This window comes from Podarcis bocagei (assembly GCF_964188305.1).
Source record: "Podarcis bocagei genome assembly, chromosome: 15".
Classification (NCBI taxonomy): domain Eukaryota; kingdom Metazoa; phylum Chordata; class Lepidosauria; order Squamata; family Lacertidae; genus Podarcis; species Podarcis bocagei.
In genome coordinates this window covers 14,380,506-14,662,858 of record NC_138141.1, presented here as the reverse complement: position 1 = coordinate 14,662,858, position 282,353 = coordinate 14,380,506, and the positions used below count along the sequence as shown (strand labels likewise).

The following is a 282,353-nucleotide window of genomic DNA, read 5'->3' as shown; positions in this document are numbered from 1 at the left end:
CTCGGATCCACGGCTTCCTGGCCAATCCAAGGCCCAAAAACGTGGTTTTGAAGCACGGATCCTCATGGATCCTCACGCTTTTTGAATTGGGCCAACCCAAACTCACCGTCAAATCACACATCATGTCCAGGGGCACAGCCTGCACCACAAAAAACTCGGATCCATGGCTTCCTGACCATACCGTGGCCCAAAAACGTGGTTTTGAAGCACGGATCCTCATGGATCCTCACGCTTTTTGCATTGGGCCAACCCAAACTCACCGTCAAATCACACATCATGTCCAGGGGCAGTGCCTGCACCACAGAAAACTCGGATCCACGGCTTCCTGGCCACTCCATGGCCCAAAAACGTGGTTCCGAAGCACGGATCCTCATGGATCCTCACGCTTTTTGCATTGGGCCACCCCAAACTCACCGTCAAATCACACATCATGTCCAGGGGCAGCGCCTGCACCACAGAAAACTCGGATCCACGGCTTCCTGGCCACTCCATGGCCCAAAAACGTGGTTCCGAAGCACGGATCCTCATGGATCCTCACGCTTTTTGCATTGGGCCACCCCAAACTCACCGTCAAATCACACATCATGTCCAGAGGCACAGCCTGCACCACAAAAAACTCGGATCCATGGCTTCCTGACCATACCGTGGCCCAAAAACGTGGTTTTGAAGCACGGATCCTCATGGATCCTCACGCTTTTTGCATTGGGCCAACCCAAACTCACCGTCAAATCACACATCATGTCCAGAGGCACAGCCTGCACCACAAAAATCACGGATCCACGGCTTACTGACCACTCCATGGCCCAAAAATGTCGTTTTGAAGCACGGATCCTCATGGGTCCTAATGCTTTTTGCATTGGGCCAAACCAAACTCACCGTCAAATCACACGTCATAGCCAGGAGCAGAGCCTGCACCATAAAAATTATGGATCCACGGCTTCCTGGCAGCGCCATGGCCCAAAAAGGTAGTTTTGAAGCACGGATCCTCAAGGATCCTCACTCTTTTCGCATTGGGGCTCCCCAAACTCACCATCAAATCACACGTCATAGCCAGGAGCAGAGCCTGCACCATAAAAATTATGGATCCACAGCTTCCTGGCCACTCCATGGCCCAAAAAGGTAGTTTTGAAGCACGGATCCTCAAGGATCCTCACTCTTTTCGCATTGGGGCTCCCCAAACTCACCATCAAATCACACGTCATAGCCACGGGCACAACTCACAAATCATGAGTTGCACTACAAAAATCACAAAAATCCCCTTACCTGCACTGTTAATGTCACCACTGCAATATTATTATTAGAGCTGATAGGAGAATATATGACTACCGTATTTTTCGCTCTATAGGACAACTTTTTACCCTCCAAAAATTAAGGGGAAATGTGTGTGCGTCCTATGGAGTGAATGCAGGCTCCTTGGCTTCAGCGATAGCAACACGAAGCCTCCGAAGCGCAGAGGGAGCGCTCCCTCCACGCTCCAGAGGCTACGCGTTGCTTTCGCTGAAGCCTGGAGAGCGAGAGGGGTCGGTGCGCACCGACCCCTCTCGCTGTCCAGGCTTCAGGGATAGCCGCCTGAAGCCTTTGGAGCACAGCGCAAGTTCCTGCTGATCTCCGAAGGCTTCTGGTAAGCCGCCTGAAGCCTGGAGAACGTGAGGGGTCGGTGCACACCGATCCCTCTTGCTCTCCAGGCTTTGCTTCGCTGGAGAGGCACTGCACAATGTTTCCTCTCTGCGCAGCGCCCCTTCAGTGAAGCTGGAGGAGAAATGGAAGGGGCTCCGTTTCTCATCCCGCTTCGCTGAAGGGGCGCTGAGCGGAGAGGGGGAGAATTTTTTCCCCCTTGTTCTCCCCCTCCTATGGTTCGGTGTGTCCTATAGAGTGAAAAATACGGTATATATTGTACCAAGATATGGTTCATCTTCAAGAACAGATCAAATACATGCCAAAGTATTAAAGAGGAGAAAAAATATGAAACTGCTTACATACTGTCAACTAATATCCAGATTCAAGAAAGACTGTATGGCAAACATACAGTGAAAATCAGTGAAAAGATAGAATCTGAGTCCATCATAACAGAGTTCTACCTTCTGGGTAAAATTTATAAACTATTACTCATATATGACACCAAGCCCGAACAAGCAAAACCTTATATGACAAAATGGATGCAAAAATTTTAAGAGCAGTTCACAGTAGAACAGTGAGAACAATTATGAATAAAGGAATAAAATTTACTGCAAATTAAGCCCTAAAACAAAATTGGTACAGTGGAACCTCGGGTTGCAGACATAACCCGTGACTGAGGCACGTCCGCAACCCACAGCATTCGCATCCTGAAGCGCCACGTCTGCACAGGCACTGGTGCAATTTGGCGCTTCTGCGCATATGAAAGACCCAGTTCTCTGAGTGCATGTTCTGGAAGCTGGGCAATAGGGGCAGTACAGGATTCCTTTTGGTATACTGACCTCCCCGCTGCACCAAGGATTCCCTGCCCGAGCTGCTTCAGGTCATCGCGGATGTTCTCCTGGAGATACCTAGTTTGGTTGTCCTAGGGGATTTTAACATCCATGCCAACATGACCTTACAAGGGGCTGCTTGGGACTTCGTGGAAAGCATGGCCTCCATGGGGCTGTCCCTGAATAAGTTTGGCCCAACTCATAGTCACGGACATGCCTTAGACCTAGTGTTCACCAATAGTGACATGGGTGATATGACACTAGGTAAAAGTGAAACAAAAGAAGTGCCATGGTCAGATCACTTCCTGGTGCAAATGGACTTCTCCGTGACCCTTCTCCTCTGCAGGGAGGTGGGACCAATGCGGATGGTCTGCCCCCGCCACTTAATGAATCCAAATGGTTTCCAGAGAGTGGTAGGGCATGCTTTATCCCATGTTGATGGCCTTTCAGCTGATTCCCTGGTGGCCCGCTGGAATGTGGAGTTGATCAGGGCTATCGACTGTCTGGCTCCGAAGCGCCCTCTCCGACTGCATGGAGCCCTGACAGCCCCATGGTTTTCTTTGGAGCTGCGGGTGAGGAAACAATCGCTGAGACGGCTCGAGTGCCAGTGGCAGAAAACTCATTCTGAATTGGACCAGACACAGGTTAGAGCTCAATGTCGAGCCTACCAAGTGGCGATAGCAATGGCGAAGAAGACTTTCTTCACCGCCTCTATAGCATCTACAGAAAATAGTAGCAGGAGACTCTTTCAGGTGGTTTGCAATTTAATGGAACCACCTTTACCACCGGGGCCTTGTAAAGACCCCAAGACCTCCTGCAACGATTTTTCAAATTTTTATGCAGATAAAGTTGCTCATATTCGGAAGGAGGTAGACACCACCGTGGGAGCAGGGTCGGGGCGAGAGAGTGCTAGAGCCCTGTCTGGTCAAGTTGCATGGAATCAATTTCAATCCGTTACCCCCGAGAATGTGGACAGGCTGCTTGGATGCGTGAAACCAACCACCTGTCTCCTTGATCCTTGCCCATCCTGGCTAATAAAAGCAAGCCGGGAAGGGCTGGGCAATGGGCTCTGCGGGGTGGTGAATGCTTCCCTCTGTGAGGGGGCATTCCCAGACCAGCTGAAAGAGGCGGTCATTAAACCGCTTCTTAAAAAAACATCTTCAGACCCGGCCAGTATGGCCAACTATCGCCCAGCCTCAAATCTTCCATTCTTGGGCAAGGTGATTGAGCGGGTGGTTGCTGAACAACTCCAGGCACGCCTGCAGGATGCAGACCATTTGGATCCCTTCCAATTGGGATTCAGGTCTCCTCATGGGACTGAAACTGCCTTGGTCGCGACAATCGATCATAACATCCTTCTGGACCGTCTAGAGGAGCTGGGAGCTGAGGGCACTGTTATACAGTGGTTCTGCTCCTTCCTCCTGGGCTGTGTCCAGAAAGTTGTGGTGGGGGATGAGTGTTCAGACTTACTTGTGGGGTGCCTCGGGGTTCCGTCCTCCCCTCCATGCTTTTTAACATCTACAGGAAGCTGCTGGGAGAGATCATCAGGGGGTTTGGGCTTGGTGTCCATCAATATGCGGATGATACCCAACTCTACCTCTCTTTCAACTCAGAACCAGTGAAGGTGGTGAAGGTCCTGTGTGAGTGCTTGGAGGCGGTTGGAGGATGGATGGCAGCTAGTGGATTGAGGTTGAATCCTGACAATAATGAAGTTCTGTTCTTGGGGGTCAGGGGGTGGGCTGGTGTGAAGGACTCCCTGGTCCAGAATGGGGTAACTGTGCCCCTGAAGGGCCAGGTGCACAGCCTGGGAGTCATTTTGGACTCACAGCTGTCCATGGACGCACAGGTCAAATCTGTATCCAGGGCAGCTGTCTACCAGCTCCATCTGGTACACAGGCTGAGACCCTACCTGCCCGGAGACTGCCTCACTAGAGTGGTGCATGCTCTTGTTATCTTCCGCTTGGACTACTGCAATGTCCTCTACGTGGGGCTACCTTTGAAGGTGACCCAGAAACTACAACTAATCCAGAACGCAGCAGCTAGTCTGGTGACTGGGAGTGGCCACCAAGACCATATAACACATGTCCTGAAAGACTTACATTGGCTCCCAGTACATTTCTGAGCACAATTCAAAGTGTTGGTGCTGACCTTTAAAGCCCTAAACGGCCTCGGTGCAGTATACCTGAAGGAGCATCTCCACGCCCATCATTCTGCCCAGACACTGATGTCCAGCACCAAGGGCCTTCTGGTGGTTCCCTCACTGTGAGAAGCAAAGTGACAAGGAACCAGGCAGAGGGCCTTCTTGGTTGTGGCGCCCGCCCTGTGGAATGTCCTCCCATTAGATGTCAAAGAGATAAACAACTACCTGACATTTAGAAGACATCTGACGACAGCCCTGTTTAGGGACGTTTTTAATGTGTGACTTTTTAATGTATTTTTATTTCATTTTTTGGGAAGCCACCCAGAGTGGCTGGGGAAACCCAGCCAGATGGGCAGGGTACAAATATATTTGTAGTAGTAGTAGTAGTACTTTGTAGGATTTGATAATCTTTATAGGTCTTTTAAATTTCTAATCTATCTATCTATCTATCTATCTATCTATCTATCCCCTCCCCCGTTTCCCTTTCTGTACTTCCTTATCCTTATAAAATTGAATATATATATATTTTTAAAATTTACGGCTCCACAGTTTTCTGGGTCGCCCCATATTCATTACCCAACCACCTATGCTGCTCATGGCCAGATCACTTTGGGGCACTGCCATGCTGTAAAAAGATTCTCATGAAGCAAAGATCCCCATGGATCCTTAGGTTTTTTATGTTTGGTCACCCTGAAATCAGTATCAAATCACACATGATGTATATGACCACAGAACGAACCACAAAAACCACAGAGCACAGCTAAGGAACAAACACTATATTAAATACTTTAATCCTCATGGGCCGGCATGATTGTTAAATGGACTCCACCAAATTATATTGTAAGATCACACCAATGTCCATGGAATGACCGAAATACAAACGCTATCTGAAATGGTTCTGCATTAGCAAGAACATTGAAATAAAATGACATTCATATTCATAGCTTCCATTGTGAAGAACTGCACCTGGAAATTTTTGACACTGCTAAACCTCAAGAATGTCCAAGGCAGAGATTGTGATGATCTTACCTGTGAATGTAAATTATCAAACCAACTAGATGGAGACCACCAAAGTAACCATGAAAAACAATCACCTGTCTTGCGTCAATTCAGCTACAAATGGTTTTGGGACAAAAGTTGGTTGCTTTGCAGGGGTAGTAATTATAAATGGAGGTTTAACTGCAAGTTTTTTTGAGAACAGATTTTGTCAGTGCAAACTTTGAAATAGGGGGTTTCCAACGTGGTGCCCATGGGAATCATGTTGCCTGCTGACAGCTTTCCTGGAGTCCACCACGTGTTTTTAGAAAAAGAACAGGATTAGTGGTGAATTGTGCCCAGCATGACTTCAGATTGTTCATAGTACATTTGATTGACTACAGGCGCATATGAAGGGGCAGCGGGGTGATGGTGCCCCAGGGTGCCATGCTGGGGGGAGAGTGACAGTAAGGTCGCTGTACTGGCTGCCGCTCTTGCAGCAACTGTACAGGCAGCCCCTCTCGCAGCGACCGTATGGGCCATACGGGCAGCTGCTCTCGCGGCGACTGTACAGGCTGCTGCTCGCGTAGCGTCCGTACAGGCAGCTCCTCTCACGGCGGCCGTACAGGCTGTATGGGCAGCCGCTCTCCTGGCGACCATACGGGCAGCCATGCATGCACAGTCCGTACAGGACATCATCCAGGACTTGTTACCATATTATAGCTGCCACAAAATCTATCGGCATGCCACCAGAACCAGGGAAGCCTTGCCAGTTGCAGCTCACACAGTTGAAGTGAAATAAAAGACAGAAGAGTAGATCAGGAAGAAAGTTCCCCATAGTGCAGGAAAAGATAACAGTAGCTCCAGCATCTGATTCAGTGCAGGCTGCTGAGGGGTTTGACTCCTTAAGATCACCAACTGACTATGAGACACCTGGAAAGCACTCAGCCTCAGATGACCTCCACTCCAAAAGGTGGGAAAGAGGATTTGACAGTGACCGATATTGATTATTTTGATAGCAGCCCCATATTCTCAACACAAAGTGAGAAGTGTTTGGACAAATCACTGATTTGTACATCAGTTCCCCCATGGCACAACTGTACCTTCCCCACACTCAGTCTACAAACCATGGGACTTTGGTTCAGTTGGCAACATCTGTGTGTATGACTATGACATAAACACACTGAAAGGATCAAACTGGATAAATGATCGCATAATAGATGCCTTTCTTGCCTCCAGGGTGATCATGGCCAAAGAGCTAGGTCACAATGGAACAACTTTCCCACTTACCGTACTTGCCACTTCATGCAGATATGTCAAAGATTGCCAGTGCAAGCTCTGAAGAACTGTTTGAGATTTGGAGTGCTAAAGAAAGATGTTTTGATTATTCCAGTAAATGACAGAGAAGTCCACTGGAAACTGATAGTAATCATTTTTAAAAGGAAGACCATGCTCTATCTAGATTCCAAACATGGATTGAACCACTCTGTGATTGATGCAATAACATCCTTCTTAGCATGTCTGTATGAGATGGATTCAAAATATCCCTACAGTTTTGCGGCTGATCATTTTTTGCACCAACTGATATACCCAGGCAAGGTACCGTAATTCCAGTGACTACGGTCCTTTCACATGTACCATTGCCCATCTGATTGCTTCTGCTGCCCAATTACAGTTCATACAAAAGGATATGGCTGCCATTAGACCCTGGATTGCAAAAGAAATAATACAGTACTGTGGGAAAACCTATTTTGAAGGACAAGACAAATATTTTCAAGTGGAAATTGATGCTGTTCCTCCCAAGAAGAGACAAATCTTGAACGAGAGTTACATTACTGTGTCTCGATCATGCCCAGAGGGATGGAAGGATACACTAGCCTATTGCTCAGATATCCTTGTTTGAAGGCTGCTGGTCACTATGTTTCTTGAAGGAAGGGTGCAGGAGGCCCAGTGGTGACCTAACTATGGCTTACTGTGAAGGAAACTGCAAGGACTGGTACCACTGCTTTCGCATAGGCATTGATTCAAAAGATCTTCCAGAGGTTTTTGTGTGTCCAGACTGTCAATCCACTGTGGCCAAATAGATTTTGAAACTGCGAACTGTCATATTCCACAGGTTGGTATAATACAACAAAATCCAAACATATAGTTTTCATCATCATGGCAGGGATGGTCCTTTTCCATAGAATTCTTATTTATGGAGTTAGTTTTTATATCCTGCTTTTCTCTACTTGAAGGAGTCTCAAAGTGGCACCTTGTGAGGTAGGTGGGGCTGAGAGAGTTCAGAGAGAAGTGTGACTGGCCCAAGGTCACCCAGCAGCTGCATGTGGAGGAGCGGGGAAGCGAACCCAGCTCACCAGATTAGAGTCCACCGCTCTTAACTACTACACCACAGAAACGTATCTCTTAAAACTCTGGAGCAAGCTGTTCAGTTCAGCCTCATAGTGATACTGATTTGTGGAGGGAAGGTTGGTGATGAGCAAGATCTGTTCCCATTTCCCAACACAGAGACCATAGAGCAGTTTCTTTTGGGGGCTGAACCTGCAGAGTGTTTCTGTTCAGAATTTCCGTGGCAGAAATTGGCTAAGTGCCTTTATAAACATTCAGCTTCTCAAATCGAACCCCATCATGAAACTTTCAGGTGTAGCTGTTGGAGGTGGAGGGCAGAGAAGGTGCTAGTCCTTACCTCCCTCCTCCCAGCCCCATGATCAGTTGCCCAATGGGCTGAATTTCAGGGCTTTTGCATGTAAAGGGCAAGCTTGTTCTTTACTTGTTTAGACTCTTTAAACTTGGAAACAGATATTTGGCTCCATGACCAAAATGACCAAAAGGGTCAGCTTCTAGACGACTGGAAAGATCATAATTGTACTTCCCCTACCCTCAGCCCTAACTCCGTTGAGTATTTTTTGTTATGAGACTGAGTGTTTGGGGCTGATGCTGTAGCATTCTTGTCTGGGGGCTTGATGGAAAAACAGAAAAGTGACCCTCACCTAACTCTCCAATGCCCTTCAACAAGAATGCTGTAGGAAATATTGCTAAGCCCAAAGGGAGGCAAGAATTTGCTTCAGCTCACATTGTTAATGGCAGAGCAAAAGCTATGCGTGTGTCATTCTCAATCAGTCTACCTTCAGGACTGATTTTAGAACCCTCTTATATCAGGCCACATGGTCACTGGAGGTGGCCCCATCATGCAAACATGACTATCCACACAGGGACCATCTATTTTTGTTTTTTTTCCCCTGATACTGGATTTTAAGTTACAGTTACATCTTTTAAAACAGCTGTCAGTATATCACACTGTATTCCACTTGCCTTCCAAAGGAACACGTGGCTCTCCCCACATAGCGGGTTAGGTTGAGACTGCTGATCCAAAGTAATCAGTAATTTTTACGGTAATTACAATCCTGCTTTCCCTTGTACCAGCTTACCTTGACTTCAGTAAGGCCTTTGAAAAGGTCCCCCATGATATTATTGCAAAACAACTAGTAAAATGTGGGCTAGACAAAGCTACTGTTAGGTGGATTTGTAATTGGTTGATGGGCTGAACCCAAAGAGTGCTCATCAGTGGCTCACCTTCATCCTGGAAAAAAATGACTACTGGGGTTCCACAAGGTTCTGTCCTGGGCCTGGTGCTATTCAATATTTTTATAAATGATTTGGATGATGGAATAGAGGGTGTGCTAATCAAATTTGCAAATGACTGCAAACTGGGAGGGGTTGCTAATACACCAGAGGACAGGGTCAGAATTCAAAATGACCTGAATAGCCTAGAGAGCTGGGCCAAAACCAACAATATGGAGTTCAATAGGGAGAAATGTAAGGTACTGCACCTGGATAGAAAAAGTGAAATGCACAGGTGGGGGACACTTGGCTTGACAACAGTACCTGTGAAAGGGATCTGGGAGTCTTAGTCGACCACAAGCTGAATATGAGTCAACAGTGTGATGTGGCAGCTAAGAATGCCAATGCAATTCTGGGCTGCATCAATAGGAGTATAGTGTCTAGATCAAGTGAAGGAATGCTACCACACTATTCTGGTTGGTTGGTCAGACCACACCTGAAATACTGTGTCCAGTTGAAGAAGGATATTGTCAAGTTGGAGCATGTCAAGAGGAGGGTGACCAAAATGTAAAAGGTCTGGAATTCAAGCCCTATGAGGAGAGACTTAGGGAGCTGGATTTGTTTAATCTAGAGAAGAGAAGATTAAGGAGTGACATGATAGCCATGTTTAAATATTTGAAGGGATGTCATGTTGAAGAGGGAGCAAGCTTGTTTTCTGCTGTTCTAGAGACTAGGATGCAGAATAATGGATGCAAACTATAGGAAAAGAGATTCCACCTGGGCGTGGTAATCCAGTCAGGGAAAAAGGGAGGCATACTATGTTTAGGGCACCGTTTCCAGCCCCTTCCCCTTTTCGGGGTGAGCATAGTGGATCCTAAAAAGGGCTGCTCAGTCATGGATACAGCTGCTGAGCTGCTCAACGGCCTCATTCCTTGAGTCAGAACGACTGACCGCCCATGTGTCGGTTCATGACTAGGGGCTTCACATTCCTGCCACAGTAGCCATTTAGTGATGGCCATGGGGGGAGGGTTTGGGGGGGTTGGGTTTGGTTTTTGGAAGACGCCTGTGCGTGAATTTGTTTTATGTGTGTAGATTAGTGCACGCTGACCAACGCACAGTCTTCGCAGTAGGGCTCTGTTCTGATGGCATGAGTAGTCACGACAAACTGGTGGATCCTATCTGCTGCAGCCTTCATCCGCCTTCAGAGCCGTTGTAACACACTGCTTGTTATCACCCGCCTGTTCCGCCGTTGAGGACTTCTTGGATCATTCTTTGTCTAACTCCTTCCCTGTTATGTACTAAGCTTGAATCCTAGAACAATAGGCAAGTAGGATCCTAGAATGCAAGAACTGATTGGCTTGCAGGAAAAGACCATTCAGGCTCCAGGAGGGAAGCAGAATCAGCTAGTCAGACGGGACTCATTGTGTAAATAATGTATATAAAAGCCTGAGGTTTGGGGGGGGAATTCAATCACTGTTTTACAAGCTGCAATAAAGAGCATGAAATCACTAAAGGACTCTGAGCATATTTAATTTTCTTTGACCTTACCACCTTGGGTGACCCTGCTGGGAGTACGAGATTCCCAATGGCTTCACTCACAAGGGTCATAGGAATGTGCAAGCCCACTCACCATGACAAGTGAGAGAACTGAGATAGATTGCACCGAGCCCTGGTTCTCATTAGACAAAGCGTTCCACCAAAAAGGCTCTGGCTCTGGTTGAGGACAGCTGGATATGTTTTGGGCCAGGGACCACCAGTAGGTTGCTGTTAGATGAGCGTCACACTCATGGGGGGTGTATTGGAAGATAATTCCCACAGATAAGAAAGGTCACAGACTGTTTAGGGCTTTAAAGATTAGCACCAAAACATTGAACCTGATTCGATACTCCACCTGGAGCCAATCCAGCTGATGAACAACCAACTGAATGTGGGCTCTCCACAAAGTCCAAGTAAGAACTCATGCATCTGCATTTTAGACCATTTGGAGTTTCTGGAGCAGTCTCAAGGGTAGCCCTGCATCTATCTCTCTCACTCTCTCTCTCTCTATCACATTTATACCCTGCACTCCCCGGCTCAGGTGTACAGCAAGTTAAAGTAGTCTAGTCTGCAGGTGACCACTGCATGGATCACCATGGCTAGGTTGGAAAGGGACAGGTACGGTACAGATCTCCTAACCTGACATAGATTCAAAAATTCCAGTTTGGCTACATTTGTGACCAATGCCTCCATAGAGACAGAAGCATCCAGGATCACACCGGGACTCCTGATAGCGGCTACAGGTGACTATTCCGCCCCATTAAGAGCTGGGAGCTGGCAAACCAAACTGAAATTATTATGGCCCAGCCATTGGACGCCCATCTTTAATGGATAGAGATTCAGCCGACTCCGTTTCCTCCATCCCAGCACACCCACCTAAAAATTGGCCAATATATCCAGGGTAGCATATGGCAGTAGATCCATGATGTTTGTGGTCAGATCTGTGGTTTTGTACAAGATATTTGAATAAAGGGTGAATTTGGGGTTCCCCAATGCAAAAAGTGTGATGATCCATGAGGATCCGTGCTTCAAAACCACGTTTTTGAGCCATGGAGTGGCCAGGAAGCTGTGGATCCGTGTTTTTTGTGGTGCAGGCTGTGCCCATGGCCATGATGTGTGATTTGACGGTGAGTTTGGGTTGGCCAATGGAAAATGCATGAGGATCCATAAGGATCCATGCTTTGAAATCACGTTTTTGGGCCACGGTATGGCCAGGAACCCGTGGATCCGAGTTTTTTGTGGTGCAAGCTGTGTCCCATGGCATGAAGTGTGATTTGACAGTGATTTAGGGGTGGCCCAGTGCAAAAAGTGTGAGGATCCACGAGGATCCGTGCTTCAAAACTACATTTTTGGGCTACGGTGTCGCCAGGAAGCCATGGATCCATGATTTTTTTGGTGCAGGTTGTGCCCCTGGCCATGATGTGTGTTTTGATGGTGAGTTTGGGCTGATCTAGTGCAAAAAGCGTGAGAATCAATGAGGATCCGTGCTTCAAAACCATGTTTTTGGTCCACGGTGTTGCCAGGAAGCCGTGGATCCGAGTTTTTTGTTGTGCAGGCTGTGCCCCTTGGTATGATATGTGTTTTGACAGTGAGTTTGGGTTGGCCCAATGCAAAAAGCATGAGGATCCATGAGGATACGTGCTTCAAAACCACGTTTTTGGGCCATGGTGTTGCCAGGAAGCCATGGATCCGTGATTTCTGTGGTGTAGGTTGTGCCCCTGGCCATGATGTGTAATTTGATGGTGAATTTGGGCTGATCTAGTGCAAAAAGCATGAGGATCCATGAGGATCCGTGGTTCAAAACCATGTTTTTGGGCCACGGTATGACCAGGAAGCCGTGGATCCGTGATTTTTGTGGTGGATTCTGTGCCCCTGGCCATGATGCTTGATCCGATGGTGATTTTGGGCTGGTCTTGTGCAAAAATCAACAGGATCCATGAGGATCCATGCTTTGGAACCACGTTTTTGGGCCACGGTATGGCCAGGCAGGCGTGGATCCGAGTTTTTTGTGGTGTAGGCTGTGCCCCTTGGTATGATATGTGATTTGACAGTGGGTTTGGGTTGGCCCAATGCAAAAAGCGTGAGGATCCATGAGGATCCGTGCTTCAAAACAACGTTTTTGGGCCACGGTATGGCCAGGAAGCCGTGGATCCTATTTTTTTGTGGTGCAAGTTGTATCCCTGGCCATGATGTGTGATTTGACGGTGAATTTGGGCTGATCTAGTGCAAAAAGCGTGAGGATCCATGAGGATCCGTGCTTCAAAACCACATTTTTGGGCCACAGTATGACCAGGAAGCCATGGATCCATGATTTTTGTGGTGCAGGCTGTGCCCCTGGGCATGATGTGTGATTCATCAGTGTGTTTGGGTTGGCCCAATGCGAAAAGTGTGAGGATCCATGAGGATCCGTGCTTCAAAACCACGTTTTTGGGCAGTGGTATGAACAGGAAGCTGTGGATGCTAGATTTCTTTGGTGCAAGTGGTATCCCTGGACATGATGTGTGATTTGACAGTGAGTTTGGGCTGGCCCAATGCAAAAATGTGAGGATCCATGAGGATCTGTGGTTCGGAACCACGTTTTTGGGCCACAGTATGGCCAGGAAGCCGTGGATCCGTGATTTTTGTGGTGGATGCTGTGCCCCTGGCCATGAAGTTTGATCTGATGATGACTTTGGGCTGATCTTGTGCAAAAATCATGAAGATCCATGGGAATCCATGCTTCAAAACCACGTTTTTGGGCCACGGTATGGCCAGGCAGGCATGCATCCGAGTTTTTTGTGGTGGATGTTGTGCCCCTGGCCATGATATGTGATTTGACAGGGAGTTTGGGTTGGCCCAATGCAAAAAGCGTGAGGATCCATGAGGATCCGTGCTTCGGAACCACGTTTTTGGGCCATGGAGTGGCCAGGAAGCCGTGGATCCGAGTTTTTTGTGGTGTAAGCTATGCCCCTGGGAATGATGTGTGATTTGATGGTGAGTTTGGGCTGATCTAGTGCAAAAAGCGTGAGGATCCATGAGGATCCGTGCTTCGAAACCACGTTTTTGGGCCACGGTATGGTCAGGAATCCGTGGATCCGAGTTTTCTGTGGTGCAGGCTGTGCCCCTGGGAATGATGTGTGATTTGATGGTGAGTTTGGGCTGATCTAGTGCAAAAAGCGTGAGGATCCATGAGGATCCGTGCTCCAAAACCACGTTTTTGGGCCATGGAATGGCCAGGAAGCTGTGGATCCGAGTTTTTTGTGGTGCAGGCAGTGCCCCTGGACATGATGTGTGATTTGACAGTGAGTTTGGGTTGGCCCAATGCAAAAAGAGTGAGGATCCATGAGGATCTGTGCTTCAAAACCACGTTTTTGGGCCACGGTTTCGCCAGGAAGCTATGGATCCGTGATTTTTGTGGTGCATGCTGTGCCTCTGGACATGATGTGTGATTTGACGGTGAGTTTGGGTTGATCTAGTGCAAAAAGCGTGAGGATCCATGAGGATCCATGCTTTGGAACCACGTTTTTGGGCAATGGAGTGGCCAGGAAGCCGTGGATCTGAGTTTTTTGTGGTGCAGGCAGTGCCCCTGGACATGATGTGTGATTTGACGGTGAGTTTGGGGTGGCCCAATGCAAAAAGCGTGAGGATCCATGAGGATCCGTGCTTCGGAACCACGTTTTTGGGCCTTGGAGTGGCCAGGAAGCCGTGGATCCGAGTTTTCTGTGGTGCAGGCTCTGCCCCTGGACATGATGTGTGATTTGACGGTGAGTTTGGGTTGGCCCAATGCAAAAAGCGTGAGGATCCATGAGGATCCGTGCTTCAAAACCACGTTTTTGGGCCACGGTATGGTCAGTAAGCCGTGGATCCGTGATTTTTGTGGTGCAGGCTGTGCCTCTGGACATGATGTGTGATTTGACGGTGAGTTTGGGATGGCCCGATGCAAAAAGCGTGAGGATCCATGAGGATCTGTGGTTCGGAACCAAGTTTTTGGGCCACGGTTTCGCCAGGAAGTCGTGGATCTGTGATTTTTGTGTTGCATGCTGTGCCCATGGCCATGATGTTTGATCTGATGGTGACTTTGGGCTGATCTAGTGCAAAAATCATGAGGATTCATGAGGATCCGTGCTTCGGAACCACGTTTTTGGGCCAGGGCGTGGCCAGGCAGGTGTGGATCCGAGTTTTTTGTGGTGTAGGCTGTGCCCCTTACTATGATATGTGATTTGACAGTGAGTTTGGGTTGGCCCGATGCAGAAAGCGTGTGGATCCATGAAGATCCGTTCTTGAAAACCACGTTTTTGGGCCACGGTTTCGCCAGGAAGCCGTGGATCCGTGATTTTTGTGGTGGATGCTGTGCCCATGGCCATGATCTTTGATCTGATGGTGACTTTGGGCTGATCTAGTGGAAAAATCATGAGGATCCATGAGGATCCGTGTTTTTTAACCATGTTTTTGCGCCCCTGCGCCCCCCCGAAACAGTGGATGCGTGATTTTTTTGATGCTTTCTACAGAGTAAGACATGGTCTACAATATCATGGTGGTTTTATTTAATTTGAATGAAAAAATCATATGAATTCATGAGGATCCGTGTAGATCCGCCTTTTACCTTTTTCCATAATAATAATAATAATAATAATAATAATAATAATAATAATAATAATAATAATTTATACCCCGCCCTCCCCAGCCAAGACCAGGCTCAGGGCGGCTAACGCCCGATATAAAACAAATTGATTGAAATACAACTTAAAAACAAGATTAAAATACAAGATTAAAACATTAAAATATTAAAATATAGCCTCATTCAATGGAAACTCAAATAAAAAACTTTTTGGGGCATGAAAACGTCAAGTCTTCACCAAGGCTAACTTTCCAAACTGGTCCAAATTTTTTAAGGAAAAAATCCAGAGGGGAAAAAACAAAACAAAACTGAAAAGCGATGCATTTCAATCGCCTTTCACCCCGCCTTCTTTTTGGGAGTAGCATTTTAAAGCTCCTCTGGCATCCCTCCGCCCCCTTTTTCGGTGGTTAAGTGCAACCGGTTGCCGCGCATCTTTAATCAGAAGTACGTTCCAATGAGGCCAAATGGACCGGCTCCGATGTGTGCTTCGGGCTGCAGCTGCAAAGTCTGCAGCGGTGAAAAGAAATGGCAATCCTATTTTGTCTAGCAAATGGAAAAGAGTAAATTCCATTCCAGGGTGTCATTACAAGTGATCATCTAACTCCCCCCCCCACAAACCCCCCCCCCCCATTGCATTCAAAAAACACGGGCTCTCTTTCACACGAGACGTTGCGGCTGCAAGTCTGCAGGGGAGATTAAGGAGTACAAAAAAAGTATTGGGTGTATACAGTGGTATATTTCCTAGTAAAGCGGTTTAAGATCAAGCTGGTAAGGCTACGATCCAGAGCACGCTTACCGAGAACTAAGGCTCCATTGAACTCAGCGGGATGTACTGTCGCGTCACTGTGCCTAGGACTGGGGCATAACCCCGATTTGCACGGCACGTGTGAATACTACTCATGCCCGATGACTCTCGAGTAACGGGCGGGAGCTCCGTTTCTTTAAACCAACCCAGAGAGATCGAGTATGCGGGTGGGGCGAGGCTGCAGTAGCAGGAAGTCACGCCCCAGAGTGACAGCGCGCAGTTGTGTAACTTCTCGGATGCTGTGAGGTTGGGCATCACTAAGTTACGCAAGTATAACCGGTTTGCAAGAGCCGAAGTGGGGTCGCAGAGAGTGGAGAAGAAGTTATAAATAGCTCTTTATATGATTTTTCTCCTCTGCCTGGAAGAATCAAGGTGGACTAACGCTGCATGCCTACTCACCTCTGAATCCTACTGAGTTCCATAGATCTTACTCCCAGGTAAGTGGAGATAGGCTGGCAACCTGAGGCTGGTTGGACACGTGTTGCAGTTGCGGAATAAGCTAGCTGAGTGCTGTACTGTTTCAGACTGAAGGTGGGGAATGCCCCTTTTAGCAGCTGTTCCCCACAGCAGACGCTGCAATCTTCCAGCAGTTTGACTTCGAGGGGAAAGGCACACTCCTCCATTGTCTCCCCAGAGGAGGGATGCAACAGCAAAACCTTTATTAAGGGGGGGGGGAGCCTCTCAGCTCTAGCTCAGCTCTTTCCCTGATGCTTTTGTCTTGCAGGAATTTATTATTAAATGGGTAAAGGTAAAGGGACCCCTGACCATTAGGTCCAGTCGTGGCCGACCCTGGGGTTGCGGCGCTCGTCTTGCTTTACTGGCCGAGGGACCTTGCGTACGGCTTCTGGCGAACCAGAGCAGTGCACGGAAACGCCGTTTACCTTCCCGCCGGAGTGGTGCCTATTTATCTACTTGCACTTTCATGTGCTTTTGAACTGCTAGGCCGCCAGGAGCAGGGACGAGCAACGGGAGCCCACCCCGTCACGGGGATTTGAACCGCCGACCTTCTGATCGGCAAGTCCTAGGCTCTGTGGTTTAACCCACAGCGCCACCCGCGTCCCATTAAATGTGTAGAAATATATTTAAAAATGATTTCTCTGCACACTCACAGTCTGAAGTTGTACATGTCCAGAATTCTACTCCCTCATTTCTTTCAAGGAAAGGGAGTCTTAGCTCTGGGGTAAAGCACTTGGTTTGCCTGTCCAGATTCCAAGAGTTCTGTCTGAAGCCCTGGATATTTGCTGCTAGTCATTGTGGATAATATTGAACTAGGAAGCTGACTTATTGATATTGGTCCATTAGTAAAGGTAAAGGGACCCCTGACCATTAGATCCAGTCGTGGCCGACTCTGGGGTTGCGGCACTCATCTTGCTTTATTGGCTGAGGGAGCCGCCGTACGGCTTCCGGGTCATGTGGCCAGCCTGACTAAGCCGCTTCTGGCAAACCAGAGCAGCACACGGAAACGCCGTTTACCTTCCCGCTGGAGTGGTACCTATTTATCTACTTGCGCTTTTTGGTGTGCTTTCGAACTGCTAGGTTGGCAGGAGCAGGGACTGAGCGACAGGAGCTCACCTCATTGCGGGGATTCGAACCGCCAACCTTCTGATCGGCAAGTCCTAGGCTCTCTGGTTTAATCCACAGCGCCACCCGCGTCCCTTATTGGTCCATTAGCTCAGTACTATTTACACTGACTGGCAGCTGCTCTCCAGGGTTTCAAGATGGGTTTTCTCCCATCCTTACCTGGAGATGCCCAGGATTGAACCTGGGACCTTCTGCCTGTGAGGTCGATGCTTTAACCACTGAGCAATGGCCCTTCCTTGACCTAACCAGGGCAGTGACAAAGGCTTTACATCCTCATAAGAATCCTGTGTAGAATAGCTCTGAGTGTGTTGCATAAGGGTCAAGTGTAAAACAAGATTTTGAACTTGTGGAAGATAGATGATTTAGACGCACAATTGCTGTTGGTGTTGTGTAAGCAGCAGATCCATTTTACATTGCTGCGTGCATTGCTTTGTTAATGCTTGCATAAGACTGAAGGAGGGTTTTGCATGCTGAATGTGGGCTGCCACTGGTTTGCCAAAAACAAGAGCCTGCACATGCTGGATCATGCACAACTGCCTCCCCGTAGGCTGATGGCAGTAGAGGCGCTTGCTGGAATATTGAGATTTGGTTAATTAATTTGCGCTCTACAACTGTGAATCCAGCTGCACACAACCTGAAGCTTCGAGGCTACTGTGTACGATGCATATACTGCTATTTATTTTTTCAGTGTCCTAAGGATTGTTTTCAACTGGCTTCCTCCCTGTATCTGCAATGCAGAAGTATTTTAAAAAATAAACATTTATTAGTATTCCAATATTACTCAAAATAGCTCAAATATAGCCATATCAATTAATTTGCAATGCAAAGTATTGTCCGCATGCAGCATTGCTTTAAATTTATACTTCATTTAAAGTTGGAGCTCTTGTATTTCTCCATTTAAAACATTCGCCCATTTCAAAGTAGTGCAAAATATGTGCAAGTGCATTTTTAAGGCAGTAATTCTACACCCATCCACCTGGGAGCAAACCCCATTGAACCTATTGACACATACCTCTGGGTGGACATATTGCACTGTCTTATATTTTTTTTGGGGGGGGAACCCCACTGGAGTCTAGTCTTGAAGGAGATGAAGCTTAGCTTTCACATCTTTTTACTGCACGTGGAAGATCATCCTTTTGTACTTTATGTTAATCAGACATACTGATTGGCCTCCTATTTTGGTGCTCACAGCAAACAGATTAAACCTGCTAATTCATCCACAAGCATTGGCTGAAAGGGTTGGGAAAATCCACTCTTTGATCAACCAGATTGTGAACATGGGCAAAGTGAGGCAGCCACCCTGGGCAAATGCTTGCCAGAGTCCCGTGCTGACCAGGATTCATTTGAAACCAGGGTTGTAGCAAGTTTGAAACCCTAATTAAGAGAGATCTGGGTTAACCTGCATCGTGACTGACATCAGAGCAGACAGTGAATAGAGGGCAGAATTTGAGATGGAGCATGGGAACCTGGAAATTCCTCGCTTCAGAACTCTTTTAACCATAGTGGTACCTTGGTTCTCAAACTTAATCTGTTCCAAAAGTCCATTCCAAAACCAAAGCTTTCCAAAACCAAGGTGCGCTTTCCCGTAGAAAGTAATGCAAAATGGATTAATCCGTTCCAGACTTTTAAAAACAACTCCTAAAACAGCAATTTAACAGGAATTTTACTGTCTAACGAGACCATTGATCCATAAAATGAAAGCAGTAAGCAATGTACTACAGTCACACAATCAATCAATCAGTAGCTGAACGGGGTTCCACAAAGTCATAAAAACAAAACAAAAGAGTCACAAAAAATAAATAGCAAAAACAGACAGACCTCAGTGTAACACTCAAATCGGAAGCGTAACACTCAAAACGGAGCACATGCAGCTTCTGAAAAAAGTTCGCAAACCAGAACGCTTACTTCCCAGTTTGCAGTGTTTGGGTTCCAAGTTGTTTGAGTACCAAGGCATTTGAGAACCAAGGTACCACTGTATTGTCTTTTAGTGCCTCAGAGTACGTGCCTTTGAGTTTGCCCATCTGAAATGTCTACAAGTTATATCCATGTGTTTCCCTAAATGTTTATTTAGTGGGGGTTGAGTGAGGTCAACCTTCGTGGCAGGACAGGGAACTTGTGGCCCTCTAGATGTTGGGTCATATTGCATCACCAACGGTCCATGGCCAATGGTCAGGGATGATTGGAGTTGTAACTCAGAAACACTTGGAAGACCACAGGTTCCCCATCTCTGCCAAATGAGATAGCTCGTGTACCACTGTCTTTGTGAAAAAGTAAAAATATTCTCCCGTTCCCACCTAGCTTTTTCCTGCTTGTACACTGCTCCTCATACAAAGTAGGGAGAAACAGGCTGGTGACGCAACAGAATGACGAAGATTTCGATCCACTGGTTCCGCAAGGCACTTCGCCTCCATGATAACCCTGCCTTGCTAGCAGCTATGAAGGACAGTGCTGAGGTCTACCCTATCTTCATCCTTGACCCCTGGTTCCCAAAGAATATGCGGGTCAGCGTTAACCGCTGGAGATTCCTGGTTGAATCTCTGCGAGATCTGGACGAGAGCCTCAAGAAGCTCAACTCAAGGCAAGTACTGGATGGGACAGTTTTCAAAATACACCAGGGAGGTTGACGGGGCCATTTCTACAGCACTTTCCCCAAACCTGAATGGTTTTCTATGGAGAGGCCAAATGGGGAGGCGTTGGGGGTCAAATTGGCCTACTAGAATGCAGGTGCAAAAACTACAATTCTGGCACACAGTGCTCTCTGTCAGTTTGCCATACTGTCCCTCCCAGATCCTAGTCCTCTCTGTCTTGACCTCAGAAACTCACCTAGTCTTTGGCGCTTTCTTGGTTTTTGAGCACTCAAAGGTTGTGGTGTCTCCTCAGGCTGTTTGTAGTTCGTGGCAGTCCTGCAGAGGCATTCCCAGAACTATTTAAGAAGTGGAAGGTCACCCTGCTCACATTTGAAGTCGACACAGAACCTTATGCGAGGCGCCGTGATGCTGAGGTGGTGAGGGTGGCAGCTGAACATGGAGTCCAAGTTGTTCAGAAAGTGTCCCACACTTTGTACGACACTGAAAGGTGGGTACAAAGAGCAAAGGCCACAACAATTTTGCATGCATTTCTGGAATCCACCAGATAAAAGTTTCTTAGAGATTATTATTATTATTAACTACATATATCAGTCATTTTTATTTTTATTTTTTACAAAAAGGAACTCCAAGTAACTTCCAAAGGAAAACAAAATCCATTGCTGGACATTCCTGATAATGTATTGTCATAATTTCCAACAGAATCATAATTGAGAACAACGGCAAGGCACCTCTGACTTACACTCGGCTGCAGACGGTCTTGGCTTCTCTAGGTCCTCCAAAACGGCCAGTTCCAGCTCCTAGCTTGGAAAACATGAAGGGTGAGTACGAGTCTCTCTGGACTTCGGGATGCAGGCAATGGGTTTTTCTGGGTTCTGACAAGTACTGTGGGCCCTTTGGAGTGTGTGAGAGAGCTGTGACTTGGATAGAAATGCTGTGGGCTAATCTGCCTTCCTGGGGCGGGTGGCCTAAGGACCCCTGACCATTAGGTCCAGCCGTGACCGACTCTGGGGTTGCGGCACTCATCTCGCTTTATTGGCCGAGGGAGCCAGTGTACAACTTCCGGGTCATGTGGCCAGCATGACTAAGCTGCTTCTGGCGAACCAGAGCAGCACACAGAAACGCCGTTTACCTTCCCGCCGCAGCGGTACCTATTTATCTACTTGCACTTTGATGTGCTTTCGAACTGCTAGGTTGGTAGGAGCAGGGACCAAGCAAAGGGAGCTCACCCCGTCGCAGGGATTCGAACCCCGACCTTCTGATCAGCAAGTCCTAGGCTCTGTGGTTTAACCCACAGCATCACCCACATCCCTGATGGGTGGCCTACCCACACCCAATTGACAATTTTCAGTGCTTATGTTTGTTCTTGGCAGCAGTTCATGGTTAGCAAGGGAAGAGCTTAACCATAAGCCTAACCATGGGTGGTGATGATGATGATGATAATTTTATTATTTATACACAATCTATCTGGCTGGGTTTCGCTAGCCACTCTGGGCGGCTTACAGCACATGCTGTGATGACATGCTAAGATTTGGCTGAGCAAAGCATGAGGAGTAAAATAGAACAGAGAGGAGCAAAGGGGTTGTGAACAACTCTCCTGGAATCCACGTTTGCATAGGCCCAGTAAGCCATAGTTGGTTCACTGTGTTGTGGAGATCAGGCCAGTGAACAGCACATCACAAGGGTGCTTAGCTAATCAGATCTGGCAGCTGCTGAAGGCAAATAATACTGAGCCAAAGTGACAATGAATGGACAAATATTTTGCCATTGTATTACAAAAAATACTGAAAAGAGGTGCGTGATTTACAGCAGTCAAAAAAGTTAGCAAAAAAGGTACAGTGGTACCTCAGGTTACAGACACTTCAGGTTACAGACGCTTCAGTTACAGACTCCATTAACCCAGAAATAGTAACTCGGGTTAAGAACTTTACCTCAGGAGGAGAACAGAAATCGCATGGCGGCAGCAGGAGGCCCCATTAGCTAAAGTGGTACCTCAGGTTAAGAACAGTTTCAGGTTAAGAACGGACCTCCAGAACAAATTAAGTTCTTAACCCAAGGTACCACTGTACTTTGACTTGGCCTTGTTATGAATAATTAGATAAGTTCTTACATTGAGTCATCGGGGTTTAAGAGAGGCAAGATTTGGGCACAGGCAGCCAGACAAACCAGAGATGCAGTGTTTCGTACAAGCTTTGAATCTGTTGGATCAATGTTCTAACCTAGAGTGCAGCACACCTGTCACAGAGGACCATGATAAGGAGTATGGTATCCCTTCTCTTGAGGAACTGGGGCAGGATCCAAAGACAGCTGGCCCCCACCTTTATCCAGGAGGAGAATCTGAGGCCATTGCTCGGCTGGACTTGTATATGAAGAGAACGGTACAGTGACTGAAATGTCTGTGGCTTTTGCCCGACAGACTTTGCTTCACTGGTGGGGAGTCTCTGGCCTGGTGGCCAGATTTGGCTAGGGTTGCCATACGTCCAGAATTTCCCAGACATACCTGGAATACTGCAAGTGGGAAGCAGTGTCCGGGTGGAAATTACAAAAAAAAAAAGTGTCCAGGAAAATCCAGATGTATGGCAACCCATGTCGGCAACGTCGTTTTGGGCAATTTTCTTTTAGAATAGCTCAAAAACTTCTTTTTTACTCAACAAATTTGGGCAAAACTTAAAAAAAACCCTCAACTTTGAAAAAGAAAGAAAAAGAAAGAGATCTGTCTGTTTTTTCATTGTCTGAAATATGGCAATCCTAGATTTGGCCTGCAAGACCATTTCCTCCCAAGCCGTGCCAATGTGCCCCGCATCTGAAGATGGGACCCCAGAGACTGCCACCTTCCATATTTTCCTCCCTGCATGGCCTGAACATTACCTGAAGCTGTGCTCCAGATTCATTGACCCTGGAAAACATGAGTGGTGATAGCTAGTGCTATGGCCTCTTCGGTTGTTACACCCACCCTGTGGGACACATTGCGAAGTGTGAAATGTTGGGCCCATTCGCTGTGGTCTTAGGCAGCTAGTTAAAAGCATGGCTGTTTGTAACTTGCCTGTGTGATCAGACTGCTGCCTGATTTTGGCTGCTGTGGCTCTGTATTGGCTTCATTGGGTGTTTTGGGTTTTGCTACAGTTATTGGCTATTTTGGCTTTTGCTACAGTCAACATTTGTGATTTTAATGGGGATTGTTATGTTTGGTTTGTAAGCTTCCTTGAGTTCCTTTGAAAACTCAGCGGGGTATGCATTTTAAAAATGAGCAAATAAAATTACAGGGACAACAGAACAGGATGTTCTTGGTGCCTAAAATATAGTAAAGAAAGCAACTGGCATATACAAGGCACAGAACTGCCCAATGCAGGGCCGACGCCAAAAAGCCCTCTTGCCTGAAAGCCACAAGGCAGCCCTTTGGACATATCTAGCTTCTCAAAACTATGCGTTGTTTTTCCCTTTTTCTTTACAGTCATGGGTATGCAATTTTAAGAAGCCTGACACATCCCCCAATTCTTTGACTCCTAGCACTACGGTCCTCAGCCCCTATGTCAAATTTGGGTGCCTGTCTGTACGGATGTTCTGGTGGAAGCTGACTGAAATCTACCAGGGGGTAAGAAGAGGAGCTTTTTTTATTCTACAGTTGTCCTATAATCACAGAATACTGTCTGTTTTCATTGGTACAACTGCTGGATACTTTCTGTTCCATTTCAGAAATCTGTAGGCCATGGACTTAGATAAGGTGGTTCCGTTGCGTATATGCTGCTTGCAGATTTCCTCAGAAAGACTTTTTTTATCTGTCCCAGACCAAGGCTGTCAAAACTCTGATATAAAGAGTATGTAAACTGATGCCATCAGAGTTGCTGTGACAAATCTACATGGCTAGGGCGTCTGTTACACTAGAGGCAATCAGCCACCCAAGGCAAGGTGGACTGAAAAAGCTACCTGCAATATTTAATTGGACCATATTCATGGATACTGTGCAGGTGGGACCTTAGACGGCTACATTTAGAAGCTCCTCTTTTTTTAACAGCTAAGTTGCGTGATCAGCAGAGTCACATAGTGCTGCTCTTGTTAGATTGTACCACTGAACATCACTCTGTGATTCTGATCATGTAGCTTAAGTATACTGCAGTAAATGTGTCCTCTTCTGACTCTCTGAAAGAGTGGTCCTCCAGCTGTTGTTGGACTACCAACTTGCATGATCTCCAGCCAGCATGACTAGTGGTCAGGGGTGGTGGGAGCTGTGCTCTACGGCCCTGCTCTAAAACAATCCAAAGAATAACTACTGTTCCTTCTCTACTGTGCTTCTCTAGAGGAAACACTCTGACCCACCAGTATCTCTGCACGGGCAACTCCTGTGGCGGGAGTTTTTCTACACGGCAGGAGCTGGGATCCCCAACTTTGACAAGATGGAGGGCAATCCAGTTTGTGTGCAGGTGGACTGGGATGACAACAAGGAGCATCTCAAAGCCTGGCGTGAGGCATGTTCTGTTTGGCAAAGTTCACAATCTACCCAAATATTTGCAAATTAAGCAATCTACTCCTTTGCCACCAGGGCCAAACATATTATCCACACTTATATGCACTTGACTGTTCATAGCACTGTAAAAAAAAGGTAAAAGGTAAAGGACCCCTGGACAGTTAAGTCCAGTCAAAGGCAATTATGGGGTTGCGGCGCTCATCTCGCTTTCAGACCAAGGGAGTGGTGTTTGTCCACAGACAGCTTTTCCAGGTCATGTGGCCAGCATGACTAAAACGCTTCTGGTGCAATGGGACACTGTGACAGAAACCAGAGTGCACAGAAATGCTGCTTATCTTCCCACCACAGTGGTACCTATTTATCTACTTGCACTGGCGTGCTTTCGAACTGCTAGGTTGGCAGAAGCTGGGACAGAGCAACGGGAGCTCACCCCATCGCGGGGATTCAAACCGCCAACCTTCTGATCAGCAAGCCCAAGAGGCTCAGTGGTTTAGACCACAGCGCCACCCGCGTCCCAATATAGCACTGTAGACCAATGGGACTAGTGGCATTTATGTTTTCAAGAACATTGCTATATATAATACACACCGCTTAAGTTTTCCTTGAGTGAAGAACTGGAAAAATAGAAATGAAAATAGGAGTGGGATAGTGTTAAGGGAAAACCTGAGCTTCCTCTTCCTTTCTTGCTGCCAGGGCCGGACAGGCTACCCCTTTATAGATGCCATTATGATGCAGCTGCGCACAGAGGGCTGGATCCATCATTTGGCACGGCATGCAGTGGCTTGCTTCCTGACGCGAGGAGACCTCTGGATATCCTGGGAGGAAGGGCAAAAGGTGAAGGCAGGTTGGGAGTTCATCATGAAAGCTGCAGAGTTCAGAACGTTCTCCGTAGCCAGAGGAAAGCTGGATTTATTGGCAGGTCCATAGCTAGTTAATGGATGAATTTTAGGTTGCCCCTGAGCACACACTCCATTCAAAACTGGGAGATCTCCCCCCTTGCGCCATTCCTAGTTCTCAGGACAAAAACACCATTGTATTTTCAAGATTCCCAGTTGCCTTGCACTGTAACACCCTCCTTCCCAAGCAACATACTTAAGTTGTCCTGCATGTTTATTTTGCATACAGAGTACAGTGGTACCTCTGGTTACGTACTTAATTTGTTCCGGAGGTCCGTTCTTAACCTGAAACTGTTCTTAACCTGAAGCACCACTTTAGTTATGGGGCCTGCCGCTGCGCTGCCAGAGCACGATTTCTGTTCTCATCCTGAAGCAAAGTTCTTAACCCAAGGTACTACTTCTGTTCTCACCCTGAAGCAAAGTTCTTACCCAAGGTACTATTTCTGGGTCTGTAACCTGAAGCGTATGTAACCTGAGGTACCACTGCAGATGGAAACCTCTGACTTATTGCATGACAGGAACAGGCTAATATACAAAAGGTTAGGAGTCCTATCCATTGCCTGCCAACTATTGGCATGTAGACCCCAGAACATGGGTAGGCAAACTAAGGCCCGGGGGCCGGATCCAGCCCAATTGCCTTCTAAATCTGGCCCGCGGATGGTCCGGGAATCAGTGTGTTTTTACACGAGTAGAATGTGTCCTTTTATTTAAATGCATCTCTGGGTTATTTGTGGGGCATAGGAATTCGTTCATCCCACCAATATAGTCCGGCCCCCCATGAGGTCTGAGGGACAGTGGACCGGCCCCCTGCTGAAAAAGTTTGCTGACCCCTGCCCCAGAACGCTGCCTGTGAGGGTAGGCAGCCCTCAGGTTGAAAAAGTTTGCCGCCTCTTGCCTTATGGCTTCCTCCTTTCTGCATTGTGGAATACATGGTAGGGGTTCATTGTCCCTTTAAGGGGAGTCAGACTACTGTCCCCTCTGTCCCCTATTACACCAGAAGCGTAGTTAAAATATAATGTTACAAAAAGCTTGTAGAGCATGAGGAAGCTATGACTATTGGACTGGACTTCTTTGCGGTTCCCAAAAGGTGTTCGTTTTCCAAACTGCTCCTATTTCAGGTCTTTGAAGAACTGCTCCTTGATGCCGATTGGTCCTTGAATGCCGGTAACTGGCAGTGGCTTTCTGCAAGTGCCTTTTTCCACCAGTTCTTCCGTGTCTACTCACCAATTGCCTTTGGCAAGAAGACAGACAAAAATGGAGAGTATATAAAGTAGGTGTAATAATATTGTATCGCTGCACTTAAAACAAGCATTAAGTTATCTGGCAGAGTTTATGTTTACTGCTGGGAACAGTAACCGTGTCTATGAATGTGATTACAGGAAAGCTATTACAGGATTGGTGAGAATCTCTTTTTAGCTTTGCCTGTGCCTAAGAGGCAACTGGTATAAGTGCAGGAGTGATCTGGCTGATTTTCAGGTCTCTACAATCTGTAATTTCAGAATGCTTTGACATCGCCATGCTTAAAAAATTAATCCAAATTCTGCACTGAGAAAAAGAATTTTGCTATATGCATAGAGCAAAAAGTGCATTACTTTGTCTAATTTCAGTTTTTCTTATCATTAGCAAGGTGCTATTCTCTGAACTACTAAAAGTATTATTCAACCACTTCTCTGACTTCTGAGAGCAAAGTGGTTGTACCCTGTTCCAGTGCAGACTTGGACCTAAGAATATTGATTTTAACTCTGCAAAGCATCGGGCTGTCATACGATGCCACTAAGCCCTGAGCCTTTTCCCGTACACACCTGACTTCCTCCTTTATCATTACAACCTACGCAGGAAGTACCTCCCCTTCCTCAAGAAGTTTCCAAGTGACTACATTTATGAGCCTTGGAAAGCACCACGGAGCGTGCAGGAGCGTGCAGGCTGCATCATTGGTGAAGACTATCCCAAGCCCATCGTTGCTCACGAAGAAGTGCGGAAAAAGAATCTTGAACGGATGAAGGCAGCGTATGCACGGCGATCACCGAGTGCAGCTGCCAAAGGGCAGGATGAAACAAGTAAAAAAGGTAAGCTTGTCAAAACAAGAGTGCTGTTATGGCTTTGGGGTACCTGTACAGGAGGGACGCGGGTGGCGCTGTGGGTTAAACCACAGAGCCTAGGACTTGCCGATCAGAAGGTTGGTGGTTCAAATCCCTGCGACGGGGTGAGCTCCCGTTGCTTGGTCCCTACTACTGCCAACCTAGCAGTTCGAAAGCACGTCAAAGTGCAAGTGGATAAATAGGTACCGCTCCGGCGGGAAGGTAAACGACGTTTCCGTGCGCTGCTCTGGTTGGCCAGAAGCGGCTTAGTCATGCTGGCCACATGACCCGGAAGCTGTACGCCGGCTCCCTCAGCCAGTAAAGCGAGATGAGCACCATGATCCAGAAGCTCCCTCAGCCAATAAAGCGAGATGAGCACCACAACTCCAGTCGGCCATAACTGGACCTAACGGTCAGGGGTCCCTTTACCTTTACAGGTAATGGCCTCAGCACAGTGCCCTGTCACAACCCATCTTTCCAATCTCAGCTGGCAGAGAATTCAGTGGCCACGTTGCTCACCAGGGCATGTAACACCAATATTAGCCCAACTGCATTGGCTGTCAGTCGGTTTCCAGGCCCAATTCAAAGTGCTGGTTTTGACCTATAAAGCCTTCAATGGCTCAGGACTGCAATACCTCAAGTACTGCCTCTCCCCATATGAACTGAACTTGACTGACCTGGACCTAGCAATCATCATCTGAGGTCCTTGTTTGTGTGCCCCCTCAGTGAGAGGTCCAGAGGGTAGCAACACGAGAACAGGACATTTTTGTTGTGGCTCAGTTTGTGAAATGCTCTCTCCCCAGGGAGGCTCGCCTGGTACCATTATTATATATCTAGGCGCCAGTCAAAAACTTCCCTCTATACCCAGGCCTTTATCTATGGACTTTTAGAGTAGGTGGGATGTTTTAAATGTTAATTTCCCCCTCCCCACACCTTGGTTTTAATGTATCTATGTGGGTTCTTTGTTTTTAAGTTGCTTTGGGTTGTTTTGGGCAAGATAAAATGACTAACAAGTTTAATTAATAATAATCTTGAATTACTGCGGTTCTCAAACATCTAAGACTGGTGACATCCATCAACACTTTTAGGCTAAATTCTAATACCCCAAAGAACTGGATTTTTTTTAATTGTGAAAAGGAATTAGCCACCTTTCAAGGAGGCAGGTCTCCATGTTAATGCAGGAATTGTTGTTTAGGAGAAAGGTTGTGAGCAGTGAGAAATAGTGAGGCAACCTCAGAGGGCATGCAGTTAGTTTGCATTGGGTAGAATGGAATTAACTCTGTCCAACCCGGAGATGTAGTGCAATGATCTGCCCTAACAGAGGCCAGCTGGAAGCCAGAGCAGTTAATCATGCAGAAACACAACAGCAGCCTATGAGTGGATGCTTTGAACTCATTGACCTTTAAGTTCATACAGTTCCTTGGTGCATGGCACACTGAGGTCTTGCAGCTGAGTGTGGGTATTAGAATTAATGGTCTTTCCCCCCCAAGATACAGGTTAGATTCCAGCAGAGTGACAGAAACAGTAATTTAATTCTGATCTTCAAGCAGCCCTATGTCAAATTTTGGAGCTTCATTTGAGGGAAGCTGGATCTCAGCGGTTGGCATCAAGCCATGAACACAGAGGGATCTAAATGGAAAATGGGGAACAGGGGCCTTATGGCAGAAGGCGGTTAGGATCAAGTAAAAGCCAGGCTGTACATTGAAAAGTGCTACACACAAATCAACTTGGATTGTTTCTTTCTTTTAGATGCCAACCAGAAGCGGCCGAAGGCTCTGTTGAAGGCTGAAGTGCGATCAAAGAAAGTGAAGATCAAAAGCACCTAAAAGTGGCTTATGTTGAAAACTATGGCTTAAAACTAAAAAACCCAAAACAATACCCACAGTATAATAACTTTTCAAAATGATAGAAGTGGTGGAGAATGGCTAAGCTAAATACTACCCGTATCATACTCTGCCTCTGGAAAGCAAGCGTGACTAGGGAGAAAGTGAGGTCACACAACTCAACAGGGTTTCCATGCTTATCTTCTATGGTGCCGGGGGGGGGGGGGGGGAGACACCTCTGGCCAAATTTGGTCTGGCAGGGTAGCCTCAATATGGCCTGCAAGACCATTCGCTCAAGCCCATCCAACACCTGATCTTAAAGTGAGTTTCCAATTGTTCATTTGCTGGAGTACAGCATGCTTCCGCTGACGGGTGCTGGGAGTGTGGCTTGTTCCAACAGCACAAAGCTACTAAACTGCTTCTAAAGGCAAAGCTTGTTTCTTCTGTTTTACCAACGGTTTCAATGCAAACCAACCACTTCATGCTACTGAACTACAGGAAGAGTTTTGTGTTTTTTTTTTTAAAAAAAGCATGTAAATTTTAATATACCATATCCCCCTGCATCCTAAACTACTATTCTCCCAGGACAGGTATATCTTGTGGATTTTCAGATTAAGTGACAGAAAGGAACAGCTACTGAGAAGACACGCTAGACTGCTTTCAAGTGACAATTTTTAAATTATGAATTCACTTGGCATTTAGGGGGCTGGAAAGGTAACTTGCAATATTCTAAAATAAAATTGCTCAAAACAATTATCTTGTATTCACAACTCTCTCCATTACCTTGTGAATATCAATTTTTCCATCACAGCATGTTTCTGAGGAACTTTTCCTTCCCTCATTAAACTCTTGGTGCCATTATGCTTTTTATGAAATCTTCCCTTCTCAACCAAAATTAGCAAGCACCGATTAGGCTGAAGGTACAGTTCTTCAGAGTTGGAACTGGTTTGAGAGAGGCTGCTTCCCATAGTACACCCCCATATGTCTTTTGCCTCACTGTCAGTACTTGCCAGAAAAATGAATCGAAATGAAAAAGCAGGAGTGGAAGGAATGCATTCAACAGAAATTGGTTCTCCCTTTTAAACTGCCTTCCACTCTTTGAAATAACTTTACAGACCTCCTTTCCTTTTCTACCTCCAACTGTAAAAAAAAGAAAACTCATTCTTTTAACCCCCAATAATGCTGCTGCAGTTTTTTTTTAATGGTATATAGAAACAGTAAAAAGTCAGCCTGATTTCTGGGATAAGGGTGAAAATAGTTCATTTCTTCCACTTCGAAACATAGTTCTGATGACCTCAGTTCTAAGGTTATCCAAAACAACCAGCAGTCAGTTCAACAAGCGATTGTCTCTTCCACGAATCAAGAAACAGCATCAGAAAGTTAGATGTAGCAAAAAGCCAGGGAGATCCATGGCAAGTACAAAAGTGGAAGAGCAAGACCAAACTGGACATCTCCTTTTTGAGTAGCACAGCTCCCGAGACATTTCCTAACTTACAAAGATTCAGTGCTTAATTACAATGAGGTTGGAAGTGTTGGAAATTTTCTTTCTGAATCAAGGACCCAATGAACCTAAATTCAACTTCTTTGTACCACATTACATAAATCCAGGACTGTTCCTGACTTGTGTTAATCAGCAGCCTGGTGGAAAGGAAGGGCACCTTCCCCATGCAAGGGAATAAAAACATCAATTATTATACAAAGCTTAATTGCTCAATTCATAACCATTAGGAGTTATTATTTTATTCATTCACTTACTGCATTTATATCCCACTTTTCCCTCCAAAGAATTCAGGTTGGTGTGCATGGTTCTCCCCTTCCTCACTTAATCCCCACAACCACCATGTGAGGTAGTTTAAGCTGAAAGGCTGTAAAAAAAAAAAAAGTGCTGTTGCATCTTCTCCATGTCCCCATACATACAGTGGTGCCCCGCAAGACGAATGCCTCGCAAGACGGAAAACCCGCTAGACGAAAGGGTTTTCCGTTTTTGAGCTGCTTCACAAGACGATTTTCCCTATGGGCTTGCTTTGCAAGGCGAAAACGTCTTGCGAGTGTTCCGATTTTTCCCCGCTCCCCCCTTTTTCTAAGCTGCTAATAGCCTTTTAGCCACTAATCCGCTAAGCCTTTAATAGCCGCTAAACCGCTAATAGCGCTAATCCGCTAATAGGGTTGCTTCGCAAGACGAAAAAACCGCTAGACGAAGAGACTCACGGAACGGATTAATTTTGTCTTGCGAGGCACCACTGTAATGACAATCTCTTGCTCAGTGGGCTATTAGAAACCCCATATTGGGGTTTTTTTTTAAAAAAAATGATCACAAGCCTTTTAATGGCAGGCAGAACATAAAAGCACAAACTCCACATTCAGAGGTGGTTTACCTCTAAATACCAGATGCCAGCAAAAAAGCAGAGTTGGGGATGCAGAAGGCTAGTCCTTCAACACACTGCTTTTAGGCTTCCTAGAGCCACCTGAATAGCTGCACAAACAGCAGCAGACTTGAGGGACCCCATTCAGGACTCATGCTCTTAACCTGTAATTGGCACGATGGAGACACCCACTTGGCTCTTGTGGCCAACGTGGTATGAAAAGTTGGATCACCCTGATTTAGAGTGTCTTGATCTATAACTGTATCGGACTTCTTGTTTTGGGAAGTTTTAATGTTTGACGTTCTATTCTGTTTTTAGTCCTCTGTTGGGAGCCGCCCAGAGTGGCTGGGGAAACCCAGCCAGATGGGTGGGGTATAAATAATAAAATTATTATTATTATTACTTGAATTTTCAATTGTTACATGGGTGAAAATGGAGAAGCAGCAATCCTACACAAGGAGTTTATCCTGTCTGAGGCCCACTCAAATGATGTGGAGCTGTGCAGTGCAACACGTGTAGGAACAGTATGGGAATCTGAACAGTCTTCGCGAAGTGCTGCATGGGCATGTAGTCATCTGGGAAAGTAGGGAAGAACAGAAAGAGCTGGGACTTGCCATCAAGATACCCAGCTCTCTAAAGCACTTAAATGATATTCCTTTCTACAGCCTTGTTCCCTTTGAAGAACCTGTTGAAGGAGAATATGCTTAGGTCAATGGCCTTGAATTTCCCATCAATTATGAGCTCAGCTAGGGCTTGGCCCACAGCTGGTGACTGCTGAAGTCCGTGTCCACTGAAGCCTGTGGCAAAATAGAGGTTTTCCACCAGTGGGTGCACACCAATCACAGGACTCTGGTCAAAGATGTTGTAGTCATAGTAACCAGCCCAAGAACTCTTCACCTGTCATGAGATAAAGATAAAGCTCTTTCAGTCACAAGATACAGTCCCTGAACTTTCAACGGCAGGACTAACAGAGGATCTCAGGGACAGACCTACAGAAACAGACAAGGCTGCACTCTTAAACCCACCAGTAAAATACAGTATACTACTTGGATATTGAATCCTAGCCAGTTATTTCTAGCTGAACAAGAGGGATAAAAGGCTATGTCTAGAACTCAAGAGGGAAAAGCAAGATAGAGATGAAAGGTCTAAGATGTTTGTGATTTGGTGCTAACCTGCAAGAATTGCAGAGTTTGACATCCTAAGAATGTGACTTTTACTTTAAATATGTAATGGATGGATGGCCTACAATCATCCTGGGTAATCCAGAAGGTTAAAAACCAAATTATTTTATTATTAGAGTGGTTTGCAAGATGTGCAAAACATGAAACAAGCAGCTGTGAGCCTTGAGTTCCTCAGTTCCCCACCTCCTCTCTTGCAGCTGGGAGGAGAGAGAAGGAACACATGAGCCCAGGAGTGGGGAATCTGCGACTCTCCAGAAATTACTGGACTCTAGTTCACATCAAACAGCATTATGGCCAACAGTCAGGGATGATGGGAGTTGAAATCTAGCAACATCTGGAGGGCTAAATGTTTCCCATCCCAGTGGTTTAGTTTAATATGTGAAGTGAAATAGTGTCAATGGCTGCAAAACACCCTAGAAGACAAGTCTTGCTAGCCAGATTGCAAACTCACTGTGGCTAATGTACAACTATCAACTCACCCTACAGGAACGAGGAGGAATAAGTTGAAACAGTTGTATTGCTTGTAGAGAATGATTATACCATCAGAGGACCACTAGTCCGCTCTGACCTCATCACAAAATTCACTGAAGCAAACATATCCCGTCCAAATTCAAAACTTATACAGTTGTACTTTGGATGCCAAACGCCTTGTGAGTCAAACGTTTTGGCTCCCAAATGCCGCAAACCCGTGAGTGTTCCGGTTTGTGAATGTTCTTTGGAACCTGAATGTCCAACGCAACTTCTGATTGGCTGCAGGAGCTTCCTGCAGCCAATCAGAAGCCGCACCTTGGTTTCCGAACGTTTTGGAAGTCGAACGGACTTCCGGAACGGATTCCGTTCAACTTCCAAGGTACCACTGGGCTGTCAAAATCAAAGACAACGAGGGGCCTGAAGACAAATGAGGTAGATGAAATGTTGATCATAGTTCAAAACAGAAATAAATAGAAGGGCAACACAAGATATGAGGAAGTGAAATCTGCAAGGTGCTCCTGACTGATTAACCATAAGTGGGCAATATGTCTGCACCAGGCCCCAAAATAAAGTTTAAGGAGTTAACTCCTTAACCACCCCCTTGAGAAAGTCAATCATTACCTTCAAGGATTGAAAGTTTGGCACCCGGTAAGCCAGCTTGGGCCAGACTTTATCCTGGAAGAACTCATGATCTACTTCCAGGTCCTGGATGTCTGGCTCTTCCTCCTAAGAAGAAAGCACAAGAAGCTGAATTCTGGGCACCAGAAAATTACAATCATGGCAGCTGAAAACCTTGTTTGTATTTTGAACCTCCCTTAGAAAAGTGCAGCCACAGGGCAGACAGAGAGCAACTCAAAGGCAATAGCCAAGTCCCAAACTACAGCATGCTCAGGTAGGCTTTGGGTAGACTTCAGCTGTCAGTGTGGAGCAGCGAATAGCATTGGGCTTTGACCAAGACAGATCTGGATTCAAATCCCTGTTGAACCACGATGCTTACTCAGTTGTCTTACCCATCGTTCTGCCCAGTCACTGAGATCCAGCGCCGAGGGCCTTCTGGCGGTTCCCTCACTGCGAGAAGTGAAGCTACAGGGAACCAGGCAGAGGGCCTTCTCGGTAGTGGCGCCTGCCCTCTCATCAGATGTCAAAGCAATAAACAACTATGGGACTTCTAGAAGACATCTGAAGGCAACCCTATTTAGGGAAGCTTTTAATTTTTGATGAATCATTGTATTTTAATACTCTGCTGGAAGCAGCCCAGAGCAGCTGGGGAAACCCAGCCAGATGGGCAGGGTATAAATGAATGAATGAATAAATTATTATTATTATTATTATTATTCCACTAATTCAAAGCCTAGCCTTCATCGGAATGGTGGGGGAGAGAAGTGACCACATGAGTCAAGTCATCCAGAGCTCTTTAGTGAAAAAGAGTGATAAAGACTTCATCAAATTTTAGATGCTCATCAAATGATAAAACAATACGGTAGGTATCCCAACGGTCCCGTTCCACTACTGCAAGAGGCTTGTGTGCTAGCACAACGGAACTTTCCCATAACAAATCATTTCCCCTTGCAGGGTTATTACAGGAACACTTCCTTACATGCGAGTTAACATGTGCAACATCAAAAACACCCAGAGCTCTTCCTCTCTGGTGGGCTGGCATCCCTGCTGTGGCTTCCTAAGAGTCAGCTCCCAATAAAATCGTGGTAAACTCACTTCCGTAGGGCTTAAGCCTCCAAGGTAGTTGCCACCCAAGCCTTCCCTCCGGAAGTAAGCTCCTGTGGTGTCGATTAGCAGAGGACACTCCAAGCCAGGTCCATCAGGGCAGTGCCAGACATAGACATACCTAGCAGCACAAGGACAAAGAGAAAATAGCTCCAGCATTTATTCAAGACCAAAATACTAGATCTCCATGCAACCTAAGAGGGATAAAGAGTAGCCACAGGGCATGAGACATGAGCTTAGACCTTGAAATTACAACAGGCAAGGTAAGAGCTATCTTTCATTTCATTTCTTCTTATTATTTATTAAATGTCTATACCACCCTCCATCCAAGGATCACAGGATGGTTTACAATATGAAAACACAAAAATGCATACCATAACAAACAAACAAAAAACCCCAGTTTAAAAGCCCGTAGATTGTTTAATTAGCCAATGGCCTGGGAGAAGAGGAATATTTTTTGCCTGGCGTCTCTCCTTGGGGAGAACATTCCACAAACAGAAAGGAATCTCAGCAAAGACCTGTTCTTCATATCATAACTCTCTGGACCTCTTGTGCAAGAGGCACACAAAGAGCCTCAGATGATGATTGCTAAAACTGCCTTAGAAACAAAGCCACTGATCTTTCTGGCCTGGCACAGTTTAGTTCAATTAGGAGCAAATCTCAGGCAAAGGTCTCTTTTCCAGCTCTGCAAGCAAAGATCCTTTCAACTGGAAAAGCCTGGGATTGAACCAGGAATATCTGGTATACAAGGCATGTGCTCTTATCACTCTCTCTCTCTCTCTCTCTCTCTCTCTCTCTCTCTCTCACACACACACACACACACACACACACAGAGAGAGAGAGAGAGAGAGAGAGAGAGAGAGAGAGAGATATTTAAGGGTGAAATATGAAATAAGGCAGATGTGCTAGGAAAAAGTTACCAATTCCAGTAATCTATGTTTTACTAGCAAAGTTTAAAGAAGAAGGAGCAGTAGCTGTCTAACCATTTGGATCAGGGGCAGGGAAGCTGTGGCCCCACCAGATGTTGCTGGACTACAACTGATCTGCAGAGCCACAGATTTAGAAAAATAAGAAGTGTAGGTCTATCATGTGTGGCAACAGAGGAACAGTACAAAAACTCTGGCCCTAACTTCAAAGTGAATCATGCTGGCAGCCCTCACAAATCTGAGAATCACAATATATAAAAAGGTAAAGGGACCCCTGACCATTGGGTCCAGTCGTGACCGACTCTGGGGTTGCGGTGCTCATGTCGCTTTACTGGCCAAGGAAGCTGGTGTACATGACTAAGCCGCTTCTGGCGAAACCAGAGCAGTGCACAGAAACACCGTTTACCTTCCCGCCAGAGCAGTACCTATTTATCTACTTACACTTTGAGGTGCTTTCCAACTGCTAGGTTGGCAGGAGCAGGGACCGAGCAACGGGAGCTCACCCCGTCGCGGGGATTCAAACTGCCAACCTTCTGATCAGCAAGTCCTAGGCTCTGTGGTTTAACCCACAGTGCCACCCGCGTCCCTATCACAATATATGGTTACCATTTAATAGGTATTTAAGATATGAACTCCAAAGCAGCATAAATACTAGGTCTAGCCATACCTTTTCTTGGGTTCCACAGGAAGCCTGATGCCCAGCATTGAGTGTGGCGGCCCAGTTCCAATGCCAGCCATCTCTGCCACACTGCTTGACCAAGCTCCTGCTGCATTCACCACAAAACCACATTCTATTTTGGTGGATTCTATACTGTCGGGCATCTGGACCTAGAGGATAACACAGTAGGGAGGACCTGGTAAGTGTTTCATTAGGCAAGCAAATACCCCATCTGACACTGGTTTTCCAGATGATAATGGGGAACACACAAGCAAAAAGGAAAAAAAGCCGGGGAGATGTCACAGGATCTGTGACCAAGCATTTGCTGTAAGGTGGAAGTGATGGAGGGCTTTCTGATTTACTTCTTGTTCCATTACGAAAAAAGTTGGGATTTCCTGTCTAGTTGCTATTGTGCATTCCATCTCCTTTTCATGTCACACACAAGCCTGGCAAAGTACACCCCAAGGGACATGCCAGAAAACCCCAGAGAACAATGGCAGAAATTGTTGGCATCCACATATACCTTCAGTACATTTGCATGGCGGTCTTAAACTCAGCTAGCACTGGAGCCACTTCACTTAGGGAGAGAAGAGCAGTTGCCAAGCTTTTTTTTTTGGGGGGGGGGCAAAGTGCAGACTATTGAACACATACCTATATCTTGGATTGGCTTTTCCTTTAGGCTAGTGGAGCAGGGCTGGGAAACCTGTGGACTTTCAGATGTTGCTGGACTATAACTTCCATCACCACCAACCAAGATCTGGCAAGCCACAGGTTCCTTAGCCCTGTAACAGAGCCAGGGAAGCAGGTAGCACTGCAGCATGGGATACACAAAGAAGCCTGAAATGATATCAAAGCCCCATTTCCAGCCCTTCTCCTGCCCAGTACAATACTGGCCCTTGAACAAATGTTAATATGTAATATTGTCATCTAAGAAGTCAGTGGCCACAAGCCTGCCTACTTTATCTGTTCTGTCAAAAGTTCAAGGGCAGATCATACTGTACTAAAGTTCTTTTTAATTTTGTAAGCTCTTGTTAGCTCTGCTAAACTACAAAAGAACCTCATAGAAACAGAAGTTTTGAGAGGCCCTCACATCAAACATAACTGATAAGTAGAAAAGACTACAACCTGAAAATAGAGACAATGAACATATTTTTGTAACCCAATAAAACCTTTAATAAAAATTATATTTTTTTTAAAAAATTGAGGGCCTTCTGTGAGCTTCTCCTTGGAACCTTCTACTCAGCACATCTTGCCCCTACTTTTAATTGAAGTAGTTCAAATAATGACTTACATTAACACCCTTGATACGGGAGAAATTAATACGATCCCCATCATGTGTCCTTAGTTCTTCTGTATACAAGTCGAAAGCTGCAGAGGATGAAAAAGAACATACAGAAGCAACTTTGCTTTGGCTCAACTTTGAAATCTAAGACATGGAAAAATGAGGGCTTCCAATCCCTTGGGCAAAATATTTGAAGCATTTTTTGTAGCCCCCTTTCATTAGATCAGATTTCAGGATAGTATACGGCAGCTGTGTGTAAACATTGGTCCTCCAGATAATAATAATAAATTTTATTTATATCCCACCCTCCCCAGCCGAAGCTGGGCTCAGAGTGGCTAACAACAGTAAAATAATACAACAAGATGTTACTAGACTGCAGATCCCATCAACTGCAGCAAGAATGGCCAATGGCTAGGGATAATGGGATTTGTAGTTCAGCCATATTTGAACTACTATAGGGCCGCGGGTGGCGCTGTGGGTTAAACCACTGAGCCTGGGACATGCTGATCAGAAGGTCGGCGGTTTGAATCCCCGTGACGGGGTGAGCTCCCGTTGTTCGGTCCCTGCTCCTGCCAACCTAGCAGTTCGAAAGCATGTCAAAGTGCAAGTAGATAAATAGGTACCGCTCCGGCGGGAAGGTAAACGGCGTTTCCGTGAGCTGCTCTGGCTCACCAGAAGCGGCTTAGTCATGCTGGCCACATGACCCGGAAGCTGTTTGCCGGCTCCCTCGGCCAATAAAGCGAGATGAGCGCCGCAACCCCAGAGTCAGCCACGACTGGACCTAACGGTCAGGGGTCCCTTTACCTTTACCTTAATATGTGAAGAGCCAAAGACTCACCACACCTGGTATACAGCATAAAACAAATATACAAAGCAGTAAAATTTTAATTTTAAAATAGACATGCTCAGTTTAAATCATTAACATATACAGAACTATCTAGGTAAATAATAATGGTTCTGCCTGGTGCTTAAACGACAGTTGGAGGGCATTCCACTGCTCCTGCAGCCAACTGGAAGCTGCGCCTTGGTTTTTTAACAGTTTCGGATTCTGTTCGAGAACCAAGGTTAAGATTGTACTGAATAGGGTTTCTGCCCCCTGGTGCCAGGAGGCTGAGCTGCCCAACACAATTCAGTGGTAATGATGGTGTGTGCTTGCAATACCAAGTGGGGGTGACAGACTCACATTTCACTTCGCCGCAGCTCTGGTAGACGCCCAATGATATTGCTTTGTTCCGGAAAGCGTTGAGAAGAGTCCAGGGGTCAAACCATCCCTCATTTTCCAAGCCTTAAGAAGACAAAACAGAGAACGCAAGAAAGGCAATCTAGTTTAGAAATACAATGCCATGACAATTATTCTGCAGTCATACTCTGAACATTTCTGAATAGCACTCTTGGTTGGCTAAGAACAAGTGATCTTTCCTAACAGGCAAACTCAGTAAAAAAGCCCAGAACTAAACAGAATCCCCATCCCCTGCAAGATTTCTTATACAGTCAAACCTCGGTTGTTGAACATAATCCGCTCCAGAAGATAATTTGACTTTGGAAACGTTCAACAACCGAGGCGCAGCTTCCAATTGGTTGTAAGAGCTTCTTGCACTCAAGTGGAAGCCCCATTGGACATTTGAGTTCCGAGGAATGTTTGAAAACCAGAGCATTTACTTCCGGGTTTTCAGCGTTTGAAAATAGAGCAGTTCAAGAACCAAGGTTTGACTGTAACAAATAACCTCCATTGTACTTTGCCAAACAGTTAGCAGTGTTAGGAGAGGCAATTTGGTCCAGGTTTGCTCTTATCTGCAGCTCTGTCTCTTGGTCACTAAAAGAAATGTGATAGAACCCAGAAAATATGACCAGATATTAGGAAACCAGGCAATAACATGAGAAGGGGATGGGGCCCTGGCACCAGCAGGAATAACAGCAAGACTTTCATTTAAGAGACACTTCAGAATACCAAGTAAGAAAATGTGTAGGCAGAAATCTATCAAAATTCTCAATAAGCAGAAAATCTGCTCTCAGCTTTCAGTGTTTTTACTGCCTTTGCAGCCATTGGATAGATGTGTGGATAAAAGCACATGAGCACATTTTATTGAAATGTATTTTTTTTCTTTTAAACTATTTAATAAATGAGATAATTGTGCTAATATTCATGGGTTGTGCCATTTTGCCCTGACATATGGCTCTCCAACATTTCTGACTATGGATCTGAGTGAGAATGCAGCTGATGGGGCAGGGGTTGAAGGACCAGTACTGGACTAGCTACTTATAAGGAAGCTGTCAGCAGAAAATAGGAGAAATGGGGGCTTGCTCATTCTAGAGTCCCTGTAAGTTAAGCATACAAAAAAGAAGAACAGAGCATTTTTATTTTAAACTGTTTACTTGTGACAGCAGTGCTATTAATCTTTAGGAAAGATGGAGATTCAGCAGTCTAGTACCAATGGAAGCCAAAGCTACTCCATCTGTATTCAACCACGGATACTTCTTTTTCAGTTGTGCCGGTGATAGTAGTGAAATCTCTGCTCCTTCCCCCCTGAAAAAAGCAAGCAAACAAACGATTAAAGAACGCTCATCAGAATGCACAAGATGGGGGGAAATCCATTTTGTCAATTTAAAAGATGCTCTAATAAAGGGAGGAAGGGGCAATTTATGTTATTATTTTTAAAGTCAAAAAGTCTACTTTCCAAAAAAAGTAATTTTGAAATAATCTGTGTGAGCAAATAGGTAAAATTACCAGAGATGATCTCAGTGCTGGGGGCAGAAAACCACTATGGCTTTAAAAGAACGTAACATTTTCAAAGACCTCATTCATACAGACATGCCTATCACTGTTTCTTCTCTCTAAGCAACTTTTACCCAAAGGATCCTCAGAACCCCATACCTTTGAATTCCAACATTCTCCTCCAGCAGAGCAGCTCCATCCTCTGAAGCCAGGAAGAGATAGCCCGATGGGTTAAACTGAATATCTATGGGTGGCTGGGTGACAACACCAAGGTATTGCTGGAACAAAAAGATAATCTGTTTACAATTTCAAGGATTGCTGTCTTCAGGATGGGATGGAGTGGGAAACTTACAGGAATACATATCACTGCTATAGCTCTTTTCTTGAGAGTTTAAAAAGCTTTATGATCACTGTAGTCCATGGGTAGGCAAACTAAGGCTCGGGGGTCGGATCCAGCCCAATCACCTTCTAAATCTGGCCCATGGACGGTCCGGGAATCAGCATGTTTTTACATGAGTAGAATGTGTGCTGTTATTTAAAATGCATCTCTGGGTTATTTGTGGGGCATAGGAATTCGTTCATTCCCCCCAAAAAATATAGTCTGCCCCCCACAAGGTCTGAGGGACAGTGGACCAGACCCCTGCTGAAAAAGTTTGCTGACCCCTGCATGTAGTCCTTACACAACAGTGCATTATTGTTATCCGCATATTCTAGATGAGAAGCTATGGGGGAGGGGGATAATGGCTTATCTAGGACTACTTGATCATGGCAAAGAAAATATCTGAACTGGTTTATGCTTCATTCTTAAAAGTGCAATTCCAAGCACGTTTACTAAAAGTGGGACATTCTCTAATAAGTGTGCTTAGGACTTCAGACTTGACCATTATGATATGCCAACTCTTAGCATCTCTCAAGCACACATGATGTAACAATGGCCGGAGGATTTAGGAGAAAAATAATAGACAAAAGAAACAATCCATGCATGTATAAATTAAAACCAAAGAAGCTTCAAGAATGACACATGTCCAAAATTCCCAACAGTATATAAACAGAAATGTACAACTTTAACTTCTGATCTAGAAAGTGTATAGTATATGGTTACCCAATAGCACTCTTAATGGAGTTGAGACAAAATCAGGAAGAAACACCAGTGTTTTCTGTTTGAATAACTTGCTACTGGGATGCCAATTGATAGATTCAGATCTGTATGTGGATGCTAGGGTGACTGAGTTATTAGGACAAGGGCAGTGGAGCAAACTGCACCATGGTTATTCAGTGCATTCAAACACTCCACCACTGTACTGTATATATCGAAGTAGTTGCACATTCCCATATCTTGTCTCCTTCATGATGGACCGATGGCCCATTTGCCTTTTCTAGAGGATGCAAGGCAGACCGCTGACAGAAGCAAGTGTGAGAATCCTCCACACCAACACTCCCACAAACACCCAGACATTATGACATACGTTGATGGTACGCAGGAAGTTTGCCGAAAACTGGCTCATCTTGATATTTTCTGGAATCGAATACTGCTGCCGTATTCCCCCTACAGAGAGTACTGTAGATGCTTTGGAATACTGCAAAGAAGCAAAACAGAAAACGATGCTGTCACTTAGCTCCATAGTCAAATCCCCTCTCCCAGAAACATTTCAGTAATATAAAGAGCAGCAAGAAAATAAAAGGCAATTGTGGAAGAGATTCCCTGGCAGGACAAAATGGTGAATGCCCATTATTGCTGTTGCAGCATTATCAATCTGCAATTCAAAAGGTCACCTACTATTTCTACATTTAACATAATGAACGGCCACCCTGATTACTTATTTATCCTGCCCTGGCTCCAAGAAGTACAGGGCAGAATGCAGAGTTCTCTCTCCCTGCCCTTCTGTTTAATATTTACAACTAAAGCTGTGAGGCAGGTGAAGCTGAGAATGTGTGGTTGGCTTTGAGTCCCCTAGATAGCTTGATGGCTGAGCAGAGATTTGAAGCAGGTCTCCATGGGCCAAGTCTGACACTAAGTACTACAGCACACCTTCAGAAATGCACTTTAATGCAATTCATCTTTCTAGAAGGGACCTGAATACCGCCAATGACCATTTTGTGTGGGTGTTCTGTCCCTGGCCCCTGCGTTGGTGGAGGGGATATAAGCGCCCTCTTGCCCCCTTCCACACCAGTTCCTCCCTATTCATGACGTTGTCCTGTCACTTCCTGATTTGTCGCCATGCATGTCTTTTGGACGCACATTAATGGCTCGTTGCCTCTATTGCACAAAGCAAGCCCAACACTTAACAAACCTGATGTTTGAAACCGTTCCCCAAGACCCCCATTATTGATCTCAGATGGTAAATGACCTTAATGTCTTTCTCCACCACCACTACTCGATATGCACTTCTCTGTGGTTCTTTCATCTTCAGCCAGAAGGCAATAGACCAGCCTATTACTCCACCCCCAACAATGACCACATCAGCGTGGTCAGGAGGTAAACCTTCTGTAACATGCCCGGGGTGCCAGTTACTGCCGGGAAGGAAGTCTTTCATTTTCTTGTAGGCATCGATGACTCCCTTCTCCAAATCTGAAAGAAGCCGGAAATAATACCATGCTGTTAGTGCTTAGCAGACTCAGTTGAGAAATAAAGCCACAACCTTATTGCTACCAAACATGTCCAATATATCAAGTTTGGAGAAAGCAGAATCCAGAATTTCATGAATCTCAGCCCTTACGGTAGAAAGGTATGTTTGAAAGGCTTGGCAATTCTCAAATACAGACAGATGTCACGTCCATGCTGTGTATTTAAAGCACTCTTGCACTATTTTAACAATAATAGCTTCGCCCAAAGAATTCTCAGCACTGTAGTTTGCGAAGGGTGCTTCAACTCTGTGAGGAATCTCCTAACCACTCTCACTCAATGAACTGCAGTTTTCAGGATTCTTTGCGGGAAGCAATGATTGCTAAACAACAATAATTTATTATTTATACTGCACCTATCTGGCTGGGTGTCCCCAGTCAGTCTAGGCAGCTTCCAACAAAAGATTAAAAATACATCAAAACATCAGTCATAAAAACTTTCCTAAACAGGGCTGCCTTCAGATGTCTTCTAAAAGTCTGATAGTTGTTTATTTCTTTGACATCTGATGGTAGGGTGGGCACCGCTACTGAGAAGGCCCTCTGCCTGGTTGCCTGTAACTTGGCTTCTCGCAGCAAGGGAACTGCCAGAAGGCCCTTGGTGCTGGATCTCAGTGTCAGGGCAGAACAATAAGGGTGGAGATGCTCCTTCAGGTATACTAGGCTGAGGCTGTTTAGGGTTTTAAAGATCAGCACCAACACTTTGAATTGTGCTCGGAAACGTAAAGTGGCATGCTACTGCTTTAACTGTATGGTGTGGTTGTGAACAGAATGGTTGAATATGTTTCCCCGTGGCTTCAAAGCTCCATATAACTTATTCCCTCCCCCACAAGATATGTAGATTTATGAAGAAAGAACATCCGTGTTCTCCACAAAAATTTACGCAAGTTGTAGAAAGCAGCTTTTCTTGTTAAAAATAAAAGCAAAGTTACAATGGCTGTTCTGTTTATAGAACAAAACATAGCTCTAATTAAAACCATACTGATTGAAACAACCAAACAGTTATCAGTCTTCGTAACGGCAAGCCTTTCAGGTGCCCTTTGCACTTTATGCACCAAAAGTTATAGTCCTGGCATTCCTAATTTCAGCAACGCAATCAGCAGTTCAACAGTTAGGTTCAAACTGCTGTTTGCGTTGCTGAAATTTTTACCTTGAGATGCCAGGCATGAACCAGGACTACAATTACTGGCACATGACGTACAAAGGGCATCTTTATGAAGACTGATAACTGTTTGTTTCCGTCATTATGGTATTAATTAGAGCTATGTTTTGCTCTAAAAATGAAACAGCCACCAAAACTTTGTTAAAATGACTTAATTGTAAAAGTATGCTAATGAGGCTGTATGCACACATGCATGCATCATCTAAAAGTCTCCCACTTCAGAACTCTTCTGTTAAGATGCACACTGCACAGATTTTAGTCAGTTAAATAATTCAATTAATCGAAGTTGTTTCTAATAAGCTGACAAATATTTCCAAGTGCTTGCAATGAAATAATTTTAAAACTTTGTTTATATGTGTGCACAGGTATGTAGATTTCGGCCAGTCAATCGTCAGTGAATTAATTAAACGAGACACACGTGTAAGGGGGATTAAAAATTGTCCCATTTTTTACAAACACTAAAAAACCCCCACTTTAAATTCTATTAAATTAGCATCCACTTCATAAGAGCTCTTAGCCAATCAACCATTCCAATAAAGTGGGAAGGATTGGATGAAAATACCATTACCAACCCACTCGTCTTTTATTCGATTTTCCCTCGAGAGGCTCCTCCTCTCCCCCCCAGCCCTAGATTCGCCTCACGACAACCCTGCGAGGTAGGCCCGGCCTAGAGAAGAAGCCACCCCGCCTGCCGCGCACCTTTGACGGGGTCGTAAAGTCGGGGCTCCCCTGTACGAAACGGCCGGCGAGGCTCCGCCGGGCTCGCTGAAGGACTCGCCGCCGCCAGCAGAGGCCGCAGCCCGCCCAGCAGCCTCCGCCCGCGGATCATGCTGCCGGCTCTGCTCCCCTCAGGAGACTGAGACGAGCCCGCGCGGACACCGAGACGTCCTCTCTTTACCTCAGCGCCTCAGGTTTGAACGCGTCACGCCAAACGCCCGCCCCCCCGCCTACCCTGATAGGACCCGTGTGGTTCTGAGTCCGGGAAGCACCGCCCACTCCGCAGGGAAACTCCACCCCCTCTCCACTGACCAATACAAAGCCTCCTTCTTTGCCCCGCCTCGCTAAAACCCGCCGGGGTCGGACACCTTAAGCACCGCCCACTCTTCAGATAAGTCCCCGCCTACTTCCCCTCCGTCCTTGGCCAATCCGCCGCCGCGATGCAATCCCCGCCTCCTTCCTCCTGCACAACCAATCCCGTCTTTCCTCATGACGCAACATCCTTAGTTTTGACGTGGCCCGTCCAAACTCACCCACCGGAAGCTCTTAAAACTTAAGAGCTCTTCTTGTTCCCGCCCCTTCCGCCGTCAGTGTTGTGTCCTGTGCAAGCACGTCGTGCCTCACCTCTTGATTTTTAGACTATGCCTATCTCCGTCTCTCTATGTTGCGACGAACTTATTGGAAAAAAAAATTAAAGCACATTTTCTTCGACCGCTCTATCGCTTTGGTACGTCTATGGTCCTCACAGCGGTCTCCCCCCATTTCCTTTTCCGGAAGCGAGACCCAATCGCTCTGCCCCTTTCTCCCCTTGGTCCCGCCTCCCATCCGGAAGCCCGCTTCCGGCGGAAATGAGGCGCGCAGTGAAGAGAATAGCCTGACGTGGGTAAGGAAGTCGGGCTGGTTTCCCGGCGTCTCAGGCCCCCCTCCCCGGTTCCCCCCTCTCTTCCCCCCCTCCCGGCTCCACCATGCTCGACTTCTTCACCATCTTTAGCAAGGGAGGCCTCGTCCTGTGGTGCTTCCAAGGCGTGCGCGGCCCCGCGGCGGCTTGCACTGCGCCCGTGAACGCGCTCATCCGCTCGGTTCTGCTCCAGGTGAGTCTTCTGGCCGCTTTCCCTTTTACGCGTCGACGTCCTTCCGCCGATTTTGGGTGCCTCTCTCTCCCTCTAATTCCCTCCCGCCACCACCACTGACTTTATGTTACAGTGGTACCTCGGGTTACATACGCTTCAGGTTACAGACTCCGCTAACCCAGAAATAGTACCTCGGGTTAAGAACTTTGCTTCAGGATGAGAACAGAAATCGTGCTCTGGTAGCGTGGCGGCAGCGGGAGGCCCCATTAGCTAAAGTGCTGCTTCAGGTTAAGAACAGTTTCAGGTTAAGAACGGATCTCAAGAACGAGTTAAGTTCTTAACCCGAGGTACCACTGTAGTATCCACCATCAAACTCCCCACCTTTATTCACTGCTGGTGGGCGGGGCGGAAGGTAACGATTTCTTCTTTAAAAAATTGGGAACGCGAAACAAGCAAATACAAACTTAACAGCTGTTTGACAGTGGAAGGTTGTGGGGTCTCCTTCCTTGGAGCTGTTCATCTGCCGTGGATGCTTTAGCTGAGATTCCTGCATTGCAGGGGGTGGGGCTAGACTAGATGCCCCTAGGGGTCCCTTCTCACTCTTAAGGTTCTGTGAAATAGCCTGGAAACCGACAGCCCAGTTCTGTGCAAGGTGCATTCAGATACAATGTGGGAATCAATAACCTAGTAGGATGAGACAATTCCCACGCTTTCCCCGTGTGTGGGGAAAACCAACAACATGGTTTTCTTAATTGAATGTGCACAATTGTGATGCCCTGTGGAATGGTACAGACCCACATGTGCTGAAAAGAGAAGTCTGTTTTGAAAATGTCAGTCAAAATCTGCCATGGCGGAAGAAATCTGCAGGTGGGTCACCTGTGGCTCTCCAGATGTTGTTGTATTCCAGACCTAATAAGCCCCAGCTGTCAACAGCCAGTCTGAAGGGATGATGGGAGTTGTAGTGCAGCAACATCTGGAAGGCCACGAGTTCCCCAGCCTTGCCTTACAAGCTTGCTAATGAATGTGAAACGTCTTAAACTCCTAAAAGTGAAATGCAAATAGTAAATAGGCCATATATTTTGTGAGTGTGAATGTAACCCAAGTGGGATGATCCAAACACAGAAGAGGGGGTAGTATCCTTAGCACTGGGAGAAACTCAGTGTTTGAAGAAGTGCACTGAATCTTTAGATGGAAGTAACTCTTAATGGTGGGATACCCGCCCACCCCTGCTCAGGACTGAGTATGCCCAGTGGGCACAGCATGATTATTTGACTGCTGGGATGTGTGCTAAAATCAGGGAAGATGGGGTATAGAATGGGGTATCTTGGAAAAGAGCGTGCCTGGTTGGAATCTTGATCTAGGAGCAGTTCATACGGCAACATTTTGTTGCAAGCTCTGCTTGTTATTACAAACTGCTTGAGTTCAATGAGGCTTGTGCCCATGTAAGTGCGCATAGGATTGCAGCCTAAGACTTTAATCTTAGGAATGCCTACCTAAATGTACGGCCAGCATAGTTTAATGGAATTTACTCCTTAGTATTTGTAGCCCCTTAAAATACCAGCACATTTATTTTGGCTAACACAGCTACCCTTCCAGATGATACACTTCCAGAAAGTACTCTTTTTTGCTCCTGAACACTGTGTTTTGCAAGGAGGTTTCAAGAGACAAGTCCCAAATGGTGCAATTATTACTTCATAAGTAATTCCCAACGTGTTTAAGTTGTTTTCATCTGCAGAAACTATTTAGCAGCTGGCTAGACACAAGTTGCATTTCCCTGTAGAACCTCGTAAAACATATGCTGTGTTCAAGATTCCCTGTTGAATTGCAAGCCCAAACAGGAAAATATGTTTCCTATTTTAGTAGATTTCCTGTTTTGTAGTGCTTGTTTCTTATTTCAGAAAGTCACAGGTGCATAACTTGTATTTCCTTTTTTGTACTTATGTGTGCACCTGCTATATTCCCAAGGACCTAATGCAAAATACAACTGGCTGTTCCACAAGCTAATAGTCTGCGGTAGACAATACGTGATGGGAACATAAACTGAAAAGGTGCAAAGGATCATGCTATCTAGTCATCCCTCTCTCCCACTCTTTCTGTCTTGGAGCTCATCCGTAGCCATGGCTACTACAACCTACCTTTCCCCCTAAGCTTTCTCTAACTCTTTATCTGTTTCCATACACTAATTGGAATTGGAGAATGGATACTACTTAAGCTGATTCCAGGTACAGGAGACAGGATGATCTGATAGTACATCCAGTTCTGGCAGCATGTTGTAATCGGGTCATTTGGATCCTTAGTCATGGATCACAACTGTAAGCATTAAGATTCCATAAAAGTCGGATGAATAGCCTGAGAGTTCTGTTTTGTGGTTTTGCATCTGTACAGAAAGTTGTATAGTAAGTAGTTTTTTTAAAAGAAGTTTTTAAAATTTACTGGGTATTAAAACGCTCAACTGCACTACCAGTCTATTAGCCATAATTTGTCTAACATCTAAATATTCATTTATATTATTGGTTATATCAACCTCTGCTGTCCATTTTTTCAGAGTTTAAATGACCATTCAAAAATACTTCTTTAAAATAATGTGAATGTCAGCGTTTTCTTGGTGTCACTAAAGCTCATTTTTTTTGTCATGTAAATTGTGCTTTGGGGGTGTTGATACTTATTTTACTTAGTGTGTAGTGTTTCGCAGTCAGCACCATGTTGCTCCTATTTTTCTTTATATATAAGAAAAGGATATTAGGTTGACAGTTCGCAACTTAGCTACCTTGTGTGTCTTGCCCAGGTCTTTCAGGTTTGAGATTAAACACTTTTTGCCATTCCTTTTATTTCTGAATTTCAAAGACTTTTTCAAGCCAAAAGGTGATACTTTATCAGTTTCCCTCTGTCCTGGGGTGCCATGTGGTTCTTTATTCCTTATTTCAGAGCACTTTTTCCATGGATTATAGAGCAGTGCATTTATCTTTGGATGTTTGAAAGCTTCCTTGGGTAGCCTCTCATACTAGCAGTTTGCACTTCTGTATTGTACAACATGGGCATGTTTTAAGTAGGCTGCCAGTAGGTGGTACTTGCCCACTTCTGGATTTCTTTACTTTGCTGTTATTTTCTCTGCCTTTTTGATTCTTGTTCGTGAAGACATGCCATTGATGGGTGGTTAGGTGAAAATGTAGTTGTTTCATACTAAGGCAGACCAGTGATTCAAATAGCCTATCAGAATCTGTCTTGATTTATCATAGCTCTCCAGGGTCTCAAATAGATATATTTCCCAGATTTATGGCTGGGGTGCCATTTAACTATAAACTCTGCTTCATAACATTTCACCCAACTCACATTTTCTGTCTGATTTCTGTAGAAGCAGGCTGCTGCTGCAAGATTCTTTGTGTTAATTATAGGAAGTCAAGATTGTTCAAAGAAGTTGCATGGATGCTAGCTAATAAGGTCTTTGGCTATTCTGACAACAGAAGTAGGAGTCCGGGATCTGATGGCAGATATCTCTGACAGCATGTGAGCTACTGTGTCTGAACAGCAAAAAGTCTAAAATCTTTGTGTGGTGGAAATGCATATTGCTGAATGAATTACAGTATAGCTGTTAGGTGCGAAGTGTACTTTGTGTCTTGAAACAGATGCTTGTAAGCATGTATGGAATATGAAGATTGGACACTGTTTCCTAGAATCTGAATTGTACCCACAGTTCTCTTGCAAAGCGATAGCAGTAAACAGGATGGTTATTCTTTAACAAAAAAACACTGAATGTCTACAACTCCTGTAATGTAGGGTTTCCATCTTATTACAGCTGTTGCCAATGTGTTCTCTCTCTTGCCTTTTCAGGAGCGAGGTGGCAGCAACTCTTTCAACCATGAAGCCCTTACGCTTAAATACAAGCTGGACAATCAATTTGAACTCGTTTTTGTGGTAAGTGAATTATTCTGTGTGAGATAAAGACCTTAGACAGGTGGAAAACCTGTCTCCAAGAGTCTCTATAGCAAAGTGAATAGAAAACTTTTCTCAGCACTGAGATATTGTTTTTGATGTTGTGGAACATTACTTCCTTTTCCTTCGATTGGGATCAGAAGAGCTTGTTCCTCAGTCTTGCATCACAAACCGTCATTATAGCAACACCTTAGAAATGTTTCTTAAGAGCAATGAGGCTTCAATCAAGGGGCAGTTTCTCTTTCACAAATAAAGTTGTAAAGTTAGAAGGGGGTTCTGAGGATCATCTAGTCCAATCCCCTGCAATGCGGTAATCATAGAACACAGACTCATACAATTATAATGTGGTTACTTTTGCTTGTCTTTAACACCACTGTTCTCCTTGCAGGTTGGTTTTCAGAAAATTTTAACTCTAACCTATGTGGATAAGTTGATAGATGATGTTCATAAGGAGTTCCGAGACAAATATCGAAACGAGTTCCAGCAGAAGGGCGCTCTTGGGCTTCTCAATGGCACCTTTGATTTTAAGGAGGATTTTGTACGTCTCCTACGGTAATAGGATGTTCTCTTTCATCTTCTGCTGCTGATCCTGTGTTTTGCCTCAGATACCTTGTATTTTGGAGCTGTAAATTGGGGGCTTGGCTCAATAAGAGTAACACGATCTCCCTCAGTAGAGGTGGGCAGGAAGGAAGTCTGCCTTGCTAGGAACTGCTTGGGTGAACTTTGCTGTGCCCAGCTTTTGCTGTCTTCAGAATGAAATTGTATTTTCCACCTTGAACGGAGTTGCATTATAAATGGGGGGGGGGGATATTGAACAATTCACCATTGCGCCACCCGCAAAGCTGTGTATGTTTCTTATGGTTTTGGAAGAATCCATTGAAACCTAGCCAAGACAGCATCAGCATTCCCTCCCATAACCCAACATGACTTTATTGTACTCCGCAACATGGGCAAGGTTTGTTGATGGGTATTGGCACTACAGTGCTAGCTAGCTAGCCTAGATGTCTCATTCCTTTGGGGGCAAGGGGTCCTATGGCCACATAGCCCAAGATCATCTCTTAAAAGTTGCTTGTTAGAAGAAGTTAGGGTAACAAATTCCATGCGGTAAATATGCATCTGTGCTGCCTCCAGCCAGGACAGCTCTAAAATAATACATTTATTCGTTGTCTGGCATTGAATGAGCATGATTGGGTAAACCTTTTCCTTTTTGCAATCAGGGATGCAGAGGAGAGCAGTAAAGCCCGAGCTCCCACTGCCATGAAGTCGTTTGAACAGTCGGCAAAATCCCAAAAAACCGTGAAGTCTATGATAGAAAATCGAGGGGAGAAACCAAAAGAAAAAAACAAGAACAAGAAAAACAAAGGTTCCAAAAAGGAAGGTGAGTCAGTGTTGCGATATGCAAGCAGCAGGCCATGCCAAACCAGAGACCTGCTGTGGTGAGGAACTGTGGGGTTTGTGCTATTTCTGGTGGCTTGCACTTGGGAGCAGAATCGATAACAGTCTTATCCATGTCCTGTTCGTTAAAATCAGTTTCAAATGTCCAGTCTGACATGCAGTTGCTCATTTAGTGACAACTGGGGATACCCTGTTAGCTGAGGAGCTGAAGCAGGAATGGAGGTCCTCTGGTTCCCCCATTTGTTGATGGACTACAACTCCCATTATCCCACGGTCATTGGCCATCCTGGCTAGGGTTGATTTAAACCCCATCTCTGGTTTAAATGTTTCATTTTACATGTTTTTGTTTTGGTGGAACATGGAATTTGCTCAGCACAAATATTATTTTTAAAACTTGCGGTTACCTAAAAACCTCAAAAGCAGGACCTGGCCCTTTTCTCTTAGAACATTAAGGTAAAGGTAAAGGGACCCCTGACGATTAGGTCCAGTTGTGACCAACTCTGGGGTTGCAGCGCTCATCTCGCTTTATTGGCTGAGGGAGCCGGCGTACAGCTTCCGGGTCATGTGGCCAGCATGACTAAGCCACTTCTGGTAAACCAGAGCAGCGCACGGAAACGCCGTTTACCTTCCCGCCGGAGTGGTACCTATTTATCTACTTGCACTTTGACGTGCTTTTGAACTGCTAGGTTGGCAGGAGCAGGGACTGAGCAACGGGAGCTCACCCCGTCACGGGGATTTGAACCGCCGACCTTCTGATCAGCAAGTCCTAGGCTCTGTGGTTTAACCCACAGCGCCACCTGCGTCCCAATTCTTAGAACATTAGATGTTATTAAAACAGTGCTTTCCGCCTCCCGCCCAGCTCCAGGAAATGAAGCAGCTACCGTCCCCAAAGCAACCGCAGCTGTTAAGCAGGATCCTCCCGTTGCCGCTGGAGACAGGGAAGAACTGACCAAGGATGAGATCCTGCAGAAGAACCGGGAGGAATTCTTTAGGAAGCGCATGAAGGGGGGAGAAAAGTCCAAGTAAGTGAGGCCATTGCTAATGAATAACTCTGTCGGCTCTCCCTTGGCTTTGCATCCAGAGAGGTGAAGTTGGGTGGTCACATGGTCCATAGAGGAAGGGCCGTGGCTTGGTGGCAGAGCATTTGTTTTATATGCAGCAGGTCCCAGATTCAAGCTCTAGTAGGGCTGGGAATGTCCTCTCTGAAACCCTAGAGAGCCACTATCAGTCCATATATAGCCCAGACAAAGGTTTACTGCTTCATTGAGGACTAACTTAATTTGAGCTGTCTTCACGGCAGGTGACTATTCTGGAATGAATTGGAAAAACATAACCCAAAGCTTATTTTTGAGCCAGGGCTTGGAGGAGGCTAGAATCACTTGCTGTGGTTTTCTGAATTGGGCAACAGCAGGCTTGGGAGCAAAGTGGAGCACCAGTTTGTTTTACTGTCTTGGAGTATGCTTCCTTGTTTTTCTAGAGAATGGTGTTTCCTTGGACTGATGGGTAGAATAAATTATAATGCAGAATGCACACTCCGTCTTTTCTGCTATGATTGTTTGTGACCCAGCAAAGTTCAGGGTTCACTGCGAGAGATGATTCAGAGCAGGAATTCTGTTCAGTTTTTTCCTCGTTAACTGCTAAGATCTACTGGAGTTTCTGTTCTGTCTTCATTAGCAAGTCTCCAAAGCCAGACACTCAGAAGGACAAGGGGAAGAAGCCCAGAGTGTGGGAACTGGGCAACTCTAATGCCAAAGTACTTGACTATAGTAATTCCACTACCAATGGAAGCACAGACACTTGTCCCATGGAGGAGTATGATCCAGAAATGGTAAGATCCCCAGTCACTAGACATCCTGATGGTTCTGTTTCATGCCTGTGCATAGCTTTGCAGAGCTATATTAAGATGGCTTGCTCTCAAATCTTCAAGGGTTTACTAGGGTAGCTTGATTGTGAGGTTTTCATGCAGTTCTTGTCATCAAAGCAGATTTGGTTTCCTAACCAATGACCAAGCGACACTGTAGAGAAGGTTAATTGGGGCCGTTGATTAAATAAACTGAACATAGGAATTTACTGGGAAGAACTGCACATGGATGAAGTGTAATTCTTAGTGTCTCCCTTTCACAAGTGCTGCTGCTAGCGGTAATCTTGTAATACAGTAGTGTTGCCAAAGTAGCCTCAGCTGTTAACACGATGTGACTTGGAGCCCCATTCACACAAGGATTTGACTTTTGTTTTGATTATCACATTTTGGTTTTTTGATGCTCTTGACTTTTTAAGTCTTTTGTTGGGAGAGGAATAAAAGCAAAAAAAGGAACAGAAGTACAGGTTCCCTTTTAAAAGAAGAATGCATAAGAGGAGCCTGCTGGCATCTGACCCATGGCCCAACTATTCCAGTATCCTGTTCTCACAATGGCCAGTCAGATGCCTGTGGGAAGCATGCAAGCAGGTCTTGAGCTCAAGAGCTCTCTTCACTTGTGATTCCCAGCAAACTGTGCCATTGTGGTTACTAGATGTGGGTGGCCTTGCCCTCCATGAATTGGTTTAATCATCTTTTAAAGCCATCCAAGTTGGCAGGCATCCCTGCTTCTCATGGGAGCAAATTCCAAGTTTTGCGAATCACGAAATCCCATAGGAATGCATTGAAAATCAATTAATGCGTTCCTATGGTCAAAAAAAGTCCAAACAAAGCCAAATTTGGTACAACAACAGTTTATTAACTGCTCTTTAAAGTCACACATACTGTAAAGAGCAGTTCAAAAATTGAAGGGAAAATAAATTAACTTTATAAACAAAACATGTCTTTGTTTTTAGACAAAGGAAATAAAGTCGCGAGACGTTTTCGTCTTGCGAAACAAGCCCATAGGGAAATTCGTCTTGCGAGGCAAATCGAAAACGGAAAAACCTTTCGTCTAGCGAGTTTTTTGTCTTGCGAGGCATTCGTCTTGCGAGGTACCACTGTATGCAGGTGTGCCTGTGCTGCTCTCTCTGCTTCCCAGAATTCCCTGTCCCATCATTGAGCAGAAGGGGGGGAGCCTTTTTCAGCCAAGGGCTGCATTACCTCAAGGGAAACCTTCCTGGGGCCACTGAATGGGAGGAGCCATGGATGTGACTCTGAGCTTCCAGGCACAGAAACGTCAGAGGCATTGCCACAATTCAGGGACATATTCCAGTCGAGCAAAAGTACTTGATGAGAGTTCAGAGCAGACCTGCTGAGGGGCTTGGCCTGGGAAGACCCCTTAAGGCTGGACAGAGTCAGTGTGGTCACCATCTGATCCACAGACCAAAGGTTCCCCATCCCCTATAGAGAATGTGCAGCAACTTTTACTATAGATTCTGGGATATCCTCTGCTGGATGTGCTCATCAAGGAGAAACAGCACCGTGAGCCTCTTGTTCTTAGAACATGTGTAAAGAGTACAGAAGGAAGACGCACCCTCCAGAAGTAACTTAAGGTTTACATGGAGGCAGCCTGAGCTGCTTAGAGTAGCGAGACGCAACAAAGAAGGTTTACATAATTCCTGGCCTTTTTTATCCTCCACCGCAGGTCCTTGGGGATCGCAACCGTGAGCCTGGCCGTCTCCGTGATCTTGAATATGAGAGTGAAGAGGATACTGAAGAAGAGAAGGTGGTTCAGAACTCTTCAGGGGCAAGGTAAGGTCCCTCACTAAAGCTGTTCTTCTGTGTTGACTTGAATGAAACCTTTTGTTTAATTGACATTTCTCCTCCTGTAACATCATAACACTATCTTCTTGTTGCCAGTGCAAAGAAGGGTGGCCTTGGAGGCATGTTTGGGATGCTTAAGGGTCTTGTGGGCTCCAAAAGCTTATCCAGAGAGGACATGGACCCTGTGTTGGAAAAGATGAAGGATCACCTGATCGGTACGTTGGGCTTCCTCTGGAATTAGGCTAGTGGGGGCTCAAGTTGGTGGCAATGGGCTGGATGCTGCCCACTTCCCATGCAATTTGTGCTGAGCTGTGCTTATGAAGGGTCCAAGGTTGACTATGTCATTAGTTGGGTTTTAGAAAAGGTCACTGAACTTTCTGAAGGCTATGCAGAAGGAGAGTTGGAAGGAAACCTGGGACAAGAATGGCTAGTTGCTGAAGCTCTTCCAAAGTAGATTCTGTGCTGCTGGTACCCTAAGCTCCTTCTTTTATCCTGTTTTCAAAACACCGTTCTCTACTTCCCATCCGTGTCAGTTGTAGCATCCAGACATTCACACCGAGATGGTTTTAAGGCTCCGCAGGCTGTCAGAATTGGCCACTCCGGTGCTGTGGTCTAAACCACTGAGCCTAGGGCTTGCTGATCAGAAGGTCGGCAGTTTGAATCCCCACGATGGGGTGAGCTCTCATTGCTCAGTCCCAGCTCTGTCAATCTAGCAGTTCGAAAGCATGTCAAAGTGCAAGTAGATAAATAGGTACCGCTCCGGTGGGAAGGTAAACGGCGTTTCCGTATGCTGCTCTGGTTTCGCCAGAAGCAGCTTAGTCATGCTCTCCACATGACCCGGAAAAACTATCTGCAGACAAACGTTGGCTCCCTCGGCCAGTAAAGCGAGATCGCCACAGCCCCAGAGTTGTTTGCGACTGGACTTAACTGTCAGGGGTCCTTTACCTTTACAATCCAAGCACATTGGATGTTGGGCTTGTAAGCAGCCACCCTAGTGCTTAGTGTAAGCTTATTTGTTTTGAAAGCTTATTTTTACAATATCAGAAAGTTCAGCAAGTGGGCTGTGAGGACTCCACATTTCCCACACCGGTCATAAGTAAAGTGGATTGAACTTCAAATGGGTTTCACATCCCTTTATCAGAGACTTTAGGTGTCTTTTAATAGAGCATACCTGTTGGTGACAACAGCAGGTTAGTAGAATTCTCCATTGGCTGCAGGTCCTTTTCCTCTCTTGGGGGACTAGTTTTGCTTTCTACAGCCACCTATCTTCTCTCTTTTTCTTTCATTTCTCATAGCAATACTTCCTCTCTGGAACTTGAGGCAGCCTACATATGGACCCTAGATGCTTTTTGTAACAACTGTCTGAATTTCAGCGTCCTAGGATGCCTGGCTGAATTTTGCCCATTAGGTTTGAAGGTGCAGTGGGTTAACTTGGATGTGAATATTACAAGTTCAGATCGCTGTAGAGCATCTCCCACCCTAGGTTAGTCGTCACAGGATGCTGAAATTTAGGCGGTAGTTGCGGGTTTCACCTAGGGCCCCTATGTAGACCGGATGTGAGCAGTGTCCTGTCAACGTTGCCATCCAGTAGTGTTGCTAGTTGGTTAAAATATCATCTCCCACCCTTGGAGAAGCATAAACTACCAGAGTTAATATAAATTTCCATTTTAGAGAACATAAACAAATCATTCACCAAATAGTGTGAACTTAGCAGCATAACAATCTTAACTTGCTGTTTTCCCCCCCCCCTTCTGCCCAAAGCTAAGAATGTTGCAGCTGAGATTGCTGTCCAACTCTGTGAATCAGTTGCAACAAAGCTGGAAGGGAAAGTGATGGGCACCTTTACCAGTAAGTTCCCCTTTCTTTTGCTTTGTTTTTTGCATGCCTTAGCGTGTACTGTAGTCTGGTGACATTGCTTTCCTCGGATATATGCCCGAATGCTCATGATTTCAAAACAGAATCCTTGGGTGGTGTCCAACAAAGCAAATCCACTAGAGCCAAGATTTCCACTTGCACAGCAGAACTCCTGCTTTCTCTCTTCCTCCCTCCCCCAATCTGCTCTGGAGAGTTGAGGAGAAACCCTCAACCTCACAAGAAAGGGTTTAGCAGGGCCCATGGAGAGAAGAGATGGAGGGCAAGTTCTGTTGCACAGCCAAAAGCCCTTCTGCAAGCGGATCTACTTCGCTGGATACTACCCATTGTGTCTAAAAGAAACCAAATTAGATTGTGAGAACAGGTCTTTAGTGAAACTGACAATCTCACACCAGGAAAGACTGTACAGCAGCCACATACTCTCTAACATGTCATGCCAGTGTGCCAAAGTCCACTTGTATGTTTGTGTGTGTCGTTGTTGTTGTTCCATCTCTGAAAATGATTAGGAAGGGTTGTGGAAGTCCAGGACATCATGCACAAAAGTAAGATAGTAACACTACACATTGTACAGTATGTGTGGGACACTACACATGCGTAAGCCCACTTATGGGCACGGTGTTTCTAGAATGTTACCAGGCTGTGCCTTCGTTTTACTCCAATATATTATTTTGTTGGTACCCTGTACCAATGTGTTCCTTCCCAGTTTCGGCATAGATCTGCTCTTGTGGAAGCAAATTCCTCACTCAGTAAATGTGGTCAGGGTCAGGGTGCAACTGCTGCTCACCAAATGTGAGTAGTTACTGTTTTTATTATTGTCCCCCCAGCTGCCTATGCTAGAGTCTTGTTGCTTGCTTAACCTTGTCTCCAGTTGGCATGTTTGACTTCTGCTGCTACTGCTGGGATGGGGGAAGAAATAACCCAAAGCGGATTTGTCCATTGGGAATCTGCTTCCCTGTGAGTTCACGAATCCTTAGCCTTCTGCATTTCTGGATGCCACCAGTGTGTGGGAGACTTATTTGAAAGCACACCCCGCAGGATTTTGTGAAGGGCAAATTTATATCCTTGGCATTAGTAAGGTTTGACTTCTCTCACAGAGAAGAGTGATTGGATCCTCTAGCAAAGAAGGCTGACATTGTCAGAGAATGCTGATGCAACTTACCATGTGGTAGAAATGGATTTTGGACGCAGAAGCATTTGATTCAGATGGCCCATTTTCTGTTTTTCTGTTTCTTGTGTTGTGAAGCTCCTTTGCTTGCCCAACGGCCACAAGAGCAAGCTGTACAAATATATCACTTATTAAAGAAAAAATCAATGTTACTCCAGAAAGGTGATGGCTTATAAAGAGGGGCTGTGAGAGTGACTGAAAATTATGAGCCCTGGAATGCCCTGTCAGTTGAATGCTTGCACAGAATACTGAACACAATCAGTTGCTGATACTGCTGAATTGATACAGAGAGAGTGGTAGGCTAATGATCCTCAGAGAAGGGTAGGTCGAACCTAAGACCAGATGTGGAGAATCCAAGCTCGTTTGGAGAGGAAATGGGAACTTTTGCATTCCTGTTGTCCAGATGCTTCATCCTGGTCATCCTGAAATGGACACAGCATCATTTCTGCAAGGAAAGCAGAGCTGGGCCTGTTCACATTACAGTTTACTTTGATGCACTTCCGATTTTAAGGTGGGATAAGTGTGGGAAAGAGTATGTGCAATCTAAAAATGACAATGTCCTTCCAACTTCCCAGCGGTGACCTCAACTGTGAAGCAAGCCCTTCAAGAATCCCTGGTGCAGATCCTGCAGCCTCAGCGCCGGGTGGATGTCTTGCGCTCTGTGATGGAAGCCCAGCGTCACCGTCGACCTTATGTCATCACTTTCTGTGGTGTCAATGGAGTTGGCAAGTCAACTAACTTGGCCAAGGTACTTGGAAGGGGCTGCATGTGCGTGGATTTTGGGAACTGGGTGAAGTTGGGAGGGAAACCGGCTCAGGTTTGGGTAATACAGGATGGTAGAGCACCGTTGCTGTTGGGCAAGGCAAAGAGGAAGATGGTGGCATGTCTGGTCATATCATGGAGATCTAAATGGAAGGCTCCCAATCCTTGCTCAAGAGATCTCCTGATATATAAAGCATTGCACTAGCGAACATTGGTTTATCCAGCTCAGTATTTTCAGTGCTGATTGGCAGGGACTCTCAAGAGATTTAAGGGAGAGGCCTGGGATAGAATGGGAATCTTCTGCGCTCAAATCAGATGCTCTGTGACTGGGTTGCAGCCCTTTCCCATTTACTGTGACATGTTGTCCACTTTTCTCTCTTCCTGTCGAAATCTAAAATTTATTGTGTCTAATGAGGAAGCATCAAGAAGGTAACTTGAAGTTGGACTGAGACCTGGAGTGCTACAAATTAGCATTTTCCTGGGTGGCCACCTAGTAGCCCATATATATATTCTGAAGCAATGTTGCTTCGCCCACAGCTTCTTGGTAAAATTCTCAGTCTCGGCTTCTAAAGTACTATGGCATTTGCAAATGTCGCAGCCGTCAGTGCCCCCCATAAAATCTCGTCTCCTGTTCTCAGCATTTTATGTTCTCAGATGCAAAGGGCTGGTTCATGCATTTATCTTCTTCACACATTGACTGCAGCATAAACACATGGCTTGCCTGCATGGATGTGATGCTACAGACAGAACATTCATATATATCACCATTGTCCATCTGCAAGCAATGCTTTTCAGCAAAGGGTTCATACATTCACCTAAGTGTCACCAAGTGTTCAGTAATTCAGTGATGCACATGCTATGCACCGATCAGCCCTCACCTGTGTGGGGGCACGTGTTCATTTTCACTTTCCAGATTTTGCAAGGCTCTCTGCCCATATTCCAAGCAGGTCCTTCTAGCAATAAAAGTTTATTTGGACGCCGAATTTCTGCATCCGACCAGCGTTAGGGGGGCTGGCACAGCAGATGTGCTGCATATCTACAGCCTTGTTATTACTTGGCAGGAAGCACAGCTGCGAGGTCCATTGGGAAGTTGCGTAGAGATGGTGGATGGTAGGTGATGGAAGCGGTAACCTTCTTCTGCCTGCCCCTCAGATCTCGTTCTGGCTGATTGAAAACGGTTTTAGTGTCCTCATTGCGGCCTGCGACACATTCCGTGCTGGTGCTGTAGAGCAGCTGCGGACTCACACTCGCCGCTTGAATGCTCTTCACCCTCCAGAAAACCACAGTGGCCGCACAATGGTGCAGCTTTATGAGAAGGGATATGGGAAGGATGCGGCCGGCATTGCCATGGAGGCCATTTCGTACGGTGAGGCCTTTTTCCCTGCTTCCCCCTTATTTCTGAACCCTTCAAGACTTCCTTAGCAATCCTAGTCACTGCATGCCTGTAGCTGAAATTTCTTTTTCCTGTTGCTTCCCTTCCCCCCAAAATCTAGGGATATTCCGGATGCTAAATACTCTCCTCTCCAGCCAATAGGAAGCAGTGGGACTGGCCTGTGGGAACATCTCAACCACCCTAAATCCAGTTCCTTCTCCTCCTCTGCAAGAGAAGGAATCTGAGTTATAGCTCTGCCTAATCTGTCATTCTAGTCATAACCGGGAAGGCTTCGGGTTGAGTGAACAGAAGGGTCCATGACAGTCATAAGGGATAGAAACATCCTCAGTTTGGGAATCATGTATAAAGAACAGTATTTGGCATCCTGAGAAACAGACTTTTTTAAAAAATGTTAATATTTATGGCTATGAAGGCAAGCCTGAAAATGTTTGGGCAATGAGTTTGAAATCTCAGAAGAGAGATTTGAGGAAGGCAATAGCCAACAGAGTAGAGTTTTAATCTGAGGGTGGGAGGAGTGTAAACATTAGGCAGATCTGATTAATTTGCAGAATTTTGCAGTTCCTGACATAGGATCATAGAGGGGAATAAGCAGTAAAGAATACTCTTGTTTTGTACTCCAGTTTCCACTAGAAAATTTATGAGACCTGCCATACACACTCAGACTGTTTGCTGGCTCTGCTTTGCACTTCATTTCATTAAAAAAGCCAGCTGGTAAATCCGAAGGCAACTCCCAGCTGTTGCTAGATTTATTTATTCATTCTAATGAATATATCCTTTTTATCTTCTCAGCACGTAACCAAGGTTTCGATGTGGTCTTGGTGGACACAGCAGGCCGTATGCAAGACAATGCTCCTTTGATGACAGCTCTGGCTAAGCTCATTGCAGTCAACACCCCCGACCTTGTCCTGTTTGTGGGGGAAGCCTTGGTGGGAAATGAGGCTGTGGATCAGCTGGTTAGTTCCTCAGATTACTACTTAAGATTCAAAACTCGAAGTGACAAATGCATACCTCCTTTTTAGTGCTTCTTTACACAACAATGGTATACCTAGAAGTAGTCATGTCTGTTCGCATGCAATGAATATGTAGAAGTCTTACCTCGGATCCTGAACTCAGGCGTTATAGCTCCAGTTTGCAAATGTTCTTTGGAACCCGAATGTCCAACGGGGCTTCCAGGGCCACAGTTTTGGAAGTCGAACGGACTTCCGGAATGGATTCCGTTCGACTTCGAAGGTACGACTGTACAGGCAACTCTCCTATAATGCTGGGGACATAGCCATGGGGTAACACCTAAAGCCAAAATTGCTTATTGTCAAAGCACTTTGGGTTCAGTGACTTGCAGGATTGCAAAGTTCCTCCCCCAAACGCCCGCCCCTTCTGATTTATTTATTTATTTGCCAGGCGTGTAAAACTGAATGCACCCAAGTTAAGTGTGTGTGTGTGGTGCGAGTTGCCTGTATGGGCACATGCATAATAGCATGGGGGAAGTGCTGGGGATTGCCAAAGACATGCGTTCGTACTTAGTGGCAATTAGACGTTGACTGCAACATAAACTGGTAAAAATAGTCACAATACCTGTGTTAGCAGACATGCGTACAGCCCATCAGTCAGCCTTGTGCAAGAGCATTGCCAAACCTGTTTTGCCGTTTGCTTCCTCTACACCAGGTCAAGTTCAACAAAGCCCTTGCTGATCACTCCATGGCTCAGACCCCACGCCTCATTGATGGAATCGTGCTCACCAAATTTGATACCATAGACGACAAGGTAAATGGGGCCCATAGCTTGCAATTGTTTGGGGGTTCGGTGGGAGTTTTTCTTTTTTGATGGAAAAAGCCGCATTTGGGGGGGGGGTATGGCTCCGGAGAGGTGGGCAATGTCAGGCAGGAGTGTCTGCCACAGGCAACCCCCACTCTCCCCAGGCTGCACCTCTCACTGGCTTTGCTCTACTCTCTCGAGTGCTTTTGCCTGGTTGGAATATGTGGTTGAACTGTGATAATGCCTCTCGCTTGCCTGGATGGAGAGGTGTGTTGGGGAGGGAAGACCTGATCTTCTCATATGGGTGGAATGTAGCCATTCCACAAAGGGAGGAGTCACATCTGTTGCTCGCCCACACAAGCCTTTGGCCCTGTCCACCACTGGCCTGTGCCCTCCCCCCCCCCAAGATGCTCAATGGATCGCAAGGTAACATGGCCATTGGGCTGAAAAGGTCCCCCCCCCCCTTGCTTTGGCAGTTTTTACCAGCTAATAAGCTTTTTCTGTGGACATTTTAGTAAACACAGTTCTCTGAAGAACTGAACAGAATCAAAAAGTACTGGATAATTTTGGAAGGCTTACTAAATACATCATTTCTTCCATCCATGGGATTCACCCCTTCCAGTTTTGTGCTGTTCTGCCACCTAGAGCTTTTGATTGTTTCTAGATTATGATCTGGCAAGCCTCTTTTAAGTTTCTGGGGGCTTTCTGGGGCCCGTAATAGGTTTTTTCCTTTCTAAAATGTTCAGTTGAGTGCTATGCCACATACCTTTGAACCTTTCTCTTGATTTTTTTTTTTTTTTAAAGAAGCCTTGTGATGTGGTTGCAGGGGACGCATAGCTGGAGCCTATACACTAGGGCTGGGGCGACATTTGGTTTTCAACATTGTGATAGATTGGCAGCTAAATACCAGCATATGCTGATTTATCACGTTGTCTGGAATGTTTCTCGGCCGTTTCTTCCTCCCCACCATAGAGCAGGAAGAACAGCCGATCAGCCCTGTGACAGTGAGCAAACCTTGAAAGCCTTTTCGGCTCATGCGTGAACTGGAGGGACATTGGAGCTTCCTTGTTGGGGAACAGTATTCCACAGTGGGGGCCATCTTCTTTTATCGAGGTGGCAGTCTGAGCAGATGACAAAGGATCAAGGCAGGTTCATTGGGGGAAAATGCCCTTTTAAAATCCCCGTATGGTATTTTACCATATGTATTTTACCCCGTATGGTATTTTAAAATTCCCGTATGGTACCTTTAGGAGGGGGAAAAACTGGCTAACATCAGTGGGTATATCTCCCACATCCTAGACCAGCCTTCCCCAAACTAGTGGACTAGACACAAGGCACATCTAGTAGCTTTTTTTTTTTTTTTAAATGAGAGGCTGTAACCAAGGATTTCTTACCCCCCCCCATGCAATTTCACTGTACACAATGATACTACATCGTCCTTTCCTACACTAACAGCTGCTCCTTTTCTCCCCAGGTTGGCGCTGCAATTTCCATGACATACATCACTAGTAAACCAATCGTGTTTGTTGGTACTGGACAGACCTACTGTGACCTGCGTAGCCTTAATGCCAAGGCTGTGGTTGCTGCTCTCATGAAGGCCTAACCACCAGTTAATGCACCAAATTCCTGTCTGCAGATGTCTCAGAATGTGCTTTCCAGCGTGACTGTTTTTAGAAACACCCTCTCTCTCCCCCCCCCCCCCGTTTTTGGCATAGTGCAACACAGAATGGAAGGATGCTAGAAAAAAGCTGCTTACCTGGCTTTCGGTCCTTCTCCTCTTGATTTTGCTAACACACACCTTCCTTGATGTGATGTGTGGGATTAATTGTAGCAAGAGGTGCCTGTCTTCCTTTGAATTCTACTTACTTTCATACACATTGGCTCTAAAAGTGTTCCGGGTTTGTCTTCACTTTTCCCACTGAGCCCTTTCCTGTTCCCCTTTATTCTGCCTGCTTAGACAGTCCAAAGCCAGAGCTTTGGTTCTCTCCCCGACCCCACTCCATCCCAGGTGAGCGGGTACGATAAAATTTTGTGGGGCGGGGGATTGTTCTGCCACTACCTAAGCATCTATGAACTCTGCTGTCTTTTAAAACTTTTCTCTCTGGCCATGGGGTAGAGCGGATACTGCCTACAGGCAGCTCTGCTCTTATCAAGCTTCACATTTGCCGATTGCTTTGAACACAGTAGTTCACCAAAGCTTTCAAACCAAAAAAAAGGAAGATAGATACCAGAGTGAATTCCTGCTTAACAGGGTGGCTGTTGATGCCTTAAAATGGTCCTTCTTTCTACTGTCAGTGGGACTCTTTACAGCAGGGCCCTCCAGACACTGCCCCAGACTGTAGCATTTGTGTGAAAAATGCAGGAACCCGTGATGCCATCCTAATGACATATTTGCAAGTGGGGGTGACATCCCTTTCTTTTTCTAATAATGTCTCTCCAGCTGATCAGTGAGCTGCTTCGTGGTGCATTTTTTTTTTTGGGTGGGGTTGAATTACAGGCCAATTCTCACATAACGGTTGTGCTTGCTGCTGGCTATGAAGACTTTTCCTCCGATTCCTTTGCTGTGAGCACACATTATAACTTTGCACACGATTGAATGTGCATATGCAAAATGGAAGCTTGCGGCTTACGATGCTTCAGATAATCCCTTTGCCCAGCACAGTCCTAATTCAAACCAAGGGAGGGGGAGGAAACATCTGTGCTTCCAGGAAGAGCTGGTTGTGTGAAAAATTAGAGGAGAGAATTGCGGGTATATTCTGTACTGAACAACTGCCCTTGCTGCTGACACAGGATTCTGGTCCCATAACTCACGGCCCCACCTAATCATCAGAGGATGGATTGAAACTGGTCAACACAAGCCTTTGCATGCTCTCCTGCCTGCACTGGCTTTTTGCTTTTCTAAACCAGTCTGTGACAGGAATTTTCTGGTGGGTGCTTGCTGCTTTTCTTCCCCCTCCCTTCAGAGTGCCTCTTAATCCTGGTATAAAGTGCTATGTTAAATACTACAAAACTCTCTATGAAGATGTCTCGTAGCTCGGTATTGCAGATGTGCTCTAGTGCAATAAGTTGAATGCTGTCTGCTAAAAGGTAATTTATATAATAAAACTTCATTTTAAAAAAACAAACAAACCACACGTGATTTCCTTTGTTGTTAGGTGCAGCAGCATAAAAATCCAGGGCTTCAGACTGTTCCAGAAAACCCCTCAGACCAGGAATGGCAAGCAAGCTTCCTAGGGCTGATCCCTTTCCTTCTGATCTTTTCCCTGCAATGCATGGCTGCAGGCAAGTTCTCTGTAAACCTGATGTACATCTTTGAAAGCTCCCCAGTATCCTCTGCAAACATAGAGGTTTCTCTTAATGTGTCACAGTGGCTGGTTTGTGACTTTAAAGTATGTTGCCTCAACTCTGTTTCCTAGGAGGAGGCTTACAAGACCCTCTCATTTAGCCCAGTTTCATGTCCTCAATGAGCTCCCATACAATCCAGGGAATGTAGGAATTCTGCTGCAGCAGATGAAAACTGCACTGCATGTAACATCCACCTTCCCACCTGTCATACTTGGGAGCATGAAGGCTCTACGGACCACCCCATGTCACAGCTACATTGCCTTTCTGGCCATCGCTTCCACCATGAATTTGTCTAAAGTCACTCTTAAGCCAGAGATAAGTGAACATCCTTTTTATTTATTATAGCTCCAAACATATAAAACACTGTATAAAGAAAAGACTTAGAAAACTAGAGCTTCAAGTAATTTTTTTTAAAAAATGCTTGCATTTTAGTTGAAACCCTTACAGAATACAAAAGCACTAGTAGCAAACTCTTGCTCAGTGGGAGAGAGGACGGATCTCTCTGCAGATACAACCTTAAATAGAAAACAAAACAAAACACGACATCACATTGGTAAGACAAATCTCCATGCCCAGATCCAAAGGGTCCAAGACGAGTTGCCGAGTCCAAAAGGACGCTTTACAGTTTCATGTTGATGGGGCAGCAGCTAGAACAAAAAATGGGCCCTTCCAAGAACCAACCGCGGCAAAGGCAGTGCTTTTTCTTCCCTAAGCAACGTTTGAGATAGTCACATCTCACAGGGAACTTGTCAGCATCTTGCTTTTAAATCATTAGCAGAAGGGTTAACCTGTACGATGGTGTTGCTCAGATGGGAGTGCTTTGCGTTCTCGCCTGCTGTACCCTGTGTAGAATTAGTGTCTTCAGATGTCACCTGGGCAGATATTTTGGACACTGGCCTTAAAACCGAAGGCAGTAGGAGAGATCCTAACAAAACCCATGGACAACTAGAGAGGGTTAGTAACAAAAGGAGCTGGTTAAAAGGGGGAACGGGGTTGAATGGCAAACCAGCTCTTGGAGGAATTAAAACGTCAGACACTCGAGATCACTTGTGACGGGGCAAATGGCCCCCTCCGTATTAGCCACATTATTTATATGGCTTCCATTCTTAAACATTTGGGACTAGGTTTAGCCCTGTTCAAAGCACAACTAAGGCGGGCTGGGGGCATGCGTCCCCACCCTGACCTTCCAGCATTAGCAGGAAGTCTAAAGGGGATTTCCACATGCATCTGACTGCTGAGGCTTCTGCGAGTGCGAACCCCACCTGCTCAAGGCTCGCAATTATGCGGAGGCTCCTAAGAGCACTCGGTCAAAGGCTCTTGCAAGCCCCTTCAAACAGCCATTCAACACGGAGGGTCTTTTTTTTTGGGAGGGGGTGGTAGGAAACATTGGGGCTGGTGCAGACAGGAAGGCTAGGAGCCGGGTTAGCATCCTGACAGTCCCTACTAGTGTTTACATTCCCAATTCAGGAATAATGCCCGCACAGGGGTTTGTGGAGTGGTATTCAGCCTTGCAATGGGTACAGGAAGACATAGGAACACTTGCCGTGCATGCTCTGTTGTTGCATCCCAACTATAACATGTGCTTCCTGTTCCCATGCCCAGGGAGTCTGTTAAGGAGGGAGAGGATTCACTAATCTGGAACAATATTGCTCTAATGGATGCAAGTCGCATCCAACGTAGTGCTAAGTTAGAAGTTGCTTAGCGGTATGCTTGTCGCACAAAGGAAAACACAAGCACACTACCAAAGGTGGTTGGGCAACAGGCTGCACAAGAATCTGCCATTGCACAAGTTTCCACTAGCCCAAATGTTGCAGAGTCTTTAACCTCTGTGATCCACTGGTGTTAAGACTCTTGCGCTAGTGGATAAGGGAATGCCGGATACGATCCTCACTTGCTAAGTATCACTCCACAAGGATTTTCTATGGTCTGTTTAAGGGGAATCTCTGCCTCTCCAGATATTGTTGCTCTCCTATCAGCTCCTATCATTCCGCACCATTCACCATAATGGCTGGGTTTCATGTGAACTGGGAGTTCAACAACATCTGGAGGGCCACAACTTCCCTCTTCTCCGGCGTAATCTGACAAAATTAGCTGCCAAGGCGTCCTACTGCTTCCAGCTTTAACAAAGTTCTTCCCCAGGCTGAGCCGAGTTGTGATAATGTGGAAATTCCCTTTAAAAAAAACCTTCCGCCTAAGAAACAAGACAATTTTCAAATTTGCCCACATGAACTGCAGAACGAATCCTCCACTGGTATCACTACTGCTTTCCTTTTCCAGGAGCCTGCTACCACCACAGCTTGAACACTGCGCGTTGCAGTTTGGAGGCAGAAAGGTGTCCTCACTCGTTCTTACTAAGGAATCTTCCACTTTCTGCAAGATACCTTCTTAAGTCGCGAGCTCTTATCATGCACGAGAGAGCACCCACTTCAGGGTGGGTGGTGGTAGCAGCTGCAGGTTAGCAAAATTTGTCTCTCCAGAGCTGGCCTTAAGGAGTGTCGAGTATTAAGTAAGCTCCCTACCTTTGATTTCCGTGTGGGCTGCAGCCATGCCATTTAGCTGTCCCTCCCGAGGCGGACCTGGAAAGGGGGCGGGGAATCGAAGTTATTTGGAGGTGACACGTTAGCAGCGACCCACAGAAAATGTGTGAGAGCGTCTTGCATCTATGCTAGGCTTACAAACTCCACTAATGGTTGTAGCCGATGCTAGTCCTATTCTGAGTAGACCCGTTGGGAGTTCATGTCTTAGGTTCAGGCATTTCTACGGTTCTACCCTGCGTAGAACTTAGTGAGATACAACCCCTTTCCCCCTAGAATGGTTTCCCTTTGGATTGTGCCCATTTATAAAAGGTACTATGGGGGGGGAGGTGGTAAGTTGTTTGCTTAAAATATTGTGACGAGACACCCACAGGAATCTTCGGAAAGGCTGCGTCCAACCCCTTTTGGCAGCTTCCAACTCTAAGCTGTCATTCATTATATAAAGGGAGTGTGCTGGTGTGGGAAGCTTTCCATGCTTCTGGAATTTCATTGGGAATATATTTATTTCACAAAGAACAGATGGTATTGGAGAAAGGAGGTGGTAGCTGACAATTGGCAGTTGGGGGTTGGTTAGTTATCCTGCTCTATCTTGATTTTGAAGGTGAGAGGTTTGGAGACTCCCATTTAGACGCTGCCTAGAGGAGTTTGCAAATAATACTTGCTGCCAGCCTGACAAGCAAAGATTTATTTTCAACTATTTGTGTAAGGCACATATTTTTCTTAATCACCAATAGCTAACAAGTGTTCCATGCTTCTGACCTCTTGTATAAAGTTATGCAAATGCACCTAATTTGCTTAATGTATACAGCTGCATACATTGTGCTGGTTTTGCTATGATGAGGCGGAGCAAGGGGCAATACAGGACACAGAAGCCCCTCTTTTTCCACCCATCCTCTAAAAGTCTTACTTCGTTCACCTGTTTGGCTTCTTGCTTTTTGTTTTCAGTGAAAGCAAGGGTCTCAGGGCAGCCAAATTGTGGGTCCAGTACTACACATTCATATTGGGCTCCAAAAATGATATTTAAAGATGAACAAGGGAGATATTTGGCAGTGGAGATACAAGTACAAGGAGAAAAACTCTTAGTTGTTGGAATTTATGCACCAAATGAAGGCAAATCTGACTTCTTTAAGAGACTTCACGAAACCTTGACGGATTATCTGGACTACAATATGATAATTATGGGAGACATGAATGGCGTGGTCTCCACTAATATGGACAAGGCACAAAGACTAACAATCAGTAAGGAAGGGAGACTTCCTAAGACTTTCTTTGAAATGACTGAAAACATGGATTTGATAGATATATGGAGAACAAGGAACCCTCTGGAGAGAGAGGGAACCTTTTTCTCCCAAGCAATGTTGACCTGGACCAGAATTGACCAAATTTGGATTACTAGTGGCATGGCCCCAAAGATTAAGAAGGTAGAAATCTGCCCAAAAACTTGCTCCGACCATAACGCCGTGAAGATGGAAATGAAACTTACAACAACTGGTCAATTTAGATGGAGAATGAATGACGCCCTCTTTCGAGACAAGGAGATCCTTATGAAGGCCCAAAAAACCTTAAAAGACTATTTTGAAATAAATTTGAGGGCTGACGTCGAGAAAAGAGTGATCTGGGACGCAAGCAAAGCGGTGATGCGAGGCTTCTTGATTCAACAAAACTCAATAAAGAGGAAAAAACAAAATGAGAAAAAAGAAAAGATTTTGGAAAAGATAAAAGAAGGAGAGAAAAAATTAAGAGTAAAACCAAAGTCCCAGGAGATTTTAAGAGAGATCAAGTTATATCAATCACAATACATGGAATTGATGAACCTGGAGATTGAATGGAAGATAAAGCAGATGAAGCAAAAGACATTTGAATCAGCAAATAAATGTGGCAAACTTTTGGCCTGGCAACTGAAGAAAAGGCAGAAACTAAATACAGTTACAAGCCTAGAAGTGGATGGAAAGAATATATCTAAACCTAATGAAATTAGAAATTGCTTCCTGAGTTATTTTAAAAAACTTTATACTCAAGGCCCGCAAAACGAAGAAGATATAGATAAATTCCTTGATAAATATGGATTACAAAAAATCTCTCATCAAAATAAGATGGATTTGAACCAGAGAATAACAGAACAAGAGATAGAGGCTGCCATTCAGAATATGCAACTGGGTAAATCTCCAGGACCGGATGGATTGACTTCAAGATACTACAAATCGCTGAAGGAATGGCTGATTCAACCACTAAAAGAAGTCTGTAATGAGATCCTTGAGGGAAAAAAGACACCTGAATCGTGGAAAGAAGCATATATTTCACTCATACCAAAGACAGAGACTGAAAAGACTCAACTGAAGAACTACCGCCCAATATCACTACTTAATGTGGATTACAAAATTTTTGCAGACATTTTGGCAAAAAGATTTAAAAAAGTGTTGATGGAGAAGATTCATAGGGACCAAGCAGGCTTTCTCCCTAAAAGACACCTAGCAGACAATGTAAGGAATGTGATAGACATTTTGGAAAAGCTAGAGGTGAACATAAACACTAAAGCAGTATTGATCTTTGTGGACGCGGAGAAAGCCTTTGACAATATTTCTTGGAGCTTTATGATAAAGAATCTTCGTGGGATGGGGGTAGGTCAAGGTTTTGAGAATGGTATGGCTGCAATATACTCTGAACAAAAAGCTAAATTGATTGTAAATAATGTAGTGACGGAGGAACTTAAGATAGAGAAAGGAACACGACAGGGGTGTCCAATTTCCCCATTACTTTTTATCTCAGTTCTGGAGGTGTTGCTGAACATGATAAGGGAAGACCAGCAGGTTAAGGGAGTGCAGGTCGGAGCTAAACATTACAAGCTAAGAGCGTTTGCAGATGACCTTGTATTGACTTTGCAAGAGCCAAACACTAGTACGAAAAAGGTTTTAGAAATAATACAACAGTTTGGCCAGGTAGCTGGATTTAAGTTGAATAAACAAAAAACCAAAGTCTTAGGAAAAAATTTAACAGATACAGAAAAGGAGAAGTTTCAAGAGGAGACAGGGTTGACACTGGTTAAGAAGGTGAAATACCTAGGGGTTTATTTGACATCAAAAAATGTGAATTTGTATAAAGATAACTATGAAAAATGTTGGTCGGAAATCAAAAAAGATCTAGAAATATGGTCAAATTTGAAATTGTCAATGTTAGGCCGAATTGCCGTGATTAAAATGAATGTATTGCCTAGAATGTTATTTTTGTTCCAGACCTTGCAGATTCTGGATAAGATGGAATGTTTTAAGAGGTGGCAGAAAGATATTTCGAAATTTGTCTGGCAGGGCAAAAAGCCCAGAATTAAATTTAAAATATTGACAGATGCTAAAGAAAGAGGGGGTTTTGCCCTGCCGGACTTGAAATTGTATTATGAGGCAGCAGCATTTTGCTGGCTGAAAGAATGGATGCTCCTCGAAAACACAGACATCTTAGATCTGGAAGGTTTCAACAATGCTTTTGGTTGGCATGCATATCTATGGTATGACAAAGTCAATAGTGCCTTTAAGAATCACATTGTTAGAAAAGCACTGTTTAATGTTTGGATAAGATACAAAGATCTGTTGGAAAACAAAACCCCTAGATGGGTCTCACCAGTGGAGGCCAAGGCAGTGAAGAAACTCAATATGGAGGTCGGATGGCCGAAGTATTGGGAAATTTTGGAACATGATGGAGATAAATTGAAATTGCAAAGTTATGAGAAACTGAAGCATAAGGTACAAAATTGGTTTCAATACCATCAAATAGTGGAATTTTTCAAACAGGACAGGAAAATCGGCTTCCAGATGGAAAAATCAAAACTAGAAACTGAATTGTTAGAACCTAGTACTAAGAATTTATCTAGAATGTATAACTTGTTGCTGAAATGGAATACACAGGAGGAAATAGTCAAATCAGCTATGATTAAGTGGGCACAGGATGTTGGTCATAACATCATGTCAGATGACTGGGAATGGTTATGGAACACCGGTATCAAATTTACGGCGTGTAATGCCTTAAAGGAAAACATTATGAAAATGGTATACAGGTGGTACATGACCCCAGTCAAGCTGGCAAAAATTTATCATCTGCCCGATAACAAATGTTGGAAATGCAAAGAGACTGAAGGTACCTTCTACCACCTTTGGTGGACATGCCCGAAGATTAAGGCTTTCTGGGAAATGATCTATAATGAAATGAAAAAGGTACTTAAATGTACCTTTCCTAAAAAACCAGAGGCCTTTCTCTTGGGCATTGTCGGCCAATTGGTGTCAAAGAGGGATAGAGCTTTTTTCATGTACGCTACAACAGCAGCAAGAATACTCATCGCAAAGCATTGGAAGACACAAGATCTACCCACTCTGGAAGAATGGCAGATGAAAGTGATGGACTATATGACATTGGCCGAGATGACAGGCAGAATCCGTGACCAAGGAAAAGAGACGGCGGAAGAAGAATGGAGAAAATTCAAAAGTTATCTTAAGGACTATTATAAACTTAATGAATGTTAGAATGTTTTGGTTCTTAGGAACAAAGGGATACAGTGATATAAGGTCAGAATATAGAGATGACTAAGATGACTGAGGTTGGAAAGTAACAATTGGGAGTTGCTATAAAATTATGGACATTGGGATACAGAAAGGGGGGGTATGGGGAAGTCCTAGAAAAGAGGTTTATGAAAATATGTTATGAAATTATGCGTGTATGTTTGTCTTCTTAAGTGTTTGTTTGTTTTTTAAAATTTCGTAAAACCAATAAAAATCTTATAAAAAAAAAAAAAGTACTACACATTCATATTGCCCACACAGAAGTTTCAGTGCTCTGAAGGCATGCGAGGCCAGAACCTGGCTGGAACTAAGCAGATCTGGATCTGGCGAGTGCCTAGACAACAAACCCAGGGGGAATCCCTTCTAGGCCACCTCAAGTTAAAGGGAAGCAACGTGTGATTTGAATGTGACAGAAGACGCAATGTTAGAGGGCTACAGATAGGTTTGGGACTTCAGTTCCCATCAGCCCCAGATGGAATGGTCAGTGGTCAGGGCTAATGGGAGCTGGAGTTCAGCAACATCTGGATGTCTGCAAGCTCCCCTTCTCTGCACTAGGAAGACTGCCAGTCCTCTTACCTGCTCGACCCCGGTTGGAGATCTCATTTGCCAGCCTCTCAAAATAATCAGGCAAGTCTGCGTATTCATTCCCATATGAGATCACTTTAATCCCTTTGTCCAGCATGTTTTCTCTGAGCTTCTTGAACTCGTCCACATCCCCACGGCGCACGAGCATAAAGTGCTCCAGATCAGATTTGTGCTTCACAGCTTCTAGGAAGAGGGCTTGGAAAGTTGTGTCGTCCACAGTCCAGCCACAGCCCAGGAACAGGAACGATTTGGCTTCATACAGCTTCTGGATCTCTCGCTTTAGGAAAGGAAAGGGAAAAGGGAAAGTGTACAGAACATCAACTTTCATTAGGACTGTGGAGTTTTAGAATTGGAAGGAACCAAAAGGTCAGCTTGGCTAGCTCCATGTAACAAAAGCAAGAATTTTCTGGTGCAGCGATGAAGAACCAGTGGACCTCCAGATGTCCTACCATCTGCCCTCATTCCAGACCGTTTGTCATGTGAGCTGCAGCTAATGGGAGTTAGATTCTAGCAACAGCTGGAGAATCATAGGTTCCCCACTCCTAAGGGATCAACAAGAGCACTACAACATCCTCATCCCTGATTTGAGTGGCTAGAAAGCCCAGCAAAGTCAGCCCAGCCTTGTCCATTTTTGAGTCAAGCCACGGTGGGCAGGAGAAGTCTAACCCTCCTTATACCTACACACAAACAAAAACACGAGCAGCCATCCAGTCACTAGTCAATCTGAACTTGATAATTCCTTTCTGGCCTCAAGTGCAATAAATTAGTATAATAATTGTTTATATGTCGCCCACCTGACTAGGTTACCCCTGTCACTGGGCAGCCGCCAACAAATTAAAACACAGTAAGACATCACACATTAAAAACTTCCCTATACAGGGCTGCTTTCAGATGTCTCCAGTTTGTGCAGTTGCCTTAATGCATCACACCATCTGCCATTCCAGTGACTTGCTACTAAGCTGTTAAATTTGTTGACAGTTAAAAGCACTAATTGGTATCAACTCTACATCCTGATCCAGCTCTCTGTATGCATAATCAAGAAGTTAATATGCGACTTAATTACACAAGAAGGTATGTGTGTGCACACATTTGAATTAAAAACCAGTATAGTGCAGATAAGACTTGTACCCATAGTATACACCAGTGTTCCCCAACCTTGGGCCTCCAGCTGTTTTTGGACTACAATTCCCATCATCCTTGACCACTGGTTTTTGCTAGCGAGGGATGATGGGAGTTGTAGTCCAAAAACAGCTGGAGGCCCAAGGTTGGGGAACACTGGTATACACACCTGGCATAAGCAGGCGCTGCACATGTGTAAAGTCTGTTTATGCACAATTGCCTTTTTATAGTTAAGGGAACCTGTCTTGTTTGGTGGGTTCTTTAGAAGACATTCCTGGTTGTTCGAAGCATTCAGGGCTTGATACTCATATCAGGGATGAGGAAATTGTACCCTCCAGATGTTGTTGTATCATCCCCAACCAATAGCCCTGCTGGCTGGGGCTGATGGGAGTTTGGGAGTCCAACAACATCTGGAGGGCCACAGAGTCCTCATCCTGGACTTATATACTGGCAGCACTCATCCTTCAAGAGACAACAAGGCCCAGAGAGGGCTGCCAATCTCACCATAACCTCTGTGTTGCGTAGCACATTCTGGTAGCCGGCTGGGTGCAGCACTATCCCACTGGGGTTTGTGTACACACCGTGGATGTGTAGGACACTGAGCTTCCTTTTCTCCTGCGCCCACTCCAGCACCTGTATGGGATTTCAAAAGCAGCGCTCAGCGTCAACAGTCCAGAAAGTACAGATCACTTTGGCTTCTACAACCTACTGGGCTTTGGGCTAAGTGGCCAGTAGGGCAGGGTGAAGAGCAGGAATGCCTTTATTTATTTTCAAGCCCACATTCCAGGAACTGAGCACCCTGCAAATATGTTTATAGACTTCCTGCCTCGGGGCGGGCAGGAGGGCTCTCAGAATCTATAAACACAATAAATTCCACACACACGCAAGCTCTCTCAGCCCCAGGGATGTATTTATCTGAACTTCTTAGCATCAGACCCCATGCTGCTGCACACAGTTGGGTTCCTTTGTGAAGGATGTTCTCAGGCTTATGGTGGGACAACAGCTGCAGCCCATGCAGGGTAAAGAATGGTATCTTTTGACTGCTACAGCTTGAGTCAACATTGCTGCGTAACACTGACACCCCCCCCCCATAAAGACTTTCTTGAGGGAAGACCCTCCAGTTGCCTTTTGCTCCCTATAGCCATTTCCTGTATACTGTACTTGGTTTTGAGCTAATGAAAACAGAAATCCAGATCAATCGCCATTGTGGCACCTGTCCATCTCTTCCTGTCTGAGGATTGTCTACAATGTTGTGTGCAGCAGGACTCCCTTGCCTCTCCTCCCTGCATGAGACTTCAAAATCTGCTGGGGAGAATTCTCCAACTCTCCAGACTGCAGATTTTCAGAGTGTGCTGGGAGCTGCAGGAGAGGGGAAACTGCATTGTGCAAACAGAAGTCTGCTATGCTAGTGGAACAGCACCTACTCTTCAAATCTTTGCTGTTGTCCTGTTTCTTGCTCAAAATATTGTTTCCTGCATTTTGGAAGCACACAATAAGCAACTCTAGGCCAATTTGCTTAATAAGCATAATGTATTTGGGATTATCTAATTTTATCATATATTTTTTGGCACAAATGCACCCCATTCTGGGTTTTTACCCACTAGCACATTCATGACTGTTACAGGCAAAAAAACTAAATTCAGAATTGCATACTATAGGACTATATTCTCCCCCAGTTCTCTTTACATTCCTTCTCTGAAATTTAGTACTTTCCCTCCCTAAAATAGGAGTTGCAGAGCCTTCTCTAAACCAAGTTCGGCACAGGGGAAGTTTTCCAAATGTACTTCAACAGGTACTATCATAACATTGCCACGATTTATTGTGTTTAACATTTCATTCTCATGTAGCTCATCTTCTGTTTATTCTCCCTTGCCCCAGTCAGGAGTATTATCACACTGAAAAGTTACGCAGGAAGCAGAAATCAAGGACGTACATGGAAAACCAGGCATACGTAATCAAAAGGAACTCGCAAGAAATAAACTCTCCTTTTGCTGTTTACATGGCTTTTAGAGTAAAGCCAGGCACTCAGTCCATTCCAACAAAAGAGGAGCTGCTTACAGGAATTCCAGCTTTTGGAAGCTGAAAAACAGGGGTGAACTTTGGAGAAAGGCCCAAGCTCAGTGGTAGAGCAGGCAGAAGATGCCTGGTTTAATCCTCATCCTCTCCAGGGAGGGTTGGAAATGTCCTCCGTCTGAAACATTGGAGAGACGCTGCCACTCCAGGTTGAAAATACTAAGCCAACCTGCCTCAGAATGAGGCAGCTTTCTTAGGTTGCTTCTAACTTTATAGCGTACTTTGTTAAGCTCCACTTTAAGTCAACACTATAAATACCCCTGGAATCTGCCAGAGTGCATTAATAGCCTTGTGATTTCAAAAAAGAAAAAGGAACTTCCCGTGAATATTAACACTTGCAGACATGAGAAGAATACAAGAGAAAGCAGAGCTGCGGGGTCTAGTCATTTTTGTTTGTGCGTGAAAGAGGCTGCTTGGTGAGGGTGCATATAGGGGCTTTAGTATTGAATTAAATAGTTACATTAATTGATCCTGCTTTGAATAAACTAAAAAAAAGGTACTCTTGACTCGTCTAGCAATATTAATTAATTACCGTATTTTTTGCACCATAACACTCACTTTTTTCCTCCTAGAAAGTAAGGGGAAATGTCTGTGCGTGTTATGGAGGGAATGCCTACGGGTGGCGGGGGGGATCTGCTGCAGTCGTGAGCAGAGGATCCATGGTTCCCCTTCCTTCCCTCCTCCGTGGCTCGCTTTGAAACAGCAAAGCGGGAGACGAGCCGCTGAGTGGCGAGGAGAGAGGGACAGAGAGCCTGCTTGCTTTAAAGTCCCTCTCTCCTCCCCACTCAGCTCGCTACATAGCAGCAAAGTTTTTCAGCTCGCTAAGCCGGGGATGAGCGGGGAGGAGGAAGAAAAGCAGAGCCTGCTTGCTTTAAAGGAGCAAAGTGGGAGAGGAGAGGAGCCTTCTCCCCTTATACCCCTCTTCTTCATTATTAGAAGCATCCTTCTCCACACACCCCATGCTGCTCCTTGTCCCTTGAGTGCTTTTCCTTCCCTCCCCACTTAAAACGTGGTTACAAAGCACGGATCCACATGGATCCTCAGGAGTTTTGCACTGGGTCACCCCAAATTCACCATCAGATCACATGTCTGTGGCCACAGCATGAACCACAAAAATCATATATCCACTGTTTCGTTTAGAATATTTTTTTTCTTGTTTTCCTCCTCTAAAAACTACGTGCGTGTTATGGTCGGGTGCGTGTTATAGAGCGAAAAATACGGTAATTACCAACCAACCAACCTTCATCATAAGATCTCAGGGCAGTTCACAGAGTAAAATGCAGGATACTGCCCCCAATATTTTTTGAAAATATTAAAACTATTGAAACAGGTTTTTTAAAAAACAACCCTCTTTTTTATAATAAAATGTGCCACTGTAGGAGGAAAACACCATTTAGAAGTGATCCTCCCTCCCTTCTCTTCTCTCCCCCTGCCTGGCAGTGTTGGTGTTAGTCCTGTCCTCTTACTGCAAGTGACACAACACAATGTGTTCTACCACCACAGCCAACAGCTAAAATGGCACTTAAGGCCTGAGCTGGGGACACCATTGAGAAATGAATGGGCCCACATGCTAGATTGGCCACTGTTCGCAGGCATGAGCACCTCCAATTACCTTTTTCTCATCGGTCAGGTCAAGAGATTCCAGCCTTTTTCCTTGGTCTGCTGCGTAAATTTCCAACAAGTTGTCAAAGTTTGTGGTCAGCACGAGAGCGCCGTTTTCCATCAAGTGGAGCACGGACTGAAGGAGCTGTTTCCCTGTGTCTTCCATTTTGGACTCCAGGTCATCAAAGACCTCGTATAGGCAGTCCTTGAAAAACGTGGAACGGACATTGCTTGTGCGCTGCCAAGAAGATGGGAGGGGGGGAGGGGAATCCAAGATCAGAATTGATTTATTTGTATTCATTTTATTAAACGACCATTAAAAAAATAATCAGCAGCAGAGGACTTGAGAAGAAGAGTTTGGGTTTGATAGCCCGCTTTATCACTACCCGAAGGAGCCTCAAAGCGGCTAACAATCTCCTTTCCCTTCCTCCCCCACAACAAACACTCTGTGAGGTGAGTGGGGCTGAGAGACTTCAAAGAAGTGTGACTGGCCCAAGGTCACCCAGCAGCTGCATGTGGAGGAGCAGGGAAGCGAACCCGGTTCCCCAGATTACAAGTCTACCGCTCTTAACCACTACACCACACTGGCTCTCTTGAGGAGGGTGAGGCATAAACAGCTGTCTGAACTGGTTGCTGAGATCTAGCAGAGGCACAGCTGGAATTAAGCTACTAAGCTGTGTCCACTTACCTGCAAGAAAACACCCATGGGCTTATCTCTGAGTAAATACAGAAAATCATATTACTGGAATTGCAATTCTTGCATTAGAGTCCTATTTCTGCCCAAACTCTCACAGCATAGAGGGTTGCCCAAGAAAGTGCTTGCACACTGAACCTTCTCAAGAAGAGGAGGACAGTATAGATTCAGGACAGTGGTTTGCAGAAGGGCATAGTTCAGAGGCTGCAGATGGGAAAAGCTGGGAAATATTGGGAGACTAGTAGCAGGAAGAAGCAGCACCAGGGGAGAGACAGCTGACAGACTCTGTGTCTTTGGAAAGCATTCCTGACCCGCCCCCCTCTCCCAGGACGAGGCGAGCATTGAGAGTAGCAGAACAGAAAGCTCAGAGGCAGAAAGCACAGATTAGCCTATTGGCGTAGAATAGGAGAGACGGAGGGGGTGGGACTTTACTCAAAGCAATGCCATTATCTTAGGGAGACTGCACTCCTCTGTCCCTCTCTGTGAATAGTGAACAAATTACTTAGTAAGAACTCTTCTTGTTTATCTGCTTTTTGGCTGCCACCGTGGGTGGGATCGAATTCTCTGAAGCCTGACAGATGCCTAACTGCCTGCCTCAATTCTTTACAATAGACTGGAATGCCTCATGCTGCGTCGTTGGACCTAACTGGGAACCGGACAGGAGACCACTGCAAGCCCCATCAAAGCAGTGGGATAGAAGGTCTTCAGACTGGAGGAAAGATGATGCATTCAGCCCAGTCCAATATGGGTTTTTTATAGGGAAGGGAAAGAAGAACAAAAGGGAAAAGGTCCTAGCTCAGACATAGAGCACCTTCATCAGGAAAAAGGATTTGTTTTTTTAAAAATTGGGGGGGGGGGGGAGTTTAACCATATCAGTTAACAAACATGGATACATATGCTATAATGTTATTGTTTTGGTTAAATAAATTGTTTAAATTGTTATTAAGGAAATGATTATTTTTTCTCCTTCCAATAAAGCACAGCAGAAAAGTTGTCCAAATATAAACACTAAACCTCACAATAATTTCATCGTTATCTGCCTATGTATTTCTAATAGCATAACCAAATCAGTAATTTTTTATATAACTGTAAAAGCTACTCTGAAAATTTATTATCCCGAAAATGAAACCTTCATCTGGTTGTAAATATTAAGATTATACCAGCAAGAATGAGTCTGTCTGTATAAAATAAATGATTTAAATCAAGTCTTACTGACTAGCAATTTAAATCGTGATTTAAATCGATTTGATTTAAATCAAATCCACCCTGATCTGCACACAGAAACTCCCTGGTTCAATCCCTTGCATCTCCAGGCAGGGATGGGAAAATCTGCTGGAGAAGCACTACCTGTCAGAGTGGACAACACTGACCTAAATGGAGCAGTGACCTAACTCAGCATAACACAGCTTCCCATGCTCCTAAAGCATGGATTGGCAAACTAAGGCCCGCAGGCTGGATCAGGCCCAATCGCCTTCTGGATCCTGGTCCACGGACGGTCCGGGAATTGCCACGTGGATCGCCAGCGCGCATGTTCTTTCCCTCTCCCTCCCTCGGCAGCGGCGGCGCCTCCTCCCTCCTGGCTTCTTCCCGCCCTGCCTAGAGGAGGAAGGGGGCTGGGCCTTGTTGGTGCCAGCAGCAGCAGTGCTCGAGTGGCTGCCATTTTAAGCAGCCCCTCTCCAGAGCCCTTTCGCGCGCCTCTCATCATCCCTCTGCCGCTGCCGCCCGCAAGACACAAGTAAGCAGCCACCAGGGATTGTGGTGCTCTTGCATCGTCCCCCCCCAAATATAGTCTAGCCCCCCGCAAGGTCTGAGGGACAGTGAACTGGCCCCTTGCTGAAAAAGTTTGCTGACCCCTGTCCTAAAGCTTAGAAAAGCATGTGCTGTCAGACTCGGCGCCGTAAACAGAGGCAGGCCCCCACACAAAACAGTACAATCTATTAACACTTTTTTGCCTGAAGCTTGCAAACCATTCGCTCCGCAGCTCATCGACTCACTGGCGACAGCTTTTGGATAAGGTCGTGGGCAACGTGGATGAGGTTCTTATCGTCCCGGAGGCATTTCTGAAACTTCTTCCGCTCCTCGTCTTCCAGGAGGTCAAAGTCAATAGCAGCATCCAGCAGGGCCTGGATCAAGCCCTTCCAAGACTTCAGGGCCGGCACTTGGGGAGCGACTGCGGCACTTATGCCCGTCCCAATCACCAGAACGAGCTCCTGGGGCTTCTTGGTTTTTAGGCTCGGCAACAGTTTCCTGCAACCAAAAAGAGAGGGAGAGATGCCTATGACCTGCCATCAGCATGGAGAAATTTATAGGGAACAAGGCTCGACATGTGCAGATACGGCCAAGGCCCTTAGGCTAGCCAGTGGGGTGCCTTCCTGATGTTGTTGGGCTGCAGCTGCTCCCATCATCCCAAAACAGATTAGCCAATGGTCAGGGATGATGGGAGATGCAGTCCAGCAACATCTGGAGGGCACTACATTGGCCACCACTCCCATATAGCTAAGCTTGCAGATAGCCACTTGCCTGGCATGAGTACCGCTGGCTGAGTAGTAGTAGTAGTAGTAGTAGTAGTAGTAGTAGTAAAAATAATAATTTATTATTTATACCCCACCCATGTGGCTGGGTTTCCCCAGCCACTCTGGGCGGCTTCCAACAGAACACTAAAATACAACAACCTATTAAACATTAAAAGCTTCCCTAAACAGGGCTGCCTTCAGATTCACACCAGGCAACTGTGAAGGCAAGCTTTTCAAAATGTCAAATATTCCCTTAGTTCTTTCAGCTTCACAGCAGGCTGTACAAATGGCTAACAAAGCAACATGGGGGCGCCAAAGAACCACCCTGGGATCTCTTGTTGAAGGGTGGTATATAAATGTAATAAATAATAATAAATAAATATACATACATATATAGTTTTGATACATAACCCAACAACACAATTATCTTGAAAAGAGCTGGTCTAGTACAGAAAAATTGCTAGAATTTTGCTCCGTGTCAGATTACTTCCCCTTGTCTGCGGGAAAATTTTGGTCCATTTGAAGAGGCGAGTATATTCGCACAGTTGCTAGCTAACCTTGTAGAACCACCCAAGCCTGCGTTATGGAAGTTACCTTCTTTTATACCTTTGACTGTCGTTCTCTGTCTTTCTCTGTCTCATTATTAATAACAGCACTTTCCAGTATCTAGTCATGCACATAGGAAAACCTGCCTCATACCAAATCAGGCCACTGGTCCATCTTAGCTCAGTACTGTTGATATTGACAGTCAGCAGCTCTCTGGAAATTCAGGCAGGAATCATTCCCAGCCCTACCGTGAGTCTGGAGACGCCAGGGATTGAACCAAGGACCCTCTGCTGGAGCAAGCCTGCAAATTCCATAAGCCATGTGCCTGACCGTCTGCAGTCTCACTGATCTTACTGGATAAATGAAAAGCTGCGTGGACTTAGAAAGACATGGGGTCCTAAGCTGTCCCAAGAACCTATTCTCCTCAAACACCCCTACAGGAATGCTGTGTGTGTGTGTGTGTGTGTGTGTGTGTGTATGCACACACATACGTGTGGTGAAAGTTAGAAATAAGTCTGCCAAACTTGGCGGCAGCATAAAAAGTCCTGGACTGCGGCAGTTCACAGCAATAAGCATTTGGGGGACATTAGGGACGCGGATGGCGCTGTGGGTTAAACCACAAAGCCTAGGACTTGCTGATCAGAAGGTCGGCGGTTCGAATCCCTGTGATGGGGTGAGCTCCCGTTGCTCGGTCCCTGCTCCTGCCAACCTAGCAGTTCAAAAGTACGTCAAAGTGCAAGTAGATAAATAGGTACTGCTCCTGCGGGAAGGTAAATGGTGTTTCCATGCACTGCTCTGGTTCGCCAGAAGCGGCTTAGTCATGCTGGCCACATGAACGGGAAGCTGTACGCCGGCTCCCTCGGCCAATAAAGCGAGATGAACACCGCAACCCCAGAGTCGGCTATGACTGGACCTAATGGTCAGGGGTCCCTTTACCTTTAAGGACCGTAACAAACAGGGGAAGCTTCAAACCTCTCTGGTGAGCAGCTTCTGTGATAACCTAGCCCTCCCCCTGCACTACTATTTTATCCTCAGACACAAAAACCCCGTGGCATGAGTTAGGCTAAGAGCTGGCGACTGGCCCAAGGTCACCCAAGGAGCTTCATGGCTCTCCCAGCCATAATGTAACTTAACATAAGAGCCCTGCAGGATCAGATCAAAGTCCTCTTTGGTCTGGTATCCTTGTTTCCCATGGTGGGCAATCAGACGCTGATGGGGAGCCCGCAAGCAGGGCATGAAGCCAATAGCCCTCTCCCACTTGCAGCAACTCACACGCAAGAGTTACACCGCCTCTAGTTAATTTCCTCCATTAATTCTTCCAATCCCCGTTGGCTCTGCTCACCTAGGTTTCTTGGCAGGTGGCACCCCATCCTCCAGCAACGTTTCTTTATCCAGATTCAGGCTCACATTAGAAGCCATCCAGTTTCTGGAAAGGAAAGGGAAAATGAAAGGTGACGGAAGGGCAAAGTTACAAAGAGAAACCTGGGATGTTTGCACGTTGAGCAAGAATAAATTTGCCAAAGTTTACCGAGACAACTTCGTCGAGGAGGAACAAACACATTGAGCCCATTATCTCTCATCACATCACCTGCTGCAAGAGTGTCTCTCCTCTGTTGCTAAACACACCATGCAATGCAGAATGCAAAAGGTTATCTTCAGGAAATGTTAGGCCAGTTTTAAATTATAGTGTGAATACCGTGGCAATTTCATTTTCAATTCTTTTCCTAATGATACGTAGCATAACATTCACCTTTTTCATACACTGGTTCAACATCTCCATCCACTACAACTCCAATATCTCTTTCCTCATCAGTCACTGATAGTTCAGACCCCACAATGATGAATGTGAAATTAGGATTTTCTGCCCCAGCATGCATCACTTTATACATTATCCATTTTACTGCTCATTCAGCCAGTTTGGAGATATCCTTTCGGAGTTGCTTGCAATCAGTTTGGTGTCATGAGCAAGTCTGGCTCACTGCTCACTCCCAACTCTAGTAGATCATTTATGAAGATGCTAAAAAATGCACAGCTCCCAATATAGATCCTTGGGGTACACCATTTTCTACATCCCTCCATGGTGAGAACTCTCCATTTATTCTGATTATATATTTCCTGTTATTTAACCAGTCACCAATCAATTAAATGACTTGTCTCCTTATCCTATGATTAACTTTTCTGCAAACCTGAAATCTTTTGCCCAAAACTTTTTGAAAATCTAAAGGCACCATGTTTTCTGGATCACTTCTATAGAATGAGGTAATAGTAGCACAGTCTGCTCTACTTCAAACTGCAGGTGGGAGATGCCATATTTTAATGCTCAATGCAAATACCATGAGCAAAGTCACTCAAATAACTCAGATGGTGTTCAATGTCTTGGTAACACTTTTCTGGGCAAACTGGACAAAAACAGTGTGTAATTTGAGAAAAAAGGAACACACAGGTTTTGTCTCTCTCGCTTCAGGCATACATACAACCAAACACACAACCAAACATGCAGAGACATACAACCAAACACACAGAGGAAAAACTTCCTCAGAGCTGCACAGCCAATCAGTGAAGATCATGCCACGCTGCTTGGTTGACAGGCAACACCTGCAGCTTGGTTTGCTCTTGGTTAGCTGACTTTAACAGTAACAGAATTAACCACTAAGTTAATTGAATGATCTCTGCTGTTGCACTTCTAATAATTTCTCCTAACAATGGAATCCCCACCTGCAGTCTGAAATGATTCAATCCGTTCTACTCCCTCAGGATTCTTTCTAACTCCCCCCGCCCAATTCTGTAGCATGTGTAAAAGATGCCTATGACAAGTTGAATATATCAAAATTCCTTCTTCTGCACATCCACCCAAAGAGTCCTTGTCCTCCTTTCTACCTGGGCAACCCAGCAATCAAAGCTATTATTAGCAAAGGATTACTGCTCTTAAGAAGCTCTTAATTCTTGGGTCAAGAAACTTAACTCTGCTAGTTGTTTGCCAGGGCAGAAAAGGCTGCTCTGCAGAAGCAGAGAGTGGGGAGCTTGCGTGAGAACGAAGGATCAGCTCTTTGACCAGGTTACCAAGGGCTGAAATTACATTGAGACCCAATGCGCTTCCTTGCTCGATAATAACTGAGAAAGCTTTCTACAGCTGGGGGCTACTCCACAAAGGAAACCAACAACACAGAAATGATTAAACCTCTCCCTGAGAAGATGTTGCCTGTCCTTTCTCACTAGCCAAAATTATCTTGAAGACTGAGCTATCCAAGTTCATTTGCTTGCTTCTGTTCCAAGGCCTTAGAAAATGTCTTCCCTCATAGAACCAACTGTCCACCAAGGATCCCCAACTGCATGATACATTTAAAGCATGATACCACTTCAAACATGGCTTCCCCCAAAGAGCAGTAGTTTGTTAAGAGTTGTTCAGAGATCCCTAGACCCCTCATAGAGACACAACCCAGGGAACTCAGGACTGTAGCACTATAGCACGCTTCTCCTAACAACCCTCAGCACCCTTATAACAAACTACAGTTCCCAGGATTCTTTGGGGGAAGCCATGACTGTTTGAAGTGGTATAATACTGGTTTAAATTCATTGTGCATATGGGGCCTAGATTGGGGGTGGAATGGTGAGGACATTAATATAGGAAGCTAGTTTATATTAAACCAGACTACTGTTCCATCTAGTGTCTACAACAGGGGTCAGCAAACTTTTTCAGCAGGGGGCCATTTCACTGTCCCTCAGACTTTGTGGGGGGCTGGACTATATTTTGAAGGAAAAAAATATGAACAAATTCCTATGCCCCACAAATAACCAAGTGATGCATTTTGAATAAAAGGACACATTCTGCTCATGTAAAAACACCAGGCATGCCCCACAAATAACCCAGAGGTGCATTTTAAATAAAAGGGCACATTCTACTCATGTAAAAACACGCTGATTCTTGGACCATCCATGGGCCGGATTTAGAAGGCGACTGAACCAGATCTGGCCCCCGGGCCTTAGTTTGCCTACCCATGGTCTACAATGACTACCAATGGCTTTCCGGGGTTCTAGGCCTACCTAGAGATGCCAGGAATTGAACTTGGGACTTTCTGAATGCAAAAAAAAGGTGCTCTACAACCATCCCTGCAAAGCTATAGCTGAGTCGTAGGGGGCAGAGGCAGCTTGTCCACATCCTCTGAACATTTTTTTTAAAAAATAATTTTTATTAACCGACCAATCAAATCAAATCACATCATATAAATTCCGAATTACAAAGCTGAATTTTAAATTTTGTTGAGGGGACCCATATTTCAAGATCTGAAGGGGGATTCTGATCATCTTCTTGCTACTGCGTTAATGTCCAAATCAGTCCAAACAAAGTTCATAATTCTATCCAGTCTTATCTTGCTGTTTCCACATCTCATCTTGTTCGTATATTTTCTCTTTTTTCTTTATGATCTCTTCTGATAATCTCCTTAAGCCGATAAACACCAATAATAATCCTGTGTGAATTTTTCCGTTCGTCCAATCCTCAAATCGAGATGGTTTCCATATACCATCGCATTCATAGATAACATCGCTCTTTCCATCATTAATCACAGAACTGTCGTTCTTAAGTCCCTCTGAGGAGTTTCACCCACAATATAAAAACAGCTCTATTTCTCCTCCCAGACTCAAGTCCTCCGACAGAACTTTCCAATATGGCGACGGCATTTTTAACTGCGTCATTCCAAAGCCCTTATACATTCCGCGCTCTTCTTAAAGCATGCTTTGGTTAGAAAGTTTATCTCCACACAGACATAAATCCACAGCTTAAGTCCTTCAAACTACATTTCTGACTTGTGAGGGGGGGGGGATTCTTGTTTAATCACATAGAGGAAAGAAAGGAAAGTTTTTTCCCTCTCCCCCATCCAGTCCTTTTGCCATACCGAGTCTTGGTGTATCTTCATCTGGTTAATTCCTGTTCCTCCGAATTGTCTTGTTTATCAGAGATCTCTTCTGTTAGCAGTCTTTACTCCCCCTACTTCCTTGAAATATGTGCATTTGCTTCCTCCTAATTGTTTCTTTTGAAGTTCTTGCAGCTAGTGGTGCGGATCAGAGACAGCGTCCAGGAGCGCCGAGATCCCACAGGAGGGCATTCTGCCTAGTGTCCCCATCCCCACAAATTCGGGGGTGGTAGGGAGGCTATTTACTCCCATCACAGCCTCCAAATTACCTCGTGTGGGTCGGAGAGATGTTATTGTCAGCCATCTTCTGATGCGCCCCTAGTGGCCCCTCCACATCCTCTGAACATTTTGTGCCTGTTATGTGTTCCTTTGAGCACACGATTGCAGAATTTCAGGATGTCTTCTGCAACATTTTATTACTTATTATTTTGAGTCATTCCCAGGTCACTGGTGTTTTCAGAGGATTCCACAGCTCATTTACCTGTGGGAATCTGAAGTACATTATATGTTTCCCCGCACGAAGGAGAATCAAGTAAGTGAATCAAAGAGCCCTTGATCTTTTTCAGGGAGCAGAGAATCTTTCCCTCTCCTTCAGGTCACTTCAGCTTGAAACTAACACACAGTTTAGGTTCCAGAAAGTTAATGGCTAACAGCCAGGACAGGGTGTGGTAGATAGAGTGCTAAAGTTTGTCCTGGGAGCCCTGGGTTTATATTCCTGTTGAACCACAAAGTGCCCTGGACAGCGTCAAAAAAGTCACTTTCTCGCAACCTCACTGAGTTGTGAGGATAAAATGGGACAGATCCATTTTGCCACTGTGCTATCTGGAGAGTGGATAGAATAAAAAAGTGATTGATTGATTGATTTTAAAAAAGGATAGCTATCCCACAAAAACTCCTCATAATAAAATTCTAATTATACCATGATTCTTATAAATGCCAATAAGAATGTAAAAATCTGATGCATTTGTTCACAGCTGTATGAGGTCATAGTTATTTACCGCAAGAGAGGTTCTTTGCTCCATCACAAGCAGATCTATACAAAACATTTTTCAAAAACACAGAAACGATTTGCAAAAATGAAAAAGTGAAGCCACTTTCCCTGTATGTTAGCTTTTAACATGTCAAATAAAGCATTAAGTAAACCTGCTAAAGTAGATCATACTCAAGAAAACCAATGCTCCTGGAAGTAACAACTTGCTATTTTTTAGCTGCATGAGTAATGTTACCAGAAGCTAAATAGAGTTGTAAGAATCTGTAACTGGCCTTGAAACAGATACAAATGAGGAAACAGTATTTAATGTTCAGAGAAAACAGGAAAAACAACCCCCCCCCAAGCATAACCTTTGCAATACAGTGCACGCTTATGTTGTGAACGTGATCTGTGCGGGAAGCACGTTCACAACTCACAGCGCCGCGTGTGCGCACGTGCAGGTCGCGATTCGGCGCTTCTGTGGGTCTCTCTCAGTAACCAGTTCTGGAACTTCCAGGTTTGGTGCGGTGTGCAACCCGAAATTGCACAACCTGAAGCATCTGTAACCTGAGGTATGACTGTACAAGTAATTAAAAAAGCACCATGCCTGCTATATACAGACAACTTTTAACCACAAAGCAAACGAAAAGACTGATGTAGTATACTTCCTGGTTAGAAATGTGCAAATCTGTCAATTTCAGTTTCTCTCAGTTTTCCTAATTTTTCCAAACTTCAGTTCAGTTCTCCATATTGGTCTGTGATATATATATATATTTAAAGTTCTCATTAAAATTCAGCAGCATTTTAGAGCAAATTTCTCCATGTACACACATTTTTATATGCAGTTGTGCCAAATATGCTATTTTGCACAGCAATTTCCCCTAATATAATGCCTTTGTGTGTGCAATTGTCACTAGAACATACATTTTTATGCAGACTGTACTCCAGTGTGTGTATTTTTGCGCACTATGGAGAAATCTCCATTCATTTCAGTGGAGCTTGTGAGAGAGACCCACACGAGATCCACTTCAAACAAATACCTGAAAGCTCAATAATTGTAGTTGGAGAGAAAACCTTGTGAACAATTTCACAAAAAGTACTCTCAAAATACTGCAAATGCAACAAAACTTTGAACAGAGTTGACAGAAATAGCAACTGATCAAGAAACAGCTACAAGCTTGCCTGCAAGACACACAAAGGTATTGGCTTTTGGCCATTTAGAGCACAAACATTAAAATTCTAAAGCATGGGTAGGTAAACTAAGGCCCAGGGGCCGGATTCGGCCCAATCGCCTTCTAAATCTGGCCTGCGGATGGTCTGAGAATCAGCATGTTTTTACATGAGTAGAATGTGCCCTTTTATTTAAAATGCATCTCTGGGTTATTTGTGGGGCATAGGAATTCATTCATTTCCCTCCCCAAAATATAGTCTGGCCCCCACAAGGTCTGAGGGACAGTGGACCGGCCCCCTGCTGAATAAGTTTGCTGACCCCTGTTCTATAGGTGGCTGCTCAACTTGCTTGAGGGAAGCAGAGGCTAGTTCACCAAGGTTCATCGTTTTGAACAGCTGCAATGAAAACAATCACCCAGCTGAGGAGGCAAGACGGTTTTAAACAAAAAACCAGCTTGCTTTTTCTGCGGCAGCAACAACTTTCAAAACATCTGCAGCTGAGCAAATACTCCTCTGCATATATGGCATATCCTTTGGAATATCCACACTTTGTTCACTTAAGTTTTTACAGTGCATCTGCACAATGCTGTGAACAAAACATCTCCCTCTGTTTCTCCCTTTTCAGCTTCCTTCCCCTCTCCCCACGGCTGTGAAAATCCAACTTTTTAAAACCCAGTGGAATAACTGCACAATTTCCTCAGGTGTCCTATTTCAATGCCATTCTGGCCAATAATGGCTTGTATATATTGCTCTAGCCCAGTGTTTCCCAACCTTGGGCCTCCAGCTGTTTTTGGACTACAACTCCCATCATCCCTAGCTAGCAAGACCAGTGGTCAGGGATGATGGGAATTGTAGTTCAAAAACAGCTGGAGGCCCAAGGTTGGAAACACTGCTCTAGCCCAGGGATAGGGAGTCTGTGGCCCTCCCTATTTTGTTGCATTTCCATCATGTCTGCCTGTTAGTCATGCAGGATGAGGCCCAAAGAACCCTAAAACACCTGGAAGGCCACAGAATCCCTACCTCTGCCTTACAGCCTTGTGCTGTCTTGTACTGGAAAACAGAATGGCATTTGACATATCCATAGAGGATTTCTGTACAGTCACTAGTGAGCAGGACATCTAAAATACATTAAAGGTACCTCCTACATTACATTGCCCTAATGGCATTTTTAAAAGGGCAGAGAGACAGAAGCTGGCAAAGAACAGGAGCCTTAGGGTGAGAAACTCAGACATGAGCCACACAGTGTTTTAAAATCTTAACAAGCCTGCAATCAGTGATGGGGGTTTCCAGGAAAAATTCAACTTGGAAAACTTCTCTGTGCAGATTAAGAGTAATTTGCATTGGCACCCACTCTCATGCCCTAGAGCGTGATCTAATCAAGAATACTTGCGGTTAGAAAGCAATGCTAAAAACTTTGAAACTGCCAATCTTGCCTAATAATGTGTGTTACAATTCGCAACCATTCATTGCCACTAATGAACTTATAAAACAAGAGAATTTTCGGCCCCGCATCACTGCCTGGAATAATTATCACTTGTCAGAAAGCTCTTGGAATCGTGGAAGAGAAGGGAGGTGAGAAATGGGGGCAATGGAATTAATTGCTTGTGGTGAGACACAGGTAACTATGTCCTTGTGCAGTTACAACAGCCACCTGGTAATTTTTTATGCAGGTACTGTGTGCTACTCCAGATATTGTTGTTGGACTAAAACTCCCATCATTCCTGTTCATTCCTCCTGGGGCTGATGGGAACTGGAGTTCCCCATCTCTGATTTAGTTTGCATTTTCCAGAGCCCACCTGCTAACAGGCAACTGGAAGAGCCCAAGATGAATGAAGACCTTTGCCAGATGGAAGTTTCACTGCAGAGATGTACATCTCTGGTCCCTTGCCTGCATGAGTTTTCAAATACACACTGGGAAATATCTGAGATGGGCCACCAGAAGAAATGTTTTCCAAAGTCAAAAGCTCCAGCTTCTTTTCCTAACTCTTAAAAAAGAAAAAAAATAATAACAATTCACACCATGTATTCTGTACATAACCTTTTACCTTTTTCGGAGGAGAAGTCGTCCTCACAGGGAGATGAAGCCGGTGTTATGCTAGATAAAAGAAATACATAAATCTGAAGTCAGCATTCTGAAAACTCTACTCAAATATATATATGCATAATTTTAAAAATTGGAAAAGAATGAGGCAACTCAGGAACCTATCTTGTTTCTTTTCTGAAACACTCGTCCAGAATAAAACAACACAATTCATTAGACAATGAAACTCCTGCCTTAAAAAGCAGAGTGCCCTGCAAAACACAGGATCTACTCCATAAGCTAGACTCACGATGGCAGCTTCCAACGTTACTTCTATTCCCTGACTGTGATCCTGATTGTTCTTAGAATGAAAGGCTACAAACATGTGTCCTGTGCAGGTCTCAGTGAATTTAGATATTTCATATCAGTATTAATAATATTTATCATAAATTTATTTATTCAGGCATTGATCTGAAAAAAGAAGAAAGCAGTTAATGGGTTGCTTTAATTTTACTCATCATGTGTAGATGGTCTTGTAGGTTAATGAGTGGTTGGAAATGCCCACTACTAGAAAGGCTGAAATTGTGAGATTGCAATCCAATGGACACTTGTCAAGTCGGGAAGGGGGAGCGTGGCCTGTGGGCCTCCAGGTATTGTTGAGCTCCAGTTCCAATCAGCCCCAGCCAACAGCCAGGAATGGCTAGGGACGGGGAAACAGACAACATCTGGATGACCACAGGTTCCCCGCCTCTGGTTTATGAACAAGTTGAACTTTGGACTGCCAACTTCTAGCTCATAGCTCATGCTCTGAATCAACATGCTCTTCTGGTTCTCTTTTCCTTTTTCTGGAAGGAGGACAACTGATAGAGACTACCTACTGCTACAGAGGGTGGAAAGAGAATGAATTTCTTAGTAGCAGGATTAACCAGAACAATAACCAGCCCAATGTTGATGGTGACTTTCTTATTACAAAGTTTTTCCACTTCCTTCACTGGAGAGAAAGAAAATGCATAGCCTTCAGACAAATACACACCACAGATGAATGAAAATATATTTTCCATAATGAAGTCATTTTCCTGCACAATGATGGGAAGCATAAATTCTAATGAGGTCCTTCCCCCGCAGTTCCACTGTGTTTCTTCCATGGCTCCTATTAATTCTTGTGCCAAAACACATGGTTCATTTTTATAAAGCACCTTGGCAGATGGAGAAAGTGTGGCTATGATCACATACAGGAGGCAGTGTGTCACCCTGGCTTGCAAATCAACTCATAAAAGTTATGAGCACACTTGCTCATGCAAATCCAAATTCAGGATTTGTATTGCACTAATGCCTGCCTGGTTACCGGGAGATACCCTTTGCTCGCCACAAACGGCCAGGCCACAGGCTATTTATGAGCAAGCATCCATCTCTTCTCCAACAGCATTTTAAAAGAAATAATTGTGGCTGTCTGTGCAGGACTGAGCACATGCTTGCCTACAGGAGCAAACATGTGCATGCAATGGTTCTTGCCTACTCAAAGAGAGCAAATATGGAACAAGACTAAGAGGAGAGAAGGAAGCTTGAATTTTAGGGTCAATCATCTGCCTCATTCTGAATCTTGCAAAGGAAGTCATCAGGAAGGAAGATTCAAGTAAAAAGATTTGAAAACTTTCCTTCAGGGTTTTCAATTAAAAAGTTGGACTAACCTCTGTGTTTGGGGTTGCTTTAGATCCCTGATTAGCAAACAGTTTTACCAGATGCTCCCTGAGAAGATTGTAACTGGTGGGCCAACCCCTGTCCCTTATTCCCCAAAGATTAGTACCACAAAGTGTAAAACACATGTCTCTGTGTGGAAACAAAGATTTCCAGTTGCCAATTCCTACTTTAGCTATAGGAATCCTGCCTTAATGCAGGGGGTGGATTTGATGGCCTGTTTGGCAAATTTGCTTTGAAGGTGAAGTTTGGGCCTGCAGTATTCACTAAAAGGTAAAGGTACCCCTGCCCGAAGGCCAGTCGTGACTGACTCTAGGGTTGTGCACTCATCTCGCTTAAGAGGCCGGGAGCTGGCGCTGTCCGAAGACACTTCCGGGTCACGTGGCCAGCGTGACAAAGCTGCATCTCGCGAGCCAGAGCCGCACACGGAAATGCCATTTACCTTCCCACTATAAAGCGGTCCCTATTTATCTACTTGCACTTAGGGGTGCTTTCGAACTGCTAGGTTGACAGGAGCTGGGACCGAACGACGGGAGCTCACCCCGCTGCGGGGATTCGAACCGCCGACCTTACGATCAGCAAGTCCTAGGCACTGAGGTTTTACCCACAGCACCACCCGCGCAGTATTCACTATGAGGGCACAAATCTTTCATTTGTAATTGTGTTCATTATCCCAAACAAAAGTCACCTACTCTATTCTAGCCAGGAGCTGTATGGCGCTTTCTGTTCAGTCTGTCTGAAATTGCAGTAACTGTTGAATCAGGCAGTGTTTGTATAGGAAAACCGCTGACTAGGATCCTCAAAGGGAGCTTCATTTAAGCCATGAACATGATATGGCTAAGAGGGCCCCTGAGCAGAAACAGAGGGCTCCCTACACACCAGTGTGCAATGACAAAACTCAATGGTAGGCCTCCCTCCCTCTTTCTCCTTTATTACTATTATCATAATGAATATGGTAGGATGCTGACACCATGTTGATTAAGGATTGGCAGTGTAAGCTCTGAAATATAGCTGATAAAGAAAAGACAGAAGCGATTGCAGTTTATACCTAGGGTTGAAAGCAATCCACTAAGCCTATTTCAAAACAAGAAGTGTGCATTTATCCGGAGACACTCCAGACAGACCTAGGCTTTGAAAAATGCAGTTACACACGTGAGGAAATGCTTCACCGCCATGTAACGCAGAATATATACGATATCTTTTTTTTTTAAAGCAGCACAGAAATATCCAACCAAAAAGCTGCCAGCATTGAAATCGAAATCTGTTTAAGATACATCCCTAAACCCACTTAAATGGAAGTAAAGCTCATGGGAGGGGGTGGGATTAACAATGAATTACACTTCCTCCAGAGTAAGGCTGGAGGCGGTGGGAGCAGATGAAGGCTATGCACAACATTATCATATTATAGGGAATGAGGGGGCGGGGAGGAATCAAGATAATGGGAATATTTTTTCCTCCTGGAGGGGAGTATAGGAATCAGGCTGCCGCATTTCAGCTGCAAGGAGGAGGCCGGCTGCCCAATGCAACCCCAGAAGCCTTTACAAAGCCTTCTGCTTGGATTCTGCTCCCTCTCCGTCTTCCCACCGACCCGCAGCTGCTGTTCCCCACCGAAACCGGCCGAGCACCTCCGGGTGCCCCTGGCTTCCCTCTCGCCCCGCAGCCCTTCAGGGCTTCAGCCGCTGCTGCCAATGCCTTCGGGACGCCCGGGAAAGGGAGGCGGCGGAGGAAGAGGGCGGCGACGGCGACGACTCACCTGCCAGGACAGCGCGACCGGCGACAGCAGCAAAACAGCGGGCAGGAAGCAACCGCATCTCTCTCCCTCTCGCGCCCGCTGTCTCCGCCTAGGCATCGAGAGGAAGGGGCTAGAGCGTCCTCCCGTCCTCCCACGCCGCCGGGCACTTTCCTTCTGGACTTCCTCTTCTCCTTTTTCCGTTGCCCAAGTTCAGGCTCTCCTGCTGCGGCAAAGAGCCAGGAACCTAGAGATAGGAAAAGGGAAGAGGGGGGCAACCCAACGGTCTGAAACGAAACTCCCGGGTTCCTTTTTTTTTTTTTTTTACTTTTCTTTTCCCCACAACTGCAAGTAATATTTGGAAAGGCGGAAGAGAGAGGCAGCCAATCTTCAGAGTGAACCCGGAAGGTGTTAAGGTTATTTGAAATTTCTACAGCTAGAAAGGCTGCGGTCAAATGGTAGTGGTTTCCCCGCCTCTGATAAGCGAACGTGGCTGTGTTGCCCAATAATATTTTTGAAATTATTTTAATTATTAATTAATTAAATTATTTAATTATTTTAGTTATTATAATTTAAATTATTTAAATTATTTTAATTTCATTGTCTTTATTGTGCAAACCGAAACAGTATGCAGCTCTCCAGAATTCTTAGTAGGATAGTAAGGGTAGGGGTGGATCATGGGACAGGCGAGAGAAAAGGTGCAGCTGATCATCATTTCCCCCTTACAGTATTTAGTTTTAGAGCATGACACAGCTGCTACCTCATTCATTCCACCCTTTTTTGCATACTGCTTTCGCATAAAGTATATCACAGCAGTTTAAGTAAAGTTCCAGTAAAGCAGCATGTCACTGTTAGAAGAATTCTAAGGTCTCAAATATAGAATAAATATTCATAAATGCACACATGCGTAAGTATATAAACCACACGTCTGAAATGGTACAGGAGAGCAATCCTGAAGCCATTTTTGACTCTCCCAGTGACCTCAAATACTCCTCTGCAGCGAGGGAGGCAAATGGGGAAAGCTTTCCCATTGTCTTTTCACTTAAAAATCCTTCAAATCCTGTCTTAAGGGTGTATTTGTGTATGAATAGGGTGAGCTTGTGACCTGGATTCAGGAACTAAAGTATTAAGTTTAGTTGTGTATCTGAAGAAGTGTGCATGCACACGAAAGCTCATACCAAGAACTAACTTAGTTGGTCTTTAAGGTGCTACAGGAAGGATTTTTTTTTTTTATTTTGACTATGGCAGACCAACACGGCTACCTATTTGTAAAGTATTAACCGTCACAAATGAATGGCCAGGCTGCCCAGGTAATGCAATCAGCGACCATTATCACGTATCCTGGCAGACAAGATTTCTGCTGCAGACTGCCTCCTATGATGTATGTATGTTGATTTTAGGGTGGTCTTTGGCTAAGAAGTTGGGTACTGTCAAAAGTCTTTAAAGGTTCCTGCACACTTTGTTCTTGGTCTCTCTTACCTCCTTGCAAGGAAGGGAGGGAACTCTGTTGCAACAGAAAAATAAAGATCTGCCTTGCTTTTGCTGCATCCTGCCTCCATCCATTCATCTCTGACCGATTGTGGACTTGGGGGACTCAGTCCCTTGGGCAGCAAAAGCCAACCCCCCTATTTTTCTATAACATCATTAAAACCAGGCAAAGAAATCTTACCCAAGATCAAGAATTGCCAAGTGAATTATGGGAAACTAGTTATGGGAAAACTAGTTGCCCTTTGTACAATATTGTCAATAATTACTTCCTATGAAAGCAAATTCAAGCAGACTTTGATTTTTGATATATATTTTTTAGAACATACGCCGTGATTTTATGTTAATCCGCATTTATTTGCGCATTACTGTATGAAGTATGAAGTAATTTCGGAGGGACAGAGCTTTGTCGATTACCAATCAGAACTGCCAAATGAATCAATCAATCAAAACAAAACATAAAAACAGACAAAGAGAAAAACAAACAGCAAAGCAGAAGAGTTATAAGACATGAACTCCAGCACTCAGCTTCAGTTTTCAGAAAGGCAAGCTAGAATGAACAGTTTCTTATGAAAACCCAAAAAAGGAAGAGATGGTACTAACCTCCCTTGTAAGGGAGTTCTGTGTCCTCCATGAGAGGCTCTCTTAGGCATCGGGTTGGCCACTCGAGAACCGTGTGTTGGATGATCCTCAGGGTGAGTGACTCTCCCTGGGCCACCCTTCTCTCTAGTTTCTGTATACCGGTATTTATTAGTGAAACCCAATATGCTAGAGTTATGTCCCAGCTACAGTAACACACAGTACCAGAATGAAGGCCGACATCTGAAAAAATTACACAGGATATTTTCACAAGTAGAAATAGAACAAGTGTAACCTGCAACAAAATGTGGCAGCATGGAGTGTGCTCCAGTTCAGGATTTCAGTCAGTCATGCCCTTTTTGGGATACTCCATTCCCTAGTTTTCTACCCCTCAAACACTCAGCCAGCATTCCATGCCCGCTGAATGTAGCCGCTCCTCATCAGACTGGGGTCACCCCCACCACCTTTTAAAAATATTTTTTTTTTTTGGGTACTGCTACAGATGTTGAGATTCCCCCAGGCCTCCCAATACATCCCTTTTGTGGATGGATGGTGCAGTTTAGGCTGTGTAAGAACCCACACTTGAAGCACTATTAGTATATAGGATTACAGAACTGAGAAATGCAGACTCGGTTAATAGATCATTTTGATGCAGAAATTTGCACTTGCCACACACACATGGTGTCTTCCTGCACTTCAAACAGCAGCAGAAATCAGGGTGCATTTTTGCCCCTTTCATTCTCTGAAAGCTAAATGGGCCTCTTCATTCTATGAAGACTATTGCTTGTATTCTATCCTCTCATGATGATTCTACTGTTTTATAGCAGCACCTTGTGGCACAATAAAAGCATCACACTGTCTTAGAACACTGAAGGAAGGTGTCTGTCTACTTGGGATGGAAGCACAGAGTCCACAGACAGAAACGTCAGCCTCAAGGACCAAAGAACCATTGATTGATTGATTGATTGATTGATTGATTGATTGACTGAACTTTGTTATATCCCACTTTAGGAAGCAGTAAATCTACATACAATCTAAATCAAAGTCTGGGAGAATAGACTTCACAGCAACCTGGATGATACCAATGAATGCATCAAGTGAGCTCTTTCTGAGGAGCGTGTCCCAAAGCTGCACCACCACCACAGGAAGCTGCCTCACATTGAGTCAGACCATTGGTCCATTTAGCTCAATATAATCAGCACTGACTGGCAGTGGCTCACCAGGGCCTCAGAAAAGAGTCTTTCCCCGCCCTTCCAGAAGATTCTATTGAACCTGGGACTCTATGCATGCAGAACATGTGTTGTACCACGAAAACACATGCCCCCCCCACACGAAAGGCCTTGATTCTCACTTTTCTCCTGCCTAATCCAGCATAGGCCCTGTTATATAGCAAGGTGAAGTGACATGATTCAGTTAGCACCATGAGTGTGGGATAGATGAATGAAGGAACTGATATCTGAAGAGTGTGCTAAGACTTTTTTTGAAATAAATGTTGGTCCTACTCAAATGGTAGGCAGGGCAGGGAGGATAGACACATCATTTGGGCCGGCAATGAGCTAACTTCTAAGGCAGCGGCACCCAGAGTAGGGCTCCAGCAGTGATAAACAGGATTATATGATGAAGGGAAGGGAGAGCAATCTGAAACAACTTGAGAATTCAAATATAGCCATTTTTGGAAATTAGCACTTCTTTGAATTTTGCAGTTCAGTTCAATAATGCATCCAAGTGGTCCTAACAGTGCACATATTTGTGTGAAAATAACATGTACAAAATGCATTATTTTAGGAGAAATTGCTTTGCGAAAATGTGCATAGTAGGTAAAATTGCATACAAATATGTGTATATTAAGATAAATTCACACTGAAATGCTGATGAATTTTTATGAGACCATTTAACCAAAAAATAACAAATTGATGTGGAAATGTAGAGAACTGGAACTTAAGATTGGGAAACTGAGAAGATAAAAGAAACTGAAATTGACAGATTTGACCATCCCTAATATTAGAGGAGAAAATTTTGGGGATACCCTTGGCATAGGATGTTTGTAGAAGAACACATATTTATTAACATTCACTTGTGTTGTTCGTCCGTGGACTGAAGCAGGATGTTCACATGAAATCTGAAGTACTTGTCTTAAGAACTGGCCCTTCTAAGTAACTGTCAGAATTAGCTCTTATGTTGCTCATGTTATTAAACCTCCCAAGAGTAGTTTAGGTTGGATGCTTAAAAAAAGTTTTTTAAAAAACTTGCTACCACTTCCAGTGGTCTACATGGCTCTCTCGAACTGATGTTACTACATAGTAAACTGAATACTTGTCTTGAAAAGGCTGCTTAAACCTGTTTTCTTGACAAATAAACTCACATGCAGCTCCAGCTAGTATGACATGATAGGGAAAGCTGAATCAGCTAATTTTCTCTTTTTGGCTTATGATGGTTTATTGGGTTTCGGCAATGCACATCACTCCCACTTCGCAACTCCCCTGGTACAAGCAACAGAAACAATGTAGGAAGCCTTGCTCCCCAGGAAGCCACTATCCATAGTGAGCAACAAACTATGGCTTCAGCAGAGGCAGACTTTAGTCTTTCAAATTTCCGTGGTGCCCTGTGCAAGGTCAAAATTTAGCAACCTTGCCTCTCACCTTCCATTCTGCTCAATTCACTATGTCATAGTTATGATGCCCTATGGCGCCCTCTAGGCTCAGCACCCAGTGCAGTGGAACCAATTGCGCTGCCCTAAATCTGCCTTTGGTTTAAGGCTGGCTAACGACCATGACTTGTTGGGAAGAAACCAGTTGCAACCCAGAGCTTGGACATTACCAGAAAGCACAGGTTCTTTGGTTTCTCTCTTATACCAGGGAAGGAGGAAAGCAAGAAAAATTGGACAGTGTGTACAACCCACTGCTCAGTCCAATAAGCCATGATAAGTAAGAAATGGTGGTTTATTGTAATGTGCATACCAGGCTACTAACAAGTACCGTATTTTTTGCACCATAACACTCACTTTTTTCCTCCTAGAAAGTAAGGGGAAATGTCTGTGCGTGTTATGGAGGGAATGCCTATGGGTGGCGGGGACGACGACTGCTGCAGTCGTGAGCAGAGGATCCATGGTTCCCCTTCCTTCCCTCCTCCGTGGCTCGCTTTGAAACAGCAAAGCGGGAGACGAGCCGCTTACACAGGTGTAAGCAACTCCTGTCTGGTTGGCTGCTTTAAACCGTGCTCTCTGTCCCTCTCTCCTCCCCACTCAGCTCGCTAAATAGCAGCAAAACTTTTCAGCTCTCTAAGCCGGGGAGGAGGGAGAGAAGCAGAGCCTGCTTGTTTTAAAGGAGCAAAGTGGGAGAGGAGAGGAGCCTTCTCCCCTTATACCCCTCTTCTGCATTATTAGCAGCATCCTTCTCCACACACCCCATGCTGCTCCTTGTCCCTTGAGTGCTTTTCCTTCCCTCCCCGCTTAAAACGTGGTTACAAAGCACGGATCCACATGGATCCTCAGGATTTTTGCATTGGGCTACCCCAAACTCACCACCAGATCACATGTCTGTGGCCACAGCATGAACCACAAAAATCATACATCCACTGTTTCGTTTAGAATATTTTTTTTCTTGTTTTCCTCCTCTAAAAACTACGTGCGTGTTATGGTCAGGTGTGTGTTATAGAGCGAAAAATACGGTAGTTAAATGCACAGGAACTTCTGATATAAAAGGAGCTGGCAAGCTAAGACATGCCTATATGGCAGGAGAGGATGATAAGTAGCAGACAACAATATGGAGAAAGGATATTCCTTTTGTTTCTGTATTTTGGTCTAAGTCTGTCTTCCCTACTTTCTTGACCTCGTAGGTCAGAAACCAGCAGGTAGAACTGAATCATGACAGCAAGAGAAGAGAACCACTTCTCTTTTTTTCTTTCCCGTGCTGCTATCTCTGAGAAATCAAGCAAGGCACCAACACAAGGAAACTTTTTGCATGATCCATAACATTTCCCAGGCCATTGCTCACCTTTATTATAGTCAGATGCAAATGTAGACTTTTAAAAGTCAAATGTCCTTTCTTGAACTTACTAGTGACCTTTCTATTTAGATCCTGTTTGTTTGTAGTGTGATGAGAGGGCTGTGATGTCTTGTTCTAGTTTGCTAATTTTTGAGGAGGTTTGTTTTTTAAGGAATGCTTTCTCTTTTACGCAAGCTGTTCTGGTGACCGCTTTCATTGCGTCCCATAGGAGGGGGGTTGTTATATTAATATTAATAATAATAATAATAAATTTATTATTTATACCCCACCCATCTGGCTAAGTTTGTCTACATTGTTTTCCTTGAAGTAGTTTTGGAGAGATTTTGTGAGACTCTCTCTAATTTGTTTGCTTGTAGTTAGGATGGGACTGAAGGACCATGAAGGGGTGGTTTGTGTTCCTTCTTCTACGCAACCTTTCTATTTCTGTAAAAGAGTTGGTGGGGATGATTTAATGATTTATTTTCTCAATACTTTTTCATTTTTTAAAAAAAATAGTAACATAATACTATTTAGCTATTGGGGGGTGGAGGTGGAAAAAAGATTAAGAAAAATTATTCAATGAAACCATTAGTTCAAGATTCCTCTTTTCTTGTGGGAACAGAAACTCACACTGGGTCAGTTAGACAAGGCTGTTCAAGGGGAGGGTCACCACTGATTCTTCAGCCAGGTTCACCAGGAAGCAATAAAACAGGCAGGATCTGCAAACTGGAATTTTTTAATCAACATTGGAAAAGACCTTTTGCTGAATTTGACTTACTTGTGAGTGCATATAAAAAGTATTTTGGTCATGGAGGACTTTACTGGATAATATAGTGCTATATTAAATGTGCTGTGTGGAACCTTCATTTTAATTCCACTTCTAATTAATGAAAAGCTATGTGCTTTGTGGTGTTAAATGGCTCTAGGAAGAAGCAGTCCATCATTACACCTTTACTGCAGTGTGATGAGGTCAATGGAGTTCTGCAGATAAACTGGCAAGCTGAGTCTGACAGAAAGTCCCCTGTTCGTGTGGAATGCCATGGACATGGTGTATCTTGATTTCAATAAGGCTTTTGACAAAGCCCTCCATGATATTCTTGCAGAGAAACTGGTAAAACGTGGGCTGAATGAGGTTACTGTCAGGTGGATTTGAATCTGGTTGACTGACCCAACCCAAAGAGTACTCACTAATGAGTCCTCAACAGGGACAAATGTAAGGTTCCATACTTATGCGGAGATAACCAGCTGCACAAATATAAGATGGGGGACGGGTTGGGACACCTGGTTTGCTAGCAGTACATGCAAAAAGGATTTAGGGGACATAGTAGACCACAAGCTTAAAATGAGTGTGATGCACCATATGTGGTGGGATTGTAAAAAGGTAAAAGCTTATTGGGAAATGATATATAATGAATTGAAGAACATGTTGAAAATAGCTTTTGTAAAAAAACCCAGAATCCTTTCTACTAGGTATTTTAGGCCAAGATATACCAAAGGAAAAGAGGACTTTATTTATGTATGCCACTACAGCAGTGAGAATGTTGATTGCACAAAATTGGAAGACTGGAGAAATACCAACTAAAGAACAATGGCAGGAGAAGCTAATGAACTATGCAGAACTGGCAAAAATGACAGACAGACTAAGAGAAAAAGACAACAGTGACTTTGAAAAAGAATGGGAACCATTTTTATTATACTTGCAGAAACAAAGAAAGTCTATAGACTCGATGGCAGGATTTAAATAAACATCCACATTATTAGTATTAGAACATGTGTTGAAGATAGAGAAATAATATGGTGTATTCATTGTTATTTTTATGACTTTAGGTTTGATGTTATTGTATAAATATGTTATTAGTAGTTTTTTTCTTTTAGGAGGTAGCAAAGTGGGTGAAAGGAGAAACAAATCGGAAGCAGAAGTTAGGGGAAGCCCAGGAGGGGAGGGAGGGAGGAAGGAATGCATAGTAAATGTTATGAATATGAGATGTATGTAATGAATGAAAAAGGAAAATGAATAAACAAAATTTTAAAAAAACAAAAACAAAACATGAGCATGATGCATCACATGGCGGAGGGAGCAAGCTTGTTGTTAAGTTGTCGGTGAACATATCAGACGACACAGTGATTCTTCAAACAGCTCTTGTTTATTCACAGGCCAGAACAGAACTGAACTGAAGGGTTCAGCCAGCCTGCTTATATAGAGCTCCACTAGAACGAAACAGTAACCATTTTCTGTAACTAGCCAATCACTGAACATCACTTTCAATCCCTTATTTGCATATGTGGACCTGAGTGAAAACTATCTACAGTATCCCCCTGCTGGCCCAGGGTGAGAACTTCAGTACATAACACTTGCTTTATCCTGCTCCGGAGACTTGGACTTCAACCAATGGCTTCACATTATAAGAAAGGAGAATCCGACTAAACATCAGGAATAATTTTCTGGCAGAGCTGTTTGACAGTGAAACAGATTCCCACGGAAGATGGTGAACTTGGAGGCTTTCAAGCAGAGGTTGGATGGCCATTTCTCATGGATGCTTTAGTTGAGATTCCGGCTTTGTAGGGAATTGGACTATATGACTCTTGGGTCCCTTCCAACTCTACAATTCTATTATTCTACATATGGTCAGACTATCACTTTGTCACAGTAACAGTGTTAAACAGAGTCTAAGAATCAGAAGCCCTCCACACAGCAATCCACTTCTTTGTGCTTTGTGGTTGTTCTGGAAAAGAAGAAGAAGAATTTACTGGAGTGAGGAGTTGACTCCCATTTCTCATTAATAGGGAAAATGCCATCTACAGATGAAATGTAACATTAAGGTAGCACTTGATACACAAAGCCATGGCAAAGAGGAGCCAGAGCAGTCAAGTGAAATTTCATGTGGGTGGGTGGGCCTACTGAAGTTGCATATAGTCAATGAATGCATGCTTCTTATCCTTTGAGTGGATTGTATACGCACCCCTAAATGCGCCATACATTTAAAGCAGTAATATACCACCTTAAATACTCATGGCTTTCCCAAATGAATTATGGGAACTGTAGTTGGTTAGGGGTGCTGAGAGTTGTTAGGAGACCCTTAGTCCCTTCATTGAGCTACAATTTCCTGAGTCGTTTAACAATCAGTCCATTTCTCCATCTAGTTCAGGGGTTAGGCGAGTAGTCAAGATATTATGGACAACAACTCCCAACATCCCCAATTGTAGGCTGTGCTGGCTAAGGTGTATGGGAGTTATACTCCAGAATATCTGGAGGGCATCAGTTTGCCTGCCCATTATCCTGTTGTTGTTGTTGTTTTTTACAGTAGCCAACTAGATGCTTCTTGGAAACCCAAAAGCAGGAGAAGATGCCTATAGGCCTCTCCTATGGGGTCAGGGGAGAGTCAGCCCTACCATCAGTTAGAGAGAGGTTTGGGGTGTCAGAAAAGGCCAAAAAACTTAGTTATTTAATTCTTTATTTTAGCCTAATTTATTTTCCCCCACACCCCATTTCTTCTCACCTGTTCACATATAATTAAAAATAAATTAACAAATTAATGATAATATTTTATACATATATGCCTACATATGCTTACATGTATAGTTGTCCATACTGAAATAATCCTTACTTTTGATACTATTACATTGTCACTTGGGTTCATGTGACTTTGTCTTTTCCTACTTACTGGGGGAATGGCACTATAATCTTTTCAGTGAATGTATGATCCAAAAACCCCCCTGCAGTATTTTACCTCAGCCCAGTACACAGGGACATCACTGCAGAGGATATTCACTGTGGTTCCTAGAGTTGTGCGATCTGCCAGTTCTCCTCGCTTGAAGCTGTAGGACACGTGGTCATCTCCTGAGCCCTTGTAGGAAACAAGGTGAAATTTAGTATATGGGTAGTGCAGATTTTCACTTAGATGTCAAGGTGTCAATGCTTTGGTTCCTTGGTTTTGAGGAATGCTCACAGTGGTGCAGCTAATTTTAGACCTTGTATTTAGTGGTCTTATCCTCCCACCTGCGGTTTAGACAGTCATTTATTTTGCGAAGCATACAATCAACATTTCTCTTCTCCCCCCCCCCCATCCAATGCCTGCTATTCCAGCTTTACAACCTCTTCTACATTCCTAAAATGTTAGTGCAAAAAAACCCACAAACAAATCTGAGGTGGTTGTTTTTTAGTACAATACTTTGAGCACCTGCAGTTTCATAATTTCAACTCAGTTAAATTATAGCACTAGCAAGAGCACAGGAATAAAATGGGGTTCGCTTCTCCTGGCCTGATGCTTAAAGGCACATTTAGGAACGTTTCATTGTAGTAAACGACTCTATCTATCTATCTATCTATCTATCTAAACATAAGAAAATGAGCATCTGCAATTATGTCCATGCCTACCAGGTCATTTTCTAGTGAACAGTGCCAGGAGGACAGCTGATAATGGGAGGCCTGTTTGCTGCTGCCCCCATTATCTGCCACTCTCTGGGTTTCCAGACCCTCCAAATGTCCCTATTTTCCAGGAACAGTCCTGGATTTACAGAAGCCATCCCAGTTCTGATACCAGAATGTCCTGCTTTATCCTTAAAGGTAAAGGGACCCCTGAACATTAGGTCCAGTCGCGGACGACTCTGGGGTCGCGGCGCTCATCTCGCTTTATTGGCCGAGGGAGCCGGTGTACATCTTCCAGGTCATGTGGCCAGCATGACTAAGCTGCTTCTGGCGAACCAGAGCAGTGCATGGAAATGCCGTTTACCTTCCTGCCACAGCGGTACCTATTTATCTACTTGCACTTTGACGTGCTTTTGAACTGCTAGGTGGGCAGGAGCAGGGACCGAGCAACGAGAGCTCACCCCATGCGGGGATTCGAACCGCTGACCTGCTGATTGGCAAGTCCTAGGCTCTGTGGTTTAACCCACAGCGCCACCCGCGTCCCTCGCTTTATCCTTAGGACATTCCTATTTTCACTGGAGAAATGTTGGAGGGTATGGAGTTATGCGATCCCTGAACCAAGGAGATAAGTAACTATACAACCTTTAGGAGACATCTAAAGGCAACCCTGTATAGGGAAGGGTTTTTTTTTAAATGCTTAATGTTTTATTATAGTTTTATATATGTTGGAAGTTGCCCAGAATGGTTGGGGCAATCCAGCCAGATGGGTGGGGTATAAATAATAAAATTATTATTATTATGGAATAGGACAACCTACAGAAATTTTGGAGGGTATGGGCTTCTGCCTCAAGGTCTAATCCTAGCTGCCCTACTGAAGCAGTCAGTTAAGGTTTCTGGTACACTGCACTATCTACATGAAATATAAAGAAAAAATGGGAAAATGGTGCTCTCTGCTACCACATTCTCTCAACTGCAGTATTATTTAATAAGTGTTGGGGAGAGATTCTCCACACCCCATATCTTCTTACTTGTTCATCAAAGTGCTCTATTCCTTGGGTGATTTCATGTAGGCTGGGCACATCAACTGAATCCATTGCCACCACTGAGCATTGTTTTCTGTCCTGAATACGGAAGCCGATCAGACGCTAGGAACAAAGCAGGAAGCAGAGAAGATTTGGGGATAAATTAAGGAATGCCCTCCTCCAAGTGTGCAGCTGGTACTGTGCTTTAAACAGGGGGTGGGGGGCAAGTTCCTTGCTAGAGATTATTAGGAAATGGATTGGAAAGAAAAACTGCTAATATCATAATACCGTTATGCAAGTCTGTTGCTTGTTGCAGTGACGTAGAATGGGGGGGGGGGGCAGAGGGGCTGTTGTCCCGGGCATAAAATTTGGGGGTGGCATAAAAATTCAAAAGAAAAATAAACCACTTTGAGGTTTTGTTTTTTTTAAAAAAAACACATAATCAAGTGGTGTCAAGCGGTGTAAAAATTACACAGAATAAATTAACAACAACAACAACAACAACAACAACAACAACAATAATCAGCCACTGACCCTGTCCCCTCTCTCTGCTGGGAAGACCCTTCCCCACCACCATCGTTGCCCAGCCCTGATAGGAACCATGGGTTAGGGCAGAGCTTTCTAAACTGTGCGTCGCAACACATTAGTGTGTCTTGCAAACGCTCCCCATTCTCCTCCTGGGGCTGGAAAGGGGTTAGTTTAACCTCTGGTTTGCTAGTAAAACTGAATTACTGTGTCCCGAAATGATGCATGTCTAAAAAGTTTGTCACCAACGTGAAAAGTTTGGAAAGCTCTGGATTAGGGAGAGCCCCGGGCACTGGCAATCCACGCTACGTCCCAGTCTTATTGTAAACTACAACCTCCAGTTTGTAATTAATGTAAGGTTGCCATATGTACAGAATTTCCTGGACATGTGTCCAGGGAAAAATTTTGGATAATCAGCAAAATGTCCTGGATTTATAGCTCAACAACTTTGAGTTTCCATAAAAACTTTTGTGTCCTGAATTTTAGTTCTAGAAATATGGCAACCCTAAATTAACACCAAGTCACAATTCTTTGAAAGCAAAACTAAACTCAGCAGAAGTCGTCCTCCTGGAAGGAGGAAAATGGAGGAGGCAGCACATGGGCTCAAGGCTTTGTTTGGACTCATAGAAGCTCATCTACATACTGCTAAACCAAGCTTTAGTGTCCCATGTGTACTGAGCTGTGAATTAAGAAAGGCACCATGGGTTTCAGTGTAATGTTGCAGAAGATCCTGTAGGGACAGAACTCTAAGACTATTCAGTTCAACCACCTGAGATGGTAAAATGTCTTAGAAGGTTTTGATGTCCAGCTAGAATGTATTTGACACTTACGTGTTTATAGTCGTAGACAACAGTTGCTGAGGTCGTATTGCTCTGGATATGAAAGGCAGCAACACTTTCCTGGTTGTTCACCATCATAGTTTGCTCAACCACTTCGCCATCTCCTGTACTACTAGTGATTTTAATTATCTACAAAGGAGACAAGTTTCAACAGGGAAATGCATTTTCTGTGTTCCTGGTACTTTGCATGGTTGATCTCGAAGCACAAATCTGAAGCATTTTAGCTGGGGCTATAGAGTCATATCAAAATAAAGGAGACATGGCAAGAGGGTGTGAGCCTGCTCCCTAGCTCATGCATTTAATAAACACACAAGCACTTTTCAGATGATTAATATGTGTGTAGCAGTGATGGGTTAAATTTTAATCATGAAATAAATGCCGAATTGGAAATCGTAGAGAAGGGAAGTTGTCTGTTCCCCTAATTCCCCCTGTTTCTGTGTACATTACTGAGGTCCAATTAAATGCCTTAACAATGATGAAAGCGTATTTATTATAGAGAGACTTGATTCTGGTGTTACTATTTCCACCTTCAAATAACTTGTGGAGGGAGGAATCATACTATTCCTTCCACCGTGTCCCTGTGTGCATGGGCAAAGGTTTTCTCCACTTATGCTGCTAGAGATCTTTTAGTTGGAGGACCTGGGATTTAGGACCCTTGACCCTTGGCTATGATGACTGGGGCTGATGGGAGCTGGAATCCAACAACATCTGGAGAGTCCCAGGTTCCCCACCCTTGGTCTAAGGATTCCAGAGATAATGGGTTGTAGCCTGCTAAATTCTTCTCAGACTGGATCCATTGACATTAATCAACCTAAGTTAGTCATATTCATTAATTTTAAGGGATCTACTTGGAGTGGGATCAGCACTGGATACAACCCAGTGTATGTGAGACACTTTGAGCACTCCAAAACACTTTATGAAATGGTAATATGATGACATCCCAAATGGAAAACTCATATTGAGAGGACGTATACCTCTGAATCTCAAATACCATCAACAAAAGTCATTTGACTTCATGACCTCCTGCTCATCCAAAATCAGACTGGCAGGGTTCATCAGCACCAATGCTGGCCCTGCACCTCACCCTATGGAATGAGTGGCTGGTCTGCAAGCCAATGTTTAAATTTCCTATAATCTGTCAGAGTGATTCTCCCTTGGACACTGTGAGGAATTTCAAATGATGATCAGTAGCTTAGCGGCTGATGGCCAATGATCAGCCTTACTCTTTTGAATGACACTAGCTGTCTTTTCAGTCTTCTACTCACCTTTTCGGTGTGTTGCTGCGTCATGTAAACACCAATGAGAATCGCTCCAATAATGATAATGGACAGAAGCACCAGGATGACAGAGATGAGGATCATTTGCTTCCTGTCCTTAGGCACTCTGGGTATAAACCTGAGGGCCTGGGAAAGAGGGACAGGGGCTTAGCCGGGAAATGACAGACCATTACTCTCTCCACCCACAGATTCCCATCCCTATGGCACTTTCTGAGACAGTGAGCCGCAACACAGTTTAAGCAGGACAGCCGTGGGAGCTTCTTATTTCAAGTAAAGGCTTTTCGTGAGGAAGGTTATATTTTAATACTAAAAAAAGGAACCATTTCTTGAAACACGAATCAAGTAACAAGTCTAGAGAATGCAGAAATCATTGTTTTAATTTCTGTGCCTACCTTAGAATGGTAGGATTTGCAAGATTGTGCCTTGCACATAATTAAAACTTAATATTTTGGGATAATTGGTGAGTAATTTTCGCTGCAATTCTATGACCCATGGGATCATGCCCAAGGGGCCATAAGATACATCAGAGCTCCTTTTGCAGTCTTGGAGACTGAGACTGGCAGTGGCTTTTCAGGTTTTCAGGCAGAATTTCCCCGCAGCCCTATTTGGGGACACCAGGGAATTGACCCCAGAACCTTTTGCATGCAAAAATGTGCCCAACCATCAAGCTTTCTCCTGTGCTCCTCAGGGAAACAAGCTGGTTTAAGAGGGTGCAGACCAGGCTACATAGGACGTGGATGGTGCTGTGATCTAAACCACTGATTCTCTTGGGCTTGCCAGTTGGAAGGTTGGCGGTTCAAATCCCCATGCTGGAGTGAGCTCCTGTTGCTCTGTCCCAGTTTCTGCCAACCTAGCAGTTTGAAAGCATACCTGTGGCAGGAAGGTAATTGCCATTTCTGTGCGCTGTGGCATCTGCCACGGTGTTCTGTTGCGCCAGAAGCGATTTAGTTATGCTGGCCACATGACCCGGAAAGCTGTCTTTGGACAAACGCTGGCACCCTTGGCCTGAAAGCGAGATGAGCACCGCAACCCCATAGTCGTCTTTGACTGGACTTAACCATTCAGGAGTCCTTTACCTTTTACCTTTACCTTTTTACATAGGACACACAGCTCTGTCATCTTCAACCGAAACTTGAAACTGGTGCCTCATCCTGCCTAATAATATGGCAGGCTGTACTTGGCAGTCTGTGTCAGCATCTGTCAGTTTTGCTACTGAGTTACTATCAAAATTAGTTCTCTAGCACACCCCAAATACCATTTTCTGCCAAATAGGTTCCCTGCCCACCAAAAAATCTACAGTACTTACTATGGGTTCTGATGACATGTTGACCTGACAGTCGACTTTGGAGTCCATCTCTGCTGTGATGTCAGATGAAAACTACCGTAGCCAGTTCACTTTTATAGGAAGATCTTTGGGCAGGATGAGGCCAAAGGTTCCTGACAAACTCGATCATGGGACATATGATCACCAGTAATTACATCTGACCTGGCATTTGACCTCCTTTAGCTGAAGGGGGAATTTCTATTTGATCAGTATACCATGGAGAGAGCTTTAGAAAGCACAGCAAACCCCCACCCCACAAAAACTAGAATTTTCACATTTTTAACAGTGACTTAGCAACTGATTACCCAACATATTGAAGTTCTCCCTTAAATTTGTTAACCAAGGGTTGTAGCCAACTAAGGTATACTCGGAATAGACCTATTGAAATTAATGAACTTAACTTAGTCATGTCCATTAACTCTAGTAGGTTGGCTGTGAGTAGGACTTGAATTGAATACAGCCCCAATTATTTAACTATAATGGGTTCAGGAAGTCCCTGATATCTATTGGTAGATGTTGTTGGGCGACAACTCCTGCTGGCATAGCCGATGGTCAGGGATGATACCTCTGGAGGACCACAGGTTCCCCATCCCATCTGAGTGTTTTCCGGGAGATGGGAAGTTGTAAGTTTGATGGGGATTAGAACCTCTAGGAGGAAGGAAGCTGGAATGAAGGGAGACCACAGGGAGGAGAGCTGAAGGGAAGGGATAGTGAGAGTAACCAGAGAGAAGTATGGGTGGAAGAGACAGATCAAGCAGATGAAAATGTCCTCTTCACATATAATGCATGCCAAGAAGAACATTGTTTGTGTGGACTGCTGATGAAGTAGAAACTATAGGCCCAAGGTAGTGCAATGTGGTTACCAAGGTTGAATTTCACATACCAATTTGAACCAACCCGCCAATTCTTTGGCCACATGCTTCCAGACGTAGTTTATAAACCACCCTATCCCCTAGATGAGTTGTGGGTATAATGGCAATGCACCTCAGGGTGCTAGGAAGCATTCTGGGTCGAGATGTAGTTATAGGCAACCGAAGATGACCTCACTTGCAATGGTCCATGAATGACATCAGACCAGGTGTAAGCACCCTAGGACAGCTTCCTGGGCCCTGGTAGGGTGCACCAGCACCAATGCTTGCCTTGGGTTCTTTACATCAGGTAGCAGGGTCTGTGCACACCCATTTTAACCTCTCACAATGCCTCAGAGTGACAGTACATTGAACTCTCATGGTAAATTGGGACAAGTTAAACTGGCAGTTTCTAGCCATGCTCGCATCATTCCGCCACTGCCAGATAAACTTGGAGGGAGACTCATCAGTGGAGGAGGAGGCACAACAGAGGTAACAGTCCCTGAACTATTTAAAGGTAAAGGGACCCTGACCATTAGGTTCAGTTTCGGATGACTCTGGGGTTGGGGCGCTCATCTCGCTCTATCGGCCGATGGAGCCGGTGTTTGTCCGCAGACAGCCTCCAGGTGATGTGGCCAGCATGACTAAGCTGCTTCTGGCGAACCAGAGCAGCGCATGGAAACACCGTTTACTTTCCCACCAGAGTGGTACCTATTTATCTACTTGCACTTTTGACGTGCTTTCGAACTGGTAGGTTGGCAGAAGCAGGGACAGAACAACGGGAGCTCACCCCGTCGCAGGGATTTGAACCACCGACCTTCTGATCGGCAAGCCCTAGGCTCAGTGGTTTAGACCACAGCGCCACCCGTGTCCCTTGCACCAGGGTTTACCCCAGCATAATAGAGTTGGCCAGGATGCCAGAAGGGATACAATTTATGAGCTTTCTCTATTATCTGCACAGCAGGGGGTGTTCAGTCAACAGATAAATTGCAAACGGATAAAAACATTGGCAGGATCATTGTAATAATCTGCAGTTTCATAAGAGTATATATTTAAAGTACAGTGGTACCTCGGGTTACAGACGGTTCAAATTACAGATGCTTCAGGTTACAGACTCCGCTAACCCAGACATAGTACCTCGGGTTAAGAACTTTGCTTCAGGATGAGAACATAAATCATGCGGCGGCAGTGGGAGGCCCCATTAGCTAAAGTAGTACCTCAGGTTAAGAACAGTTTCAGGTTAAGAACAGACCTCCGGAACGAATTAAGTGCATAAGCAGAGGTACCACTGTAGATAATTAAATGAGCAAACTGAATGAATTTGGATCTGCAGAAGATATTAAAAAATAGATTTAAGGAACTACAGAGAGAGGAAGAAGGAAGTTAAGCTTTGAAATGTTAAAACGATTGTAAAATTAATGAAATGTATAAACCTGAAAGGTATAAATAAAAATTAAAAACAAAACAATACTTTGAGCGGGCCCGGCCCCTTTCCCACAAAGATCAAAGGGGCCGGAAACACGCCTGGCCCCTAGAGTTGGTGCACCTGCACAGGGTCTACATCACACCTGTTTCAGCCCTTGGCAGACCCTGCCCATGTGACAGGAAGACTGCGACCATGTTGTTGTTTTCCCTTGCTCCCCCTCAATACGCATATCTGCTAAAATACTGGGAAACAAGAGGAAGTTACAATGGTTATCTTATCAGGTGGCCAGTTTAGCAGCTTTTATAGACCTAGATATTGGGGAAATCTACCTGTATACACAACTGATAAGCATAGGTTTATGATGCTGAGTGCAACCAGAAAGTCTTCCATGTGGAAATGTAAAACGTCAGCCTTACAAATGGAAATTGCTACCTGCATACAAAACCGACAAGGGTACATTTTTGATGCTGCACCGGAGGCTACAGGCCTCCATTTTCTGCATCCTTGCTGTCACACGGAAGAAGAGATTCTGCACATACCGGTATATCTGTCTACTCCTGTAGATAGCTGTTTTATTGGACACCTTTATATACAGGCACCCCCCCCATTTGCATGAGGGTGGTGTTCCAGGTCATTGTGCGTGTCACCAGGATGTGCGTAAGCTTGCCCTGCCCTGTTTTGCCTCCGTTCTGCCCCATGCTGAAAACGGCACCCCCTCCAACATGTCTCTGATGAGAATAGAGATGTCTCATTCCATAATTATAATTTTACTATTCATACCCTACACATCTTATAGGGTTGCCCCAGCACTCTGGGCAGCTTCCAACATATATAATAAACATAATAAACATTAAACATTCAGAATACATCCCTATACAGGATTGCCTTCAGACAGTTCAGGGGTTACATAACTCCATACCCTCCAACATTTCTCCAGTGAAAATAAGGACATCCTAAGGAAAAGCAGGACATTCCAGGACGCAAACAGAAACCGGGACAGCTTCTCTAAATCAGGGACGTCCCTGGAAAATAGGGACACTTGGAGGGTCTGAAACTATGCACACATCTGTGGTTGCATACATGCCAATCGCACACAAAAGGGGGTTTGCCTGTATATAAGAAAAGCAATTCAAATAATTATCCACCACTTTTTGGTAGTCACACCCACCCTCCTGGCAGATGTCAAAGAGTTAAACGACTATGTAACCTTTTGTAGACATCTGAAGGCAGCCCTGATTTGGGAAGCTTTTAATGTTTGATGTGTGTGTGTTTTCTTTCACTCTATATTTTTGTTGGAAGCCTCCCAGAGTGGCTGAGACAACAAAAGCATATTAGGTTAGCAAATGTGTTTGTTTTTTTTGTATGTTTTAATAATAATAATAATAATAATAATAATAATAATAATAATAATAATATATTTTATTTGTATCCCACCCTCCTTGGCCAAAGCCAGGCTCAGAGTGGCTTATATCATATAAATAAGACAATATGCAAAATACAACATACAATATGCAAATAAAATAACATTCAACATTCATTACAATAACATAGAATAATATTTTGTATGTTAAATGGTATAGTTTAATTATGGCGAAGTGATAGGAAACTGAGCACAGCCTTATTGTAATACTGTACATTGTTCCTGATGTTATAAGAATCCTATGGCCCCAAATATAAAATAAATGTTCATAAATGTACAAGGAAACACATACATAAGTATATAAACCACATGTCTGAAATAGTGTTGTTGTTTAGTCATTTAGTCGTGTCCGACTCTTTGTGACCCCATGGACCAGAGCACGCCAGGCACTCCTGTCTTCCACTGCCTCCCGCAGTTTGGTGAAACTCATGTTTGTAGCTTCGAGAACACTGTCCAACCATCTCAACCTCTGTTGTCCCCTTCTCCTTGTGCCCTCAATCTGAAATAGTACAGGAGAGCAATCCTGAAGTCATTTTGACTCTCCCAAATTGACCTCAATATATTTCTCTGCAAGAAGGGAGGAAATGGAGAAAGCCTCCCCTTTGACTTTTTGCTTACAAATCCTGTCTTAAGGGTGATTTGTGTATGAACAGGGTGAGCCTGGGACCTGGGACTCAGAAACAGAAATATTTACCATCACAAAAGAATGGCCAGGTTGCCTAGGTAAGCAATCAGTGACCATTAACAGATATCCTGGCAAACAGGATTTCTGCTGTAGCATGATGTTTTGGCGGGTGGTGTTCTTGGTCTACAGCAGCCTTCCTCAACCTTGGCCCTCCAGGTGTTTTTGGCCTACAACTCCCATGATCCCTAGCTAGCAGGGTCAGTGGTCGGGGATGATGGGAATTGTAGTCTCAAAACATCTGGAGGGCTGAGGTTGAGGATGCCTGGTCTACAGGGGGGGGGGAATTTCAAAAGTCTATATACGGGCTTGTGCACCATTGTTCTGGGTTCCTCCTCCCTCCTGGTATGGTGAGTGAGGACCCTGTTGCAACAGTTTAATAAAGATCTGGCTTACTAGCTGCTTTGCTTCTCAATATTCTCTGGCTTGCCTCTGTTATTTTCTCCTACCGATAGGGAACCTACTTAAGGACTCTATACGGGCTCTTGAATACCCAATAAGGGGAAAGGAGCAGGTTTTTTCTATAACACTGACTTGTATACAATTCCTCAGTAAAATACCGGCCTTCCTTTCACAGTGTTCCCCAAAAAGTGAACCCTGTCGTACCCTTCCGAGCCAAAGATCATCATGTAGGAGCAAGAGGAAACTTTAATTCTATTAACTGCTCACCCCCAGGTTGCCCAGGTAAAGCAATCAGTGACCATTAACAGATATCCTGGCAAACAGGATTTCTGCTCTAGACCACCTCCTTCTGTAATGTTTGCACAATGTTTTTTGGGGTGGTCTTGGTCTACAGCAGGCTTCCTCATCCTCGGCCCTCCAGATGTTTTCGTCCTACAACTCCCATGATCCCTAGCTAGCAGTACCAGTGGATGGGGATGATGTCACTTTTTCATAGACTTGATAGCTTAGCCAGCCCCAGAGGCACCATTTGCCTGGGGAGTTTGTAGCCAGGGTGCTGCAATGAACAGGCGTGGAAACCTTTGGGAGGCAGAGACGAGAGAGGGCATCAGAGAAGGGAAAGAAGGAAAGAGGGACAGAGGCCAGTGTTGCCCGGGGTACTCTATCATTCAAGGCGCCCCAGGGTGCCATGGGAAACTGGTTGAAAACCACTGGCTTAGCCAAATATGAAACGTGGTGAGAGTAAACCAAACTTTATTGCTACAATAAAAGCTGAATGTACCAGGCAATTATATGATGGTCTTAATAAGAGTGGCTGGATATTTATATTTCTTTTCCTATCTTATCCTGTCCTGCCTAATAAACCCATTACTCCACAGCACCCACACCAGAGAGGAACAGAAGGGCATGGGCGCTGCATGACAAAAGAACAGGTTTATGGCAATACAATGTCACGGAACTGAAATCCTTCCAGGATGTTTCAGTCTTCTGTAGATATAATTCATAGCTCCAACATGTCCTGAGCTGAGGTAGAAGAATACATTATTGAGAACAGAAAATTTCCTTGTAATTAATAGAGTAGATCCAGATTGTCCCTAGATATTGCTTTTTCATGCCCAGATGACTGCCTCCATTTCCTTAAAGAACACCATATAGCGTCCCTTCCCTTGGTACTGGACAGTCCCATTGAAGAGTCGCCATGCAGTGTGGTCCCTTCATCCTCCTGTCTCTCATCGTGGGCCTTTTCGCACCCTGGCCTGAGCTGCTGGGCATCTCTGCGTCAGATACAGGTATGAGCTCTCTCTCCTCTTACAACTTCTAAATCTTATGTGTATCATGGCTGTAAAGGTACCCCTGCCCGTACGGGCCAGTCTTGCCAGACTCTAGGGTTGTGCGCCCATCTCACTCAAGAGGCCGTGGGCCAGCGCTGTCCGAAGACACTTCCGGGTCACGTGGCCAGCGTGACATCGCTGCTCTGGCGAGCCAGAGCCGCACACGGAAACACCGTTTACCTTCCCGCTGGTAAGCGGTGCTTTCGAACTGCTAGGTTGGCAGGCGCTGGGACCAAACGACGGAAGCGCACCCCGCCGCAGGGATTCGAACCGCCGACCTTTCGATCGGCAAGCCCTAGGCACTGAGGCTTTTACCCACAGTGCCACCTGCGTCCCCGTCATGGCTGTACCTCCCCCTATTTCTCTCCAATTCTTTAACCTGCCTCTCTACATAGGGTTGCCCCCTTCCATAAGGCCCAAGTGATGTGGAGCTTGCTTTCTTGTAGGCAACACATGCACCCAATTATATTGATCACGCTATGGGAGTCTGAGGAGCTTGTGTGCCTACAAAGATTCCCTGGGCTGACTTTGCCCAGTGAGTGAACATGTGACCTTGAAAGGAGCTCAATGGATTCTCCATGGTGGCTCAAAATGAAGAGCTGTGGATTTGTATCCAACATATTTCTTCTCAGAGTAGATCCATTCAAAAAGATGACTCTAAGTTAAACACGACAATTCATTTCAATGCCTCTATGCCAAGTATGACAGCGTTGTATACCAGCTGTGGTCCTTGCTTGGGATCAGTGTCAGCACCTGGAATTCTCAGAAGTTGCTGGCATCTTAGCACCCTGCCCAAGGCCACAGTAGATCAGTGATACTCTGGTTGTTCTGTGAGTCACTCTTTAAACTTTACACTATGTTCCCGGGGAAGCAACATTCTGGGAACTACAGTGGTACCTCAGGTTAAGTAGTTAATTCGTTCCGGAGGTCCGTTCTTAACCTGAAACTGTTCTTAACCTGAAGCACCACTTTAGCTAATGGGGCCTCCTGCTGCTGCTGCGCCGCAAGAGCACGATTTCTGTTCTCTCTTCAGCAATCTTTGCCAACTAAGCTCAGGGCTCAGGGTGTGGACATAGGAGTCTTGTTCGTGGTTAGTGTTGACTTCTGGCATCCTCAGGAATATGTGTTGTTTCACTATGCCAGCCAAGATACCTTGCAGGTGGTACTCACCAGAGTGGCAGAGAGCGACATGTTGTTTGGCCCATATTGTTTTGTGTGATTTTTGGTTCATAGATAGACAACTTGGCTTCTTCCATAAGTCTTGGATTTCAGTTTCGCAGCTGACACCCAATGCTAAACTATTGAGAACAGGAAAGTCACTCTCAGCTAGAACTGGATACAGCCCAGTGGTGGGGATTTAAGGTTATTAAAAGCTTCTGGGTAATGATGTATAATGAACTGAAGAAAAAGTTTAAACTAACTTTTGTTAAAAAACCTGAAGCTTTTTTACTAGGACTAATAGGAACTGAACTCCCCAAAGAAGATAAGAAAATATTTTTGTATGCTACAACAGCTGCCCAAATATTGTTAGCCCAAAGATAGAAGGACAAAAAGATAGCAACGAAAGAAGAATGGCAAATCAAGCTAATGGACTATGCAGAAATGGCAAAATTAACGGCAAAGCTCAGAGACTATTACAGTGAGAAGTTTAAAAAAGAGTGGGAATAGTTTATTATTTATGTGCAAAAATACTGTAAACAGGGTGATACATATAAGCAAAGCATTTAAGTAAATGCTTTCAACTAGCAGAAAATTAGATAAAATTAAGGGAAATAATAATTGAAAAGGTTTAAGAATGGATATGCAGAAGAACTTAGTTAATATAAGGAATCAGACGAGGGTATGGAGGGAAGTCCAGAGATTTAGGGAATCTCAAAGAGAAGCTTTGTGAAAACATATTTGTATAAATTTAGATCTGGTAGAAATGTGAGTTAATTACTGTTTTTATTTGTGAGGTGGAGTCACCTGGTCAATGTCATTGCTTTCTGTGTTTCAGACTTTGATATAATGTTTATATGAGGCTTGCCTTTCTTTGCTTTTACCCACCAGATGGTCTACCTGATATATGCAAACTCCCTCGGAAAGTAGGAAGATGCAAAGCAAGTTTTACAAGTTTTTTCTTCAATATTGAAACCCTGAAGTGTGAGGAGTTCATTTACGGTGGCTGTGGAAAGAATGCAAATAACTTTCCGAATGAAAATGAATGCTATCAAGAATGTGGACGCTTTGGTAAGAACAAATAACTTGCTGTTTTAGGGCAGGAGCTGTGAACATTTTGGGGCAAATGGGCACATTTGAATTTGAGAAACTCTGATGGGTGCATGTCCCCTTTTCTTGAAAACATGAAAGGCCTCCAAGTACGATATTATTATCTCTCTCTCCAAACCCCTCCATACAAACCCAGAAAGGCAACATCCTCTCCCCTTAAAACCTAAACACAACTGAACAAAAAGCACTGTTCGAAATGATTTTTGGTACATTTTACATATTGCAAATTTTATTTGAGACCACTGAACAAGACTTATGGTCAAAAAGCCTTTGGCTTACTTTTCTCAAGGTATCTTAGCACAATGACAAACAGAATGTCTGAGAAGATAAAAATCAATTAAAATAAAAGAATGTGTACCATTACAGTGGTACCTCGGGTTAAGTACTTAATTCGTTCCGGAGTTCCGTTCTTAACCTGAAACTGTTCTTAACCTGAAGCACCACTTTAGCTAATGGGGCCTCCCTCGGTTGTCACGCCGCCAAAGCAAGATTTCTGATCTCATCCTGAAGCAAAGTTCTTAACCCGAGGTACTATTTCTGGGTTAGTGGAGTCTGTAACCTGAAACATCTGTAACCGGAAGCGTATGGAACCTGAGGTACCACTGTACTCAATAGCAGCCAAACTCAATGTCTCTTCTCAGTTGCTTTTTGACTGACCAGTTTTCTTCAGTAGAAGATAAACCATACAGAATACAGTAACATCAAATTCAGTATAGCTGCAAATAATATCATATATTTTATGATGTGCTGCAACATAAGTATCTTTCCAGCTTTTCAAACTGAGAAATCTAAACTACTGAGCCTACTCTCAGGCAGCCATGGCCAGACTCCGGAAGGGATTCTTCCTTCAGGTAGAAAATATCTGACAGGGCTGGTGCAAAATCTAGCCACTCCCTTTCTCCATGGCTCTTTAGCGCAACTCCAGGGCATGGGCGGATAGCAACAGATTCCAATTGCATGAACTGCAACTCCCGTGCAGAGTTCCAAAGGAAAAACACACACTAAGGCAGCAGAAATCTTCAGTTATAGTTTACTGAGGTTTAAAAGCGTACAGGATCTTACTGGATCCCCAGTAAAGTCCCAAAACCTCACCTCCTAAGACCTCATCCAGTTACAGAAGCAAAGAAACAGACAGTATAACAGAAAGCATAGAAAGAGACACAGAACTGTTCTGTAGGCAGGAAATATATCATCTGCCTCTGAGCGTTGACCATGAGCCCTACAGACTCATGAGATAAACAACTGCTGCAAGCTTGTATTTGAGAACATTCAAGAATGTTCTGTCCCCATAAAACTCACAATGCTTGATGATATCATCCCTTGAAAGGAAAATGAACAATGGCATCTGTTTCTGAAGGAAGGTCTGCTCACCTCTTATCACCTTGAGTCACTCCTGAGATATACAGTGTACTGTGCTTTTACCTTCTTCCTAATGCTTCATCTTTGCTGTGGGCTGCCCTGGGCTCTCTGGGAGAGGAACGGGGACGGAGGGTTATAATTCGTCGTCTTCTTCTTCTTCTTCTTCTTCTTCTTCTTCTTCTTCTTCTTCTCATTTGATCCACCACAAAGATTTTCTCTTTCTTCCACAGTAGTGAAAGACGAGTAATATTTTGGCATCCTCAAAAATGCCCCCTGCTCATGTGAAAGAAGACAACAGCTAAATTCCAGATGTCCTGCCAATCTACAGATGTCCTTCCATTCACCTCAGCTGAATATTCTGAATAAGTGCAAGAGTAGTTCAGCATCCTCTGTATTCTGGTTCTTGAGTATGGGGTTTTGTCCACATTAATTCATCTGCTATTAAATCCACATTAATGCTGTTAAGTGTCTTCTATGGTTTATTATTTCTTTGTGGGGAGCTTAGATGATTTTAGTTACAAAAATTTTTATATGCTGCTATATCGTCTAAATATCAAAGTGATATACATTATCTACATATATCATAAAACATGTAAAAAAAATAGATTAGAGAACATCAACTAACCATTAAGTATTTTCTTAAATGCTGGCATAAACCTGTCATTATAAAAATGTTTTCAGCAGGCCTTTAAAGATTCACAGCCTGCTGAATCTCTGTTGGCTGAGCAGTCCTTAGGACTGGGGAAATCACTAAAGGTTTGGATTCTTGTTGTCAGATGAGCCTCACCAACTCCGGGGATGAGACATGAAGCTCCTCCAGATGATCTAAGTGTTTGAGCTGACAGATGAGATGTTAGGCTGCCCTTAGGTATTTTGGACTTGTAAATTACCTTAATACAAAGACAACGAACTTGGCTCGGTAGTAGATGAGCAGCCAGTGTAGACCTTTGAACAATTCTGTCATCCTTTTGCACCAACTGGTGCTTTCAGATGAGGCCGAAGGGCAGCCCCACAAAGATCACATTGCTGTAATCCAGCCTCAAGGTTACCAACATGCGGCCAGACTTTCCCTATCCAGGAGCAGCCATAGCTGCCCAATCAGGCAGAGCTGTCAAAAGGAACTCCTAGATTCAAAGGACACCTGGGCTTCTAATGAGAAACATGTTTCCAGGAGCCCTCCAGAGCTGCCTTGCGTATCTCCTGGTGATGGGAACCACCCTCCCAAAGGGCATTTGTCTTCATCTGGAAATGTCCTGGGAGGGATTTTAATTCAGTTTTAATTTTAAGAACAGCATAACCCTTTCTACTGCCATGATGTGAGCTTACAGTTTCCAGGTATGGATAGGCGACTAACACAACTTGAGTGCTGATGTCTAGTGTGAACACAATGAAGGAAACAAAGTACTGCAAAGTTGCCTGGGCTAGTTCTTATGGAATCGATGGCTTGTGAGAACTGTATAAAGGCGTCTGCACCAACCACTTCAGCTATGAAAGCCAGAGTGGAGTGGTGGTGCAGTCTGTAACTCACCACCCACCTGGAATGTGTGGATAAAAAGCACAGGGGGAGCAACACAGTTGGACAGCAAGCGTTCACATGTTACACCCCTCCGCATTCGGAGTCTGTGGTCACACCCACACTAGACATCTAAAGCAGACTTATACCATGTTGCCAGTCCTGGCTTCCCCCAAAAGTACCAAGAACCCTAGTTTTTTAAGGGTGCCGAGAGTGGTTAGGAGAGCCCACACTGAGAAATAATTTTGAGAGCCCTTAAGCAACTCCACGTCCCAGGAATCTTTGTGGAAAGGGCTTGGTGGTGACGAAGAATGAGGACATAATGCCTGCTGGACATTTTCAGTGTCAGCACTTGGAATTCTTGGGGAGATGCTGGCATCGGAACAGCTTACATCCAGACATGCTCATGTGGCCATCCAGAGATTAAATAACAATCTTTTCCAGCCAAGTCAAGACTGTTCTTTTTCTCTGGCTGAATTAAAAAATGGAATAAATGGTTCCAAATCTATCCCCCCGCCATGAGGTATGTGTGTATAACGTATTGCATGAACTTCATGTTTGCATTGACATTGAGAGTCTGTGGACCAACCTTCACCAATCTGAGCTGGCAGGGGCTGGTGGGAGTTGTAGTTCAATACATCTGCAGGGCACCTAGTTGGCGAACACTGCTGTCGACCGTAAGCACTCTTATGATCTGTTCTCAGGCCTTGCTATATGCAGTTGAAAGAAAAGAAAAAACTGGAAGAAGGCCATAAACTTTGCATGACCAAAGATCAGGTTTACTTGTTCATCAAAGTGCTCTATTCCTTGGGTGATTTCATGTAGGCTGGGCACATCAACTGAATCCATTGTCACCACTGAGCATTGATTTCTGTCCTGAACTCGGAAGCCGATCAGACGCTTGGGACAAAGCAGGAAGCAGAGAAGATTTGGGGATAAATTAAGGAATGCCCTCCTCCAAGTGTGCAGCTGGTACTGTACTTTAAACAGGGGGTGGGGGGCAAGTTCCTTGCTAGAGATTATTAGGAAATGGATTGGAAAGAAAAACTGCTAATATCATAATACCATTATGCAAGTCTATTGCTTGTTGCAGTGACGTAGAATGGGGGAGGGGGGCAGAGGGCCTGCTGTCCTGGGCACAAAATTTGGGGGTGGCATAAAAATTCAAAAGAAAAATAAACCACTTTGAGGGTTTGTTTTTTTTAAAAACCACACAATCAAGTGGTGTCGGCAGTGTAAAAATTACATGGAATAAATAATACTAATAAAATAAACAGCCGCTGACCCTCTCCCCTCTCCTTGCTGGGAAGACCCTTCCCCACCATCATCGCTGCCCAGGCCTGATAGGAACCATGGGTTAGGGCAGAGCTTTCCAAACTGTGTGTTGCAACACATTAGTGTGTCAGCTTCAGTGTGTAAATGTGTCTTGCAAATGCTCCCCATTCTCCTCCTGGGGCTGGAAAGGGGTTAGTTTAACCTCTGGTTTGCTAGTAAAACTGAATTACTGTGTCCTGAAATGATGCATGTCTAAAAAGTTTGTCACCAGCATGAAAAGTTTCAATTAGGGAGAGCCCCGGGCACTGGCAATCCATGCTACGCCCCAGTCTTATTGTAATGACCGCTCCCCGCTTAAAACGGGGGGCGCCCTTTGCATGGGCGCGTGCAGCCCCTAGATCTGGAGCGGCCCCAACAGCATAGGCTTGGCTTTGCCTTCCCTCAGGTGTGATACCTGGAGGTCTCCGCCTACCTCAGTCAGTTGTCCAATCCCACCTGGGGGAAGCGTTGCCAAGGAGACCAGGCCAGGTAGGGGAGGGATTACCTGCCCACACAATAGAGGGAGGATCTTACCTAGGAATCCTCACTTGGCTCCAGAGCTTCTCCCACCCTACCCACCCTCAGTTAATGTCTTATTTTGCAGGTTAACTTTTCTTCACAGGATTTGCAGGTTAACTTTTCTTCACAGGTATGCGGGCACTGCTACGTTAAGGTCGCTGTTAAAGGGCCGGAAAGGAATTTCCCTGCATTGGCAGGTTTCGCCTTTCCCGTAGCAAAACGTCACAACTTTGGCGGTATCAGGCCTTGGGCGGAATCCTTTTGTCCATCTTCCTCTTGCGGCGGCGATACCAGGGTTCCCCGTTAAAGGGGTTTTCTGAAGGGAGGCTTTGGCCGTACACCGAAAGGTCGTCATTGCTCTCTCCTGCGGCGGCGGCGTTACGGGGGCGGCCATCTCTGCTTGAACATATGTTCTCCAGAGCCGGCCCATCCCCCCCCCACACTGGATAACCCTGATGCTCCCTAGGTCCCCGGCTGGGGACCAGGGAGGGAGAATGCCCAATGCCTGAGCCAAGGTCTACCCACATTTGAAATTTAATAAAGTTGTGGCCAATTTAATCCCATAGCACGTTGTCTTGAGTCGTTATTCCACATGACGGGGGGACCGTGCAGGATCTGGGGACTCCGCCTGCCCACGCAAACTACAACCTCCAGTTTGTAATTAACATAAGGTTGCCATACGTCTGGAATTTTCTGAACATGTGTCCAGGGGGAAATTTTTGGATAATCAGCAAAATGTCCTGAATTTATAGCTCAACAACTTTGAGTATCCATAAAAAAATAACTTTTGTGTCCTGAATTTTACTTCTAGAAATATGGCAACCCTAAATTAACACCAAGCCACAATTCTTTGAAAGCAAAACTAAACTCAGCAGAAGTCGTCCTCCTGGGAGGAGGAAAATGGAGGCGGCAGCACGTGAGCTCAAGGCTTTTTTTGGACTCATAGAAGCTCATCTACATACTGCTAAACCAAGCTTTAGTGTCCCATGTGTACTGAGCTGTGAATTAAGAAAGGCACCATGGGTTTCAGTGTAATGTTGCAGAAGATCATGTAGGGACAGAACTCTAAAACTATTCAGTTCAACCACCTGAGATGGTAAAATGTCATAGAAGGTTTTGATGTCCACCTAGAAGATATTTGACACTTACGTGTTTATAGTCGTAGACAACAGTTGCTGAGGTCGTATTGCTCTGGATATGAAAGGCAGCAACACTTTCCTGGTTGTTCACCATCATAGTTTGCTCAATCACTTCGCCATCTCCTGTACTACTAGTGATTTTAATTATCTACAAAGGAGACAAGTTTCAACAGGGAAATGCATTTTCTGTGTTCCTGGTACTTTGCATGGGTTGATCTCGAAGCACAAATCTGAAGCATTTTAGCTGGTGCTATAGAGTCATATCAAAATAAAGGAGACATGGCAAGAGGGTGTGAGCCTGCTTCCTAGCTCATGCATTTAATAAACACACAAGCACTTTTCAGATTATTAATATGTGTGTAGCAGTGATGGATTAAATTTTAATCAATAAATAAATGCCAAATTGGCAATCATAGAGAAGGGAAGTTGTCTGTTCCCATAATTCCTCCTGTTTCTGTGTACATCCAATGTACATCCAATTAAATGCCTTAACAATGATGAAAGCGTATTTATTATAGAGAGACTTGATTCTGGTGTTACTTTTTCCACCTTCAAATAACTTGTGGAGGGAGGAATAATACTATTCCTTCAACCGTATCCCTGTGTGCATGGGCAAAGGTTTTTTCCACTTATGCTGCTAGAGATCTTTTAGTTGGAGGACCTGGGATTTAGGACTTTGGGCTGGTACCTGGCAATTTGTGCACTTAAATCCTAAACTAAGCAAAGTCCCAAATAACCCCACAGACCAGGGAATAGGGAACCTGTGTCCCTCCACATGCTGTTGGACTACATTTCCCATCAGCCTTGACCCTTGGCTATGATGACTGGGGCTGATGGGAGCTGGAATCCAACAACATCTGGAGAGTCTCAGGTTCCCCACCCTTGGCTTAAGGATTGCAGACATAATGGGTTGTATCCTGCTAAATTCTTTTCAGATTGGATCCATTGACATTAATTAACATAAGTTAGTCATGTTCATTAATTTCAAGGGATCTACTTGGAGTGGGATCAGCACTGGATACAACCCAATGTATGTGAGACACTTTCAGCACTCCAAAATACTTTATCAAATGATAATATGATGATATCCCAAATCTAAACCCCATATTGAGAGGACGTATACCTCTGAATCTCAAATACCATCAACAAAAGTCATTTGACTTCATGACCTCCTGCTCATCCAATTTCAGACTGGCAGGGTTCATCAGCACCAATGCTGGCCCTGCACCTCATCCTATGGAATGAGTGGCTGGTCTGCAAGTCAATGTTTAAATTTCCTATAATCTGTCAGAGTGATTCTCCCTTGGACACTGGGAGGAATTTCAAATGATGATCAGTAGCTTAGCCGCTGCTGTGGCCAATGATCAGTCAACATAGGATGGCACTGCACTCAATGTGGCACAGCCTTACTCTTTGGAATGAGCTTTCTTTTCAGTCTTCTACTCACCTTTCGGTGTGTTGCTGCGTCATGTAAACACCAATGAGAATCGCTCCAATAATGATAATGGCCAGAAGCACCAGGATGACAGAGATGAGGATCATTTGCTTACTGTCCTTAGGCACTCTGGGTATAAACCTGAGGGCCTGGGAAAGAGAGTCAGGGGCTTAGCTGGGAAAGGTCAGAGCATTACTCTCTTCACCCACAGATTCCCATCCCTATGGCACTTTCTGAGACAGTGAGCTGCAACACGGTTTAAGCAGTACAGCCGTGGGAGCTTCTTATTTCAAGTACAGTGGTGCCCCGCAAGACGAAATTAATTCGTTCCGCAATTTTTGCCGTCTAGCGAATTTTCCGTCTTGCGAAGCACGGTTTAAACGGCTTAACAAAGTCGCAAGACGTTTTCGTCTTGCGAAGCAAGCCCATAGGGAAATTCGTCTTGCGAGGCAAATCGCGGACGAAAAAACCTTTCGTCTAGCGAGTTTTTTGTCTTGCGAGGCATTCGTCTTGCGAGGTACCACTGTAAAGGCTTTTCGTGAGGAAGGTAATATTTTAATAGTAAAAAAAGGAACCATTTCTTGAAACATGTTTTGGACTACCACTGGAGGCCATCAGCCTCCAGCCAGCATGTCCAAAACATCTGGAGGGCATCCAGTTGGTTGAAGGTTGGCTTGCCTTCATTGAACACTCTTCAGTCACAAACTTGAAGCAAGTGCTTTTCAAGGCATCAGAACTGGAGGAAGGAGGCCACACTGTCTGGCTTGCTCTTCTTGAGTAGCACCAGAGTAATGAGAACTCAGATCTCTTGGTTTACAATCTTGCCTCAACCACTATTCCAGTAATTGCTTCAGGACAACTCAGTGGCTTTCTTCTGCTTGTTTCCCACTTCCTCTCCTTCCTCCCCACCCATTGTACAGTCTACAAGTTGTCTTCCTGAGGAGAAAGCACAGCACTTCTCGGAACATCTTGAATCTTGGGCTGCCAAGAGAGACCATAGTGTGTTGCTGGGAATCAAGAGAAGTCTCATTGCACAGAAAATCAAAGACGTTGAATCGGAACTGGCTCATTGTCTGAAAATCCATCATGGTTGCCAGCTCAGCAGCTGAGAGGAGACTGGCCAAAACTCTGAACCAGCAAGGAACATTTGGTTGGCTGTGTTTATTTCTTGCTGGAGTGATCAACCCTTTACTTAAATACCTAACTCTCTTGGGACCTGAAGTATTGCAGTAGGAGTGAATCCAAGTAGCAAATTGGAGGCAACTGTTTTGGGTTCCAAATGGTTTTACGGCATGTGGATTACAATCTGGGGTCTTCTTATAATTTCTCTTTTTAAAATATTTGGGATCAGAGAGAAGGGGCTTTCAGTGGCAGCAAGGGGATTTCTCAACTTTTGCTGTAGCTTTCAAAAGTTCACCAGTTTACCTGCTACTGCTCCTTTGTTTCCAGTTAGTATCTAGGAAGGAAATTCTAAGTGCTCAATGGATGTGCATTACTGATGTTTTGTGAGCAATATCACGTGAGTATTGTGCAGTTACAGAGTTATAATCCAATGTGCACATGATTTTCTTTGTCCTTGCCAGTTTCAAATGAATATAGGCAATAACTTTTTCAAAGGAGAAGGGAAGCCAAAGAAAGGGTTTGGTCATTGCAGGTGTCAAAAATGAACAGAAGGAAAGGTGGTTAGTTCTGGCTCAAGATGACTTTGCATGAAAGAGAAGATATGTATGGAATGTGTCCACACAGAGAGGAAGTTTGAGAAATGGCAGTTTTGTTTACAGTATCACAAAATGACATTTCTGAATTAATCTGATACACACCCAAAGAGTTAGGTGGACACCTGAAAGGTTGCAGAATCCATAACTGCTAATCTGATGGATGCAGTTGAAAAATACGTGCATTATGTTGTAAAGTCGAGCAAAAAATGTTAATTTCCATGGGAGATAAAAATGCAAATATGATAATGCCACATTTGAGAAATGTTTGTTAGGTAGCCGATGGTCAGGGATGATACCTCTGGAGGACCACAGGTTCCCCATCCCATCTGAGTGTTTTCTGGGAGATGGGAAGTTGTAAGTTTGATGGGGATTAGAACCTCTAGGAGGAAGGAAGCTGGAATGAAGGGAGACCACAGGGAGGAGAGCTGAAGGGAAGGGATAGTGAGAGTAACCAGAGAGAAGTATGGGTGGAAGAGACAGATCAAGCAGATGAAATGTCCTCTTCACATATAATGCATGCCAGGAAGAACATTGCTTGTGTGGACTGCTGATGAAGTAGAAACTATAGGCCCAAAGTAGTGCAATATGGTTACCAAGGTTGAATTTCACATACCAGTTTGAACCAACCAGCCAATTCTTTGGCCACATGCTTCCAGTCGTAGTTTATAAACCACCCTATCCCCTAAATGAGATGTGGGCCTATTGGCAATGCACCTCAGGGTGCTAGGAAGCATTCTGGGTCGAGATGTGGTTATAGGCAACCGAAGATGACCTCACTTGCAATGGTCCATGAATGACATCAGACCAGGTGTAAGCACCCTAGGACAGCTTCCTGGCCCCTGGTAGTGTGCACCAGCACCAATGCTTGCCTTGGGTTCTTTACATCAGGTAGCAGGGTCTGTGCACCCCCATTTTAATCTCTCACAGCAACAGTACATTGAACTCTCATGGTAAATTGGGACAAGTTAAATTGGCAGTTTCTAGCCATGCTTGCATCATTCGGCCACTGCCAGATAAACTTGGAGGGAGACTCATCAGTGGAGGAGGAGGCTCAACAGAGGCAACAGTTCCTGAATTATTTAAAGGTAAAGGGACCCCTGACCATTAGGTCCAGTCGCTGACGACTCTGGGGTTGTGGCGCTCATCTCGCTCTATAGGCCGATGGAGCCAGTGTTTGTCCGCAGACAGCTTCCAGGTGATGTGGCCAGCATGACTAAGCTGCTTCTGGCGAACCAGAGCAGCGCATGGAAACACCGTTTACTTTCCCACCAGAGTGGTACCTATTTATTTACTTGCACTTTGACGTGCTTTCAAACTGCTAGCTTGGCAGGAGCAGGGACCGAGCAACGGGAGCTCATCCCATCGCGGGGATGTGAACCGCCAACCTTCTGATCGGCAAGCCCTAGGCTCAGTGGTTTAGACCACAGCGCCACCCATGTCCCTTGCACCAGGGTTTACCCCAGCATAATAGAGTTGGCCAGGATGCCCGAAGGGGTACAATTTATGAGTTTTCTCCATTTCAGGTTACAGACGCTTCAAGTTACAGATGCTTCAGGTTACAGACTCCGCTAACCCATAAAATAGTACCTCGGGTTAAGAACTTTGCTTCAGGAGGAGAACAAAAATCGTGCGGCGGCAGTGAGAGGCCCCATTAGCTAAAGTGGTTCCTCAGGTTAAGAACAGACCTCCAGAACAAATTAAGTACGTAAGCAGAGGTACCACTGTAGATAATTAAATGAGCAAATTGAATGAATTTGGATCTGCAGAATATATTAAAAAATAGATTTAAGGAGCTACAGAGAGAGGGGGAAGGAAGTCAAGCTTTGAAATGTTAAAACGATTGTAAAATTAATGAATTGTATAAACCTGAAAGGTATAAATAAAAATTAAAAACAAAACAATACTTTGAGCGGGCCCGGCCCCTTTCCCACAAAGATCAAAGGGGCCGGAGACACGCCTGGCCCCTAGAGTTGGTGCACCTGCACAGGGTTTCAGCCCTTGACAGACCCTGCCCATGTGACAGGAAGACTGCGACCATGTTGTTGTTTTCCCTTGCTCCCCCTCAATACGCATATCTGCTAAAATACTGGGAAACAAGAGGAAGTTACAATGGTTATCTTTCTGCAACCAGAAAGTCTTCCATGTGGAAATGTAAAATGTCAGCCTTACAAATGGAAAATGCTACCTGCATACAAAACCGACAAGGGTAAATTTTTTGATGCTGCACCGGAGGCTACAGGCCTCCATTTGGTGGTGCTATAGAGTCATATCAAAATAAAGGAGACATGGCAAGAGGGTGTGAGCCTGCTCCCTAGCCCATGCATTTAATAAACACACAAGCACTTTTCAGATTATTAATATGTGTGTAGCAGTGATGGATTAAATTTTAATCAATAAATAAATGCCAAATTGGCAATCATAGAGAAGGGAAGTTGTCTGTTCCCATAATTCCTCCTGTTTCTGTGTACATCCAATGTACATCCAATGAAATGCCTTAACAATGATGTAAGTATATTTATTATAGAGAGACTTGATTCTGGTGTTACTTTTTCCACCTTCAAATAACTTGTGGAGGGAGGAATAATACTATTCCTTCAACCGTGTCCCTGTGTGCATGGGCAAAGGTTTTTTCCACTTATGCTGCTAGAGATCTTTTAGTTGAAGAAGCTGGGATTTAGAACTTTGGGCTGGTACCTGGCAATTTGTGCACTTAAATAATTTGTGCACTAAACGAAGTCCCAAATAACCCAACAGACCAGGGAATAGGGAACCTGTGTCCCTGCACATATATCTGTCTACTCCTGTAGATAGCTGTTTTATTGGACACCTTTATATACAGGCACCCCCCCCCATTTGCATGAGGGTGGTGTTCTAGGTCATTGTGCTGTCACCAGGATGTGCGTAAGCTTGCCCTGCCCTGTTTTGCCTCCGTTCTGCCCCATGCTGAAAACGGCACCCCCTCCAACATGTCTCTGATGAGAATAGAGATGTCCCATTCCATAATTATAATTTTACTTTTTATACACAACACATCTTATTGGGTTGCCCCAGCACTCTGGGCAGCTTCCAACATATATACAAAACAGAATACAGTGGTACCTTGGGTTAAGAACTTAATTTGTTCTGGAGATCCGTTCTTAACCTGAAACTGTTTTTAACCTGAAGCACCACTTTAGCTAATGCTGCCTCCTGCTGCTGCTGTAGCACCCTGCTTGTGGTTAACGCTTAGCTGGAATGAAATATTCAACGCAGCAATAGAGAAATTAAAATAATAATTTATTTGTCAGACAAATAAATGAGAGGCACAGTGGTATATGGTTACCAAGCTCTGGCCTGGTCTCCTGTCATTATGGCCAGCACTTATATTCCCTCAGTCCAGGCCCCTTGCTCCTCCTTTGGCTGCCTCTGTCCAATCAGCCTGGTTGAATTTCCTATTGGCTGATTGCTATAACCAATCCTAAAAGATACACCCATATCCTCCTGTCCTTATATGGAACACAAAGAGGTATATATTGTTACATCTATAAATGACAAATAAGTAGTCATATATCTTACATTTGTCTCAACAAGGAACCTTAATTACCAGCTCACCTCTTGCCCTCCTTGCCCTATTGCCCTCCAAAACAGATGGTTAATAGTTTTAAATTTTTATCTTAAACAGATGTCAGGGATCTTGGGTTCACATTCTCATGCATCATCAATGAAATATCTCCTTTTTGGAGGTCTTTAAACAAAGGCCTGACAACCATATATCAGGAGTGCTCGATGGCGTCTCCTGTCTGGCAGGGGGCTGGGCTCATCTGCCCCCCTGGTCTCCTACAGCAATATGACTCTATGAAATAAGAATTTAACGTTTCTTTCTTTCTAGATCCTTTGCATAATTACATTTAAACCAGTATATTTCATACATTACCATAGATAGCTTTTTAGAAGAATAAACCTTCTCAAAGTAAAGGATGGACCAGTTTACAGCCTCAAAATAAAAGCCTCTTCTTCTATTTACACTTCCCTTCTCAGCCAGTTGTTTTCTTTTCCATTTACTCTTGGCCTTTAACCTTAGGAAGATATGGCTCAAGTTTAAGGCACATGGTTTTATTTTACTGTTTACCAACTATTAATTATGTAGGGTCAGTGTAACCTTGGTCTCAGACTGTAATTCCCTTTTTACGACTTTGAGAATTGTTTTCTGCTATAAATCAGGGGGCCCCCTTGTCCAGGAGGATAAACATCTTGCCAAAGTACTTAGGCAGCTGGTCTTCTGCTTGGCATAAAACATTTGAAAATCTTTAAGCTCATTTTAAAATACAGACCCTAATCAAACTATAAGCCTTGATAAAAATGCAGGCTATGATTAGATGCCTCACTGCTGCGCCGCCAGAGCACAATTTCTGTTCTCATCCTGAAGCAAAGTTCTTAACCTGTGGTACTATTTCTGGCTTAGCGGAGACTGTAACCTGAAGCGTATTTCACCTGAAGTGTATGTAACCTGAGGTACCATTGTAAAACATTAAACATTCAGAATACATCCCTATACAGGATTGCCTTCAGACAGTTCAGGGGTTTCATAACTCCATTCCCTCCAACATTTCTCCAGTGAAAATAAGGACATCCTAAGGAAAAGCAGGACATTCCAGGACGCAATCAGAAACCGGGACAGCTTCTCTAAATCAGGGACGTCCCTGGAAAATAGGGACACTTGGAGGGTCTGAAACTGTGCACACATCTGTGGTTGCATACATGCCAATCGCACACAAATGGGGGTTTGGCTGTATATAAGAAAAGCAATTCAAATAATTATCCACCACTTTTTGGTAGTCACACCCACCCTCCTGGCAGATGTAGACATCTGAAGGCAGCTCTGATTTGGGAAGCTTTTAATGTTTGATGTGTGTGTGTTTTCTTTCACACTCTATTTTTGTTGGAAGCCTCCCAGAGTGGCTGAGACAACAAAAGCATATTATGTTAGCAAATGTGTTTGGTTCTTTTGTATGTTTTAATAATAATAATAATATATTTTATTTGTACCCCACCCTCCCTGGCCGAAGCCAGGCTCAGAGTGGCTCACATCATATAAATAAGACAACATGCATAATACAACATACAATATGCAAATAAAATAACATTCAACATTCATTACAATAATATAGAATAATATTTTGTATGCTAAATGGTATAGTTTAATTATGGAGAAGTGATAGGAAACTGAGCACAGCCTTATTGTAATACTGTACATTGTTCCTGATGTTATAAGAATCCTATGGTCCCAAATATAAAATAAATATTCATAAATATACAAGGAGACACATACATAAGTATATAAACCACATGTCTGAAATAATACAGGAGAGCAATCCTGAAGTCATTTTGACTCTCCCAAATTGACCTCAATATATTTCTCTGCAAGAAGGGAGGAAATGGAGAAAGCCTCCCCTTTGTCTTTTTGCTCACAAATCCTGTCTTAAGGGTGTAATTGTGTATGAACAGGGTGAGCCTGTGATCTGGGACTCAGAAACTGAAGTATTTACCATCACAAAAGAATGGCCAGGTTGACCAGGCTTCCTCATCCTTGGTCCTCCAGATGTTTTTGGCCTACAACTCCCATGATCCCTAATTAGCAGGACCAGTGGATGGGGATGATGTGAATTGTAGTCTCAAAACATCTGGAGGGCCGAAGTTGAGGAAGCCTGGTCTACAGGGTGGGCAATTTCAAAAGTCTATATACAGGCTTGTGCACCATTGTTCTGGGTTCCTCCTCCCTCCTGGTATGGTGAGTGAGGACCCTGTTGCAACAGTTTAATAAAGATTGGGCTTACTAGCTGCTTTGCTTTTCAATATTCTCTGGCTGGCCTCTGTTATTTTCTCCTACCGATAGGTAACCCGCTTAAGGACTCAATACGGGATCTTGGATACCCAATAAGGGGAAAGGAGCAGGTTTTTTCTATAACACTGACTTTTATACCATTCCTCAGTAAAATACCGCTCTTCCTTTCATAGTGTTCCCCTAAAAGTGAACCCTGTCGTACCCTTCCCAGCCCAAGCTCACCACGTAGGAGCAAAAGGAAACTTTAATTCTATTCACTCCTCACCCCCATGCCCCTGTATTATGGTGTTCCAAGCTCTGGACTTCCAATACTTTAAGCAATCTCCTAACAACTGTCATTCTCCTGCTAACTTATAAACTCTGATGTCACTTTTGCACAGATTTGATAGCTTAGCCAGCCCCAGAGGACTATTTGCCTGGGGAGTTTGTAGCGAGGGCTGCTGCAATGAACAGCAGTGGAAGCCTTTGGGAGGCAGAGACGTGAGAGGGCATCAGAGAAGGGAAAGAAGGAAAGAGGGACAGAGGCCAGTGTTGCCCGCGGTACTCTGACTATCATTCAAGGCGCCCCAGGGTGCCACGGCACACTGGTTGAAAACCACTGGCTTAGCCAAATATGAGATGTGGTGAGAATAAACCAAACTTTATTGCTACAATGAAAGTTGAATGTACCAGGCATTTAAATGATGGTCTTAATAAGAGTGGCTGGATATTTGCAGTATATTTCTTTTCCTACCTTAACCTGTCCTGACTAATGAACCCATTACTCCACTGCACCCACACCAGAGAGGAACAAAAGGGCATGGGCGCTGCATGACAAAAGAACAGGTTTATATCAATACCATGTCACGGAACTGAAATCCTTCCAGGATGTTTCAGTCTTATGTGGATATAATTCATAGCTCCAACATGTCCTGAGCTGAGGTAGAAGAATATTTATTGAGAACAGAAAATTTCCTTGTAATTAATAGATACAGATTGTCCCTAGATATTGCTTTTTTATGCCCAGATGACTGCCTCTATTTCCTTAAAGAACACCATATAGCGTCCCTTCCCTTGGTACTGGACAGTCCCATTGAAGAGTCGCCATGCAGTGTGGTCACTTCATCCTCCTGTCTCTCATCGTGGGCCTTTTCGCACCCTGGCCTGAGCTGCTGGGCATCTCTGCGTCAGATACAGGTATGAGCTCTCTCTCCTCTTACAACTTCTAAATCTTATGTGTATCATGGCTGTACCTCCCCCTATTTCTCTCCAATTCTTTAACCTGCCTCTCTACATAGGGTTGCCCCCTTCCATAAGGCCAAAGTGATGTGGAGCTTGCTTTCTTGTAGGCAACACATGCACCCAATTATATAGATCACGCTATGGGAGTTTGAGGAGCTTGTGTGCCTACAAAGATTCCCTGGGCTGACGTTGCCCAGTGACTGAACATGTGACCTTGAAAGGAGCTCAATGGATTCTCCATGGTGGCTCAAAATGAAGAGCTGTGGAGTTGTATCCAACATATTTCTTCTCAGAGTAGATCCATTCAAAAAGATAACTCTAAGTTAAACACGACAATTCATTTCAATGCCTCTATGCCAAGTATGACAACGTTGCATGCCAGCTGTGGTCCTTGCTTGGGATCAGTGTCAGCACCTGGAATTCTCAGAAGTTGCTGGCATTCTAGCACCCTGCCCAAGGCCACAGTAGATCAGTGATACTCTGGTTGTTCTGTGAGTCCCTCTTTAAACTTTACACTATGTTCCCGGGGAAGCAACATTCTGGGAACTACAGTGGTACCTCGGTTTAAGTACTTAATTTGTTATGTAACCTGAAGCGTATGGAACCCGAAGTACCACTGTATCAGATTTGGAGTACACGTTACCCTTGAATAGTCTGATCTCTCTCTTCAGCAATCTTTGCCAACTAAACTCAGGGCTCAGGGTGTGGACATAGGAGTCTTGTTCGTGGTTAGTGTTGACTTCTGGCATCCTCAGGAATATGTGTTGTTTCACTAGGCCAGCCAAGATACCTTGCAGGTGGTACTCACCAGAGTGGCAGAGAGCAGCATGTTGTTTGGCCCATATTGGATTTGGCATAATGACTCCTATGAAACACAACCTCAGATTTGGAATCAAACTCAGATTTGGAATCAAATTATCCTTGGCTCTGTTATCTGTCTCAGCCAGCTCAAAGGACTGGAACAGAGCTTTTATGGAATCATGTTCTTCTCAATACAACATCTGTAGTTTTATTTTGGGTTTTTTGTTTTGTTTGATTTTTGGTTCATAGATAGGCAACTTGGCTTCTTCCAGAAGTCTTGGATTTCAGTTTCCCAGCTGACACCCAATGCTAAACTTTTGAGAACAGGAAAGTGACTTTCAGCTAGAACTGGATACAGCCCAGTGGTGGGGATGTAAGGTTATTAAAAGCTTCTGGGTAATGATCTATAATGAACTGAAGAAAATGTTTAAACTAACTTTTGTTAAAAAACCTGAAGCTTTTTTACTAGGACTAATAGGAACTGAACTCCCCAAAGAAGATAAGAAAATATTTTTGTATGCTACAACAGCTGCCCAAATATTCTTAGCCCAAAGATAGAAGGAAGAAAAGATAGCAACGAAAGAAGAATGGCAAATCAAGCTAATGGACAATGCAGAAATGGCAAAATTAACGGCAAAGCTCAGAGACTATGACAATGAGAAGTTGTTTTTTTTAAAAAAATGATATTTATTAAGGTTTCAAAGAAAAGAATTACATGAGTTAAAAAAAAGAAGAAAAAGTAAGACAAAAATAAAAATAAATGAAAAAATACAAAATACAAAGAAAGATAAAAAACACTTAAAAAATACATCAGTCTTTCCATACCTTACATTTATTTCCTTGTTTCCCTGACCTCCTCACACCCCCTTTTTTGTATTCCAATTCAGTTAATTAATTCAGCAATTTCTTTCCCTCTTTGTTTCTATCTTAGTCCTTTAACATAATATATTATAACTTTGGATTCTCACCTGTTAACAATCCAGTTTTACATACACCCTTATAACATTACTGCTTAAACCACTTAACTTCATTCTGACATCATTCTAACATTCATTAATTTTGGAATATTTCTGTAAATAGTCTTTAAATTTCTTCCAATCTTCTTCCACCGACTCTTCCCCCTGGTCTCGGATTCTGCCAGTCATTTCCGCCAATTCCATGTAGTCCATCACCTTCATCTGCCATTCTTCCAGAGTGGGTAGATCTTGTGTCTTCCAATACTTTGCAATAAGTATTCTTGCTGCTGTTGTGGCGTACATAAAAAAAGTTCTGTCCTTCCTTGGCACCATTTGGCCGACCATGCCCAGGAGAAAGGCCTCTGGTTTCTTCAGAAAGGTGTATGTAATCACCCTTTTCATTTCATGACAATGAGAAGTTTAAAAAAGAGTGGGAATCGTTTATTATTTATGTGCAAAAATACTGTAAACAGGTTGATACATATAAGTAAAGCATTTAAGTAAATGCTTTCAACTAGCAGAAAATTAGATAAAATTAAGGGAAATAATAATTGAAAAGGTTTAAGCATGGATATGCAGAAGAACTTAGTTAATATAAGGAATCAGAAGAGGGTATGGAGGGAAGTCCAGAGATTTAGGGAATCTCAAAGAGAAGCTTTGTGAAAACATATTTGTATAAATTTAGATCTGGTAGAAATGTGAGTTAATTACTGTTTTTATTTGTGAGGTGGAGTCACCTGGTCAATGTCATTGCTTTCTGTGTTTCAGACTTTGATATAATGTTTATATGAGGCATGCCTTTCTTTGCTTTTACCCACCAGATGGTCTACCTGATATATGCAAACTCCCTAAGAAAGTAGGAAAATGCAGAGCAAGTTTTAAACGTTTTTTCTTCAATGTTGAAACCCTGAAGTGTGAGGAGTTCAATTTCGGTGGATGTCAACCGAATGAAAATAACTTTCCGAGTGAAAATGAATGTTATCAGCAATGTGGACGCTTTGGTAAGAACAAATAACTTGCTGTTTTAGGGCAGGAGCTGTGAACATTTTGGGGCAAATGGGCACATTTCAAAATTTGAGAAACTCTGATGGGTGCATGTCCCCTTTTCTTGAAAACATGAAAGGCCTCCAAGTACAATATTATTATCTCTCTCTCCAAACCCCTCCACACAAACCCAGAAAGGCAGCACCCTCTCCCCTTAAAACCTAAACACAACTGAACAAAAAGCACTGTTTGAAATGATTTTTGGTACATTTTACATATTGCAAATTTTATTTGAGACCACTGAACAAGACTTATGGTCAAAAAGCCTTTGGCTTACTTTTCTCAAGGTATCTTAGCACAATGACAAACAGAATGTCTGAGAAGATAAAAATCAATTAAAATAAAATAATGTGTACCATTACAGTGGTACCTTGGGTTAAGTACTTAATTCGTTCTGGAGGTCCGTTCTTAATCTGAAACTGTTCTTAACCTGAAGCACCACTTTAGCTAATGGGGCCTCCCTCGGCTGCCACGCCGCCAAAGCAAGATTTCTGATCTCATCCTGAAGCAAAGTTCTTAACCCGAGGTACTATTTCTGGGTTAGCGGAGTATGTAACCTGAAGCATCTGTAACCGGAAGCGTATGGAACCTGAGGTACCACAGTATTCAATAACAGCCGAACTCAATGTCTCTTCTCAGTTGCTTTTTGACTGACCAGTCTTCTCCAGTAGAAGATAAACCATACAGAATACAGTAACATCAACTTCAGTATAGCTGCAAATAATATAATATATTTTTTGATGTGCTGCAACATAAGTATCTTTCCAGCTTTTCAAACTGAGAAATCTAAAGTACTGAGCCTACTCTCAGGCAGCCATGGCCAGACTCCTGAAGGGATTCTTCCTTCAGGTAGAAAATATCTGACAGGGGTGGTGCAAAATCTAGCCACTCCCTTTCTCCATGGCTCTTTAGCACAACTCCAGGGCATGGGCAGATCGCAACAGATTGCAATTGCATGAACTGCAACTCCCGTGCAGAATTCCAAAGGAAAAACACACACTAAGGCAGCAGAATTCTTCAGTTATAGTTTACTGAGGTTTAAAAGCGTACAGGATCTTACTGGATCCCCAGTAAAGTCCCAAAACTTCAGCTCCTAAGACCTCATCCAGTTACAGAAGCAAAGAAACAGACAGTATAACAGAAAGCATAGAAAGAGACACAGAACTGCTCTATAGGCAGGAAATATATCATCTGCCTCTGAGCGTTGACCATGAGCCCCACAGACTCATGAGATAAACAACTGCTGCAAGCTTGTATATGAGAACATTCAAGAATGTTCTCCCCCCATAAAACTCACAATGCTTGACGATATCATCCCTTGAAAGGAAAATGAACAATGGCATCTGTTTCTGAAGGAAGATCTGCTCACCTCTTATCACCTTGAGTGGCTCCTGAGATGTACTGTGTACTGTGCTTTTACCTTCTTCTTAATGCGGCACCTTTGTTGTGGGCTGCCCTGGGCTCTCTAGGAGACGAAGGGGGACGGGGGGATATAATTCTTCTTCTTCTTCTTCTTCTTCTTCTTCTTCTTCTTCTTCTTCTTCTTCTTCTTCTTCTTCTTCTCATTTGATCCACCACAAAGATTCTCTATTTCTTCCACAGTAGTGAAGAAGGAGTAATATTTTGGCATCCTCAAAAATGCCCCCTGCTCATGTGAAAGAAGACAACAGCTAAATTCCAGATGTCCTGCCAATCTACAGATGTCCTTCCATTCACCTCAGCTGAATATTCCGAATAAGTGCAAGAGTAGTTCAGCATCCTCTGTATTCTGGTTCTTGAGTATGGGGTTTTGTCCACATTAATTCATCTGCTATTAAATCCACATTAATGCTGTTAAATGTCTTCTATGGCTTACTATTTCTTTGTGGGGAGCTTAGATGATTTTAGTTACTAAAATATTTATATGCTGCTATATCATCTAAATATCAAAGTGATTTACATTATTTACATATATCATAAAACATGTAAAAAAATTAGATTAGAGAACATCAACTAACCATTAAGTATTTTCTTAAATGCTGGCATAAAGCTGTCATTATAAAAATGTTTTCAGCAGGCCTTTAAAGATTCACAGCCTGCTGAATCTCTGTTGGCTGAGCAGTCCTTAGGGCTGGGCAAAAGGCTAAAGGTTTGGATTCTTGTTGTCAGATGAGCCTCACCAACTCCGGGGACGAGACATGATGCTCCTCCAGATGATCTAAGTGTTTGAGATGACAGATGAGATGTTAGGCTGCCCTTAGGTATTTTGGACTTGTAAATTACCCTAACACAAAGACAACGAACTTGGCTCGGTAGTAGATGCGCAGCCAGTGCAGACCTTTTAACAATTCTGTCATCCTTTTGCACCAACTGGAGCTTTCAGATGAGGCCGAAGGGCAGCCCCACATAGATCACATTGTTGTAATCCAACCTCAAGGTTACCAACATGTGGTCAGACTTTCCCTATCCAGGAGCAGCCATAGCTGGCCAATCAGGCAGAGCTGTCAAAAGGAACTCCTAGATTCAAAGGATACCTGGGCTTTTAATGAGAAACATGTTTCCAGGAGCCCTCCAGAGCTGCCTTGCGTATCTCCTGGTCATGGGAACCACCTTCCCAAAGGGCATTTGTCTTCATCTGGAAGTGTCCTGGGAGGGATTTTAATTCAGCTTCAATTTTAAGAACAGCATAACCCTTTCCACTGCAATGATGTGAGCTTACAGTTTGCAGGTATGGATAGGTGACTAACAACTCGAGTGCTGACGTCTAGTGTGAACACAATGAAGGAAACAAAGTACTGCAAAGTTGCCTGGGCTAGTTCTTATGGAATCGATGGCTTGTGAGAACGGTATAAAGGCGTCTGCACCAACCACTTCAGCTATGAAAGCCAGAGTGGAGTGGTGGTGCAGTCTGTAACTCACCACCCACCTGAAATGTGTGGATAAAAAGCACAGGGGGAGCAACACAGTTGGACAGCAAGCGTTCACACGTTACACCCCCTCCCCATTAGGAGTCTGTGGTCACACCCACACTAGACATCTAAAACAGACTTATACCATGTTGCCAGTCCTGGCTTCCCCCAAAGAGTACCAGGATCCCTAGTTTTTTAAGGGTGCCGAGAGTGGTTAGGAGAGCCCACACTGAGAAATAATTTTGAGAGCCCTTAAGCAACTCCACGTCCCAGGATTCTTTGTGGAAAGGGCTTGTGGTGACAAAGAATGAGGACGTAATGCCTGCTGGACATTCTCAGTGTCAGCACTTGGAATTCTTGGGGAGATGCTGGCATCAGAACAGCTTACAGTGGTACCTCGGGTTAAGTACTTAATTCGTTCCGGAGGTCCGTACTTAACCTGAAACTGTTCTCAACCTGAAGCACCACTTTAGCTAATGGGGCCTCCTGCTGCTGCTGCGCCGCCGGAGCATGATTTCTGTTCTCAACCTGAAGCAAAGTTCTTAACCTGAAGCACTATTTCTGGGTTAGCAGAGTATGTAAGCTGAAGCGAATGTAAGCTGAAGCGTATGTAACCTGAGGTACCACTGTACTTTCAGACATGTTCATGTGGCCATCCAGAGATTAAATAACAATCTTTTCCAGCCAAGTCAAGACTGTTCTTTTTCTCTGGCTGAATTAAAAATGGAATAAATGGTTCAAAATCTATCCCCCCTCCATGAGGTATGTGTGTATAACATATTGCATGAACTTCATGTTTGCATTGACATTGAGAGTCTGTGGACCAACCTTCACCAATCTGAGCTGGCAGGGGCTGGTGGGAGTTTAGTTCAATACATCTGCAGGGCACCCAGTTGGCGAACACTGCTGTCGACCATAAGCGCTCTTATGATCTGTTATCAGGCCTTGCTATATGCAGTTGAAAGAAAAGAAAAAACCGGAAGAAGGCCATAAACTTTGCATGACCAAAGAAGGGGAAACTGAATAGGGGAAAATTGCCGAAATCGTTTAATGATATGGAGGAAAATTTAGATTTAATCGACATTTGGAGGCATAAAAACCCCACTGTTAAACAGTTTACTCATTATTCTGAACCCCACCAGAGTTGGGGCAGAATCGACCAGATCTGGATGACAAGAGCACTTTCGTTGAGAGTGAAAAGATGTGAAATTCAACCTAGGACACTTTCCGACCACTGTGCTTTGGTTATGGAAATAAAAAATGAAGTAAGGGGGCAGTACAGGTGGAGGATGAAAGAAAGTTTATTTGAAAGTGAAGAGGTGAAAGAAAGAGTAAAAAATACTTTGAAAGAATATTTGGATTTAAATGTGAATAAGGAACCCACCATTGATATTGTATGGGACGCCAGCAAGGCGGTTTTAAGGGGACTCCTAATACAACAAAATAATTATAGGAGGAAGTTAAGGTAGCAAAAGAAAGAGGATATCCTCACTAAGCTGAGAATTTGTGAGAGAAAATTGACTATAAACCCGACAGATGAAGAGACCAACCGAGCCTCCAAAGTGCTGCAGTCTCAATACTCAGCGATATTAAATCAGGATATAGAATGGACAATTAAATTTATGAAGCAGAGGTACTTTGAATCCGTGAATAAAATGGGGAAGCTACTCGCATGGCAGTTAAGAAAAAGAAAGAAACAAAACGTGATAAATAAAATAATAGTGGAGGATAACATCATAGAAGACCCTGAGGAAATAGAAAAAAAGTTTATTCAATTCTTCGAAAAACTGTATAAAAGAGGGGAGGAAGATAGCGCAGAAATTAAAAATTATCTGGACCAAAATGGAAGGAAATATATAACAGAAGAGGATAGAGTACAATTGAATAAGGAGGTTACAGTAAATGAGGTTAAGGAGGCTATTAGCAGGATGAAGAATGGAAAGGCTCCTGGGCCGGATGGTCTGTCCTCTAAATATTACAAAACACTAGGGGAATATTTAGCACCTGTCCTCAGAGATGTCATAAATAACATCTTCCAGGGAGGGAAGATCCCCTGCTCCTGGAAAGAGGCATATATAACCTTGATTCCAAAAACAGAAACTGAAAAGACAGACTTAAAAAATTATAGGCCAATCTCATTACTTAATTGTGACTATAAGATCTTCGCTGATATCATGGCCAGTAGACTTAAGAAGCTTTTAATGAAATATATACATAAAGATCAAGCGGGATTCCTTCCTAACAGACATCAGAAAGACAACGTTCGCCATATATTAAACATCATTGAATATTTAGATATGAAAATAGATATACCAGCTGCTCTAATCTTCATAGATGCTGAAAAAGCCTTCGATAATGTCTCTTGGGAATTTTTATCACAATGTATGGATAAGGCAGGCATAGAAGGCCCCTACATGAAAGGTATTAAGGCAATATATTCGGAACAACAGGCCAGGATGATTATAAATAACAATCTGACCAAATCCTTTAAGATTATGAAAGGTACGAGGCAAGGCTGCCCATTGTCCCCCTTGTTGTTTATAGTTGTGTTGGAGGTGATTGCAAATAAAATAAGAGAGGCAACAGACGTGAGGGGAATAAGAATTGGGAAGAAAGAATTTAAGCTGAAGGCGTATGCCGACGACCTGGTTCTGTCCTTGGAGAATCCAGTGGACAGTGCTGGTAGGGTGGTAGAATTATTGGAGGAATTTGGTAGATTGTCAGGATTTAGATTAAATAGGAAGAAAACAAAAATCTTAATAAAGAACTTGGATGATCAGGATAAAAACCAATTGGAAAGAAAGATCGGTATAAAAATTGTGAATAAAGTAAAATATCTGGGAATTTGGCTATCACCAAAAAATATAAATTTGGTTGAAGATAATTATAATAAGGTATGGCATGAAATAAAAAAAGATTTGGATATCTGGCATAGGCTGAAACTTTCATGGACAGGAAGGATGGCAGCAATTAAGATGTGCATTCTTCCGAGATTATTGTTCCTGTTCCAAAATATCCCGATAATAAAAGGCACCTCCTGCCTTAGGAACTGGCAAAAAACCCTGACCAAGTTTATTTGGCAGGGGAAGAGACCCAGAATAAGACTTAAATACCTAACAGACTCAAGAGAGAGGGGCGGCTTTGCAGTCCCAAATATAAGGCTTTACTATGAGGCAGCTTGTATATGCTGGATAAAGGACTGGGCCACCCTTAGGAATACAGACCTATTAGATTTGGAGGGTTTTGATATCAGGTTTGGGTGGCATGCCTACCTATGGCAGGAGAAAAGTGGGGTCCACAGAGGCTTTACAAACCATATAGTCAGAGGTTCATTATTGGAAGTGTGGAATAGGTATAAAAAAGTGATTGAAAAAGGCATCCCTTGGTGGCTCTCCCCAGTTGATATCATTAAAATAAAAAAAATAAATATGACAGGTGAAAGATGGACGTATGAGGATCTCTTAGTAAAGACAGAAGAAGGGTGGAAAGTGAAGCCTTACGAAGAGTTGAAAGAAAAGGTAAAAGAATGGTTACATTTTCACCAGATCAATGCACTGTGGGGTGAACACAAGAAACAGGGGATGAATGAAAAAAAATCGAGATTTCAGCTGGAAATTTTAGAAAGTAATGACAAACTCCTCTCCAAAATGTATAAGCTATTACTAGAATGGGATACTAAAGAGGACTTGGTGAAGGGAGCAATGGTAAAATGGGACAGAGACCTAGGACATAATATTGAATATAATAAATGGCAGACACTTTGGAGGAAAGGAATGAAATTTACAGCGTGTGCAACCCTTCGTGAGAACCTAGAGAAAATGATGTACCGCTGGTACCTGACCCCAGCAAAGTTAGGAAAAATGTATAAATCTGTAGACAACAACTGCTGGAGATGTAAAAATAAGGTTGGTACCTTTATCCATATCTGGTGGACCTGTGATGTAGTGAAGGAATTCTGGGGACAAATTTATGAGGAATTGAAGAAAATTTTGAAATATAATTTCACCAAAGCACCTGAGCTGTTTCTTTTAGGGATGATTAGCGAGGAAATTAAAAAACCAGACCAAACCTTTGTGCAATATGCTATGGCCGCGGCGAGGATTTTAATAGCGCAAAAATGGAAATCCCCTGATGTACCCACGATTGGTGAGTGGCAACTAAGGCTATATCAATATATTGATTTAGCTAGACTAACACAAAAAATAAGGCAAAATAACATAGTTAAACATAAAGATGAATGGATTAAATTTCTAAAGTATCTTGAGATAAACATGGGAATCAACAACTTAGCAGTAGACGATAACTAAAGCCCTCGATGTATTATGTTAATGACAGTATTACTGCAGAAATAATGTAAGGATGTGTATTCCAAGACCGAGATGAACGGAAGTTAATTATTGGTTTGTGTTTATGATTCGTGTGTTTTTTCTTTTTTCTTCTTTTTTTCTTTTTTCCTTTTTTTTTGGTTTTTCTTTTTTGTTTTTCTTTTTTTTCTTTTCTCTTGTGGGACCTTACTTGGTAATGTAAGTATATGTATATGTATTTTAGAATGTATTGTGTGCTGATTTCTAATAAAATTTAATAAAAATTAAAAAAAAAAAAAAACCGGAAGAAGGCCATAAACTTTGCATGACCAAAGATCAGGTTTGTATCAACATCATATCACGTAACTGAAACATTTGAGAGTTCCAATGTGTCCCTATTTGATGTGGAAGAATACTTTAATGAGAACAGGAAATTACATTGGAATCATTAGAGTAGATCCAGAGTGTCCCTAGAGATTGGTAATTCATTTTTTCATGCCCAATTGATGGGCTCCATTTCCTTGAAGAACATGATATAGCATCCCTTCCCCTGGCACGGGACATTCTTATCGAAGAGTCGCCATGCAGTGTGGTCGTTTCATCCTCCTGTCTCTCATTGTGGACCTTTTCGCACCCTGGCCTAAGCTGCTGGGCATCTCTTCGTTGGATACAGGTATAATAATAATAATAATAATAATAATAATAATAATAATAATAATAATAAAAAATTTTATTTATATCCCGCCCTCCCCAGCCGAAGCTGGGCTCAGGGTGGTTAACAACACCAAAATAGTGCAACATTCTAAAAACATTATAAAAAATTATTTAAAAAAAAATTGATGGCAACCATAAACTAAAGTTATGTAAAGATTGCTAAAGGAGGGAGTCAGGCTGCGCCGTGACCAAAATCCTGGTGGAACAGCTCTGTTTTGCAGGCCCTGTGGAAAAATGTCAAGTCCTGCAGGGCCCTTGTCTCTTGTGACACGGCGTTCCACCAGGTTGGAGCTGCAGCCGAAAAAGCCTTGGCTCTAATTGAGGCCAGCCTAACCTCTCTGTGGCCTGGGACCTACAAGATGTTTTTATTTGAAGACTGTAAGTTCCTCTATGGGGCATACCAGAAGAGGCGGTCCCGTAGGTATGAGGGTCCTAGGCTGTATAGGGATTTGAAGGTTAAAAGCAGCATCTTAAACCTGATCCTGTACTCCACCGGGAGCCAGTGCAGCTGGTATAACACCGGATGAATGTGATCTCGCAGCGAGGATCCCGTAAGGAATCTCGCTGCAGCGTTCTGCACCCGCTGGAGTTTCTGGGTCAGTCTCAAGGGCAGCACTACGTAGAGCGAGTTACAATAATCCAGTCTGGAGGTGACCGTCCCGTGGATCACAGTGGCTAGGTCAGGGCAAGAGAGCTAAGGAGCCAACTGCTTAGCTTGGCGGAGATGAAAAAATGCCGCCTTTGTTATAGCTGCAATCTGCGCCTCCATGGAGAGGGAGGTATCGAAGATGACACCCAAACTCTTAACGGACGGTGCTGGCACTAATTGCACCCCCGCAAGAGATGGGAGTTGCCCCCTCAATCCCATATCGTCTTGTCCCAGCCAGAGGACCTCTGTCTTCGAAGGATTTAACTTCAAGCGGCTCCCATGTAACCACCCAGCCACAGCTTCCAAACATCTGATCAGTGTGTCTGGGGCCGAGTCAGGATGGCCATCCATCAACAGATAGAGTTGGGTGTCATCAGCATACTGATGGCAGCCCAGCCCAAAACTCTGGAAAAGCTGGGCGAGGGGGCGCATAAAGATGTTAAAAAGCATCGGGTAGAGTATCCCACCCTGAGGCACTCCACACACCAAGGAGTGGCGCAATGACAGTTCCCCCCCAAGCGCTACCCTCTGTCCCCGACCAGAGAGAAACGAGTGTATCTTTTGTGTATCATGGCTTTACCTCCCCCTATCTCTTTCCAGTTCTTTAACCTGCCTCTCTACTTAGGGTTGCCCCCAAGCGACAAATGTACCAACTTATATTGATATTTCTATAACAGCTGGAGGCCCAAGCAACAACCTGAATTTGCCCAGTGAGCAATTACATCAGCTTGATCAAATCTGGATCTTCAAAGGAGCTCCATGGCTTCTCCATGGCTTGGTGGCTTAAATCTGTGGTGGCTCAAGATGAAGACATGTGGGGTTGTAACCAATGACGGTTCACTCAGAGTAGATCCATTCAAATAGATGACTCTATAAGTTAAACAAGACAATTAATTCCAATGCATTTTTGGATAGTTGAATTTCATGACATGGAATCCTCAGAAATATGCTGGCATTCTAGCACTCTGCCCAAGACCATAGTAGACCAGTGATACTCTGGTTGTTCTGTGAGTCACTATTTAACCTTTATACTATGTTCCCAGGGAACCAAAATTCTGGGAACACTCAGATTTGGAGTAAACCTACCCTTGAATAGTCTGATCTCTCTTTTCAGCAATCTTTGCCAACTAAGCTCAAATCAGCCATGGTTCAGGGTGTGGACATATGAGCTTTGTTCATGGTTAGTGTTGACTTCTGGCATCCTCAGGAATATGGTGTTGTGTCACTGCACCAGCCAAGATACCTTGCAGGTGGTGCTCACTGGAGTGGCAGAGAGCAGCATGATGTTTGGCCCATATTGGTACTGGCCCTTGCCCAGGAAAGGACGCAAGAAAGTTCCTGTGCTTAAGACCAAAAGCCAGTGGCCCTTTCTTCATACACGCGGATGGCTCTCGCCTGTCAAAGCACCAGTTCATGAGGGTTATGCACAAGGGAATCGCTGCCATGGGGCTCCCATCTGGGGAGTACGCCACACATTCTTTCCGCATCGGGGCTGCAACCACTGCCGTGCACATGGGTTTACAGGTGGAGAGGATAATGGATATGGGACGGTGGAAGTCGAACGCTTACAGGGGATACATCCAGAAACCATGCTAACGTTCCCTCCCCATCAGCCCCCTGACCCGGCTCTCTTACTCTTTTATTTTCAGGTGTCGGGGCGGTGCGTCTGGGAGAGATTGCGTGCAGTCACCAGGGGCTGGGGCGGTGATCTGCAGCTCCCAAACAATGTTGAAGAACAAAGCAGGAAGCAGAGAAGATTTGGGGATAGATTAAGGAATGCCCTCCTCCAAGTGTGCATCTGGCACTGTGCTTTAAACAGGGGGTGGGAGGCAAGTTCCTTGCTAGAGATTATTAGGAAATGGATTGCAAAGAAAAACTGCTAATATCATAATACCGTTATGCAAGTCTGTTGCTTGTTTCAGTGACGTAGAATGGGGGGAGGGCAGAGGGGCTGTTGTCCCGGGCACAAAATTTGGGGGTGGCATAAAAATTCAAAAGAATAATAAACCACTTTGAGGTTGTTTTTTCTTTTAAAAAAACACAATCAAGTGGTGTCAAGCGGTGTAAAAAATTCATGGAATAAATAATAAATAATAATAATAATAAAATAAACAGCCGCTGACCCTGTCCCCTCTCCCTGCTGGGAAGACCCTTCCCCACCACCATCGTTGCCGAGCCCTGATAGGAACCATGGGTTAGGGCAGAGCTTTCTAAACTGTGCATCGCAACACATTAGTGTGTCTTGCAAACAACAACAACAACAATCTTTATTACGGTCCAGAGACCCAACGAAACATTACAAATCAATATAGAGTTCATACAGCCTACCTCCAGATTAATCAAGCACTTTGTTTAGAATATAGGGCTCGTTTGTTCTTGCAACCACCCATAAAAACTTTGCCACTGCCAACGATCTAGCTTTTGTCCGGTCTTCCAGTAGGAATCTGACATAGTGAGCCTCTGATTTTCCCGGGAAAGACACCAGCAAGGGTAGTATCAGTTCAGCCCTGGTCTGCTCATACTTCGCACAATGCAACAAAATATGATTTATGGAATCGATGTCTTGAGCACACGAGCAAAGTCTGTCCTGGTAGGGAACTCCTCTCAACCTACCATCCAGCACTGCAGAGGGGAATACATTTAGTCTGGCTTTGGTGAAAAGCCTTTGATAGTTATGTACTGTCAGGTTTTTTATGCAAGATGTTAACTCAAAGACACACCCATATTGAAATCCTGCTGCCAGCGGACTACAGACTGCGTGTGACCGAGATAGCAAGTCACTGTGTGCATTGTCCCATATTCTTTGCTTTAAAACCTTTTGGGCGCCTTCATAACCCAGGTAATACAGTTGGGGGGGGGGAGACAGACCAATAGAGGTGGCTTTTTTAGCCATGGTTTTCTGCCATTTGCTGACAAATTCCTCATTGGTCAAATGTTGGTACAGACCCTTCCCTAGATTAAACACTGAAATCCTGAGCCAATGTTTTAGGGCAGCCCACCAGGCTCTAGCTGAAATTGGGCATTCACCAGCTTCCAACAGAAGTACGGAGTTGGGGACGCAGTTAGGTAACTGCAGCAGAGATTGTATAAATTTTGCCTGAAAGCCATCTAGCTTTGGCAGGTCCCCATTATGCCTGAAATTTGCTGTCTTGCAAACACTCCCCATTCTCCTCCTGGGGCTGGAAAGGGGTTAGTTTAACCTCTAGTTTGCTAGTAAAACTGAATTACTGTGTCCCGAAATGATGCATGTCTAAAAAGTTTGTCACCAACGTGAAAAGTTTGGAAAGCTCTGGATTAGGGAGAGCCCCGGGCACTGGCAATCCACGCTATGCCCCAGTCTTATTGTAAACTGCAACCTCCAGTTTGTAATTAACGTAAGGTTGCCATATGTCCAGAATTTCCTGGACATGTGCCCAGGGAAAAATTTTTGGATAATCAGAAAAATGTCCTGGATTTATAGCTCAACAACTTTGAGTTTCCATTAAAAAATAACTTTTGTGTCCTGAATTTTACTTCTAGAAATATGGCAACCCTAAATTAACATCAAGCCACAATTCTTTGAAAGCAAAACTAAACTCAGCAGAAGTCGTCCTCCTGGGAGGAGGAAAATGGAGGAGGCAGCATGTGAGCTCAAGGCTTTGTTTGGACTCATAGAAGCTTGAAATATACTCAGAGTCGCAAAGTGATTTCATGCTCTTTATTCAGCTCATAGTGGTGAGGAGGAATGAATGAAAGTCCCCTCACCGTATCTGCTTTATATACATTATTTACACAATGGGCTGCACATGATTGGCTAATTCCGGAATTCTACTGTAAGCCAATCAGGTTGTGGATTCACTTCTATCTGGAGCATGATTGGGTGCTTCCTGCCAACCAATCATACTGCTGCATTGTTCTAGGACCAATCAGACTGCTGCATTTTGGATCCTATTGTTCTAGGACCAATCAGACTGCCGCAGTTTGGATCCTATTCAACTCAGTACATAACAAAGCTCACCTACATACAGCTAAACCAAGCTTTAGTGTCCCATGTGTACTGGGCTGTGAATTAAGAAAGGCACCATGGGTTCCAGTGTAATGTTGCAGAAGATCATGTAGGGACAGAACTCTAAGACTATTCAGTTCAACTACCTGAGATGGTAAAATGTCATAGAAGGTTTTGATGTCCACCTAGAATATATTTGACACTTACGTGTTTATAGTCGTAGACAACAGTTGCTGAGGTCGTATTGCTCTGGATATGAAAGGCAGCAACACTTTCCTGGTTGTTCACCATCACAGTTTGCTCAACCACTTCGCCATCTCCTGTACTACTAGTGATTTTAATTATCTACAAAGGAGACAAGTTTCAACAGGGAAATGCATTTTCTATGTTCCTGGTACTTTGCATGGGTGATCTCGAAGTACAAATCTGAAGCATTTTAGCTGGTGCTATAGAGTCATATCAAAATAAAGGAGACATGGCAAGCATTTGGCAAGCATGGCAACCTCATGCATTTAATAAACACACAAGCACTTTTCAGATGATTAATATGTGTGTAGCAGTGATGGATTAAATTTTAATCTCTAAATAAATGCCGAATTGGCAATCGTAGAGAAGGGAAGTTGTCTGTTCCCCTAATTCCCCCTGTTTCTGTGTACATTACTGAGGTCCAATTAAATGCCTTAACAATGATGTAAGCGCATTTATTATAGAGAGACTTGATTCTGGTGTTACTATTTCCACCTTCAAATAACTTGTGGAGGGAGGAATAATGTGGTTCCTTCCACCGTGTCCCTGTGTGCATGGGCAAAGGTTTTCTCCACTTATGCTGCTAGAGATCTTTTAGTTGGAGGACCTGGGATTTAGAACTTTGGGCTGGGATCTGGCAATTTGTGCACTTAAATCCTAAACTAAACCAAGTCCCAAATAACCCAACAGACCAGGGAATAGGGAACCTGTGTCCCTCCACATGCTGTTGGACTACATTTCCCATCAACCTTGACCCTTGGCTATGATGACTGGGGCTGATGGGAGCTGGAATCCAACAACATCTGGAGAGTCCCAGGTTCCCCACCCTTGGCATAAGGATTGCAGAGATAATGGGTTGTATCTTGCTAAATTCTTTTCAGACTGGATCTATTGACATTAATGAACCTAAGTTAGTCATGTTCATTAATTTCAAGGGATCTGCTTGGAGTGGGATCAACACTGGATACAACCCAGTGTATGTGAGACACTTTGAGCACTCCAAAACACTTTATGAAATGGTAATATGATGACATCCCAAATGGAAACCCCATATTGAGAGGACGTATACCTCTGCATCTCAAATACCATCAACAAAAGTCATTTTACTTCATGACCTCCTGCTCATCCAAAATCAGACTGGCAGGGTTCATCAGCACCAACGCTGGCCCTGCACTTCACCCTATGGAATGAGTGGCTGGTCTGCAAGTCAATGTTTAAATTTCCTATAATCTGTCAGAGTGATTCTCCCTTGGACACTGTGAGGAATTTCAAATGATGATCAGTAGCTTAGCTGCTGCTGTGGCCAATGATCAGCCTTACTCTTTTGAATGACACTAGCTTTCTTTTCAGTCTTCTACTCACCTTTTCGGTGTGTTGCTGCGTCATGTAAACACCAATGAGAATCGCTCCAATAATGATAATGGCCAGAAGCATGATGACAGAGATGAGGATCATTTGCTTCCTGTCCTTAGGCACTCTGGGTATAAACCTGAGGGCCTGGGAAAGAGAGTCAGGGACTTAGCCGGGAAAGGACAGACCATTACTCTCTCCACCCACAGATTCCCATCCCTATGTGTGTTTTTTTTATAAAATTTTTATTGGTTTTCCACAATTTATATAAACACAAACAATACACAATACAAACAGACAAACACATAGACAAACATGTATAATTTCAAATCCTAATTTCTTAAACCTTACTTCACCGACTTCCCCATACCTCCCCTTTCTGCATCCCAATTTCCAAATTAGTTTCAGCAAATCCTCCCCCTTAAGTTTATCTAATTTTCCCTTGTTCTTTTCTTTTACTTAACCTTTTACAGCTGTAATTCCCTTCTTTCTATACCCTTAGCATTCATTAATTTTACAATATTTCTTAAGATAAATTTTAAATTTCTTCCAATCTTCTTCCACCATCTCTTTCCCTTGGTCTCGGATTCTGCCAGTCATTTCAGCCAGTCCCATATAGTCTATCACCTTCGTCTGCCATTCTTCCAGAGTGGGTAGATCCTGTGTCTTCCAATACTTTGCGATGAGAATTCTTGCTGCTGTAGTAGCATACATAAAAAAGTCCTATCTTTCTTTAACACCAATTGGCCGACAATGCACAAGAGAAAGGCCTCTGGTTTCTTGGGGAAAGTACATTTAAGTACCTTTTTCATTTCATTATATATCATTTCCCAGAAAGCCTTAATCTTCGGGCACGTCCACCAAAGGTGAAAAAAGGTACCTTCAGTTTCTTTGCATTTCCAACATTTATTATCGGGCAAATGATAGATCTTTGCAAGCTTGACTGGGGTCATGTACCACCTGTAAATCATTTTCATAATATTCTCTCTCAAGGCATTACATGCCGTAAATTTTATACCGGTGGTCCACAACTGTTCCCAGTCAGCAAACATAATATTATGACCAATGTCTTGTGCCCACTTAATCATAGCTGATTTAACAGTTTCATCTTGTGTATTCCATTTCAGCAACAAGTTATACATTCTTGACAAATTCTTAGTATTGGGTTCTAACAGTTCTGTTTCTAATTTCTAATTAGAAACAGATTCCCATCCCTATGGCACTTTCTGAGACAGTGAGCTGCAACACAGTTTAAGCAGGACAGCCGTGGGAGCTTCTTATTTCAAGTAAAGGCTTTTCGTGAGGAAAGTTATATTTTAATACTAAAAAAAGGAACCATTTCTTGAAACACGAATCAAGTAACAGGTCTAGGGAATGCAGAAATCATTGTTTTAATTTCTGTGCTACCTTAGAATGGTAGGATTTGCAAGATTGTGCCTTGCACATACCGGTAATTAAAACTTAATATTTTGGGATAATTGGTGAGTAATTTTAGCTGCAATTCTACGGCCCATGGGATCATGCCCAAGGGGCCATAGGATACATCAGAGCTCCTTTTGCAGTCTTGGAGACTGAGACTGGCAGTGGCTTTTCAGGTTTTCAGGTAGAATTTTCCCCCAGCCCTATCTGGGGACACCAGGGAATTGACCCGAGAACCTTTTGCATGAAAAAATGTGCCCAACCATCAAGCTTTCTCCTGTGCTCCTCAGGGAAGCAAGCTAGTTTAAGAGGGTGCAGACCAGGCTACATAGGACGTGGGTGGTGCTGTGATCTAAACCACATTGCTTCTTCGGCTTGCCAACTGGAAGGTTGGCAGTTCAAATCCCCATGCTGGAGTGAGTTCCTGTTGCTCTGTCCCAGTTTCTGCCAACCTAGCAGTTTGAAAGCATACCTGTGGCAGGAAGGTAATCGCCATTTCTGTGCACTGTGGCATCTGCCATGGTGTTCTGTTGCACCAGAAGTGGTTTAGTTATGCAGGCCACATGACCCGGAAAGCTGTCTTTGGACAAACGCCGGCACCCTTGGCCTGAAAGCGAGATGTGCACTGCAACCATATATTTGTCTTTGACTGGACCATTCAGGGGTCCTTTACCTTTTACCTTTACCTTTTTACATAGGACACACAGCTCTCTCATCTTCAACCGAAACTTGAAACTGGTGCCTCATCCTGCCTAATGATATGGCAGACCGTACTTGGCATTCTGTGTCAGCATCTGTCACTTTTGCTTCTGAGTTACTATCAAAATGAGTTCTCTTGCACACCCCAAATATCATTTTCTGCCAAATAGGTCCCCCCCAAAAAAATCTACAGTACTCACTATGGGTTCTGATGACATGTTGACCTGACAGTCGACTTTGGAGTCCATCTCTGCTGCGATGTCTGATGAAAACTACCATAGCCAGTTCACCTTTATAGGGAGATCTATGGGCAGGATGAGGCCAAAGGTTCCTGACAAACTCGATCATGGGAAATATGATCACCAGTAATTACATCTGACCTGGCATTTGACCTCCTTTAGCTGAAGGGGGAATTTCTATTTGATCAGTATACCATGGAGAGAGTTCTAGAAAGCACAGCAAACCCCCACCCCCACAAAAACTAGAATTTTCACATTTTTAACAGTGACTTAGCAACTGATTACCCAACATATTGAGGTTCTCTCTTAAATTTGTTAACCAAGGGTTGTAGCCAACTAAGGTATACTCGGAATAGACCTATTGAAATTAATGAACTTAACTTAGTCATGTCCATTAACTCTAGTAGGTTGGCTGTGAGTAGGACTTGAATTGGATACAGCCCCAATTATTTAACTATAATGGGTTCAGGAAGTCCCTGATATCTATTGGTAGATGTTGTTGGGCGACAACTCCTGCTGGCATAGCCGATGGTCAGGGATGATACATCTGGAGGACCACAGGTTCCCCATCCCATCTGAGTGTTTTCCGGGAGATGGGAAGTTGTAAGTTTGATGGGGATTAGAACTTCTAGGAGGAAGGAAGCTGGAATGAAGGGAGACCACAGGGAGGAGAGCTGAAGGGAAGGGATAGTGAGAGTAACCAGAGAGAAATATGGGTGGAAGAGACAGATCAAGCAGATGAAAATGTCCTCTTCACATATAATGCATGCCAAGAAGAACATTGCTTGTGTGGACTGCTGAAGAAGTAGAAACTATAGGCCCAAGGTAGTGCAATGTGGTTACCAAGGGTGAATTTCACATACCAGTTTGAACCAACTATCCAGTTCTTTGGCCACATGCTTCCAGTCGTAGTTTATAAACCGCCCTATCCCCTAGATGAGTTGTGGGCATATTGGCAATGCACCTCAGGGTGCTAGGAAGCATTCTGGGTCGAGATGTGGTTATAGGCAACCGAAGATGACCTCACTTGCAATGGTCCATTAATGACATCAGACTAGTAAGCACCCTAGGACAGCTTCCTGGGCCCTGGTAGGGTGCACCAGCACCAATGCTTGCCTTGGGTTCTTTACATCAGGTAGCAGGGTCTGTGCACCCCCATTTTAATCTCTCACAATGCCTCAGAGCAACAGTACATTGAACTCTCATGGTAAATTGGGACAAGTTAAACTGGCACTTTCTAGCCATGCTTGCATCATTCGGCCACTGCCAGATAAACTTGGAGGGAGACTCATCAGTGGAGGAGGAGGCTCAACAGAGGCAACAGTCCCTGAATTATTTAAAGGTAAAGGAACCCCTGACCATTAGGTTCAGTTTCGGATGACTCTGGGGTTGGGGCGCTCATCTCGCTCTATAGGCCGATGGAGCCAGTGTTTTTCCACAGACAGTTTCCGGGTCATGTGGCCAGCATAACTAAGCTGCTTCTGGCAAACCAGAGCAGCGCATGGAAACACCGTTTACCTTCCCACTGGAGCGGTACCTATTTATCTACTTGCACTTTGACGTGCTTTCAAACTGCTAGCTTGGCAGGAGCAGGGACCGAGCAACGGGAGCTCACCCCGTCGCGGGGATTTGAACCGCCAACCTTCTGATTGGCAAGCCCTAGGCTCAGTGGTTCAGACCACAGCGCCACCCGCGTCCCTTGCACCAGGGTTTACCCCAGCGTAATGGAGTTGGCCAGGATGCCCAAAGAGGTACAATTTATGAGTTTTCTCCATTATCTGCACAGCAGGGGGTGTTCAGTCAACAGATAAATTGCAAACGGATAAAAACATTGGCAGGATCATTGTAATAATCTGCAGTTTCATAAGAGTATATATTTAAAGTACACTGGTACCTCGGGTTACAGACGCTTCAAGTTACAGATGCTTCAGGTTACAGACTCCGCTAACCCAGAAGTAGTACCTCGGGTTAAGAACTTTGCTTCAGGATGAGAACAGAAATAATGCGGCGGATGTGGGAGGCCCCATTAGCTAAAGTAGTACCTCAGGTTAAGAACAGTTTCAGGTTAAGAACAGACCTCCGGAACGAATTAAGTGCGTAAGCAGAGGTACCACTGTAGATAATTAAATGAGCAAACTGAATGAATTTGGATCTGCAGAAGATATTAAAAAATAGATTTAAGGAACTACAGAGAGAGGAAGAAGGAAGTCAAGCTTTGAAATGTTAAAACGATTGTAAAATTAATGAAATGTATAAACCTGAAAGGTATAAATAAAAATTAAAAACAAAACAATACTTTGAGCGGGCCCGGCCCCTTTCCCACAAAGATCAAAGGGGCCGGAAACACGCCTGGCCCCCAGAGTTGGTGCACCTGCACAGGGTCTACATCACACCTGTTTCAGCCCTTGCCCATGTGACAAGAAGACTGAGACCATGTTGTTGTTTTCCCTTGCTCCCCCTCAATACGCATATCTGCTAAAATACTGGGAAACAAGAGGAAGTTACAATGGTTATCTTATCAGCTGGCCAGTTTAGCAGCTTTTATAGACCTAGATATTGGGGAAATCTACCTGTATACACAACTGATAAGCATAGGTTTATGATGCTGGGTGCAACCAGAAAGTCTTCCATGTGGAAATGTAAAACGTCAGCCTTACAAATGGAAATTGCTACCTGCATACAAAACCGACAAGGGTACATTTTTTGATGCTGCACCGGAGGCTACAGGCCTCCATTTTCCGCATCCTTGCTGTCACATGGAAGAAGAGATTCTGCACATATATCTGTCTGCTCCTGTAGATAGCTGTTTTATTGGACACCTTTATATACAGGCACCCCCCCCCATTTGCATGAGGATGGTGTTCCAGGTCATTGTGCATGTCACCAGGATGTGCGTAAGCTTGCCCTGCCCTGTTTTGCCTCCGTTCTGCCCCATGCTGAAAACGGCACCCCCTCCAACATGTCTCTGATGAGAATAGAGATGTCCCATTCCATAATTATAATTTTACTATTCATACCCCACACATCTTATTGGGTTGCCCCAGCACTCTGGGCAGCCTCCAACATATATAATAAACATAATAAACATTAAACATTCAGAATACATCCCTATACAGGATTGCCTTCAGACAGTTCAGGGGTTACATAACTCCATACCCTCCAACATTTCTCCAGTGAAAATAAGGACATCCTAAGGAAAAGCAGGACATTCCAGGACGCAATCAGAAACCGGGACAGCTTCTCTAAATCAGGGAAGTCCCTGGAAAATAGGGACACTTGGAGGGTCTGAAACTATGCACACATCTGTGGTTGCATACATGCCAATCGCACACAAATGGGGGTTTGCCTGTATATAAGAAAAGCAATTCAAATAATTATCCACCACTTTTTGGTAGTCACACCCACCCTCCTGGCAGATGTAGACATCTGAAGGCAGCCCTGATTTGGGAAGCTTTTAATGTTTGATGTGTGTGTGTTTTCTTTCACTCTATAGTTTTGTTGGAAGCCTCCCAGAGTGGCTGAGACAACAAAAGCATATTATGTTAACAAATGTGTTTGGTTTTTTTTGTATGTTTTAATAATAATAATAATAATACATTTTATTTGTATCCCACCATCCCTGGCCAAAGCCAGGCTCAGAGTGGCTCACATCATATAAATAAGACAACATGCATAATACGATATGCAAATAAAATAACATTCAACATTCATTACAACAATATAGTATTTTTTTTGTATATTAAATGGTATAGTTTAATTATGGAGAAGTGATAGGAAACTGAGCACAGCCTTATTGTAATACTGTACATTGTTCCTGATGTTATAAGAATCCTATGGTCCCAAATATAAAATAAATATTCATAATTGTACAAGGAAACACATACATAAGTATATAAACCACATGTCTGAAATAATACAGGAGAGCAATCCTGAAGTCATTTTGACTCTCCCAAATTGACCTCAATATATTTCTCTGCAAGAAGGGAGGAAATGGAGAAAGCTTCCCCTTTGTCTTTATTAACAGATATCCTGGCAAACAGGATTTCTGCTCTAGACCACCTCCTTCTGTAATGTTTGCACAATGTTTTTTGGGGTGGTCTTGGTCTAAAGCAGGCTTCCTCAACCTCGGCCCTCCAGATATTTTTGTCCTACAACTCCCATGATCCCTAGCTAGCAGGACCAGTGGATGGGGATGACGGGAATTGTAGTCTCAAAACATCTGGAGGGCCGAAGTTGAGGAAGCCTTTTCTACAGGGTGGGCAATTTCAAAAGTCTATATACGGGCTTGTGCACCATTGTTCTGGGTTCCTCCTCCCTCCTGGTATGGTGAGTGAGGACCCTGTTGCAACAGTTTAATAAAGATCAGGCTTACTAGCTGCTTTGCTTCTCAATATTCTCGGGCTGGCCTCTCTTATTTTCTCCTACCGATAGGGAACCTACTTAAGGACTCTATACGGGCTCTTGGATACCCCATAAGGGAAAAGGAGGAGGTTTTTTCTATAACACTGACTTTAAAACCATTTCTCAGTAAAATACCGCTCTTCCTTTCACAGTGTTCCCCTAAAAGTGAACCCTGTTGTACCCTTCCCAGCCCAAGCTCACCACATAGGAGCAAGAGGAAACTTTAATTCTATTCACTGCTCACCCCCATGCCCCTGTATTATGGTGCTCCAAGCTGTGGACTTCCAATACTTTAAGCAATCTCCTAACAACTGTCATTCTCCTGCTAACTTATAAACTCTGATGTCACTTTTGCACAGATTTGATAGCTTAGCCAGCCCCAGAGGCTGAACAGCCGTGGAAGCCTTTGGGAGGCAGAGACGTGAGAGGGCATCAGAGAAGGGAAAGAAGGAAAGAGGGACAGAGGCCAGTGTTGCCCGCGGTACTATGACTATCATTCAAGGCGCCCCAGTGTGCCATGGCACACTGGCTTAGCCAAATATAAGACGTGGTGAGAATAAACCAAACTTTATTGCTACAATAAAAGTTGAATGTACCAGGCATTTAAATGATGGTCTTAATAAGAGTGGCTGAATATTTACAAAATAAAAAATTCCTTCCAGTAGCACCTTACAGACCAACTAAGTTAGTTCTTGGTATGAGCTTTCGTGTGCATGCACACTTCTTCAGGTATCTGAAGAAGTGTGTATGCACACAAAAGCTCATACCAAGAACTAACTTAGTTGGTCTTTAAGGTGCTACTGGAAGGAATTTTTTTATTTTGACTATGGCAGACCAACACGGCTACCTATCTGTAACTGGATATTTACAGTATATTTCTTTTCCTACCTTAACCTGTCCTGACTAATGAACCCATTACTCCACAGCACCCACACCAGAGAGGAACAGAAGGGCATGGGCGCTGCATGACAAAAGAACAGGTTTATATCAATACCATGTCACGGAACTGAAATCCTTCCAGGATGTTTCAGTCTTCTGTGGATATAATTCATAGCTCCAACATGTCCTGAGCTGAGGTAGAAGAATACTTTATTGAGAACAGAAAATTTCCTTGTAATTAATAGATACAGATTGTCCCTAGATATTGCTTTTTCATGCCCAGATGACTGCCTCTATTTCCTTAAAGAACACCATATAGCGTCCCTTCCCTTGTTACTGGACAGTCCCATTGAAGAGTCGCCATGCAGTGTGGTCCCTTCATCCTCCTGTCTCTCATCGTGGGCCTTTTCGCACCCTGGCCTGAGCTGGCCTCACCACGTAGGAGCAAGAGGAAACTTTAATTCTATTCACTCCTCACCCCCATGCCCCTGTATTATGGTGTTCCAAGCTCTGGACTTCCAATACTTTAAGCAATTTCCTAACAACTGTCATTCTCCTGCTAACTTATAAACTCTGATGTCACTTTTTCATAGACTTGATAGCTTAGCCAGCCCCAGAGGACCATTTTCCTGGGGAGTTTGTAGCCAGGGCTGCTGCAATGAACATCGTGGAAGCCTTTGGGAGGCATAGACGAGAGAGGCCATCAGAGAAGGGAAAGAAGGAAAGAGGGACAGAGTCCAGTGTTGCCCGGGGTACTCTGACTATCATTCAAGGCACCCCAGGGTGCCATGGGAAACTGGCTGAAAACCACTGGCTTAGCCAAATATGAGACGTGGTGAGAATAAACCAAACTTTATTGCTACAATAAAAGTTGAATGTACCAGGCACTTATATGATGGTCTAAATAAGAGTTGCTGGATATTTATATTTATATTTCTTTTCCTATCTTATCCTGTCCTGCCTAATCTACCCATTACTCCACAGCACCCACACCAGAGAGGAACAGAAGGGCATGGGCGCTGCATGACAAAAGAACAGGTTTATATCAATACCATGTCAGGGAACTGAAATTCTTCCAGGATGTTTCAGTCTTCTTCTTTTTTCTTTTCAAAATGAGTTTTTATTGGTTTATCATTATATATACATATAAACAAATACAAAATATAATACATAAATTACATGTGTCATATCCAGTCCATGAATCATACATATAGCTCCAACATGTCCTGAGCTGAGGTAGAAGAATATTTTATTGAGAACAGAAAATTTCCTTGTAATTAATAGAGTAGATCCAGATTGTCCCTAGATATTGCTTTTTCATGCCCAGATGACTGCTTCCATTTCCTTAAAGAACACAATATAGTGTCCCTTCCCTTGGTATTGGACAGTCCCATTGAAGAGTCGCCATGCAGTGTGGTCCCTTCATCCTCCTGTCTCTCATCGTGGGCCTTTTCGCACCCTGGCCTGAGCTGGCCTCACCACGTAGGAGCAAGAGGAAACTTTAATTCTATTCACTCCTCACCCCCATGCCCCTGTATTATGGTGTTCCAAGCTCTGGACTTCCAATACTTTAAGCAATTTCCTAACAACTGTCATTCTCCTGCTAACTTATAAACTCTGATGTCACTTTTTCATAGACTTGATAGCTTAGCCAGCCCCAGAGGACCATTTTCCTGGGGAGTTTGTAGCCAGGGCTGCTGCAATGAACATCGTGGAAGCCTTTGGGAGGCATAGACGAGAGAGGCCATCAGAGAAGGGAAAGAAGGAAAGAGGGACAGAGTCCAGTGTTGCCCGGGGTACTCTGACTATCATTCAAGGCACCTCAGGGTGCCATGGGAAACTGGTTGAAAACCACTGGTTTAGCCAAATATGAGATGTGGTGAGAATAAATCAAACTTTATTGCTACAATAAAAGTTGAATGTACCAGGCACTTATATGATGGTCTTAATAAGAGTTGCTGGATATTTATATTTATATTTCTTTTCCTATCTTATCCTGTCCTGCCTAATCTACCCATTACTCCACAGCACCCACACCAGAGAGGAACAGAAGGGCATGGGCGCTGCATGACAAAAGAACAGGTTTATATCAATATCATGTCTGAAATTCTTCCAGGATGTTTCAGTCTTCTTCTTTTTTCTTTTCAAAATGAGTTTTTATTGGTTTATCATTATATATACATATAAACAAATACAAAATATAATACATAAATTACATGTGTCATATCCAGTCCATGAATCATACATATAGCTTCAACATGTCCTGAGCTGAGGTAGAAGAATATTTTATTGAGAACAGAAAATTTCCTTGTAATTAATAGAGTAGATCCAGATTGTCCCTAGATATTGCTTTTTCATGCCCAGATGACTGCTTCCATTTCCTTAAAGAACACAATATAGTGTCCCTTCTCTTGGTATTGGACAGTCCCATTGAAGAGTCACCATGCAGTGTGGTCACTTCATCCTCCTGTCTCTCATCGTGGGCCTTTTCGCACCCTGGCCTGAGCTGCTGGGCATCTCTGCGTCAGATACAGGTATGAGCTCTCTCTCCTCTTACAACTTCTAAATCGTAGATAGGTAGCCGTGTTGGTCTGCCATAGTCAAAATAAAAAAATTCCTTCCAGTAGCACCTTAAAGACCAACTAAGTTAGTTCTTGGTATGAGCTTTCGTGTGCATCTGAAGAAGTGTGCATGCACACGAAAGCTCATACCAAGAACTAACTTAGTTGGTCTTTAAGGTGCTACTGGAAGGAATTTTTTTATTTTAACTTCTAAATCTTATGTGTATCATGGCTGTACCTCCCCCTATTTCTCTCCAAGTCTTTAACCTGCCTCTCTACATAGGGTTGCCCCCTTCCATAAGGCCCAAGTGATGTGGAGCTTGCTTTCTTGTAGGCAACACATGCACCCAATTATATTGATCACGCTATGGGAGTTTGAGGAGCTTGTGTGCCTACAAAGATTCCCTGGGCTGACTTTGCCCAGTGACTGAACATGTGGCCCTGAAAGGAGCTCAATGGATTCTCCATGGTGGCTCAAAATGAAGAGCTGTGGAGTTGTATCCAACATATTTCTACTCAGAGTAGATCCATTCAAATAGATGACTCTAAGTTAAACACGACAATTCATTGCAATGCCTCTATGCCAAGTATGACAACGTTGCATGCCAGCTGTGGTCCTTGCTTGGGATCAGTGTCAGCACCTGGAATTCTCAGAAGTAGCTGGCATTCTAGCACCCTGCCCAAGGCCACAGTAGATCAGTGATACTCTGGTTGTTCTGTGAGTCACTCTTTAAACTTTACACTATGTTCCCGGGGAAGCAACATTCTGGGAACTACAGTGGTACCTCGGTTTAAGTACTTAATTCATTCCAGAGGTCCGTTGTTAACCTGAAACTGTTCTTAACCTGAAGCACCACTTTAGCTAATGGGGCCTCCTGCTGCTGCCGCACCACCAGAGCACGATTTCTGTTCTCATCCTGAAGCAAAGTTCTTAACCCGAGGTACTATTTCTGGGTTGCGGAGTCTGTAACCTGAAGCGTATGTAACCTGAAGCGTATGGAAGCCGAAGTACCACTGTATCAGATTTGGAGTACACCTACCCTTGAATAGTCTGATCTCTCTCTTCAGCAATCTTTGCCAACTAAACTCAGGGCTCAGGGTGTGGACATAGGAATCTTGTTCATGGTTAGTGTTGACTTCTGGCATCCTCAGGAATATGTGTTGTTTCACTACGCCAGCTAAGATACCTTGCAGGTGGTACTCACCAGAGCGGCATGTTGTTTGGCGCATATTGTTTTGTGTGATTTTTGGTTCATAGATAGACAACTTGGCTTCTTCCAGAAGTATTGGATTTCAGTTTCCCAGCTGACACCCAATGCTAAACTTTTGAGAACAGGAAAGTGACTTTCAGCTAGAACTGGATACAGCCCAGTGGTGGGGATGTAAGGTTATTAAAAGCTTCTGGGTAATGATCTATAAAGAACTGAAGAAAATGTTTAAACTAACTTTTTTAAAAAAACCTGAAGCTTTTTTACTAGGACTAATAGGAACTGAACTCCCCAAAGAAGATAAGAAAATATTTTTGTATGCTACAACAGCTGCCCAAATATTGTTAGCCCAAAGATAGAAGGACGAAAAGATAGCAACGAAAGAAGAATGGCAAATCAAGCTAATGGACTATGCAGAAATGGCAAAATTAATGGCAAAGCTCAGAGACTATGACAGTGAGAAGTTTAAAAAAGAGTGGGAATAGTTTATTATTTATGTGCAAAAATACTGTAAACAGGTTGATACATATAAGTAAAGCATTTAAGTAATTGAAATAATTGAAAAGGTTTAAGAATGGATATGCAGAAGAATTTAGTTAATATAAGGAATCAGAAGAGGGTATGGAGGGAAGTCCAGAGATTTAGGGAATCTCAAAGAGAAGGTTTGTGAAAACATATTTGTATAAATTTAGATCTGGTAGAAATGTGAGTTAATTACTGTTTTTATTTGTGAGGTGGAGTCACCTGGTCAATGTCATTGCTTTCTGTGTTTCAGACTTTGATATAATGTTTATATGAGGCTTGCCTTTCTTTGCTTTTACCCACCAGATGGTCTACCTGATATATGCAAACTCCCTCGGAAAGTAGGAAGATGCAAAGCAAGTTTTACAAGTTTTTTCTTCAATGTTGAAACCCTGAAGTGTGAGAAATTCATTTACGGTGGCTGTGGAAAGAATGCAAATAACTTTCCGAATGAAAATGAATGCTATCAGCAATGTGGACGCTTTGGTAAGAACAAATAACTTGCTGTTTTAGGGCAGGAGCTGTGAACATTTTGGGGCAAATGGGCACATTTCAAAATTTGAGAAACTCTGATGGGTGCATGTCCCCTTTTCTTGAAAACACGAAAGGCCTCCAAGTACAATATTATTATCTCTCTCTCCAAACCCCTCCATACAAACCCAGAAAGGCAACATCCTCTCCCCTTAAAACCTAAACACAACTGAACAAAAAGCACTGTTCGAAATGATTTTTGGTACATTTTACATATTGCAAATTTTATTTGAGACCACTGAACAAGACTAATGGTCAAAAAACCTTACTTTTCTCAAGGTATCTTAGCACAATGACAAACAGAATGTCTGAGAAGATAAAAATCAATTAAAATAAAATAATGTGTACCATTACAGTGGTACCTCGGGATAAGTACTTAATTCGTTCTGGAGGTCCGTTCTTAACCTGAAACTGTTCTTAACCTGAAGCACCACTTTAGCTAATGGGGCCTCCCTCGGTTGCCACGCCGCCAAAGCAAGATTTCTGATCTCATCCTGAAGCAAAGTTCTTAACCCGAGGTACTATTTCTGGGTTAGTGGAGTCTGTAACCTGAAACATCTGTAACCGGAAGCGTATGGAACCTGAGGTACCACTGTACTCAATAACAGCCGAACTCAATGTCTCTTCTCAGTTGCTTTTTGACTGACCAGTCTTCTCCAGTAGAAGATAAATCATACAGAATACAGTAACATCAAATTCAGTATAGCTGCAAATAATATCATATATTTTATGATGTGCTGCAACATAAGTATCTTTCCAGCTTTTCAAACTGAGAAATCTAAAGTACTGAGCCTACTCTCAGGCAGCCATGGCCAGACTCCTGAAGGGATTCTTCCTTCAGGTAGAAAATATCTGACAGGGCTGGTGCAAAATCTAGCCACTCCCTGTCTCCATGGCTCTTTAGCGCAACTCCAGGGCATGGGCAGATAGCAACAGATTGCAATTGCATGAACTGCAACTCCCGTGCAGAGTTCCAAAGGAAAAACACACACTAAGGCAGCAGAATTCTTCAGTTATAGTTTACTGAGGTTTAAAAGTGTACAGGATCTTACTGGATCCCCAGTAAAGTCCCAAAACTTCAGCTCCTAAGACCTCATCCAGTTACAGAAGCAAAGAAACAGACAGTATAACAGAAAGCATAGAAAGAGACACAGAACTGCTCTATAGGCAGGAAATATATCATCTGCCTCTGAGCGTTGACCATGAGCCCCACAGACTCATGAGATAAACAACTGCTGCAAGCTTGTATATGAGAACATTCAAGAATGTTCTGCCCCCATAAAACTCACAATGCTTGACAATATCATCCCTTGAAAGGAAAATGAACAATGGCATCTGTTTCTGAAGGAAGGTCTGCTCACCTCTTATCACCTTGAGTGGCTCCTGAGATGTACTGTGTACTGTGCTTTTACCTTCTTCCTAATGCTTCATCTTTGCTGTGGGCTGCCCTGGGCTCTCTGGGAGAGTAACGGGGACGGAGGGTTATAATTCGTCGTACTCTTCTTCTTCTTCTTCTTTTTCTTTGTATCATTTGATCCACCACAAAGATTCTCTCTTTCTTCCACAGTAGTGAAAGACGAGTAATAGTTTGGCATCCTCAAAAATGCCCCCTGCTCATGTGAAAGAAGACAACAGCTAAATTCCAGATGTCCTGCCAATCTACAGATGTCCTTCCATTCACCCCAGCTGAATATTTCGAATAAGTGCAAGAGTAGTTCAGCATCCTCTGTATTCTGGTTCTTGAGTATGGCGTGTTGTCCACATTAATTCATCTGCTATTAAATCCACATTAATGCTGTTAAGTGTCTTCTATGGCTTACTATTTCTTTGTGGGGAGCTTAGATGATTTTAGTTACTAAAATATTTATATGCTGCTATATCATCTAAATATCAAAGTGATTTACATTATCTACATATATCATAAAACATGTAAAAAAAATTAGATTAGAGAACATCAACTAACCATTAAGTATTTTCTTAAATGCTGGCATAAAGCTGTCATTATAAAAATGTTTTCAGCAGGCCTTTAAAGATTCACAGCCTGCTGAATCTCTGTTGGCTGAGCAGTCCTTAGGACTGGGCAAAAGGTTAAAGGTTTGGATTCTTGTTGTCAGATGAGCCTCACCAACTCCGGGGACAAGACATGATGCTCCTCCAGATGATCTAAGTGTTTGAACTGACAGATGAGATGTTAGGCTGCTCTTAGGTATTTTGGACTTGTAAATTACCTTAATACAAAGACAATGAACTTGGCTCGGTAGTAGATGCGCAGCCAGTGCAGACCTTTTAACAATTCTGTCATCCTTTTGCACCAACTGGAGCTTTCAGATGAGGCCGAAGGGCAGCCCCACATAGATCACATTGTTGTAATCCAGCCTCAAGGTTACCAACATGTGATCAGACTTTCCCTGTCCAGGAGCAGCCATAGCGGCCCAATCAGGCAGAGCTGTCAAAAGGAACTCCTAGATTCAAAGGACACCTGGGCTTCTAATGAGAAACATGTTTCCAGGAGCCCTCCAGAGCTGCCTTGCGTATCTCCTGGTCATGGGACCCACCCTCCCAAAGGGCATTTTTCTTCATCTGGAAGTGTCCTGGGAGGGATTTTAATTCAGCTTTAAGAACAGCATAACCCTTTCTACTGCCATGATGTGAGCTTACAGTTTGCAGGTATGGATAGGTGACTAACACAACTCGAGTGCTGACATCTAGTGTGAACACAATGAAGGAAACAAAGTACTGCAAAGTAGCCTGGGCTAGGTCTTATGGAATCGATGGCTTGTGAGAACTGTATAAAGGCGTCTGCACCAACCACTTCAGCTATGAAAGCCAGAGTGGAGTGGTGGCGCAGTCTGTAACTCACCACCCACCTGGAATGTGTGGATAAAAAGCACAGGGGGAGCAACACAGTTTGACAGCAAGCATTCACACGTTACACCCCCTCCCTATTAGCAGTCTGTGGTCACACCCACACTAGACATCTAAAGCAGACTTATACCATGTTGCCAGTCCTGGCTTCCCCCAAAGAGTACCAGGAACCCTAGTTTTTTACGGGTGCCGAGAGTGGTTAGGAGAGCCCACACTGAGAAATAATTTCGAGAGCCCTTAAGCAACTCCACGTCCCAGGATTCTTTGTGGAAAGGGCTTGGTGGTGACAAAGAATGCGGACATAATGCCTGCTGGACATTCTCACTGTCAGCACTTGGAATTCTTGGGGAGATGCTGGCATCAGAGCAGCTTACAGTGGTACCTCGGGTTAAGTACTTAATTCGTTCCAGAGGTCCGTACTTAACCTGAAACTGTTCTTAACCTGAAGCACCACTTTAGCTAATGAGGCCTCCCGCTGCTGCTATGCTGTTGGAGCACGATTTCTGTTTTCAGCCTGAAGAAAAGTTCTTAACCTGAGGTACTATTTCTGGGTTAGCAGAGTATGTAAGCTGAAGCGTATGTAACCTGAGGTACCACTGTACTTTCAGACAGGTTCATGTGGCCATCCAGAGATTAAATAACAATCTTTTCCAGCCAAGTCAAGACTGTTCTTTTTCTCTGGCTGAATTAAAAATGGAATAAATGGTTCAAAATCTATCCCCCCGCCATGAGTTATGTGTGTATAATATATTGCATGAACTTCATGTTTGCATTGACATTGAGAGTCTGTGGACCAACCTTCACCAATCTGAGCTGGCAGGGGCTGGTGGGAGTTTAGTTCAATACATCTGCAGGGCACCAAGTTGGCAAACACTGCTGTCGACCGTAAGCACTCTTATGATCTGTTATCAGGCCTTGCTACATGCAGTTGAAAGAAAAGAAAAAACCGGAAGAAGGCCATAAACTTTGCATGACCAAAGATCAGGTTTGTATCAACATCATATCACGGAACTGAAACATTTGAGAGTTCCAATGTGTCCCTATTTGATGTGGAAGAATACTTTAATGAGAACAGGAAATTACATTGGAATCATCAGAGTAGATCCAGAGTGTCCCTAGAGATTGGTAATTCATTTTTTCATGCCCAATTGATGGGCTCCATTTCTTTGAAGAACATGATATAACATCCCTTCCCCTGGCACGGGACATTCTTATCAAAGAGTCGCCATGCAGTGTGGTCCTTTCATCCTCCTGTCTCTCATTGTGGGCCTTTTCTCACCCTGGCCTGAGCTGCTGGGCATCTCTGTGTTGGATACAGGTATGAGCTCTCTCATTTTACAACTTCTAAATCTTTTGTGTATCATGGCTTTACCTCCCCCTATCTCTCTCCAGTTCTTTAACCCGCCTCTCTACTAAGGGTTGCCCCCCTCCTTAAGGTCCAAGGGACGTGGAACTTGATTTTTCCCAAGCAACAAATGTGCCCACTTATATTGATCTTTCTATAACAGTTGGAGGCCCAAGCAACAACCTGAATTTGCCCAGTGAGCAATTACATCAGCTTGATCAAATCTGGATCTTCAAAGGAGCTCCATGGCTTCTCCATGGCTTGGTGGCTTAAATCTGTGGTGGCTCAAGATGAAGACATGTGGGGTTGTAACCAACGACGGTTCACTCAGAGTAGATCCATTCAAATAGATGACTCTATAAGTTAAACAAGACAATTAATTCCAATGCATTTTTGGATAGTTGAATTTCATGACATGGAATCCTCAGAAATATGCTGGCATTCTAGCACTCTGCCCAGGACTATAGTAGACCAGTGATACTCTGGTTGTTCTGTGAGTCACTCTTTTAAACTTTATACTATGTTTCCAGGGAAGCAAAATTATGGGAATGCTCAGATTTGGAGTAAACCTACCCTTGAATAGTCTGATCTCTCTCTTCAGCAATCTTTGCCAACTAAGCTCAAATCAGCCATGGTTCAGGGTGTGGACATTTGAACTTTGTTCATGGTTAGTGTTGACTTCTGGCATCCTCAGGAATATCGTGCTGTGTCACTGCATCAGCCAAGATACCTTGCAGGTGGTACTCACCAGAGTGGCAGAGAGCAGCATGATGCTTGGCCCATATTGGTTTTGGTACAATGACTCCTAAGAGGCACAATGTGGGTCTCTTTGGGAAACTCTCAGATTTGGAATCAACTTATCCTTGGATCTGCTGCTCCCTTCAGTTATCTGTCTCAGCCTGTTCAAAGGACTGGATCAGAGCTTTTATGGAATCCTGCTCTTCTCAAAACAGGATCTGTGGTTTTATTTTGTTTTTGTTTTTTGGTCACTGGGTAGACAACTTGGCTTCTTCCAGAAGTCTTGGATTTCAGTTTCCCAGCTGACACACAATGCTAAACTATTGAGAAGAGGAAAGTAACTCTCAGCTGGAACTGGACACAACCCTATCCTCATTCAGCCAGATGCTGAATAACCAAATTATAGCACTGGAAGAGAAGTTTTTTGTTTTTGTGGGGTGGTGATGGTGGTCATCTAGCCCAAAGTTGAAACAACCTCATACTTTCCATTTGAAGTAACTTTCAGTAGCTCCAGACTATCTATTCTTGTTAAACTTTCTCCTCAGAACAAACTATATCCCTTTATAATCCTGGTCCCTCTATTCTCCTCGGTGACTCTCCAGTTTGTCAATCTCATTCTTAATATTTGGCTTTCAGAAGTGGACACAGCCCTAACATTCTTCACTCAGCCAAATGCTGAACCACTGAATTATAGCACTGGAAGAGAATTTGGGATTTGTTGAGTCTAAAGTTGTGGCAAGCTCATACTTTCCATCTGAGTTGGAATGTTCCTATAGGTTTGTAGGATTTCAGGGTGATGGTCTGTCAAACCTTTCTCTCACCATGTATCTCAGTGGTCTGAGTTAGCTCTGTAGCCCCAAGCCCCAAGAGATTTCCACTCAAATTTACTATGGTGGTAATTATGCTAAATCCATTTAAAGGGCTACGGAGAAATCACAACAGCACCGAAGTTTCAACTGGGCTGCTGGTCTGTTACCATAACTATTAGATCCCCATTCAGAAGTTCCTCATTGTATACTTAGGAGGGCTATCTTCAGGACTCACATGGTTAATGTCGTTGCTTTCTGTGTTTCAGACTTTGATATAATGTTTATATGAGAATTGCCTTTGTTTTCTTTTACCCACCAGATAATCTACCTGATATATGCAAACTCCCTGTAAGTATAGGAAGCTGCGGAGGTAGTATTCCACGTTTTTTCTTCAATACTGAAACCATGATGTGTGAGCAGTTTATTTTTGGTGGATGTGAACCGAATGCAAATAACTTTTTGAAGTATGCTTCTTGCTATCAGGAATGTGGACGCTTTGGTAAGAACAAATAGCTTGCTGTTTTAGGGCAGGAGCTGTGAACATTTTGGGGCAAATGGGCACATTTCAAAATTTGAGAAACTCTGATGGGTGCATGTCCCCTTTTCTTGAAAACATGAAAGGCCTCCAAGTACAATATTATTATCTCTCTCTCCAAACCCCTCCATACAAACCCAGAAAGGCAACACCCTCTCCCCTTAAGAATAACTGAAGAGAAATCATTGTTTGAAATGATTTTTTGGTACATTTTACATATTGAAAATTTTATTTGAGACCACTGAACAAGGCTTGTGGTCAAAAAGCCTTTGGCTTACTTTGGTTTTCTTTAGGTATGTTGGCACAATGACAAACAGAATGTCTGAGAAGATAAAAATCAATTAAAATAAAACAATGTGTGTTGTTGTTGTCTAGTCATTTAGTCGTGTCTGACTCTTCGTGACCTCATTGACCAGAGCAAGCCAGGCACTCCTGTCTTCCACTGCCTCCCACAGTTTGGTCAAACTCATTTTAGTAGCTTTGAGAACACTGTCCAACCATTTTGTCCTCTGTTGTCCCCTTCTCCTTGCGCCCTCAATCTTGCATTGCTTTCTTGCATTTCCTTTTAATTGGGATGGTTTTCACTGCTGCCTCCTGTAATGTGTACCATTACACAATTCAAATAACAGCCAAACTGAATGTCTGTATGCAGTTGCTTTTTGACTGACTAGTCTTCACCAGTAGAAGATAAACCATACACAATACAGCAACACCAACTTGCAAATAGCTGCAAATAATATAATTGATTTTATGATGTGCTGCAACAAAAGTATCTTTCCAATTTTTCAAACTGAGAAATATAAAGCAGTGAGCTGTCAGTCTTCGGGGAATCCGATCCCTCCTCTAGTGGCAGTAAATAAGTAGGTAAAAAGAAAGGAGCTTCTGACCAATGAGTTTTTTTAGTAATCACAGCAAGAGACAAAGTTATCCCTATTTCTCTAGAAATGGCGTTGCTCCCAGTAAAGGTTCACCCCCTACGTCTATATTAATCTACGCCACTCCTACTTCAGGTAATCTGAGGTTGTTGTTGCTGAGCTCTCTGTTCTATCACATTCCAAGCCCATCTAGTCTTAGGTAAAGGGGGGGGCAGGAATGCTTTTCAAGGACACCTAATCTGTCAACTCTCTCTCTCTCGGTGTTTCCTCTTCCAGCTGTTCCTCACCCAGTATTTCCCAGCTTTCCCCCTCTGATCAATGCCCTTCTGCAAACAACTGTTCTAAAGCTATACTACCCTCCCGCCCTTCAGGAGAAGGGGGTGGCGGCCCCCACCATTCCTCCTCAGTCCAGCCCCTGACATGAGCCTACTCTTAGGCAGCCATGGCCAGACTCCAGAAGGGATTCTTCCTTCCGTTAGAAAATATCTGAAAGGGCTGGTGCAAAATCCAGTCACCCCTTGTCTCCATGGCTCTTTATAGCAACTCCAGGGCATGGGCAGATAGCAGAAGAGTAGCAGTTGCATGAACTGCAATGCCCGTGCAGAGTTCCAAAGGGAAAGAACTGCGGCCACCTTTAGAGGCATAAGACATTTCCAGATCCCGTATTTCACTATGTAATCAAGAAGGAAAAGTTCCCTTTCCTTTTCTCCATCATGTTGGATTGGCTTATGCATTGGCCTCTGATAACATGTTTCATGGCATCCCATAGGGATGAGATTTTAATGTTCAGGACAGTGGTAATTTGAACATATCCCTAATTTCAATTAGGCTTTGGTTTGTTAGTGTGATCACTGGATCCCACTGCAGAAGGTCCTTCATTGCCTACTTAGATAATTTCAGGAGCTGGAGTCACACTTTCACTGTTTTTGCACTTCTGACTTTGAAATTATGTACACATGAGACTTGTCTTTGTTCTTTGATCCACTAGCTGGAATACCCCGCATATGCAAAATCGCCCAAAGCCATGGAAATTGCAGAGGAAATTATCCACGCTATTTCTTCAACGTCAAAACCCTAGAGTGTGAGAAATTCATTTACAGTGGCTGTGGAGGCACTGAAAATAATTTTGTATCTCTTACAGATTGCACTCACGTGTGTGAATCTTACGGTAAGAGGAAACTTTTTTTTAAAACCACACTTTAGGGTGTGATGGAGTATGGAGCCCTTTGTGCTGATTCCCATTGGATCCCTAGTTACCTATTTGTTTGTTTGTTTGATACATGGCTCTCCCCTCCCCATTTTATCCTCACAACAACCCTGTGAGGTAGGCTAGGCTTGAGAGACAGTGACTGCCCAAGGCCATACCCAGTGAGCTTCATGGCCAAGTGGGGATTCAAACCCTGGTTTCCCAGGTCACATACGAAACACTAACCATAACACCTCATTGGCTGCCATAGTCCTCTTGACCAATGTGTCGCCTCACCTGCTGCATTAAGCTATACTTCAGTTTTATACTAGAGTAGGTGGAAGTAGGGATGGAGGTGGTGCTGTGGGTTAAACCACAGAGCCTAGGACTTGCTGATCAGAAGGTTGGCGGTTTGAATCCCTGCGATGGGGTGAGCTCCCGTTGCTCGGTCCCTGCTCCTGCCAACTTAGCAGCTCGAAAGCACCTCAAAGTGCAAGTAGATAAATAGGTACTGCTCCAACGGAAAGGTAAACGGCGTTTCTGTGCGCTGCTCTGGTTCGCCAGAAGCGGCTTAGTCATGCTGGCTGTACGCCGGCTCCCTTGGCCAATAAAGCGAGATGAGCAACGCAACCCCATAGTTGGTCACAACTGGACCTAATGGTCAGGGGTCCCTTTACCTTTACCTAGGTGGAAGTGGAAAACTGCTGAAAGAACCAGCGCAGGAACAGGGCAGGAGGTATGGAATGTCTGCCTTGGAATGTAGGCTTCAGGGTTATGGTTTCACAAGCATTTCTCTCCCCAAGCATTTTTCCGTGCAGCAAACCTTAACGCAGTTTCACTAAATTTACTGTGGTGCTAAAATATGTTCAATTCATTTTAAGAACTCTGGAATAAACCACAACAGCCACATCCATACAGCCACCAGCCACATCCATTTAAAGCACAAGCCTAGCCTCACACTATTCTGGAAGCTTCAGTTTACCCCTCACAGATACCCAATTCTTAGCACCACTAACAAATTGCAGTTCCAAGGATGTGGTTCAAATGTGCATGAAATGTGTCCTAAGTTTATGGTGTGCCTGTGACCCTAGTCACTTTAGGTCTGTCAGTATGACTACTGGATTCTTGTCTATAGGTTTCTTCATTGCATAATTAAAATTTTCAGGTGTCAGAATCATAGCCTCAGCTGTCATCATATTCTCTGTTTCAGACTTTCAGATTATATATAACAAACCCTGCCTTTTTTCTCCTTTTACCCACCAGTTATTTTCCCTTCAAGATGCAGACTCAGTAAAGCCGTTGGAAAGTGCAAGGAATCCAATGTACGGTATTTCTTCAATATGTCCACCAAGAAATGTGAACAGTTTATCCACCGTGGCTGTGGTGGCAATGCCAATAGATTTGAGACTCAAGAGGAATGCGAATTTGAGTGTCAATATTTTGGTAAGAGCGAATACTTTCTTACTTTAGGACAGGGGTCTCCTCCAGGAAACACGAAACCCACCCAGGAAACATTCCTGCCCTCCCCAAAAAGCAAACCTACCCCCACAAATCCAGTCAGGCAAGAAACAAGTGAACCAACCAGCCAACCAACCAACCAACTAACCAACCCAGGCTATATCTTTCTCTGCAAAAACAAAGCAGCCCAAGTACGCAAGGCAACCTAACACATTTGCTTCCACAAAATCCCTACAATCTCATTAAGTTGCAAAATTAAAACACCCACAGCAGCTCGGCTGGACCTGGTGGAAACCATGTGGTTTGCCCAGGTTCTCACCCCCCCCCCCCAATTCTCTAAATTTCGGCAGCAATCTGCAATTTAAAAAAAAAATCATGAAAATTAATCAGCATTTTAGTGCAAGTTTCTCCTAAAACCCCATTTTCACGTACACATTTTTTGCAAGCAGTTTCTCCAAATACAGTGCATTTTAGTATGTTGTACAGTGGTGCCTCGCAAGACGAAATTAATTCGTTCCGCAAGTTTTTTCTTCTTGCGAGTTTTTCGTCTTGCGAAGCACGGTTTCCCATAGGAATGCATTGAAAATCAATTAATGCGTTCCTATGGAAACCGCTTGCCAGGCTGGCGGTGCGGAGAAGGGCTTTTCTCCCCACCGCAAGCCTTCAGGACAGGTACGGGAACAGAGGGGAAGGGGCGCAGCGCTTCTCCTCTGTTCCCGGGCCTTGCGGTGGGAGGAGGGTTTTTCCTCCCCACCGCCAACATTCAGAACAGCATTCTGAATGTTGGCGGTGGGAAGGAAAACCCTCCTCCCACCGCAAGTCTTCAGGACAGCCATCCGAAGGCTGGCGTGGGGAGAAGGGCTTTCCGCCCCACCGCCAGCCTTCGGAGGAGCCTTCCGAAGGCTGGCGCGGGGAGAAGGGCTTTCCGCCCCACCGCCAGCCTTTGGAGCAGCCTTCCGAAGGCTGACGCGGGGAGAAGGGCTTTCCGCCCCACCGCCAGCCTTCGGAGGAGCCTCCCGAAGGCTGGCGCGGGGAGAAGGGCTTTCCGCCCCACCGCCAGCCTTCGGAGCAGCCTTCCGAAGGCTGGCGCGGGGAGAAGGGCTTTTCTCCCCACCGCCAGCCTTCGGAGCAGCCTTCCGAAGGCTGGCGCGGGGAGAAGGGCTTTCCGCCCCACCGCCAGCCTTCGGAGGAGCCTTCCGAAGGCTGGCGCGGGGAGAAGGGCTTTCCGCCCCACCGCCAGCCTTCGGAGGAGGTCCGAGGACAGTGGGGAAGAAGCGCTGCGCTTCCCCACTGTCCCGGAGATTTCCCTATAGGCTTTCGTCTTGCGAAGCAAGCCCATAGGGAAATTCGTTTTGCGAAGCGCCTCCAAAACGGAAAACCCTTTCGTCTAGCGGGTTTTCCGTCTTGCGAGGCGTTCGTCTTGCGGGGTACCACTGTATTCGTTTTTATACACATCTCCCTATAATGTAAGCAATTTTGTAAACATCGTTGAGTTGGAGAACTACTTTGCAAAATTCAGATAACCGCAAATTTTGTATCATGGTTGCATTTGGGTTTTCATATTATTTCAGAAAATGGACATTTGATAGATTTGGCTTCAAGTGCTAACTGAATTGAATCATCTCCCCCACCCTCTTCTTTTCATATCCTATGAATGGCTCACATGGGGTTAAGTCCAATGCTAGTTTTACTCAGAGTTAATAGAAATCATACCATAGCTGTCAACGTTTCCCTTTTTTTAAGGGAAATTCCCTTATTCCAAATAGGATTCTTCGCAAGAAAAGGGAAAAGTTGACAGCTATGGATCATACCCCCCAACTGCTTGCAGGTGTGTGTGTGTGTGTGTGTGTGTGTGTGTGTGGCGGTGTTGGGTCTAGGTGTGCTTGCAGGTTTATAGCTGGTGGCAATCATGGTGGTGTGGCAGGCCAAGGCAGCCTGGGGCTTTGGGTTGGGAATCCCAGCTTTGGGTTGGGAAATGTTGGATGGCATGTAGAGATTAACAGATGTGGCCAAGGTCCAGTATTTTAAATAAATCTACTCTGAGTAAAAGTTAGTTGGAGAGAACCTATTATGTCCAAGTGCATTGGTGGTGGTGGTGGGGAAGCAGGATGGGTGAAAGATTAAAACAGATTCCTGAAAAATTCCAAAACAATTAGGAGAGGGAAGGTTTCCAAGGGAGGTGCCCTGGGTGCCTGTGTAAATTAGTACGTTAGTGATGCCAGGAATAGAGTGGTGCTATTACTTCTCTAAAGGGACGCAGGTGGCGCTGTGGGTAAAACCTCAGCGCCTAGGACTTGCTGATCGCATAGTCAGCAGTTCGAATCCCCGCGGCGGGGTGCACTCCCGTCGTTCGGTCCCAGCGCCTGCCAACCTAGCAGTTCAAAAGCACCCCCGGGTGCAAGTAGATAAATAGGGACCGCTTACCAGCGGGAAGGTAAACGGCGTTCCGTGTGCTGTATTGGCTCGCCAGAGCAGCTTCGTCACGCTGGCCACGTGACCCGGAAGTGTCTGCAGACAGTGCTGGCTCCCGGCCTATAGAGTGAGATGAGCGCACAACCCTAGAGTCTGGCAAGACTGGCCCGTACGGGCAGGGGTACCTTTACCTTTACCTTTATTACTTCTCTTGATCTGGACATTAGACTTCTGTTGATGCAGCCTTGGGTGTGCTATTGGATGAAACAGATTGTTTTGATTCTCCTCCCTACCCCTCAGGGCAGGGTTGTACTTCAGAAGCCGCTATGGAAGGAGGGACCACCACTGGGATCTCGATAGCAGCAGCTCACAATGCTGTTTCTTTCTCTCTCTCTCTCTCTCTCTCTCTCTCTCTCTCTCTCTCCCCGTGCTCCCCCTTTAATTGTAAAATGTAAAATTGTAAAATTTAATTGTAAAATGACTAACCTATAGGAACCCAAGGGGAGGAGTTAGAGTTGTTAAGAAGTCAGTCTGGAGTTAGAGAAGAGAGAGGGAGGATAGGTCTGTGGGTTGGGCTAGTCTGATGTGAGAGAGGGAGAGAATCTGTTAAGAGGAGTCAGTCAAACAGTTGAGATAATCAGTCAGAAGGTATTAGGAAAGTATAGGCCGGTAAAGAAACTAAGGTTAAGAAACTGACAAGAAAATTATCTGAGAAACCATAAACTTGTTAATGCTTATAAAATAAACTTGTTTATTTGGTTTAATGTTAACAACTGTCTCGACTCAGTGTGTACCCAAGAGAAATGGGTTGGTGGCAGCAGGGAAGTGAGCACAGTGGTGGCACAGGGATCAATAGACCGTCAAATGTCCGGGGACCCTGTGTGATCGCCACAAAAGTGACCCACCCACCCACCCGCGCTCCCCCTTTGGTCAAGATGGCCATTTAGAAGCACCCATGGCAAAAGTGCGAGTTCAAGTTACATTTGTACCATATGATGGTGACTTGTCCGCCGCTCTTTGTGCACTGTGCTTTCTTTCCCTTTGTTCTTCTTACTGCCCCCTTGATGCGAGCTGCCCTGGGCTCCCTGACAGAGGAAGGGTGGAATATAAGGAATGTGTTGTTAGATCCATAAGAAAGAAATATCTCTTTTTTCCACAGTGATCATCTAATCTGCTGCAAGAGCCAGTAATATTTCGAGAACTTCAAAGATGCTACCAGTTCATTCCGGGAAGAAGAAAACCCCCAGGACAGCTTAATTCCAGATATCCTACCATTTCCAGATGTCCTATTCACCTTAGCTGGAGGCTCCTCAGTGTTCTGAATAAAGACAATGGGGGTTCAGGATCCTCTGTATCCTAATTCCTGAGTATCAGGCTATGTGTACATTGATTCATTCTCTGTTTAAATCCTTAATATCTTCTTCCCAAATGCATGGTTCTCTGCCAATGCAGGTAACAGGTTTATTAAGCATTGCCTCTTGTTCTCTATTCAACAGTATTTTTACAAGGCATTTAGTTATATATTGATATTTCAAAGGCATTAACAGCTGTGCTTTATATACATATACAGTGGTACCTCAGGTTAAGTACTTAATTCGTTCCGGAGGTCCGTACTTAACCTGAAACTGTTCTTAACCTGAAGCACCACTTTAGCTAATGGGGCCTCCCGCTGCCGCCGTGCCACCGGAGCACAATTTCCGTTCTCATCCTGAAGCAAAGTTCTTAACCCGAGGTACTATTTCTGGGTTAGCGGAGTCTGTAACCTGAAGCATCTGTAACCTGAAGCGTATGTAACCTGAGGTACCACTATATAGAAAAATGGTGCTGGTACTCACCATGAAGTTGTGACAGTAAGTGCCACACTTTTAAAAATCAAAACAAAACATGCCAGAACTGCGTGCCCTTGAGTACCCCCAGAAAAAAAGCACAGATTAGCAGTCCACCTTTCATATGGAAGCACCAGGGTGGAAATACAGTGGTGCCCCGCAAGACGAATGCCTCGCAAGACGGAAAACTCGCTAGACGAAAGAGTTTTCCGTTTTGGAGGTGCTTCGCAAAACGAATTTCCTATGGGCTTGCTTCGCAAGACGACAATGTCTTGCGAGTTCCTGCTGGTCCCCCCCCTTTTTCTAAGCCGCTAAGCCGCTTATCAGCTGATCCGATCAGCAGATAAGCCGCTAAAAGCCGCTAAAAGCCGCTAATAGCGCTAATCCACTAATCCGTCAATGGGCTTGCTTCGCAAGACAAAAAAACCGCTAGACGAAGAGAATCACGGAACGGATTCTTTTCATCTTGCGAGGCACCACTGTACAGAGGCAATAAAATCAAACTCACAATAAGAACTTGCACAGGGGGAAACGGAATAAAATATGATACAGTGACATCCACAATGAAATCCCATGACAGTAGCTGTGGTGCAACAGCTAAAAGAAATTCAGGGCCGTCTTAAGCATATCCAGGGCCGTGGTGCAAAGATCCCTCCGGTGCTGCCCTCCCCCCCATTTACCAGAGTTGTCAAACTTTTCCCAAGCCTCTGCTGGGATTGCTCTCCTCCCGCAGAGGTTTGGGAAGGAAGCTGCACGCCCGCCAGCCATATGGTTGATGAGGCGCAGCTGGCAGGCATGCAGGAGGGAAATGGGAGGCCGCCGGCAAAGCTGCGCAGCTCCCCCACTCATATTGGTGTTTCACAAGATTGACACGTTGCAGGACCGTAGCCAGACCTTAGCAGAGCATACGCAGAGTTCCAGAAAGCAATCAGTTGCAAGCAGGATGGACGAAGCAGGAACAAAACGCTGCTACCAGTAACTTGGTTACTTAGAGGTGTTTATTATTTTCAGCAGACTCTACAAGTTACTATATACACGAACAGATACGGATCTTAACCAGCTCTCTCTTAACAAACTCCAAACTACTCTCAGACTCCACACTGACCAACACACACTCCAGTCAGTTAGGTCATAAGTCATCATGCCTGTGTGAGACCTCAACCAATGGCAAAGCTGTATCCAGGGTCCCACATCTCCACACAGATTACTCCTCTCTGTTCAGTCATCCTTGGCTGTCGGCCAACTCTTAATTGACTCTTGTGTGAAGCTGCACAGAATGGCACGTAGTCAAAAATCCCAACAACTCGCTGGGGCGCCCCTGAAAGGCCGGCGCCCTGGCGCAACGCACCAGTAAGCCCAATGGGAAAGACGGCTCTGAAGAAATGAATCCACAAAATTTATGTATAGCAAAGCAATATACAGTATGCACAACATGTGACTAGCTATACACTTACTTTTGTAAGAGAAACTCTCTTATGTCCAGTTGTTTCATGTTTCTAGATTCATTAAATAAACGCAGAATAACCTCTACCTTCTGTTGTGGCTCATAAGCTCCCCCGATTCACTGCTGTTGATATATAGATGGTCCAGCTATTGAGGAGGCAAGCACAGAAAGCAAGAGCACAAGAGCAGTAGCAGAGTTGCAACCCTCCAGCAACCATCATTTCCAGGTGGCTGAAGCTGTGTTATATTTCTCTGGTCAAAATTCAAAGCTGCATGAACCTTCCCTTTCTGCTTCCAGTCCTCACTTTTTTATATATATAATTTTTAAAATTTGCTTTTAAAAAGTATAAACATACAACAACAAAAAATTCAAAATCCAAATAATAAGATTACTCTGTTATTTATTAAGTTTTCACAAATTTTAGAAAGACATACAATACACACAATACAAAAATATACATACAATAACAAACAAACACGTATAATTTCAACTCCTTTTTTTTTCTTGAACTTACTTCATCGACTTCCCCATACCTCCCCTTTCTGCATTCCAATTCCCAAAATTATTCAAGCAAATCCTTCCCCTTAATTTTATCCAATTTATTCCTTTTCTTTTCTTTTACTTAATCCTTAGCAGCTGTAATCCCTTACTTTATATAACCACAACATTTTAACATCCATTAATTTTACAATATTTCTTAAGATAAATCTTAAATTTCTTCCAATCTTCTTCCGCCGTCTCTTTCCCCTGGTCTCGGATTCTGTCAGTCATTTCAGCCAGTCCCATGTAGTCAATCACCTTCATCTGCCACTCTTCCAAGGTGGGTAGATCTTGTGTCTTCCAATACTTTGCGATGAGTATTCTTGCTGCAGGATTACTCTGAATCTCCTGAGTTTCCCCCATCCCTTCCATGGGTCGTAATGATAATATTTACAACTGCATATCAATACTTACCCAACTTTTTATCCTTCTATATTATCCATACTTTCTATTATTTTACAAGTGTGGTTAAAATTCCTGCTAATGTTTTAACCTGTTTACAATAGTCTCGTAGATAATTTATAAGCTTTTTCCATTCTTTAAGAAAGTTCTTGTCTTCTTGATTTCTGAGCTTCCCAGTTAGTTTTCCCATTTCGGCATAGTCCATCAACTTGGTTTGCCATTCCTCTCCGGTTGGGGTTGTCTCTTTCTCCATCTCTGGGCTAATAATATCTGTGCGGCTGTTGTTGCATATATAAACAATCTTTTCTGGTCCTTTGGTATCTTGGTACCTATAATTCCTAATAAAAAAGCTTCTTTTTTAAACAAAAGTTATTTTAAACTTTTATTCCCTTTCATGATATATCATCTCCCAGAAATTTTTAGTTACTTTACATGTCCACCACATATGACAAAAGGTACATTCTTTTTCCTTGTATTTCCACCAAGTATTTGTACTTGTTCTATACATTTTTGTTAAATTAACAGGAGTCAAATACCACCGGTACATCATTTTCATGTAATTTTCTTTCAGTGAACAACATGCTGTGAATTTTAAATCTGTTTTCCATAGCCTCTCCCAGTCTGCCATTTGTTTATTATGTCCCAAATCTTTTGCCCAATTTATCATCACTGATTTGACCTGTTTTTTGCATGCCATTCCAGGAGCAAATTATACATTTTCTACAATAATTTTATACTATTTTCTAAAACATCTTTTGGAAATCTTGATAACTCATAACTAAAACCTTTCTTTTTATTGATCTTAAAGATATCATTTAATTGATGATACTTTAATCAGTCTGTTACCAGTTCTCTTATCTCTTCAAAGTCTTTTAATTTTACCTGGTTTTCTACTTCGGTTAACAGCTCTCTCTATGTCTGTCAATTAAGATATTGCTTCTAATGGGGAGAGCCACCACAGTGTTTTGTGTTCTAATAAGTCTTTATATTTCTCCCATAACGTAAAAATTGATTTCCTTATTATGTGATCCTTAAATCCTTTTTCTACTTTTGTTTTTTCATACCATATGTATACATGCCACCCAAATCTATTATCACGCCCCTCTAAATCTAGAATATCTCTATTTTTCAATATTATCCATTCCTGGATCCAGCAAATGCAGGATGCCTCATAATATAATTTCAAATCTGGCAGGGTGAAGCCCCCTCTCTCTTTAGCATCTGATAATAGTTTATCTTTTATCCTTGGTTTCTTCCCCACCAGATAAATCTATTAATATATTTTTGCCATTCTTTAAAGTATCCAGTACTGTATACCACTGGGATCTATTGGAATAAAAATAACATTCTTGGCAATACAATCATTTTAATCACTGATATTCTTCTTCAAAGCGAGAAATTCATTCTTCCCCAGATTTCTAAATTCCTTTTTATCACCATGTAATTTCATAGTTATCTTTGAATATATTAATATTCTTAGCTGTCAGCCATGCCCTCAAATATTTGACTTTTTTGTAAATAGTTTAGTCTGTAATCTGTCTGTAACTCCTTTTTATATTGCTCCGTCACATTTTCCACCAAGACCTTAGTCTTGTTCTTGTTTAATTTAAAACCTGATACCTGTCCAAAATCCTGGATCTTTTCCAACACCTTCGGTAGAGACTTTTTTGGGTCCTCTACCGTAATCACAAGGTCATCTGCGAATGCTTTTAGTTTATTTGCTTTATTTCCTACCCTTATTCCTCTAATAGTTTCATCTGATCTGCTCTTTCTTGCTCTTTCAGGGCCTCCCTGAAGCTTCTAACAGCCACAAGTCACAAGAGCCTATTAACCAACAAACCCCTATTGTTTGTCACCAGGTGCCAGGCTGTACAAATACTTGGAGGAGGAGGCGGCAGCAAAGTAGGCTTGAATCACCATCTTATGGGGAAGGAAATATTTCTGGCCATGCCAAGGTTATGCTGATTGACTTAATTATTCCACTATGTTCCTAGTTCAGAACAGTTCTTTTTCAAGAACAGGAAGTTACCTTGATCTTAGCAAAGTCGCTTCAGAGTGTCCCTACCTGCCAAAAAATTCTTTTTGATTGCCATCTAAATGAACACCTCTCTCTATTGAAACCATAAAAAGAGGTTCCTCTCAGCACTGAGTGTCCACATCAAACAGCTGCCATGCAGTGCAGCGACACTGCACTCCTTTTCCTCATCATGGTATTATTTGCACCTTGGTCTAAGTTGCAGGGTTTCTTTGCCTATACAAAAGGTAAGCTTTCCATTGTTCTGGCTCATGTAGGCAACTAGTTTGCAGGCCCCCAGCCTCTCTGCAGGAGAGGCATCCATTGCAGAATGGATGGGATATGGAGGCATGGACAGAGTAGTGTGCTGGTGTCATAGGGGCAACAATTCTCTGGCATGTGTATAGCCTGCCTGTATACTTGTCTCTCTGGCCCCTCCATATGGGGTGTTCCCTATACTGGATACATTCCTTTGGGCCTTGCAGAAGTACTTGCACCCTAGCTAGTGATCCATCACCACTCACAATTTGCTCGCTGTGCTTCAAACTCAAGTGCTTCAAATTCAAGTTACCTGTTATTAAAAGGTTTTGAAGTATCTTTCTGTTAGTATGAGGTGGCCCACAGGATTTAAAACTGTTTCTTCTTTATTCTCTGTAATTTTCTTCAAGGTAAGAGATCTAGAGGCCTAGAAGCACAGTTTGTTTTGAACACCTTTCACAACAGAGCCAGAAGCATCTCTGTGATGTGCTCACATTAAGTTATTTCCAGGGTTTGTATGCTAACAACAACAACAACAACAACAACAACAACACACAAATCATGCCATGGAAGCAGCTATATTTCTCCCCCATACAGCTCCTGAAACCATGTTATGTACCACATACACCACTAATTCCAGTGATGTCTCTAGCTGTATTTTGAAAGCATGCATCAGGCGTCACGCTTCCTAACTTCCCAAAGACACTTTTAGATTTCAGGAAGTTACATAAATATAGAGAGTTTGATTAAATCGCCTTTGGAAAGCCTCTCGCTAGAGCCATTACCAAAGAACTCCTGCCTTCCATCTTGCAGACATCTCGGGGGTGTAGAATATAAATGAACTCAAAATCAATCTCAGATCGAACTGCAGTACTAGTAAACTTGGTTGGATCAAAATGAAGTTGGCTCATTATACATGTGGACATTATCAGTGTATGGCATTCAGCTTATGAACGGACTAACTGCAAGTTTTGGAAGCACCACAACCCATCATCCATTCCACAGGAGCGAGGGAGTAGGAGCCCCTACCTCATCCCTCCACTAATACCTCCACATTTTTTGTTCTTGATGATGCACCAAGCAAAACTAATTTTTAAATTAGAGCAGCTGGAAGTGAAGGAGAGACCAGTGGGGGGGGGGATAGGGAAGGTTGTGTAGCAACTTCCCAGTCATCATGAACCCACAGACTTCATCAGATTTAGCACATTGGTATGTTATAGTCATCTTAAGGACTGTGGGAGAGATCACAACTGGACTATTTACAATGGGGCAAAATTAGGCTTCCAGCTGGCTCTTTGGCTCATTGGGTCCCATTCTGGAGGTTCCATCTGTAGCTACCAGGAAGAGATAGTATTAGATGTTTGATTTACAAATGTAACAACTTTGTTTTCTTCTGTGTTTCAAAAGATGAAATGAAATGAGATGCAATATATGATATCTTCCCATCTCTCCCCCACCCAGAATCTATGCCTAGAAAATGTAGACTCCCTCCAAGACCTGGACGGTGCAAATTAGATCTTGAAAATTATTACTACGATTTTAAGAACAGCATGTGCAAGACGTTCATTTACGGTGGCTGTGGAGGCAACAGAAATAACTTTGCAAATCTCTTTGATTGCATTTACGAGTGTGAAAGGTTTGGTAAGGGCAAATATTTCCCACCCCCCTCTATTTTCCTAAGCCTTTTAAATTCCCAAATGTTTGAAGTGAAAATCTGTTTCAAATATCTTCTTCTTTGAGAATCTCTTATACTGATTATGCTCTCTGCTGCTAGAGTTTTTATGCTTCTGGAGCAGCTGTCTGAGTTAGAGTGCTGCTGCTTTACAGTTGTTCCGGTTCTACCTGAATGGTTGCTTCCAGAGGGTGATGCTTAGAGCAGTGTTTCCCAACCGGTGTTCCGCGGCACACTAGTGTGCCGTGAGCCATCGGCTGGTGTGCCGTGGGAGGAAGGCGGGCGAGTCGGGCGGTGAGAGGCGGCGGCGAGGATCCGCGTCGAGCCGGGGGCGGCTCCGCGGTGGTGGTGCCGAGCGGCGGGGCAGCGCGCGCAAAAGGGAGGATCGCGAGACAGCGGAGGAGGAGGAGGCCGGCATGTCCGGGCAGCAGCAGCAACAACAGCAGCAGCAACTCCCGCCGCCGCCCCCTCCTCCGCCCGCTATCGCCGCCACCACCACAACAGCCGCCGCCGCCTCAGCTGCCCTCGCTCTGCTGCCTCCTCCCACCCCGGCAAGGGGGAGGGAAAAAACTTTCGCTTTTGTGCGTCCCTCCCGGCGTGACGCTGCGCGCTGACGTCACGGGGCGGGGCTTTAATGGTGGTGTGCCGCGAGATTTTTTTCCGGCTAACAGGTGTGCCGTTGCCCAAAAACGTTTGGGAAACACTGGCTTAGAGAATGCTCTTCAGCCCCATGGGTTCAATGTCATCCCCCATACTGTTGAACATATACATTAAACCTCTGAGTGGGGTCATCCAGAGTTTTGAAGTATGTTGTCAGTAATATGCTGATGACACACAGCTCTACATCTCCTTTATAGCTGCTGGATCATTGTCTTCCCTCAGTAATGGACTCAAAGAGAGCCAACAAACTGATATGAAATCCAGATAAGGCTGAGGTACTATTCTTAGGTAGTTCCCTAGACTAGATGGATGGGAGGTTGCTTGCTCTTGATTACACTCTCTCTCTGTCGCTTGAGGCTCAGGTGACCTTGGTGGTGCAAAATGCCTTCCATCAGGTTTGGCCGGTGGGCCAGCTGTGCCCCTGTTTGTATAGGGAGAGCCTAACTTCTGTCATCAGTGCTCTGGTAACCTCTAGGTTAGAGTACTACAATGTGTTATACACAGGACTGCCTCTGAAGACACTTCAGAAACTCCAGCTGGTGCAGAATTCAGCAGCCAGGTTGCTAACCAGATACAAAGCACCGCTGAACCTTTTGTTACGTAAATACAATACTAGTAACGACACACACGATGTAACAGGCTGCATGTAACAGTATAACTTTTATTTTAAAAAAGCAATTCAGCATATCATATCACAATATGTAATTCCATAGACCTACTTATCAAAAGAGTGGAACATACTGTATACTGAGAGATTAAAGTCCAGCGGATTGATCAGGAGATACAGTCTATTCAGTTCTTATATCAGCAATAACCATGATGTGGAATGCTTATATCAATCTTGTAGTGCTCCGCGTGTCAATGCTTTTGAGAATTCTAGAGTTTCTCCAATGAATTATCTAATTTTAAGAAAAAGAAAACCAGTAGAGATCTCAAAGATTACGCTACAGGTAGGGTTTATTTATGGCTTAGCCCATCTGGACAAGTCAAGAGACTATCCAATAGGTCCAACAAGCAGCATCGTTTTACCATGCCTACAGATTATGATAGTTTATCCAGTAGCAGTGGTACAGATGAAGATAGGGAGCTTAGACTCAGATCCGGTCTCACTTAGCATTCTTTTTCCAAACAGTGCATCAGGCACCCATACCAGAGGAAGTAAGCACAGACAGCAATAGTACTTCTTTAGTAGTTAATTTATCCCAAAGAAAACTTACTCCAGATGAACTCCGCATGTTGAATATAGGTTTAGGTTCTGTATCTACACCCAAGTACTCTGCTTTCCAAACAAGGATTGATTGATTTAAGTTGATTCAGCAGATTAAATTAAGGGATTTTTTTGGTAACAGACCATGGATACCTGAACGTTTCAAGTTCAGTGCAAATCTACCTTCACCCCAGTCTCCCACAATCACCTAATTAGAACATTTCAACATTTGGTACATCATGATTTAAATAGTAAAGTAAAGAAGAAGGGACACAGGCAATATAATCTAAGCAAGGAGGACGCAGTGATCCTGAGCAAACTTGCTGCAGACAAGAATATAATTATAACATCAGCAGATAAGGGTGGAGCTATTGTCTTAATGAACAAGATTGATTACATTAAAGAAGCAGAGAAACAACTGAATAATTCTAATTTCTACTCACCCTTATCTGGTGATCCCACCATATCGGTGAAGAACAAACTTCAGACAATTTTAAATGAAGCTATATCTTTGGGGTACGTAGACATACCACTGGCAGAATTTGTATGTCCTGAACATACCAGAGTACCAATACTTTACACCCTTCCAAAAAGACGTATAAATAGGTTACCACCGCCTGGAAGACCTATCGTCTTAGCTTCAGGTTTCCTTTTGGAAAATTGTTCACATTTTATTGATTCTTTTTTACATCCCTTTACTAAAGAAACTCCGTCCTATATTCAGGATACTAAACACATTATAACCCTTATTGAGAACATGACTGTTACCCAACATAGTATTGTGGCTACGTGGGCTGTCTCTTCCCTATATACCAATGTTCCTTTAGATGTTGTTAAGTTACAGATTCAGGAACTATTGATTGATCACAACCAAACTTCTCCCCCAGTTCATTTTTTGATAGAAATGGTAGATTTTATTTAATTTAATAATTTAAATAAACTGGACTTTAATCTCTCAGTATGTGTTCCGCTCATAGGGTAAATTGCCTATGGACTTGCATATTGTGATATGATATGTTGAATTGTTTTTTGAAATAGAAGTTATATTGTTACTTAGCCTGTTATGTTGTGTGTGTTGTTACAAGGTTGCTAACCAGGACGAAACAGTTTGAGCATATTACACCAATCCTTTGATCGGTAACCTACTGGAAAGCCTTACTTTATTTTTTGGCTATGTCAAGATGAGGCTGATATCTTCTAAGGCTCCAATAAGGCTCAGTTAAAATAGCCTGAAGCTTATTCAAGAAAAGAATGGTAACTTAGATTAAGAACGGCTCCTGAGTGTCTAGCTAATTGCTAAGTTGCCGAAATACTCCCTTTTGTTTTCTTATAGAACTCTAATATGAAAGTGGTTTTGCCAGTACTGGACACTCATTCACATCAAACATACCATACTGTAACAATCTTCCCCTTGCCCTTTTTGTAGAACTCCTTGTATCCTGGACAAGTATGGGAATTGATATGAAGTGGAGACAAGGTAAGAGTTCCTATCCTTGTCTGCTCTGTGTTCCTCAGTGAGGTGCACGATTAGTGCAGGGCGAATGCCTGCAAATATGAGAGGTAAGACAGTCGCAACAGGCAGGCCTGTGTTATAACTTAAGCACCAAGATAATGGGCAGGGACCCCCTCAGCTTGCTACTCAGTTCTGTGAGGCTTGGGGGGTTGGCCTTGGTTCACATATCAAGGATCTTGGTTCAACGCTGGAAGTTGTGGCTCAACAGGAGGGAACTAAGCTGAATACAGTGGTGCCTCGCAAGACGAAAAGAATCCGTTCTGTGATTCTCTTCGTCTAGTGGTTTTTTCGTCTTGCGAAGCAAGCCCATTGACGGATTAGCGGATTAGCGCTATTAGCGGCTTTTAGCGGCTTATCTGCTGATCGGATCAGATGATAAGCGGCTTAGCGGCTTAGAAAAAGGGGAGGAGGAAAAAAAAACCAGCAGGAACTCGCAAGACATTGTCGTCTTGTGAAGCAAGCCCATAGGAAATTCGTTTTGCGAAGCACCCCCAAAACGGAAAACTCTTTCGTCTAGTGAGTTTTCCGTCTTGCAAGGCATTCATCTTGCGGGGCACCACTGTACTACTTCTGGTTCACAACCAAGTCAGGTTGGACTTCACTGCATTGGGGAGGTTGCACACTGACCCCAACTTTAGAAAGTGCCCAACACAGTTAGAATAATGATTGCAGATACCTTGTTTTGTTAAGTTTAAATAATATCCATTTCTCCAAATCTGTACTGTTTGGGGCGGGGTAGAGGGTGTGTGTGTGTAGGGAACTCCTTGGTCTTGAATGGGGTAACTGTGCCCCTGAAGGACCAGGTGTGCAGCCTGGGAGTCATTTTAGACTCAGAGCTGTCCATGGAAGCCCAGGTGAATTCTGCATCCAGGGCGACTATCTGCCAGCTCCATCTGGTACGCTGGCTGAGACCCTACCTGCCTGTGCACTGTGTCGCCGGAGTGGTACATGCTCTGGTTATCTCCCGCTTAGACTACTGCAATGCACTCTATGTGGGGCAACCTTTGAAAGTGACTTGGAAACTAGAACTAATCCAGAATGAGGCAGCTAGACTGGTGACTGGGAGCGGCCTCCAGGACTATATAACACCAGCCCTGAAAGACCTACATTGGCTCTCGCTATGTTTCTGAGCACAATTCAAAGTGTTGGTGCTGGCCTTTAAAGCCCTAAACTGCCTTGGACCCTGTATACCTGAAGGAGCGTCTCCACCCCCATTGTTCAGCCCAGACACTGAGGTCCAGCGCCGAGGACCTTCTGGCGGGTCCCTCATTGCGAGAAGTGAAGTTGCAGGGAACAAGAGTGCATCGTTGTGCCTACTGCATTGTGATGAAGGAAACAAATCATGTTTACTTTGCTCCCTCATTGCATCCTCAAGCAGCTGGCCAGTGGAGCTTTTTCATGTGGTGAGGAAACTGTTGACATTTGACGATGGGAACAGAATGTTGGAACCATCAAAGGCTTTCAATGACAAGTTTGCCAGGTGCTTTTTGGATAGAAACAACCCTCTTCTTCCAGGCCTTTGCCTAATTAAAAAGATCTATAGCCTTTTAAACTATGTGGTGGTATTGTTTTTGTCTGTTACTATGGTACATAGTTTTGTGTTTTTATATTGTAAACTGCCCTGTGATTCTCAGATAAAGGGCAGTAGGGAATAATAATAATAATAATAATAATAATAATAATAATAATAATAATAATAATTTCAGTCTCATTTGCTATGCTACCATTATTATGGAGCAGGTAAGGTGTCGGACACAACTTACCTGATAATATGGGATTTGTTTTAGTTGATGAGGCCTTAGGATCTGGACAAGGTGCTTGCAGTGGCTTGGCCCACAACATGCTCCCCAATTAAAAGAAATAATTAATGTGTCTTTACATGGGAGTGGTGCTTCAGTGTGAGGTGACAGGAAGAGAGAGTTTCTATCAGGGTATTCTCAGAAGAAGGGAGAAGAGAGACTGGGATCCATCTTCGGCAGGCTGGCTGAAGGCTGGCTGCATTGCTGTGGGGGACAAGCCCCTCTTGAAATGACCATGCTGTATCTCCCTCCATGCAGACTGTAGGTGTAAAGAGTTGAATAAACCATATTTCTTAAAGCTACAACAGTCTCTGTCATGTCTCAATTCTACAAAGGAACACAGACCCTGTAAGCCCCCGGAGTCTTGCAGAACGCGGGGGTGGCACCCAACATTTTAAACAATATGTTGCAGAATAAGAGATTATATGAGCTTTCCACCCCTCCTTTCCCCCTCCAGACCCACCTCAGAAATGCAAAAAGAAGAAACGTGTAGGACGGTGCAGAGAGAAAATTACGCGTTATTATTATGATGTCAGGAACAAGAGATGTTTGCCATTTGTTTATCGTGGCTGCGGAGGCAATGAGAACAATTTTGAGTCTTACTGGGAGTGTTCTCAGATGTGCGAACCATTGGGTAAGTAGAAATAAGTTTTTATGGTAATTTCAGGCAACCAAAACAACTTGCACCTTTCTTTTAACATTATCCACTCATTAAGGGTATTTTAGCTCCAGTACCTGAAATCTTGCCTGAAATATACTCGGAGTCCTGTAGTGATTTCATGCTCTTTATTGCAGCTTGCAAAACAGTGATTGAATTGCCCCCCCCCCCAAACCTCAGGCTTTTATATACATTATTTACACAATGAGTCCTGTCTGATTGGCTGAGTCTGCTTCCCTCCTGGAGCCTGATAGGTCTTTTCCTGCAGGCCAGTCAGTTGCTGCATTCTAGGATCCTACTTGCCTATTGTTCTAGGATCCAAGCTTAGTACATAACATTGCCCTTTAAACATGAGAGGGGTAATGAGAGTGTAGGAATCCTGCTGGGGAAGGGGTTCTCCTGCTGCTGCTTTTTAAAAAGTCAAAAGAAATTCAGCCTTTGATGCTAGAGTCGGAAATCTACACAGCTGTCAAAGGGGTGGTGGTGGTGGAAAGAGTCCAGAAAATGTCCTGCATGGTTGGTAGGTTTCTGGTGTTTACAACCCTCTCCTATTAGGATTACATGAGTTAACGCAACCTCTGAATAAGGAACACTTTTAAAGGGGAGAACATCAGGCATGGTGCCAGGCGAGCATTCCTTGGGACAACATGCCATAGTTAGGTAGGACATTACTGTATCCAAACTGATTGCCTTCCACCTAATCTCTGATGGCGTATGGAGAAGGAAAGATGTTAATTTATAGGCTGATTCATGCGAAAAGACAAGGCAGCCCTTGGGTCTTAAGCTGAGCTCCAGTAAGTCCTTAGCTGCAAGTGACCATTCTGTTCTTGAATAAGCATTGGGCAGCTAAGAGCAGCTCCGACAAAAGAAGAATGGCAAATGAAATTAATGGACTATGCAGAATTAGATAAATTAACAGGAAGGATTCGAAACCGGCAGGATCAGAGATTCTTAGAGGACTGGAGTAAATATTTGGACTATTTGAAAAGCAATTGTAATAAACAGATTACTCTAGTAGGACTGCAAGAAGTTCTGCAAGGAGGGTTTTGTGAAATATTGCAAGAAAGACTTTGAAAAGAATTATTAGTTAAGGACAATTAAAAGTAATAGAGAAGTTAAGAAATGCGGAACAAGTGATAAAGAACGGAAAATCTTCAGAGGTTGTTGGCGGAAATCTAAAATATTGTATAAGATAAGAAGTTATATTAAATGATTGTTGGAACTGATATGCTAAAAAATCAATTTTTTTTTAAAAAAGCAGCTCCTGGTCCTAACCTGCCACCACTAGCATGCAGGCCATGTAAGGTTGCCATGAGGGGTTGCAACTTTCAGATAGAAAAAGGTTTCTCACCCCTGCCATGTAGTAACATTGCACTCCTTGTCCTTATTATAACAGGAAGACCTCAAGATTTGAGAAACCCTGAAGTGAATCCAGGTAAGGATTGAGTCTAAGTAAGAGTCTCATGGCATTTCATGTCTGATCCTCATATGCACTGTACCTTGTGCTAGCTTTCTTCAGTATTGCAGTCTCCTTTTTAAAGTCCTTTCCTAATGTTTCTAAATCACTTGGGACTTTCCACCTTGTTCCCAGGATAGTAAGGCTTGTGTCCTCACAAGACGCAGTAGCATCTGCCCATAAGCACCAAGTCTACCACCATTAGACCCACTGTGCTAAGCAGGAGCTACCATAGCCTAGCAGAAATCAGGAGTTCAAGCAATTCTTGTAGGGATGACTGAGGAAGAGAGTAGAATTCCAGCCTCAGCTGTGCTTCTCTACTCAACTGTCCATCCAATGGTGGTAGACGTGGCACCATGCTAAATCTGCCTTATGGAACTACATAAATCATAGTCGCACCTAGCTAGTTTCAGCCAGTCTCCTTTGGTATATGATTTTACCTCTCCATCAGTATGACTGCTGAGGGAGTCAAGGCAGAGGTGTCACTATTGTCACTGAGATCATCTTAAGAGTGGCGATCACAAACATGACCCCTTCAGACTTTGTTTTCCTTTGTCATTCAAACAATGAAATAATAGGTGTCTTTGTCCTTCTCTCCCTTCTGAAATTCCAGACTCTTTGCTTCCCACATGCCAACAGCCATTAGACAAAGGGCCATGCCATGAAAACTTTCCTCGCTTTTACTATGATGCCCAAACCAAGAAGTGTATACCTTTCCAATTTGGTGGCTGCAATGGCAATAGAAACAACTTTATGAATGAAGCAGAATGCCTTCGGGAGTGTGGAGGCTCTGGTAAGCATACAGAATTTTTACAACTTTTCCAGAGAACCTAAGGAGCCTCTTGACATGGTTTATGCAGTGATCTTATTCCAACTGCAGTAGTACAATAAATATACTTACTTCATGGGAGAGGGGGAAGCCTTGTTGCTGGTGATAGTCTTTGAGTTATGGGTTGAGGTAGAAGCAGGTGCACTCTGAAGCTGGAGAAGACAGAAGTGGAGAATGGAATCTGGAGAGCCTTTTTAAAACAAACAAACAATCAAACAATACCTTGCTGTTGTTGTTTAGTCGTGTCTGACTCTTCGTGACCCGATGGACCAGAGCACGCCAGGCGTCATGAAGAGTCGAAGCTACAAACATGAGTCTGACCAAACTGCGGGAGGCAGTCCATGGGGCTTCTCTGCCGACAGCAGTCTGCCATCAGCCAGCCAACAGCTGCCTATTGTGATTTGTTGTTGTTGTTTAGTTGTTTAGTCGTGTCTGACTCTTCGTGACCCCATGGACCAGAGCATGCCAGGCACTCCTGTCTTCCACTGCTTCCCACAGTTTGGTCAGACTCATGTTTGTAGCTTCGAGAACACTGTCCAACCATCTCATCCTCTGTCGTCCCCTTCTCCTTGTGACCTCCAACTTTCCCAACATCAGGGTCTTTTCCAGGGAGTCTTCTCTTCTCATGAGGTGGCCAAAGTATTGGAACCTCAGCTTCAGGATCTGTCCTTCCAGTGAGCACTCAGGGCTGATTTCCTTAAGAATGGATACGTTTGATCTTCTTGCAGTCCATGGGACTCTCAAGAGTCTCCTCCAACACCATAATTCAAAAGCATCAATTCTTCTGCGATCAGCCTTCTTTAATACCTTGCACCCCCAATACCTTGCACCCCCCAAAATGGCAGACAGTTACTGGAGAGGTGGTATCTTTGCTGCAAACTACCTTTTCACCTAAAGTCTAGATAAACACTGTTATCCTTTGGCTTGTATGGCGAAGGAACCCACAGCTTCTGCAGAATTAAAAGGTGGAAAACAGTGGCATGAGGGGAAATTTTTCATAGGGTAACAGTTAGGGCCAAAGGCTCCAGATTGCAAAGGCGATGGGGAGAGTGACATTCCGTGCGTGATGTTGCAACATCGCATGTGTGAACATCGTACCTCCAGAAGCTGAGCAGAAGCTTCCTGGGCTTTGGGAAGGAGGTGACAGGCCGCTGACAGGAAGCTGGAGCCCTTCTGCCTCCTTCCCAAAGCTGGGCAGGCTTTGGGACAGTGGCAAGAGGGCCCTTGGACCTGTCAGAGCACTGTGCCTTCCTCTCCAAGCTGGGCAGAAGCTTCCTGCATAGCACATGGACAGTGTGTGTGGTTTGGGTTATAGCAGTGATGTTGTTGTAGATACAGTGGATGTGAGCTTCTGTCCTCCACCAGGTATGGGGACTTTCTGCCAGTCACAGCTGGATGAGTTTCAATGCAATAGTTTTTAGGCCAATGTAGCTGATAAACCAGAGCACGTCAGAGGCACAAAGAGTCTGACACGACTAAATGACTAAACAACAACAACGAAGCTGATAAACAAGGCAGATCTCTATAGTTTGGATTGTTCTATAAGCTGGTGGCCATCATCAGCCCCTGGGGTAATGAATTCCATAGTTTAACTGTATAAAGAAGTCATTCCTCTTGTCTGTTCCTGAATCTCCCACCATTCAGCCTCATTGGTTTTTCTAGTTTTGTGAAAGCAAGAAAAATTTATCTCTGCCTAGTTTCACCACACTTTACATTATTTTATAAACTTGGATCATGAGCTTCCTGCCTAAAGGCCTCAAAGAAACAGTTCCTCATAGTGGCATCTCTCACCTTTAAATCTGATTGTCCCTACATCTTGCTTCTTCCTTTAGGTTAACATTGAATCCTTGTGCAGAACTGTATTCAGACCCATTAACATATCATTTGCTCCTGCGGAATAAGGGCACCAGAGGAAGCCAGGAAGCCTTTCCCCCCACAGCTTCTTCTAAAGATGGTTGTCTTTTATCCTGCTGTATCAGTCTGCTGGAATGTCTTTCTTGCTCACCAATAAATTCACCTGTTCTTCCAGATCCTGTGGGCTCTATTTGTTGGGCATTATTACTACTACCACTACTGTTACTACTATTATTATTGATGTCTTCATTTTAGAAAGTCCATGCACCCCTGGGGCAAAAGTGGGGAGAATGAAGGAGAGTCTTTTAAAGTAGGACAGCAACTCCCAAGCAGAAAGGGCCTTTTCTCCAGTTCTGAATATTCAGTCTTCAGGCCTTTCAGAATCTACCCTAGTACCAGTTTAAGGGTGTTGGCAGAAACTATGCCAACAAATTAGCCTTCTAAAAAGTAGTAGGGTTTCATCCTTTCAATGATTAGACTTTTTAAACTGAATAAAAAAGAATGATTAATTAAAAAAGGAGACTTTGGCAGCATGAAATGCTAGCTATCAGTAGGCATCATCTTAGAAGAGACAGGCCTCCTTTCACTCTTTCATAGGATGGATTGCATCTTTGATGAAGGTGCCTCCTATACCATATACATGGAATATAGTTTTTAAAAGTACAAGTTTCTTCTTCTAAACTTTAATGTCAGTCATATGCTAATAGATAGATGATAGATAGATGATAGATGATAGATGATAGATAGATAGATAGATAGATAGATAGATAGATAGATAGATAGATGATAGATAGATAGATAGATAGATAGATAGATAGATAGATAGATATTCTATGCCTAACCCAAAATCACAGGGTAGATCTACACACAGGGGGAAACCAGATAAATAAGTCAGAAATTAAATGGTTATAACAAAACAAAACAAAACAAAACAAAACCGCTATGAAAAATCACAAAGAATGTTTTTTCTTGCTCTCCAGTGCCATCTGGTTTTACATGTTTATAACACATTCAAAATGCTGGTGACCCAGACCGTGACAGTTTTTCTAAGCAATAAATTAAAGCTGAATTTCTAGCCACTGCAGTAAAGAGGCTACGTTGGATGCCCACAACTTCTGCTGTTACAGTGTCATGAGAAAGGGAGAAAACTTTTCTCAGTTCATCTTCTTCTCTGTGTCAAGCATAATTTTATACACCTCTATCATGTTGCGTCTTGCATTGTGTATAAACTGAAACAAAAGCGCTTGGACAAAAATATATATTAGGGCAGCAGGGCAAAGAAAACAAAACAAAAAACCAGGAAAAAAACCCCGAAACAAAACATCCCTCAAACACAGACAGGGAAGGTGCCAGGCAAAAGTTAAGTGCCCTTTCTTATAAGCTGCTGACCTCCAAATGTTGTTGGACTGCAACTCCCACTGGTCAGGGGAGATGGAAGCTGCACTTCAAAATGTCTGCTAGGCTGAGGTAGGCTGTATTAATTCAACGTTCACCCAGATACAGACTTGTGATGGGGAAATTCATCATAATCGAAATCATTATTGTGTCATGAATTGCAAGCTATTCTGGGAAATACAGCTTGTCACTGGAAAAAGCTTCTTATTTTTAACTGGGACTATTTCACACAGTGTAATTGCCCTAATCTGTGGAACAATTCCAAAACCGTAGCAAGTGCTGGTGGAAGGTGTGGAATGAATATAGCTCTTGCTTACCCACACGCTCTTAGAAGCAAGCAGAAGCCAAGATCCTGCCACAGAGTAAGCAGAGAGTTAACAAGAGAGGTTCAAACCTGTAGAAGCCGGTCCTGTTTTGCCTGCCGCTCCTCTAGAGATACAGCCTGAGAGAACTCCCAGTACCCCAATAATAGCAGGTGGGGTTGGATTGTGCTTTGCTGTGGATAAACCCAGAGAAGCGGACACGGAGCAATGGATCCAAACTACAAGAAAGAAGATTCCACCTAAACATTAGGAAGAACTTCCTGACAGTAAGAGCTGTTCGACAGTGGAATTTGCTGCCAAGGAGCGTGGTGGAGTCTCCTTCTTTGGAGGTCTTTAAGCAGAGGCTTGACAACCATATGTCAGGAGTGCTCTGATGGTGTTTCCTGCTTGGCAGGGGGTTGGACTCGATGGCCCTTGTGGTCTATTCCAACTCTATGATTCTATGATTCTATTCTGTTCCTTTTCCCACGCACATCCCTTCCTTAAGTTGGTTCCAGAAGTTGGTTCCAGAATAGCTCACCTGGCTAGTTTTCTTGTGTTGAGTACAGGACATTTGTGAGGTTTTTGAAGCAGCTGATCACACAGCCCAGGGGCTGACTATGTTTTTTTTTAAAAAAAAAAAAAAATTATTAAAAGTTTCAGAATTACAGAAAAGAAGAAAAAATAGGAAACAACACTAAAATACATAAAAAAGAGGAAAGAAAAAAAGCATAAAAACCAATACAACAATACAGCAAAAAGAATAATTTATCTTAACAATTTAGCCTATTAATTAACTCAACAAATCCTTTCCATCTTTCCCCATATTCTGTTATTCAAATTGCCTTGATTTATTTAACCTTATCTTACCGTAAAATACCTTAGAACTTGAAACTTAATACTCAATTATACATGACTCCTTATATCATTTCTACTAAAACCATATAGTTTCATTCCAACATTTCCCCTAATATTCATTAATTTTAGGCTAATTCCCTAAATAAAATTTTTTCTTTATAAATTTTCTTCCAATCTTCATCCAACGTCTCTTCTTCCTGGTCTCGGGTCATGTCAGTCCTTACTGTCCATTCCATCTAATCCATCAACCTGGTAATCTTATGTCCGAGGCTCTTAAGTCTCTTCCATGTCCCTTCTGCAGATCTTCTTCTTCTTGTTTATACCTGCACTTTCCCTTGTCTTTTGTTGGTCTCTTTCTTAATTCCTTTCCTTTCTCATTGAAGAGTAGGTCTCTGGGAGGTTCCAGCCCAAAGTTATCTCCATCTCCCTTCATCAAACCAGCCCATTCCCCACAGTCCCACTCCCCACAGTCATCAATGTAATCCAAAAAATATTTAAGAGCATATTTCAAAGTCCCTCCGAAGTTAAGAACCTCCTCAGCTCCAGACTCCCCCTGGCCCACTCCAACTTCAATCTTCAATGACAGCGGCTTATTCTCTTGCAGGGCCTCGGATCTCTCCATTTGTATTATTTGAGGTGCAACCGCAACCTCCTCCATTATCTTCTGCACTTGCCCAATCAATACAGGTTCATGAGTTGGTCCCTGAATGGTTTCTGTATCAATATTCCCTGTTTGTCCACAGTTATTGACCACAACAGTCATCAAATCCGTTTTCTCATTCATCAAATCCATCTTCTCATGCATCTGTTCCAACAAAGCACTTGTCTTGCATAAAGCAAGCACCAAAACTTCCTCCCAGCTCATTTTTATTCAAGGTCAAAAGGACTGGTCCCACGATCTTAATCTCACAGCTGTAGAGTCCTCAAGTAGACTGCAGCAACAATTTAGCAAGCTCCTTCTAGAGGAGACAATTTCTATTTGTATCCATCTTTTTAAGGCAAGTCCAACAAAGGAAAATTACTTTCGTTTTTCAGATATTTTGTTTCTTTAGAATGCAAAAGGCAACATTGGAATCAGTTTATTTCTCTTCTTTAGCTATCTGTCAAAGTATTCCATTCACAGTCAGTGAACCTCTCCAACAATTTCTGTCTCTGACACACCGTTCCCAAGTTAGAGACGGTGGAAACTTATCTTTCTTCACTCCCTCTCCTGCAGGCTTAAACAAAGCCCCCCCCCCCTTTCTCCTGCTTCCAAGGGGGTTTTAGTGGTTATAAATGAAGGAAATTTAGACTTTTTTAATGACTCTCCAGGCTTTAGCTTACAAGGTTTTTGCTTCAGTCTATATACAAAAAGCGGAAGGCGGACTTCCTGTTTTGAACCTTCCCGCTTCGGTGCCAAATTAGGATATTTCTTGATCCAATTTTCCGTTTCTACTCACGGGTACTTGTTTTAAATCCAATTGTCCACAGGAAAAAGTCAGCGCTCTCCGGCAATGGCTGTGCGGCTTCACTCCGTGAAAGTAGCAATCAGTTCGCAGCACCGCGCCGCTCACCCCACTTCACTCCGGAACCCTGAAATGGGGTTCCCCGTGAGTAGGGGAGGTGCTCCTGGTGCCCTGCCGAACCCCACGTTCCCAGGCTTCCTCCGCCTGGGATTTCTAGCGGGTCCCCACCTCAGGGGCTGACTATGTTACGCATATTTTTGTCTTTCTCAGTAGTGTCGTTAATTATTTGTGGATTTCCTAGTCCATGTTTCACTTGTATACCAGGCAGGGCATATTATTTTATTTTTTGAACATAAATACAAATCCCATTTCTCGCCAGTCTGCCCTTACTGGGGACACCCAAAAAATCTTTTTTCAGTGTGGCCTTTTTTTGCAGTGGCCCTGGGAACAACCAGGAGTGCATACTGAGGATCCCAATGGTTGCTTTGCAGTGATGACTTCACCCATACGCCTCAACTGTCCTATTTTAATCTTGGAATCACAGAAGCCAATCCTGGCTTCTGATTGGATCATGGAATGCCTTGAGTTTTGGTCCGGCACTCTGGAACGAGTCCTCAAGACAGAATGCTGGACCAAAAGACGCTCAGCCGGGCACGAGTCAGCTGGGTGGCACTAGAGCGCCGGAATGAAAGCCACAAGTCTTGCAATCTCATGTGTGTGAGAAAGCTCAGCCGAAAAAGAAGCGCCCTGATTTGGGTCCCAAGAATGCTGGAAAGTATGACTTTCACTGTTGTCTGTCATCAGGTACCAGTCTGTACAGATGCCTAGAGAAGGAGGAGGCAGCAGAGTGGGTTTGTATCACCATCTACAGAACTCTTTCTGGCTTTGCCAATGTTATTTCTGCTTGACCTGATAGTTCCTCCATGTGCCTATTTCAGAACAGTGCTCATTCAAGAACAGGACGTTTCCTTGATCGAAGCAGAGGTGTCCCTACCTATTAGAAAATTGTATTTAATGCTCAAATGTTTATCCCCCTCCACATCACTATTGAATACTATATAAAGTGGCTCCTCTCAGCACTGAGCATTCACATCCAGCAGCCAACATGAAGTATAATAACACGGCATTCCTGGTCCTCATCATGGGATTATTGGCACCTTGCGCTAAGGCACAGTATTTCTTTTCCCGTTCAGAAGGTAAGAATTCTGGTCCTTAAATGCATTAAGTGTGCAGTATGCCAGGCCTCTCTGTAAGGACCCATTTATGTATTTTTACTATACTATTGCAAACAACGACTCCCTCCACACCAGATATAAAAAGCACATGGATCCAGTTTTCTTATGAAACCACCATGGGACTCTTTGTAGGGTCTCATTGTGGAGCTTGCATCTTTGGTAGAGATGATATCAGGTGTAAGGTTCACAAATGTCTTCAAATGGTATTATGTCCTGTGTTTCAAAGGATGAGATGACATATATTGTACTTGTGACATTTCCTCTTCTCGTCCTTCCTCCAGAAACTATGCCTAGAAAATGCGCACTCGCTCCAAAGTATGGAAAATGCAGTTTATCCCTTTCACATTTTTACTATGATGGCAAGAGCAACATGTGTAGGAAATTCATTTACAGTGGTTGCGGAGGCAATGGAAACAACTTCGAATATTATTACCAATGTGTTTTGAAGTGTCAACAGTTTGGTAAGGACAATTAATTCCCCCACTCCTTTTCCTTACACCTTTAAAACAACCAAATGTTTGAAGCGAAAATCTGTTGAAAAGTTGCCTTCTGTATTAATGTGGTTTCACACTCACATCAAATGTGTAAGATTTGTCTTCTTGCCCTTTTCACAGCACGTCTAACGTCCAGGTCAACAACAGATATACAGGGTAAGAGTTGTTATGGTTGTCTGCCATGTGATTCAAAAATTGAGTTGGAGGTGGGTGGGTGGGTGAGCCTGTCAATATGATAGGCAAGCCAGTCAAAGACAGGACATTAGCTGCAAGATGATGAGCAGGGACTGCTTCAGCCTGCCACTTTATTCTGTGAGACTAGGGAGCAGATCTCTATATGTCGGCCATTTCCCTTCCATATTTATCCTTTTAATTGAAATTACTTCTGTTGGAGGGGTCTTCTTCAACACCTGACACTACTGCATACCACTCCAGGGTTCCTGTCATTGCCCACTTGGAAGAGATAATCTCAGCAGTTTGAATCATAGATGCAGGGCTTTGAAATAGGATTTACATCTACTATGGTAAAAGGTAAGGGGACCCCTGACCATTAGGTCCAGTCGTGGCCGATTCTGGGGTTGCGGCGCTCATCTCACTTTATTGGCCAAGGGAGCCAGCGTACAGCTTCCGAGTCATGTGGCCAGCATGACTAAGCCACTTCTGGTGAACCAGAACAGCGCACGGAAACGCCGTTTACCTTCCCGCCGGAGCGGTGCCTATTTATCTACTTGCACTTTGACGTGCTTTCAAACTGCAAGGTTGGCAGGAGCAGGGACCGAGCAACAGGAGCTCACCCCGTCGCGGGGATTCGAACCGCCGACCTTCTGATCAGCAAGTCCTAGATGAGCTTATATACTGTATTGGTCCGAATATAAGCAGCACCTTTAAAAGTCGGGGGGGGGGAGTAAAATAGACAAAACCCGAATATAAGCCACTGCCTATATATAGGCACACACCCGTTCCGTTTTACCGTATATCTTCTTTCAGCAGCGATATAGTAAAAGCCAGTTTTTGTAAGGTCATGAATTTAAGCCGCACTTTAACTTTTCACGGTCGGGAAAAAGTGAGGCTTATATTCAGGCCAATGTGGTATGTGTGAGCTTTCCACATACTGCTTTTCTCCTCCAGACCCACCTCCGAAATGCAGACAGCCATTAATATTAGGAGACTGCAAAGCAAGTAAGCGGCGCTATTATTATCATGCTGAGAGAAAGAGATGTTTCGTGTTCATATATAGTGGATGTGGAAGCAACGGGAACAATTTTGATTCTTTCAGGGAATGCTACGAGGAGTGTGAAAAGTATGGTAAGAATGAGCACTTTTAATCTTTTTCCCCAATCAACCTGAAGAACTTGCACTTTTTGCTTAACTTTATGCATGCTCTAGTGCAAGCTTCCTCAATCTCGGCCCTACAGATGTTTTTGGCTTACAACTCCCACGATCCCTAGCTAGCAGGACCAGTGGTCAAGGATGATGGAAATTGTAGTCTCAAAACATCTGGAGGGCCGAGGTTGAGGAAGCCTGCATTAGTGCATAAAGCCTTAGCCCACAAATATCTAAAGCAGTGGTGGCCAAACTCGGCCCTCCAGATGTTTTGGGACTACAATCCCCATCATCCCTGACCACTGGTTCTGTTAGCTTGGCATGATGGGAGTTGTAGTCTCAAAACATCTGGAGGGCCGAGTTTGAGGAAGCCTGCTCTAGTGGCATTGCAGCTCCACTACAGCATCATATTGCCCTATAGACATGCCGGGGGGGGGGAGCTTTGGTATTAAGAGGTTAACATGTTGGGGAAATTAGTTCTCTGATTTAAAAAATCAGCAGAAATGCAGCGTTTGATGCAAGAGTGGGGAAGCTTGATGCTAGAGCAGAAAAAGAGTGCTGGCTTCAAAGGGGAAAAAATTGAGTCTAGCATTAAGAAAAGGGGAAAGGGTGCAGTTGTTGTTGTTTAATACTATAATTTGAAAACTGACAAAAGTATCTAATCTGATTCTGCTCCAGGATACTAAGGATACCAAGCTGAGCTCCAGGATACTAACATCCATGTCATTTCACTTTTAATTTGTATACTATGTTTCTGCATCACTAAACACAAGGCGATTTACAAGCTGAAGAAACAACAAAATAGACGGCAAAGATCGCACACCTAATAGCAATCTGATCCAATACAAAAACGTCACAATAGCTTTAAAATAGACAACTTATATCAAATAAAGCAATATTCAATAATCCATTAGAATATAATAGCAAAGTGTAAAATTAAAAATCAGTAAATAATAATTAAACAGTTCACACTTATCAATTACGATAAAGAATGACTAAGTTACAATCAACAATGGCAAAGCGTGTTCTCACTAAAGGAGAGCACGTGTTGCAAAGCACCCCGTAGTTGCCAGGCAGGATAGATTGAAGGGGCCTGGCTTGGATTGGTGGTTGGTGTTGCTGGGGTAAATTTGATGCTGCCAATTTGGGGGTGGGAACAGAGGTTATTTAAACAAGGTTCACAGCAAGCTGCTTTCTCTTTCGATATGGGAACCGGATCACCCTCCCTCCCTCCCTTTTGGGCTTGTGCTTTGACCTTGCTATGCCTGTCATGGGGTCGTCCGCCTTGGTGCGGGGGCCTGGTAGGAATTTTTCCATTTGGCTGATTAGTGTGTGCCATTTGGTTTTTGCCTACTGCGTAGCAAATCGTCACAACTTGTAAGGTTGGTGGTTAGGCATTGGTTTAAATTGGTTGGTGGAGGGGTACGGATTGGCTGTGCCTGCCCCTCCAATGCTGCTGCTGCATGGGAATTCCGTTAAAGGAATTCAGGGGCTTACCATCCTTTCGTCCAAACCCCTAGAATCGGGTTTGGGCCGCGTAAGCCCCTGGGAGCATGCGGGGAGAAGCTGAGGGTCTGTGCCGCAGCTCCAGTTATCTTGTTCCTCCACACTGGCTTTCGCTGGAATCCGGGAGTCAGTGCTGTCCCCAAGGCGGGGGGGGGGGGGACAGATAGTCATAACCAATGCCTAAGCAACCACTCACAATTTGTATGTTTAATAAAGTTGTGGCCAAAATTATGCCAAAAACCTTAAACAAAAATTTATGAGTGATGTGTGAGTTATTGGGGTAGGGGTGTTTTGGGGGACCTCAGCACGCAAGTTGCATTGCATAAAATATGACAACGCATAAAGAGCCATGCAAAAGGATCAAATGGAGAAACAATTGGGGTGAAGAGTTAGTCTAGATTGCTCAGGAGCGACTGCAGCCTGAAAAGGGTCTCTCATTTCTGCCATTCGGTTTTACATGGTTCTCCTTCTCCTTATAACAGAAACACCCAAACATCTGATAAATCCTGACAAGCTTGAAGGTAAGGGCCAAGTAAAGGTAAAAGTTCCATAGCATTTCCCTTCTGACTCTCATATGCATTTTGCCTTCCACTCCTGCCGGCTTTCTTTAGTTCTGATGCAGCCTGTTCCTTAAAGCCTCCTTCACTGTGTCTTTACTTCTTAGCAGTTTTCACCAGGATCCAAGGGCTTGCTTCCTCCCAGTACATCATGGGATCTGGCCAGAAGCATCCGTTGCAGCCCCTAAGCCAGTGATGGCCAAGCTCGGCCCTCCAGCTGTTTTGGGACTACAATTCCCATCATCCCTGACCACTGGGTCCTGTTAGCTGATGATGGGAGTTGCAGTCCAAAAACAGCTAGAGGGCCAAGTTTGAGCAGGGGCTACTGCAGCCCAGCTGAAATCCTGAGGCATGCTCATGCAGTTCAAGAAATTCTCATGGGGTTGAGAGTGGCATTTCAGACTAGGGGCTGGTCCACACCTTGAAAGCACCAGTCCAAGCAGTTTTCAGCTTGATCTTCACCTTCCAAGCATGGGTCCAAGTGGTTTTCCCCTTGCACTGCTCCTTTTCCAGGGGAAACCGACTCTTGAGTGCTAAATCAGAGCAAAGGTGCATCTGGGGGGAAAAATCCAAATTGCCATTTGCTCGGAGTGCTAAGGAGCAGTTTTCCCTGGAGGAAAGCAGTGGGGCAATAGGAAGTGTGGATAAGTTCTAAACTGGGCTCCTCTACTCAGGCATCCTTACATGGTGATTTGCACCACTGGAGGAGGGCTCCGCTTGGAAGCGACATTCTGGTTCATTTGCCTTCTGTACTCAACCACTGGGTTTGTCATCACTCAGAAGAGGCTACCATCAGTTGCACAAAACCACTTCCGCCTTCAGAGGAGGTGGGATTGTGGGCTGCACGCCCCCACCATGTGCGCAGTGGCTGGCTCTCAACCTCCATGCGATTGAGGGAATCCCCGGCTGCGTCATCTCCTGGACAGCCAATCGGCTGGCTCGGGGTGTGTGGCCTGCCCAATTTAACGCAGGGGCGGCCGGGGATCTCCCTCTTTTGCCGCCTCCAATTGCTCCCATTGACCTTAATTAATTGTGTCATGTGTCTTTATTTCCACTGGGGGAGGGTAGGAACTCGCCACACAACTTATGGATTGGGGAGGGACAAGATAATGTCCCAAGAGGACAGTTGTCTTCTACATGTGTCATTCAGTTCTGAATTCAAAGTTCTCAGCCAAAAGTTTTCACTCTTTTCTTCTCCAAACTACATATTGGTCTCTCAGCCCAAGAAGCTTAGGACACCCCCTACTTCCGTCTCTCCTCTTAGGTTCAAGGGCCTATTTATTGACAGTGGAAGAGTATCTGAAGCTGTGTATGAATATGCAGCCTACTGCCCCTATTGCTATTGCTATGTCCTTCTACTGATCTCCTTGCCCACCATGCTTCCTCACCTGCCATAGCAAGCAAGACTCCCCTTACTTATACCATAGAAGGTGGGCATGGAAGGGGAAAGGGGGTCCCTGAAGGAAAGAGGGTGGGATGTGAGGCACCGGCCCACTCTCCCCACTGCCTCAGAATGCATTAAGGACAGGCAGGAAATCCAAGACTCTCATTTCACATCTTGATCTGTCTCTTTCTATGAAGCTTGGCTGCACCAAATCAAAGGCTGTTGGTACGTTTTCTGTGATAGTACGCTAAATCTACCTTGAGGCATCTCAGAAGGCATAACCTCATCCTACTTAAGTCCAACTGGTCTCTTTCATCTGTGCTTTTCCCACTCTTGTCAACGTGGCTGTTGGATCCCAGGGCAGAGTTCTCATAATTGTCACTGAGATCATCTCAGGTGTTGCAACCACAAGCAAGAAACCTTCAAATTCTGTTTTCTTCAAGAAATGAAGTAACAGATATGAACCTTGTTTTTCTCCTTCTATCCCCCCCCCCCCGCAATATCAGACTTTCTGCGTGATTATTGTGACCAACCCCTAGATGTGGGATATTGCAACAAGGACTTACCTCGCTTTTACTACGATTACAGTAGCAGGACCTGTAAGCCGTTCAACTACGGTGGCTGTGCAGGGAACAGGAATAACTTTGAGACAGAAAATGAATGTCTTTGGGCATGTGCAGCCGATGGTAAGGGCACAGAAATGTTTAGAACTTAGAACTTTCATTATTCTCTGAATGTTGTTTATGCAATGACTGTGTTCCAACTGCATCAATTCAACATCCTCATTTCATAGGAGAGGGAGAAGCTCTGTTTCTTGGAATAGCCTTTGAGTTGTGGATTAAGGTAGCGAAAGGCGCATTCTGTTTGATAATAATAATAATAATAATAATAATAATAATAATAATAATAATTTATTATTTATACCCCGCCCATCTGGCTGGGTTTCCCCAGCCACTCTGGGCGGCTTCCAAAAGAATATTAAAATACTATGGTACATCAAACATTAAAAGCTTCCCTAAACAGGGCTGCCTTCAGATGTCTTCTAAAAGTCTGGTAGTTGTTGTTCTCTTTGACATCTGGTGGGAGGGCATTCCACAGGGAGGGCGCCACTACCGAGAAGGCCCTCTGCCTGGTTCCCTGTAACTTGGCTTCTCGCAGTGAGGGAACCGCCAGAAGGCCCTCGGTGCTGGACCTCAGTGTCCAGGTAGAACGATGGAGGTGGAGACGCTCCTTCAGGTATACTGGACCGAGGCCGTTTAGGGCTTTAAAGGTCAGCACCAACACTTTGAATTGTGCTCGGAAACGTACTGTTTGATGCATTTCATTGAAAAATGTCAAAGGATTTGGTGGTGGAGGAGGCAAAAGCAACAACAACAACCCACAAAATGGTTGGCAGTTGCAAGAAAGATGGTATCTTTTTGCTGCAAGCTACTCTTCCACCTACTCTTTCAGCTACTAGGGACGTGGGTGGCGCTGTGGGTTAAACCACAGAGCCTAGGGCTTGCTGATCAGAAGGTCGCGGTTCAAATCTCCATGAGGGGGTGAGCTCCTGTTGCTTGGTCCCTGCTCCTGCCAACCTAGCAGTTTGAAGCTGTACACCGGCTCCCTTGGCCAGTAAAGCGAGATGAGCGCCGGAACCCCAGAGTTGTCTGCGACTGGACCTAACGGTCAGGGGTCCCTTTACCTTTACTATTTCACCAGAAAGCTAGATGAGCACTGTTCCCCTTGGTCAATATGACAAAAAAATCTGTCTGCCCAGAATTGTAATGAATAATCAATTTTTGAAAAGTTTCTTTTAAAAAGGTAAAGGGCCCCTAGACAGTTAAGTCCAGTCAAAGGTGACTATGGGGTATGGTGCTCATCTCACTTTTCAGGCTGAGGGAGCCGGCGTTTGCCCACAGACAGCTTTATGGATCGTGTGACCAGAATGACTAAACCGCTTCTGGTGCATGGAAGACCATGATGAGTGCCAGAGCACACAGAAATGCCATTTACCTTCCTGCTGCAGCAGTATCTATCTACTTGCGCTGGCATGTTTTCAAACTGCTAGGTTGGCAGAAGCTGAGACAGAGCAACGGGAGTGCACCCCATCATGTGGGCTCAAACCACCAGCTTTCCAATCAGCAAGCCCAAGAGGCTCAGTGGTTTAGACCACAGTGTCCCCGCCCACAAAGATTAATAGAATGACCTGGTGGTGTGCCAAGGCCTGCCACACATTGGTAATGAACAATTTCATAGTGATCCATGGCACTCATATCAGTACATTCCACTCAATGTTTACAGTCTTGAGTGGTTATGCTAGCTAGAAATTTCAAGTAGCTGCATACATGTACCTGTAAATCTAAGGCCTTAAGACAATAATTGAGGAGCAAATAAACAGGTTGCTTGAACATTCAGATTTCTTCTTCTTCTTCTTCTTCTTCTTCTTCTTCTTCTTCTTCTTCTTCTTCTTCTTCTTCTACGAAGTGAGGTGACCATAGGGTGGCAGGGGGTGGCAGTCTTCTTTTTTGACTTATGCTGTACACATACTATGCATCATGACTCCCCACCTCCACCCAAAAATCCTGGGTAGTGAAGGGTGAACCCTCAGAGAGCTCTTATTACCAAAGGCCGTTAATAAACTACAGTCCCCAGGATTCATTAGAGGAAGCCTTGCACTTTAAATATATGACGTAGCTTTAACTAATCCAAAGGCGATTTGGTGGTTCAGTTGCCACAGCATCCCTCTGTGTGTTTGTGGCTGTACCTCATTGGTTGTGAGCGTGCTCAGAGCTGTGTTGCTGAATGGCAGATCTCCTCAAAGACAAGCAGGGAAGCAACAGAGTATTTCCTGACCTTAAGGAACTTTTCCTTTCTTTTGTTCAGCATCTGATATCTGACCTTGCTAGAGGGAGAGTCAGCAAGCAAGCAACAGTGAGTCCTTTTCTATAATCTCGTTTTGCTTCCCCACCCCCTGCCTTGAATTGGAGAAATAGGAGGAGAAATAGTGGGTGGCTTGTGTATGTGACATCTGCCCCCTTTTCTTTCCACCATGCCTAATTTTATAAACTTGTATCGTGCGCCCCCTAACTCAGCATCCCTGCAAACTAAACAGCCCCCCAAAGTATATTTTCATCTTGGTGGAAATAGGTCTCAGCTGCACCGCCACATTTAATTGTTCCTACCTACCTCTTCTTTGGGACGCGGGTGGCTCCGTGGGTTAAACCACAGAGCCTAGGACTTGCCGATCAGAAGGTCGGCGGTTCGAATCCCCACGACGGGGTGAGCTCCTGTTGCTCGGTCCCTGCTCCTGCCAACCTAGCAGTTTAAAAGCACGTCAAAATGCAAGTAGATAAATAGGTACCCCTCCGGTGGGAAGGTAAATGGTGTTTCCGTGCGCTGCTCTGGTTCGCCAGAAGTGGCTTAGTCATGCTGACCACATGACCCGGAAGCTGTACGCCAGCTCCCTTGGCCAGTAAAGCGAGATGAGCGCCACAACCCCAGAGTCGGTCACAACTGGACCTAATGGCCAGGGGTCCCTTTACCTTTACCTTTACCTCCTATTTCTTCAAGTTCACATTGAGTCTTTGTGTAGGGCTTGGCCTCTTCTATTTTCAGATTCATTACCATCTCATTGGGTCCTATGGAACAACGGCACCAGAGGAAACCAGGATGCGCATTCCCAAAAAACGATGCCTTCATCTAAAGGCTTCATTCTTGCATGCTTGCCAATAAACTCACCTGTTCTTCATCTTCATCCTGCAGGCTCTGTTTCTTGGGTATTATTATTATTATTATTATTATTATTATTATTATTATTATCCCAAATGTTTTAAAATCCACACATCCTTAGTGTGAATGTGGGAAGAATAAGAAGTGATAAACTTTTAAACCAGAGCAAGATTATTTGAAGCAGGGTAGCAACTCCCAATCAAAAAGAGGTTTTACCTTAATATGGAGTTCAGAGGAATACACCATCTATCTGCCTCCAATGTGAGAGGTGAATCCAGATTAGTTAAATGAAAAGAGCTGCTAGGAGGGGATTGATGGAAACTATGAGTTGATAGCACAGCATGTGTGGGCTTTGTTGGGGATAGAAATTTCCCAGCTAATTCCTTATATATCTTTGAATCTGATCCAGGGTCCACTTTGTAAGAACCTGGGAAATTATATCAAAAACTAACAATTTGCTAACCAAGTAGACTCCCTATATGATTGTAGCTGCTCCATAAAACCTTCCCCAAGAATTCCAAAATTCTCCATATTAAGAAGTTCAAAATAGTACATAAGCAAAGCCATAAAATTATAAAACTGTCCTGGGATAGTCCCAGGGCTCATCCATACTTAAGTTTTGCCTTGCTCTTTCCAGGCACAGGTCAGTGTTTAAAAGCTCTGTACCTAAGCAGGGTTTTGTGTGTGTGTGTGTGTAAATTGCTCTGAGCTTTCCCCCTGAAAACCTGTTCTTTAGTGCTCCATTGGAGCAAACATTAATTTGGGCTTTCCGTGGATTGACATTTGCTCTGACTGAGCTTTAAAGAGCAGGTTTTCACATAGAAAGCTCCAGAACAGAGGTGGATAAACCAAGTAGTATTTTGAGAATTTTGTTTTGAATAGTTTACCATTGAGTTAGCCAGTTCCAAGATTTCTCCACCATAAGTCAAATTTGCCAAGAAATATTCTCAGGGCAAGAGAAATCACTTTGCTGGAGTAAAACTGAGAACTATTTCCATATATATTAGTGTTTTGCTAAAGGCTCATCCACACTTCTGCTTCTCTTGTGCCTAGAAAGAATGGGCCTGAGCAGTTCCTATCCCTGAGAAAACCCTCTATTTAGTGCTAAATTGGAGCAAAAGTCAATCTGGAGAAACCCCAAATTGCTGGTTGCTCCTAGGTAAAGGTAAAGGGACCCCTGACCATTAGGTCCAGTCACGGAAGACTCTGGGGTTGCGGCGCTCATCTTTCTTTATTGGCCAAGGGAGCCAGCATACAGCTTCCAGGTCATGTGGCCAGCATGACTAAGCCACTTCTGCCAAACCAGAGCAGCATATGGAAACGCCGTTTACCTTCCCGCCAGAGCGGTACCTATTTATCTACTTGCACTTTGACGTGCTTTCGAACTGTTAGGTTGGCAGGAGCTGGGACTGAGCAATGAGAGCTCACCCCGTTGTGAGGATTCGAACCACTGACCTTCTGATTGGCAAGCCCTAGGCTCTGTGGTTTAACCCACAGCACCACCCGCTGTTTGCTCCTATTGAGTGCTAAAGAGTGGTTTCCCCTGGAGGAAAGCAGCTGGGAAAGAAGAAGTGTGGATAAGGCCTTAGTCTGCCTAAGGAAAGACTCAGGTAAAGAAGGGGACTTCAGCATTGCCCCTTGACAAAGGTCCCAGGAACATCGTCTCAACTGGGTTTCACTCCCTGAAGAAGAAGCAGATCACACAAGCAGTTAATCTGTCCTCTCTGCACATTGAAATGCCAATACACCATTTGCCATCACAGCCTCAAAGAAAACTCAAAGCACACCTTGTAATGGGAAAAGGTTGTATTTGTTTAAATATAGCAATAAGAACTCATGGGATCTGCATAATCAAATAACTGAACCAATCAAGCAGATCAAATTAGTCCAAGCAGTAATTCAGGGAGGTATCATCTCCCTTCCTGCTCTTGGGCAAAATGTCAGGCCTCACCTGTGTCCCCACAAAAAGGACTGGTGTTCTTCATCCTTGCCACTAGTGACGTGGACTATGAATGAGGCAAGTACACAAAACCCCATTGTTTCTGCATTCAACCAGGCACACATGCCTAGCGCACAGGGCATCCACATGAAGCATTGCAGGGCAAGGTGACAAAAGAGTGCCTGCTCCCAAAACACCTTAGGAATTCTACCCAACAATGTCGGAAGGCATGACTTTACCTGCCCCCAACAATCCCTTGTTGTTTGTCATCAGGTGCCAGGAAGTACAGGTGCCTAGAGAAGGAGGAGGCAGCAGAGTGGGTTTGTATCACCATCTAATGGAAACAGAACTCTTTCTGGCAATGCCAAGTTTATGCTGATTGACCTGATAGATAGTTCCTCTATGTCCCTAGTTCAGAGCAGTCCTCATTTGCAAGCAGGAGGTTACCTTGATCTGAGCAGAGGTGCCTCAGAGTGTTCCCTACCTATTAAAAAATTATGTTCAGTGTCCAGGTGGTTATCTCCCTCCACATCACTATTGAATACTATATAAGGAGGTTCCTCTCAGCACTGAATATTCACATCAACATGCAGTGCAATAGCACTACACTCCTGGTCATTATCATGGGGATATTGGCACCTTGCTCTAAGGTGCAGGGTTTTTTCCGTTCAACAGGTAAGCCTTCTGGCCCTTCTATGCATCAAGTGTGCAATATGCCAGGCCTCTCTGCAAGTTAGGAATCCCCTGCAGATTGGATGGGACTGGGCAGGTTGGGCATTGGGCATCATCATGGCGACAGTTCTCTGGCATGTGTAAGTCACTATTGACTCTGGGAGACTCAGAGAAATGCTCTGCTTTTTCACCTTTTGTTCAGCCTGCCTGTATCCTTGCCTCTACACTTTCACCCTAATGAATACATAGGATCCCATCTGTGCTCTACCTTTAAAGCAGTATTATTCCCCTTTAAACTGCCATGGTTTCTACGAAAGATTCCTGGAAGTGTAACTTGGTCAATGGGAAAATTCCTTCCTGTAGCACCTTAAAGACCAACTAAGTTAGTTCTTGGTATAAGCTTTCGTGTGCATGCACACTTCTTCATGCACGTGTATCTGAAGAAGTGTGCATGCACACGAAAGCTTATACCAAGAACTAACTTAGTTGGTCTTTAAGGTGCTACAGGAAGGAATTTTTTTATTTTGACTATGGCAGACCAACACGGCTACCCATCTGTAATTGGTCAATGGGCTGAGAGTTGTTCGGAGACCCCCTTCTCCTCAAGGTACAAGCCTTCTTCCCAGGTAAATTTGGGAATTGTTGCTGTGGGAGGGGGCTTGGGGTCTCTTGACAAGTCTTATCACCCCTAATAAACTACAGTTCCCCATGTACTTTGGGGAAGCCATGAATGTTTAAAGTGGTATAATAGTTTGAGTCTGCCCTGTAACTAGTGAAAATGGTAGGCATATCCTTCTTTGTTACAAATGCAGTTTTATAAATTCAAGTTTGGAAGTCTCTTGACACATAAATCTACAGTAATAGGAAGTGTTCACCGGGATTTTAAATCGTTTCCTTCTTTATAGTCTATAACTTCTTAAAGGTAAAAGCAACATCTCCCAGAGATGAGGAAGCGCAGTTCCTGTTGAACAAATCCAGAAACGTCTCAGGAAAAAATGCTATACAAAAATAATGACATTGGAGAACCCATATTTCCCCTCCCCCTTGGAAACAATGGCTGCCTCTACACCATACACTTAAGGCACATGGATCCCTCCCACCCCAAGGCCTACAATGCCCACAGAGCTACAATTCACGGCACCCAGAACAAACTACTGTTCCCAGGATTCTTTGAAGAACACAATTTGCTTTACACCAATAGTGTCTACACAGGCAACATCACATGAGCTGATAGTGCCCTTTCTAGGAAAATTTCCAGCTCCAGTTTGAAAGCATGTGGCAGGTATCACATTCTTTGGCTTTTGGAGAGACATTCTTAACGCTAAAAGAAAATGAAATCAACAGGGCTAAAAAGCCCTTGGGCTAGCATCCCTTGGGGCAGGAAATATAAATTATTTCATGATCTCAGTTTGGATTACAATAGCAAACTTTGCTCAAAGTCGCAGCTGATTCTACATTTGACTTGAGAATGATGGATGCACTGCATTCGACAGCAACTAACACATTCCATGTGGGAATATGCTGCCTTTAGTGCCTCGATGTGTGTGTGTGTGTGTAACAGCTTCGTTGTCAGTGTGGCCCCACAGACATTCACTGAATTTATTATTCCTAAGTCCTGCAGTCTTCTTAAAGCCTATGGGGGGAAATCACCACTGAACTCTACAAATGAACTCCAGATTGGCTCCATCTTTGGCTACTTGGTAGAGAAAATATCAGATGTAGGGTTAACAAATGTCTTCAAATGGTATTATCTTCTGTGCTTCAAAAGATGAGATAACATATATGGTACCTGTGGCTGTTCCTCTTCCCATCCTTCCTCCAGGAACTATACCTAAAAAATGCACACTCACTCCGGATTATGGAAAATGCAAGGCGTTCCTTACACAGTTTTACTACGATGTTAAGAGCAAAATGTGCAGGGAATTCATTTACAGTGGTTGTGGAGGCAATGGAAACAACTTCCTAGATGTATACCAATGTGTTTTTGAGTGTCACCCGTCTGGTAAGGACAATTTTAATACCCCCTCCTTTCCCCTAAACCTTAAAAACAACCAAATGTTTGAAGTGAAAATCTATTTAAAAGTTGCCCTTGTGTTTCTAGGGAGTGTTGTACTGAATTGATTCTCTGCTGCTGGAGATGTTCTGCTGCATCACCTTTTTTAAAAAAAAGATGTTGATAGGAGTTGTTTCCAGCTACATATGGTGACTCCATCTTTCCACACCCTTCCCCTACAGACTCCCATGGCCCATAAATTCAACTTCAGAGGGGACCCCAAAATTCTTGTAAGCTGCCTAAGGTAAAGGGACCCCTGACCATTAGGTCCAGTCGTGACCGACTCTGGGGTTGCAGCGCTCATCTCACTTTACTGGCCGAGGGAGCTGGCGTTTGTCCGCACACAGTTTTTCCAGGTCATGTGGCCAGCATGACTGAGCTGCTTCTAGTGAACCAGAGCAGCGCATGGAAACGCCGTTTACCTTCCCACTGGAGCGGTACCTATTTATCTACTTGCACTTTGACGTGCTTTCGAACTGCTAGGTTGGCAGGAGCTGGGACCGAGCAACGGGAGTTCACCCCGTCGCAGGGATTCGAACCGCCGACCTTCTGATCGGCAAGTCCTAGGCTCTGTGGTTTAACCCACAGCGCCACCCGCGTCCCTTGTAAGCTGCCTAGGAAGGTGTTAACCCTGTAATAAGGGAGGATGTTAATATGGGAATGTGCCCTTAGTTCTTACAGTAATCTCTAAATAAATAAAACAATTAGAAGTGTTTTTAGGGCATTGTGACCTGTTTTCCAGCACAGGGTGAACTGAGCTGAGAGGCCATCCACCCACCTCCTTCCCAAAGCCTAACTTGCTTTCTGGAGGAGGCATGAGGGCTCTGTCTGACAGGGTCCTAGAGTCCTCCCAGACCCTTCCCAAAGCCTACCTAGTGCTTGCCCAGCTTTGGGAAGGTGATGGAAAGTGTGTACAGTGGTACCTCTGGTTAAGAACTTAATTTGTTCCGGAGCTCCGTTCTTAACCTGAAACTGTTCTTAACCTGAAGCACCACTTTAGATAATGGGGCCTCCCGCTGCCGCTGCACCGCCGCTGTGTGATTTCTGTTTTCACCCTGAAGCAAAGTTCTTAACTCGAGGTACTATTTCTGGGTTAGCGGAGTCTGTAACCTGAAGCGTCTGTAACCTGAAGCATCTGTAACCCGAGGTACCACTGTAATGTTTAATGGAGATAGTTACAGCCATAGGCAAACTCAGCCCTCCAGATGTTTTGGGACTACAACTCTCATCATCCCTGACCACTGGTCCTGTTAGCTAGGGATGATGGGAGTTGTAGTGCCAAAATATCTGTAGGGCCGTGTTTGCCTATGCCTGAGATAGTACAATGTTTAATTAAGAACTGGATGGGAAAGAGCAGTTCCTGAATTAATCTCTAGCTAATTGTATCAACTGTCCAATGGTCTGTTTTTCATTTCCCCGTAAAACTCTGTATCTAAGCTGTTTCACACTCACATCAAATCTGCTGTACAGTAAGATTGTTCTCCTTGTCCTTTTCACAGCACTTCAAGTACACAGGCTAATTGGGTGGAAACAAGGTAAGAGTTCCTATGGCTGCCTGCAGCGTGATTCAGAAATGGAGTGGGGGAGATGCCTCTAAATATGAGAGTCAAAAGAGACAGGACATAAGCAGCAAGATGATGAGAAAGGACTGCCTCAGCCTGCCACTTTGTGGGACTAGGGAGCCCAGAAGGGAATCTACGAGGGCATTTCATAGGATATGCAAACCATGAGCTCCAGGCCCCCCAAAATTGATGGGCATTTCCATTCAAATGGTCTCTGTGTGCCAAGCCTTTTGACTATGTGGGGCAGGACTTGAATTGAATTTTATTATTACGGTCACAGACCAGTTCCGGCTCACTTACAATATCAGGAAAATCATAAAACACAACAGAAATACATTGAATTGCATTTGGGTATAACAGAGGAAATTCAGATATAGCGTCAGTTAAAAATATATATTAAATCTTGATCACTAAAATATAACCTAAAATTGTCATTTAAAACCTTAATCATTTTGGTAGTGCAGCTTGTTCCCTAAGTTTTATGGCAGTTGCACAGAATTTGGCCACCCTTAGCGTGATCTCTAAATCCTTGTCCTCTACCAGGAGTTTTAGACATTGAAGTTTGGACCCATTTGGAGATTTTTGTATAACAGGAGTGATAAATACCGAGTGTATATCCCCGTAGAAATGGCAGCATGACAAGACATGAGAGACAGTTTCTACCTATATCGAGCCGCAGGGGCAGACTTATTTCACATATGGTTTACCCTCGAATCTGCCCTGCAATAAGGCAGATGGCAGCATGTTGAATCTAGCGAGGGTAAAGGACCGTCTGTATTTGGGTATTTGTAATTTTGAGAAATAATTTGCTGGGGTAAATCCTCTCCCATTATCTTTTATTGCCGGGTGTTTATTCATCTCGCTCATGTGGCATTGCAGCTCCACATCCCAAATTCGTTGATGGATTATTGCTCTAGCTTTCTCATAACCTACAGCTATCAGGGCATGTGGGGAAAACCCCAAGCCTCTTAGCTTTTCATGCAGTGTAGCTTTCCATTTGGATTGGTAGGAATCAACTTTGGCAGGGGTCAGCAACCCGCGGCTCCAGAGCCGCATGTGGCTCTTTTACACCTTTGCCGCGGCTCCGGGGCGGATACTAGCGAGGGGAGGAGGCGCATTGTGCGCCCCGACACTCCCCACTGTGGCGGGTGCTGTACTGGCTGTGATGTCGCATGGGGGCGGTGCGTGCGTTAGTCACGCACCGTCCCGACGTCACCTTCCCGCCCGCCCGCCCGCTACATTGTAAGGGGCATGTACGCTGGTCACTGCACTGAAAGGGGGCATGTACGCTGGTCACTGTTTTGAAGGGGAATGAAGAACACACACACACACAAAAGGTAACTTGTTAATTTAACGTTTATTTCTATGAGGAGGAGTAATTTTGAGGGGTCAAATAAAGAAATAATAAAAAGTGACAAAAAAGTTATTTTTTATAATGACGAGTTTTGCGGCTCCCAGTTTTTTTTCCTTCGGAAACGGGTCCAAGTGGCTCTTTTTGTCTTAAAGGTTGCAGACCCCTGCGCTAGAGGGCAGGACTTACCTTGGCTTCCCCCAATGTTTTATTCAAGTTGGGACCCCGATACAGAATCTTGGGGTCGAAGGGGCTGGGAAATGGGTGGGGTCTTTTTCAACACCTGACACTACTGCATACCACTCCAGGGTTCCTGTCATTGCCCACTTGGAACAGATAATCTCAGCAGTTTGAACTGCAGGACTTTGAAATAGGGTTTACATCTACTATATATGTGTGAGCTTTCCACATCCCCGTTTCCTCCTCCTCCAGAGCTACCTCTAAAATGCAAGCGGCCATTTTCATTCGGAAATTGCCAATCTAGTGTGCTACGCTATTATTACAATGTCAAGTTGAAGAGATGTTTCATGTTCATATTTAGTGGATGTGGAAGCAACGACAACAATTTCCATTCTTTCAGGGAATGCTACGAGGAGTGTGAAAAGTATGGTAAGAATGAGCCACTTTTTGTCTTTTTTTCAATCAACACAAAGAACTCACACTTTTTGCTTAACTTTATGCATGCTCTAGTGGCGTTGCAGCTCTGCTACCGCAGCATATTGCCCTATAAACATGGGGGGAGTGGGGTAGCTTTGGTACTAAGGGGGTAAGCATTGCTGATTTGGAAAAAGTCACAAGAAATGCAACTTTTGACTCTAGAGTGCGAAAGCTTGATGCTAGAGCAGGGAAAGTTTGCAGGTGTCAAAGTGAAAGAAAATCTTGTATAGCACTAAGGAAAAAAAGGGAAAGGGTGCAGAATTTGGTTTTTTTAATGTTATCATTTGAGAACAGTGACAAAAGTCACCTGAATGCATGGCTGAACAAAGGGTTTTGTACAGTGGCAGCTCGGTTCTCGAATGTAATCTGTTCTGGAAGCCCATTTGGCTTCCGAAACGTTCGAAAACTGAGGCGCAGCTTCCCATTGTTTGCAAGAGCTTCTTGCACTCAGTGGAAGCCACATCGCACGTTCAGGTTCTGAAAAATGTTTGAAAACAGAAGCATTTACTTTTCGGTGTTCAGGATCCAAAACATACAATTGCGCTGGCAATCTGAAACATATCAGACTAGGGACTCAGCTACTTTAGTAAAAAAAAAAACACCACATTATGAGTGTGTTAAAACACTGCAACATCAGATGTTGCTGTAGAGCTGAAATCTGAACTTGATATTTCCCATTGTGAGCTTTGAAACTCCCCCTCCTCCCAGCGTTTTTTTTTAACTGTGTAGATGCAGCCTTAGGGGGAGTATCCCTTGGGACAGTGGTTCTTAAACTTATTGCTCTGTGCCACACTTCCAAAATAAAGGTTTGCTTGCGCCATACCAAAAATTGTTATCAATAAGAAATATCTGTAAATAATTGCAACGTTCTGTGTATAAGGTGACCCCCAATTTTAAACTTTAAAAAATTGGGGGTAAATATAGTATTATACATGGAAAAATGCAGTAATTATAAACAAGTATCTTTTATTGTCCTTGAATTTTCCCACCACACTTGCCATCCTCTCCTGTCACACTGGTGTATCTAATTACTGTATCTAACCTGATTCCGTTTCACCTAAACTCCACTGGCACATTAAAGGGAGGATGTTAATTTATGTGCATATTCATGGAAAAGGACAAGACAGCCTACCGATCATTAATGGATCCTAAACTGAGCTGCAGTAAGTCCTTAGCATAGTGCTTTTTCAAGAACAGAACCCTAACTAGAGTTGCTCTAGATTGTTCCATAGCGATTGTAATTTTCAGCATAAAAATGGTCTCCAGTCTCTACCATTTGGTTAACATGGTTCTCCTTCTCCTTATAACAGAAATACCTGAATACCTGATAAATCCTGACATACTTAAAGGTAAGGACCGAGTAAAGGAGGGCTCCATGGCATTCTCCTTCTGACCTTCGTATGCATTCTGCCTTCCACTCCTACTGCATTTTGTCAGTTCTGCAGCCTGTTTTTTCAGGTCTGCTTTGCCGTATCTATACTACTAAGCTGTTACTTTCTATGAAAGGCTGCACCAAATCAGAGGCTGTTGGTGAATTTTCTGTGATAGTATGCTAAATATGCCTTAAGGAATCTCAGAAACCATAATCTCATCCTATCTAAGTCCTTGACTGCATCTACACAGCTGTAAAAAAACACTCTGAAAATGCTATGAAAAGAAACCGTTTTAAAGCTCACAATGGAAAATTTCATAGAGTTCCAATTTCAATAAATTTTCACAGTGCTACAATGCATTTATAACTTCTTTTTTTAACGAACGTAAATGTAATGAGTCCCAACTGGTCTCTTTCATCTGTTGTCCACATTTCCACTCTTGTCAGTGTGACTGTCGAATCCCAGGGCAGAGTTTTCATAATTGTCACTGAGATAATCTCAGGTGTTGCAACCAGGTGCAGCCCCAAGTGGTGGGGGCTGAGGGGTCTTCAGCCCCCTGCCATTTTTTCAAGGAGTGGGCTGAACTCCCCCAAAATCCTGTGGCTCCACTCCGCCTCTGCCTCCCCATCAATGTCACGTAGGGAGGAGGTAGCCCAACTCCACACTCCCCAATACCCACCCAGCGTGCGAGGGCCGGCATCGTGGCGGTGGGATGCCTGCCCAGCCCTGCCCAGTGATGCACCCCATGACATGGGGGCAAGTTGGTGCCCTTGGTTGCGACCACAAGTATGTCACCTTAAAATTCTATTTCCTTCAAAGAACCAAGTAATAAAAATGAACCTTGTTTCTGTCCTTCTCTGCCCCTGCAATATCAGAGTTTCTGCTTGATTACTGTGAACAACCCCTAGACATGGGACACTGCCACAGTGCCTTTCCTCGCTTTTACTACGATGACAGGAGCAGAACCTGCAAGCCGTTCAACTACACTGGCTGTGCAGGGAACAGAAATAACTTCAATAAGGAATATGAATGCTTTTGGGCATGTGCAGGCAATGGTAAGGACACAGAAAATGTTTAGAACTTTCCCAGAGAGGAACTTCCATTATTCTCTGAAAGTTATTTATGCAATGATTGCGTTCCAACTGCATTAATTCAATATCCTCATTTCATAGGAGAGGGAGAAGTCCCCTCACCCTCTCTGGTGGGCACCATTGTGGGCTGGCATTCCTCCACGCATGGGAATTCAACGTGGGAATACCCAGGGACTGGTTCTCTGACAGAAAAGGAAGCCTATGGGCTGAGCTTGCTGCCTGGGTTATTGGTCCCACCCGCTCACTTAATCAGCGAATCAAGAGCAGGCATGGTGAACATTCAGATGGGTTTGCTTTTTACTATGAAATGAGGTGACCAGTGGGTGGCAATTGTTCTTTTTTGACTTAGGCTGCACACAGGCTGTACATTTAAAGCTCATGACTTCTCCCACAATTATCCTGAGTTCTGACGGTGTTTATGCAGCTTTAACTAATCCAAAGGCAATTTGGTGGTTTCAGTTGCCATACCAGCCCTCTACATTTTTGAAGCTGAACCTCTGAACCATCCCTGTTGCATCCCTTCCAAAAATGCCCTCAAGGTTATCCATGAGGGGCCATCAAGGGCCAATTCTAGACTTTCATTGTTTTGCAGAATTGACAAATCTCCCCCAACTTTAAAAAACAACAACACCATACCTTTTAAAGTAGGGATGATGATAGGAAAATGCAGTAAAACTGTGGGAGAACGTTCAATGGATTGGAAGTCATATAACCACAAATCTCAAACCACACACACTTTCTTTACCCCACCAATGCATTTTATACTTTTTAGAGCATATAGAGGCAGCAGTGGGGGATTTCTGTCAATCTCCTGTTCTCTGGTCAATCTGCTACCTGCACCACTCAACCGATTCTGCCATGTTTGATGTTATAAACTTGTCTCATGTTTCCCGTAACTCAATGTCTCCACAAGCTAAAAAATACCCCCAAAACATTCCTCGTGCTGCAAACTGGTCTTGGCTGCACCTTCACATTTAATTGTTCATACCTCTCACTTCTTTCTTCAGGTTGACCTTGAGTCCTTATGCAGAGCTCAGTCTATTCTATTTTCACACCCACTAACATCTCACTGAATCCAGTGGAACAAAGGCTCCAAACATGCTTTCATTCACCTTCAAGGCTATGACTTTCCCTCATTATACTGAGCCTGGCCAAGTTACTTTACAACCTGAGTATAATGTGACCTTGGTGCGGATACCATTGCCTGTTCCATCTCAGGCAACAGAGATCAGGGATTGGATTTAGCCAGGAGGCCAGATCCAGATGTTTCCCCAATCCCCGAGGACCACTTTGACAGGTAGGTGTGAGCACCCACCTGCCAATCATACAACATCACCATGACGCCAGGCGAAGTATTTCCTTGTCCCTGAGAATGGTTTTCCTTTGCGATCCTTGCTGTCATCACAGATCAGCTGACCAGCGCTGGCAGTAAACCTCACTAGACAAGGGACAAGTAGTAGCCATTTTCAGGCTCCCAAACATTCCTCTGGACCCCCATCTTTACCTGCCTCACACCTGACGTCACATGTGCCTCAGGCAGCCACTTCTCTCTGCCTAATGATAGGGCTGGCTCTGGCTGTATATACCTATACATCGGGGGGGGGAGTGGACCAGGCCAGTGGGCAGGATTCTGCTTTCCTCAAGCCCACAAGAGCCACTTTGACCCACCTGTCAATCATCTGACATCACCATGGCATCAGGTGGAATGCTCTTTCCTCCTGGAGAGGCTGAATTTCAAACAGCACAGGAAAAGGAAGCATTTCCACATGGTCCTTGCCGTGAGAGCAAATCAGCTACAGAGTTGCTGATTGAAAACTTGCTCGTATAGCCAATCCCAGGGGGCCCTGCTGAACGTACACTTGAGGTTCCCAATGGTTTCCTTGCAGTTGTGACTTCACCTGCCACACACCTGGTGCGATGTCACATGGGACATTAGGTGTGGGGCAAGTGCGTTTGGCTGGAGGGAAATGGTTTTGCAGGCTATACATTAGGACCCTTGTTCAGCTTAATCTGGCCCGACAACTGGAGGTTCCCCTCTGCTGGTATACAGAGTGATGGCCATGCAAGCAAACTCCTCCATGTCCCTGGTTCGGAAGAGTCCTTGTTCACGAGCAGGAGGTTGTCTTGATCTAAGCAGAGCTATTTCAGTATGTCCCTGCCTATTAAAAATGTTTGATGTCCAAATGACTATCTCCCTCCATATCACTGTTGAATACTATATAACATGGCTCTTCTTAGCACTGAGCATTCACATCAAGCAGCCACCACGCAGTGCATTAACACGGCACTCCTTGTCCTCATCGTGGGATTATTGGCACCTTTGTCCAAGAAGCAGGATTTCTTTGCCTATTCAGCAAGTAAGACTTCTGGCCCTCATAGGCTTCAACTCTGCTAGCTGCCAGACATCCCCTGCATATTGGACGGGGTTGGGAGGCTTGGACTAGTGCCATCATGATGACAGTTTTCTGGCATGGGACCTGTAGATTGCTCTGGTGCTGAGAGTTGTTAGAGACCCCTATTCCCCTCGGTTTAAAAAGCAACTGACAATCTGACCCTGTTTCTGATTTACATTCGGTTTCTGATTTACAAATTCAGCTTCACAAATTCGTATCTTGACATTTGAACTTGCAGCAATATGAGGTGTTAGAGGGAATGTAACTCTTCCTTTATTCTCTATGACTTTCCTAAAGGTAAAAGCAGCATCTCCTAGAGGCCAGGAAGTGCAGTTTCTGTAGTGTTCTTTCAAAACAGAGGCAGGAAAGTCTCTGGAAACAGTGCTAAAGAATCAATTGAAGTGATTCAAGTCAAGTAACCTTTATTGGCATCACATAAGAACATTCAGAATACAAATTGAAGTTATTGTGCTCCCAAATCATGACATGGGAGCACACATACCCGCCCCCTCCATAAAGCCTTTGGAAAGAATGGCTTTGTACACACCAAACATTGAAAGCACATCAAGAGCACATGGCCCTCCCTCCCACAAAAGAGCCCTGTCGTGGTCTATACAGGTATGATTCCTCATACCCCTAGAAGCTACAGTTCCCAGGATTATTTGAGGGAATGGCATTTTCCTTTCTGTTTCATAAGAATGGATAACTTTTATGGATCTACTCATTCATCCTCTTCCCACCCTTCCCCCAGAAACTATGCCTAGCAAATGCACACTCCATCCAGAATATGGAAACTAATTATTTCCATTGAAATTATTACTATGATGTTAAGAGCAAGATGTGCAGGATCTTCATTTACAGTGGCTGCGAAGGCAATGGGAAACAACTTTAATTTTCTCACCCAGTGCCTTGAAGAGTGTAAAAGGTATGGTGAGGACTAATGAACCTTTAAAATTATCCAATGTTTGAAGTGAAAATCCATTTAGAAGCCCTTCTTGTTTTGTTAGGGTGTTCGACTGAATTCATCTCCTGCTGTTGCAGTATTTATGTTGCACTTTTTTAAAAAACTCACATTAGTAAAATAATTAGAAATGAAAGCAGCACACATTCAGCTAGGGGTGACCAAGCTGTACTCAACCCCTCCCCCCACAGCCTTCCTGGCTGTGCTATCAGAGGTTGATGGGAACTGAGACCCAATGGTCTCTTCGGGGCCAAAGGTCCCCCAACTCTCTTTTAAATAGTTGACGGAATGTAATAATAATAATAATAATAATAATAATAATAATAATAATAATAATAATAATTGTTTATACCCCACCCATTTGGCTGAGTTTCCCCAGCCACTCTGGGCAGCTTCCAGCAAAATATTAAAATACAATAATTCATCAAATATTAACAGCTTCCCTAAGCAGGATTGCCTTCAAATGTCTTCTAAAAGTCAGATAGCTGTTTATTTCTTTGTCATCTGATGGGAGAGTGTTCCATAGGGCGGGCTCCACTACCGAGAAGGCCCTCTGCCTGGTGACTAGTAGGTGGGCATGACCTTTCCAGACCTGGTCAAAGGCCAAGGCATGCTGCCCCTCCCTCTTTTCCATCTTCCTTTCGCCCTGCGAACGTCTTGGAATGAACTGCTGGCTGCCAGCCAGGCAGTCCCTCAGGTCATCTCCCTTATGGCGTAAACCTGTTTTTATACATTTGTAACTTTAAGCCTAAAGCCTGCCTTCAGGGATCACACTGTGCTCTGTCTGATCGTGAGAAGTAAACTTTCTTTTTGTTGCTTGTGAATAATACTGTGGTGTCTTTATTCTTTTAGGAGGGATTCAATGGGTCTCACCAGGAAAATATTAGAGCACATTTCAACCTGGACAAGCCAGATTGAATTGCGTATTGTCTTAAGAAACTCACACATGTTTGCAACTAGTTTTCTGCTGGGTAAAGGGGAATGCACTCTGCTTAGGAAAGGAACTTGCCAGTGCAAGTTAGGAAGGGTATTAATGAACAATGTATCCTCTCCTGCTACCCTGAACATTCCCACAATATTCATGCCCACAGTTGTTGGTGGGAGGAAAAGGTAGGTTGTGAGGAGAATTTTTGGGTAGTTAATGGATGGCTCCCTCCCTCAGACAAACTTAGGAGCTAACCTGGGAATGAAGGCAAGGCTGGTTCCAGGGGAGCACGGTCTCTCTCTCTTTTTAACCAAGGAAAGCCCACTTTTTAATGCTAAATCAAAACCAAAGGCAACTTGGCTTTTCTGCGGTTTGCTCTGATTCAGCGACAAACAGCAAACTTTCAAGGGGAAAGTGCTGGGGGCGGAGTGGGGAGGAGAACTTGAACACTGAGCTTTAAAGCTAGAAATGCAGTACAAAAGATAGTCAGAATGAACTCTGAGTTGATGGCCAACTATGTTCTGCAAGAAGAATTGTATCCGTTCTGAATCTTCCATGTCACACCTGTGGTTTGTATCACCATCTTATGGGAACAGATCTCTTTCTGGCTATGCCAAGATTTTGCCGAAGAACCTGATGGCTCCTCCATGTCCCTAGTTTGCAGCAGTCCTCATTCAAGGACAGGAGGTTATCTTGCTCTAAGCAGAGGTGCTTCAGAGTGTTCTTGCCTATTAAAAACTTGTGCTTGATGTCCAGATGACTATCTTGCTCTACATCACTATATAAAGTTGTTTCTCTCAGCACTGAGGATTTGCATCAATCAGCCACCATGCAGTGCAATATCATTGTATCCCTGGCCTTCATCATGGGATTATTGGCACCTTGGTCTAAGGCGCACGGTTTGTTTCCCTCTCTGGATGCCATTTGGGAAGGTAAGACTTCCATTTTTTCTGGCCCTCATATGCCTCAAGTCTGCTGGGCCTCTCTGCAAGTTAGGCATCCAATGCAGAATGGAATGGGATTTGGAGGCACAGGCTTTGCGCTAATATCATGAGAACAGTTCTGTGGCAGGTGCCACTCACCTCCAACAGTGGGCGACAAATGCTCTGCCTTTTCGCATTCTGTTCACCCTGCCTGTGTACTTACCTCTTAGCTTGGGACTTTCGTCCTAATGGATACATAAGGTCCCATCTGCACTATACCTTTAAAGCAGTGTTATACCACTTTAAACAGTCATAGCTTTTACCAACGTATCCTGGGAAATGTGAATTGTTAAGGGTGCTGAGAGTTGTTAGAAAATGCCCATTCCCCTCTATTTCCAGAGCAGTTTAACAGTGAATCCCAATTGTAGTTCTAATACCCTCCAACATTTCTCTGTTGAAGAGCTATTTTTCTAGAAAAAGAGGTGCCAGAACTCACCATGAATGCCTCCCTTGTTCTCTTAGAATGGCAATGGTGGCCACCTGAGAGGTGCCGGAACAGAGTTTCGGTGTGTTCTGGCTGAAAAAAACACCACGGGAATGTCCTATTCTGTACGCTCCAGGAGTGCCAGCTTGGCACCGCAAATGTGGGTGCCCAGGCCCATGGCGCCATGTAGTGTGCATGGCCCTGGCATCAAAATTTGTGGGTGCTCTTGCGCCCTGGGCCCCAGGGAGTTGGCACCTATGATACCCTCCAACATTTCTCTGATGAAAATAGGGGCATCCTAAGTTAAAGCAGGACATTCCAGGATCAAATCAGAAACCAGGAATACTTCTGTAAATTCAGGACTGTCCCTGGAAAATAGGGACACTTGGAGGGTCTGAGCTCTGGGGGTGGGGGAAATAGAGGCTTCCTAAAAATGGACATTGCAGAATGTACTACACACACACACACACACACACACACACACACATTTCCTACAAAAGAGATAGAAAACGTTTGATTCTTGAGTATGCCGAACTATCTAATATTAGAAGCACAGGGGAAGGTGGCAGTTTTTCTTATCACAGGTTTTTAAGCACCCTTAAAATATCTTGAAAAACAAGTTACAGCTTTTAAAATAGTTTGGGAGAAGCCACGACAGTTTAAAGTGGTATAATATTGCTTTCAAAGTTTAGTGTGGATGTTTCCGTACAGAGTTCAGTCACTCCACCCTGTAACTAGTGACTGGCAGTCCAACCCTATCAAAATTCACAATCTGTCTTCTGAATTACCCTTTTTAAAAATATAAATTCATGTTTTGAAGTATTTTGATATATGAGGTGTTCAGAGGGATTTTAAACCATTTCTTCTTCATTCTCTTTAACTTTCTAAAAAGAAAGCCAACATCTTGAAGAGGCTAGTGTTGTAAACAAAATCTGCCCTTACAGAGTCTTTTGTAGGTTCTCCATCGGTCGGAGAAAATAACAGGCCAACCAGAGAATATTGAGAAGCAAAGCAGCTAGTAAGCTTGATTGTTATTAAAGCTGTTGCAACAGGGTGCTCCCCTCACACACAGGAGAGCAGAGGAGGACCCAGAACAAAGGTGTGCCCACCCTTATATATACATTTTGAAATTCCCTGCCCTGCAGCTGAAGACCATTCCTCCATACATCATACATACACCACAGAAGGGGTGTAGCCCCAGACCACCCCCCACAAACATCATACCTACATCACAGAAAAGGCGGTCTACAACAGAAATTTGAATGTTGTTGTTTTTCCTGTCTGCCAGGTTATCTGATAATGCCTTATCTGATTACCTTTTCTGGTAGTCTGGCCATTCCTTTGAGATGGTAATTACTTAATTCCTGAGACAATGGGAAAGTTCCCTCCCTCCTTGCAGAGAAACATTTGATGAGTTTGGGAGTCAAAATGGTTTCAGGACTATCTTCCTGTGCAGATATGTGGTTTATATATTTATGTACGTGTTTGCTTGGTACATTTATGAACATTTATTATATATACAAGACCTTAATTTTTTTTATTACACTAGGAAGTGCAATATATTTAGTGCATTTTCAAAACACAGCCAGAATTATCTCTTGAAAGAGGGCTTTGTGATCACATGAAGCTATTTCCAGGAACAGCATGCAATTAAAAAAAAAAGTTTCCTCAGATCACAACACGGGAGCTCCCATACTTTCCCCATACAGCCCTTGGAAACAATTAATTATTAATCATTAATTATTAGTTATTAGTTATTAGTCATTAGTTATTAATTATTAATTATTAATTATTAATTATTAATTATTAATTATTAATTATTAATTATTAATTATTAATTATTAATTATTAATTATTAATGGGCTTTCATCATCATCATCATCATCATCATCATCATCATCATCTCTATTTTCATTGGAGAAATATTGGCAGGTATGGTGTACGCAGCCCAAAATTATGTGATCTCATTTCCAGTGACCTTTTTTAAAGTATGCAGCAGGAGTCACACTTACTAGCCTCTAGGAGAGATGTTTATCTTCAAGAATGTTAAAGAAAATAAAAGTGAATATGGCCAAAAAGCCCTTGGACTGCCCACCGCACCGGGTGGAAAATGTATATTATTTCACACACTCCATTTGGATTACAGCAGCAAAGATCAAAGTCCAGGCAAGTTGTACATAGATTTGATTTGCAGATTAGGGACAGACTACCGGTATATTCAACAGCGGATAACACATTTGAAGTCAGGGTCTGCTGCATCTGTTGCCTCGTTCCTCCATTCACACCTTTGCTCACCTTCTAGCTCTCCTGATGATATAGTATGTGGAATGGTTTTCTTAAACTAGAGCACTTGGGAATGAAACACCTTTGAAAGGACCAGCGGAGGGAGAGGGAAGGAGGGGCAGCAGCCTCATTGTCAGGGTGATCCCACAGACGTTTACTCAGGCAAGATCGACACAGATACTGTATATTTAAAAAACAACACGCTCTGAAAACGCTCTGCAAAAAACAGCTCTATAGCACCATTTGGTGTCACAGTGTTGTAATGCATTTATTGACTAATGTAACTGAGTCCTCTGTTTATTATGGTGGTGTGCTATAGTCTTCTTAAGGGCTGTGGTAGAAACCACAACCGGACTCTTTGCAACTAGGCTCCCAGTTGGGTTCTTTGGTCTATGTGACTCTTGGATCCCATTTGGGAAGGTCCAACTTTGGCTGTTTGGCAGAGATGACATCAGGTGTTGGATTCACAAATGTCACATCTTCAAACGGCATCTTCTTTTGAGTTTCGAAAGATGAGATGGCATATAAGGAACTTGTCATTGCTCTTCTTCTCACCTTTCCTCAAGAGGAACGGCCTGCCAAGTGCAAATTACGTCCAAGATATGGAAGGTGCCATTCAGTTTACCGGAATTTTTACTTCGATACTGTGAGCGGCAGGTGCATGACCTTCATCTACAGTGGCTGTGGAGGCAATGCAAACAACTTTCTACATCTCCTTGATTGCGAAGCTGAGTGTGTAAGGTTCGGTAAGGACAAATCTTTTTTTTCTTTCTGTTCCTGATCTTTAAAAATTAGCAAATATTTAAAGTGAAAGCCTGTTCAAATTTTCTCTTTTTGCTGCTAGTGAGTCATTCTCTTGCTGATTTGATTCTCTGCTGCTGGAGGTTTCATGCTGTAAGGTTCTTTTTAAAATTGTTAATAGAAATCATAGTCCAGCAAAATTTGGAGGGTCACTGGTTCCCCACTGCTGCCCCACAGCTCCCTATGCCCCATTGAAGGAACTTTGGAGGGGTCTCCAACCTACTGAAGCAGATCTGGGGAGGTCCTGAGGTGAGGGGGAATCTGTTCTGCCAATAGTGTCTGTACTATTGGATTTCTCATACAGTTATTTTTTTTCTTTTTTTAAAAAAAATACTTTTAAACTCATTTGGGAGAGTAGGGAGCACTGAAAGGGAGGTTAACAAACAAACAAACAAACAAACAAACAAACAAACAAACAAACAGTTGACTGAGCTGAGTTCATGTTCAGGCTCAAAACAGGACATACTGCATGGGTTTGAGGTCAGTGAAGACATCCTACTTTGCTGCCTCCACTACATCCTGAGACCCTCCAAGTGTCCCTGTTTTCTAGGGTCAGTCCTGGATTTACAGAAGCTGTCCCAGTTTCTGATTTGATCCTGGAATGTCCCACTTTTCCTTAGGAAAACCCTGTTCTCATCGTAGAAAAGTTGGAGGGTATGGAATAGGATGCCCCTATTTTCATCGTAGAAATGTTGGAGGGTATGCATCCTTGAGGAGCCAACTAGCAGAGGTAGAGCTTATCCTTTTGTCCAGCTCCTCTCCCCTGGAGAAAACCGCTCTTTAGTGCTCAATTGGAGCAAATGCCAGTTCCGGTTTTCCATGGATTGCCATTTGTTCTGATCTACTGCTAAAGAGTTGGTATTTCCTTGGAATGGAGTGCGGCAAAGGGGAAACCACCAGGACCAGTGTTTTCTAGGCACGGCACAAGTGGAAGTGGGGATGAGCCCATATTCCAGAGGTTTGTTATTCCTGACCAGGGGGATGGACCTCTGGAGCACATGGTGCCCAACTGTAATCAGATAGCCAAACCCTTCAAGGCTGAGGTCGCTTTGCTCTGCTGTGGTTTAGACGCTGCTGTTGTGGCAGTGCCAGCTGAGGTGTCCATTAGTTCCTTTAATATCCTGGCGTATTAAAGGTAGCTGGAGTGGAGTGGCTGAATGGGTCAGAGGTATGGTAAACCTATATTTGCATGATTGAGTGCAATCAGGCAGTGGAGCGTGCTTTTCTTTAAAAGCCCACTCTAGACCTGTTGTTGTTGTTGTTTAGTCGTTTAGTCGTGTCCGACTCTTCGTGACCCCCTGGACCAGAGCACACCAGGCACTCCTGTCTTCCACTGCCTCCCGCAGTTTGGTCAGACTCACGTTGTTAGCTTTGAGAACACTGTCCAACCATCTCGTCCTATGTCGTCCCCTTCTCCTTGTGCCCTCCATCTTTCCCAACATCAGGGTCTTTTCCAGGGAGTCTTCTCTTCTCATGAGGTGGCCAAAGTACTGAAGCCTCAGCTTCAGGATCTGTCCTTCCAGTGAGCACTCAGGGCTGATTTCCTTCAGAATGGATAGGTTTGATCTTCTTGCAGTCCATGGGACTCTCAAGAGCCTCCTCCAGAACCATAATTCAAAAGCATCAATTCTTCGGCGATCAGCCTTCTTTATGGTCCAGCTCTCACTTCCATACATCACTACTAGGAAAACCATAGCTTTTACTATATGGACCTTTGTTGGCAAGGTGATGTCTCTGCTTTCTAAGATGCTGTCTAGGTTTGTCATTGCTTTTCTCCCAAGAAGCAGGCGTCTTTTAATTTCGTGGCTGCTGTCACCATCTGCAGTGATCATGGAGCCCAAGAAAGTAAAATCTCTGACTGTCTCCATTTCTTCCCCTTCTATTTGCCAGGAGGTGATGGGACCAGTGGCTCTAGACCTAGTGAAGTGCAATAAATATAGACTGGTCACCAACACCCCTTGCTTGACAAAACTAGTGGACAGGCCGCTTGTGGAACCATTGCAAGTTTCCCTGGGTGAGACTGATTATCTATATTTCATGCACTTTGGCACTTGTCACGGTGTCCTGTTGTGCCAGAACCAGTTTAGTCATGCTGGCCACATGACCTGGAAAGCTGTCTGTGGACAAACGCCGGCTCCCTGAGCCTGAAGCAAGATGAGCGCCGCAACCTCATAGTCTCCTTTGACTGAACTTAACCATCCAGGGGTCTTTTACCTTTACTTTTTTATAGGGTGGTTCCATTAGTATCTTCCAGGCTGTGTTCAGAGAATAGCACTAGTGGGTACATCTTGGTCCCCTGGTACTTGTGCTATGGGGTTCTACAGGACACTATTCCTCCCCCAGTGGTTTTAAACATCTATATAAAACTATTGGGAACAGTCAGTAGGAGATTTGGAGCACCAGTATCTTGATGACACACAGCTGCATTGCTCCATAACACCTTTTTAAAGCCTGCTGAAAACTTTTATTATGCAGGCAATTACGAATATATATTTCCACAAAGTTCATCTGCTTTCTGATTTATATAGCTTTTATTGACTGGTTTGATGTATAACTGTTGTGAACCACTTTGATTAAAAAAAATGAATTAGTGTTATATCCATATTTTAATTAATGAATAAATTCAGTAAAAATAACAGAATGGTAACTTGGGATAAGAGCAATTCCTGAGTGAGTGCCTAACTTATTGTTTCAGCTGCCCACATACCCCTGTTTTGTCTTCCTATAGAACCCTGTATTAAAGTGGTTTAACTCAGCACCCACATCAACCATGTCATGCCATAACATAGCTATCGTTTTACTTTTCATAGGCAAGCCGGACGGTTCGTCAGCTCACACTACCCACAGTAAAGGTGAGATGTCCTGTTCTTTTCTGCATTGCATATCTCAGTGGGATTCACGATTAGTGCAGTGAGAATGCCTGCATACCTGGGAGATAAGCCGGCTACAATGGGCAGGTGTGTGCTGAGCACTTAAGCACCAAGATGTTGAGAAGGGACCCCTTCAGTTTGCCACTCAGTTCTTTGGGACTTGTGGGCAAGGAAGAGACACCTGTTGGGGTCTTTCATGGCTCACACATCCAGAATTTTGGGGTCCAAGGGGTTGCGAGCTGCAAGTTGGGCTCCTTCAACAATTAAAGTTGTGTGGCTCAATAGTATGGAACCAGGCAGTATACTGTTTCCAATTTATGGTCAAGTCAGCTCCTCAACCACTTCAGCAGGGAGGTCACGTGGTGGCTCCCACTTTAAAAAGTGCCCCAAACCACTCAAATAATACTTGCAGATTCTCTAGTTTTTATTGAGTTTATTAAAGTTGCGTGGTGAGTTTCCTCCCCCCCCCTTCAGAAATAAAGACACGAGACACAAGAATTTGAGTTAATGGGTCAAATTAGGCCACAACTTTATTGATTACAGGAATTGAGCAGTATTGACTTAGGCATTGGTCCTATCAACTAACTGGCTTCAGCCCGCTTGCTTGAAGACTGGTAAGGGTTAACCACCACTAGTGGGAGTCCTGCTGAGGCACGTCAGCAGGAGCTCCCCCCGGAGTTACTGCTTGGGGGTGTGCCGTGGGCCCACACCTCCATAGGCTTAGGACAAGGCCACGCCCCCCGGAATCCTTTACCGGACTACCCTTTGTTTTGGGGGAAGGTGATGGCGCTTCCTTCCCCCTTCATCTGCATAATAATACCTCTACCAATGCCTAACCGCCCATACCAGAAGTTGTGACGGTTTGCTACGAGGTAGGCAAAAACCAAGTGGCTGGTGCCAATCTGCCAATTGGAAAAATTCCTACCAGGCCCCTTGACGACGATCAACTAAAGTCCATAGCAACGTCAGAGAGCCTGGCCTAAAGGGTGGGAGGGGAGGGAAAACCTGATCAGCTGAGGCGTGGGAAAGAGGGAGATCCTTGGCTGTGCCAGCCCTAAATATAGCAGGCCACGCCTCCTGGGCCAGCCAATTGGCTGGCCGGGGGGGGGGTGACACGTCCGAGGATTCCCCTGGTATCGTGGGGGCTGAAAGCCAGCCCCTGCATGTGTGGGGAGGGGCGTGAAGCCTGCAAACCCACCTCCTCCCAAGCTCAGAAGTGGCTTTGTGGACATAGATAAGCCAGTCATGAGCATCTCGCCTCTTTACATTCCTTCTCATTTACTTGTTTCTCAGCTTCGTGCTTTACCCATACCTCACTGAGAGGCATTAGTTTAGTTTTACACGGCGGAAGGCGAGAAAGAAAGATGGCTGACAGAACACGTAGAACAGGGTGGATGAGCTGTGGCTCTCCAGATATTGCTGGACTACAATTCCCATCATCCCCGACCATTGGCCATGGTGGTGGTGGCTGATGGGAGCTGTGATCCATCTTCTTCAGGAGGGCCACAGTCTAGCCACCACTGGTGCAGACAAATGAGGCAAAAGTTGCGATAGCTTCCTACTCTCTGGCTGCCACAGAAAATTTCAAAGGCCAAGCACAGCTTCAGGGCTATTACCTCATGATCCTACACTGCTCCATGTACCTCATTATGCCTGCCTAGTGAGCTCTGCTCCATGAAGCTCTAACAGGTGTTCATGATTAGTTTGCAATTACAGTCCAATAATAGCCTCATTATAACAATACCAATTTATAATACAATCATTAATACCAATTGTTCAAATACCAAATTATATGATTTAGATAAAGTGGCCCCCTGCGTGCTGGATTTGATGATTTTCTTTATTTCTGCATTCCAAAATCTTATTAATTTCCATTACATTCCAGTCATAATAATAATCCCTTATAAAAACAACTGCAATATTAATAACTTCTGCTTGTGTCGACACATTAAATGATTTATAAAACTACAAGTGAGGAACTCAAACTATATCCTTGTTCTTCCTGTGTGTGGCAATTACTCTCTCCATGGCTTTTCTCCATCCTTGTAAGATGTTCTTTCTTTCCCCTGCTTGTTGCTGTTATTCGTCATGCCTTGGGTGGAGCTGATATCCCATTATTGTTCCACAATTTTTCCCCGCAGTAGCAGTTTAACCCCATCTGGGCTCTCTGTTTCATGATTTTAACCTCCTGACTACTGCAGAGCTCCTGTCACAGCCCACTTGGAAGAGATAATCTCAGCAGTTTGAATAATAGATACAGGACTTTGAAATAGGATTTACATTAGCTGTGGAAGTGTGAGTGTGTGAGTGAGTGTGTGTAAGATTTCTATGCCCCCCTCTCTCCCCCAGGCCTCCCTCTGAAATGCGAACAGCCAAAAGAAACAGGACCATGCAAGGCTATGTTCCCACGATATTATTATGATGTTTGGGACAAGAAATGTACGCACTTCATATATGGCGGCTGCGGTGGCAACGAGAACAATTTCAAATCTTACTTGGAATGCTATGTGGCGTGTGAAAACCCTGGTAAGAATGAGCCACTTTTAATGGTTTTAATAGACAACAAAAAGAACCTGCCGTTTTTGCTAAGCATTACGCATGCATTATAACTCCCAAACTGGGCAATCTTCTCTTTAATCAAGGGAGTGGGGGTGGTGGGACTGGAGCTGTCGGCATCCTGAGGAATGGGTCCTCCCATTCTTGCTTTCTAAAATGTCAGTAGCAAAGCAGCTTTTGATGCTAGAATAGGGAAAGTACATAGTTTTCAAAGGGGGAGGGGGAGTCTGCAAGTGGTAAAGTACAGTTCCTAGGGCACTTGGGGCAAATGGGTGTGTTTTTAAATGTATTGTAAATTTACAGTGTATATGCAGTGTAAGGAAAGGGGGGAGGTTGTAAGTTATAATTTGAAAACAGAAGCAAAAAAATCAAGTGAATGCCTGGGTGAATAATGTATCAGACAGATGGCACATGGAAAAGGGAAGGTGTGCATGTCTGGGTAGAATCGTGTGAAAAGCAAAGCAGTACTTTTTACTGGGGAGCTTTAAGTTGAGCTCCAATAAGCCCTTAGCTGAAATATATAACCTCCAACATTTCTCTGATGAAAATAGGGATGTCCCATTGCTGCTGCTGCTGCTGCTGCTGCTGCCGCCGCCCCGCCCATCTGGCTGCCCCAGCTATTCTGGGTGGCTTCCAACATATATAAACATATAATAAAAGATTTAACATTTAAAAACTTCCTTATACTGGGCTGCCTTTAGACTTTTTCTAAAGGTTGTATTGTTACTTATCTCCTTGGGTTGGGGCTCGCATAAGTCCATACCCTCTAACATTTCACCAATGATAAGAGGGACGTCCTACCATAGCCTCCAACATTTCTCTGAAAATAGAGATGTATTAAGGAAAAGCAGGACATTCCAGGATCAAATCAGAAACTTCAGTAAATCTGGGACTGTCCTTGAAAAATAGGGACACTTGGAGGGTCTGGAAATGGCATAATACTTATTCAAGAACAGCAGTCTAGGGGTCAGGAAGCCAAGGGTCCAAGAGTCAGGAAACCAAGAGTCAGGAAGCCAAGAGTCCAAATGTCAGGGAGCCAGGAGTCAGGAAGCCAAGGGTCCAAGAGTCAGGAAACCAGGAGTCAAGAAGCCAAGGGTCCAAGAGTCAGGATACCAGGAGTCAGGAAGCCAAAGCACAGCTAGGTGGGTAACATGTTGCTGTGGCAAAGAGCCAGGGGGAAATGCTTGTCTTATATACCCCTACCAGCCCTTGCCACAGGTGCTATGAGTCTTCTGTCAGGCCTCACCTGTGCGGCCATGCCTTGCCCTTCCAGGTCAAACTCAGGAAGGCCCCAGTCCTGTGAGGCCCTACCAGTCACAGGGCCTGGATCCTGCACACACTCCTGACACTCACTTTTGCTTCCGGCCATGCTCACTCCCACTAATGATGTCACCTTAAGACTTGCAAGCTTCAGGCAGAAAAGGTCCCTCACACCTGCTATACAGTAACATTGTTCTCCTTATCCATTTAATAGGACACACGTTTAATCCTGCACTGACTCAAGGTGAGGAAAGGTAACAGCTCCGTGGCATTTCCCTTCTGACCCTCGTATGCATTCTGCCTTCCACTCCTGCTGGCTTTCTTCAGTTTGGCAGCTCACTTCTTAAGGTCTTTCCCCACTCCTTCTGTACTACTTTGTCATTTCTACCCGGGTCCCAGGGCTTGCTTCCTCCCAAGACACATTGGGATCTGGCCATAAACACATAGCCTTAACCCCCAGCCCCTGGACTGATCTACACTGAACAGGGGCTACAGCAGAGATCTAGCTGAGATCGTGAAGCTTCATGGAGTTCAAGTGATGCTCAGGTGGATGAGTGAGGGAGACAGTGGTATTTCAGACCAAGCTGTGCTCCTCTACTCAGCCATCCAGCCATCCCAACTGACTTGGAGCCCTGGAGCATGGCTCTCCCGGGAAGTCACATTCTGGTTAATTGGTCTTCTGTACTCAACCACTGGGGTCATCATCATTCAGAAGAGTCTACTGCCATCAGTATTTATGTAATGGCTCATGCCCCAGGAGGACAGCCGTCCTCTGCATGGGTCATTCACTTTTGAACCCAAGACTCTCAGCCAAGGTCTTCCCTACTTATGTTTTTCTCCCACATCCTGCGTATTGGCCTCTCTGTCCATGAATCTTGGAACGCTTCCCCTACTTCCTTCCTTTCTCTTGGGTTCAAGGGCCTACCTACTGAAACATTCTGAAGTGGAAGCATATGCAGCCCTCTGCACCTATGGCCATGTTCTTCTGCTGATCTCCATGCCCATCTCTTTAAACCTCTCTCTCTCTGCTCATGCAACCTTCTGTTTGTTTTAGGGCCATAGCTCAGTGGCAGAGCATGTGCTCTGAATGCAGAAGGCCCCAGATTCAATCCCAGGCATCTCCAGGTGAAGCTGGGAAAAAGTGTCCCTGCCTGAAACCCTGAAGAGCTGCTGCCAATCAGTGTAGACAAATGTGTCCTCTTCTTTGCTCTTCAAACTATGACAATACACATACACATATACAGTGGTACCTCAGGTTAAGTACTTAATTCGTTCTGGAGGTCCGTACTTAACCTGAAACTGTTCTTAATCCGAAGCACCACTTTAGCTAATGGGGCCTCTTGCTGCTGCCACGCCGCCGGAGCCCAATTTCTGTTCTCATCCTGAAGCAAAGTTATTAACCTGAAGCACTATTTCTGGGTTAGCGGAGTCTGTAACCTGAAGCGTATGTAACCTGAGGTACCAGTGTATACCTATATATATATGAATGAAACTTGTCTTTGTGCTTCTTTTTCTCCTCTAATGCCAGAATCTCTGCTTGAGACATGCAAACAACCAAAAAACCCGGGACCTTGCAAAGCAGCCTATCCTCATTTTTACTATGATTCCCAAAGCAAGACGTGTAAGCCTTTCATATACGGTGGCTGTGAAGGCAACCAAAATAACTTTGAAACTGAAGAGGAATGTACGCAGGAGTGCATGTAGGCGCTGGTAAGATCACAGATTTCTTTAGAACTTTTCCAGGGAACCCAGAGAACCTTCCTTTTCCTTTTAATGCTATTTATACAACAGTTCTGTTCCAAACGCATGAATACAATATCCTGACTTCACAGGAGAAGGATAAGTTTTATTCCAGGGGATAGCCTCTGAGTTCAGGAGGGAGGTAATGAGATGCACTCTGTTCGATGGTATGTTTTTTGTGTGCAAACTACCTTCTCGCCAACAGATTAGATTATCATGGTTCCCCTTGGCTGGTATGAAAGAAACCCTCAGCCCACGATAATGATCATGAATTAGAACAAATTAGAACAATACTCTTGAAAGATCAGTAGAATAGCAGAGAGGGAGAGGGATAAAAGAAGAGCACATTCATTTATAGTGTGTGATTTCGTTGGGGACAATGGCACACATATAAGCACGTTCCACACACTGTTTACAGTCTGTATACACACACCATACATTTAAAGCACATCTTTGTCCCCCCACAAAATTCCTGAGAAGTGTAGCTTGTTAAGCATGCTAGGATTTGTAACTCTTTGAGGAGTAAACTACAGGATCCTTTGGGAAAGCACACTACACTTTAAATGCACAGCACATGTGGTCATGCTAGCTTGAAATTTCAAGTAGTCACCTGATGTCTATGGGCTTCAGTATGAACATCTGGATGGGAGTTTTTACTATGAAAAGAGGTAACCAGTGGGTTGCAGTCTTTTCCCAGGCCTTCAGGTATTTAACCTCCCCCTGGGCATGGCGCCAAGCCCCACGACTGGTCAGTTGGCACCGCGCCCAGGGGAATGCCTCCTAAATACCTATTGCCATTGGCCACTTCAGTGGCAGGAGGACGATTCGGCCTGCTAGAGGCTGGTTCACAGGGGAGACCTGGTGCCTGTCCGCAAAGCTGCCTGCCCAAGGAGGCCAAACAGACCTATGAAAATACGTGACCAGTTGGTTGTGGTCTTTCCCCGAACCTTTGCATCCCTAGCTACAACAGGGATGCCATTCCCATATGTCTCTGGGCAGAAAACTAACCTATTTGACTGACATGTGAATATTAGGATTACTGAATATTAGGAGAACCACTGACTTTTCATTCCCTGATGAGAAGGGTCTTGCTACCTCTGTTGTTTTGAGGGCTATCAAAAATTCCTGGATGCCAATAACTAAGTTTGGGGTAAGTACTCTTGGTTGAGAGAACCACTGCGGAGATTTAAAATCACAAAATATGCAGCAAAGCGTGGGAATACAGGCCAAGAAAACCTTAAAATGTGCCCTTTAATGTGAGTTCCAAAGTTTCCCTCTTTCACTAGCATAGAAAAAGACCACACACTTGCTAAATTAAAAATTGTGTACTTACAGCTACTACAGCTAATCCAGAATACAGCAGCTAGGCTGGTGACTAGGAGTGACCACCTGGACCATATAACACCAGTCCTAAAAGAACTACATTGGCTCCCAGTATGTTTCCGAGCACAATTCAAAATGCTGGTGCTGACCTTTAGAGCCCTAAAAGGTTTCAGCCCTATATACCTGGAGTGCCCAGGTTTTGACTGCCAAGGGGACTCCACATGGTTTAATCCAGCACTGCCCCGTGAACGGCCCAGTATACCTGAAGGCGTGTCTCCAGCCCAGACACTGAGATCCACTCCGAGGACCTTCTGGTGGTTCCCTCATTGCAAGAGGTGAGGTTACAGGGAACCAGGCAAAGGACTTTTTCGGTAGTGGCACCTGCCCTGCGGAACACCCTCCCATCAGATGTCAAGCAGAGAAACAGCTATGTGATTTCTAAAAGACACCTGAAAGCAGCCTGTTCAGGGAAATTTTGTAGAAAGGTCACAAACTCATAACAATACACAGGAAACATAGTTGTTGAAAATATCATACCTCCCTTCAGTCTCCTCTTTTCCAGGCTAAACATACCCAGCTCTTTCAACTGCTCCTCATAAATCTTGATTTCCTGATCCTTTATCATTTTGGTTTCCTTCCTCTGTACACATTCCAGCTTGTCAACATCCTTCTTAAATTTTGGTGCCCAGAATTGGACACAGTATTTCAGGTGTGGTCAGACCAAGTCAGAAAAGATTGGTACTATTACTTCCTTTGATCTGGACACTATACTTCTGTTGATGCAGCCTAGAATAGCATAGCTTTTTTTGCTGCAGCATCACAATATTGACTCATGTTAAGCTTGTAATCCATCAAGACCTCTAGATCCTTTTCACATGTACTGCTAGTACGCCAAGTGTCCCCCATCTTATATTTGTGCATCTGGTTCTTCCTGCCTAAGTGCAGAACCTTACTTTTTCCCCTATTGAAATTTATTTTGTTAGCTTGAGCCCAGTTCTCCAACATATTAAGGTCAATTTGAACTCTGATTCTGTCTTCTTCAGCATTAGCTACTCCTCCCAGTTTGGTGTCTTCTGCAAAGTTGATGAGCATCCACTCAATTCCTTTATCCAAGTTGTTTATTAATATGTTGAACAACAATGGGCCTAGAACAGAACCGTGTGGCACCTGACTTGTCACTTTCCCCCATTAATGAGGGACCATTGGGTTTGGTCAGTCAACTAGCTACAAATCCACCTAACAATCACCTTGTTAACCCACATTTTACCAGCTTTCTCTCAAGAATATCATGGGGGACTTTGTCAAAAGCCTTACTGAAATCAGGATACACTATGTCCACAGCATTACCCTGATCTACCAAGCTTGTAATGCCATCAAAAAAAGAAATTAGATTAATTTAGCATGACTTATATTTGAGAAACCCATTCTAGATCTTAGTAATCATAACATTCTTTTCTAGGCGCTCACAGACCGACTGTTGAATTATCTGTTCTCAGACCCTACCTGGTATCGATGCCAAGCTCACTGGTGCATAGTTAACTGGGCCTTCGTTTTTCCCTTTTTTGAAAGTGGGGACAACATTTGCCCACCTCCAGTCTGCAAGATTTCTCAAAGAGCATAGGCAAGAGCTCCTCCTCTAGCGTCGTCCTCCTCCACCTCTTCCTGCTCCCCATCCTTACGAGGGGTGCTGCCGAAACCTCCCCACCATTCATCCTCACTCTCTTCCCAGTCTCCTCCTACCAGTGGTGTAGCAAGGTCAGGTGGTACCTGGTGCAGAAAATTTCTTGTCACCTCCACCCCCCCCATTGAAATTATTAAAAGAAGGGAAAATAAGAGTGTTATTTTCTGGTTTATTTACTTAACATTGTGAGCATAAGCACTTAAAACCTTCTTTTCACGATGGGAATTTCTCATGAATAAAATATTTCACTTAATTTCACTATTTTGCAGCCTTATGTTGATGTGGACTGCAGGAAGCTGAGGTGCTGTGTGAGTACAACTGCAAAAAACGAGCACCAGTGTGGATACGCCCCCACTCTTAAAGAGCTTACCTAGAATACAAGAAGAGCCAGTGGTGGAGGAAGGGGGTGTGGGGGTGTCGTCATTGAGGGGGGGGGGTGACAAAATGACAAAGATATGAGTTGTTGTTGTTGTTTTAAAAAATGGTCTCACAAAACTTTTTAGTTCAGTCAAAAAACGTAATGAAACGTGGCTGGCACTGGGCGCCACCCCATGGGGGCTGGCACTTACCGTGAGGCCTGCAGCATGCCCAAACCATGCCTGCTTATATAGAGCTCCACTAGAACGAAACAGTAGCTAGCCAATCACTGAACGTCACTTTCAATCCCTTATTTGCATATGTGGACCAGAGTGAAAACTATCTACAGTATCCCCCTGCTGGCCCAGGGTGAGAACTTCAGTACATAATACTAAGCCACCCTACAGCTGAGGGGGAGGCAGTGGAGAGGCTCCACACAGCACCCCTGCCCCCATGGGTGGCTTGCCCTGCCCCCAGCTGCAGGACACACGCGCCGCCCCTGGCACCTGAGCAGCTAGCTACACCATGGAGCAGTGCCCTGCTGAATCCCATCTGGAACAGAATCCTGTTCTCACAGTGGCCAGCTAAATGCCTATGGGAAACCCTCAAGCATATATCTTCCAGTACATATTTACCCACCAGCAAGATCTTGCACCTTTGCTAGTGCTTTGTGCAAACTTTTGAAATGCACAATATTATTTGTGATCACTAGTTATCACATACAGCTCTCTCTCTCTTTTTTTAGGAATATTTTTTTATTAAATTTCCAATTAACAAACCAATCATATCACATTAATTCCAAATTATACCATTACACAATAAACTCCAAATATTTCCAAATACAGCTCTCAAGTTAAAACAGTTCAACGCATCATCAGAGATTTGCAACATCTCTTAAATAATGACAGCTATCTTTCCCAAGCTCTGGGAGGAAAACCTTTCATTGCCTACAGAAAACCACCCAATCTTAAACAGCTCTTCACACACAATAATACAAGAACCAGACTTAACATGGACACTGGCACAAGAGCCTGCAATAAATCAATAAGCCAACTTTGCTGCCACATACACCCGGACAACACCATTACTGGCCCCAATAACATCCAACATACCATCTCAGGCCTATTTAATTGTTCATCTTCCAACATTATATATGCTATCAAATGCCAACAGTGCCCTTCAGCTCTCTATATTGGATACACAGAACAAACTTTATGCCAAAGGATAAATGGGCATAAATCTGACATCAAGAATCATAAAACAGAAAAACCAATAGGAGAGCCCTTCAGTCTCCCAGGATATTCTGTGCAGGATCTTAGAGTGGCTGTCTTACTGCAGAAGAATTTTAGACATACACTTGAAAGAGAAATTGCTGAATTACAACACATTACCAAACTAAAAGCTATGGAGAGACCTGGTCTGAATAGAGATATTGGATTCATGTCCCATTATACATACTAAAGCTAATTTTGGTCCTCTATCCCTTTAAAAATCCCTTGCCCTTCCCTGTGGAACCAACTGCCATAACAGTCATCTACAGTTATAAGGTTGCAGCGACCTCTGCTTCAGAGTATCTGACGAAGTGTGTATTACAAACGAAAGCTCATACCTTGAAAGCTTATATTTAGCTGATCTTTAAGGAGCCACTGGAATTATTAAAAAATATTTTTTCATCTTTCTTTTCTTTTTAAAAAAATAATTTTTATTAAGTACAAATTAGAAAGCATACATGTTTACAACAAGAGAAAATACAAAAGAAAAAGAAAATACGTATAACTGCAGGAAAAAAATAGAGAATACTTTGTCTCTTTTCATATTTACAGTTATTTATTAATTTTGTTATTTACCATCAGAAAGTTCTTCCTAATATTTAGTCCAAATCTCCTCTCCTGCCCTCCCCTCAGGAGCAGCAGAAAACAAGCTTGCTCCCTCTTACAGCCCTCAGATATTGGAAGATGGCTCTCCTTTCTCCTCTCAGTCTCCTCTTCTCCAGGCTAAACATACTCAGCTGCCTCAACCGTTCCTCATGAAGATTAGTTTCCAGACCCTTCATCATCCTGGTCACCCTCCTCTGTTCACCTTCCAGCTGCTCAATATCCTTCTTCAACTAGCCTGCACTGACTGGCAGCAGCTCTCCAGGGTTTCAGATGGGGGGGGGGGCATTCCCAGTCCCCCCAGAAATGCCGCCCAGGACAGAAGACCTGCATGCATTTCAGATGGTCCAATCCTGCACTATGGAGACCCCTGTCCTGCCTTGAAGGATGTGGGGGTGGTCTCCCTTTGGAAATGGGGCTGCAGGAAGGATGTGAAATGCCGACATGAATCTGCCGAGAGAAAGAAGATGCAGCCCAGCTGCAGGCGGAACAGCAGGCACCTCTAAGTTCTGACAGTGGAGCATCACCTCTCAGGAGGGGCCAGGTCCAGGTGGGGGGGGTTGCCACGGTGACAAGGACCTGACCTCCTTTGTGACATCTCTTGCTTCTCCCTTAAAAGCCATTGACTTGCAGGCGGCCTTTGTGGGTTAGTAGTGAGGCGAGTGGAGGAGAGAGGAGTTGGTGGTGGTTGGAGAAGATAGGGAGAGGTGTTCATTTGATTGTTATTTGATTTATTACTTTTATTTGATTCATCTGGTTTTACTTAGTTTAATTTTATTTACTATTTTACTTTTTTATTTTAACACTTTTATTTTACTTTTTTATTTTATTTTTTGTTGTTTATTTTCATATTTTTTTATTTTACATCATTATTTTGTGCACATTTTGTATATATTTATTTTGTGCATAGAGTAGTAGTTAGGGGTAAGTGTAGGGTTAGGGCTGGGGTTGGGGTCAGAGTTAGGCTTGGGTGGGCATTTTAGATAGTTAGCTAGTTTAGAGAGGATGGTGGGAATTTTCCGTGAACAAAATGTGCAGACTGTAAGTAGCATTCCTTTGCTTTCTCTTGGTCTCCTGGGGGGCAGGGTGTGAGTTTTGTGGTCCCTTGGCTCTCTGGAAATCCACCTGGCCAGTCTTCTCCAGAGAGCTCAGCTCCTCCACACTCTTTCCCTGCCTTCCCCTTTTCTCTCCCCTCTCATCATTTACATTTACTAGGACATTCCTAGCCCACTTTCCACCCAGGAGCTCAAGGTGGCCTTCATGGTTCTCCCTGCAACCAATTGTTATCTTCACAGCAGCCCTGCAAAGTAGGCTAGGCTGGCTCAAGGTCCACCAGGGAGCTTCATGGCTGAGTGGGGATTCGAACCCTGCTCTCCCAGGTCCTCCTAGTCCAGCCCTCCAACCGCTACACTTCTGCCTGGCTCCATTTTGCATCTCTCCAACTGCCCTATGACATCGGCCTTCTCCCTCTTCCTGGAGGTCTCTCTGGCTCCAAGGAAGACTCCACCACCTTCCTCATGTTCTTCTCCTCTTCTGGGACACCTTGATGCTTGGAGGACCCTCCCAGGGGTCTCCTCCCTCTCCGGGAAGGGAAGGGCTGTCCTAAGAAGATGAGGCAGAGCAGCCCTTTAACAGCTGGCAATGCTTCTCTTTCCTTTGGGCTGGAGCTCAAGTGACTGTGGAGGGCAATTCTGGATCCACACATCCTTCCACAGTGGGGACATTGGTTTTTGGTCAGGAGTTGATCACAGTGTGGATTTGCCAAGCATGCCTTCTCCCTGCTTCCTGAGTTTGAGTGTCTTCAAAGCCCATGACACCTTTGGTAAAGGCTGTTCTCCAACTGGAGTGCTTGCAGGCCAGTGTTTCCCAGTTGTCAGTGTTTATACTACATTTTTTAAGATTTGCCTTGAGACTGTCTTTAAACCTCTTTTGTTGACCACCAGCATTACACTTTCCATTTTTAAGTTCGGAATAGAGTAGTTGCTTTGGAAGACGATCATCAGGCATCCGCACAACATGACCAAAGAAGTTGATGTTGAAGAATCATTGCTTCAACACTGGTGATCTTTGCTTCTTCCAGTACACTGATATTGGTTCGCCTGTCTTCCCAAGTGATGTGTAAAAATTTTCGGAGACACCGTTGAAGGAATCTTTCGAGAAGCTGGAGATGGCGTTTATAAGTGGTCCATGTTTCACAAGCATATAGTAAGGTTCCGGTCCTCAAACACTCTGCACTTCAATCGGGAGAAAGCCGCACTCGCAGAGCTCAGGTGATGCTGGATTTCGGCATCAGTGTTGGCCCTTGTGGGAACCAAGGGACCTAACTGCCTGGGTAGGAGAAGTGATCGACATTTTCCAATTGGGCTAGTGCCATCCTGGTGACAAGTCTCTGGGACCTCAGATGCTGGAAAATTCAGACCAATGATCTGTTTTTCCACATTTTGTTCTACAGTGGTATCTCTGTTTAAGAACAGTCCTGTTTACGAACGATTTGGTTTACGAACTCTGCAAAACTGGAAGTATTGTCCCGGTTTGCAAGCTTTACCTCGGTCTAAGAAAGGAATCCGAACAGTGGAAGGGCACCGGTGGCAGGAGGCCTCATTAGGGAAAATGAACTTTGGTTTAAGAACGGTTTCGGTTTAAGAACAGACTTCCAGAACGGATTAAGTTTGTAAACCGAGGTACCACTATGCTTGCCTGTATTCTCGTTTCTCAGGCCTCTCAACATGGGAGAAAGCAGGCAGCAGGAATCAGACTTCCTAGTCTCTTGGAGAGCTGTTTATCATTGAGAAAGTAGAAGAAAATAAAGTTAATACGGCTCAAAAACTATTTGAATAATAATATCAGGTCATCTAGTTTTTCTGATTTTAATAAAGTCATTGGTGTAGATAACCCAATGATAAGCATCTTACCTCTTAATGCTGGGCATGGGTGCAATATTCACTTACTCATACCTGGTGCCCTCCAGCCCAGCCTGGCACATGGTCAGGACTACTGCTTTTTTCTGAGGGGGGACGCAGGGGTACGCATACCCCTAAACATTTTGTGAATCTAAGTTTGGCCTCATTGAGGGGCAGGATTTCAATATGAGTAGGAAAAAAGCACTGGTCAGGACAATGGGAACTGTAGTCCAAAAACATCTGCAGGGCACCGAGTTGGGGAATGCTGCCTTTACTTCTCTAGGTTCACAGAAGTCTTCCTAATGACACAAGCTGAAGCACTGGAGGGATATGAAGTGATAATCTTCAGAGACTGAACAGCTCTTTCAAATGCCATTTACATCTGTTATAGAGCAAGAGATTTTATATGCTTTCCACACACCCCTTTCCTCCCCCAGAGACTCCTCCGAAATGCAAACAGCCCCCAAAAGTAGGAACATGTAAAGGTAACATCCCATGCCATTATTATGATGTATGGGACAAGAAATGCACACCATTCATGTTTAGTGGATGTGAGGGCAATGAGAGCAATTTCCCATCTTACATTGAATGCTATGAGACGTGTGATGAATATGGTAAGAACAAAGCACTTTGGTGGTTTTTTCCCCAGACAACCAAAAGTACCTTCGCCTTTTGCTTGACATTATTCATGCACTATTGTTGCAATGGTGCTTGCTAGAACAAAAAGAATGCACAGAGAAAGAACATTTTACATGTTCAAAATGCTCAGGAGCAAATGCTCACCTAACATATATGTGGCAGAAATGTCAACATGCCTATGATTTTTGGAAGCACATTATGCAACATACAACATTGATGATAGGAGCAAATATGAGGTGTGCTTTCGCTAATGGGGCCTCCCGCTGGTGCCGTGCCACCAATGCGCGATTTCCGTTCTCATCCTGGGGCAAAGTTCTCAACCAGAGGTACTACTTCCGGGCTAGTGGAGTTTGTAACCTGAAGTGTTTGTAACCCGAAGCGTTTGTCACCCGAGGTACCACTGTATGTGGTAGAACTGCAACTCTGTAAGCCAGTGTTGCTCAGGAATCCTAAGGCTACTCCCCACTCAAATAAATGCAGTTATGAAAGGTTCAGTTCACCATCTTGGTTCAAAATAGCATCCCCTTGCATCCAAACAGTCAAAAATCCGTGATCTTAGGAACTAGCATGCACAATTTGGTCATGGTATCTTTAAAAATGCCCCAAAATGACAGAATAACAACTTTCCAAAATATATAGCAGACAGCACAGTAAGTGTTGTGTTCTAAATATACTGTCAGTCAGTCTCTGGACTGTGAGTTTTGCTTAAACAACTAGTTCTACTCAGGACTTTTATTCAGCCGGAACTCACCAGAACTCAGTTCCAGCACCTCTCAGGTGGGCACCGTTGCCATTATAAAAGAACAAGGGAGGCATTCATGGTGAGTTCCAGCACCTCTTTTTCTAGAAAAATAGCACCTGTCCAAATAATAAAAATAAATTTTAAAAAATTATTTATACTCCGCCCTCCCCAGCCAACACTGGGCTCAGGGCGGTTAACACTAGGTATAAAAACAAACGATTAAAATATAACTTAAAAACAAGATTAAAATACAACATTAAAATGCAGCCTCATTTCAGTAGAAACTCAAATAAAAAAAAATATGGGGATGAAAACGTCAAATCTTCACCAAGGCCAACTATCCAGACTGGTCCTACTTAGCGGTGAGGATCGCTTTCCAAGGCAAGTCATGCTATATGCAGCAGATCCCACAGATATTGCACACACCCCAATCTCTGAGTGGTAAGAGACTTCAAGGGTGCCAGCACTTAGCCAGGGTTCCATTTCTTTGGAATGAAGGTCACTGGAGACAGCGGCGTAGCTAACCGCTCAGGTGCCTAGTGTTGGGGCGTGTCCTGCAGCCGGGGGGGGCGGGATTCATGCTCATGGGGGCGGGGCAAGCCTCTCCAATGCTTGGTGCCTCTCCACCACCTCCCCCTCAGCTGTAGGGCGGCTGAGGGAGAGGCAGTAGGCAGATGCAAGTCCCACGTTGCAGTTTCAGGCAGCGTGGAACCTGCAGGTGCCTAAGCCACCACGTCACTCCTAAAATGTTTTGTGAGCCCATTTTTTAAAAACTCATTTTGTCACCTCCCCCTCAGTGATGACACACGGGTCGGACCGCACCCCCGTTCCTAGGCCACTGACTGAAGACTGTGGTGTCTTTAGGGCATTTGGTTTTATTTGCATATATATGCAACCTAAGCACAACAAGGAAGGGCTCACAGCATTAACATTCCAACAGACACCTTCATTCCCCATTAGGTTTCCAGTCCCCGCAAAGTCATAGTTCTTGTGTCAGCACAGAGAGCAACTTCAGGTTGTCTGTGTCTCTCGAGCTTCCACCCCAAGACCTGACTAGAAACAAAGACTAGCTCTTGGCTATTTTGCTTCCAGCCAGTTGAGGGGAGAGAGGCTTACTTCCTGGAAGAGCAGCTGGGGACCATCATGTTGGAGAAGGCTGCTATAGGGCAAGAACACAGCTTGGGAGATCACTCAGGAAAGCAGAGAAGCCTGGAAGGGCAACATAAAAGAGACGGAAGCTTTCTCAGATAATCAGTTTTTTAAAAAATGAGACAAAGACTAAATTATGAGACTTCCTAGAAAGATTGGGAGAGAAAAGAAAGAGGGATTGTGGAATGGTTGGCAAAGCTTCTTGGATGGCTTTAGGCCTTTGAGGAGGTGGGAGGAGAGAATCTGAAGAGGAACAGGTTTCCATTCTTTCCTTATCATCATGTCCAAGTCCAAGGAACAGAGTGTTGATTCAAGGGAGTGCAGGTGGAAAGATCCCTATCATTCAAGGTCCTTTGGATCCTCACAGCTTCAGGGTGCCTCTTAACTTCAGAGATCACAGTGGGCCGCTTACACTGAGAAAGGGCACCCCTTTCATCGCAGGATCGCTTCCTTTCAGTGTAGTGATCCTTATTGAATCCGGTTGCCCTCCTTGCCTCACCCCTTGACTGGCCACAGAAGTTAGCAGCCTGGACCCTTCTCAATATTTTCTTTGTACACCTAATGTTCACTCCTTTTGAGGTACGACAGCTTTCCTCATGTTCTGGAGCATTTGGCACCAGTGTGAAGGGACTGGTTCTGTTTATGGATGTATGTGCACATGGCTCCTCCAAGCAAGATGGGGATCTACAACTGAGATTCCTCTTAGTTTGGAGGGGACAGCATATGTGCATTGGTGCATACATGTGGCCCCTTTGGACTGATGGTTCTTCTCTTAGCAGAATGGCAGCAGCAGGAGCACTGAAGCAGCAACCATCTTTGCCCCATGTACCAGCATTCTGCAGGTTTACATTTAAACCATGGTTAAGATTGACCATGGTATAAAGCGATGTCTGAACCAAGACACTGTGTCTACAAAAAGGTCTTGTGGACTCTGAGATATTGCCCATCAATACTGGTTGGCTTGTGCCAATAACACATGCTCCCTGCTCTCTTCTGTCATTATATATGACAACTACATTTGTCTGCCTGATTACCTTAACAATCTGCATATGGTAATAAATCAAAAAGCCTTTGTGATGGCCATACGGAATGCTTTTCTTTCCCTAGTTGAGTTGGGTATACATACACTGGCATTTCAGCAGCCTCCAGGCTTTGCCATGCACTGAACTTGAAGAAGTCATGTTAGGATATGTCTGTCTGTCTATCTTGTAATTTCTTCTTGGACAATCAATCAATTAGCTGTCTCCTGGGATCCTTAACTCATATATCAATTGAGTTGAAGGAATTTCTTAAAGGTGAAATGTTGAAGGCACAAATGCATTTCAACAAGAAAGAAAAGTAGGAGGTATCTAAAGAAACCAGTGTGGCTACATAAGGAGCTTACAGATTTTTAAAGGGCATGTATAGTATAAGAAATGGAAGAAAGGGGAAATCATTAAGTAAGAGGGATACAAGAGAAGCCAAAAGATGCAGGGAAAAGGTAAGGTGGACCAAAGCTCAGAATGAGCTTATAAGAGAAGTTAAAAATAATAATAATAAATGTTTCTTTGGCTATGTTCTAAGAAAGAGGAAGAACAAATAAGTAGTAGGTCCTCTGTGTGGAGAAGATGGAGAAATGCTTTTGGGTGACAAAGTGAAACTGCTCAACACATACTTTGCCTCTGTCTTTAACTAAAGAGATAAAAACAGGGGTACATTCAGGTATGGATCCAGAAAAATATTGTGGCCACGGTGTAAATGTTTCCTCTTCGTCATAAACCATGAGAAAATGGGCTTCCTGGGACTGAGGGGAGACATGGCAGTCCAAACCTGAAGAATGACTGCTAGAAGAGATTGTATTAAACACGAGAAGGAGGTTATAACCTTGGACTTGGCTCCATGTTCTTTTCCTTCCAGTTGGGTTTTATATCATATTTTTGAGAAGAATTAAATCACACAATGGGTTTGAAAGAGAATTTTGAACTCGGCAGTGAGTGGTTTTCCCCCCTTTTCTTTGTTTGCCCTCACAATTGAACCAGCCCTTAGAACTAGGATGGTTGGGGGTTCCTCAACTGGTTCCTCCCACCACTCCTCTGTATCCAGCCAGTCCATAACATTGGCTACCAGGGGATTGATGGTGGGACGATGATGAGTGGTCAGAGGGAGAAGACTGGGAGAAGGGGGTGTTGGCAGCTGAAGGGCCAATAGGTTTTGCTTGGCTGAGGTCATTGAGGGCATTAGAGGTTGGTTGCAGGTGTGAGGGTATTGGCAGCGAGCCTTTGGCTTGAGTGGCAGTTAGGCATTGGTAAAACCTGGTTTGGGGGAAGTGAGGTGTGGCCATCACCTGTCCCTCCATGTTAAAGGGTATTCTGTTAAAGAAATCTGGGGGTCATGGTTCCTGTCTGAAGCCCGGGTGGAGGCTAGGGCCATGGCACAACCTTCTGGTGACCTTGGGGGAGCTCCAAGCTGATAAACACTACCAGGGCTGCCCCTACTGGTGGTTACTTGTGAGACTTCCTGCGTGGCGGGCAGGAGTTGGATATAGTCAGTTCAATTCCAATGCCTAAGCCAATAGCGCTCACATTCTGTAACCAATAAAGTTGTGGCCTAAATTTTGCCCATTAACCTAATATATGGTGTCCACGTGTTATTATTCAACATAAGGGGGAGGCCTCGGGGTCTTGACACGCAATAGGGTTTAGTGAGCAGGAAGAGGCTGAGGCAGAGAGCAGTCCCAGCTCAGAGGCAGGAGAGGAGGCTAGAGAGGAGGAGCAGGCTAGAGAGGAGAGGGTCCAAAAGGCAGCAATGAGGCAGGCTGCTGAAGAATTTGGGGACTCTTCCCCTCCTGCTGCAACCAGCTCCCCTCCCACCTGGTCTCTTAGAAGACACAGGGAAATGAAGAGCACAGAGCAGAGATTGGTTGTGCACTCTGCAACCGACTGGAGGAAAAAACCCTGGAGAAGAGAGGTCTTAGACAGCTGTGGAGAGACAGGGACCTTCAGTTGTCACAACTGCCACATTTGGGCAAAACCTACTGGAAGAGTTGCTGTGATTACTAGGCCTGTGCTGCTTTGGCACACACACACACACACACACACAGTCATACCTTGGGTTAATTATGCTTCAGGTTGAGCGTCTTTAGGTTGGTCCCGCGGTTACTTCCGGGTTTCACTGCTTGCGCATGCGCAGACGCTCAAAATGACATCACGCGCATGCACAGAAGCGGCGAATTGCGACCCGCACACACGCAGACGCAGGTTGTGTTCTGCTCAGGATGCGAATGGGGCTCCGGAACAGATCCTGTTCGCATCCAGAGGTACCACTGCATATATATTGCTGACCCTTGCTTGACTCTGGCTCCTGACAATAAGTGACGCTTATTCTGAATTGTGACCAGACTGTTAATTCTCCTGGAAAGCTACCAGGTACGCTGACATTCAAAATACAAAAGTCCAGTCAGCATGCAAAACCCTACATAATTACAGGTATTGTCTTTGGAATGGCGTGCATTTATCAGAGGAGAAGCGTCTCTTTTTGGAGGGCAAGTATGGTGGTGTGCATAAAGGACAGTCTCATTTGGTCCCCAAGCTATGTCAAGATGATACTGATAGGCTTTATGGCTCCAATAAATCCCTAGCTGAAGTGGAATGGCACTTACACAAGTACAGGAAGTTGGCTTCAGAATTCCCCTACCTGAAGTGGAATAGTATTTATAAAAGAACAGGAAATTACCTTGAACTACTCAAAGAAGCACCAGGATGTTCCTACTTATTGATGGACTGTCTTGGCTGCTTGAATGCCCACTACCATTTCCTTATACAAGAATGTATAAAGTGCCTTCACTAAGCAGCAAGCACCCACATCAGACAGCAGTCATGCAGGGCAGTCACATTGCTGTCCTGATCCTGGAACTTCTCATATGCTCATATGCTGCCGCTCAGCAAATATCAGGTAGGAGTTCCCTCTCAGAGAGGTGTGGATGATGAAAATGATGATGATTTCAATTTACCGCGTTTTTCGCCCTATAGGACGCACTTTTTCCCCTCCAAAAATGAAGGGGAAATGTGTGTGCGTCCTATGGGGTGAATGCAGGCTTTCGCTGAAGCCTGGAGAGTGAGAGGGGTCGGTGCGCACCCCTCTCACTCTCCAGGCTTCAGGAAGCTATTTGCAAGCCTTGGGAGCCCGCGGGACTTCCCGCTGGGCTCCCTAGGCTTACAGATAGCAGCCTGTTCTGGGGGCTGGGGTCGGGGGAAGCTTGGGCTTCCCTCGCCCCAGCCCTGCGCCTGGGGGGAAAAATATTTTCTTTTCTTTATTCCCCCCCCCCAAAAAAAAACTAGGTGCGCTCTATGGGCCGGTGCGCCCTATGGGGCGAAAAATACAGTATATACCGCCCTTTAGCAAAAGATCCCAGGGTGGAATTCCACAGCCCAAACAAGAGAAAATTGTATCACACAGCCTGAACAATATAAAATTGCATTAGAAACCGTACAGAATGTGTCCTTGGACCTGAAACTGAGATTGATCCAGCAAAAATGAATGTTTCAAGTACACTGGACTCCACAACATTTGTCTAGGAAGGAACTAAGAGCTTTGGCTGCTCAAACAAAACTTTCCATTTCTCTATGGAACATGATGTAAGGTGGTTTTGGATAGCATGGGGGACTCGGATCAAATATTAACAGTTTTCTCTCTCATTATAACAGGGAAAACCTGTGAGAAACCCTTGAAAAATACAAGAATTCAATGGTTGTCTTCTTACTCATTCCTGTTGCATTTCTTCAATATTGCTACCTGCTTCTTAAGCCCCCTTTCATTGTTTCGTTGCAACTTGATAGTTTCCACCTGGATCCCAGAGCACGGGGCTTGCCTTCTCCCAAGACACAATGGGATGTGTTAAAAGGACACAGCTTCCACCATCTGTTGGACTCACTGTGCTCAGAGGCAGCTCCTAGAGCTTAGCAGAAATCACAAGGCTCTGAGGAAATTAAGCAATTCTTATATGCTTGAGTAAGGATGAGGTTGAGCAGTTAAGCAGCGCTTCTCTACTCAGCCAGCCATCCCAACCAGTTGTGCCATCAACACAGGTCTTTGGGGCAGACGTCCAGGGCCCTGCTCTGGATTGAGAGGGGAGGGCCCTCAAACACAGTAGACCTGGCTTAAGTCATTTTGAAGTAAGTGAAATAATACGCATTACCATTAAATCCAGAGTTTAACGCTGCTGACCTGCACCACTGATCCCAGCTGACTCAAGAGGGTTGGAACTGAGCTTTGTGGCGGGTCAAAATAATATTGAGAATAATATCAGTCAGAAAAACAGGATAGGTGCCTCATCATCAGAAGGAACAGGGTAGAAACTCAATTTAGTTTGCATTTAAAGGCAAATCTACTGAATTTGTACTCCCCGAAATAATATGCGAACTGAAACACAGAGCAGTTCTCCAGCCAAGTAATGTGTACCAAACTGTATACAGTGGTGCCTCGCAAGACGAAATTAATCCGTTCCGCGAGTCTCTTTGTCTAGCGGTTTTTTCGTCTTGCGAAGCAACCCTATTAGCGGCTTAGCGGATTAGCGCTATTAGCGGTTTAGCGGCTATTAAAGGCTTAGCGGCTTAGCGGCTTAGAAAAAGGGGGGGGAGCGGAAAAAATCGCAAGACTCGCAAGACTTTTTCATTTTGCGAAGCAAGCCCATAGGGAAATTCGTCTTGTGAAGCGCATCGAAAAACGGAAAACCCTTTCGTCTAGCGGGTTTTTTGTCTTGCGAGGCATTCGTCTTGTGGGGCACCACTGTATACTAAAGTAAAATGTGCATAAAAAGGTATATAGGTATATATAAAATGTATATATACAAAATATATAAAGATATATATAAAAAGGTATATCAGTGACAATGGCATACAAAATGCACTATAATAATAATAATAATAATAATAATAATAATAATAATAATAATAATAATAATAATAATTTATTATTTGTATCCTGCCCATCTGGCTGGGTTTCCCCAGCCACTCTGGGCGGCTTCCACAAAGACCAAAAATGCACTAATACGTCATACATTAAAAACTTCCTTGAACAGGGCTGCCTTAAGATGTCTTCTGAATGTCAGGTAGTTGTTTATCTCTTTGACACCTGATGGGAGGGCGTTCCACAAGGCGGGCGCCACTACCGAGAAGGACCTCTGTCTGGTTCCCTGTAGCTTTGCTCCTCACAATGAGGGAACCGCCAGAAGGCCCTTGGCGCTGGACGTCAGCGTCCAGGCAGAACAATGGGGGTGGAGACGCTCCTTCAGGTATACTGGGCCGAGGCCGTTTAGGGCTTTAAAGGTCAACACCAACACTTTAAATTGTGCTCGGAAACGTACTGGGAGCTATATCTTGTATATGTTAAAAATGTTAAGTGTTGTTATGCGGTAGTTCATGTGGATGGCGATAGATGGCGATGCAAACTACAGTCTGAAGACAGAATTCTGAAAAGTGACTAAGTCATTGCAGCAGCTTGGAAGGGCAAGAGGAGGGAGACTGGCTGGCTGGCTGGCAGGTGGGCAGGCAGGTAGCCCAGGTGAGTGAGTGATTGCACAGGTCACCCAAGCAAATGCCATGGGTGGGCATGTGACCCCAGGGGAAGCAGCAGAACAAGAGGCAGTGTGGATAAGCCCTCAGTTGTTGGACAGCCATGTTCAGGTGCAACACACATACTTTACATTTCCCTTCTCATTTTCATGCTTTGCAAACGCTTCTGCATTCCTGACAGGCTGAGCAACAAACAAAAGTTTGCCAAGTATGATAAAAGAAAACAAGAAAGTTTCTGAGTGTGTGTAATGTCAAACGTACTTAAATGGTACCACTATCATTACTACAGAAATGAATGGTGGTTTGTTTCTGCTGCTTTGATGCTAAACAAATTTCCTTGGGAACAAGTACCAGTTATGTTGTAGAAAAGGATATGTTTTATCACGTAAAAGTAAGGGCAGACCCACTGAATTTAACAAACCTGTCATGTCCATTACCTTCAGTGGGTCTACTCTGAGTAGGGCTAGCGCTGGATACAACCCAAGGGCATTGCGCTGCAGAGGTTGGGAATTGTCTTTCTGCCAAAGGGCTGAATGAGTGCTCCGTCCTAGTGGTGGATGTGACCAGATGTAAAAGTGCCTGGGTGTTGAAATCCAATGTCTTCATCCCTCACCTAAATTTAGTCCAGGGTTATCATTTCCATAGTGTTTCTCTTTTGGGAGGGGGAAAAACCACTTTTTTTGGATTTTCCACAGAAAGGGTAAATATGGATTAAACAGAAAAAGAATGTGTGATGGCATTTTAATGAGGACAAAATTGTATAGAAACTGCGTAAGACTTGCATGTATTAGCAAGTGCATCCACAATAAACTGCCATGTGGAAGCTTCCTCAGGGTGTGATAAGGAAGTTTCTCTCTCTCTCCCCCCCCCCCTCTAGGAAGATATCCTTCAAAATGCAAACTCCCTACAGAAATAGGAAAATGCAAAGCAAGCTTTCGAAGATTTTACTTTGATCTCCACACCAGGAAGTGTGAAGAATTCGTTTACGGTGGCTGTGGGGGCAATGCTAATAACTTCAGGAATCCGGTGGATTGCATTTGGGAATGTGAAAGGTCTGGTAAGGGAAAATGATACCTTTTGGGTCTCATCTGGCCAACCAAGAGCCTGCACTTTATTCTCAACATGCTGAGCAGTCTACTGCAGGGGTCACCAGTATGATGCCCTTGGATAGAATAGCACCCCGGAGGTGCCTTTCTTTTTGCAGTTTCAGACTATTTGAGCGGCACAGTGGTCAGTCCCCCTGGAAGATCTGTGATGAATTGCTCATCATTTAATCCGCTTTCATTCCTGGAGGAAAGGGCTATTAAATTACTCATTTCTTCCATTGTTTTCTCTGTTCTGTACAATATGGAAAAATGGGGGCACTTGCTAAAGAAGGAGCAAGGGGGAAAAAAATTAGGATTCTTCTTTTGCAACTCTACTTTCCCCCATATATCTAATCGCCATATGCTATAATGGTATTGGAGATAATGTGGAAAGGTAGGACCAGACATTTAAGCAATAAATAAAAAGAAAGATGGTTGTAGCAGAACCATGAGGGCAGCCTGCTCAGAACTGGAACCTTTTTTGGTCTGTGTGATTTTATTTATTAAAAGCATTTTAACCCAGATTGGCTTTCATTCAGATCAATAAAAAACCCCAAGACATTCCTTGCCCACATGATGACAATCTAAAAAACATGGCACAAAAGGCAAAAGCGGACGGAGAGGGAAGAGGGAAAGCAAATCCAGACACCAGTTTAGAAAGATTTTGCCCATCTCTCACGGTCAGCGCTTGATCCCTTTCCAGAAGCCCCTCATTTCTCACTTGGAAGAGATTATCTCAGGGTTTGGAATCACAAACATGACATCTTCCAATACTGTTATCTTCTGTGTTTCAAAAGGTGAAATTTCAGATATGAGGCTTGCCTTCTTCTCTCTTCTTTTTTCAGACTTGCTGCCTGAAAAATGCAAACTCCCGTTAAACAAGGGATTACGGGGCAGAAAACCCACACTGAGATATTTCTATGATTTCAAAAAGAAGAAGTGTACAATGTTCTTTTATAATGGCTTTGGAGGCAACAAAAACAACTTTCTGGATATCAGACAATGTATTCGAGAGTGTGCAGATGTTGGTAAGCGCAAATAAATTTGTGGGCTTTCCCAGGCAGCCCTAAATGTCCTACACTTCATTCTAACCATTAGTCATGGATAAGTGCTGTTTGAACTCCAGCGATGCAATTGTCTGTTCTTTCCTAGGCCACACCTACGCCATGCATTTTAAAAAGCACTATGATACCACTTTAAAGTGCTGTGGCTTCCCCCAAAGAATTCTGGGAACTGTGATTTGTTAAGGGTGCTGAGTGTTGTTAAGAGAACCCTCCTCCCGTCGCAGAGATTTAACAACCAATCCTTCTTCACAGGGAACCTTGGAAACTGTAGCTTTCTGAGGCGGGTAGGGTGTCCTGACAACTCTCTGCACCCTGAACAAACTAGTTTCTAGGATTCTTGGGGGGGAAGTCATGACTCTATCATTACACTTGAAAGGCATGGTGTGTCAATTTGGCTAATTGTAAATATTCTGAAAGATATAAGAAGACAAAAACCAAAAAGTGAAGTGAAAAAGGAATGGGAGTGCCTAAATGAATACCTTAAAAGCCAAGGTTCGAGGACAGAAATCTGGAATAACCTTGTGAAGTGAAAGGGTAAGAAAGAGGGATTTATATCTAGATGCTAGGATAGAGATGATAAGGAAAACAGGGTGATACAATGAGAGGTAAAGGAGGTGCTGTAGGATTGGTGGATGTCAATGTTTGCTTTTTCTTTTTAGTGTTTATATTATTAACTTGTAAGATATGGATTTTTTTGTATGCTGGTTTTTGTGTTTTGTGTATTGTTATTTTTTGATATTTTTCGTGTTGTTGTTGTGTGGAAAATACTAATAAAATTTATTATTTAAATAATAATAAAAAAGAAAGTAAAAAAGAAAGGCATGGTGTGAATGTGGCCCCAACTGAGTCGCCTTGCTATAGGAAAGGACATCTGCGATGAGAATGGGGGTGGCAATAGCTAGTTGACTGTGTGTTCGCTTTTTAAAAAACCCTCAGAGGGATTAATCTTATTGTTCTGGAGAAGAAGAAACACACAGGTTTCAAGGAAAAAGAAGGAAAGCCCTTGAACTCTATTTATCTTCAGTATTGAGATTCTAGCAATTGTTTCATCAAGTCTGGAGAAACTGCTGCTTTCCAGATGCTGTTGGACTACAACTCCCATCGTACTGTTGCCATCTGGCATCTGGAGCATCACAGCTTCCTCATCCTTGTACTAAAATGTCCACTGTAGCCGCAAAGGCAGGGGACACACTGGTCCATGGGGCTTCTCTGCCAACAGTACTCTGCCATCAGCCAGCCAACAGCTGCCTATTGTGATTTGTTGTTGTTGTTTAGTTGTTTAGTCGTGTCTGACTCTTCGTGACCCCATGGACCAGAGCATGCCAGGCACCCCTGTCTTCCACCGCCTCCCGCAGTTTTGTCAAACTCATCCTGGTAGCTTCGAGAACACTATCCAACCATCTCGTCCTCTGTCGTCCCCTTCTCCTTGTGCCCTCCATCTTTCCCAACATCAGGGTCTTTTCCAGAGAGTCTTCTCTTCCCATGAGGTGGCCAAAGTATTGGAGCCTCAGCTTCAGGATCTGTCCTTCCAGTGAGCACTCAGGGCTGATTTCCTTAAGAATGGAGAGGTTTGTTTTTCTTGCAGTCCATGGGACTCTCAAGAGTCTTCTCTAGCACCATAATTCAAAAGCATAAATTATTTGGTGATCAGCCTTCTTTGTGGTCCAGCTCTCATTTCCATACATCACTACTGGGAAAACCATAGCTTTAACTATATGGACCTTTGTTGCCTATTGTGATACTTACAACCATTCCAGAAGATGGGACTGGCTGTCCTTGCCTCTGGCTCCACCTGCTGACTGCTGAGGTAGCTCTGTCGACAGAGCGTGAGACCCTTAATCTCAGGGGCATGGGTTTGAACCCCATGTTCGGCAAAAGATTCCTTCATTGCAGGGAGTTGAACTGGATGAGACCCTCGTGGTCCATTCCAACTCTACAATTCTGTGATACTGTTGGGGTCCATGTCTCCCCCCCCCCAAGTCCCAGTGGGCACCAGTGACCACTGGGCACAGGGAACTGGAGAAAGATAGAGCAGAATAGCACTGTACGCCGACCACGTTGTATTGAAACCGAGAGATCCTTTCAGTGAGACAAGTTCTAATCATTATTCAGTAGTATAGCTATAACAGATGTCCAGATATAAACTTAGGGTTCTACTCAGAGAACACACATTGAAAGTAATAGACATGGCTGATAGAGCTATTACTTTCAATGTAATGGGTCTATTCTAGAATAGAGGTTAGTTGGAAATGACCCTTATTTAGTTGGAAATGACTGAAATACTTTGTATATTTAAAAGTTTGATACAGATATTGAACAGCAAGCTTCCACTTACTTCAATTACAACCTTTTGCAATGTTCCTTAAGGTTATGGCTGTCATATTTTATAATAACAATAATTTGCTTTTGCCATAATGTTCTCTTTTTCAAATGGTGTGATTATATATATAAGCCTTTTGCCTTTGTTCCCCGCCCCTCCAGTATATATGCCCAAGAGATGTAAGCTCCCTGCAGTCAGCGGACCCTGTAGAGCGTACATTCGTCGCTACTTCTATAATACCAAGACCAATAGGTGTGAGCTGTTTATCTATGGTGGCTGTATGGGCAATGAGAACAACTTTACAGAACGGATAAATTGCATCCGTCAGTGCCAAAGTTACGGTAAGACAACCCCCCCCCCAAAAAAAACCCCTCACAATCGACAGCACCTACGGTACATTCTTTCCCCCAGAGAATTCTGGGCATGGTTGTAAGGGTTGTCGGGAATAGTAACTCTGAGGGGTAAACAGCAATGTTGAGAACTATTTGAGGGAAATATTGTGTTTTGAATGTAAAGTATAGTGTGCACACAGCCCTAGAGTGCAGGGAGACTTGTAAAAGTAAAGGGACCCCTGACCATTAGGTCCAGTCGTGACCAACTCTGCGGTTGCGGCGCTCATCTCGCTTTATTGGCAGAGGGAGCTGGCATACAGCTTCCGGGTCATGTGGCCAGCATGACTAAGCTGCTTCTGGTGAACCAGAGCAGTGCACGGAAACGGTGTTTACCTCTCCGCCGGAGCGGTACCTATTTATCTACTTGCACTTTGACGTGTTTTCAAACTGCTAGGTTGGCAGGAGCAGGGACCGAGCAATGGGAGCTCACCCCGTTGCGGGGATTCGAACCTCTGACCTTCTGATCGGCAAGTCCTAGGCTCTGTGGTTTAATCCACAGTGCCACCCGCATCCCTCTAGGGAGACTTTTAAGTGCCTTCAAATGATCAATGCAGCAAGATCAGGGTTGGGAACACGACCCTCAACTCCAACAGGGTTTTGTTCTGCTACTTCAGGAAAGTTTTTAATATTTAACGTTTTATTGTGTTTTCATTATTCTGCTGGGAGCCGCCCAGAGTGGCTGGGGAAACCCAGCCAGATGGGTGGGGTATAAATAATAAAAAATATTATTATTATTATTTTACCGTCTGACGAGGGCTAAAGTATGGAGAAGTGCCTCAAAAGAATGTTGAAATATGGCAGGCTAGTAAACAACAACACACAAAACTAATGACATTTTTTTTCTTTTTACTTAGTAACATCAAGGTACTTGAGCAAAAAACCTCGTGTTAAATTTGTTGCCATTGTGTTGTCAATTAGGATGTGGAGATATAGAACATTTCCAGTGATTAGTGGTCGTTGTTTTACATTGTATGGTATGGTGTTGTGGGCAAGGGCTAACTGATGAAGACTGATGGGACCTGATTCCAGCTCCATAAAAAGACCACCCCCTAATGGCTACTGGAGCTCAGGAATAGGAATAGCCTATGTCCCACCTTAAGAATAGTGTGCAACCTTCCTTCAGATTTCTTTAGCTTATATCCAATTAATTTCTACTCTCAGTTGACTCACTGAGCCTCAGTTGGTCATGTGCATGAATTTCAATGCTTCTATTATCTGAATAGGACTAGTGTTGGGTACAGCCCTTCATGACCAGCTCTCCTTTCCCCCCTCAGGTCCACGTGAAGACTTTGACCCCAAACAACGATTCCCCTGATTAATCTTTCATTGTGTCCTCTCATGGAGCAAAGGCACCGAGTGAAAGAATGCTGACTCTCTTACAGCTGTACCAAACTTTGCGGGAATTTCTTGCCAATGAACTTAACTTTTCTTCAGCAAATTGTAGTCTGCTCCTTGAGTGTCATTGTCCACAGTCTCTTTTTATCAAATGCCCATTTTGTTTCATTAGTTGTTTGTTCTGAGAGGCTTCCCTGATGCTACCACATTACTGGTGTCCAGAGGAGCTATAGTGCAACAAAAGCAGGACAAAAATAAAACACGACATTTGTGATTTCAGTTACAGGATACCTGTATGCACGACTTCAAAACAAAGTGGTGTGACCACCCCAGAACTTTTGCATGTGGAAACAGCATTAAAAGTGGGATTGCGTATGACCACCCCACTAGCACCGTGAGCACAAATCATCATGAATGTGTAATAAAAAGGAAGTAATGTGTAATAAAAAGGAAGTCTGAGGGTTACAGGGAAACAGCTACTATAGAGGGGACCTTATGGAATCTGAGTTAATGCCACAATGCCTTTATACTTTTAGTCAGTCTCCAAGCTATTTTCCTAAACAAAAGTTTCCAATATTAGACCTCTGGGAAGAAACATTTTCTCAGGCAAATTGCTCTTCATGTTCCATATATTTAGAGCACTTTTCCTTGTTGCAAATATAGCAGGAAGAAAACAAAGAAAGGAGCAAAATCAGCTTACATTAGCAATAAGAACAATCCATCTATCCTAATTGAAACATACGTATTAATATAAGCAGTTCATTTGTCCAAACAAATATCCAAATAGCACTGATGATAAGATAATGTTTCAAATATAGAAAGGCAAGTGAAAAACGAATGATTGGTGTGTATCCTTTCAACACTGAAATATAAGTCTTTCCACAACCATAGGGATCTACTTTTGCTGTCTGTCCACATCATCCCGGAAAAATAAGAGTGTGAGAGCACTGGAATATATCAATGATTTTTCCAAAACAATAAATACGCAAACAACAATTTCTGATCAAAACCCACACAATATGCCTCAGAGAGGCATTGTCATGAGCATCTTTCTGAACTAACTTGTTCCTTACCAGAAACACCATTTTTATTGACTCATTCTCAATTTAAACCTAAAGCAACAATACATATAGATGCTAAAGCAACTTTCAATTAGTTTGAAGACTGGTTTGAACATTGTAACACCCTATTGCATAGGGAACTTGAGCATCTAAGAACTTGAGTGTCCCATTTACAACTTTGCAACAAACATTTATAAACAAGTAGTATGATTTAACTTTCTGTAAATTTCCAATTATTTCCTCTGTGCTGAAACACTCAAAGGTGCCAGTCCATAAATAGACACCAAAAGCTGCTGTAATTTAAGACATTGCCATTCAACAGCAGTGGGTAGCTGGCACTTGGACCACAATATTAAAAATGATCTGAAAGTATAAGGAAGATTTCTATGTACCAAATGGATTCTACTTTCTGACAATTGAATTAGCCAGTTAATCTATCCTCTTTTCACCTTCCAAAAAGGTATATGCACATGATCTCAAGTTCAAGCCCTCAAATCTGTAGGCAGGGTTAGGAAAGACTCCTGTCTGAAACCCTGGACAGCAGGTAATAACATAGCTTGGGAAGGAGGCCTGACCAATTTCTCCCTATATCAGAAGTCAAGTTATACCTGCTTATGTGCAGTTAAGAGGCAGCAACTTTAGACAGAATTCTAAAAAGCCCTTTCTCCTTCAGTTTGTTCCAATTTATTTTTTCATAAATCAAAAAAATTATGCACAGATGTTTTAAAGGAGAATCAACAGTAGTGCAGGTATATCAGTGCTGTTGAAGATACAGGAACACAAATTTCAACCAGATAAGCTTTGGGATCTCAATTGAATTTCACTCTGAGGGTGTTCGAAGTGCAGTGAACTATTAACAGTGCAGTGATGTGGTGCTGCTCACCTGACTGGCCATACAGCTCGCTGCTGGATCAGGCCGAAGGTAGCCTAGGTAGTCCAGCATTCTCTTCTCACAGAGGCCAACCAGAAGCCCCAATATGGCAAGCCCATTGGTGGGAGGTCCATATTGGCTCTGGCAGTGGGCTTGAGGATGTTGATTGTCTGTTATGGGCCATTGGTAGAAAGCCAAACACAGAGGGGTTAAATCTTGACCAGCAAAATATTAAGGTAGATTCTATGGGTCATATTATTGTTGATGAGTTCCAAAATACCAGCAGAAAGAGGATCTACGCCGTTGGAGATGTATGTGGGAAAGCTTTTCTTACACCAGTTGCAATAGCTGCTGGAAGGAAACTGGCACACACGATTTTTGACAGGAAAGAAGATTCTCAACTTGACTACACCAACATTCATATCGTGGTCTTCAGTCACCTACCTACTGGAATGGTGGGACTAACAGAAGCGGAAGCTAGAACTACATATGGAAGTGAGAGTGTGAAAACCTATACAACTTCTTCTATCCCAATGTATCATGCTGTAACTAAAAGGAAGACGAAGTGTGTAATGAAACTGGTGTGTGCAACGAAACAGGAGAAGGTGGTAGGCCTTCATATGCAAGGGTTAGGATGTGATGAAATGCTTCAAGGCTTTGCTGTGGCTGTCAAAATGGGAGGAACAAAAGCAGATTTTGACCAGACAGTGGCCATCCACCCAACATCTTCTGAAGAACTCATTACACTTCGTTGGTTTTTTTAATAAGGTGCCTAGATGTAATCTTCACAGAATCATGGCAGATTCTGGTGAGATCTTATGAGATCTCCCTGAGCTCTTGCAAGATCTTACAGAGCTCATGAGATCTTGAGAGATTTCAGAAAGATCTCACAAGGTCTTGCTAGCCTAATACTGCTATTAAACCAAATAGATTTAGTAGGATTATGCACAGGGTTTCCATGTTGGGTTGCAGCTAGCACTGTCGGCAGGGTAAGGTCCTGGCACTTACATGACCTCCCATTACTGACATTGCTGGCGCTGGCAGGGTTGAGTAAGGTTGGCACAGTGCAAACACACCGGTGCAGCCAAACTGGTGTTCATGCCAGTGTGTTCACACAACTTCAACCTCACCTCCTTCCTCCTCTACCTTCTTGTAAGCCACAGTGATGTCAGCGTGTGATTGACATTGATGTCACAGTGATTGGGGTGGCCCAATGCAAAAAGCATGAGGATCCATGGGGATCCGTGCTTTGAAACCACTTTTTGGGCCATGGAATTGCCAGGAAGCCATGGATCCGAGGTTTTGGAGGTGCAGGCTGTGCCCCTGGACATGATATTTGATCTGATGGTGACATCGGGCTGATCTAGTGCAAAAATCATGAGGATCCTTGAGGATCCGTGTTCTTTAACCCTGTTTTTGCGCCATGCCGGCACCACGAAACAGTGGATGCGTGTGTGTTTTTTGTTCTGCCTACAGACTAAGATGTGGTCTAGAGTATCATGGTGGTTTTATTTTGTTTCAATATAAAAATCATATGAATTAATGAGGATCCATGCCTCGGATCCATGTTTTTGTGGCGCTGCAGTGCGGCAAAGTGTTGGATCCACTTTTTTATAGTCCAGTCTGTAGGTGTGCCTTCCAGATGTGATCTGACACTGGATTTGTTGGAGTTATTTTTTTTAAAGTGGAGGATCCATGAGGATCCGTGTAACCCAGTCCCGTAAAAGTGCAAAGGATGGGTCTGCATAAAAGGCGGATCTACACGGATCCTCATGGATCCTCCACTTTTTAAAAAATAATTCCAACAAATGCAGTGTCAAATCACACCTAGAAGGCACGCCTACAAACTGGACTATAAAAAACGTGGATCCAACACTTTGCCGCGCTGCAGTACCAGAAAAACATGGATCCGAGGCACGGATCCTCATGAATTCATATGATTTTTATATTGAAACAAAATAAAAACACCATGCTACTGTAGACCACATCTTAGTCTGTAGGAGGAACCAAAAAAATCACGCATCCACTGTTTCGTGGTGCCGCAATGGCGCAAAAACATGGTTAAAAAACACGGATCCTCATGAATCCTCATGATTTTTGCACTAGATCAGCCCAAACTCACTTTCAAATTACACATCATGTCCAGGGGCACAACATCCACCACAGAAATCACGGATCCATGGCTTCCTGGCCATACCATGGCCCAAAAAAGTGGTTTTCAAGAACAGATCCTCATGGATCCTCACACTTTCTGCATTGGACCAACCCAAACTCACTGTCAAATCACACATCATAGCCAGGGGCACAACCTACACCACAAAAAACTCAGATCCACGCCTGCCTGACCACGCCCTGGCCCAAAAACGTGGTTCCGAAGCACGGATCCTCATGAATCCTTATGATTTTTGCACTAGATCAACCCAAAGTCACCATCAGATCAAACATCATGGCCATGGGCACAGCATCCACCACAAAAATCACGGATCCACGGCTTCCTGGCGAAACCGTGGCCCAAAAACGTGGTTTTCAAGAACGGATCTTCATGGATCCTCACGCTTTTTGCATCGGGCCACCCCAAACTCACCGTCAAATCACACATCATGTCCAGGGGCACAGCCTGCACCACAAAAATCACGGTTCCACGGCTTACTGACCATACCGTGGCCCAAAAACGTGGTTTTGAAGCACGGATCCTCATGGGTCCTCACGCTTTTTGCATCGGGCCACCCCAAACTCACCGTCAAATCACACATCATGTCCAGAGGCACAGCCTGCACCACAAAAATCACGGATCCACGGCTTACTGACCATACCGTGGCCCAAAAACGTGGTTCCGAAGCACGGATCCTCATGGATCCTCACGCTTTTTGCATTGGGCCACCCCAAACTCACCGTCAAATCACACATCATGTCCAGGGGCACAGCCTGCACCACAAAAATCACGGATCCACTGCTTCCTGGCCAGTCCATGGCCCAAAAACGTGGTTCCGAAGCACGGATCCTCATGGATCCTCACGCTTTTTGCATTGGGCCACCCCAAACTCACCGTCAAATCACACATCATGTCCAGGGTCACAGCCTGCACCACAGAAAACTCGGATCCACGGCTTCCTGGCCACTCCAAGGCCCAAAAACGTGGTTTTAAAGCACGGATCCTCATGGATCCTGACTCCTTTTGCATTGGGCCAACCCAAACTCACCGTCAAATCACACATCATTCCCAGGGTCACAGCCTGCACCACAGAAAACTCGGATCCACGGCTTCCTGGTCACTCCATGGCCCAAAAACGTGGTTTTGAAGCACGGATCCTCATGGATCCTGACTCCTTTTGCATTGGGCCAACCCAAACTCACCATCAAATCACACATCATGTCCAGGGGCACTGCCTGCACCACAAAAAACTTGGATCCACTGCTTCCTGGCAATGCCATGGCCCAAAAACTTGGTTTTGAAGCATGGATCCTCACACTTTTTGCATTGGGCCACCCCAAACTCACCGTCAAATCACACATCATTCCCAGGGGCACAGCCTGCACCACAAAAAACTTGGATCCACTGCTTCCTGGCCACTCCATGGCCCAAAAATGTGGTTTTGAAGCACGGATCCTCATGGATCCTCACGCTTTTTAATTGGGCCAACCCAAACTCACTGTCAAATCACACGTCATAGCCAGGAGCAGAGCCTGCACCATAAAAATTATGGATCCACGGCTTCCTGGCAGCGCCATGGCCCAAAAAGGTAGTTTTGAAGCACGGATCCTCAAGGATCCTCACTCTTTTCGCATTGGGGCTCCCCAAACTCACCATCAAATCACACATCATAGCCACGGGCACAACTCACAAATCATGAGTTGCACTACAAAAATCACAATTACCTGCACTGTTAATGTCACCACTGCAATATTATTATTAGAGCCGATAGGAGAATATATGACTACCGTATTTTTCGCTCTATAGGACAACTTTTTACCCTCCAAAAATTAAGGGGAAATGTGTGTGTGTCCTATGGAGTGAATGCAGGCTCCTTGGCTTCAGCGATAGCAACACGAAGCCTCCGAAGCGCAGAGGGAGCGCTCCCTCCATGCTCCAGAGGCTACGCGTTGCTTTCGCTGAAGCCTGGAGAGCGAGAGGGGTCGGTGCGCACCGACCCCTCTCGCTCTCCAGGCTTCAGGGATAGCCGCCTGAAGCCTTTGGAGCACAGCGCAAGTTCCTGCTGATCTCCGAAGGCTTGTGGTAAGCCGCCTGAAGCCTGGATAACAAGAGGGGTCGGTGCACACCGATCCCTCTTGCTCTCCAGGCTTTGCTTCTCTGGAGAGGCACTGCACAATGTTTCCTCTCTGCGCAGCGCCCCTTCAGTGAAGCTGGAGGAGAAATGGAAGGGGCTCCGTTTCTCATCCCGCTTCGCTGAAGGGGCGCTGAGCGGAGAGGGGGAGATTTTTTTTCCCCTTGTTCTCCCCCTCCTATAGAGTGAAAAATACGGTATATATTGTACCAAGATATGGTTCATCTTCAAGAACAGATCAAATACATGCCAAAGTATTAAAGAGGAGAAAAAATATGAAACTGCTTACATACTGTCAACTAATATCCAGATTCAAGAAAGACTGTATGGCAAACATACAGTGAAAATCAGTGAAAAGATAGAATCTGAGTCCATCATAACAGAGTTCTACCTTCTGGGTAAAATTTATAAACTATTACTCAAATATGACACCAAGCCCGAACAAGCAAAACCTTATATGACAAAATGGATGCAAAAATTTTAAGAGCAGTTCACAGTAGAACAGTGAGAACAATTATGAATAAAGGAATAAAATTTACTGCAAATTAAGCCCTAAAACAAAATTGGTACAGTGGAACCTCGGGTTGCAGACATAACCCGTGACTGAGGCACGTCCGCAACCCACAGCATTCGCATCCTGAAGCGCCACGTCTGCACAGGCACTGGTGCAATTTGGCGCTTCTGCGCATATGAAAGACCCAGTTCTCTGAGTGCATGTTCTGGAAGCTGGGCAATAGGGGCAGTACAGGATTCCTTTTGGTGTACTGACCTCCCCGCTGCACCAAGGATTCCCTGCCCGAGCTGCTTCAGGTCATCGCGGATGTTCTCCTGGAGATACCTAGTTTGGTTGTCCTAGGGGATTTTAACATCCATGCCAACATGACCTTACAAGGGGCTGCTTGGGACTTCGTGGAAAGCATGGCCTCCATGGGGCTGTCCCTGAATAAGTTTGGCCCAACTCATAGTCACGGACATGCCTTAGACCTAGTGTTCACCAATAGTGACATGGGTGATATGACACTAGGTAAAAGTGAAACAAAAGAAGTGCCATGGTCAGATCACTTCCTGGTGCAACTGGACTTCTCCGTGACCCTTCTCCTCTGCAGGGAGGTGGGACCAATGCGGATGGTCCGCCCCCGCCACTTAATGAATCCAAATGGTTTCCAGAGAGTGGTAGGGCAAGCTTTATCCCATGTTGTTGGCCTTTCAGCTGATTCCCTGGTGGCCCGCTGGAATGTGGAGTTGACCAGGGCTATCGACTGTCTGGCTCCGAAGCGCCCTCTCCGACTGCATGGAGCCCTGACAGCCCCGTGGTTTTCTTTGGAGCTGCGGGTGAGGAAACAATCGCTGAGACGGCTCGAGTGCCAGTGGCAGAAAACTCATTCTGAATTGGACCGGACACAGGTTAGAGCTCAATGTCGAGCCTACCAAGTGGCGATAGCAATGGCGAAGAAGACTTTCTTCACCGCCTCTATAGCATCTACAGAAAATAGTAGCAGGAGACTCTTTCAGGTGGTTTGCAATTTAATGGAACCACCTTTACCACCGGGGCCTTGTAAAGACCCCAAGACCTCCTGCAACGATTTTTCAAATTTTTATGCAGATAAAGTTGCTCATATTCGGAAGGAGGTAGACACCACCGTGGGAGCAGGGTCGGGGCGAGAGGGTGCTAGAGCCCTGTCTGGTCAAGTTGCATGGAATCAATTTCAATCCGTTACCCCCCGAGAATGTGGACAGGCTGCTTGGATGCGTGAAACCAACCACCTGTATCCTTGATCCTTGCCCATCCTGGCTAATGAAAGCAAGCCGGGAAGGGCTGGGCAATGGGCTCTGCGGGGTGGTGAATGCTTCCCTCTGTGAGGGGGCATTCCCAGACCAGCTGAAAGAGGCAGTCATTAAACCGCTTCTTAAAAAAACATCTTCAGACCCGGCCAGTATGGCCAACTATCGCCCAGTCTCAAATCTTCCATTCTTGGGCAAGGTGATTGAGCGGGTGGTTGCTGAACAACTCCAGGCACACCTGGAGGATGCAGACCATTTGGATCCCTTCCAATTGGGATTCAGGTCTCCTCATGGGACTGAAACTGCCTTGGTCGCGACAATCGATCATAACATCCTTCTGGACCGTCTAGAGGAGCTGGGAGCTGAGGGCACTGTTATACAGTGGTTCTGCTCCTTCCTCCTGGGCTGTGTCCAGAAAGTTGTGGTGGGGGATGAGTGTTCAGACTTACTTGTGGGGTGCCTCGGGGTTCCGTCCTCCCCTCCATGCTTTTTAACATCTACAGGAAGCTGCTGGGAGATCATCAGGGGGTTTGGGCTTGGTGTCCATCAATATGCGGATGATACCCAACTCTACCTCTCTTTCAACTCAGAACCAGTGAAGGTGGTGAAGGTCCTGTGTGAGTGCTTGGAGGCGGTTGGAGGATGGATGGCAGCTAGTGGATTGAGGTTGAATCCTGACAATAATGAAGTTCTGTTCTTGGGGGACAGGGGGTGGGCTGGTGTGAAGGACTCCCTGGTCCAGAATGGGGTAACTGTGCCCCTGAAGGGCCAGGTGCACAGCCTGGGAGTCATTTTGGACTCACAGCTGTCCATGGACGCACAGGTCAATTCTGTATCCAGGGCAGCTGTCTACCAGCTCCATCTGGTACGCAGGCTGAGACCCTACCTGCCCGGAGACTGCCTCACTAGAGTGGTGCATGCTCTTGTTATCTTCCGCTTGGACTACTGCAATGTCCTCTACGTGGGGCTACCTTTGAAGGTGACCCAGAAACTACAACTAATCCAGAACGCAGCAGCTAGTCTGGTGACTGGGAGTGGCCACCAAGACCATATAACACATGTCCTGAAAGACTTACATTGGCTCCCAGTACATTTCTGAGCACAATTCAAAGTGTTGGTGCTGACCTTTAAAGCCCTAAACGGCCTCGATGCAGTATACCTGAAGGAGCATCTCCACGCCCATCATTCTGCCCAGACACTGATGTCCAGCACCAAGGGCCTTCTGGTGGTTCCCTCACTGTGAGAAGCAAAGTGACAAGGAACCAGGCAGAGGGGGAAGGACTTAAAGAAAGTGGGCGGGACCCCAGGGGAAAGAAAGGCATCGCGTCAGGAGGAGATTAAAGACTTAGATAGCTTATGGATTAAAATAAAGGAGGAATTTAAACAAAACGAAACATATATGGAAAATAAGCTAGGAGATATGCAAGACCTGATTGACAAAAAAATAGAGGAAGCAGTAGGAGAGCTCTCATCCAAAATTCAAGACCTGTCAGTTAAATCTAAGATGATTGAGGAGTCCAATAAGAAGCTACAGAAGGAACTGAGGGAACAGAAAAGGGAAACAGGGAGGATGAGAGAGGAGTTGGGTGAACTAAATAAAGCACAGGAGAAGATTTGGGACAACCTTGCTATGGCCGACATGCGACAAAAGCAGCTCCACTTAAAATTTAGAGGTGTGGTTGAAGAAAGAAATGAGGATGTTAGAAAGAAAATGATTAAAGAGTTCTCTAAATGGCTGGGTTTGGAAGAGGTAGAGATAGCTTTAACGATTGATAGTGCATTTAGAATCTCGAGACCACAGCATTTAAAAACCAACAAATTCTTGGGAGACTGCCTGGTGATATTCAATTCCTTAGAAATGAGGAATTTAATTCTAAGGACGAGCTACCGTAACAAACTTAGAATTGAAGGGAGGCCCATTATCATCTACAAAGAGATTCCAATTAGATTATTAAGAAAAAGAGAGGGCTATAGACAAGTGGTGGCTGTTTTAAAGAGAAACGGAATACAATTTAGATGGGAGTTCCCGGAGGGGATTACTTTCTTCTACAAAGACAAGAAATTTAAATTAACGGATATACAAGAAACAGAGAAGTTCCTGAGAAGGTATGAAAAAGAGTTAGGAAGGACAGAATATAGAGTACGAAGTAATGAAGAGGTGAAAGGGAATGGGCGAGAAAGGGAAGAAGAGAGGGAGGGGAGCGTGAAAGACCAAGGAGAGAGGGGGTCAAACTTAGGAGAAGAAGATGAAGAAGCCGCAGTGGGAGAAGGGGCGGTTGAAGAGGAGGGGCTCCTAGGAAACAAAGGCGTCGGTTTTTAATTTGAGTTTTTGATTTGAGGTAAAGTAGTTGTAGAACTAAGACAACACTGGACACTTTAAAACTTTTATCATGGAACGTGAATGGGTTGAATGAGAAAATTAAAAGGAATAAAATTCAGAAAGCTTTGAGAAATAAGAAATACGATGTCATCTGTTTTCAAGAAACCCATATCGCAAAGAGACATAGACACATCTTGGTGAATAAAAATCTGGGAGTAGAATTTGTAAATTCGGATATAAATAAAAAAAAAGGAGTGGTAATCTACGCTAAAGAAAGGTGGGAACCAAGACAAATCTGTAAAGATGAGGAAGGTAGAATATTAGGTATTCAATTAAATTTTCGAGGGGAAAGAATCAATGTAGTGTCGGTATATGCACCAAATACAAAAAGAACTGAGTTCTTTGGAAAACTAGAAAGCATGCTGCTGGAATTGGAACCTTATAAGTTAATTTTATTGGGAGACTGGAATGGGGTCCCAACACCGAGTATAGACAGAAGCGAGAACCAGAGGAACGTAAATAGGGGGAAGCTCCCCAACTCATTTAATGAGTTAGTGGGAAACCTAGACTTAGTTGACATTTGGAGACACCGAAACCCCACCACTAAACAGTTCACTTATTATTCAGAGCCCCATCAGAGCTGGGGTAGGATTGACCAGATTTGGGTGACTAGAGCTATGGTATGGAGAGTTAAGAGATGTGAGATATTACCTAGGACCCTGTCAGATCACTGCCCTCTGATTTTGGAAATTAAAAACGAACTGAAAGGGCAGCTCAGGTGGAGGATGAATGAATATTTATTTGAAAATGAGGAAGTACTGGAGATGGCAAAAAAAACCCTGAGAGAATATTTGGAGATGAACCTGAATAGAGATACTCCAATAGAGTTGGTATGGGATGCCGGTAAGGCTGTCCTAAGGGGCTTTCTAATACAGCAAAATAGCTACAGAAAGAAATTAAGGGAGAAAAAGAAGGATGGCATTCTGGCCCAATTGAGGGACCATGAAAGAAAACTCGCTTTAGATCCGACAGATGAAATGACTAATCAAATGGTGAGGGTGCTGCAGTCCCAATACTCAGCTATTTTGAATCAAGAGGTAGAACAGAAAATTAAATTTACGAGACAGAAATATTTTGAGTCGGCCAATAAAATGGGGAAGTTACTTGCATGGCAGCTCAGAAAAAGAAAGAAACAAAATGTGATCAATAAACTTATTATAGATGAAAGGGTGATAGAGGACCCAGAGGAAATTGAAAATAGGTTTGTTACCTTTTTTGAAAAGCTGTATGAAAAAGGAGAAGAGAGCAGCGTAGAAATAGAGAATTATCTAGACCAAGAAGAAAGGAACTTTTTTACGGAAGAGGACTGTGCACAATTAAACAATGTGGTGTCTGAAAAAGAGGTCCGGGATGCTATTAATAAGATGAAGAACGGGAAGTCCCCTGGTCCGGACGGTTTACCTGCAAAATACTATAAAAAACTGGTGGATTTGTTAGCGCCGGCTTTAACGGAGGTAATAAATAATACTCTTCAAGAAGGGAGGATACCTAGCTCCTGGAAGGAGGCGTATATTACGTTAATCCCCAAGACTGAAAATGAAAAGACAGATATAAAAAACTATAGGCCAATTTCGCTTTTAAACTGTGATTATAAGATCTTTGCAGACATCATGGCATGCAGATTCAAAAAATTATTAAATAAATATATACATAGAGACCAAGTGGGATTTTTACCGGGTAGACAACTGAGAGACAACGTCCGGCATGTATTAGACATCATGGAGTATTTGGAGACAAGACCAGATGTACCAGCGGCCCTTATTTTTGTTGATGCGGAAAAAGCTTTTGACCGCGTATCTTGGGAATTTCTGCTACAAAAACTTGATAAGGTGGGCATAAGGGGTCGTTATTTGAAGGGCATTAGGGCGATTTATACAGAGCAGCAGGCTAGGTTGATCATTAATAATAACTTGACTAAATACTTTCCGATTATGAAAGGCACAAGGCAGGGCTGCCCTCTGTCACCTTTATTGTTTATTTTGGTGTTAGAAACAGTAACAAATAAAATAAGAGCGACCCCAAACATTAAGGGAGTAAGAATTGGAGATAAAGAGTACAAATTAAAAGCCTACGCAGATGATCTGGTTTTCTTTTTTGAGAACCCATTTGAAACCACCAGCAGAGCGATAGAACTTTTGGAAGAGTTCGGTAAATTATCCGGATTCAAGTTAAATAGGGGGAAAACTAAATTATTAATAAAGAATCTGACAGCACAAGAAAGATTACAGCTAGAACAACAGGTGGATATTAAAGTAGCGAATAAGGTGAAATATTTGGGAATTTGGTTGTCCACAAAGAATATTAACTTGGTAGAGGATAATTATGATAAATTGTGGAAGGAAATTAAGAAAGATATGAATACCTGGCGTAGATTGAATTTATCTTGGACTGGGAGGATGGAATCGATTAAGATGTGTATCCTCCCGAGACTGTTATTTCTGTTTCAGAACCTACCAGTTATAAAAGGTACCACCTGCTTTAAAAATTGGCAAAGAACCCTGACCAAATATATTTGGCAAGAGAAGAAACCTAGGGTGAAACTCAAATACTTGATGGATTCCAGGGAAAGAGGGGGCTTTGGTGTACCAAACCTAAGGCTCTACTATGAGGCTGCATGCCTACTTTGGATAAAGGACTGGGCCACCCTGAAAGATGTTGATCTATTAGACCTGGAAGGGTTCGATCTAAGATTTGGGTGGCATGCCTATCTCTGGCAGGGAAAAGATAAAGTCCATAGAGGATTTCATAACCATATAGTTAGAGGACCACTCATGGAAGTCTGGAATAGGAAGAAAAATGCGATTGAACAAAATACCCCCTGGTGGCTTTCACCTGTGGATATCATCAAAATAAAGAAATTAAATATGATAGGTAAAAGATGGACGTATGAGGATTTATTAATTAAATCAGAAGAAGGGTGGAAATTAAGATCACAGGACGAACTGAAAGAGAAAATTAAGGATTGGTTTCACCTACACCAAGTTAGTGCAATATGGAGGGAACATAAGAGAATAGGTATGGGAGAAAATAAATCTAGATTTCAAGTGGAGATTATGGAGAGTAATAGCAAATTACTGTCCAAAATGTATAGGCAATTGCTGGAAAGTGAAAATAAGGAAGTGTTGATTAAAGAGGTAATGATCAAATGGAATAAAGATTTAGGATATGAGTTAGGCTATGATAAATGGCAAACATTATGGAAGAAAGGTATGAGATTTACCGTATGTGCTGATTTATGTGAGAATCTGTACAAGATGATGTACCGCTGGTATCTGACCCCGGTAAGATTAGGGAGAATGTATAGAACAGCAGATAACACTTGCTGGAGATGCAAAGATAAGGTGGGGACTTTCTTTCATATTTGGTGGACCTGTGAGGAGGTGAAGGGTTTCTGGGGACAAATTTACGAGGAGTTAAAGAAAATTTTGAAGTATAATTTTCCCAAGAAACCTGAAGCTTTCCTTCTAGGGATGATTGGGGAGGAAATAAAAAAGAAAGATCAGACTTTCTTCCAGTATGCTGCTACCGCGGCGAGAATCTTAATAGCAAAGAAATGGAAATCCTCAGAAACTCCAACAATGAGAGAGTGGCAGGTCAAAGTGTACCAATATCTGGAATTGGCGAGACTTACACAATATATTAGGCGGGATAACTCTATTAAAAAGACAGAAGATTGGTCGAAATTTATAAGTTACCTTGAGACTAACTTGAGAATTAACAACTTAACAGTAGACGATGTTTAACTCCTACGACATGTAAAGATAAACAAAATAACTGCAGAAGATTAATGTAGAATGTTTAATCCAAAGCTGAGGTTAAGGGAAGTCAAATGTGTGTAAGGGTATGATTGGAATTTTCTTCTTTGTAATGTTTTTTTTTCCTACTATTTTTAGATGTATGTGTTTTTAATGTGTTGTGTGTATTGTATGTCTTTATGTTACAACTTTTTCTTTGTATGCGCAAGTATATGTGATTGTAATAAAGTTTATAAAAAAAAAAAAAAAAAGGAACCAGGCAGAGGGCCTTCTTGGTTGTGGCGCCCGCCCTGTGGAATGTCCTCCCATTAGATGTCAAAGAGATAAACAACTACCTGACATTTAGAAGACATCTGACGACAGCCCTGTTTAGGGACGTTTTTAATGTGTGACTTTTTAATGTATTTTTATTTCATTTTTTGGGAAGCCACCCAGAGTGGCTGGGGAAACCCAGCCAGATGGGCAGGGTACAAATATATTTGTAGTAGTAGTAGTAGTAGTAGTAGTAGTAGTAGTAGTAGTAGTACTACTTTGTAGGATTTGATAATCTTTATAGGTCTTTTAAATTTCTTATCTATCATCTATCTATCTATCTATCTATCTATCTATCTATCTATCCCCTCCCCCGTTTCCCTTTCTGTACTTCCTTATCCTTATAAAATTGAATATATATATATATATTTAAAATTTACGGCTCCACAGTTTTCTGGGTCGCCCCATATTCATTACCCAACCACCTATGCTGCTCATGGCCAGATCACTTTGGGGCACTGCCATGCTGTAAAAAGATTCTCATGAAGCACAGATCCCCATGGATCCTTAGGTTTTTTTATGTTTGGTCACCCTGAAATCACTATCAAATCACACATGATGTATATGACCACAGAACGAACCACAAAAACCACAGAGCACAGCCAAGGAACAAACACTATATTAAATACTTTAATCCTCATGGATCGGCATGATTGTTAAATGGACTCCACCAAATTATATTGTAAGATCACACCAATGTCCATGGAATGACCGAAATACAAACGCTATCTGAAATGGTTCTGCATTAGCAAGAACATTGAAATAAAATGACATTCATATTCATAGCTTCCACTGTGAAGAACTGCACCTGGAAATTTTTGACACTGCTAAACCTCAAGAATGTCCAAGGCAGAGATTGTGATGATCTTACCTGTGAATGTAAATTATCAAACCAACTAGATGGAGACCACCAAAGTAACCATGAAAAACAATCACCTGTCTTGCGTCAATTCAGCTACAAATGGTTTTGGGACAAAAGTTGGTTGCTTTGCAGGGGTAGTAATTATAAATGGAGGTTTAACTGCAAGTTTTTTTGAGAACAGATTTTGTCAGTGCAAACTTTGAAATAGGGGGTTTCCAACGTGGTGCCCATGGGAATCATGTTGCCTGCTTTCCAGCTTTCCTGGAGTCCACCACGTGTTTTTAGAAAAAGAACAGGATTCGTGGTGAATTGTGCCCAGCATGGCTTCAGATTGTTCATAGTACATTTGATTGACTACAGGGGCATATGAAGGGGCAGCGTGGTGGTGCCCAGGGGTGCCATGCTGGGGGGAGGGTGACAGTAAGGTCGCTGTACTGGCTGCCGCTCTTGCGGCAACTGTACAGGCAGCCCCTCTCGCAGCGACCGTATGGGCCATACGGGCAGCTGCTCTCGCGGCGACTGTACAGGCTGCTGCTCGCGTAGCGTCCGTACAGGCAGCTCCTCTCACGGCGGCCGTACAGGCTGTATGGGCAGCCGCTCTCCTGGCGACCATACGGGCAGCCATGCATGCACAGTCCGTACAGGACATCATCCAGGACTTGTTACCATATTATAGCTGCCACAAAATCTATCGGCATGCCACCAGAACCAGGGAAGCCTTGCCAGTTGCAGCTCACACAGTTGAAGTGAAATAAAAGACAGAAGAGTAGATCGGGAAGAAAGTTCCCCAGACTGCAGGAAAAGATAACAGTAGCTCCAGCAGCTGATTCAGTGCAGGCTGCTGAGGGGTTTGACTCCTTAAGATCACCAACTGACTATGAGACACCTGGAAAGCACTCAGCCTCAGATGACCTCCACTCCAAAAGGTGGGAAAGAGGATTTGACAGTGACCGATATTGATTATTTTGATAGCAGCCCCATATTCTCAACACAAAGTGAGAAGTGTTTGGACAAATCACTGATTTGTACATCAGTTCCCCCATGGCACAACTGTACCTTCCCCACACTCAGTCTACAAACCATGGGACTTTGGTTCAGTTGGCAACATCTGTGTGTATGACTGGTGTTATGTAGTGTAGTTTCACCCTGGGCCAACAGGGGGATACTGTATATAGTTTTCACTTAGGTCTGTAGATAGTCTTCACTCAGGTCCGCGGCAGTTAGTTTAGGCGGGAACTCTGAGCTGTTGTGGTTACAATGTTGACAGCCGGCTGCCTATAAATACAGGCCGGCTGAGCTGTTCGCAGTCAGTTCTATTCCAGCTTATCTTAATAAAAGAGCTACTTGAAGAAATCGCTGTGCCGGCTGCTATGTCAACCCACTACTTAATAACTATGACATAAACACACTGAAAGGATCAAACTGGATAAATGATCGCATAATAGACGCCTTTCTTGCCTCCAGGGTGATCATGGCCAAAGAGCTAGGTCACAATGGAACAATTTTCCCACTTACCGTACTTGCCACTTCATGCAGATATGTCAAAGATTGCCAGTGCAAGCTCTGAAGAACTGTTTGAGATTTGGAGTGCTAAAGAAAGATGTTTTGATTGTTCCAGTAAATGACAGAGAAGTCCACTGGAAACTGATAGTAATCATTTTTAAAAGGAAGACCATGCTCTATCTAGATTCCAAACATGGATTGAACCACTCTGTGATTGATGCAATAACATCCTTCTTAGCATGTCTGTATGAGATGGATTCAAAATATCCCTATAGTTTTGCGGCTGATCATTTTTTGCACCAACTGATATACCCAGGCAAGGTACCGTAATTCCAGTGACTATGGTCCTTTCACATGTACCATTGCCCATCTGATTGCTTCTGCTGCCCAATTACAGTTCATACAAAAGGATATGGCTGCCATTAGACCCTGGATTGCAAAAGAAATAATACAGTACTGTGGGAAAACCTATTTTGAAGGACAAGACAAATATTTTCAAGTGGAAATTGATGCTGTTCCTCCCAAGAAGAGACAAATCTTGAACGAGAGTTACATTACTGTGTCTCGATCATGCCCAGAGGGATGGAAGGATACACTAACCTATTGCTCAGATATCCTTGTTTGAAGGCTGCTGGTCACTATGTTTCTTGAAGGAAGGGTGCAGGAGGCCCAGTGGTGACCTAACTATGGCTTACTGTGAAGGAAACTGCAAGGACTGGTACCACTGCTTTCGCATAGGCATTGATTCAAAAGATCTTCCAGAGGTTTTTGTGTGTCCAGACTGTCAATCCACTGTGGCCAAATAGATTTTGAAACTGCGAACTGTCATATTCCACAGGTTGGTATAATACAGCAAAATCCAAACATATAGTTTTCATCATCATGGCAGGGATGGTCCTTTTCCATAGAATTCTTATTTATGGAGTTAGTTTTTATATCCTGCTTTTCTCTACTTGAAGGAGTCTCAAAGTGGCTAAAAATCTCCTTTCCCTTCCATCCCCACAACAGACACCTTGTGAGGTAGGTGGGGCTGAGAGAGTTCAGAGAGAAGTGTGACTGGCCCAAGGTCACCCAGCAGCTGCATGTGGAGGAGCGGGGAAGCGAACCCAGCTCACCAGATTAGAGTCCACCGCTCTTAACTACTACACCACAGAAACGTATCTCTTAGAACCCTGGAGCAAGCTGTTCAGTTCAGCCTCATAGTGATACCGATTTGTGGAGGGAAGGTTGGTGATGAGCAAGATCTGTTCCCATTTCCCAACACAGAGACCATAGAGCAGTTTCTTTTGGGGGCTGAACCTGCAGAGTGTTTCTGTTCAGAATTTCCGTGGCAGAAATTGGCTAAGTGCCTTTATAAACATTCAGCTTCTCAAATCGAACCCCATCATGAAACTTTCAGGTGTAGCTGTTGGAGGTGGAGGGCAGAGAAGGTGCTAGTCCTTACCTCCCTCCTCCCAGCCTATCATTGCCCAATGGGCTGAATTTCAGGGCTTTTGCATGTAAAGGGCAAGCTTGTTCTTTACTTGTTTAGACTCTTTAAACTTGGAATCAGATATTTGGCTCCATGACCAAAATGACCAAAAGGGTCAGCTTCTAGAGGACTGGAAAGATCATAATTGTACTTCCCCTACCCTCAGCCCTAACTCCGTTGAGTATTTTTTGTTATGAGACTGAGTGTTTGGGGCTGATGCTGTAGCATTCTTGTCTGGGGGCTTGATGGAAAAACAGAAAAGTGACCCTCACCTAACTCTCCAATGCCCTTCAACAAGAATGCTGTAGGAAATATTGCTAAGCCCAAAGGGAGGCAAGAATTTGCTTCAGCTCACATTGTTAATGGCAGAGCAAAAGCTATGCGTGTGTCATTCTCAATCAGTCTACCTTCAGGACTGATTTTAGAACCCTCTTATATCAGGCCACATGGTCACTGGAGGTGGCCCCATCATGCAAACATGACTATCCACACAGGGACCATCTATTTTTGTTTTTTTTCCCTGATACTGGATTTTAAGTTACAGTTACATCTTTTAAAACAGCTGTCAGTATATCACACTATATTCCACTTGCCTTCCAAAGGAACACGTGGCTCTCCCCACATAGCGGGTTAGGTTGAGACTGCTGATCCAAAGTAATCAGTAATTTTTACGGTAATTACAATCCTGCTTTCCCTTGTACCAGCTTACCTTGACTTCAGTAAGGCCTTTGAAAAGGTCCCCCATGATATTATTGCAAAACAACTAGTAAAATGTGGGCTAGACAAAGCTACTGTTAGGTGGATTTGTAATTGGTTGATGGGCTGAACCCAAAGAGTGCTCATCAGTGGCTCACCTTCATCCTGGAAAAAAATGACTACTGGGGTTCCACAAGGTTCTGTCCTGGGCCTGGTGCTATTCAATATTTTTATAAATGATTTGGATGATGGAATAGAGGGTGTGCTAATCAAATTTGCAAATGACTGCAAACTGGGAGGGGTTGCTAATACACCAGAGGACAGGGTCAGAATTCAAAATGACCTGAATAGCCTAGAGAGCTGGGCCAAAACCAACAATATGGAGTTCAATAGGGAGAAATGTAAGGTACTGCACCTGGATAGAAAAAGTGAAATGCACAGGTGGGGGACACTTGGCTTGACAACAGTACCTGTGAAAGGGATCTGGGAGTCTTAGTCGACCACAAGCTGAATATGAGTCAACAGTGTGATGTGGCAGCTAAGAATGCCAATGCAATTCTGGGCTGCATCAATAGGAGTATAGTGTCTAGATCAAGTGAAGGAATGCTACCACACTATTCTGGTTGGTTGGTCAGACCACACCTGAAATACTGTGTCCAGTTGAAGAAGGATATTGTCAAGTTGGAGCATGTCCAGAGGAGGGTGACCAAAATGTAAAAGGTCTGGAATTCAAGCCCTATGAGGAGAGACTTAGGGAGCTGGATTTGTTTAATCTAGAGAAGAGAAGATTAAGGAGTGACATGATAGCCATGTTTAAATATTTGAAGGGATGTCATGTTGAAGAGGGAGCAAGCTTGTTTTCTGCTGTTCTAGAGACTAGGATGCAGAATAATGGATTCAAACTATAGGAAAAGAGATTCCACCTGGGCGTGGTAATCCAGTCAGGGAAAAAGGGAGGCATACTATGTTTAGGGCACCGTTTCCAGCCCCTTCCCCTTTTCGGGGTGAGCATAGTGGATCCTAAAAAGGGCTGCTCAGTCATGGATACAGCTGCTGAGCTGCTCAACGGCCTCATTCCTTGAGTCAGAACGACTGACCGCCCATGTGTCGGTTCATGACTAGGGGCTTCACATTCCTGCCACAGTAGCCATTTAGTGATGGCCATGGGGGGAGGGTTTGGGGGGGTTGGGTTTGGTTTTTGGAAGACGCCTGTGCGTGAATTTGTTTTATGTGTGTAGATTAGTGCACGCTGACCAACGCACAGTCTTCGCAGTAGGGCTCTGTTCTGATGGCATGAGTAGTCACGACAAACTGGTGGATCCTATCTGCTGCAGCCTTCATCCGCCTTCAGAGCCGTTGTAACACACTGCTTGTTATCACCCGCCTGTTCCGCCGTTGAGGACTTCTTGGATCATTCTTTGTCTAACTCCTTCCCTGTTATGTACTAAGCTTGAATCCTAGAACAATAGGCAAGTAGGATCCTAGAATGCAAGAACTGATTGGCTTGCAGGAAAAGACCATTCAGGCTCCAGGAGGGAAGCAGAATCAGCTAGTCAGACGGGACTCATTGTGTAAATAATGTATATAAAAGCCTGAGGTTTGGGGGGGGAATTCAATCACTGTTTTACAAGCTGCAATAAAGAGCATGAAATCACTAAAGGACTCTGAGCATATTTAATTTTCTTTGACCTTACCACCTTGGGTGACCCTGCTGGGAGTACGAGATTCCCAATGGCTTCACTCACAAGGGTCATAGGAATGTGCAAGCCCACTCACCATGACAAGTGAGAGAACTGAGATAGATTGCACCGAGCCCTGGTTCTCATTAGACAAAGCGTTCCACCAAAAAGGCTCTGGCTCTGGTTGAGGACAGCTGGATATGTTTTGGGCCAGGGACCACCAGTAGGTTGCTGTTAGATGAGCGTCACACTCATGGGGGGTGTATTGGAAGATAATTCCCACAGATAAGAAAGGTCACAGACTGTTTAGGGCTTTAAAGATTAGCACCAAAACATTGAACCTGATTCGATACTCCACCTGGAGCCAATCCAGCTGATGAACAACCAACTGAATGTGGGCTCTCCACAAAGTCCAAGTAAGAACTCATGCATCTGCATTTTAGACCATTTGGAGTTTCTGGAGCAGTCTCAAGGGTAGCCCTGCATCTATCTCTCTCACTCTCTCTCTCTCTATCACATTTATACCCTGCACTCCCCGGCTCAGGTGTACAGCAAGTTAAAGTAGTCTAGTCTGCAGGTGACCACTGCATGGATCACCATGGCTAGGTTGGAAAGGGACAGGTACGGTACAGATCTCCTAACCTGACATAGATTCAAAAATTCCAGTTTGGCTACATTTGTGACCAATGCCTCCATAGAGACAGAAGCATCCAGGATCACACCGGGACTCCTGATAGCGGCTACAGGTGACTATTCCGCCCCATTAAGAGCTGGGAGCTGGCAAACCAAACTGAAATTATTATGGCCCAGCCATTGGACGCCCATCTTTAATGGATAGAGATTCAGCCGACTCCGTTTCCTCCATCCCAGCACACCCACCTAAAAATTGGCCAATATATCCAGGGTAGCATATGGCAGTAGATCCATGATGTTTGTGGTCAGATCTGTGGTTATGTACAAGATATTTGAATAAAGGGTGAATTTGGGGTTCCCCAATGCAAAAAGTGTGATGATCCATGAGGATCCGTGCTTCAAAACCACGTTTTTGAGCCATGGAGTGGCCAGGAAGCTGTGGATCCGTGTTTTTTGTGGTGCAGGCTGTGCCCATGGCCATGATGTGTGATTTGACGGTGAGTTTGGGTTGGCCAATGGAAAATGCATGAGGATCCATAAGGATCCATGCTTTGAAATCACGTTTTTGGGCCACGGTATGGCCAGGAACCCGTGGATCCGAGTTTTTTGTGGTGCAAGCTGTGTCCCATGGCATGAAGTGTGATTTGACAGTGATTTAGGGGTGGCCCAGTGCAAAAAGTGTGAGGATCCACGAGGATCCGTGCTTCAAAACTACATTTTTGGGCTACGGTGTCGCCAGGAAGCCATGGATCCGTGATTTTTTTGCTGCAGGTTGTGCCCCTGGCCATGATGTGTGTTTTGATGGTGAGTTTGGGCTGATCTAGTGCAAAAAGCGTGAGAATCAATGAGGATCCGTGCTTCAAAACCATGTTTTTGGTCCACGGTGTTGCCAGGAAGCCGTGGATCCGAGTTTTTTGTTGTGCAGGCTGTGCCCCTTGGTATGATATGTGATTTGACAGTGAGTTTGGGTTGGCCCAATGCAAAAAGCATGAGGATCCATGAGGATACGTGCTTCAAAACCACGTTTTTGGGCCATGGTGTTGCCAGGAAGCCATGGATCCGTGATTTCTGTGGTGTAGGTTGTGCCCCTGGCCATGATGTGTAATTTGATGGTGAATTTGGGCGGATCTAGTGCAAAAAGCATGAGGATCCATGAGGATCCGTGGTTCAAAACCATGTTTTTGGGCCACGGTATGACCAGGAAGCCGTGGATCCGTGATTTTTGTGGTGGATTCTGTGCCCCTGGCCATGATGCTTGATCCGATGGTGATTTTGGGCTGGTCTTGTGCAAAAATCAACAGGATCCATGAGGATCCATGCTTTGGAACCACGTTTTTGGGCCACGGTATGGCCAGGCAGGCGTGGATCCGAGTTTTTTGTGGTGTAGGCTGTGCCCCTTGGTATGATATGTGATTTGACAGTGGGTTTGGGTTGGCCCAATGCAAAAAGCGTGAGGATCCATGAGGATCCGTGCTTCAAAACAACGTTTTTGGGCCACGGTATGGCCAGGAAGCCGTGGATCCTATTTTTTTGTGGTGCAAGTTGTATCCCTGGCCATGATGTGTGATTTGACGGTGAATTTGGGCTGATCTAGTGCAAAAAGCGTGAGGATCCATGAGGATCCGTGCTTCAAAACCAC

The 282,353-nt window shown here is 44.2% G+C and overlaps 10 protein-coding genes and 5 long non-coding RNA genes across 25 annotated transcripts; 11 read left to right on the top strand and 4 right to left on the bottom strand.

Moving 5' to 3' along the window:
* Nucleotides 1-16,315: 16,315 nt before the first annotated feature.
* Nucleotides 16,316-30,239, top strand: LOC308574165 (cryptochrome-1-like). The gene is made up of 11 exons (XM_081171706.1): nt 16,316-16,498; nt 19,941-20,220; nt 20,523-20,717; nt 20,930-21,048; nt 22,451-22,605; nt 23,679-23,819; nt 24,523-24,690; nt 25,383-25,523; nt 26,704-26,855; nt 27,422-27,651; nt 29,413-30,239. Exons 2-11 carry the CDS (start codon nt 20,006-20,008, stop codon nt 29,487-29,489), a joined length of 1,593 nt encoding a protein of 530 aa, XP_081027832.1. The 5' UTR covers nt 16,316-16,498; nt 19,941-20,005; the 3' UTR covers nt 29,490-30,239.
* Nucleotides 30,240-30,729: 490 nt separating this feature from the next.
* On the bottom strand, nt 30,730-45,499 carry FOXRED1 (FAD dependent oxidoreductase domain containing 1). Its single transcript, XM_081171715.1, has 11 exons — nt 45,283-45,499; nt 43,151-43,371; nt 42,269-42,379; nt 40,962-41,080; nt 40,519-40,613; nt 39,273-39,374; nt 38,099-38,175; nt 36,817-36,977; nt 35,215-35,344; nt 34,123-34,227; nt 30,730-32,746 (listed from the first exon to the last, which is right to left on the bottom strand). The coding sequence occupies exons 1-11, from the start codon at nt 45,410-45,412 to the stop codon at nt 32,492-32,494; spliced, it is 1,506 nt and encodes a 501-aa protein (XP_081027841.1). The 5' UTR covers nt 45,413-45,499; the 3' UTR covers nt 30,730-32,491.
* Nucleotides 45,500-46,167: 668 nt separating this feature from the next.
* On the top strand, nt 46,168-66,183 carry SRPRA (SRP receptor subunit alpha). Of its 2 annotated transcripts, none has more exons than XM_081171676.1 (14): nt 46,168-46,391; nt 50,199-50,282; nt 50,689-50,852; nt 51,518-51,678; nt 52,561-52,717; nt 53,370-53,523; nt 55,238-55,344; nt 55,453-55,571; nt 57,118-57,204; nt 58,969-59,141; nt 60,308-60,521; nt 61,338-61,501; nt 62,211-62,309; nt 63,775-66,183. In XM_081171676.1, the coding sequence occupies exons 1-14, from the start codon at nt 46,266-46,268 to the stop codon at nt 63,901-63,903; spliced, it is 1,938 nt and encodes a 645-aa protein (XP_081027802.1). In that variant the 5' UTR covers nt 46,168-46,265; the 3' UTR covers nt 63,904-66,183. The 2 variants fall into 2 exon arrangements, with proteins under 2 accessions (XP_081027802.1, XP_081027801.1); XM_081171675.1 differs by having other exon boundaries at nt 46,169-46,391; nt 52,555-52,717.
* Nucleotides 65,962-94,547, bottom strand: FAM118B (family with sequence similarity 118 member B). Of its 4 annotated transcripts, none has more exons than XM_081171812.1 (9): nt 94,371-94,547; nt 90,948-90,997; nt 83,195-83,278; nt 80,788-81,040; nt 78,110-78,337; nt 74,929-75,057; nt 73,297-73,582; nt 68,165-68,221; nt 65,962-66,590 (listed from the first exon to the last, which is right to left on the bottom strand). In XM_081171812.1, exons 3-9 carry the CDS (start codon nt 83,269-83,271, stop codon nt 66,571-66,573), a joined length of 1,050 nt encoding a protein of 349 aa, XP_081027938.1. In that variant the 5' UTR covers nt 83,272-83,278; nt 90,948-90,997; nt 94,371-94,547; the 3' UTR covers nt 65,962-66,570. The 4 variants fall into 4 exon arrangements, with proteins under 4 accessions (XP_081027938.1, XP_081027936.1, XP_081027937.1 ...); XM_081171810.1 differs by having other exon boundaries at nt 65,962-66,487; XM_081171811.1 differs by having other exon boundaries at nt 65,962-66,160.
* Nucleotides 94,548-102,931: 8,384 nt separating this feature from the next.
* On the bottom strand, nt 102,932-153,465 carry LOC308574210 (uncharacterized protein; the record flags this gene model as incomplete). The annotated part of the gene is made up of 8 exons (XM_081171829.1): nt 102,932-103,116; nt 104,122-104,238; nt 105,788-105,904; nt 108,411-108,548; nt 121,779-121,895; nt 149,711-149,848; nt 151,112-151,246; nt 153,418-153,465. The coding sequence occupies 8 exons, from the start codon at nt 153,463-153,465 to the stop codon at nt 103,036-103,038; spliced, it is 891 nt and encodes a 296-aa protein (XP_081027955.1). The 3' UTR covers nt 102,932-103,035.
* On the top strand, nt 117,817-119,947 carry LOC308574295. The gene is made up of 2 exons (XR_014002454.1): nt 117,817-118,084; nt 119,713-119,947. It is a non-coding gene; the product is annotated as an uncharacterized lncRNA (long non-coding RNA).
* Nucleotides 134,048-147,187, bottom strand: LOC308574302. The gene is made up of 3 exons (XR_014002464.1): nt 147,154-147,187; nt 146,216-146,388; nt 134,048-134,102 (listed from the first exon to the last, which is right to left on the bottom strand). It is a non-coding gene; the product is annotated as an uncharacterized lncRNA (long non-coding RNA).
* Nucleotides 153,466-161,194: 7,729 nt separating the features above from the next.
* On the top strand, nt 161,195-165,236 carry LOC308574025. Its single transcript, XR_014002307.1, has 3 exons — nt 161,195-161,270; nt 163,334-163,513; nt 165,126-165,236. It is a non-coding gene; the product is annotated as an uncharacterized lncRNA (long non-coding RNA).
* A 2,394-nt stretch (nt 165,237-167,630) lies between these two features.
* On the top strand, nt 167,631-177,092 carry LOC308574024 (carboxypeptidase inhibitor SmCI-like). Its single transcript, XM_081171486.1, has 5 exons — nt 167,631-167,741; nt 169,635-169,814; nt 171,714-171,893; nt 173,175-173,354; nt 176,941-177,092. Exons 1-5 carry the CDS (start codon nt 167,651-167,653, stop codon nt 176,949-176,951), a joined length of 642 nt encoding a protein of 213 aa, XP_081027612.1. The 5' UTR covers nt 167,631-167,650; the 3' UTR covers nt 176,952-177,092.
* Nucleotides 177,093-181,873: 4,781 nt separating this feature from the next.
* LOC308574073 (carboxypeptidase inhibitor SmCI-like) lies at nt 181,874-194,087 on the top strand. Of its 2 annotated transcripts, none has more exons than XM_081171527.1 (7): nt 181,874-182,255; nt 183,727-183,906; nt 187,231-187,281; nt 189,574-189,750; nt 191,171-191,209; nt 191,844-192,023; nt 193,892-194,087. In XM_081171527.1, the coding sequence occupies exons 1-7, from the start codon at nt 182,165-182,167 to the stop codon at nt 193,894-193,896; spliced, it is 723 nt and encodes a 240-aa protein (XP_081027653.1). In that variant the 5' UTR covers nt 181,874-182,164; the 3' UTR covers nt 193,897-194,087. The 2 variants fall into 2 exon arrangements, with proteins under 2 accessions (XP_081027653.1, XP_081027652.1); XM_081171526.1 differs by having other exon boundaries at nt 189,574-189,754; nt 191,175-191,209.
* Nucleotides 194,088-195,534: 1,447 nt separating this feature from the next.
* Nucleotides 195,535-210,490, top strand: LOC308574219 (PI-stichotoxin-Hcr2f-like). 6 transcript variants are annotated; one of them, XM_081171850.1, is made up of 8 exons: nt 195,535-195,670; nt 199,430-199,609; nt 199,763-199,798; nt 200,919-200,947; nt 202,954-202,992; nt 204,919-205,098; nt 207,278-207,325; nt 208,010-208,144. In XM_081171850.1, exons 2-7 carry the CDS (start codon nt 199,584-199,586, stop codon nt 207,289-207,291), a joined length of 324 nt encoding a protein of 107 aa, XP_081027976.1. In that variant the 5' UTR covers nt 195,535-195,670; nt 199,430-199,583; the 3' UTR covers nt 207,292-207,325; nt 208,010-208,144. The 6 variants fall into 6 exon arrangements, with proteins under 6 accessions (XP_081027976.1, XP_081027974.1, XP_081027975.1 ...); XM_081171848.1 differs by having other exon boundaries at nt 200,771-200,947; XM_081171849.1 differs by lacking the exon at nt 199,430-199,609 and adding an exon at nt 198,718-198,764 and having other exon boundaries at nt 200,771-200,947.
* Nucleotides 210,491-210,559: 69 nt separating this feature from the next.
* Nucleotides 210,560-219,912, top strand: LOC308574212 (carboxypeptidase inhibitor SmCI-like; the record flags this gene model as incomplete). The annotated part of the gene is made up of 7 exons (XM_081171831.1): nt 210,560-210,737; nt 212,557-212,736; nt 214,287-214,322; nt 216,133-216,309; nt 217,668-217,706; nt 218,606-218,785; nt 219,829-219,912. 7 exons carry the CDS (start codon nt 210,560-210,562, stop codon nt 219,831-219,833), a joined length of 795 nt encoding a protein of 264 aa, XP_081027957.1. The 3' UTR covers nt 219,834-219,912.
* A 4,022-nt stretch (nt 219,913-223,934) lies between these two features.
* On the top strand, nt 223,935-232,982 carry LOC308574276. The gene is made up of 4 exons (XR_014002428.1): nt 223,935-224,032; nt 227,357-227,536; nt 230,402-230,443; nt 232,811-232,982. It is a non-coding gene; the product is annotated as an uncharacterized lncRNA (long non-coding RNA).
* A 1,358-nt stretch (nt 232,983-234,340) lies between these two features.
* LOC308574275 lies at nt 234,341-239,153 on the top strand. Its single transcript, XR_014002427.1, has 3 exons — nt 234,341-234,521; nt 235,806-235,987; nt 238,800-239,153. It is a non-coding gene; the product is annotated as an uncharacterized lncRNA (long non-coding RNA).
* An 11,253-nt stretch (nt 239,154-250,406) lies between these two features.
* On the top strand, nt 250,407-259,574 carry LOC308574216 (carboxypeptidase inhibitor SmCI-like). The gene is made up of 5 exons (XM_081171836.1): nt 250,407-250,612; nt 254,108-254,287; nt 255,161-255,343; nt 257,861-258,040; nt 259,366-259,574. Exons 1-5 carry the CDS (start codon nt 250,420-250,422, stop codon nt 259,404-259,406), a joined length of 777 nt encoding a protein of 258 aa, XP_081027962.1. The 5' UTR covers nt 250,407-250,419; the 3' UTR covers nt 259,407-259,574.
* Nucleotides 259,575-282,353: the final 22,779 nt, after the last annotated feature.

Excerpts from the sequence above, each read along its gene's own strand:
- LOC308574165 (XM_081171706.1), top strand. The coding sequence starts at position 20,006 with ATGACGAAGATTTCGATCCACTGGTTCCGCAAGGCACTTCGCCTCCAT. Across the intron at positions 22,606-23,678 it reads ACTTGTATATGAAGAGAACG|TCATGGGTATGCAATTTTAA; the intron begins GTACAGTGACTG and ends TTTTCTTTACAG. Across the intron at positions 26,856-27,421 it reads AAAAATGGAGAGTATATAAA|GAAGTACCTCCCCTTCCTCA; the intron begins GTAGGTGTAATA and ends CAACCTACGCAG.
- FOXRED1 (XM_081171715.1), bottom strand. The coding sequence starts at position 45,412 with ATGATCCGCGGGCGGAGGCTGCTGGGCGGGCTGCGGCCTCTGCTGGCG. Across the intron at positions 39,375-40,518 it reads AGTAGCTTTGGCTTCCATTG|GCTTGGAAAATGAGGGATGG; the intron begins GTACTAGACTGC and ends TGTCTTCTTAAG. Across the intron at positions 34,228-35,214 it reads GAGGCTTAAGCCCTACGGAA|GAGGAAGAGCCAGACATCCA; the intron begins GTGAGTTTACCA and ends CTTTCTTCTTAG.
- SRPRA (XM_081171675.1), top strand. The coding sequence starts at position 46,266 with ATGCTCGACTTCTTCACCATCTTTAGCAAGGGAGGCCTCGTCCTGTGG. Across the intron at positions 51,679-52,554 it reads CAAAGGTTCCAAAAAGGAAG|CTCCAGGAAATGAAGCAGCT; the intron begins GTGAGTCAGTGT and ends CCTCCCGCCCAG. Across the intron at positions 53,524-55,237 it reads AGGAGTATGATCCAGAAATG|GTCCTTGGGGATCGCAACCG; the intron begins GTAAGATCCCCA and ends CCTCCACCGCAG.
- FAM118B (XM_081171810.1), bottom strand. The coding sequence starts at position 83,271 with ATGGCTTCTAATGTGAGCCTGAATCTGGATAAAGAAACGTTGCTGGAG. Across the intron at positions 73,583-74,928 it reads TACGCAACACAGAGGTTATG|CGAGAGATCCAGAAGCTGTA; the intron begins GTGAGATTGGCA and ends CCTTTCCTAAAG. Across the intron at positions 66,488-68,164 it reads AGCCCACACGGAAATCAAAG|GGTACAGCAGGCGAGAACGC; the intron begins GTAGGGAGCTTA and ends AATTCTACACAG.
- LOC308574024 (XM_081171486.1), top strand. The coding sequence starts at position 167,651 with ATGCAGTGTGGTCCTTTCATCCTCCTGTCTCTCATTGTGGGCCTTTTC. Across the intron at positions 169,815-171,713 it reads TCAGGAATGTGGACGCTTTG|CTGGAATACCCCGCATATGC; the intron begins GTAAGAACAAAT and ends TTGATCCACTAG. Across the intron at positions 171,894-173,174 it reads TCACGTGTGTGAATCTTACG|TTATTTTCCCTTCAAGATGC; the intron begins GTAAGAGGAAAC and ends TTTACCCACCAG.
- LOC308574073 (XM_081171527.1), top strand. The coding sequence starts at position 182,165 with ATGCAGTGCAGCGACACTGCACTCCTTTTCCTCATCATGGTATTATTT. Across the intron at positions 189,751-191,170 it reads TCAGATGTGCGAACCATTGG|GAAGACCTCAAGATTTGAGA; the intron begins GTAAGTAGAAAT and ends TTATTATAACAG. Across the intron at positions 191,210-191,843 it reads AAACCCTGAAGTGAATCCAG|ACTCTTTGCTTCCCACATGC; the intron begins GTAAGGATTGAG and ends CTGAAATTCCAG.
- LOC308574219 (XM_081171846.1), top strand. The coding sequence starts at position 199,019 with ATGAAGTATAATAACACGGCATTCCTGGTCCTCATCATGGGATTATTG. Across the intron at positions 199,799-200,770 it reads GTCAACAACAGATATACAGG|ACCCACCTCCGAAATGCAGA; the intron begins GTAAGAGTTGTT and ends TTTCTCCTCCAG. Across the intron at positions 202,993-204,918 it reads AAATCCTGACAAGCTTGAAG|ACTTTCTGCGTGATTATTGT; the intron begins GTAAGGGCCAAG and ends CCGCAATATCAG.
- LOC308574216 (XM_081171836.1), top strand. The coding sequence starts at position 250,420 with ATGTTCCTACTTATTGATGGACTGTCTTGGCTGCTTGAATGCCCACTA. Across the intron at positions 254,288-255,160 it reads TTGGGAATGTGAAAGGTCTG|ACTTGCTGCCTGAAAAATGC; the intron begins GTAAGGGAAAAT and ends TTCTTTTTTCAG. Across the intron at positions 255,344-257,860 it reads TCGAGAGTGTGCAGATGTTG|TATATATGCCCAAGAGATGT; the intron begins GTAAGCGCAAAT and ends CCGCCCCTCCAG.